General features: G+C 40.6%; 4 protein-coding genes and 1 long non-coding RNA gene across 20 annotated transcripts in view; 3 read left to right on the forward strand and 2 right to left on the reverse strand.

The window, feature by feature from the left end:
- Positions 1 to 10,820: 10,820 nt before the first annotated feature.
- On the forward strand, positions 10,821 to 30,491 carry LOC309382663 (uncharacterized protein). Of its 2 annotated transcripts, none has more exons than XM_081934385.1 (5): positions 10,821 to 10,869; positions 23,301 to 23,552; positions 27,243 to 27,290; positions 28,188 to 28,290; positions 29,816 to 30,491. In XM_081934385.1, the coding sequence occupies exons 1-5, from the start codon at positions 10,842 to 10,844 to the stop codon at positions 29,985 to 29,987; spliced, it is 603 nt and encodes a 200-aa protein (XP_081790511.1). In that variant the 5' UTR covers positions 10,821 to 10,841; the 3' UTR covers positions 29,988 to 30,491. The 2 variants fall into 2 exon arrangements, with proteins under 2 accessions (XP_081790511.1, XP_081790510.1); XM_081934384.1 differs by lacking the exon at positions 10,821 to 10,869 and adding an exon at positions 19,522 to 19,653.
- Positions 30,492 to 31,324: 833 nt separating this feature from the next.
- Positions 31,325 to 93,209, reverse strand: AP2A2 (adaptor related protein complex 2 subunit alpha 2). 3 transcript variants are annotated; one of them, XM_081937195.1, is made up of 22 exons: positions 92,254 to 93,209; positions 81,171 to 81,239; positions 70,036 to 70,178; positions 65,844 to 66,037; positions 64,614 to 64,743; positions 63,250 to 63,351; positions 61,691 to 61,799; positions 59,543 to 59,693; positions 57,247 to 57,415; positions 55,370 to 55,507; positions 54,628 to 54,810; positions 50,776 to 50,873; positions 49,955 to 50,186; positions 47,343 to 47,516; positions 46,038 to 46,198; positions 45,419 to 45,501; positions 44,290 to 44,379; positions 41,139 to 41,262; positions 39,832 to 39,948; positions 36,855 to 36,924; positions 35,678 to 35,812; positions 31,325 to 33,516 (listed from the first exon to the last, which is right to left on the reverse strand). In XM_081937195.1, the coding sequence occupies exons 1-22, from the start codon at positions 92,318 to 92,320 to the stop codon at positions 33,439 to 33,441; spliced, it is 2,817 nt and encodes a 938-aa protein (XP_081793321.1). In that variant the 5' UTR covers positions 92,321 to 93,209; the 3' UTR covers positions 31,325 to 33,438. The 3 variants fall into 3 exon arrangements, with proteins under 3 accessions (XP_081793321.1, XP_081793322.1, XP_081793323.1); XM_081937196.1 differs by having other exon boundaries at positions 59,543 to 59,690; positions 92,254 to 93,208; XM_081937197.1 differs by lacking the exon at positions 92,254 to 93,209 and adding an exon at positions 91,541 to 91,712.
- Positions 93,210 to 96,067: 2,858 nt separating this feature from the next.
- Positions 96,068 to 224,512, forward strand: CHID1 (chitinase domain containing 1). Of its 4 annotated transcripts, none has more exons than XM_081934800.1 (13): positions 96,068 to 96,198; positions 98,803 to 98,941; positions 102,016 to 102,165; positions 102,905 to 103,037; positions 109,135 to 109,179; positions 111,154 to 111,260; positions 111,576 to 111,637; positions 121,456 to 121,548; positions 150,256 to 150,357; positions 152,022 to 152,171; positions 220,817 to 220,897; positions 223,112 to 223,154; positions 223,742 to 224,509. In XM_081934800.1, the coding sequence occupies exons 2-13, from the start codon at positions 98,831 to 98,833 to the stop codon at positions 223,838 to 223,840; spliced, it is 1,176 nt and encodes a 391-aa protein (XP_081790926.1). In that variant the 5' UTR covers positions 96,068 to 96,198; positions 98,803 to 98,830; the 3' UTR covers positions 223,841 to 224,509. The 4 variants fall into 4 exon arrangements, with proteins under 4 accessions (XP_081790926.1, XP_081790929.1, XP_081790927.1 ...); XM_081934801.1 differs by having other exon boundaries at positions 96,144 to 96,268; positions 223,742 to 224,510; XM_081934802.1 differs by having other exon boundaries at positions 96,195 to 96,317; positions 223,742 to 224,510.
- A 47,205-nt stretch (positions 224,513 to 271,717) lies between these two features.
- Positions 271,718 to 276,725, forward strand: LOC309401337. The gene is made up of 2 exons (XR_014176770.1): positions 271,718 to 275,803; positions 276,063 to 276,725. It is a non-coding gene; the product is annotated as an uncharacterized lncRNA (long non-coding RNA).
- The window catches only part of TSPAN4 (tetraspanin 4), a 752,078-nt gene continuing 740,107 nt past the window's right edge, over positions 276,388 to 288,358 (reverse strand). For all 10 annotated transcript variants that reach the window (XM_081970276.1, XM_081970273.1, XM_081970275.1 and 7 more), the window contains 3 exons: positions 284,075 to 284,206; positions 281,352 to 281,435; positions 276,388 to 278,423 (listed from right to left, as the gene is read on the reverse strand). In XM_081970276.1, coding sequence (XP_081826402.1) covers positions 278,355 to 278,423; positions 281,352 to 281,435; positions 284,075 to 284,206 — 285 coding nt within the window. In that variant the 3' untranslated portion in view covers positions 276,388 to 278,354. The remainder of the gene's footprint in view (positions 278,424 to 281,351; positions 281,436 to 284,074; positions 284,207 to 288,358) is intronic.

Genomic DNA, 288,358 nt, shown 5'->3' on the forward strand with positions numbered 1-288,358 from the left:
AAAGGGAGCAACAGGGGATTGTAATTTTAAACAAATAAATGGATAACTAAAAGGGAGGTTGGGCAATTTCTTTTGTCTCCTCTGCTGCTGCCAATGGCTATTATCTGCACAACCTGAAATTACTAGTGTCTCTTTTGCATGTACGAAAAAATACGTATTTTATGGGACAATGCGTTTTCCACAAATGTTTCTTTTTAATTTTAAACTAGAATCATCTTTGTGGCTTATGCGGTAACTACAATGGCAATGTGAAAGATGATTTCGAAACACGGAGTAAATACCTAGCATCCAACGAATTTGTGTTTGTGAATTCCTGGAAAGATAATCCTCTCTGTGAAGATGTGTCCTTTTTAGCTGATCCCTGTACCAAGAACCCCTATCGCAAAGCGTGGGCAGAGAAACAATGCTCTATTATCAACAGTCCAGTATTTGCCCCCTGTCACCATAAGGTAAATGCCTGAATGCCTTTATATTATATTAATGCCTTTAATATATACCATGCCTCCATGCAATATTAATCTAATTAGCATCCAATTGTTCTTACTATTATTACTGACTGGCCTTTGCTGAACGCAAGGATTAGCTTTTCTAAAACAACTGTTTTCAAACTAACTTTTTGTTCCCCACCACAGGTGTACCGGATGTCTTACTATGAATCTTGTGTCCGGGACTCATGTGGCTGTGACAATGGAGGAGATTGTGAATGTATGTGCGATACCATTGCAGTCTACGCAAAAGCTTGCTTAGATGCTGGTGTCTGCATTGACTGGAGAACTCCTGACTTCTGCCGTAAGTTTCTTCTTCTTGAAAAAAGAAAATTAAAATTCTAAGTTTCCTGGATGGCAACTTCAAAGTCTTTGCTCCCTTTTCAGATTGTTGCATGGTATGTCTGAATTGAAAAAGGAAATAGAGAAATGTTTGGTGTAACTAGAATGCAGGTTATCCAGATCACAGGCTAACTGGGCTTCCTAATAAGGTCAGACATGATAGGCAACTTCCAGCACAGACTATTAGCTTTTGAACCAGTCTTTACAAAGCTGTAAAAAGCCATTAATTGTCTTCTGTGTGCAATTTCAGGCAAAGGATACAAACATTCTTTAGCTCCAAGGACACTTTGACAATGCTAAAAGTGTATACTTTTACATAACTCAGATTACAAAGCCATTTACAAACATATCTCAATTTATGGAGCCATTTGCAAACGTTTCCTTGACTTTTGGAATGAGTTGTAAAATCCACTGGCGGTTCATTTCTTTTAAATTTAATTCTGTACAGATCTCTATGTATCAGAAATCAACTTGTCAACTTGATGGTCAACTTGATTTTCTCATCCTAAAGCAGGAGAGAATATTGGCATCATTGTTATAATTCATTATCTGTCTAGGTGAGTTTGTGAATAAGTGATTTCTGCAATCTACTGAACAATAATTTTCTTTCTTTACTTAGCTGTATACTGTGACTACTTCAACACCCATAAGAAGATTGGCATGGATTATAGTTATGTCAATGAAGTAAATTGCAGTTGGCATTATCGCCCTTGTAAATGTCAAAATATGTTACCAGTAACAGAAGTCAATGTTGAAGGTAAAATAAGACTGTTTGCCTTTTTCAGGGAACAAGCTGTATTAGCCAAGTGTGTAGCAACTGTATCCCACAAATGATGGTCCCTGAAAACTCTTGCCTACTACTTTTTATTGATATAATATATCAATAAAATATAATGCCAGACACTTGTCCAAATATTTAGAGCAATTTCCTTAAATTCATCCTATGGCACCGATTTCATGACTATGCTCAGCTTGTCTCAGTTTTGAACACTGAATTGGTCGAACAACTGTAGTTGAAGTTTGTGAGGCTTAAATTAAAAAAAAAGAGATCTGGAGTTATTAATATTAAGAATTAAAATGTGTAATTAATTAACAGATACAAGGACTAGCTAATTAGTTGCAGAGAATGCTAGATTCTTTAAATAATTTGTCCTCAAAATCTACTGAAATAGATTCCAATCTTACACTAATGATCCCTATCTTTTCCAGACTGTGGAAACATAACTATTCAACTTCACTTTTGCTATCCTATCATCAATATTAGAAGATTAATTAATAATTAAAACATTATATAACTGCAATATTTAAAGAGAAACATTAATCTTGCGACAGTCAAATTGTCTAGGATCTGATGCAACAAAGTAAAGGAAGCTAACGAAAACTAAGAATGATACAATTTTTTTTAAACTCGTAAATATTTTTCAGAATGTTGTGTGGAAAGTTATGAGCTCAAGAGCTGAAATTTGGAAATATGTGATAGTTAATTGTCCAGGTCTCATTTACACATGTTCGTAATCTCTTCATTCTTATTTCAAAACCAGTGTTTAGCTAAAAGAATGCATAATGTTCAAGTTGTATTTTACCCTTTCTTTCAGGCTGTTACAACTGTTCACATGAAGCGTACTACGATTCCAAACGGAAAACCTGTGTACCCTGTGGTAAGAAAAGAGCTACAGTTTTAAGTAACAACCTCTATATTCAGAAATGTTCTTCAAGTCTATCCAATTTTACTGATTTCATTATTATGAGCATGTTGTAAGGAATAGGCCATACTTTGTAATCGGCTCTTAAACACTGACTTTTGTTGGTCTATCTGCTTATTACAGGGGTGTCCAAACTTGGGAACTTTAAGACTTGTGGACTTCAACTCCCAGAATTCCCCAGCCAGCATGGGGAATTCTGGGAGTTGAAGTCGACAAGTCTTAAAGTTCCCAAGTTTGGACACCCCTGGCTTATTATGATATGTGATAATTTAGGAAATAAACTGTGTATATTACGGTGGCTGGGAAATCATTTTTAATTTTTTTTAAAAAAATATTTCTTGAATGGGATGTTAATGCTGAGCATTTCTGCAATTATATACATCCTAGAATGTAGTTTCACTCTGGAAATGGACACAGTATGGAAAGTATACCACTGGCAGTTATTTTATTCAACAATACCTTGCCTTCCGAATTGTGTCAACAAATTACAGTTGCTTCACGCTTAATAGCTTGTCAGATGAATGCGCCCTAAATTCACATGGCAAAATCAGTTATACAAGCCCAGATCATCGTAGTACAGATAGTCCTCACTTAATGGCAATTGGGACCTGAAACTCCATTGTTAAGTGGTCCATTTAATGAGTGTGACATCATGTGACCATATTGCTTTGTGACTGGATTTCTGGCACTTTTGGGCTGCTATCGTTAAGTGAGGACTTTACATGACTGTAACCTACCACTTCCTGGCAGTTTCCCCAGTGACTTTGCTTCTTGGAAGCCAGCAGGAAAGGTTAGAAATTGCTATCGTGTGTCCAAGAGATACTGGGATGGTTGGAAGTGTGGATTGGTTACTGGGCCTCCAAAATGCAGTCATGGAACAGCAAAGATTACATGCAAGCAACCTGTAAATTGTAAATACCATACATTTAGTGTCAACATAATTTCAAAAGGTCTGTGAGTGATTGTTAAAGTGAGGACTACCTGTATTCACAAGATATGTGCACTTACTGTACATTATGTAGTCAGGTGATTGCTTGCCAGTAAAAACTATATGTTGATAGGACATCAAAATGAAACAAATTAGTGCCCTGAGATCTCTGGATCTTTTTCATGATATAAAACATTTTATAGTTTATATTTCACTTATGCCTTCTTTTCACAGAACAGCCACCTACCCCCACTCCAACTGTAACAGGTAAATACAAAAAATACAAAATTTAAAATATCTGTATTTTAAGTGTACGTTATTGCATTTTTTTTCCTATTTCATTATTATGAGCATGTTGTAAGGAATAGGCCATACTTTGTAATTGGCTCTTAAACACTGACTTTTGTTGGTCTATCTGCTTATTACAGGGGTGTCCAAACTTGGGAACTTTAAGACTTGTGGACTTCAACTCCCAGAATTCCCCAGCCAGCTGGCTGGGGAATTCTGGGAGTTGAAGTCCACAAGTCTTAAAGTTCCCAAGTTTGGACACCCCTGGCTTATTATGATATGTGATAATTTAGGAAATAAACTGTGTATATTACGGTGGCTGGGAAATCATTTTTAATTTTAAAAAAAAATATTTCTTGAATGGGATGTTAATGCTGAACATTTCTGCAATTATATACATCCTAGAATGTAGTTTCACTCTGGAAATGGACACAGTATGGAAAGTATACCACTGGCAGTTATTTTATTCAACAATACCTTGCCTTCCGAATTGTGTCAACTAATTACAGTTGCTTCATGCTTAATAGCTTGTCAGATGAGTGCGCCCTAAATTCACATGGCAAAATCAGTTATACAAGCCCAGATCGTCATAGTACAGATAGTCCTCACTTAATGGCAATTGGGACCTGAAACTCCATTGTTAAGTGGTCCATTTAATGAGTGTGACATCATGTGACCATATTGCTTTGTGACTGGATTTCTGGCACTTTTGGCTGCTATCGTTAAGTGAGGACTTTACATGACTGTAACCTACCACTTCCTGGCAGTTTCCCCATTGACTTTGCTTCTTGGAAGCCAGCAGGAAAGGTTAGAAATTGCTATCGTGTGTCCAAGAGATACTGGGATGGTTGGAAGTGTGGATTGGTTACTGGGCCTCCAAAATGCAATCATGGAACAACAAAGATTACATGCAAACAACCTGTAAGTTGTAAATACCATACATTTAGTGTCAACATAATTTCAAAAGGTCTGTGAGTGATTGTTAAAGTGAGGACTACCTGTATTCGCAAGATATGTGCACTTACTGTACATTATGTAGTCAGGTGATTGCTTGCCAGTAAAAACTATATGTTGATAGGACATCAAAATGAAACAAATTAGTGCCCCGAGATCTCTGGATCTTTTTTCATGATATAAAACATTTTATAGTTTATATTTCACTTATGCCTTCTTTTCACAGAACAGCCACCTACCCCCACTCCAACTGTAACAGGTAAATACAAAATTTAAAATATCTGTATTTTAAGTGTACGTTATTGCATTTTTTTTCTATTTCTGTATTCCTATATTTTCCTACAATTTTGACAGAAATATGTGGGACCCGTAATCTAGGCAAAATGACCGGAACATGCATCAGGGACATCCCAAAAAGCAACTAGGCTTTGTTTTCTCCTTGAAGATGTTTCACTTCTCATCCAGGAAGCTTCTTCAGTTCTGACTGAATGGTGGGGAAGGGAAAGATTTATATTCCTTGCAGTCATCTGGTCTTTAACAGAGCCATTGAGGCCAGTGGTGGTAGTGTTGTGACTTGCCAATGGCACTGTTGTTCAGTAGTTGTAGGAAATTGAGAACTTTTTCCTTATAACTGCTGGTAGAATCTGTAGCATTTGAAAGACAAAGATCATTTTTTGAACCAGCAAAGTCCATATTCTGTACAGAGAGAACCACTGGTTTGAAAGAGGGTTCAAAAAGACCATCTACATTAGAGTGAACAGCCCTTTCTCAACAGAGGGGGAGAACTACGACACCACCTATATCTTCTTTTTACCACCCAATCCTTTCAGGTTCCATACCCATTTGCATTCTGACTTAGGTGATCCTCAGGATACAGATAAGCCCCCATGTAGCCTTAAAGTGAAACATTTTCAAGGAAAAAACCAAGAAAGTCCAGTTGTGTTTTGAAAAAGCACCTTTGGGACAATCATGGCCTGAATAACTGAGAATCCACACAGACATGCTTCATAGACATTCAGAAGTGGCTCAGGCAGACACTTCCCTGATACACTCCCAATTTAAGGTAAAGGTTCCCCTCGCACATATGTGCTAGTCGTTCCCGACTCTAGGGGGCAGTGCTCATCTCTGTTTCAAAGCCAAAGAACCAGCGCTGTCTGAAGAAGTCTCCATGGTCATGTGGCTGATATGACTAATTGCCAAAGGTGCATGGAATGCTGTTACCTTCCCACCAAAGGTGGTTCTACTTGCATTTTTACATGCTTTCGAACTGCAAGGTTGGCAGAAGCTGGGACAAGTGACGGGAGCTCACTCTGTTACGCAGTGCTAGGAATTCGAACCACCGAACTGCCGACATTTCTGATCAACAAGCTCAGCATCTTAGCCACTGAACTACTTCTGAACCTCCCCTGAACCCCCAATTTACAAACATTGAAAAATCCTGAATTTTTAGTGCTGAATTTTAGCTGAAAACTGTTAAAACAATAATGTAAGATTTGGTTTGGTTTGCAAAACAAGTGGTACAATAGGTATGTTAGGGTTATCCCAAAGGTGATTTATCTAACAGTCTCAACTTTTATTCCCAAAATGTATAATAAATACAAACTGTCCCCAAATAAGGAGAGAGAGTACCAAACCTTGGCTCTCTTTATGACAACATCATTATATTACTATCATTCCTCTTATACTCCCAGGGAAAGGAACCCTGATCCTGAACTATACAAGGTGTCAATAGTTTTCCTTTTCTCCTTTTCATTTCAAATTTTACATAAGCCTAACCCTATTTTTTTTAATATTTTAAATTTTTGCAGCCACCACGATCTCACCCCACACCATAAGTACACTGGAAACTTCATCTCCTTCTACAGTATCAAAAACCACTGGCTTCCCAAAATCAAGCACTTTGAAGATCACTTCCATTACCACGATTCCTCACACCAGCACCATAGTGTCTACGCATTTTACTGGTATGTCATTCCCCAAAGCCATACAACAGTGGCCTCAACTGCACCTTTAAAGAACTAGCACATATCTCCAAACATTCTCTACATTCCCAGTGGTGTTTGTCAATTTTAAGTCAATGCCAATCTGGGTTGGTCATCAAGGCTAGTGGTTTAATCTTCTGAGCTTCTAGACACATTCTGGTGAGAGAGAAGCTCCCTGAGGATGGGTTCCAGCACTACTCTGAAAGTTTGGAAGATTAAACCTCTGGTCCCAATAACAGACACAGATTGGATCCTGGAACATTATCCCAGGACACATATATTTGTTGTGCTGTTACACTAACTCACACGTACATGCAATGGTAGGTTAGTGAGTTGTTTAATATCCCCCAGCAATTCCCTTCAGTAAAAACCCAAAACTGTCCCCATTAAGTCTAGCCCAAAGCAGATCGATGCTAGTCCACAGAGCAATGACCAATGAGTCTATAAGGCACTTGAAAGTTTCCTAACCAAGAAAAATCCACTAGGCAAAAATACATCCACAAAACAAGAAGGTTCATAAGGCAAGACTAAGTCAAGGCACAGAGTCAATGCAAGCCAAGGCTGGAATCACAATGACCAGGAAACATACAGCTAAGAAATGTACACATTGTTCCCAGCATCGTCTCCATCTGTCTGCTGTGCTAAATTGCCAGTTTCTGGTGCAGTCCATCAAGAGGGACAATGCTGCCTCCTTGTGATTAATCAGGCTGATCTTTGCTGTTCCTGCCTTACATGTTCTGGGATCAGGTGCAAAAGTCAGTTCTTCCTCCTTATCACTAACTGGTTGCAGTTATGTGCTTTCCCCACCTGAAGCCATAGGGCTGTCCTACTGCAGCTGTACTTCAGCTAAATCACTCTCAGCTGGCTGCTTGGAGCCATTGACTGATTCCCCTCCTGAAGTACCTAGGTCTGCTTCATCCTCCTCTGTCTGAACTGACATCTGCAGAAGCATCACATTTGCCTTCATTCATGAGTACCAATCTTCTCTATATCAACTTTTGCAACCTTTACATATGCAATTACAATTATCTCCCTTCCAACACACCCATACCACAGGCATACAGAAAAATCACCCCAATTATTTATATATGACCACAGCAATTCATGTGATCACAGTTATAAAAATTAAATGGTAAGTTTCCCATTTTAATGACTTGTTTATTAAAAAATATTAAAACACAAACAAAGAGACTATACTTTGAATTGGCATTAAAAATTTAGAGAAGTATAATGCTGATCTTACTAATGTCACTGCAGTCAAAAAGCAAAACTTATTTATTTTAAAAAAGACTGAGGATTTTTCCATTTTTAATTAAATACAACTTTTAAAGATCATAACTTAGTGCAGTGATTCTCAACCTTAGCAACTTAAAGATATACAGATATCAACCAGCAGGTTAGCTTGGAAATTCTGGAAGATCATACTTGTTAAACTTGAGAAATGTTACAAGTACACGTAGTGGTCATTTAATACTTTAATAGCTAAATATGCTTTCTAACTGCTCAAAGGAACATATGTATATCTTTTCCCAATTCACTTCTTTCAGAAAGCTCAGAAACAACTTTAACAGCTACAGCATCCACTTCGATAGGTAAGTATCATACTACGCAAAGCAATAATTACTATAATTCTTCAGATGACTAGTTTAGAGATTTCTTAGATAAATTATTTTTTTCTTCCGACAACAGCTTCCACAACTAAGACAAGTAGAACACCAAAAACAACACCAACAACTTCATTGTCAGTAACAACAAGAACTACTGAATCAGCAAAAACCACCTCATATGAACCAATAATAACAAAGGACAAAGAACACCCAACTATTCCAACAAGACCATCAATTCACAATCAAACAACTATTACACGTACATTACCAACACAATTTACGAGTGAGTATATAAGGTTCCAAACAACAACAAAAATTTCAGAATTCTATAAGGGCAACAAACAAAATTAATTTTGTTTTGGGCTCCACTAAAGGTTCCATATCAGTGACAAGCATCCCTACAAGGAGCAGCCCAGAAACACCACCAGCTGCTACGTCAAAGACCACAGAATCAACTCAGACTGCAACCACTCCAGTGCCAAAAACCACAACAGAAACCTCTCCTGTTACTCTACCCACCTCAGCCTCCACAAAATCAACACCAAGTAGTACACCCATCTCGACAACCATAACCTCCACCAGCCCGATCACACTGACCACCTCTACAACCCGCACATCTCTCCCAACCACTTCCACAGTGACTCCAACAATATTTCCCACTTCCCCCAGTAGCCACACCACCACGCCTACAACTATCACTCCCACCACCTCAATACCCAGCAGCCCTATTGGGCCCACCCAACCTACAAGCACCCAAACCACCAGTATACAGCCTCCCTCAACGTCAATGACGACAGCAATAAAGAGTACCAGTGGTAAGTTGAGATGTTTAGTTTAGCAACTCTGCAAAATATACTGCTCTGATGTGGCCCTTCGGACCTCAAACATGCTCTGCCTCCTGGCCTCTCTTTTGAGGCATGATATAATTGTTCACAAAAAGCAGTGATACATGGACATTCGTCGGTTGGTCAGCTGCTTCTTAATAACCTTCCTTCATAGTGCACCTGCCAGACATTAGCTATCACTCACCTTTCCACTTTTACCCTCTCATTCATCCCTCCATCCCACACACCCCTCTCCTTCCTTCCATCCTTCAACAGGGACACTAGAAACCATATGGATAACTTTTCACACCACCAACCTAGGTAAAACCTATTATACTTAGCCCAGACAAACATTTAAGGGGTATCCTTACGACTACAGATTCTAGTCAGACAATGCACTGCTACTATCTGTATTTCCTCTCTCATGCAGCTTCAACACATGAATTGTCATCAAGCCATCGGACTCCAACATATTCATCCATCTCGCCCACTTCTACTTCGAGGACCACGGAAGCAACTCAGACTGCAACCACTCCAATGCCAAAAACCACAACAGAAACCTCTCCTGTTACTCTGCCCACCTCAACCTCCACAAAATCAACACCAAGTAGTACACCCTTCTCGACAACCATAACCTCCACCAGCCCGATCACACTGACCACCTCTACAACCCGCACATCTCTCCCAACCACTTCCACAGTGACTCCAACAATATTTCCCACTTCCCCCAGTAGCCACACCACCACGCCTACAACTATCACTCCCACCACCTCAATACCCAGCAGCCCTATTAGGCCCACCCAACCCACAAGCACCCAAACCACCAGTATACAGCCTCCCTCAATTTCAATGACGACAGCAATAAAGAGTACCAGTGGTAAGTTGAGATGTTTTGTTTAGCAACTCTGCAAAATATACTGCTCTTATGTGGCCCTTCGGACCTCAAACATGCTCTGCCTCCTGGCCTCTCTTTTGAGGCATGATATAATTGTTCACAAAAAGCAGTGATAAATGCACATTCGTGGGTTGGCCAGCTGCTTCTTAATAACCTTCCTTCATAGTGCACCTGTCAGACATTAGATATCACTCACCTTTCCACTTTTACCCGCTTAATCATCCCTCCATCCCACCCCCCCTCTCCTTCCTTCAATCCTTCAACAGTGACACTAGAAACCATATGGATAACTTTTCACACCACCAATATAGGTAAATCCTCTTATACTTAGCCCAGACAAACATTTAAGGGGTATCCTTACGACTACAGATTCACATCCCACAATGCACTGCTACTACCTGTATTTCCTCTCTCTTGCAGCTTCAACACATGAAATGTCATCAAGCCATAGGACTCCAACATTTTCATCCATCTCGCCCTCTTCTACCTCGAGGACCACGGAAGCAACTCAGACTGCAACCACTCCAATGCCAAAAACCACAACAGAAACCTCTCCTGTTACTCTGCCCACCTCCAAAAAATCAACACCAAGTAGTACACCCATCTCGACAACCATAACCTCCACCAGCCCGATCACACTGACCACCTCTACAACCCGCACATCTCTCCCAACCACTTCCACAGTGACTCCAACAACATTTCCCACTTCCCCCAGTAGCCACACCACCACGTCTACAACTATCACTCCCACCACCTCAATACCCAGCAGCCCTATTGGGCCCACCCAACCTACAAGGACCCAAACCACTAGTATACAGCCTCCCTCAACGTCAATGACGACAGCAATAAAGAGTACCAGTGGTAAGTTGAGATGTTTGGTTTAGCAACTCTGCAAACTATACTGCTCTGATTTGGCACTTCAGACATCAAACATGCTGTGCCTCCTCGCCTCTCTTTTGAGGCATGATATAATTGTTCACAAAAGCAACAATACACCCACATTCCTGGGTTGGTCAGCTGCTTCTTACTAACCTTCCATTCATAGTGCACCTGCCAGACATTAGCTATCGCTCACCTTTCCACTTTTACCCTCTCATTCATTTCTTCCTCCCTCCCTCCTTCCTTCCGTCCTTCGACAGTAACACTAGAAACCATATGCATTACTTTTCACACCACCAATCTAGGTAAATCCTCTTATACTTAGCCCAGACAAACATTTAAGGGGTATCCTTACGACTGCAGATTCACATCCCACAATGCACTGCTACTACCTGTATTTCCTCTCTCTTGCAGCTTCAACACATGAAATGTCATCAAGCCATAGGACTCCAACATTTTCATCCATCTCACCCTCTTCTACCTCGAGGACCACGGAAGCAACTCAGACTGCAACCACTCCAATGCCAAAAACCACAACAGAAACCTCTCCTGTTACTCTGCCCACCTCCACAAAATCAACACCAAGTAGTACTCCCATCTCGACAACCATAACCTCCACCAGCCCGATCACACTGACCACCTCTACAACCCGCACATCTTTCCCAACCACTTCCACAGAGACTCCAACAACATTTCCCACTTCCCCCAGTAGCCACACCACCATGCCTACAACTATCACTCCCACCACCTCAATACCCAGCAGCCCTATTGGGCCCACCCAACCTACAAGCACCCAAACCACTAGTATACAGCCTCCCTCAACATCAATGACAACAGCAATAAAGAGTACCAGTGGTAAGTTCAGATGTTTGGTTTAGCAACTCTGCAAACTATACTGCTCTGATTTGGCACTTCGGACATCAAACATGCTGTGCCTCCTGGCCTCTCTTCTGAGGCACGGTATAATTGTTCACAAAAGCAACAATACACACACATTCATGGGTTGGTCAGCTGCTTCTTACTAACCCTCCCTTCATAGTGCACCTGCAAGACATTAAATATCGCTCACCTTTCCACTTTTACCCTCTCATTCATTTCTTCCTCCCTCCCTCCCTCCCTCCCTCCTCCTTCCTTCCTTTGACAGTAACACTAGAAACCATATGCATTACTTTTCACACCACCAATCTAGGTAAATCCTCTTATACATAGCCCAGACAAACATTTAAGGGGTATCCTTACAACTACAGATTCCAGTCAGACAATGCACTGCTACTACCTGTATTTCCTCTCTCTTGCAGCTTCAACACATGAAATATCATCAAGCCATAGGACTCCAACATTTTCATCCATCTCGCCCTCTTCTACCTCGAGGACCACGGAAGCAACTCAGACTGCAACCACTCCAATGCCAAAAACCACAACAGAAACCTCTCCTGTTACTCTGTCCACCTCAACCTCCACAAAATCAACACCAAGTAGTACACCCATCTCAACAACCATAACCTCCACCAGCCCGATCACACTGACCACCTCTACAACCCGCACATCTCTCCCAACCACTTCCACAGTGACTCCAACAATATTTCCCACTTCCCCCAGTAGCCACACCACCACGCCTACAACTATCACTCCCACCACCTCAATACCCAGCAGCCCTATTAGGCCCACCCAACCCACAAGCACCCAAACCACCAGTATACAGCCTCCCTCAATTTCAATGACGACAGCAATAAAGAGTACCAGTGGTAAGTTGAGATGTTTGGTTTAGCAACTCTGCAAACTATACTGCTCTGATTTGGCACTTCAGACATCAAACATGCTGTGCCTCCTCGCCTCTCTTTTGAGGCATGATATAATTGTTCACAAAAGCAACAATACACCCACATTCCTGGGTTGGTCAGCTGCTTCTTACTAACCTTCCATTCATAGTGCACCTGCCAGACATTAGCTATCGCTCACCTTTCCACTTTTACCCTCTCATTCATTTCTTCCTCCCTCCCTCCTTCCTTCCGTCCTTCGACAGTAACACTAGAAACCATATGCATTACTTTTCACACCACCAATCTAGGTAAATCCTCTTATACTTAGCCCAGACAAACATTTAAGGGGTATCCTTACGACTGCAGATTCACATCCCACAATGCACTGCTACTACCTGTATTTCCTCTCTCTTGCAGCTTCAACACATGAAATGTCATCAAGCCATAGGACTCCAACATATTCATCCATCTCGCCCACTTTTACTTCGAGGACCACGGAAGCAACTCAGACTGCAACCACTCCAATGCCAAAAACCACAACAGAAACCTCTCCTGTTACTCTGCCCACCTCCACAAAATCAACACCAAGCAGTGCACCCATCTCGACAACCATAACCTCCACCAGCCCGATCACACTGACCACCTCTACAACCCGCACATCTCTCCCAACCACTTCCACGGTGACTCCAACAACATTTCCCACTTCCCCCAGTAGCCACACCACCACGCCTACAACTATCACTCCCACCACCTCAATACCCAGCAGCCCTATTAGGCCCACCCAACCCACAAGCACCCAAACCACCAGTATACAGCCTCCCTCAATTTCAATGACGACAGCAATAAAGAGTACCAGTGGTAAGTTGAGATGTTTGGTTTAGCAACTCTGCAAAATATACTGCTCTTATGTGGCCTTTCGGACCTCAAACATGCTCTGCCTCCTGGCCTCTCTTTTGAGGCATGATATAATTGTTCACAAAAAGCAGTGATACATGCACATTCGTGGGTTGGCCAGCTGCTTCTTAATAACCTTCCTTCATAGTGCACCTGCCAGACATTAGATATCACTCACCTTTCCACTTTTACCCGGTTAATCATCCCTCCATCCCACCCACCCCTCTCCTTCCTTCCATCCTTCAACAGTGACACTAGAAACCATATGGATAACTTTTCACACCACCAATATAGGTAAATCCTCTTATACTTAGCCCAGACAAACATTTAAGGGGTATCCTTACGACTACAGATTCACATCCCACAATGCACTGCTACTACCTGTATTTCCTCTCTCTTGCAGCTTCAACACATGAAATGTCATCAAGCCATAGGACTCCAACATTTTCATCCATCTCGCCCTCTTCTACCTCAAGGACCACGGAAGCAACTCAGACTGCAACCACTCCAATGCCAAAAACCACAACAGAAACCTCTCCTGTTACTCTGCCCACCTCCACAAAATCAACACCAAGTAGTACACCCATCTCGACAACCATAACCTCCACCAGCCCGATCACACTGACCACCTCTTCAATCCGCACATCTCTCCCAACCACTTCCACAGTGACTCCAACAACATTTCCCACTTCCCCCAGTAGCCACACCACCACGCCTACAACTATCACTCCCACCACCTCAATACCCAGCAGCCCTATTGGGCCCACCCAACCTACAAGCACCCAAACCACTAGTATACAGCCTCGCTCAACGTCAATGACGACAGCAATAAAGAGTACGAGTGGTAAGTTGAGATGTTTGGTTTAGCAACTCTGCAAACTATACTGCTCTGATTTGGCACTTCAGACATCAAACATGCTGTGCCTCCTCGCCTCTCTTTTGAGGCATGATATAATTGTTCACAAAAGCAACAATACACCCACATTCCTGGGTTGGTCAGCTGCTTCTTACTAACCTTCCATTCATAGTGCACCTGCCAGACATTAGCTATCGCTCACCTTTCCACTTTTACCCTCTCATTCATTTCTTCCTCCCTCCCTCCTTCCTTCCGTCCTTCGACAGTAACACTAGAAACCATATGCATTACTTTTCACACCACCAATCTAGGTAAATCCTCTTATACTTAGCCCAGACAAACATTTAAGGGGTATCCTTACGACTGCAGATTCACATCCCACAATGCACTGCTACTACCTGTATTTCCTCTCTCTTGCAGCTTCAACACATGAAATGTCATCAAGCCATAGGACTCCAACATATTCATCCATCTCGCCCACTTTTACTTCGAGGACCACGGAAGCAACTCAGACTGCAACCACTCCAATGCCTAAAACCACAACAGAAACCTCTCCTGTTACTCTGCCCACCTCCACAAAATCAACACCAAGCAGTGCACCCATCTCGACAACCATAACCTCCACCAGCCCGATCACACTGACCACCTCTACAACCCGCACATCTCTCCCAACCACTTCCACGGTGACTCCAACAACATTTCCCACTTCCCCCAGTAGCCACACCACCATGCCTACAACTATCACTCCCACCACCTCAATACCCAGCAGCCCTATTGGGCCCACCCAACCTACAAGCACCCAAACCACCAGTATACAGCCTCCCTCAATTTCAATGACGACATCAATAAAGAGTACCAGTGGTAAGTTGAGATGTTTTGTTTAGCAACTCTGCAAAATATACTGCTCTGATTTGGCCCTTTGGACCTCAAACATGCTCTGCCTCCTGGCCTCTCCTTTGAGGCATGATATAATTGTTCACACAAAGCAGTGATACACGCACATTCGTGGGTTGGTCAACTGCTTCTTAATAACCTTCCTTCATAGTGCAATTGCCAGACATTAGCCATCACTCACCTTTCCACTTTTACCCGCTCAATCATCCCTCCATCCCACCCCCCCTCTCCTTCCTTCCATCCTTCAACAGTGACACTAGAAACCATATGCATTACTTTTCACACCACCAATCTAGGTAAATCCTCTTAAACTTAGCCCAGACAAATATTTAAGGGGCATCCTTACGACTACAGATTCACACCCCACAATGCACTGCTACTATTTGTATTTCCTCTCTCTTGCAGCTTCAACACATGAAATGTCATCAAGCCATCGGACTCCCACATTTTCATCCATCTCGCCCTCTACTACCTCGAGGACCACGGAAGCAACTCAGACTGCAACCACTCCAATGCCAAAAACCACAACAGAAACCTCTCCTGTTACTCTGCCCACCTCAACCTCCACAAAATCAACATCAAGTAGTACACCCATCCCAACAACCATAACCTCCACCAGCCCAATCACCCTGACCACCTCTACAACCCGCACATCTCTCCCAACCACTTCCACAGTGACACCAACAATATTTCCCACTTCCCCCAGTAGCCACACCACCACGCCTACAACTATCACTCCCACCACCTCAATACCCAGCAGCCCTAGTGGGCCCACCCAATCTACAAGCATCCAAACCACTAGTATAGAGCCTCCCTCAACGTCAATGACAACATCAATAAAGAGTACCAGTGGTAAGTTGAGATGTTTGGTTTAGCAACTCTGCAAACTATACTGCTCTGATTTGGCACTTCAGACATCAAACATGCTGGGCCTCCTGGCCTCTCTTTTGAGGCATCATATAATTGTTCACAAAAGCAACGATACACCCACATTCCTGGGTTGGTCAGCTGCTTCTTACTAACCCTCCCTTCATAGTGCACCTGCCAGACATTAAATATCGCTCACCTTTCCACTTTTACCCTCTCATTCATTTCTTCCGCACTCCTCCCCTCCTTCCTTCCTTTGACAGTAACACTAGAAACCATATGCATTACTTTTCACACCACCAATCTAGGTAAATCGTCTTATACTTAGCCCAGACAAATATTTGAGGGGCATCCTTACGACTACAGATTCACATCCCACAATGCACTGCTACTACCTGTATTTCCTCTCTCTTGCAGCTTCAACACATGAAATGTCATCAAGCCATAGGACTCCAACATTTTCATCCATCTCGCCCTCTTCTACCTCGAGGACTACGTCATCAACTCAGACTGCAACCACTCCAATGCCAAAAACCACAACAGAAACCTCTCCTGTTACTCTGCCCACCTCCACAAAATCAACACCAAGTAGTACACCCATCTCGACAACCATAACCTCCACCAGCCCGATCACACTGACCACCTCTACAACCCGCACATCTCTCCCAACCACTTCCACAGTGACTCCAACAACATTTCCCACTTCCCCCAGTAGCCACACCACCATGCCTACAACTATCACTCCCACCACCTCAATACCCAGCAGCCCTATTGGGCCCACCCAACCTACAAGCACCCAAACCACTAGTATACAGCCTCCCTCAACGTCAATGACAACAGCAATAAAGAGTACCAGTGGTAAGTTGAGATGTTTGGTTTAGCAACTCTGCAAAATATACTGCTCTGATGTGGCCCTTCGCACCTCAAACATGCTCTGCCTCCTGGCCTCTCTTTTGAGGCATGATATAATTGTTCACAAAAAGCAGCGATACATGCACATTCGTGGGTTGGTCAGCTGCATCTTAATAACCTTCATTCATAGTGCACCTGCCAGACATTAGCTATCACTCACCTTTCCACTTTTACCCGCTTAATCATCCCTCCATCCCACCCCCCCTCTCCTTCCTTCCATCCTTCAACAGTGACACTAGAAACCATATGGATAACTTTTCACACCACCAATCTAGGTAAATCCTCTTAAACTTAGCTCAGACAAATATTTAAGGGGCATCCTTACGAATACAGATTCACACCCCACAATGCACTGCTACTATTTGTATTTCCTCTCTCTTGCAGCTTCAACACATGAAATGTCATCAAGCCATCGGACTCCCACATTTTCATCCATCTCGCCCTCTACTACCTCGAGGACCACAGAAGCAACTCAGACTGCAACCACTCCAATGCCAAAAACCACAACAGAAACCTCTCCTGTTACTCTGCCCACCTCAACCTCCACAAAATCAACATCAAGTAGTACACCCATCCCAACAACCATAACCTCCACCAGCCCGATCACCCTGACCACCTCTACAACTCGCACATCTCTCCCAACCACTTCCACAGTGACACCAACAATATTTCCCACTTCCCCCAGTAGCCACACCACCACGCCTACAACTATCACTCCCACCACCTCAATACCCAGCAGCCCTATTGGGCCCACCCAATCTACAAGCACCCAAACCACTAGTATACAGCCTCCCTCAACGTCAATGACAACATCAATAAAGAGTACCAGTGGTAAGTTGAGATGTTTGGTTTAGCAACTCTGCAAACTATACTGCTCTGATTTGGCACTTCAGACATCAAACATGCTGGGCCTCCTGGCCTCTCTTATGAGGCATGATATAATTGTTCACAAAAGCAACGATACACCCACATTCCTGGGTTGGTCAGCTGCTTCTTACTAACCCTCCCTTCATAGTGCACCTGCAAGACATTAAATATCGCTCACCTTTCCACTTTTACCCTCTCATTCATTTCTTCCGCACTCCCCCCCTCCTTCCTTCCTTTGACAGTAACACTAGAAACCATATGCATTACTTTTCACACCACCAATCTAGGTAAATCGTCTTATACTTAGCCCAGACAAATATTTGAGGGGCATCCTTACGACTACAGATTCACATCCCACAATGCACTGCTACTACCTGTATTTCCTCTCTCTTGCAGCTTCAACACATGAAATGTCATCAAGCCATAGGACTCCAACATTTTCATCCATCTCGCCCTCTTCTACCTCGAGGACTACGTCATCAACTCAGACTGCAACCACTCCAATGCCAAAAACCACAACAGAAACCTCTCCTGTTACTCTGCCCACCTCCACAAAATCAACACCAAGTAGTACACCCATCTCGACAACCATAACCTCCACCAGCCCGATCACACTGACCACCTCTACAACCCGCACATCTCTCCCAACCACTTCCACAGTGACTCCAACAACATTTCCCACTTCCCCCAGTAGCCACACCACCATGCCTACAACTATCACTCCCACCACCTCAATACCCAGCAGCCCTATTGGGCCCACCCAACCTACAAGCACCCAAACCACTAGTATACAGCCTCCCTCAACGTCAATGACAACAGCAATAAAGAGTACCAGTGGTAAGTTGAGATGTTTGGTTTAGCAACTCTGCAAAATATACTGCTCTGATGTGGCCCTTCGCACCTCAAACATGCTCTGCCTCCTGGCCTCTCTTTTGAGGCATGATATAATTGTTCACAAAAAGCAGTGATACATGCACATTCGTGGGTTGGTCAGCTGCATCTTAATAACCTTCATTCATAGTGCACCTGCCAGACATTAGCTATCACTCACCTTTCCACTTTTACCCGCTTAATCATCCCTCCATCCCACCCCCCCTCTCCTTCCTTCCATCCTTCAACAATGACACTAGAAACCATATGGATTACTTTTCACACCACCAACCTAGGTAAAACCTATTATACTTAGCCCAGACAAACATTTAAGGGGTATCCTTACGACTACAGATTCTAGTCAGACAATGCACTGCTACTATCTGTATTTCCTCTCTCATGCAGCTTCAACACATGAAATGTCATCAAGCCATCGGACTCCAACATATTCATCCATCTCGCCCACTTCTACTTCGAGGACCACGGAAGCAACTCAGACTGCAACCACTCCAATGCCAAAAACCACAACAGAAACCTCTCCTGTTACTCTGCCCACCTCCACAAAATCAACACCAAGTAGTACACCCATCTCGACAACCATAACCTCCACCAGCCCGATCACACTGACCACCTCTACAACCCGCACATCTCTCCCAACCACTTCCACAGTGACTCCAACAATATTTCCCACTTCCCCCAGTAGCCACACCACCACGCCTACAACTATCACTCCCACCACCTCAATACCCAGCAGCCCTATTGGGCCCACCCAACCTACAAGCACCCAAACCACCAGTATACAGCCTCCTTCAACGTCAATGACGACAGCAATAAAGAGTACCAGTGGTAAGTTGAGCTGTTTGGTTTAGCAACTCTGTCAACTCTACTGCTCTGATGTGGCCCTTTGGACCTCACACATGCTCTGCCTCTTGGCCTCTTTTTGAGGCATGATATAATTGTTCACAAAAGCAACAATACATCCACATTCCTGGGTTGGTCAGCTGCTTCTTAATAACCTTTCCTTCGTAGTGCACTTGTGAGATATTATATATGACTCACCTGCCATTTTTTACCCTCCCCTTTCTTCCCGCCTGCCACAGTGACAGTAGAAATATTGATGTTTCCAATGTGACCCATGACCTTTCTTTTGAGGCATGCCCAGAATGTGAGGTTACACTCAGATCCAGTTACTCAGCTCCTTCTGTCCCTCTCTCCCTTCCTACTACCTTCCTTCTGCCCTTCTTCCTTTCTCATCCATGACCTATATAAACCCTTTTAAAACTAAGTCTAGACAAATGTCCTTAGAGGTATTCTTATTTCAAGGAGCACCACCCCAACATCATTTTTGTCCATGTCTTCCTTTTCTACTTTGAGGACCGTTGAATCACCCCAGACCATAGCAGTGATAAGTTTGGCTGTTTGATTTAGGAATATCATCTTCTGCTCTGTTGTTGCCCTTCAGATATCTTGGGTGTAAGTCCTTTGGTCTCCTCTTCAGGGCATGTTATATTTTCTCCCAACAAGCAGGAATAGGACTGCATTCCTCTTGTGCTCATCTCACTTCTTTGTTCCCATGCCTTCACCCAGTTTCCCTTATTCTTAATAACTTTTTCCTCCCCTCCCCTGCCCTTCTCTCTGTCTCTCTCTCTCTCTCCCCTTCTCCCCCTCCCTCCTTCTATAAATGCAATTCTGTCCATGTTTTTGCCAAGCAACACTCCTCCATTTACCCTCTGTATCTCCACCTTAACCACCAATACTCTGGCCTGTTTGCCACCAACCATGACAGGTATAGATATACCAGTAGCCAGTTGTGCTGTCATGTTCAGTACCTCTTTGTGGCATCTTTCTCTCACAAATGCCTTTGCATAGCATAGGCATAAGATCCCTTTCCTCCCTTTTCTGGCATTTTCTTTCAACAACCGTCTTATGAAACTCCTGTCCACCATCCTAAATGCAAACTCATCTTCTAGCCCAGGCTCCTCAGCTCTTTTTTAATTTACCATGTCTCCAGTTAATGCTTCTGACTTTTAATTCATTTTCCTCTGCCTTCCTTTCTTCCTTCCTTCCTTTCTTTCCTTCCTTTCCTTCATTCCCTCCCTCCCCTCCTTCCTTCCTTCAGCCAAATGTTCTTCCGTTTCACTATGAAATCAAAAACTGATTCTGCACTGTCAACATTCACTGCTACAAGTAGCAGAATGTGTCCACACCCAGTGCTCCTCTGACCTTGGTTGCTTCCTTCCTTTATTTATTTCCTTTTTCTCTGTTCTGACATCCTTGAATTCATTTCCTTCAACATTGTTCACAACACCCATCAAGATCACCAGTGCTGAGTTTGGCTGCTGGATTCAGCAGCATTTCATCTGTCACGGGAGTATTTTCATCAGTCCTACTTCTCTTCCTTCTTTCAGCTTGCCTCATCCCTGTAATAAAATTGGACAACAAAGACTTTGCTTCCTGAAGAGTTTTGGGTGTGTCTTATAGATTTTTGGCTTCTAATCACAAAAATAATGTGTATAACCTATCATGTACCATTTTACAGAAATATTCTGTTTTTATACAATGGCAATGTACACTCTTTCATTTCTATTGCCTATGCTGTACACATGAATGAAGCATATAAACAGATGGAATTGTTGTTGAAGCACATCCAGTGTACCACATACAACTGGGTTATTTGTAGAGATTTAAAAGTAGTAGCTCTGTTGCTTGGAATGCAGCTTGGATATATCAAGCAATGTTGTTACATATGTAAATGGGACAACTCTACAAAGGAGTTGCAGTACATTAAAAGAAAATGGGCACTCTAAAAGAATTTTGTTAAGGTGTGAGATTTAAGAGCTGACCAGCTGTAAAGTTGATGCAACTGTAAAGCTGATGAAATGTAAGTCTGATGAATGAAGATGAGTCAGCATTGGTATAGCCAGTTGTCTTTAGGAGGTGTTTATATAAGGAGCCTTTATATAAGGGCATTTTTCTCTCTCCTTGTATCCATTGGTAAGTTCTCTGTGTAGAGTTAAGAAGAAGATTGATTACTTGTCAGGTATTTGCTTTCTCTATATTTCTGTACATGTTGTATATAAACCACTGTTAAATGTCTAAGAGTCTGTGTGCTGTGTTTTGCTCATGAGTTGTCTCCTAATAGTAGTCATGCTGCAAATGCTCTGAGAAATTTGGTTCAGGACAGAAAAATGTGGCACATGAACCACTTGATGACTGACAAAAATACTTAAACTTGTTCTAAGTTTCACTTAAAATTCAGACTTATGAAAAATGTTCTGAAGGTGATGAACAAGAAAGGAGACGCTTTTTGTTATTTGACCAATATTTCCAAGAATCACTGATGCAAAAATTTAAAAAGGCATTTTTGTTGGCCCACAGATAAAATACGTCATTAGTGACAAGCAATTTGAAGATCTGTTAGTGGGGCTAGAGAAAATTGCCCGGAAAAAATCCAAGGGTGGGAATTTCCTGAACAACTACAGAGCACCTAAGTACTTTCAGCTGCAGTAGTTGACAAAGTTCTTACAGTATACAGAACATGAAGTGCAAAATGTCACTAAAGATTGGTTTTTGTGCATTCCTACTTGGAATTCTTTCCCAAAAACCTAACTGCAGTCAGTGACAAACATAGTGAAAGATTTCCCCAGGACATTGCCACACTGGAAAAATGATATCAGGACAACTGGAATCCATCAATCCTGGCTCCCTATTGTTGGAGACTGAGATGCATCAGACATTGAATAAGACAAAAATAAGCAGCAGAAATCTTTTGACCCTATTGAACTCATGCAATGTGTCAGAAACATTATGCTTCAGAAATTTCATGTTTTTCATGATTCCCACATTATACAGTCGTTCTGAATTTATATTTCAGTTTGAAGAAGCCTATCATAATCACCAAAAGTTTTTCAGGAAGCAAAACATTTGAAAAAAAAATTATTGTCCAGTGTAATTTGCCATTTTTATGTGTCTCTTTCATCATGTTTTCTTTTTTCAATGTGAGTGACACAACAACTCTGAATTCCCACCTTTACTAATAAGGCTATAAAGGAAATACGATGCTCTGTTACTATTTTGCAGTATCTGGGATTCAAAAGGAAATAGTTTTTGTAGGATTTATTGTATAATTTAGATTCCATTTGTTTTCAATGGAATAATCTACTTTCCCCTTCTTTATTTCATTGTCCTCTGCATATTTTTTTCTGGTTTCCTATTTGATAATGTGTTGCAAATCCCAGAATGCTTTAATGCAAATTTTTGTCAGCTGTATTTTTTAATGTTTTGCCTGCTTTGCAATGCCTCCTTTTTCCTTCCTGGAGTCTTGTTTTATTGGTACCATATTTGCAATAGTTCATTCTCCCATTCTGACAAGTATCTGTAACTTCAATATTCTCTGTCCACAGGATGGAAGACGGCTCTCTCAACACCACAACGGACAACCTTCTCAACTTCTCATCTCTCAAGTTCTGCCTTTTCAATCTCTTTTTCCACAGAATCAACTTCAATTGGTGTGTCCTCTCTTACCACTGCAAGATCACCTAATATCTCCAGTTCGTCTTTTCCTAGCACTACTTGGAAAACAAGTCTAAGCACATCTTTGGTTCCCAGTATGCCAACAAGTGCAACCTCTACTTTCTCCAGCACTCCAGTAACCACACCCACCAGGTCCACTTGGACTACTGAGCCACCTACTGTCACTCTTACTTCTACTACTTTTTCTTCCACAAGCACTCCTTACACTAGCGGTAAGTGTTTCTTGGCTGATGGGAAAGTTGAGGTAACTATTGATTTTGCACATTACAACAATTATTTTGTAATGTGCAAAATCATATGCAAAATAATGTGCAGAATTTTGTCTGATACTTAAGGGATCAAGTTTTCTAATTTTCATAAAACAAACTGACTTATTTTGTATTAGAAAAGTTTTTAATTAGCAGCTTACAAAATATTGTTGTGTTAAATGTAGAATAGTTTAATAGACAAATCATTAGGGTAATAACAACTTGACACTGAACACCACAGTTAGTGCTTCAATTGTCAGCAGCTGTTGAGAGACATTAACTAAGCATTTAACTATAGAAATGAATTTATTTTCCATTCTAGCACAGATGACTGAGTCATGTAATCAACTGACTCTGCATTTAATAAGCTACATGCTCAATCACTTTTTTTACTATCCAAGAAAGCAGAGGACAACACAAGCAGCTTGTCTTCTGTACCTTCTATGTAAAGTCTCTTTTTTCTTTTATTGGCAATTGTGAGTTTACAAATGTCTCTTGGGCTTGAGTCTTCTCTTTTCTCCTTCAGACATGGAACACTTGAGAATCAAATGGACAATTTCTGATCTTAGGAATGCTTCTTCATTTTTATCTTTAAACCCACTCAAAATATACTAGCAAAAATTATGTGCCAGTATATATTAAGGATAGGAAAGGAAAATATAAGAATTAAAGGAATAACGTATACATTTTCATGACTCACATTGCATCGTAATTTGGAAAGCATCTCCAGTGCTATTTGTTCTTCTTTTTTATCGAGTGATTCAGGCATAGAGAAGCAAATGCAGTTTTACAACTTTTTTGTAATTCATTTTCTTAATCAAAAGCTTCCCTAATTTATATATCACAAGTGCTTTCCCATCTCAAAAACTATTTGTCCAGATCAGTTTTGAGTTCCAGAAGAATGTGGGTGGGTTGCTTTCATAAAACATCCTCTGTGATGCAGTGGTGGGTTCCGGATCCTGTCGCAACCGGTATGATCCAATGGGGCCTGGCGTCCACCACGTGAAAGCGCACAGCACACGTATGTGTACTTATTGCCTGCGATGCTCCAGTTGCTCGGCGGAGCATCGCACAGGCGCCGTACGCTCCGTGTGTATGCGCGAAAGCCCTGATCGGCTCAAATAGCGGTAAGGAGAGCAGGCAGGCAGGCAGGTCCTCCGGAACACTGTACAGGAACGATACCTGGTACTCCAAGCAGGCACCGGTACACCCATACCAGGGTGTACCGGTCGTATCCCACCACTGCTGTGATGGCTCCAAAAGGTTACCATTCCCATATAGTTTGTTTGTTTGTATATTGAATTTATTTGCCACCCATCTCATAGTGAATAACTTTGGGCTTTTATACCATCCAAAGTTTTATAATGTCCAGAGAGCCTTTATTATTATTTTTTAAAAAATACAAATAATACAAAATAGTAAATGCAAAAAAAAGAAAGAGAAAAGGAAAAAAAGAAACAAATATTATAGTGCACCCTCACCCCTCGGAGACCTTTTTTTTTTTACCCTTATATTTCTTCATCTATAACAACTAAAAGATATACAATATACGTCCAAAGAGACGTGAACTATCAAATAACTCCTTCCCTTTTGGAGGTGCAGAATGGCAGGGAGGCAGCCTTGAGGCAAATATTCAGAAAATGTTTGATAAACAAAGATGACAGAAACATTCCTTAAATCCTGGGGGGGGGGGGAATTAAAATATACTCCCTGTCTTCCTGAAGTATAAGAAGGATGGAAAGACAAGCATCAACAGATTTGCAAGATTCTGTTAAACATGGTAGTCAATCTCACAGTGCTGGTTTTCCTGTGGAGAGAGTTTTCTGTTCATCTTGAAGGACCAGCCAGACGTCTGTTAGGACCTGGCTATTTAAAGAAGACTTGGGAGTCTCCGTTTCCCCTCCCCCCTCAAACTATTGAATTTTTAAACCATGTTTTGTTGGCTGTATTTTATTCTCTGGTCTTATACAGGCAAATGTATTGATTATGATATAAGGTATTGCATTGTTTTAGGTTATCTTTCTATCCCAACTTATGAAGAGGGGTATCCATTGAGTTTTGATTCTGATTGGAGCAACCTATAAATCCTGCAAATGTAATTAATAAATAACTTGTATGTGAGTAAAGTGAATGCAGATTTCCCCCTTTTGATATATTTTATAGCAAATATTGCAATTTCATTAATGGTGTCTTTTTTTAACAATTAATTCATCTGAATTGCAAAGGCATTGATTTGTGAGACCTTAACATAAGAAAGTGCTAAACAAAAAAATATTAAGTAACACATTAAACAAATAATCACTTTCATAAAACTGTATCCAATTGCATCCATCCCTACATATGTGTAGTCCTCACTTAATGACTTGGTGCCTGTGACTGTTCAAAGTTATGACAGACTCCACCAAAGTTACAGTACTTACTACCAGATTCTGGAATTCTGATGACTGCGCACATCCCTGGAGTCACATGAACACTTTATTTATTTATTTTATTGTCAACATGTACAAGGTAATAGATATTAGTCTAGATGTGGACATTTTCACATGAGATTGGTACAAATAGATGGATATAAATAAGTATAACATGCCCATGAACACAAAAAATGAGTACATATCAATGGGGACAGTAGGACAGGGACGGGAAGCATGTTAGTGCGCTTATGCACGCCCCCTTAGGGACCTCGTAGAAAACGTGTGAGGTCCACAGTGGACAGTTTAAGATTAAAGATAGAGGGGGTTTCATGAACTAACAACGGAATCAGATAGAGTGTTCCAGGCATTGACCATTCTATTGCTGAAGTCGTATTTTCTGCAATCGAGTTTGGAGCAGTTTACTTTGAATTTGTATCTATTGTTTGCCAATGTATTATTGCAGTTGAAGATGAAGTAGTCATTTACAGGTAGGACATTTATCGCAGATAATATTGTGTACTATGCTTAGGTCAGAACATAGGCTTTGGATGTTTGGCAACCAGCTCCCTTTATGGTCAGTTGCAGTGTCCCACAGTCACATTTTATAACTTCTTTTGCCAGTTGTTTTCAGCAGGTTTCTGGCAAGAAGTACCCATTGAAATACATGGATTTGTTTACACATTACAGAGTTCACTTAATCATTGCAAAAAAAAAAAAGTCATACAATCAGATCCAGTCAAATGGGTGTCTCAACTTATGACTATAATGATTTACAACAGAAATTCTGAGCTCCATTACTTCTGTCAGTCAAAGACTTCTTGTAGAATTGACACCACCAATCAGTACATCCTTCCACCTTAATTTGTACTAGTGGCTGCTGGGGAACTTTCCAAACCAATGGAAACTACAATGTAGACTACAAAGGGAATGGGTGGGTACATGTGGGAAGGAATATATCCGATGTATAAGTCGAGAACTCTACATTATATAATTTGAAGACATTTTATACAGAATGATAATCTTCCATGAAATAGAGCCAACATTAAATTGTGGGCCATTAAATAAATCAATACTCCAAAGCAAGTTCTTTCTCTCAAGAAAATAATGTGTTCAGCAGTACCAGCCTTTTGAAAAAAACGAGTTGACGGATGATGTGAGTTCGATGACGAGTTTGTCTAAACATTTGTGATGTTTGGTGACTCTGGATGCAATTTTAAATCTTGGATTTGTTTTTCTTTTTCAGTTACAGTTCCTAATATTACAACCAGTGCTCCAGTCCCAACAAGCCCAGGTTGGTTGAACTCAAATGAATGTCTGGGTTTAAATGATTATTCTCTGAGGCTTTAGTCAACTACATACTTTACTTTAGTCTACTGAAATAGTGCTTCCAAGGAAAACATAGTAAATATAGGCCTACAGACTCAATTTTCAACTCAAAAGTTTTTAAAGATTTCAACTTATTGAACAAGATGTAGAGTGGAACTTTTTCATACTATTTTATAAATCTTAGAATGACCAATTTATATGAATCTGAGATACATTACTGCCCTATAAAATAGTATGGGAGTGCCGTGACCTAGCGGTTAAAGGTTGGGCTTGTCAACTGGAAAGTTGGAAGTTCAAGACTGAAACATTGTGTGACAGGGTGAGTTTATCTTCCTGCCCCAGATCCTGCCCACCTAGAAGTTCAAAAGAATGCAAATGCAAATAGATAAATAGGTACCACTTCAGTAGAAAGGTAACAGCCTTTCATGTGGCCATGCTGGCCACATGACCACAGAAGCGTTTTGGACAATGCTGGCTCTCTTGGCTAAGAAACAGAGATGAGCACTCCCTCCTAGAGTCGAGCATGACTGGCTCGTCAGGGAAACATTTACCTTTATCTAAAATAATACAGTTTTGCAAAGAAAGCTATCACTCATATTTTATGACCAATTCTCTGAAGCAAAATAATTGTTTTTCAATATTGTGTTATGTGATCTTTAGCAATAAGGACTGCATTTATTAATATATTGTTTAAATCAAAGACTAACGGTTGTAAAATCTAGTGCTTAGTATGTTCTGTGTTGCATTGTGCATTAGCGCTCTGTGGCAATAGCTCTTTGTAGTAAGAATACATATAAGCCTAAATCTTCATTAATGCCAAAAGGAGACACTTACATTAATTGCTGTTTTTAATGTTTTACAGGCATATGTAGTACTATTGAATATGAAGAACCAGTGTTTTATAGGGGTTGTGTTTCAAATGTTACTTTAACCCGCTGTGAAGGCATGTGTCCATCATCAACAAGGTAAATAAGATAATATTGAATATTTTCCAGCAACCGAAAGGCCTACTACTTGATTAGAAGTCATATTAATAAAATACTTCTATTTATTTGTTCAGCTATAGCTTATATGTTGATGGCAGATTATTTTTGCTCATCTTTAATGAAAGATCAATACAAGAAAAACTCTAATCCCTATCTATAATTTGATCATACCTTTCCCAAAGTTCCTGTTGTTTAGTAGTTTCGTATACATCTAATCCCCACTTAACAACAATAATCTTGACTGGAATTTCCATTGCTAAGCAATGCTGTTGAAAAGCATGACATTGTGAGATCACACTGCTTGGTGATGAGAGTTCTGGCATTTCGGGTGGCCATCCAGACATGAATCACACAATGTTGTTAAGTGCAAGGTCACAGGATCACCATTTGTAGCCACCTGCTCACTGACTTTGCTTGTTGGAAGCCAGCAGTGAAGGTTGCAAATGGTGATCACATCACTGCAGGATACTGCAATGGCACAACTGCAAGCCAACTGTTATCTCCTGGATCATGATTACGCTCTTAAGTAGAAGAACTAGTCATATGCACTACTCATTGATTGCATCATAAGTCCAGTCACTGAATGACTGTTTATTAAATGGGGGTCACCTATAGGTCAACGGTCCCCAACCTTTGCAGCTTAGTGGCCCAACTGGGAGGGGGAGGGAAATTGGGTGGCATGAGCGGCGGGTCGGTGTGCCCGCACTTGCGCACACAGCTCAACTTGCGCAACCCACTCATGCAGCCCAGTTTCAAATAGACCATGGCCAGGTAGTGGACCATGGCCCAGGGGTTGGGGACCCCTGGTATAGCATAATTTGGTATAGTATTGTTTAGCTACATTTAAAAAGTTGACTGGATCACTGGAAGGAAATAGTATGAATGTAGTGTAAGCATGTGTGATATTCCACACAGTACTCAGAAAAATGTAAAAGTATGTTTCCCTTTCATAACAATTGATTAAAACTTTTAGAAGCATTTTAAGACATTTTTCAAAGGGCTACCATCTCTCACATAGGAACACACATACACACACACACACACACTACATATTTTACATAAAAATATGGAGAGAATTCTCACTGACATGATGTATTTCCTAAGTTTAGGCTATCTTTATGTACAGAAAGTGGTACAATATATCAAACTATTTGCCTGTTGAGCTACTTGGAGCTATGGTGGTGCAGTAGTTAGAATGCAGTGTTGCAGGCTAACTCTGCATTCCACTGCCAGGAGTTTGATCCTAACTGGCTCAAGGTTGACTCAGCCTTCCATCCTTCTTCATATTGTTGGGGGCAATATGTTGATTCTGTAAACCACTGAGAGAGGCCTGTAAAGCACTATGAACAATATATGTCTAAATGCAATTAGTCAATAGTATTAGTGTTAATTATTAACCATTTCTTAAATTTACAATACTCAAGGAAACAATTTCTGTATTTTTAAACTAATTAACTTGGTAAACACATGCATACCTCATCAATAAGACTTTTCTTATTCACAGGCAGAAGAATGCAAGGATAGAAAAACTATGCAAGTGCTGCGCGCCACAAACTTCCTACAAGAAGGAAATAGAGATGCCATGCCCCAATCCAGATAACCCGAGTGAACGACTTTTTATACATATCCTTATATTTGGTGAATGTGTATGCAAAGTAGAAGAATGTGTGCACTAGCCAAATTCACCAGTATCAACCTTGAAGCAATACTTAAAATAAACCATCAGTTGCTATTTACATTATACCTAAAATCTCAAATTGAGTCCCTTTGTTTACATTAATTTGTCCAAACACTGAAAAGGCAGCTACTCTCTTAAGAGCAGTGCTGATAACAAATTATGTTAATTTATTCATTATTTGGTAGATAGGAAAATGAAATGAATTTTTGCCTTATTTATAAGGCTTTCATCAAATTAATGTCTACCTGTGTAGAATAATTGACTGTTTTAATAAAGATATTAGCCGGTTTTTTAATTCCAATGTTGAATAACTAAGTGATATTATACCTTCCTAATCCTATAATCTAATGGAAAATTCATTCTTCAAATGCCCATTTTTGTGTTGTCAAAATTGAACCTTTCATGATGCAGAGCATCATATCGACAGAGAAGACTTGAACCTTTGTAATTGAAGAAACACCTTCCTTCTCTTCTTTCAAGGTTAATCAAGAACTGTATTACATTATAGCAAGATAATTTGTAAAATAAAAAAAAATGCATCTTTGCCACTGGATGAGGCTGGAATTAATGACAGGTAAAACCAGAAAATAAAGAGAGCGTATTTTTCTTACTTGTCCCTACCTGGTAAGCTACTGAAGGGGGCCATTTGGGCAGATTAAATATATGGTAAAACTTGAGATAGAAATTTTGGTCTGTATTCCTCTAAAACACGGGGTCAAACTCACTTGACATTTCGCGATGTTTTTCCCATTTGTGGAGCATGATGCATCCAGTCCGCAGGCCGCCAGTTTGACACCCTTGCTCTAAAAAATGAATTCCAAGTCAGGATCAATTTCCAAGAAGAATTAACAGGTAGTCCTTAATTAGCAATCATTTGCAATTAAGACAGTGATGAAAGCAAAGACAGTATCAATTGTAATAGCAACTTGAGTGCAATCCCAAAATGTCTCAAGCAGCATCATTGGCATTGACAAAATCACCACCAGTCAATTGCAAAAGGCAGCTTTACTTGCAACAGTTTACATCCTGCGATGATACTTTTAACACCATCAAATAATACCTGCATTTGCCAAATCTTTGGGAAGGACTCAATAGTTAGATAAAAATGTCAAATCCAGTCTAAGCATCTGATTGTGTGATCAACCATAACAATAATGATATACACCACACTGATCTATTACAACATCCTAAGTTCTTGGGGAAAACTCAGTGGCTATAAAGACCAACACCAGCTAAACAACAGGCAGCTGTGATTTCGCAATGGTGTGAAAAGAGATTTCTTTAAAAAAAATAGACACATTGAAAGTTCTTAAAATTGAGAACGAGGAAACATAATTTTAGTCTTCTAGCCATTTATTTTTTCTGCTAAAGGTAACATGATTAGAGTTATGTATTTTCAGATTCATACACTTATAATGAAAGTTGACCATATAAGCTGAAAATTCACTTTTCATATACTGAAATGGTTATACATAGATACCGGAGCGTAGACCTAAGTTTACAGCATTTCATCTTCCAGTTGAGGAATCTTTCACAAGTCAATAACAAATACTGCACTTGGATTACTAATACTGTTTTAGCCACAAAAAGTATTATTTCTGGTTGATAAAGAGGATATATAACTTTGGTAATCAAGTCACTTATCCCAATAAAGAGAAATTGTATATACCTGTACTTCAATTCTCTGTTCCCCATTAGGGAAACAAAAACCACATGAATAGCTGATTTGGAATCTTCATCTTTTTATGGATAAATCACATTTGATCACAACTGCACAGGGAAGACCACCAGTGCTTTGCCATGGTATTATTAAATAAATGCAATCACAGTGCCTTCAAAACTGCCCTTTTAAAAGTTAAATGGCAGGTCTTCTCAATATGTTATATGACAAGCTTCTAATTATCCCTTGTTTTAATGGCTTCCAGTTCCATGTGAAAAATGAGGACGCATTAACCTGTTCGTTGTGATCATCACTCTTTGAATTTCTCCAGTAAGAGAAGAATATTGGAAGTTATCCTAGTTTTATTACATGGCCAAATTAATGCCATTTCGTTTATTAAAATGTGCTAATTCAGTGGAGCCCAACAAATCTACCTTAAGAAGTTTGCAAAAAAACCCAGTAATTCAGTACTCAAATTAGAGGAATCTGGATAATAGTTCTGTCTGGTTTAGACATGCAATTTTATCTTTAAAAAAAGAAGCTGATTAAACTCCCAAGGACATTTATTACAATATAGATACCATTGCTTATTTTTTCTTGCTTTATTGAGTGACTGTGCATTTTAGAATCATTTCAGGGAAGTGTGGTTGAAACTTATTTCTACTTGTTAAAAAGGATGTCAGGTTGAATTTCTATAATATATTACAAATGCATATCTCACGCAAAGTAGACCATATCATTGCTAGATGTTTTGAAAATAGTGCACCCAACTTTGTGATGTCAAAAAAGCAATTATCAGACCATTATACTTTCAAAAGCTAACGATTTACTTAGGACCTGAATATACTAGACTTCTGTATCTGTGTGACCCACCCATATGCTAACAAAAATATTACATCGAAATTGCCTATCAGTAATAACAGCCAGGGCTAGAGAATATAGAAACATAGATTCTCTGGGAAATTTTTAGTGTAGCTCCATGTGATTTTTTTAAAAATTTACAATCCAAGTGAACAATGGATTAACTAGAGTTCTCTAGAAATAGTGAATCTAATAATTCTGGTTCTTTATTCCAGCGTTTGATGAGAATTTTACTCTTTGGTAATTCATCATTTTGAGGAAATGAAAGGGTGAATTAAAGCTGTTTAAAACAAATTGCTTGAGGTAGGGGGAAATAATATCCTAATGCCTCTGTGTACTGTACTCAAGGTCAATGCCCTTAGCCTATTTTGAAAAAGCCAACACCTGTGAGATTCATTACAACATTTCCTGACTTCCCATCACATCACATGGATGCATTTTGGACATTCTCAAAAGTAGATCTGCCTAAGATTGACAAAGAGTACAGCAGCAAGATGGCTGCTGCACAGTCTCATCAAACAGAACTTTACTGATTACTGTTGGGGTAATGCAGGGGTAGGAGAAGTGACCACAACGTTACTAGCAATTTACATCGGAATTTCCAGGGGGAAAATTCAAACACCTTTCATTTAGATCATTGTTGATCAAAGTAAGTCATCATAAAACCAACTCCTGACAAAATGCCTGAAATAGTTGCGGTGACAAACACAAATGCCTCCTGGCCTCCTTGTGCCAGAAATATTTTTCACATTTAGGTAACTTTACATTACACACATCTTTTATTCACATAAGAGGGACAGGTCCTTTAAGGCAGGAATGTGAATGTGATGGCAGTTATTTATGCAGACACTGGTGCACAGGACATTCCTGGAGCAGGACAAGAAAAACAGGCAGAAATAAAGAATCAAAGCTGGTCTTGAGTTAAGATTTAGAACTGTTCTGACAGCAATTCGCATAATCTTCGTGAGACTGTTTCTTTACTTGTTCGTAGTGTTAGTCGGTACATCTGAAAAAATAATGAAAAATAAGTTTTATGAAGAACGGCGGGTTGTTGCGGGAGCCTCTAGGTACTCCCACGTAACACCTCTCCTGCGCGGGCTACACTGGCTACCTGTGGCTTTTCGGGTGTGTTTCAAGGTATTGGTTACCATCTTTAAATCGCTCCATGGCACAGGACCAAGGTACTTGCGGGATCGTATCCTGCCCCATACATCCCTTCGACCGATCCGCTCTCACAGGGAGGGGCTCCTCCGGGTGCCGTCCACGAGGCAGTGCCAGCGGGCAACGCCCAGGAGTAGGGCCTTCTCTGTGATGGGCCCAACCCTATGGAATGACCTCCCCCGTGATATCAGAACAACCACTGATCTCCGCTCCTTTCGTAAGCTGCTCAAGACCCACCTGTTTGGTTTAGCGGGCCTGGCCTAATCCCGATCTAGTCCCTCAATTCTGTACTTTTAAATTTTGGGGGTTGTTTTAAGCTAAGTTTTAACCTTTATTCCTGTACAGCCTTATTGTTTAATGGGTTTTTAAGTGTATCTATTCTATATTAGGTTTTAAATGTGGTGTCTGTACACCGCCCAGAGTCCCTTCGGGGAGAGGGGGCCGTCTATAAATTTAATAAAATAAAATAAAATAAAATAAATAAATAAATAAAATTGCCCAAATTCCTACCCTGCTTGTAAGTATTTTCTGTAACAATTTTAGATGTTTTAGAATCATAAGGTGGTTTGATGTTTTAAGATTAAAAAAAAAAAGAATTGCTGTGGAGGAGAACCTAATCTGAACTTCTAAAGAACCTTTTTAGCCTAAGGCAGGGGTGTCCAAACGTTTTGCAAGGAGGGCCAGATTTGGTGAGGTGAAAATGTGTGGGGCCAATCATTCAGCCTGACATTCTTTGAACCATTAACATTAATGTGCGGTGAAGGAAAAAATGCTGGCTGGCGGGGATGAGTGACAGGCTGAGCTGGTGGGGAGAAGAGGCTGAGGGCTGCTCAAAATTTGAAAATGGGCCGCAATTGGCCCCCGGGCTGGACTTTGGACATGCCTGGCTTAAGGGGAAAAGAGGCTATTTTTTTAAATCAAAGAGTTCAATAGTAATCAGTGGGATTACCTGTATTTAGAATTAAAGAAAATGGACTGAGCTACAAAATTAAGCATTATTGTGAAGCTTTATCTTTACTTACATTCTTAGAACCTTTAGGTATTCTTATAAAATAGAAGTTACTGGCAGTTGTATGTCCAGAAAAAATAGAAATGGGTAGTATAGACCACTGATATTGAGAAGTATCTTTGTCCTTCTGGGACATGGGCATCACAACCACTTTTTGAAAGTACAGTACCTATAAATTGTTTTCAAAATTCCAAATATGCTCACTGACTTAAAGATGTTGCATAACTCTGCTTTAGCAGAGAATCCCATAATAAGTCTTCTTCCTCATTCAGCAATCTTTTCCTTATAAGTGTTTTCTGCTCCTCTTCTGCTCCCACTCCCCAAAAATCTGGTTGTTACTCAAAACATCTTACATCCTCCAAACTTAATATATCACAAGTGATATTGCTATATGTTGTACAATCATGTATCACAATATTTACAAGTCCATACATTTTGGCCCAAAAAATAAAGTTTATTCCCTGGTGCACACAAGAGATACGGAATGGAAAGCAACTTCAGTTAATCTGTCACAAAATTAAAAAGGCAATTAATCAATCCGAAAAAAGAAAATACAAGTTTAAGAGGTGTGAGTTTCATCTGGAGAATTTACAGTACAAAAAGGCAAACCAAAACCTGTTTAGAATGGTACGCCATCCCAATTGATCTTCCTGATTAATAAACAGCACTCGGAATATAATTTTGCAGAAACTCAATTGTCTGTACAGGTTGTACAATGAATACAAGGCAAAGCTAGTATTGGGAGAGCTATAAAATGTATGTATGCATTGTCTTAGTCGATACCACTCAGCTAGCACGTATATTGTTAGAGCACAATCTTCAATAAAGCATTATGTCTGCATTTGGTGAATGAAAGGATCTCTAATGCAATAAAAAACACTAGCATTTCTATTTTACTTTAGAAGAAAAGATTTCTGTAAAAATACACATAGGGAAAATTTAGTGTCTTTCATATGATACACACTCTTGGTTTGACAATAAAATAAGCAAAGGTTACCTCTGCCTGAAGGTTGGGTTCAAGACGCATCAAACAACCAATTTGTATTGATTTTGTGTGTATTATGCCAGCACCTACAAAGTTAGCAGGGTTAGGATCCACTTCTTCCAGTAGAGCTGTGCCAAAGCCAATGATCTGTAAAAGAGGATTTAATTTTACTTAATACATCTCCTTAAAAGACGAATTAATTTCATTTAACTGAATTGAAAGCCATTGGACAACATACAGATGGAGAAAGGAAGGAGGAGGACATAGAAAGTGTATATGATAGATTGAGCAGAATGCTAAACATACACTTGATTAAGACTCAGGTAGCTTCCATATTAGAGAGAATGAAAAAGTTTGAATTAAAGAAAGAAATGTGGTGTTATAACAAAATCAAATACCCAAACAACTTTTCCAGATAAAATAGATTAACAAATCAACCATAAAACATTTAGACATAAATAATCCTGACTTGGGCACTAAAAATAATTGATAGTGAAAAGGAACAATTTGATAAAAGCTAGTTTTTATTTCTTGGGGGAAACAGCTTCCATTTTTAAGAATCAGTTAATAAAATATAGAAAAGGGAACGATGCATTTCAAAGATTGTCAGAATGTACCTAGTGTGTAGTGTATTATTTTGAATAGCTGTTGATTAACAAAAGGCTACCAGTGAAGAAATAAGCTTAGAAATTCCTTCTGTCTTTTTTAGATCTGTTAGTTCGTTAGCTTTATGTTTTATTTTTTTTAAGCACCTTTTTATTTTGGTAAGCACAACAAGCAGAACAGCAGAACAAATTTCTACTTCTTAATGAATAAAACAGAATCCTTCAAGAGGCAAAGAAAAAGATACCAAAATTTATACTTATGTTGGTAGAACAAAACTTTGGCTGTTTGTGTATGTTTATGTAAGAAGCAAAGCAAACTTCCTACCATACAATTACCAACTAATAGAGTCCCATGCTGTTTTGTCTCCTAATGTCCAGGCATTTATTTAAAAAAAGTATAGATGTGTAAGCTGTTAAAACCATAGCTTTAACTTTTCTATCATTGTCAGGTGTTTTTTTTTAAAAAAAAACAAATTAAAGACAACAGCTTTATTTTCCATTATTATAAAGTTTTGATGTCACAGAAGCAACTGTGCTGGAAGGTGAAATATAACCATTGAGGCAAGATCAAACATTATACTTACTTTTGCCTTTGTAATTTCAGCATCCATTGGATGGTTTGCTTTAAAGATATTCTGCATTTCTTGTTGAGGGCTATGAAAAACATCAAGAGTTGGTATTAGCAGTTCATATTTATTATATTTCTGCAGTAAAATGTTTATGACAGAATGTAAGCACATTTTACACGGAAGTAGCAGTGTAACATATGCATCTTTATAGCACTCTTCTTCCAAACAATGAATTTTATAGGATTTGTATAGCAATGGTCTAACCAAAGAACCAAAAACAGGTATCCTTAGGTAAGCTGCTCTTTAGCTATATGGATAGAGAAATATATGGATAGAGAGATGGAAGAAGTGTCCAATATTTTCCAGGAATTCAGCCATCAAAATAAATGGACATGCAGAAAGACTAAATTTGTTTAGCTTCTGCTATATTAATGCTCACAATTTATTAAATAATTCTATATTTAATTTTAGCCCCTTAAAAGATAAGACCTAATGTGGTCCATGTTATACTAAACAATAAATGGAATCATTCTGTTTCTGACAATGTATGAAAGTTTCCTAACTATAGATCAGTGTTTCTCAACCTTGGCAACTTGAAGATGTCCGGACTTCAACTCCCAGAATTCCCCAGCCAGCATTTGCTGACCGGGGAATTCTGGGAGTTGAAGTCCGGACATCTTCAAGTTTCCAAGGTTGAGAAACACTGCTATAGATGAATATGTGAGTTCTGATATTGACATTCTGAATTTCTGAAATAGCATGGCCAGTATAACATTTGTTTAAACATCTATTTAAATCTCTTCACCACATTTCTTACATTGATTCCACACATGGGTCACATAAGAGAACATTTATAACAGGTTGGAGTCATAGAAACTAAAGAGATATTCACTGGGTTCACATATACCGGTAATACTAAATCTTAATGCAATTTAGTTGTCTTTAGTAAGTTGTGTAAACTTATTGTGAATCACTGAAACATACACAATCAAGTTAAAGTAAACCACAGCCTTATAGACTGTGTTCGCCCAGGCATAGCCTCTACCCTGAAATGCCTCACTCAAATGTAGCAGGCTTCTTTCTGTTTGATTTATCTCTGCATCATAAATGAGTACCCAGTAGTGGGTTTCTGCCGGTTCACACCGGCTCGGGAGAACCGGATGGTGAAAGTTACCAATCCGGTGAGAGGAGGTTCGACCGGTGGAACTGGAAGTAACTTCCGGAAAGCCTGCACCAGCCCTATCGCTCGCTCGCTCCCCCTCCTGCCCACCCGTCCACACTATCCTAGCCCAATTCGGTGTCAAGTCCAATACCTGGGAGTAAAGGTGGTGAACTGAGAAGCATGGAGAGGTCCAGCGGCACAATCCACCAGACAGCAGCGGCAAACTCAGGAGTTTTCTCCTGGATTCCCCTCTGTCCTCTGATCTCCCAAAATTCTTTCCATAGCTTTCTACTGGATTCCCCTGTGTCTTGCCTCCTCCGATCTCCCAAGGTTCTTTCCCCAGGGTGCGATAGCTTTCTACTGGATTCCCCTCTGTCTTGCCTTCTCCGATCTCCCAAGGTTCTTTCCCCAGCATGTGATAGCTTTCTACTGGATTCCCCTCTGTCCTGCCTTCTCGATCTCCCTAATTTCGGCCCTTAATCCTCCAGTTGTCTATTTTTGGGAGGTTTTCCCTTCTCTCCCCTCCCACCCTTCATAGGAGTCCCAAATGTTTTTGCCACATGGCTTGGTGAGGGATGGTCATGTGACTGAGTGTGCATGAGTGATGTCAACTTGGCCATACCAGCCCGGTCACATGACTGCCAAGCCACGCCCACAAAATAGGCCACACCCACAGAATAGGTTCTAAAAAAATTGAAACCCACCACTGTGAGTGCCACAGTTTGGGACTCATCTTCCAGGAAGAATAATGATATAGAAGGAAGTTAAGAGAGCAGAATGCCATCAGTGACCTACTCCGGGAACTCTGAGTGAGAAAAGGCAACATCTGTGGCTGCAAAATTGTAGTTCTTTTTAAAGATCAAACGTAGGACTGAATTGCTTTGCAGGGAAAAGACTACTCAACTCCTCTGCTCGTAATAAAATTCCGTATACCATCAGGCTTGAAATTTTAGGCTTGGATAACCTTGAACTACGTCGTCTATGTTCCGACCTGAGCTAAGTGCACAAGATAATCTGCCATACCATCCTATCTGTTAATGACTTTTACTTCAACTGCAATAACACAAGGACTATCAATAGATACAAACTAAATATAATCCGTTCTAATCTTGATTGCAGGAAAAACAATTTCAGCAATAGAGTAGCAAATGTGTGGAACACCCTACCCGATCCTGTTGTTAGTTCCTCTAACCTCCATACCTTTTACCTTAAGCTTCCTACCGTAGACCTTACACATTTCTTAAGAGGTCCCTAAGGGGGCGTGCATAAGTGCACCAGCTTGCCTACCGTCCCTGTCCTACTGTCCCATTTATATGTACTCTTTTTATGTGTTTATGGCTATCTTTTGCTTATTTATATTCATATATTTGTGCCATTTTTTCATGTGTTTTCATACATGTTTCCTTGTACTTGTTGACAAATAAATACAATAAATAAATAAATAAAAAGGAGTTTTGAAACCCGGCTCCTACAGAAACAACTCATGAATTTACAAGGCATCCTTGGTGCTCTCTGCGCTTGGTTGTTTTCTTGCAGATGTTTCATTACCCAATTTAGTTATCATCATCATCATCATCATCATCATCAACAACATGATGTTACCTAGTTTGAGTAATGAAACATCTGCAAGAAAACAACCAAGCTCAGAGAACACAAAGATCCCTCATTTCAACCCTGAGTAACAAATATTCTCCTTCATGGATTTATGTCTAAAGAGGTTCCTTTTTCATTTGAACTAGGTGTCAATGTTCACTAAAATCCAAGTGACAACCTGGAAAAAATAATATAGTACATAATAATTAAAGACATGCAAGATTAAAATAATTTTACCTGCTCAGTTGTTTCCATCTCTGGAAGAAGTCATTAGCAGCCATTTCTGTAGGCTGGAAAAATTTGTTCAGTGTGATAGGTAGCTTCACGGAGATGTTTTGTAAAGTTCCTCCATATCTGGAAACGGCAATGACAACCTTTTAAAGAAAACCTTCTTTCCTTTTTGTTTCATAAGCAGCAGTTCTTCAACCATTTGTCCCAATTACACCTTTTTAAATAATATCATCACCTCCCTAAAAATAGCATTACATCCCTAAAAAAAAACAGACTATTGTTTTAAACAAATATCTTGGGAACAGCCATCCCAAACTGGATCCTCAACTGTCCACTTCCAAATAATAGGTACTGCACAAAATTTAATGACAGTAGAGTAAGCAAATTACTTTGCCGATCCCAATCATCTCAGTGAAGGCATATTGGAAAAGGATATTTTGCACTTGCTTACAAAAAGCAAGCAATGTAGGAGATTCATGTGTTTTCAGGAGGGAAATTTCCCATAAAGTGGGAGGCCACCAGTGAGAATGATTGCCATCCTGCCCATACCCATGAACCTTGCAAGGAGTGGGGGCTCTTAGCAGGCCCTGTCTAAATGACCAGGCTAAGCAATCAGATTCTATGCTTCCAAAGTTTTGCCTGATGGGAGAAGGTTTTATAGGATATGCTCCAACAGATGAAGGAACATTCAAAGTGAATATTCCTATGGTAGAAGGGCATATGTGACTCAGTAAATTAAGATGGAACTGAAAAGCAGAGATGTAGATAGTGATGCCTACTTATTTTAAAAATGGCAATGTGATAAATAATACTCATGAGGGAGGTATGGAGAACACTTCACAGGAGTTGGACCTGTCCCCAAGACTATTTTCGGGCAAAATAATGTCAAGACTATTTCCTCATGAAATAGTTCAACTAAAATTCATCAAAATGTTTAATTGGCCCGTATATGAAGCGGAAATAAATGATAACAATATTAATCCCTTCAAATAATTCGTGTGGCAGAATCATCACATGTTTTGTGAACAGCTGCTACCGATAGTTAACTTACTCCTTTTTGTTCCTCTTCCATTTCTTTTTTTCAATTCTTTGCTCAACCCCCCCCCCTCCCAAAACAAACACACAAACATACACCCACCCACCCAGGATTATGCTTTATATCTGAAGGCCACAAAAGTTTATGCCATCATCAATAAGCTAATTTTTAAGGTCACAAAATATCCTTTTTTGTGTTCATGGAAATGGATTACTGCAGATATTCCTCTAGAAGTGCACTTAAATGAAAAATAATGTTCAAAGTTAAACAACTATACCTGAATTGAATGTTTAAAGCTGGCGCTTCCATGAAGTCTGATATACACTCAATATTTACAATCTGTTGCATTTGAGCGCCCCCTTCCACAGTGAGGTCAACAGGTTTAGTCTGCAGATTCAGACGTGATAAGTTAAGGAAACAGATTTGTTTTCTGCTGTTATTCTTTTGCTGAACCTTGTAAAGATTGAAACTGGTCATAAAGGTTTGGAAAGGTTAAGATAGGGGAAATAAATAGATTAAGTGTATGTTTGGGATTAAATAGGTTGCTAGGACGTTGCTAGAAGACTTAAAATTATTGCTATAGACAGGTCAAGTTAGTGGATATTTGTCCATAAAATCACTAGGAATGAATAAAAATTAATTTAAAAGTACAGGTAAAACTCAAAAAAATTAGAATATTGTGCAAAAGTTCATTTATTTCAGTAATGCAACTTAAAAGGTGAAACTAATATATGAGATACTCATTACATGCAGTGCAAGATAGTTCAAACCGTGATTTGTCATAATTGTGATGATTATGGCTTACAGCTCATGAAAACCCCAAATCCACAATCTCGGAAAATTAGAATATTGTGAAAAGGTGCAATATTCTACAATACAATACAATACAATACAATAGTAGAGTTGGAAGGGACCTTGGAGGTCTTCTAGTCCAACCCCCTGCCTAGGCAGGAAACCCTATACCTTTTCAGACAGATGGCTATCCAACATCTTCTTAAAGACTTCCAGTGTTGGGGCATTCACAACTTCTGGAGGCAAGCTGTTGTATTGTATTGTATTGTATAATATTGCACCTTTTCACAATATTCTAATTTTCCGAGATTGTAGATTTGGGGTTTTTTCTAGGCTCAAAGTGTCCCACTCTAATCAGCTAATTAAGCCATAACACTTGCAAAGGGCTCATGAGCCTTTAAATGGTCTCTCTATCTGGTTCAGTAGGAATCACAATCATGGGAAAGACTGCTGACCTGACAGTTGTGCAGAAAACCATCATTGACACCCTCCATAAGGAGGGAAAGCCTCAAAAGGTAATTGCAAAAGAAGTTGGATGTTCCCAAAGTGCTGTATCAAAGCACATTAATAGAAAGTTATGTGGAAGGGAAAAGTGTGGAAGAAAAAGGTGCGCAAGCAGCAGGGATGACCACAGCCTGGAGAGGGTTGTCAGGAAAAGGCCATTCAAAAGTGTTGGGGACTTTCACAAGGAGTGGATTGAGGCTGGAATCAGTGCATCAAGAGCCACTACACAGACAGATCCTGGACATGGGCTTTAAATGTCGTATTCCTCTTGTCAAGCCGCTCCTGAACAACAAACAAAGTCAGAAGCGTCTTACCTGGGCTAAAGAAAAACAGACCTGGTCTGTTGCTCAGTGGTCCAAAGTCCTCTTTTCTGATGAGAGCAACTTTCGCATCTCATTTGGAAACCAAGGACCCAGAGTATGGAGGAAGAATGGAGAGGCACACACTGCAAGATGCTTGAAGTCCAGTGTGAAGTTTCGAGTCTGTGTTGATTTGGAGAGGCATGTCATCTGCTGGTGTTGGTCCACTGTGCTTCATTAAGTCCAGGGTCAAGGCAGCCGTCTACCAGGAGATTTTGGAGCACTTCATGCTTCCTTCCACAGATGAGCTTTATCGGGATGCTGACTTCATTTTCCAGCAGGACTTGGCACCTGCCCACACTGCCAAAAGCACCAAAACTTGGTTCAATGACCGTGGGGTTACTGTGCTTGATTGGGCAGCAAACTCGCCTGACCCGAACCTCATAGAAAATCATGGGCCATGGGGCATTGCCAAGAGAAAGATGAGAGACATAAGACCGAACAATGCAGAAGAGCTGAAGGCCACTATTGAAGCATCCTGGTCTTCCATAACACCTCAGCAGTGCCACAGGCTGATAGCTTCCATGCCACACAGCATTGAGGCAGTAATTGCTGCAAAGGGGGCCCAAACCAAGTACTGAGTACATATGCATGCTTATACTTTTCAGAGGTTCGATATTGTTCTATGTACAATCCTTGTTTTATTGATTGCATGTAATATTTCAATTTTCTGAGATGGTGGATTTGGGGTTTTCATGAGCTGTAAACCATAATCATCACAATTATGACAAATTACAGTTTGAACTATCTTGCTTTGCATGTAATGAGTCTTATCTCATATATTAGTTTTACCTTTTAAGTTGCATAACTGAAATAAATGAACTTTTGCACAATATTCTAATTTTTTGAGTTTCACCTGTATACTTTTGCATAGGATTAATTATGGAAGAGATAAGAGGTCTATCTACTTTCCAAGTACAATTATTTTTTGTCATCTCACTCTTACTCTGTGATTTTTAACTTAGAAACGCAGGTCAGAATGCAACCAACAGCTTTCTGCTTATAGACTATTGACCAATATGTATACAGATGGTTGGGAAAGGGATAGCAATAGCAATAAAATTTATATGCCGCTTCACAGTTCTTTTACAGCCCTCTCTAAGCGGTTTACAGAGTCAGCATATTTCCCCCAACAATCTGAGTCCTCATTTTACTGACTTTGGAAGGATGGAAGGATGAGTCAACCTTGAGCCTGGTAAGATTCAAACTGCTGGCAGCCAGTGATCAGCAGAAGTAAACTGCAGTACTGCACTCTGACCACTGCGCCACCACGGCTCCTGCACTTATATCTGCTTTCTTTGTGTAAAAGACATATTTTGCATATCTCTCTTATTAGTTAGGTTGATATTCTCAATGCTTCCACAATTTACTTTCTTTCAGTTCAGCTCCCTTTCTTTTCTGACTGTGCAGTTCAGAGCCTCATCTTCACCCTCCCTCTTTCCTTAATGGAAGAAAACATCACACATCCGACTTGTTGAGATTTAAGCAGCTGAATCTCTCTTTGCATCATGCTATCTGCTAAATAAAAACTGTACTGATTTTCTTTTACACAAACACAATCCCAAGACTATTTATTACAGTTTCTTATATTGCTAATTTTTAAGTTTTTCTTTTTGTGCATTTTTTGTGCTTTTTTAAAGCCATATGACTGGCAAACAAAGCATCGAGAGTGTTGGACTAAACTAACAAAGAGCGTATGATAGTGTAACACGTAATCATATTTTTGTAGTCTAGAATATAATATAGCTCATTTATATAAGTGACAAAGGATATTTGACTGAAGATCATCTGAACAGATTAATGTTGGAACAAAATTTAAAAATGGTGTGGAAGTTTTATTGCCATAAAATATGAACATACGACCTAGAAGAAAGAAGAAAATATTTTAAATCATACGATCCACATTAGCAGTGAAGTCCACGGAGAACCTTTTAAAATTATTCACAAAAATGTATTTAGCATGTTTTCAAAATGCCGTGTGAAATTGTGAAGGGAGTTTTTGAGCAGAAACTGAATGGTTATTTGTGTTTTCAAAACAAATGCTATGTGCCAGATGGATATTTGGGAAACATGGAAACCATTATAGTTTTAAAATATATGTAACCCTCAGATTACATCCATTCATTAAGTGACTGCTTGAAATTAAAATTGGTGTTGAAGAACAGGGTCTTACCACTAGTCCTCAAAGTTATGGCTGGTGCAGCATCCCCATAGTCAAGTGATTGCAATTTGGGCCATTGGCAACTGACTTGCCATTAAGATGATTGCAACATATTGCAATCACAGGATTGCCATTTACCTTTTTCCCTGATGGCTTCTTACAAGCAAAGTCAATGAGGAAGCTGGAAGAAGGTCACAAGTCACTCCTGAAAGTTGTTCCAGCTGCTTTTTCTTCAGGGGATCTTGGACCCATAGCACCTGCCCGTGCTCTGTAGCACTGATCCACCCACCCTTATTTCTTGCCCACCTGTCTGCTTGGCTAGGATGCCATTTCAACAGCATAAAAGCAAACACTTCTGAATTGCCACTTTTTCTTATGTTGCAGTCCTGTGAGGTCATTGCTTAACAATCTGCAACGACCTTGCTTAACAACAGCAATGGGATTGCTATTGGTAAGTTATGGGGTCATACAACATTGTGCTTTATGACATTGCTAAGCGACAGAAATTACTGTTGTTAACTGAGGACCTCCTGTATGCAGCTCTTAGCTATAGAAGCTTTCTACTCATCAAATGATAGAATACAACTGGCCTCTCTGAAAATCTTCACTTTCTGAGGGAAACCTTGTTTATGGGGAACTCTTTAGGAATCAAAGAAATTATCTTTAAACTGAAAACCACATTTCAAACTTTTTAAAAACAGATCTATCACAATTTCAGCTCATGATAACCTATCAACTTACCCAAGTTCTGACGAAATTCAGATTTCAGACCAATCTGTAGTAACTGATTCTCAAACAGGACCCCATTGTTTTTGCAAACAAACCTAGAAATAAAAAAATAGCTGCATTAGTGAAACTATATTTAAACAATTATATACAATCTTCCTGTCTATCTTGGAGAGGAAATACAGATAGAGTTGTAATAGAAGTGATAGAAGATATAAAAATCTAGATATGTTACAGACTGAATTTTCACCCTAGAGGGGAAAATGTTTTCCAATTATAGAAAAATTATTCTGAGCAGGGTACGTAATCTGATTAAAACATGTAACCTTGCTAATCGCATATATGGAAACATGTACATTCATGGTATATAGGACTGAATGAACATTTGCCTTAATCGGGAGTTCTATACCAACTGCCAAGTTTAGAGCTGGTCCTTTCTCTATAGCAATAATCCAGCCTATCATCTGGAAGATATCGAAATTAGCCAATCCTATTTTGGGGGGAAAAAAACAAATCAATGACTCTTAAAGTGACAAACAGTTTTGTAACCTCATGGAAATAGAAAAGAACTACACTGGGTAAATCCTGGGAGGAATAAGAAGAGAAGAAACGGAAGCACTGATTTATCACATGCCTTGCAAAGTTGTCTTCTGAACCAGGAGCAAGTGATGCAGGATTTGCAGAATTGTCTGAAAACACGTCCACTAACAAACTACCACTTGATGTTGCAGGAACAGAATTTGTGACAGCAGCTGCACCAAGACCTAACAGGTCTGCTGAAGGAGATGGAGTAGACTGCAAAAAACAACAGGTGTTTTAAATGCTGAAAAAAAGTACAGAGCCAAGATGCCTTCTTTTTTCCCCTCATTCTGTTTATGAAAGATCAGGTGTTACACCACAATCTTTTTCAGACTTGGCAACTTTAAGATACATGGCCTTCAACTAAGAAATTTCAACTTCCTGGATGGATAGATCTGGGAATTGAGATCCACACATTTTAAAGTTGCCAAAAGCACTGCTTTTCCATGTTGACTTTAAAATAAATATGGCACTAAAGGTTTTTTTTTTTAAATACTTAACTTAGTACATGTATACACACACAAACACACACACGGGGAGGGGGGGAGAGGGGGGGAGAGGAAGAGATTTAAGTAAACAGAAGAAACTAGTTTGCCTCCAAAGTGTATGGTGTATACAATAAAACTGATGATCTCTTCTATATTTCTCTGAAAATGGAGCAGACGCTACGTAGAAAAGATATAGGCAGGATTCCTAATTTCTATTCCCACATGTTCTATTTTGGCCTCCCATATTTAGACCATACGGATTTCACTGGAAGGGTCCAAGGTGAGCTTCTCTTTGGGGATACCTGAACATGAGTAGCTCTCCAGCCGCAGAATCTGATCAAGCAGGACTTTTTGAGTTTCTGTTGGTGTTCAACTTGAGTAACAGATTCAGAGCTCCTGATGGTGGGAATGTAAAGGTAAAAGCCTACGTGCACAGCCCATTACACGCAAAATGAACGCAAACCCTGTTATGGAATTAAACCTATCAATTCAGGTGTCAGTCTGAGAATAGTAGTGGCTAAAAGTACAGGAAATATGGAAAAACTTTGTAATTCTGCATTCACTTGTAAGACATTCTTAAGTTGCCTTTATGTATTCTTCTATTTGGTAATCTACTGATCAATATTAACTGAGTGTGTGACTTTGCATACACAAACTAAGTCCTGCTCCAGAAATATTTATATTTATTAAGCAAAACATGACTTATCTATGATAGAAACAAATGAAAGATGTTTTCTTGCCAAGAGGAGGAGTTATAAATTATCACTCAGAAAATAGTTATAAAAATGTTAAAATAAGGTTGCAGTAATAAAACACGAGGGATGGTATTCCCTCCCCCTCTGGAACAGCAAAAACATGCACTATAAACCTACCGCTGTGCTTGCATTTACAAGGGTGGCTTCAGTGCTACCATTGATATCCGAGCTTCTTTCCTTTTTGGTGTCTTCCAAATCAGTAACTGTATTGGGACCCTTTTTCTTTTTCAGCTTGGTTAGAATGGAGGATTCCCTCTCTGGAAACGGAGGCATTTCTTCTAGCACTGTTGCCTTAGAAAGAAACCGAGCCACATTTTGGAAACTTTAAGAAACATGCTTTGACCTCTTAACAACCTTAAACAATTTTGCAAAGCTTCTTCTCCGGTAACATTGTACTGAAAACTAGAGCATAAAAACCTTTGCTAGACCAATTCTCGAATACAGCTCGTCTGCCTGGAATCCACACTGTATGTCAGACATTAATATAATCGAGCGAGTCCAGAGATGTTTCACGAGAAGAGTCCTCCACTCAACAGAATACCTTATGCCACCAGGGTTGAAGTTTTGGGCTTGGACAACCTAGAACTGCGCCGATTAATATCTGACCTAAGCATAGTACACAAAATTATCTGTTACAACATCTTACCTGTCAATTGACTACTTCAGCTTCAACCGCAATAATACACAGGCAAACAATAGATACAAATTCAAGGTAAACTGCTCCAAACTCAATTGCAGAAAATACGACTTCAGCAACAGAGTGGTCAATGCCTGGAATGTCTTATATCTTCAAACCCCCATAACTTTAACCTTAAACTGTCTAGTGTGGACCTCACCCCTTTCCTAAGAGGTCTGTAGGGGTCATGCATAAGCGCACCAGCATGCCTTCCGTCCATGTCCTAATGTTTCTTTTCATTCATACCCATTTTTCTGTGTTCATGTCCATGTTTATACTTATACCTGTTATCTCATACATGTGACAAATAAATAAATAAATAAAATATAACAACAGCTTTGTCTAAGTCAGGAGTGGATCTTTCTCTTTTTCAAAGTCCTGAAGGCCACCTGAATGCTGACCATATTAACTGTTTTTTGCCCTCTGGGTTGCCCTTGGGAGAGAGTGGAGAAGTTCACTAATTCTCCCCTCCTTAGTGATTTTCTGAAAGGCTCTTTTCATGCCAAGCACAGAGACCATGTCTGTCAAAAGTGGAAGCCAGAATGTCAGTCTCCACTTCGGAGTCCCTTTGGCAATGGAGCTCTGCAAAGAAAATAGGCATGGACAGATAGTTCAAAAGCAACCAGTAGAGACAAGGTAGAAACTGGCTGGAAATGCTGCTGAAAGGGGGCACCACTATAAGTGGGACCAATTACAAATTGTCAACAAGAAACGGTGTGGAGGTGTATATCGTTGCAGTGGTCTCCCCAAAAATTATGAAGGGAGAAAGAAGGTAGAGGTTGCCCTTACTTTGGCTAAGTAAGCAAATCACTACTCAGTGCTCCCATAACATTGAAAGGAGTTGTGGGTTCAGTCCCTTAGACTTGATTTTAAGCAGTGGGAATATCACCATCCACAGCTCCTGTTTCTTCACTACCTCCACTTTCTCTACCTTACCACTGTCCCTTTTCCTCTGCTGAACAAGTTAGCAGCTATGGAAGTGATGCACCATTCTAAAGGGAAAAGGTGTAAGCAATAGCAATAGCACTTAGACTTATATACTGCTTTACAGTGCTTTACAGCCCTCTCTAAGGGGTTTATAGAGTCAGCATATTGACACCCCCCCCCCCAAACAATCTGGGTCTTCATTTTACCCACCTCGGAAGGATGGAAGGCTGAGTCAACCTTGAGCCTGGTGAGATTTCAACTGCCAAATTGCAGTCAGCCAGCAGTCAGCAGAAGTAGCCTGCAGTACTGGACTCTAACTACTGCGCCACCATGGCTCAGGTGTTAAGCAGCAGGTGACTGAAGGAATCAGCCCTGCCCTTAAGGGCACTAATTTCATAAAAGTACTTGCTTCGTGTCAGCACTGTCTGAACACCTACAAAGCAGTGTCTCATTGGCTTAGGAACAGTAGGCTGCTGCTGTGGCTTTTAACTAGCTGGCCAGTGCAGCACTACAGGCAGTCCTCGACTTACAACAGTTCACTCAGTGACCATTCAAAGTTACAATGGCACTGAAAAATGTGACTTATAACATTTTTCACACTTATGACCATTGCAGCGTCCCCGTGGTCATGGGATCAAAATTCAGATGCTTGGCAACTACTTCTATTTATGACGCTTGTGGTCACGCGATCCCCTTTTGTGACCTGCTGACAAGCAAAGTCCATGGGAGAAGTCAGATTCACTTAACGACCGTGTTACTAATTTAACCACGCAACAACTTTGTCAAGAAAGGTCGTAAAATGGTGCAAAACTCGCTGAACAAATGTCTCCCTTAGCTCAATTGTGGTTGTAAGTCAAGGACTACCTACACAACATTCATTGATTCCAAATCGCTAAGTGCAGGTGGATCTCTCTTGGATTATCAGTGCCTAAGATCTACACACACACATACACACCCAAGTTCAGCCTTGGTGACGTCACTGCAATCTGTTGAAGACAGATATGCAACTGCCTTCAAAGTTACCACTAAGTGTTGAGTTGTTAAGAAATTTTTAAAAAAACTGAACTGTGTCTTTGGAGCTAAAGTTCATAACTATAAATATATGTAACCACACATACATACATACCAATATATCAGTACTAGCAATTGTACTGAGCCTCAGGTACTCAACAGCTCTCTGCTGTAGCTCAACGTCCGCATTCTTTAGTTGGCTGTCACTGCGTAATACGTCTTGAACGGTAGTTTTTATCTCAGGGAATAAATTTACAAACTTGATGTAAGTAGACAGAAGTAGTGCTCTGGTTGGGACACTGCACAGATGGAACTTTGAATGCAACAGGTTGAACTGGATAAGAGGACTTGGTGAGAGAAAGAAAACAGAGTCAGAGCTAACATTCCATTCACAATGATTTGTTTGATGGGGGGAAGGGGACGGAGTTCAGCATGAAAATCCTAATATTGCGTTTTGAAATATAGGACACTTCTGCTGCTGGGCATTTTAAATTTCTAATTTATGCTACTACTATTCAGTTCTAATGGTTTATATTGTTTTAATATTCAAACCAGGGGCAGGCAAACTTATATTTGTGTGCATCTGTGACATTTATCTTGATTCTCATACTTGTTTTTTTAACTGTAACTTTATTTTTTAAATATTCTTTTTTAAAAAAAATAGGATACTAGTATGCTGCAATCAAATCTCTAAAAATGATAGGTAAGCAATTAATTATCCCAAATACATTGCTTACCTCTTGCTTTAAAAGGAGAAATAATCTAAATAAGATCTGGTTACATGCTGGAGATAATTAATAAAAGTCGGTAATGGTATCCTGGTTAGGGGATTGGACAAGAACTGGGATAAGTAGAGCCAAACACACACTTAATCATATGAGGCCTGAGCTGGCTCTCAGTGTGATTGTGCTACTGATGATATTATAGTGTTTTTACCTGGATCTTGGATCCCCAGCAATCAAGTTTCCAAATTCTCCCAAAATGTAACCACCCACTTTGACCAAGTTTTCATGGCATGCTGGTGCTTGGAGAGCCTGTTGAAAAAGGCATTTAGGAAGCATTAAAATATTACAGATTCAGAAAGTGTATATACAAACACCTCGTGTGGAGGCAAATATGAAAAGAATAATAGATCTATACTAGTCTCCCTTTATTTATTTATCAGCACAAATACAACACACACACACACTCACACACACACATATGTATTTGTGTTACAACCCCTCGTATGCCCAAATACACACACACACACACACACACACATCTATTTGTGTTACAACCCCTGGTAAGCTTGAAATAGATCTATACTAGTCTCCCTTTATTTATTTATCAGCACAAATACAACACACACACACACATATATATGTATTTGTGTTACAACCGATGGTATGCCCAAATATGGGAGGAAGCTCACTACTCCCTCCTTCTGTCCTTCGGCTCATCACAGAAAACCATCCAGGCAGAAAACCATATTTTTATTTTTAATGTTGCCTTTTTATATTTGTGTTGTATTTGTGCTGATAAATAAATAAAGTGAGACTAGTATAGATCCATTTCGAGCTATTTATCTCTCATCAGTTAGCCATATCCTTACTGAGATTTGAACCTGGGCTGTATTATATATTAGGCAGGAGTCTTAGCCACTATGCCACAGGCTCTCCTCCTTTATCAGCTGAGCCAGGGAAATAAATATGTATTTGTGTTACAACCCCTGGTATGCCCAAATATGGGAGGAAACTCACTACTCCCTCCTTCTGTCCTTCGGCTCATCACAGAAAACCATCCAGGCAGAAAACCATATTTTTATTTTTAATGTTGCCTTTTTATATTTGTGTTGTATTTGTGCTGATAAATAAATAAAGGGAGACTAGTATAGATCTATTTCAAGCTATTTAGCTCTCATCAGCTAGCCATACCCTTACTGGGATTTGAACCTGGGCTGTATTACATATTAGGCAGGAATCTTAGCCACTAAGCCACAGGCTCTCCTCCTTATCAGCTGAGCTGATATTTTGAAAAATGAGCAACATTAAAAATAAAAATATGGTTTTCTGCCTGGATGGTTTTCTGTAATGAGCCGAAGGACAGAAAGAGATAGTAGTGAGCTTCCTCCCATATTTGGGCATACCAGGGGTTGTAACACACGTATGTACGTACACGTACACGTACACGTACACGTACACACACACACACACACACACACACACACACACACACACACATATATATATATATATATATATATATATATATATATATATTCATTCTTTGGAATAGACCAGTGGTGGACAACCTTTTTTTTCAACTGAGCCAAATCTCGCCAAAACCACGATTGAAATTTATTTTGAGAGCCACATTTTTAAAACCGAAAATACATAGGATGGTACACTGTTTTTAGTTTCAATAAACTCTGGCATTTGAAGTACGCAAGTCTTAAAGCTGTCAAGTTACAAGATCCTTGCATCCCTAACCCTTTAGGAAAAAAACCCCAAGGGGTCTTCAAACCTGACAGCTTTAAGACTTGTGGACTTCAACTCCCAGAATTCCTCCTCCAGTCATGTTGGCTCAGAAACTCTGGCATTGAAGCATGCAAGTCTTAAAGCTGTCAAGTTGCAAGACCCTTGCACCCCTAACCCTTTAGAAAAAAAACCCCAGGGGTCTTCAAACCTGACAGCTTTAAGACTTGTGGACTTCAACTCCCAGAATTCCTCCTCCAGTCATGTTGGCTCAGGAACTCTGGCATTGAAGCATGCAAGTCTTAAAGCTGTCAAGTTGCAAGACCCTTGCACCCCTAACCCTTTAGAAAAAAAAACCAGGGTCTTCAAACCTGACAGCTTGAAGACTTGTGGACTTCAACTCCCAGAATTCTGAGAATTGAAGACCACCAGTCTTAAAACAGCCAACTTTGCAGACCTCTGTGTTAGCCCAAAGCCTGGCGCTGGGCGGGCCTTGCTCCCCCATTGGTGGAGCCCCAGGAAGCGAGGAGGGAGAAAAAGAGACGGAGGCCAAGGAGCTTCCCCCCCCCCCCGCAAAAATCTTATCAGGGAGCCGGCGGGCAGTAGCAAATTAGCTGATCACGCGGCGTGATCGGCTAATTTGCTACTGCCCGCCCGGCTCCCTGGTTAGATTTTTTCTGGGAGGAGGCGGGGGGGAAGCTCCTTAGCCTCCGTTTCTTTTTCTGCCTCCTCGCTTCTCGTCCCCGCCCGACTTCAGGATCCTCCCTAATCATTGTGGGTCGAAAAGAAAAAAGGGAAAGAGGCGCTTGTTTTGAAGTGCCCGAGAGGAGGGATGGGAACGGGCGCCCGGCACACAGAAGAGCCACATTAAAGTTTGTAAAGAGCCGCATGTGGCTCGCGAGCCGCGACTTGCCGACCACTGGAATAGACCCATAAACACCCCCACCCCTAATAATTACAGTTAATCCCTAGGGTAAGTTTACGGTCATAATCAACCAGAGAAGTCTGTTCAAGGAAACTCCACCTTCCCCAATTGATTACACAGTTTTAAAATGTTTATTAGCTATTCTGCAATCAACACTTTTAAAATAATTTATCACCTAATTTACAAGATACTCACAGGAGACCAACTTCACTTGTTAAACACCTTTATAATGCTCATTTATCTTTAGTAGAGAGTTATTTATTTTTAATAAATAAGTTCCATTCTTAAATACATCTTTTCTGCACTTTGACAATTACAGTACAATCAAAAAACCTTTGCAAGCAATTAATTGAACTGCTAGAGGTTATGTCCAGTCCCTTCCCTAACTATGTACTGAGTTGGAAGGAAAAAGGGGGTTGGGGAGAAGCAAGATAGAAATAGAAAATTGAGTTTCCTGCCTGCTTTTGAGTCTGACTATTCCCTCCAATGACCTTGGACCAACACATTGCTAATAAAAAATGGTCCTTTGAATATCATAGCTTTTGATAGAAAAAATTTATTCATTACTTAGGGGGTTAGACACATGAAAGATGACGTTACCTGCAATAAGAACACCTTCACTGTCTTAAGAATAGCATATAACTTTCATGAAAACTCTCTCCAAGCAAGGTTTTACCATACATTTTCAGGTCAAGGCGGAGTTCCAAGTATATGACTCTTCATTACTAGACGATCTTGACAAGTGCCATTTGGCTTTTGATTGGGATAGAGAAGCTGAGATCTGTATGACCAGTTGTCAAACCAGAAGAATTTTGTTTTTAATACTGGAGCCCAGGACAAATGAGTCCTAGAGCTTCTCTCTAAGGTTTCTGGAGCCAAATTAGACCTTTAAAATTATAATAGGCCAATATGGATGCTATGTCCTCAAATGATGGAAGTGTCTGGAATTTCTAATATCACCTTGCCTCTCCTTTTGTAAAGTTACACATTCATAAAAGCACAATAGAGTTTCAAAAAAGTCATCACACTGCAGATTTTTTAAAACTAATAAACCATCAGATACCAAATCCATTTCTCCTTTTTCTAGAAAGCTCTTGTCCCAATTTACCCAAAAATACTATACAGGCTACTTATTAATGTTTCATAAGTACATATTAACATTAGATGATACTAAAAACACTAAAATTATGAAGAAGTATTAGATCCAGATATTTTTTTTAAAAAAAAATCAACTGATAAAACACTGTAAGGAGGAAGAAATAGAAGAAGTAAAAAAGAAAAAGTCCATTTAAAATAACTTCCCCTCATAACAATTTGCCTTCTATTCATGAATTACACAACTAGTTTGTTTTCATTATAGAGTACAATGGGTTACAGGTAGAAAAGACTGCCAAACAATAGTCTTACCTCAAAAACTGTCTTTGCAGCATATCCTTGCACATCATCTCTGTTAATTACTATTTGAATTACTCTGTACCACACTTCTTCACTAACATAGTCCCCAGCAATTCGAATCAAATTCAGTATGGTATCCACATACCACGTGTAGTCCACTGCATATTTCTCAGCCAGAATTGCAACTTTGAGTACCTGGAAAAAGAAAGGAACGAAGGAAGGAAGGAGGGAGGAAAAGGAATATGGGTTACCTTCTTATTTAAGCAATTACAAATTTTTTTTTAGTACATTACATTTAGTACAACACAAATTAACATTTATCTTTGAACTAATAACAAAGGCCTGATATAGCATAGTTCTACAAATATTCTAATCAAATGAAAAAAATTTTCCACAATGAGCAGTTTGAATACACAATTGAATGATGTTTTTTGTTCAGAAGAAAAATGATGCCGAATTCAATAGGAAGGAATTCTTGCTATAACACTAAAGTCCATGTATGACCATTCCATAACTAATGTGCTTACATGTTAGTTATTCCTCTGAATAGTATAAGTGTCAGAGCATCATATTTCAAACTCTAACAATAATTCCTGCCCCAAAACAATTTCTAACTTCATTGTTATATATATATTTTAAATAAGTTTAGTTGCTATTGAAATTATGCTATGAAGATTGTTAAAACAAAGTAAACCCCAGTCATGTTACATGCACAGCATGCAATGAAAGCTGAGAGACATTTTTAAAAACTTACGATTTCTTCTCTAATAGAATAATCAGCCGTTTCCAGATAATTCAGCATTTCGGCTACAATTTGTTGGGCATTGCTTCGGTCACACATAGCATACAGGAGATCCACTGCTCTCTGTCGTACACTTACATCTCTCTCGGTCTAGAAGTAGCATCATAATTATAACATTAAAAATTAGGGGAAAGATATGAAAATAATTTTCAAACACGTCTGTATACCATGAGACTTTGAGAATATTGAGATACTGAGAACTGAACCAGAATCAATAATTTTGTCATGAAATCAAGAAGTCTAAATAGTACTTGGCATAAAATGCCTATTAATGTACAGTGAAAGAGTCGTATAATTGCCAGCAGAATTCAAGTTGCATTCAGGTATTTTAAGATAAAGTAGAAGATGATTCAATGAATTAAAAATATATGTACATTGCACAGAGTCCTCAGAAACTCTTTAAAGTAAGGATGAAATAAAGAATAAAGGGCAGCATCTTTCCTTATCTAAAAATCTTTCTTGAGCTGAATAGAAGCCAAACTCAAGGCCGCATCCGGGGCCAATAGGGCCAAACTCAAGGCCGCATCCGGCCCACCGGGTGCTTAGATCTGGCCCACAGGGCTGACCTGGAAACAGCAAAGGACTGGCCTGTGCCCCCCCTCCCCGCGCTCCATTTCCGCTGGCAGAGGGTTGCAGGAAGCCGTCGCATCTGAAAACGCAAATGAGTTTGGGAGCCCATTTTCACTGGCAGGGCCCTCAGGCCACAGGCGCCCCCGACACAAGTGATGTCAAGCAGGCCATGGACACCCTGGCCACACTCACCCTGGCCCCCTGCGGCCCTCAATGAAAGTGAGTTTGACACCCCTGGATTAAAAAGTATCGAGGATTAAATGGGATGCACCAACCTAATAATAGGGTCAGCTCTATATAATGTACTTGCTTGGACAATAGCAATAGCAAAGAAGAGGAAAGCTGTACGTCTTACTGCCTGTTCAGCATCCTCCAAGCTAACTGAAAATGTCCAGGTGCAGCAAAGGACAATATTCCATCTTCAGTTCTGAAGATAGATTCAAAGTGGGCCATTTGTACAAGGTGTAGGCGGGAGCTTTTCATTTCTTTTTGCCTCAAACAACAGAATAGCAAGGGCCAGATCAGGCCAATAGTATGGAGAGAAGAGGCAAGGAAGGAAGAGGAATCAAGGCACAGCAGAAAAATGGAAGATGAAAGAATGGAGCGTACAAACTACTCCCAATTTCACTCCCTGTGGAATGAATGTCCTCTTCCTAAATTATTGTCTATCTGTGATTAAATTCAGCCCTAGCTTTAATCATGCAGGAGCCACACATTTACAGTAAGCAGGGAACTCCCGTATTATAAACTTTCACTTCTCTTCCTTCCTTCAGGGTTGCTCACTTAACTTTCCCCCCTCTTTTCTGCATCTTCATAGGTAGAGAGGGCTCTTCTTAGAATTACCAACACAGCATTGTTCTACTTGCTAAATTCTGATACAGCAAAACAGAATGGGAGCTAAAGTTCAAGCATGGCCTAATTGGAAAAAAACTTGAACCTTATTGTGGGTTATGAAATGTTTTAAAGAGGTTGCAAAGAAAAAAAAAACATTTTCATAGCCTACAATAGTTGAATTAAAAACTTGGAGAAAACGAGCTAGAAAAACCAATAAAATGCATACCAGGTTTTTGATTTGGTGCTGGGTTTTTGTTCTTTTTAATGTGGTTAGCTTTATTGTTTTTATGCGGTTTTAACTTTTGATTGGGAGTTGCCCAGAGCTGATAAAATAGGCAGCTCCGTAAGTGATTTAAACAAATAAAATAAAAATCAATTAAGCAGAAGAATCAGGGTTGTAGAAAATGTACAGAACCAAATGTTACCTTCAATGCATTGATCACTGTTTCTATGTGTGTTTTCACAGCCTCATGTGAAAATTCAGAGCTGGCAAGCGTGCACATGCTTTCCAATGCTAAGTAACGAAGATTAGTTTCCCGGTGTTGCAAAAACTGGCCTAGCTGATTACAGGCACGAACAAGCAGGTTTGGTTCACTAGGCGGAAGAGAGAATGTAAAAAGTCAATAAACTGTAAGAGTCAGTAGCACAAGTATATTGGAGAGCATTAGAGAGAGCATTGATAGATAGTATAGCCTTTATTGTCATTGTACATCATGTACACAATAAAATTGTTTTGAATTAAAAGGAAAAGGTACCTTCACTAGCATTAAAAATGCAGCTAATATTTTCTGAATGTTAGTAATAATAGGAAGTACAATTCATTTTAAAGCAGGAAGCTTTATCTGTATCATTTTCACAGAGCATTTCATAAGAGCTGGGAATATGCATTTTGGAGTAATACAGTCAATTATGTATAATCCTGATGTTCTAGTGATGGCATATATACATGATATACATATATACATGCATACATACACAGTGTATATACACATATACACACACACATACACACACACACACACACAATCAAGAATAAGAACTACTACAAATTATATTAGAAAAAGAACGTGAAAAGAAATAGAAAAAACTAAAAGCATAGTAAAAAAAGAAAATAGAATAAAGTAGAAAAAAACAAGGAAGATATAAAAGCATAAAGAATATTTTCTGATATTCTTCACAACAGTTAAGTACAATTTTATTTTAACTTCTCTGATATACCCAAGTTATATCATGACTCTCTTCTTTCTATACTCTATCGTGTCTGAAGATCAAAACCATAAAGTTCATTTTTTAAAATTTTTATGTAAAATGTTATAAGGGTTTTCCAGTCACCAATAAATGTAGATGTTAACTTGTTTCTGTTGGCATATTTACTTTCCATGTTGTTTCATCAACATTAAATGTTTTGGATGAGCTTATCAATATAGTAATTGGCATAGGAATCCCACATGCTATCCTAAATCTAGACTGATCATTCTTTGGTTCAGGAAATCACATCTGACATTCCCATGTGATCGTACAATACTACCAACACATGGTTATTATCCATGGGTGAACAGCTTCACACATAATTTAAGAATTAGGACAAAATAATATCATAAAATTGCCAAGCAGTTATGTACGGTTGGCCCTTGTTCTTCATAAAGATTCAGTTCTGTCCTACAACTATGGAAACCAAGATCTTGGATACAAGGATCTTTAAAAATGTACTTTACACATGCACAAAAGCTCATCCGCCATTTTGCACATTTATAGAGTAACAAAAAACAAGTTAAAACCTGTAGCTACATAAAAATCTTTTATCAGCTATGGTCTCTTCCGTAGCAACCACAGAAACACAAAACCTTGGACCATAAAATTATGACCAAGAGCTACTTGTATTGTTTGAATCAATCTTATCCAAGAAAAACAATTTAATGGAGTCTTGTGGTTTTTTTTTTCATAAGATTACATTTTTTTCTTATTATGCTATTCCAGCATCATCAAACTATCCCTTATTTTGGCACTGTTTTTAATCGATGAAAATGCATTAATAATAAATAGTGTAAGCAAAAGCAAGAATGATTGGCCAAGTTCAAAAATATATGTCCTCTCAAAGGAAAGCATATGCACCCGATTCACACAACATGCTAAACAAAATGTGTTTCTGTTTTGGATCATGTGTAAACCAGGAAATAAATCCACATTGAGGTTAAGGCAGGGAACCATATGAAATCATAACTTATGTTAGCTGGCATGTGGTTCCACGATTAAGCAACCAGCAAGTCTTCCATGAAAACAAAGTTTAGTTCAGGAACAGTTGCAAACAGAGCCGCTCCTATATACTCCTTTTTCCCTATGCTTCAGGCATGCAGAGAGCTCGTTTTAAAAGTAAAACAAAGGACTCAACTAATCTCTCCACACCCTGCATGTTTGCTTCCTTTTTCGTTTTTAAAGAAAGACAAAATACAAATCCAGGTACCAGCAACAGAATGGAGAAAGACCAGATCCCCGTGGCGTGTTGCAGGTTACAGTGTCTTCTAACATGAACGATCCCTGTTGGCTTAACTTTTGAATCACTTAAATTGTTGTTCGAACAGCTCCTGATTTTTCCAATGTGGTAAGGTTCAAGTTGGAAATTGACACTGAACAGGTCTTTGAAATGACATGCAATTACACAGTTCAGGGCTGTTTTAAAAGGCCACGGCAGTTTTCACAACAGAGTTTTCCTCCAAAGCTTACCTGTCATGGTGGATAATTAAACTAATTGCCTCAAACAATACAGCATTCTTTGCATTTGAATGCTGCACTTTCTTCGATTTAGGAGGTTCTTGAGCTTTGTTAAGAATAGTTTCCAGACATTCTGTGAGACGTCCTCGAACGGAAGGGTCTTCTGGGAGAAAGAAACTCATTAGGCAAATTCGCTGAACAATGTAAAATTATACAATTTGACCTTTAAATGTTTCATTGAAAAACTCAGTGCTGTTTCCAGATAACATGGAATAACATATCCTGCAAGTATAGAGTACCTAATGATTTCTGATCTAAGCAGCTCTTAGCTTCAATGCAATACACAGCATTAAATAATTCCAATCCTATGTGTGGAAAAATGCAGAAAGTTACATTTTTAAGTGAAAAAAACAACAGCACCTTCCATGCAATGCTCAAGTTTGTGGCACTACTGTAAATTCCTCAGAGCTGGGTAGATTTGTCAAAATGGAAATAGCAGAGAAAGATTCTTTCCAGTCTGCTTACTAGCATCAGGAAAAATAAGGAGTAAATAAGATCAGGAATGCTGAGAAATCCATCCTTGCTTAATAAGCTATAATCCAACAGTCATCATTTATGTCTATATTACAACTAATTAGGGTTAGACTATTTGACAATATTGGAGACAAATAAGACAAACTGAATTTAAGTGCAGAGGAATAGTTCCCAGCCAATCATGTTTTGACACAATGGGAGGACATTTCTTTTCAAATTGTTGAAATAGTTATGACCCCCACAAGAGCAAGATGCACATATGGGACTCAGGAATGTAATACTTGCAGGAGGTGTTATTCCAGATGTTATCTGGAAGTGACCTCCAACACGAACAGCAAATATAGCACTTACGATATGATCTAGTCTCCGCTTAGCATTTCCAAGAATATTCAGTTACTATTCAAGAAAGCTTATACTGGCTTAACAAGAATATATATTTTTGCCTGAAGTTTAATTCAAATCTGTTTTCCTGCCATTTTTGACCTAACATTGTGCTTGTGTGCATTTGTTTTTGCCTCTGAATGGCAAACCTCAGTTATCTGAAAACTCTAATTGCATCTTTCATTCATCTTAAGATCTCCAAGACAAATATACCCAGAAGCTTCTCACTGGGCAGTTCCACAAATTCCTTTCTCGTTTTGCATTTCTCCAATTTGTAAACAATTTTTTAAAAGTGATGAACTATAGAATTATATTCCAGAAGCAACCAGAAGGGTGTAGAATGTGATGTAAGTTTTGTTTCAAGTTCTGGAAAATATGTGTTTGATATCACATCTTACGGTTGCATTTTAATAGTGACATCACATTGGCAGCTCATGCACCACTTGAAATTAACCAGAGTGTCTTTTTCCACATACAGCAAAAGCAATAGCACTTAGACTTATATATCAGTTCACAGTGCTTTTACAGTGCCCTCTCTAAGCCGTCTACAGAGTCAGCATATTGCTCCCAACAATCTGGGTCCCCTTTTTACCCACCTCGGAAGGATGGAAGATTGAGTCAACCTTGAGCCGGTGAGATTTGAACTGTTGAACTGCAGCTGGCAGTAGTCTGCAGTACTGCACTCTAACCACTGCGCCACCGTGGCTGCTACCATGCCTGGTCTCTTCCAATCTGTACTTCTTTGCTGAATATTTTCTGAACTTATGGAGGCTGAATTGCCTCTTGAAGGTTTGACCCAGAAATTGCTTTTAATCTTTGTTCTGTCTTTTATGAGGCCAGGGATCTCTTCGGGCTTTTTGTTTCCTATAAATCTGTAAGAATTTCATCTATGCCTTCATTTAAATCACTTGTTTAAAATAGACAGATGGCAGTAAACCAAGCCAAAGAGTGTTCGTTAAAGGAGTTGGACCCAGGTAATGTTGTTTCAGCCAAGCTGTATTTGTTCCAAATACTGAGAATCAGGTATGCTTGTTCAGCCAGTTGTATTTATTTAAAACAACAACAACCTCCATCACTCTACAGTAATTTGGATTCAGAGGAAAAGGAGATTTTGAGCATATGTGAGCATGCACATAGCTATTCTAATTTCTATACATTGCAATCTCCACGATCACATACATACATTTCAAATGCTTTTGCTAATTAAAGGAAGCGTGAAACTGTAACAGTTTTTCATTACTTTACCTGGTGGAGGATAGCACTGCAACAATCTCAAAAGCTTCACAGACAACCATGGAGCAGGAACAAAGTAGTAAGTATAATCCTGGAGATCAGTAGATGCTGATGTCACAATCTGAAAGTATAAATTTTCTGTTACTTTTCGGTGGCATTTTGTAAGCCTTGGGAATGCACCATACAGATTCTGAATTGTAATGAAGTCTAAGAAAACAGGAATTAAAATTAAAGAAAATAAAACACACAAGCTTGAGCACTGATGAAGTGGAAGGTGTGCCAGAAATTAATAAACATTCAAGCACTTCTCAGAGCAAACAAAAGGCAAAAATAAGCTACAGGTACCGTTTTAACATAAGTTGCTACTAGTTTACACAATTCTTGGGAAAAACAGACTGGAAAATGCAAACGAATGCATAACTGTTTCTTGATATATTCTCATTCTTAATGTGGTTGTTGTTAAATTCTGTCTTTATTTTGTATAACTCAGGTTTATATAGTTCTAGGTAGTGTGAGTTGGCTTGGGTTGTGAGGAAGTGACTGACCCAAAGTCATCCGGCCAAATTTCATGTCTAAAGGGGGACTAGAACTCACCATCTGTTGGTTTTTAGGCTATTTTTGCTCTCCAATAATTTTTCAGCTAATGGAAGAGGGATACACAACTGCTTATGTCACAACGGAGGCTGGACTAACGACTCAAAGCAGGAAGGGAAAGACTCCTCATCACTGAACTAATAGTTCATTGCCCAAATGAACTATTCACACAGTTTAAAAATATAATAGCACAATACAATAGAATCTACAGATGCTATTCAACTTGTATTATTGGTTCTTTGTCCAATGACTAAAATAGATGAACTTCCTAGACTCTTTAATTAAAAAGCTAATGGCTTTATGTTAAATACCTCAGTTGTTAAGACCATACAAATGACGAATAATCTGAATAAAAGATATGTATAATTAATGTTTAAATATACTTTTATGCGTTTGATTCAGTCTTGATTCTTGGCATTTTCTTGAGAAATTTCAGAAGTGGCTTGTCTTTGCTTCTTTCTTAGAGCTAAGCGAAACTTATTAGCTAAAGTCCCACTCTAGGGTAGGACTAGCATTCATAGTCACTCAATTTCTAGCCTGATATCTTAACCACTACACTGTGACTTTCCATAGGTATACTTAGGATTGTTTATACCTATATTTAAGAGGTACATTTTATAGGGAAGAAAATAGGAGGCAGCAGTCCTATGTACATTTGCCATTTTGAGTTGAACAAAATAAATAAAAGCCAACATAAAAATCTAATAATAAGAATGGATGGGCTGAAAATATATTCTCACCACAAATTTGAGACTCACAGATAAGTTACCAAAATCCATTAAAAAGGCTAAGATGGTTACTGTAAGTAAACCAACAATGACGTTTGTAGTTAACTTACATAGTCAGATTGGCCTCAGGATCAACTGTACTTTCATTTTGCAGGTAAGAACTTGAAATTATTAACCTAATCAATTATCCTCTTTTACATTCCAGAGTTATTTTGTTCCACCACTCTGTCTAGCCAACAATCTACTTACCCTACTAAGTCTGGAAACAGCCAGAGATATTGACGTTTTAAATTCATCTGGATTCTTTTGTGCCAGAGTAGTGATCAAACTGGTAGCCGCTGTAACCACACCCTGGAAAAAAAGCAATTTTATAAGTTCCCTTACAACCTACAGGCTTAAATCTGTCATATGCACAGTATGTTATTATCACACGCAAAGAATACCATCAAGTTTCATATTCCATTTTATAAGCTTAGTGAAAGAGAATTTCATTTTGTGATGGTACTTATAGATTTGACAGTTAAGGTATGTTCAAAATACTGTCACAATCTGGGCAAGTGCAAATAGATATGGGTGTTACAGGATTGTAAGCTTGGCTGTCAAAACAAGATCCTCAGCTTCACAGCTGCCCATGAAGACCACAGCTGCCCATATGTGACACATGTCTCACATGGGACTTTAGGTGGTAAATCTATTAATTCAATTAAACAACAGGGCCACCTAAAAGTAACTCTCTTTCTCTATTTCGAGTGATTATTTTTAAACTCTTAATTGTAAGAAATATAAACAAGTAAAAACTTTTCATAGCATAACTCAACATTCATCGATCAGATACTTTCCAGAGGTATTTGAGGCTCATTAAAGATTTAACATGCCTTTTTAAAATTAGCTTATCAAGAAAAAGGGATACTGCAAAGCAAAATCTACGTAGGTGCCAGCAATATTTGATCCTGTTCCTCCCCCATGTTATTCTTCCTGGCCAACTGTGGATTGGCCTCAGAAGCACCTGTTTTAAGTTATTCCAGACCTTCTCATGCCATGTCCAGAAGGTGGTGCTGAGGGACCATTGTTTACCTTCTAGCTTTCCTTTTATACCTTGTGCTGTCAAACATCTAAGTCATCTGGAATTTTGAAGTGGGGTAACCAATAACAAACCACTCTATTGTGTTTTATCATCCAGTTCCAAATAAGTATTGATACTTTGAACCTTACCTAAGTTCAATAATGGACTGGATGAGGAAGAGCAAGCTGAAATGAAATCCAGACAAAACAGAGGTACTATTGTTAATTATAAAACGGGAAGCTGGGACAGAGCTTCTGCCTAATTTGAATTGGCCTGCATTGTCCATGAATAGGCAGTTTGTAATCTGAGAGTATTCCTTAATTCCCAGTTAATGAGTAGATGCATAGGATTAAAAAAAAATGTTTCTGCTGCACAATTTTGGCAGAACTAATAGAGCCACAGTTTCTGTGGGCCAAAAATGCAAAAGTAAAAACTTCTTCAAAGTATGGGCAGGACGTGGGCAATCCATGTTGTTTCCTTGGAACATCTCATACATTGGATATGATTTGGAGAAAACCTTCAACTAGAGAACATATTCAGCTGTGCTTACCAGGTGCTGGTCATTGAGAAGGTGCACAACTCTTGATGTCCAGTCTCCCATTGGCACCAGATCAGGAGACGTTCTGTATAATCGTAGCAAGCACAGGGCTGCACTTTGCTTTACACTATCCATGGTGTCTCTGAAAGAACAAACAAAATCCTGTCAATAATTGAAAGGATCTCCCCAAACTCATTTTGTTCAACCCATTTATATAATAGAAAGAAAACTTCCCTCATATATAAGTAATTGGAAAGTAATCGTCTTGGTGAGCAACTGATTCTATAAACTGGAATCTTTTGTATCACAGTGAGAAAAGGAAATGGGAGATAATTTTAGGTTTCCTATCAATTTGTTACTGAAGTAGCATATAACTTTTCCAGTTACATCAAATTTTATAGGCATTTTTTGTGGGGTAGGTTAATAGGTGCACAGTTAATCTTCTGGCATACCCATTTAAATTTGAATGAAAACAAAGCATCTTCAGCATCAGAAAAATATATTACCTGCAAAATTCCTAAATGTACTATCACAATTGGGAAATGAATGTTGCCAATACACACATCACTTTACAATTCATTCACTACTTCAACTTATCAGATTTCTGGTATAAAATAAAGTTACTTGCCTCAGAGAAATTTTCTTTACCCTAAAAGGCTGCACATTCCTATGTTAATAAAACATTTCAAATTTTAGAATTTCTTTACATGGCTGCCCCTTTCTGTCATATAATAACACAGGTTCACTATAACACCCAAACATATTATAAGAGATTTTTCAAGAGTCCCCCTTGGTGAGATAAGTGGGTGTATAAATTGGATTAATTAATATATCAAATGAAAAATAAACTTCTGAAAAACATTACAGAAATATGAATTGGATGTTCATATAAATTTGGTGCTGCATTTAAGCTAACACTTAAGCAAGTTCACATTGATCTGAGTTGCAAACTTTAATTGCCTAATAAAGCCAATACTAAGGCAACCCTTAAAAACATAATCACTCTCAAACACTAGAAGAGGACCTTATTCATAATAAAGCAAACATGGAGGGTTCACAAATACAACCTTTGGGAGCAAATAGGTGTTCTCTCTTTCCAATGTCAACATCAAAGAGATGGATTTCTAATCATAAGCACCATCAATAGGAAGAGAAAGAGGGTTTACATAAATATGATACTTGTTACATCTAACAGAATATACTCAATTGCCTACTAATACTCAGCTTGTGCGTATTACTTACCCAGCTACCAGTACTTTTGGAATTTCACCAGCAAATGCTTCAGCCATCTCTCTGCTACCCACATTGGCAATGCAGTGTAAAGCCAGTCCCATAAAAGTGGGGTTCCGGCTAGCTAAATCGTTCTTGATTGCATTGTTTATCAGGCGTATCAACTCACTGTTTGAATTCACAAGTACGGAGATGAACAAATAACCCTGGAATTAAGAGAATAATTAGTGGTGAGTCAACTGGGAAATGTTTAACATGTTATGTGTGTGTGTGGGGGGGGGGATTGAAAAATGGTTCCTGCATGTGTATTGTACAAATTGCTGAAGAATCACTTAGCCTTAAAGCAAGATGTGTTACACTGCAGCAATTTTTAAACTGAAGTTAAAAATCAATGCAAATTTCTGATGAACTAGACAGTTGGGGATACTAGATTGAATTAGTACAGTTTTGTTACTTTAAAAGAGTCACACTGGCAAACAGCTATATACAAGAAAGAACATCTGGATTATTGTCAATTTGGTCCCTGACATTCCTCAAAAAGATCACCCAGAACAGCTTTTCAGATGCATTTTGAAAAACGCTTCAGAAAGTCCTAAGGAGAAAATGACCCCATGTGCACAGGCATATAGTTAAGCACATAAACCTTTGTACAGGATTTGAGGGACATGTCCAAGACTCTTGATCATAATGTCCTTTCATGCAAGAATCAGACTGATAAAATGTTGTTATGAGAAAGTTAGATAAATCACTGTGCTAAAATTACAGGTAGTTCTTGACTTACGATTGGTTGCTTAGTAACCATTTAAAGTTACAATGGCCCTTCGTGGAGGGGTATTTATGACCTGGATTCAAAGTTATGTCAGTTCCTGCATGCAGTCATGTGACTGCACTGTAGGCATATGGCAAATGGCCTGCATATACAAGCCATTTTCAGTCCTATAAACATGTGACCATATTTTTACTTCTAGTTTTTGGCAAAACTATACCCATAGCAAACAATTGCTTGGCTTAATGACTGTGGACTTGCTTAATAACATAGTGATTATTTAATCACCATTACAAAAGAGACATAAAATTGGGTCAATCATGTGACCAACCTATTTTACAACTGCTATGAGTTACAACCATGATGGGCAGTTTCCATTATGGTTGTAATTCGATCATAGTACCTGTATCATAAATGCAAACAAAATATAAAACTTTTTAAGGTTTGGCCAATTTACAGGTTTGCTTTGTGAATTTGTTTAATTACAGGAAGAAAGAATGGGAAGTAACTGGTCAAATGCTAAAGAGATGATTAGGGTTGATCGCCTTCATTTAACTTATATCTTATTGACTTTTCACAAGACTTGCCATGAACTATTTTTAACTTTAGAAAAACATACCAGAGAGTGAGTGAGATAAACAATGTTTACCAAATGTTTGGGCTTCAATTGAAAAGAAGATAGAACCTATACCTGTATTTCTCTCAGCAAGATGATTGCATGTTCCAGCAACTACGTAGCAAGCATTTTGTATGTGTAAAACTGCTCTATAATCATTTGCTTCTTGGTATATTATAAATGCAGAAGAGTTTATATATGCCTTTTCTGTTTCAATGCCAAGGGGATATTTTTCTAAGAAATCAAACTAGATCCAAGTCCTCTACATCCATCTACTTTGGAGTCATCAATTATATTACATGTCACTTACTGAGTACTTCACAGCAGCTAAGGAGAAAGTCTAGTCATTATGCTATTATAATTGTCTAATCGATTATAATATCATGAGTGGCTAGAATTAGGATGGTATAACAGAAGGTGATGACCACTAACATCCCATTTCAATCTAGGCTTTTCTGCAACAGCTGTACAGATCAAATGTGAACAACCTATAACCCATAACCAGAGGGGATTCCTGATGCAATTTCAGAATTCCATGGTATCAGTTCATATCTCTGATAAATGCTGTCTCGGACCCCAAATCCGTGGCTTAAAAAGAAGAAAATGGTCTAGAGAAGAGAGAACAATTGGTGTTGGAGAATAAATACCCCTCCAGTTCAGCTAGATACAGGGAGTCCTCAACTTACGACAACTGAACCCAAAATTTGTGTTGTTAAGTGAGACATTTGTTATGTAAATTTTGCCTTCTTTTAAAACCTTGCTTGCTTGCTTGCTTGCTAAGTGAATAACTGCAGTTGTTGTTAGTGACACAGTTGTTAAATGAATCTGGCTTCCCCATTGACTCTGCTTGTCAAAAGAATGCAAAAGGTGATCGTAAGACTCCAGGACACTACAACTGTCATAAATATGAACCAGTTGCCACATGTCCAAATTTTGATCACATAACCTTATGGATGCTACAACAATTGTAAGTGTGAAAAATGATCATAAGTCACTTTTTTCAATGCTGTTGTAACTTTGAATGGTCACTAAATGAACTGTTGTAAATCAAGGATTACCTTTAATTTCAAAATGAAATTTCTAAGTTTCTAAGTACAGGAGAACTACAGTATGTCATTAGGGCACTTTAATTTGCAACCAACAGCTATACATGAAAGGATGTATAGGAAATTCCCATTGGAAGGTGTGGTTTGTCCAAGTAGGATAAAAAGACCTTTTAAGAGTGAAGCAAATGTCAGGTCCCATAGGCCAATGATAATACTGTATGTTTTATTGATTTAATTACTTTTTTCACATAAAAAGTTAGTGTACTTAATTAAGATTGTTCAAATGTTATGTATCAAATGAGTAAGAAAACATTTAGAAGAGAGTGGCAATTAATTCAAACTTTTAATGTAATTTATATTTTAAAAGTATCAATGGGGCCTAACTTTTGGTACAATTCATTAATAGCGAAAGGCCTTCGGTTTTATTCTTTTGTCAATATCTATTGCCAGAAAATCATGATTACTGCATTAAATATTCTAAGTAGTGTTATATTGCCTGCAAAATACATAACAATTGTTTAGAATAAATTTAACCGAATAAACCAATATGTATCTCACAATTTTAGCAATTTTACCATTTTTTTTCTTTGTATACTTTGGGTCTTTGATCACAATAATAAGCTTGAAACCCATCTAGCCTTTAGTTCTGATTTCATTCCCTCTTTGCTTCAACCCCACCAAGCATGTGTCCCTCTGCAGATTATGTCTGAAGGATTATGAACATTATTTTTTTTAAAATGTATGCTTCAGTACAGATTTTAGACTGCAGGATGACTCAATGTGTTCAGCCAGTAATGACTCTACAGAGCTCTAATATGGGGGGGGGGGGGGGAGATGTGTACAAAATATCAGTATGTGCTTATGTTTCTAAGACATGTACATTATAAACAACAATGTTTATAGTTTTTTTTAAAAAAAATCTAATATTTTTGTTCAAAATTCATTCTAAGCAGATTTTTTAGAAGAAAGCTTTCATTAAATTAATTAGTTTATGATCCTAAACTGTTAAGTCAACAGTGAAATTACTGCTGCAGGCAAGCAGTAGTATTCTGCTTTGTATTCTGTATTCTTAACAGTGATTATATTCTTACAGTGTTGACAACTATTTATTTAGTTCCCTTACCAATATACCTATCAGTACAATACTTCTAAACCTTCTTACAACAGCACTGGGTCTAATGCATAGAAAATTGAATCAATACAGATTGCTCATTTTTATTTTCTTACTTGCTGCTACATTAGCTGCTCATTTAACATCAAACTGTCTTCCAGCTTTCTCATTTTCTTTATCTTTGCAAATATTTTTTACCAGTTTCATTATGAAAACTTTCAGATGAACCACACTTGATAGAACAATAATATATTACAACAGCATGCTGCGATGTGAATCCTTTCAGATGTACGGACAAGTCCCAGAATTTGCCAATTAAATTGAAGGTTGGATGCTATACCAGTTTATTTAATAATTAATTACATTTATATAGCCACCCATGTCACAAGGAAAAACTCTGGTGGTGTATAATGATAATCAATTTAAAACAATACATATATAAAAAGAGGCTTTTAAATGTATAAAATCAACATTAAAAATAAAGGCTAGTTAAAAATAAAATATATACAATTTGGATTGGAAATTCTGGGGTTGCAGCTCTAAAAATAAAATAACATTTAAAAAGTCTGAGCATGCCAGATTGGAAAATACTGTCCCCCGATTGAAGCCCAGCAGGTAAACAAGGTAACTATAATTTTGCTATGCAGATGTGAGACATTACTTACAATTTGTTTCTCTGTATATTTGTTTGAACTCAGGAGATTCACAGCCTCCATGTGGCCGAAATCAATATCATGTCCCAGGAGAAAAATGAAAAGCAGCTTGCAGACATATTTTTTCTTGCTGTAACCATCCAAGGCTTTATCACCTAATGAGTAATTAAATAGAAGCCATAAACACTTAAACCAAACACAAATGCCGTATGCCTTTTAAAATATATTGATTAGACATTCCATCATGTCTTCTCATAGCATTGAACCAGCTCCACAATGTAGACCCTATGAAAATTGCAGCTACATCCTGATAAGCCCACTAATTTCCTGTCAGAGAGTGAACAATAATTTCAATAATGACAATAGATCATAATGTATAGATTACTGTGTGACAACTCTGTAGAGGAGAAAACTTTTTAGGACAGTTTATTTATATTTACTTGAGACAAATCAGATAAAAAATAAGCCTCATCAGCAGGGAATCAAAGTTAATTTAAAAAAAAACTGTCTGAAATTTGAATGTGGTTAAAAATTAAGTTGTACTTAACATATACATAAATACAACACTTTCTTTAACTAGCACATACTGTATATCAAACTCAAAAGTCATCTTGTAGATTGCACAAGTAAGAGGCTTTCACGGAACCACTAATAAAACTAATACTGAGTTCTTATATATTACAGGACTTGCCATCCTTGGAGAAAAGCATATTTGCGAAATGCATTTGATATCATTTTTCCTTGTATTACTTATCAATGCATCATTTCAATTTATATACTGGATCAATCAGTTGACAATGTTACAATTCTATAGGTTACCCAGAGCCACATTAATATACTGTTAACATCACAAACTAAGGTTGTAAAAGTGAATAGCACTTATCAAGGAAGCTTGGCAATATACATGGATGTCATTCAGACGAGCGAACTATTGCCGGATTGTAGTAAAGAGAGGGAAGGTAGTTAAGACGATGAAGTGGAACTACCAGCACTAATCATAGCTGCACACAAGAAAGGCTCTAAGCACAGGCATAAACCATAAGGATAACTCGCAATGCCTAACTCGCTGAGACCAGAAATTATTTCACTAAGTGACATGGTGATTAAGAGGAAAATCATCTGACCACCCCAGACTGATGTTGCTTCTGCTGCAGTTGTTAAGCAAATCTCTTGTGGTCATTAAACAAGACATCATGTTATTGAGACTTGCATTTATTGTTGACTGCTTCTTGGAAGCTGGCTGTGAAGTGTGCAAATGGCAATCATGCAATCACAGGATGCTATGACCATTATAAACATCGGTTGGTTGCGAATTCCCCAAATGTTAATTACGTGTCCATGGGAATGCTAAATTTACTATTTTGGTATTGTTGTAACCCAAAACGGTTGCTAAGCAGGATGGTCAGTGAGCGAGGCCTTCCTGTAGTTATTAAAGAGCATCATAAAGATCAGAAGGGGCTGGCCTAAAGGTGCTTTAATCTATTTATCTAGATAAAAATGCATTGATCTGTTAATCTGGACAAAAAAAAAGTATAATTCAGTCTAATGAATGCAGATCACAAGTAGCCATCTTAGTTTTCTTCACGTCTTTCTTAGAGCTTCAAAAATGGCTGTTCTATTTATACAAAAATGGCACTGTTAGTAATTCAGTTATCTAGTGCTGGACGCAGCACTACAAACAGGAACAAGTTTGCCTCTCGGCATTATTTTCCTTGAAGAGACATAATGGATTCTAAATCACATTTGGCTGTTTGCATGAACAAGCATCTGGCGATGTGGAAAGCAACTGGTAAGACAGTATAGACAAGGCCTAAAAATATTCATTCTCCTTGGCAACTGCCAGTCTCTAGGCTACAACATGGCTGATATCAAGCCACAAAATCACAAATGGGCGGGTATCAATAGAAACAAAAAGTGATTTCTAAACTAAGATATTCATTGTGCAGGCTACCATCATAATTATTTTTTAGCTTCCCTTCTGTCAGGGGGCATTGTCAAGATGGCTGGACTATATTTACAGAGAACTCTGGATAAAACAGATTATCGGGACCTTTTCAGTCAAGATTTAAGATTGGATGGGAGAACAAAAGAACATTTTGTTGACATTTAGTATGGGCTAGATGGAGTGCAAATATCCTGGTTAGGCACCTGTCAGCAGCCTTTGATATCAATGAACATCATATTCTCCTGAAGCTGTTGTGAAGCTTGACAGCAGGGAGCAGTATTCTTCAGTAACTTTCCTCCTTTATCGGTGATGATTACAGTGGACATTGGGTGGAGATGGAGAAGCCCAGTTGGGGATAAAACATGCTAGAAATGTATGGTTCTAACACTTGCTTTAGCAGGGAAGATTTGAGTGGTTGCAATGGACCTCAGCTAAAACTAAACTAATAGTACTATGTGATCTTTTTTCTCTTTTATAATCTTGTTTATTTGCAACAACTCTGGTCTAAACACACATAATTTTAGGAGCTAGGGCTAAAATCTCTGTAGAGGGAAGGGAATGGCCTTGAAGGACCGGAAGAAGAACTGCTATTGAAAATGGTCAGATAAGAGAGGCCAAGAAAGTAACTTGGGGGGAAAAAAACTCTCAGCAAATCTCTGTCATAGTTCAGAGGAAGCACACTCGTTTTTGCAAGATTCTGTTACAATAGCTGTTATAATCCAAGTAGTACTGATCTACATGGCTTTGGTGTCTTAACCTTAACCATGTAGGGCTGACATTGCATTAGGACTAATAAGCATATCTACATCTTTCATCTTGTAAGTAAGTTAATTGTTACATCCTGGTCTTTCATTTGAAACATTAGAATTGCGATTACATCCTGAAGTAGCTAAGGATTATGAAGTAGAAAATTAATAATGATAAAGCAGACAAGATACACAAGTGAACTGAGAGGCAGGTATCCCTGGACATTCTGAGTGTGTCAGCATACCACAGGAACCTGCTAATTGACGGGATACAAGCTACAATAAATTGGCTCAGAAGAAATCTTTAAATTATACACCATAGTTTGTACAGAGCAACATGAACATATTTAGGTAAAACTGGCCTTTGACTATAACTGTGGTACATAACCAAAATGTGCCACAACTAACCAGCTTATACTACACTTTTTCCATCTCATTAAAAAGCATTCTGTGCAAATTTTGATTGACTAAAGCCAGGATAATATTTTGCAAAACATTACTAGCTTGAACCATTCTTTAGAATTTAGAACTTTAACACATTCTTTGATTATCAGGATGGTAAACAACTTTCCTTGTCCATCAAACGATTGATAGTAAGAATTATATTCCCACCCTATCAAATTTAAGAGATAAATTGGATCTGAATGGAAAATAACCAGTTGCCAATATCTGTCACACCTAATCGCTTTTCGTTTTCAATACCTCTGATTAAAAACAAACCAGTGAGGATCTTGTTTTCTTTTGGCAAAAGCTTGAACATAGGGATGACATTTGGGAAACATTGTGTAACATTCTGAATAAATGCAACTGAGGGAGGAAATTATATCTGACATGAATAGATGAATGGGAATAAGATGAGGGAGTACATAAAAAGTGATTGGGACACAGGGAAATTTGAAAAAAGAAGCTTGCTGGAATTATGAAGTGAGAAAGGCGCTAAATGAGAGGAAATTGTTGCAGGAGACAGAGAATTAAAAGGGGGAGAATGAGAGATTAAATATCATGTACATAAGAGAAAATGTTAATTGCTGCATGAATAGTTGGTGGGACTGGAAAAAGGTTGAAACAGGATATAATTTTCTTATAGTACGACTGCATTACTTGCAGTCGTACTATATGCAAGGGTATGAAAATAGAATTTGTTCCTAAACACTAGAAGAATAATCTTATTATTCTGCTATGTAAGGGAAAGGCAGTAAGAATGAAGGCAAAGTCAGCTGGGATATTATTACACTTGCTCAAGTGTGCCTGAAAAAGGTGTTAATAGAATTTTGATGAGTGATTGGGAAGTTGCAGTGCAGTGCAGCTGTACAAAAGGCAGGGAAGTCTGCCATTACCTAGAATTGAACTCTCAACCTTTCAAGTGGCAGGTGAGCATCTTCACCACTAGGCCATCATGCCGCTCTGGACTGAGGCAGAGTGCTTTTAAGAATTTACCATTTACCCTGAAAACAAATTTAATAGTTATATAATCTGGTTGAATAGGCTGCTTAACGTCTTTGCCATGCCAATATATATATATATATATATATATATAGTTCAAATATCCAGATGTAAAACTGCAGTTTGTTTATGGAAAACTATGACTATCAACTCTTCCTTCTCTATTCCTAGAGTTCTGAAAATCAGTGCAGAAGAAACAGGAAGTCAGAATACAAATCAGCATTTTCAGCACAATGAGTGCTTCAAAAAGGAGATTTCCTTTCCTTGGACTTTCATTTAGCTGATTTGACAGTATTGTTTTCGCATCCTTAAAAGACATTCTTTCAGTAATGATTTGTTTAAAGCTATACAATAAAATACATTCTCAAATACGGGATTTTCCATTAATGATACGGATGAAGAACCTGCATGTTATAAAATTAAAGATACTATATGCATATCGAGTATGTTAAAGACAAATTCTTTAGTATTAACTAAGTTCACCATTTTACTATTTAAGATGCTGCTTTTAAAAATAATAATCAAGTAGAAAATGTAACTATGCTAACCCACACTAAACATATATATATACACAATACAATACAATACAATACAATACAATACAATAGTAGAGTTGGAAGGGACCTTGGAGGTCTTCTAGTCCAACCCCCTGCCTAGGCAGGAAACCCTATACCGTTTCAGACAAATAGCTATCCAACATCTTCTTAAAGACTTCCAGTGTTGGGGCATTCACAACTTCTGGAGGCAAGCTGTTCCACTGATTAATTGTTCTCACTGTCAGGAAATTTCTCCTCAGTTCTAAGTTGCTTCTCTCCTTGATTAGTTTCCACCCATTGCTTCTTGTTCTACCCTCAGGTGCTTTGGAGAATAGTTTGACTCCCTCTTCTTTGTGGCAACCTCTGAGATATTGGAATAATGCTATCATGTCTCCCCTAGTCCTTCTTTCTCTTAAGCTAAACATACCCAGTTCCTGCAACCGTTCTTCATATGTTTTAGTCTCCAGTCCCCTAATCATCTTTGTTGCTCTTCTCTGCACTCTTTCTAGAGTCTCCACATCTTTTTTACATCGTGGCGACCAGAACTGAATGCAGTATTCCAAGTGTGGCCTTACCAAGGCATTATAAAGTGGTATTAACACTTCACGTGATCTTGATTCTATCCCTCTGTTGATGCAGCCTAGAACTGTGTTGGCTTTTTTGGCAGCTGCTGCACACTGCTGGCTCATATTTAAATGGTTGTCCACTAGGACTCCAAGATCCCTTTCACAGTTACTACTACTGAGTAAGGTATCACCTATACTGTACCTGTGCATTCCGTTTTTGTTGCCTAAATGTAGAACCTTACTCTTTTCACCATTGAATTTCATTTTATTAGATAGTGCCCAATGTTCAAGTTTGTCAAGATCCTTCTGTATCTTAAGCCTATCTTCTGGAGTGTTGGCTATTCCTGCCAGCTTGGTATCATCTGCAAATTTGATGAGTTCCCCATTTATTCCCTCATCCAAATCATTGATGAAGATGTTGAAGAGTACTGGGCCTAAAACAGAGCCTTGGGGTACTCCACTGCATACTTCCCTCCATGTAGATGCAGTTCCATTGAGAACTACACGTTGAGTGCGGTTGGTCAGCCAGTTACCAATCCATCTGGTGGTGATGCTGTCTAACCCACATTCTTCTACTTTATCTAGTAGTAGGTTATGGTCTACCTTATCAAAAGCCTTACTGAAGTCCAAGTAAACTATATCAACGGCATTCCTCTGGTCCACTAATTTTGTCACTAATTTTGTCACATATATATATATGTATCCCATGAAGAGTACTTTGTGGTAAAGTAAGTGTGGTTGAGCTTAATATATACAGCAAACCAACAGTAAGTATCCTGTTAGTGAATCTGATATCAGTGGTCAGAGAAAAGGGAAACTTCATTGTAAAGATCACTACATAATAATAAAAAAAGATATGTTTAAAGGGCCAGCAAAGTACCTTTCATTAGATAGCCAGATATCTATCTGAGCTCAGTTCAAAATGCTATTTTTTATGTTTAAAATCCTGTCAGAAACCCTATTATCTCTAGGAAATCTTCCTATTGAAAACTGTATCTCCAGCTCCGCTGAAATTAAAAGCTCCTGGATTTTTTTTTTTTTGATTAATTCTAATTTGTCCTGGCAGCCCAACTCCAATTTATCTCCAAGAGATGCAGGGTCTTTCATGTTGAAACTCTGGAATGCCTTCTCAGCAAACAGCAACATGAGTCTGTTGCATATCCAAAAGTTACTCTTTTACATCGGGCCACCAGGATTAAACTAAGACTGTCAAATACCATGTTTTCCTGAAAATAAGACAGGGTCTTATTTTCATTTGACCCCCTGAAATAAGCACTTAGCCTTATTTTTGGGGAGGTCTTATTATTTTTGAGGTACAGGAGGTGGCAAGCATAGTCACCTCCTGGCGGCTGCTGTGTTGCAATATTTTTGGGGACGGCTTATTTTAGTGCATGCACTCAAAAGCCTGACTGGGCTTATTATCCAGAGAGGTCTTATTTTCAGGGAAACATGGTATTTTCTACCATATGGATATGAAAACACCTACCTGCCTTGGAAAGAACTGGGAAATGAAGTAACTTCTGGAATTTCAGTAAACCTTTATGTTCAATCAGTAAGTTGGCAAAAAAGATGAAAAGGATGTCTGCCACCACCTAAGCTAATAATTACGTTTCTCTCTTTCCCTTCTAGGATGATTTTAGGGGCCAAATTAGGAATATTTAAGGAACTAATTATATCTCCAGGGTGGTATCTTGACATGTAGCGTTCCATTCTGCTTATATGTAGGACTTGTGGGATGTTATATATTAAGAAGTGAGCATAAAGTAAGCAACACAACGAAAGAAATTCAATGAACCACATTAAAGTCATTCCAATATCTGTTTCTTTTACACTGCTGATGATAATCCCAAAGAATACAAGTTTCCAGGGCCATGACTAGTACAACTGACAATAATTCACTTCAGTGGATTCAGACTGATTCTGAGAGATAGGGGAGATCTATATTCATATAGATAAGAAGCAAACACATACACATATCTTTGTGGGTTTTGTTCCTTAGGAGGAGTGTTTTCTTTTCTTGAGATTATTAAAAAGGACAAAAGAAAGGACACAACCTAAAAGATATGACATAGTTGTATATTTCCCCCTTCTTTCTTGTGTAATATTTAAAGAAAAAAAGGAACTGGTTTCATGGTTTGCATCAAAAATCTCAAAGCGCAGACTTCAATGTTTTTTAAAAATACTGTCTCATTGCTTTAAAATACTGTCTCATTGCTTCACTCAGTTTTTTCTCTAAAGTGTAAAGCTGTGTTATTTATGAAGATTCTCAGTTTTTTGGAAAGTGAGTCAGGGGCAACTGGACTTTTCTTTTTTTATTTGAAAGGTTTAGCTGTAGCTTCTTCAGATTTTCCTTAAAAGTAAACTTTAGCTAACGATTTCTATTATCAACATGGCACTCTTCATTACATCTACTATGGAAAAGAGTCAGTTTGGTGTAGCGATTAAGGTAGCAGATTGGAAACTGGGAGATCTTAACTCTAGTGTTTCTTTAGAGCCGTGATGTCGAACCTATGGCATACATGCCACAGGTGGCATGTGGAGCCCTCTCTGCGGGCACGCAAGCCGTCACCCCAGCTCAGTTCCACTGCACATGCTTGCGCGCCTCCCGCTGGCCAGCTGATTTTCGGGTCTCTACTGTGCTTGCACTGAGGGGGGGGGTGCATGTGGGAGATGCGCACGCATGCATGGGGGGCAGGGGAGGGTCACACCACATGCACAGGGGTGCGGGATGCATGGGGGTTGTTGCGTACGCATTGCATTATGGCTGTGGGCATGCCTGTGTGCCCTGTCGCATGCACACACAGACACTTTCGGTAAGTGATGACAAAAAGGTTAGGGCATCACTGCCTTAGGGCATGAAGCCTGCTGGGTGACCTTAACTTAGTCACTCTCTCTCACCCAGAGGAAGCAGGCGGTAGTAAACCACTTCTAAACTCTTGCCAACAAAAATGCCAAGATTTGTCCAGGCAGTCACTAGGAGTCAACACTGACTTGAAGATGCACACACAAACACAGACATGGAACTCTTTTAACAAAAAACTTCCATCCCACCTTGAGCTATCTGACACGCAAACAAGAAAATTCTTTCATCGTTGATACCATACGAAATCAGAGAAGTTTGTTCAATAGCTATCGCCAGCTGCAAAGCAGCCACATAATTCAGCTCCTTTTACTTGTATAAATCAGCACATTCTAAGTCACAGACTATGTATATGTATTTCTGAACTAAGATAAGAAATAACATGTTCCATTGATAGGGTTAATATGAAATATGACAGTGTCCTCTAAATTATTACAAATCTCATTAACCCTCTGTTTGCTTAAACATGTTTTTTTCTGAATAAATCAGTAGCATTCATATGATAGGGAAACCCATTAACCATCATGCCATCAGCTTTTTCTTTTTAAATCTCAGTTCAATGTAATTTCTTGCTAAAGCAATTGAAGGCTCAACTGCTAATCTGCTGTGATCAAGGAATTTCTTTGTTCTATAAATTATTTTTATGAACGTATAATTAAAGTCTGTGTAGCTTGCTACATAGGAAGGAGGAGCACTAGTCTACAAATTCAGTGAAGAGCCAAGGATATCTGAGACTCACAAATGTATTTGTGTAACTCAGGCTGCCTTGAAACAGCTTGTTCATCACAAACAGCTTGTTCAGCCTTCTTTTCTAAGAAGGGCCATGCCACGTTCAGTTGATCTTACTGTCTGCAACAAGAGACAACCCACTATCTTTCTAGGCAGTGTTTCTGGAGAATGTCTTCTTATCTCAGCCAATATGCTGCACCATCCTCAGTTCCCTATATTTCATAAAAAGCAGAAAACAATACTAGGTTGCATAACTGCTGTGCTGTTAAACTTATTTTAAAAAAAACACACAAAAAAAACCCTGATCACTGTTTACGATCCAATTTAGGCAGTTTTTATGCATAAAACAACATGATCAAAATAAAAATTCACCTCCTAGCCCTGGTAACTAAAAGAAAGATACGATATTTTTCGGAGTATAAGACGCACCAAGGTTTTGAAGACAAATTAAAAAAAAGTTTTTGTACTCTGTAAACCTCCCCAAAATGGTCCATTTTTCACAAAAACGGGCCTGGTTTTTTTCAAAAAAAAAAAAAGGCATGAATGGCCCTTAGGAGGCTTGTAGAATGCTCTAGGGGTGGGGAGCAAAAAACGGGCCAGTTTTTTGTCAAAAAAAGGGCATGGATAGCCTTTAGGAAGCTTATAGAGTGCTTCTGGGGGCTGGGGGGCAAAATTGAGCAAAAAACAGTTCGTTTTTTGCTCATTTCTGCCCTCCCCAGCCCCCAGGAGCTCTCTGAAAGCCTCCTAAAGGCTATGCATGGCCATTTTGGTGAAGGGGGTGGGGTTTCAGGAGGCAAAAAATGCTGTATTCTGTGTATAATACGCACCCAGATTTTCAACCTCTTTTTTGAGGGAAAAAGGTGCATCTTATACTCTGAAAAATACGGTAATAAAAAACTTCATTTTAAAAAACCTTGTTACTATATAAGCCAAACACTTACAGGTAGTCCTCGACTTACGACCACAATTGAGCTCAAAATTTCTAAATTGCTAAGTGAAACATTTGTTAAGTGAGTTTTGCTCCATTTTACAACCTTTCTGCCACAGCTGTTTAAGTTAGTAACAAGGCTGTTAAGTGAATCTGGTTTCCCCACTGATGTTGCTTGTCAGAAGATCGCAAAAAGTGAGCGTATGACTCTGGGACACTGCAACTGTCATAAATATGAGTCAGTTGCCATGCAGCTGAAATTTGATCATGTGACCATGGGGATGATGCTGCAACAGTCGTAAGTGCGAAAAACGGTCGTGAGATGCTTTTTTTCAGGGCCCTTGTAACTTTGAACAGTCACTAAATGAACTGTTGTAAGTTAAGGACTACCGGTATTTTTGTTTTACCTTAGCCATCTAGTTATGACAGATTGATTTTGTAAGAATTAGCAGTTAAAGAGGGAGTTAATAGTTATTTTTCTTCCTTGCTGATAAGATTTTAAAATGTGTCTTCGTTTCAGAAAAGGAAACACAAGAGTTGGTTAAACAGAAACCAAACTAGGCTCTCAGCAGAAATTAAGCAATAATTTTCTACTTTACAAACAAATTATAAAATAAATCTGCTGTATTTAATGAAGGTAACAGAGCATTTTAAGCTACAGAAGCATTCCAATCAAGCGCATTAACAACTAAAAGAGAAATTACAGTGTCCACCAAATAGATATTTGGAAGCTCAGGGCGGTTGCAGGATGTGTGCGAGTAGAGGGAGGCGGGGAGCTGAGCAACTTGTAATCTTCCCTGCTAGATTCTCTATTGATTTTGATTGTGGGAAGTCAGCAGATTAAGTCTTAAAAGGCAAACATGTGACCATGGGATGCTGCAATGACCAGAAATTCAAGGACCAGTTGTAATTACCCCTCAGCATCATTACAATTTCGAAGGATTGGTGAAGGGGGGTTAGTAATTGAGGACTATTGTATACACAGACCATGTCCTAATACTAAGCCAAGTATAACAATGAACATTGGGTAGGATGTTGTGGCATGCTAGATAGTAATTCATTTGTTAAACATCAGATGACATAATAAATCAGAGCCAGCTCTTCTTCATCTTACGTTTTGTTTTGTATCCCAGTTACTTTTGTGGTGATGGTTGCTTAACATGTCCTGGTTTTTATTTTATTTAGCCTTAAAAGATGAGGAGGGAGAGACTATCTTGTCTCATTCTTAGTGAGAATTATGGAAAGCCAAATATTCTGTCAGCCCCATGCAGAATATGAAACCGGGTCCTTAATAAAAATCCAAAATGGCAACAGTTGTTAATGCCATATTATTCATACAAAAGGATTCTTGTTTTCCACAATAAAATCTCCAAAACAATGCATTACTTTCTTACCTTTAAATTTGGATCGAATATTTGCCAGTTCTTTGTTTATTCTTTTAATCTCAGCTTCTTTGCTTTTACCTGAAAACACAGAGGGGAAAAAAAACCTCTCAGTTCAGAGTACAGGTTGGGAACAGAATGAACAGTCTTTAACAGCACAATAATTTGGAGGGTTTAAATCAGCATTTTTCAAACTTGCAACTTCAAAAAAATCAAATAACTGCCAAAAAGCCAACATGAAACAGCCCAGCCAAAGAATCTCTAAGACCACCCCCACCAACGTTGACAGGGCAAGCCACTAGAATATAAACTGACAGCAAACTGTACTCCTTAGTAGCACTGATGATGTTACTTAGTTTTGGAAATGAAACGTCTCCAAGAAAACAATCAAAGACAGCACAAAGGATCCCTCTTAGCAACTTTAAGATGTATAGACTTTAACCACCAGAATTCCCTAGCCATAATCTAGGCGAGGGAATTCAGGAAGTTAAAGTCCATCCATCTTGATATTCCCAAGTTTGAAAAACATTGGTTTAAATCCTAAATTTCTCATCCTTTTGTAATAGACTGGTTGCAAATCTCTTGATATTCTTGCTGTGCTACTTCTCTGACCTTTCTTCAAAAAACGGTCCGGCCTTGAAACTAGAATCTGCCAATAGTAGTTCTTGATTAAAATTTGGAAACCCCGTGAAACAGAAAGTGGTGAAGGAAAAAAAAAAACCAAGAGGCAGGGAATGATGCATAACGTTTCATCAGGATCTTTTATATATAAGACAGGGGCAGCTTGCAACAAAATATAAAACTGATGGGAGTCAATACATTTATGATGGATAATGAGTGTGATTGGTAAACATCCCACCAGCCAGATGACATTTACAGAGATTAATTCCAGCTTCTTGCTGGATGTAACGCAAGTTATGCTGAATGTAAAAAAAACCAAAACACCCTTTGGCCAATAGTACTTTTAAGGTAGAAACACAAAAAATCACATCATCTTCCTTTCCATAGAGAATTGATAAAGCCATTATCAAATACAATTATTTCACTTCACTGAACAACTGTAAGTATCTATGCTTGGATAACATTGTAGATATACAACAGGAGAGGGAGGGAGGGAGAGGGGGCCGTGAATGTGTCTGTGTGTGTGTTTCCTTAGGTGATTTTTTTTTTAATTGAAGGATGTTCTTGGTACTGTAAACATTGACTATGTTATAATCTGGTTCCAAATTCACATTTCAAAGTGCTGTTGCTTACCTAATGGCTTAGCACTGTGCCAAACTCTCTTGAATATTGGAAATTCACTTCCTAAAGACATCCATTCAATACCATTGGTGTGTGTGTGTTCCTTCAAGTTAATCCTGACTCCTGGCAACTGCCTAGACTAGGCCTGAAGTTTTCTTTGCAAGGTTCTTCAGAAATGAATTGCCATTGCCTTCTTCCTAGGGCTGAGAGAAACTGACTGGCCCAGGGTCACCCAGTTGGCTTTTTGACTAAAGTGGGACTAGGCTCCCTTGGATTCTAGCCCAATGTCTTAGCCACTGCACCAAATAGGGTCTCTAAGTCATCGTTATTGCCCTTTTACTTTATGCCTCAAGTTTTTTTAATGCATTGTTCTCTCAACATTTTCCTTTGTTTTTATAAGTTACCTAGACATTCTGCTGGAAGGCAATTACACCAAAAATAATTGATACGTTTTCCTCAATAGATTTAGTCATTTTTCCTAGATTTCTTTACATTACCAGGAAAAGGTAATCAACACACTGAACTTCTATCAAAAACAGTTCTTTTCCACTCCAGGCTGAATGCTGACCTTCAAACCTTGAATAGTTCTGATTAACAGAAGGCTTATGAACTTCCTCTGAAAGGTCATTTAAACAGATAGGAATGTTCAGTGACGATCGTTCTACAATGTTACACGAACTAGTGAAACTAAGTTTATTGTAAAAAAGACAACAATGCCTCTCATTTTCATACAGTGTGTGAACAAAAAAGAAAAGAAAGAATTCCTTGCATTCCTTAGCATATTTCTCTCAGAACAGTTCCTGCCTATAAAGCACCCACTTTGGCCACCTAATGAGAAGTAAGGATTCACTGGAGAAGAGCCTAATGCTGGGAAACATTGAGGGCAAAAGAAGAAGGGGACAGCAGACAATGAGGTGGCTGATAGAGTCACTGAAGCAATCAGTGTGAGCTTAAATGGACTCCAGGGGATGGTAGAGGACAGGAAGGCCTGGAGGAATGTTGTTCATGGGGTCGCGATGGGTCGGACACGACTTCACAACTAACAACAACAACATAAAGCACCCAAATATGAAAGTAAAGCTGGAATCTCTATCCGTACATTTACAAACTGGGAAATCCAGCATATAAAATGAGAACAAGTTCCAATTTCTCTGAACCCTTGACAAGAAACAGTTTGTCTTTCCTACCTGCATACCTAGTAGGGTACACACTGAAATGGCATGAAGAACTGTATGTGCCTGGACACCAATTTTAAAAACTCTAAAGCAAACTTTTACGCCATATTTTTAGCAGCCTGGTTGGAGACTTTAAAAGGTAGCTCAAAATGTGAATGCCATAACCGTGTAGCAAAGCAGGTCATCTTATTATTATTACTTGCCAGAAGTCTAAGACATTGTCATTCAATGTTGCAATAGACATGATCCAGACTTATTAAAAATGCTTAATGTACAATTGCATTACATCATGGTTTTATTATTATGTTTATGAGATATGATCAGTGTGTAAAAAAAACCCACTCTCTTGCCATGAAGTCAATTCCATTTAACTTTTAACTCATTAATATGCTGTTGGGTTCTTAGTCTTCTCCAAGATTGCTTTTCTTCTTACTGATGTTCATTACCAGACAAGGTAACAGGAAACAAAATGTCTGCAAGAAAATAGCAAGCTCAGAGAACACAAAGAACACCTCAATTCTGAGTTACATTCTTGCAAGTTGCCTCTATACATATAGCATCATAATTTAATCATTGCAAATCCCCTAACACAAACATGGCTGGTTGCAGTTGTTAATTACACCAGCTTGCTTTAAAACCATTTTTTAAGTTTACAAATGCATGCCTATTATTCAGTTTTAATTTGTTAGTCCTAGAAGCTACAGGCCTTAGAAGTCAGAAAAACAACCCATTCCCTAGTGCCTTTCTGCTTTATTTTGCATGATTTGCTCTTAGCAACAGAGAACAAATTTTGCAGATGGGCTCCCTATAGATTGAGAATCAGAGAAAGCTCTATGATGCAGTAAAGATGACCAATCCTTTGTTAACAGCAAACTACCAAGTGTAAAGAAATCCATGACTGCTTATTTCAGCTGAAAAATCAGTTTTCAAGCTGACATGAAATAGGCTTCTGCAGGAAAGCTATGAAGTTCATACCAATGGTCTGCCTGACTCATTCTTCGGTACAAGGAGAGAAAGCAATTATTAAATACAGTGCTTTTCTAGGCAAAAAAAAAAACCCAACCTCAACAGTATCCAGTTGAATTTCAGATTAAGCAAGAGCAATGGAGGTTCAGAAGTTCAGTGTATCGGTTTAATCTGGTTCTACAAAGAAGCTTCTTCTACTCTCATTTGTAATGTTCTATCACTGTAAAGAATTGCAATTAAATATTTTAATTGGTGTAGATCAACATAGGCACAAAAAGCAAGAGCTGACAGCAAAGCAGAACAAGCTCTTTAGCGCCACTCAACTCAAAATCTGAATTGCAGCAAAATGATTGAATCTAGGAAAAGTCTAAAATGACTTCATAGCAAGTTAACCCACTAGAAGAGAAAAGCAATGGATTGTTTCCAATAAGCAATGTTTGCCTTTGCTGTCTGTCCTCTCCATCAGGTCAAGGATAAGCCCTAATCAACTAAGATAAAAGAAAAGCTACAATGTATGTTCAGTTAGAATCAGCTTCCTATTGTGCAATATTCATATGCATTTCAAATCAAAAGCAGGGCTTTGTAATTCCCATCCCCACCAAACATTATTAACCATTACTGGATAATAAGATTCAGGTTTTTACAAAAACATTGGTTATGTGTATATCATTTTAATATTTCTGTTTACTATGCTTTTGAACCCTTTCCTTAAACTGTATGCTTTTTAAAAAAAAATTACTATGTTTTATTTCATCTCTATTTCAATCATATCTCCTTTAAGGAACCCATTGTGGTGTACTGTATATGCATGACCTACACATTCTTTTGAGAGAAAATTTCTCCTTTATAAGGAATGACTCTTGCATTGCTTACAGTTCTTTAATTTGAATGTGACATTTCTCCCAAATGTATGTGTGTGAGAGAGCTACCTCACCAACATCATACTATGGGACAACACATGCCATTTCATTGCAAACAGGTATTTTTCCCAGTATATAAAACATATCAACTATGTTTTAACAAACCAAAGAAGTATTGGGTGATTCATTAAAGCAATCAGCACTTTGGGTAGCTCCTTCTGTAACTAACACTCAACCAAAGCTCAAGAGAAAATTCACTAAATCCTCAGTACAAGTTCCAAAAAGTAAAGCTAACTATAAACAATCTTCTTCCAGTGCAAACGATATTTTCTTCAGATGATAGCAGCTTTAACAAGTCAGACTGTCTGTTATTCTTCATTACATGGGCCACAAACTAACAATGTTAAAATATTTTACTTGTTTCAAGGACTAACCTAAACATAAACCTTAGAACTACAGTGAGCAAAGTATGACCCATCAAGAGCCATTGTATACTTTGTTTTATAAGGGTAACTCAAGTGTTACTTTTACTGATGATTTTGTAGTTTTTCTTGAATATCTACTCTAGTGCAGCAGAAATTGCTAAAAATAAAAGTACAACCACACCTTGCATTTCAACAGTGGATAGTAAGGAAGGGGAAAATGAAACAACTGTTAAGAAAAAAAAAGGCAGCACAAAGCAAAATTCACTATTTCCATTTGACTAGCTATCTCAGTGCTTCCAAAGCTAATCAACAGAATCCTTTCAGGACATCTCCTGTTAATTACAATATATGTACCTAGGAAAAAGAATATGGAATGAAGTTCTTCTGAATTCATAATTCTACTGCAACAGTTCCCCTATCTATCAACACATTCTGGAAACTTTAAATAGAAGCCATCAGAAAAACACAACAAACATGGAGATACAAATAATCTGAATGTAGTTAAATTCTTTAGAAGAAAATAGCATTCAGTCGGCAGCATTCATTTAGAATCTTGGCTATCATTTATTGCAGCAACAGTCTTAATGTAAAGGCAAGGAAGCTTCTTGAAGTTTGGAAGGCCGGGTTTATGTAATTTCTATGAATATTTACAGGCCCAAGGCAGAAAAACAATGACATAATAATTATTTCCCTAGGGTTTTGTACCAGTCAAAGCAGGAAATACTAATGTTCAGAAGCCTGTAAGTCAAATTTATTTAACTTTCATCCAAGACTAGCATAAGATAACATACAAAACCAGGAGAGGAATTCTTCCAAACATAATAATCCGTGTGTACTAAGGGGAATTAAAACATTGAATTCTAAAATCTAAATAGGAGAAAAATCTACAAAAACTATCAAGTAAATTATGATTAAGATATGAATGTTCAAATTATATGCGGTAAATTAAGATTAAAATACAGGATAATTGTACACTATAAAAGGAGTACTATAAATTATTCTAGGCTATCTATAAAAGGAATATATAAGTGAAAGTAATAAAATATTATTCTATGAATAGATAGCAGTAAGAGTTCAATTAGGTGACCAGATGAGAGGATGAGTGATTATGTAAAGAAGGCTTTTGTCAAATCTCTTACAGGTGATCAATTTCAAATGAATTCTACAAGCTGCTCTTCAAAGCTTTGCCTTGTTGTATGATCAGAAACTGAAATAACAAAGAAGTAAGCTGCTCAGGATAATCAGAAACCTTGGAAATGTTCAGAAGTGTCATATTTAAATGTTTTATGAAATGAACAATGCAGGTCATATTCAATAGTCTCAGTGTGCCTGGACCCATAGGGAATATAGGTACTCCTTTAAAGGTATACCCCTACATCTTCCATCAGTGATGTCCCGGTGTTTGGAAGCCGTCGGGGTCTGGATGGGGGACAACAGACTCAAACTTAACCCCTCCAAGACTGAGTGGCTGTGGCTACCGGCGCCTCGGTTCAGCCAGTTGATTCCATCACTGGCCATAGGGGGCGAACAATTGCCCCCTGTGGAACGGGCGCGCAATTTGGGCGTCCTCCTAGACGCCCGGCTGTCAATGGATGATCATGTGGCAGCCGTGGCAAGGGGGGCGTTCCACCAGGTTCGCCTGGTGCGCCAATTGGCCCCCTTCTGGACCGTGATGCCCTACGCACAGTCACTCATGCACTGGTGACGTCTCGCCTGGACTACTGTAACGCTCTCTACATGGGGCTTCCCTTGGGACGCGCCCGAAGACTGCAGCTAGTCCAGAACGCAGCCGCGCGGGTAGTTATGGGGAGTACTAGGTACTCCCACGTAACACCTTTCCTGCGTGAGCTGCACTGGCTACCTGTGGTCTTTCGGGTGCGTTTCAAGGTTCTGATCACCATCTTTAAAGCGCTCCATGGCATAGGGCCTAGTTACCTGCGGGATCGCATCCTCCCACATACATCCCTGCGGCCAATCCGCTCTCACAGGAAGGGCCTTCTCCTGGTGCCGTCCACGAGGCAATGCCAACGGGCGACACCAAGGAGTAGGGCCTTCTCTGTGATGGGCCCAACCCTCTGGAATGACCTCCCCCCCGATATTAGAACCACTACTGACCTCCGCTCCTTCCAACAGAAACTGAAGACACACCTGTTCCGACTGGCTGGTTTGGGATAATTTTAACGTCTACCTCCTGGCATACACATTCTTACTGGTTTTTAGAGGGATATTGTTTTAAATTTAACTTGATATTTTAAACTTTTGTATTGATTTATTTATTAGCTGTACAGTTTGGCATATTTTACCCTCCTCTTATACATGTATTTATATAGTTATTTCTACGTTTTAATCTGTTGTATTTTAATACGGACTGTACACCGCCCCGAGTCCCTTTCGGGAGAGGGGGCGGTATATAAACGCTAATAATAAATAAATAAATAAATAAATAAATCAAGTACATCAATGAAAGAAGATTACACTGTGTCTAAATGAAGGCTTCTCTAAGCTTTGGTACATCTATGTATCTTTGACTATCAGTGAAAAAGAGACTGGGAGCCTTGCTTAAGTCAGTATGTTCTCTGAACCCTATATTTGCTACTTTAGAACTTATTTAGCCTGCTTTTAACTCAGAAAAACCAGCTGGGAAGGAGACAACTGAAATAATTTTTGCTAAGGATGATCACCTCCATGAGCACTGGAATTAAATTAATTAAAAAATTGATTCATTAAAAGTATCAAACTAGTTAGGGGAAAAGATAAAAATAATTTGCCAGCACAAAAGCAGAAATAAATTTTCTAGCATTTAGTTGTCTCTAAATATGGGAGGTGGAGGAGTGAAACATAACTGGGGACCTGACATGTTCCTCTTAAAACTTTAGACAAGATAACCTTGGGAAGTCCAGTTGAGTATCATGTTGCCACTAGCATATTCCCTTTGACAGCCTGAAGGTTGCTGATTTACAATCAATCCCTTTTGACTGTAAAAAATAAAAATAAAGGATTGCTCTGAGCATTTTGAACAAAACAAGAGCCATGTGCTTTCCCACATTCAAAGGTATGAGAAACCATTTCCAAATCAATGAAGGAGACCAATTGAAAGGCTGTTTTTGTGCCATGAATGAATGAATGAATGAATGAATGAATGAATGAATCTCTCTGCAGGACTCCTATGATTCTTCTCAGACTTGTGGAGAAGTTGAATAGAAAGACTGCATTATCTGCATATAATATAATGATACAAATTTCTTCATCAGTTAGGGAGAATGAAAAGTCAAGTTTAATTAACTAACCAACCATTTATGTATAAGTTCCACAAAAGTACAACTATTATTAGAGACAAAAATGTAAAATCACAGCTGCCAGTTTTTTTAGCTGATGTCAGCCTTCATATGCATCAAGTTCTTCCTCAGAAACTAGGATGTCATAATGTTGCAGCAAAGTCTATATGGGAATCCAAGTAATATCTCCTTTTGTAATTGACAGTTGGAAATTCTTTCAATGTGCAAATTTTCTAAGTACTGTCTATCGTGCTTGTAAGTCATTTTGATTCTTGGAGACTACCTGGACTAGTTTGTTCCTGAGGTTTTCATGTCTACTGCTTGCTTCCTAGGGCCAAGAGAAAGTGACTTATGTTTAAAGCGGGATTAGAACTCATGATCTCCTAGTTTCTAGCCTCTTGCTTTACCCACTACACCAACTGGCCTAAACTAATAAGCAACCTTATTTGTTTTGGGGTGAACACTGTATGGCTTTGGGGAATATAATGCCCATATAATATAAAATGCTTATAATGTAGCTTTCCACTGTGACTGTAAACAAGCCCCCAGACATCATTGTTGTCTTGTAAATCCTGTAACCTCAATACATCAGGAAGGCTGTGTGTGTGTGTGTGTGTGTTGGGGGGTAAAGGTTGCTATACAGAAGTGAATTCTAACCTTTCTGACAACTGTCACAGTGATTCTGCTATATCTAGTACAAGATTCCAAAGTTCATTCCCTACACATAAGGCCTTCCTAGATCACAAAGAAGCATTCTTTGGAACTAATTAGTTTAAACATAGGTGTATTTACCAGAAAGGCAAGGAAGCAAAAGATTTTCGGGGCTTTGGGGGGTTCTGAGTTAGTTTATATTTGGACCTCAACTGTTGATAAATTGCTATTTGTTGCAGCTCTCCAGGCAGTAGTAATACTACACTGTATTCTTGCAAATAGTATAGATTGTGTACTGCAATTATTTTTTAAAAAAGATTACACAGGTCCAAACATCTCCCTTCCCATAAAAATGCAAGGTGCATCCGCAAACAATGATTCATTTAAAAGAAACATTATTTTCCAAATATTTCAAGAAATTCAATTGTAAATGAGATACAGCTCACTATGGTTATATAACAAATTAGGCAAAACAGTTTTAAAAAGGTTTTAACAGACTTAAAAATGTTTTACATTATTTTGTGCTGGAATACTAGTTATCTCATATGTTCTATATATTAAAAATATAACCATAGTGTTAAATTACAGTAAAGTCACTTGTCAATAGCTCTTTTGCAGAGAGGAGGGAGAGGAAGGGAGGGGGGAGGGGGGAGAGGTATTTCAGTATATTGAATAACCACAGGCCAAATTAACGGCTAGACCAATCTTCATTCAAAGGCAGCCAACTAAATGTAACTTGTCAACAGAATGATATATTTAAGATAGCATTTAACCAGTCAGGCTTCTATAATAAAAAAGATTCCACTTCCGAGGTACTTCCTATTTTTCCTGCAGAACAGAGGCATATGTTAAAGGAGAAGCTGCTGCTCTTGGAAGCATATCAAGCAAATGATTACTCAACCATTTTACTAAAAGTCACTTCTAGGCCGATCTTCCCTTCACACTTAGGACTCTCCAAATACATGGAAATATATTTTTGCATACATTGTCTCAAGATTACATGTTGGAAGGTATCAATCACAGAAGGCTTTTCCATCTAAAGCTGTATTCTCAATTTACTGATTATTAGAAGTACCAAAGAGCATGTGTCCTGGCACAACTATAAATACAGCCATGAGTATTCCTTAAACAATTCTTAAAATGAATATTGGCTGGTTCACTGAGGTCTTTTTGGCCAACTTTTCCAGTTTTGATTTTCAAAGGTCTCCTGAAGGATAGTCCTGCTGCCAAAAGAAGATTAGGAGTATTCTTTCAGCTACTCGGCACAGAATTCCTTAAACCTCGGTCTGTGGGCTGATTTAGCTATAGAAGCCATACCATTGTACCAGCAGACATCTAAATATATACAATTACACAGGTGCAGTTCCTATTATTGTTGCTCTTGAATGACTTTGTTGTTTAGAAAACAAATGTGCTGGAAAATGGATAAAAACAGCTACTTTTGTCTGCTGTGGGGACACTGCACAGACAAACAGCCAGACCACTCTTCTAAACCGGAATCAATCTTAGTAGGCAATTTAGGAGAACATTTTCAACGTATTTTTTTTGTCAAGAGTGATTTATGCTGGTGGTGTTACATATATATTTTTTTCCAAAAAGGATGAGAAATTGGACTAAGGAAGCCAGAACACTCTTGTCCTACTTATTTTTGCTGCAGCTTGCTTCCTTTACAGCCTTGGGTACTCCTCAAACAGTGGAGCAAATGCTTGGCTGTTTTATTTCACTCCATTTCTAAAACCAGGGAAGAGGAATTTATGGAATTTTCTATCTGGGGGCTAACCAACAAACCTTGATTTGAGATGGGGCCTCCTTCACCGCCTTGCCTCTGGCAGTGAGGAGTTTTGAGGCCGGGCTGTCAGCAACGACCCTCTCCTCGTTTTTCTTTCCCGAGGCTACACACGCTGCAATCTTTCCCTATATGTGCCGAGCTTCCATTTCCCCCGCATCCAAAAAGATAAGAGCTAATCTTCCTTTCACTAAGGCCCATTTTCCGGGTTGGTGGAAGCACATTCCGTATCTTTAAAGCCACCCCAATCAGGAAGAGGCTGCATTGGCGCAGGCTAATAAGGACTTCTCCGGCCCCATCTACAGCACAGCTCGCGGGGCTTCGCATCACTACAATCAGCTTTCTCAAAGCAGTTTCAGAGACATCCCCCCCCCCTCTCTCTCGGCCACCGCGAAGGAGACGCCGGCAGCAGAAGGTGGCTCGTTGCCAGCCCAAAACGCCGTCGGTGGTGAGAGCGGAGAGGAGCCTTCCCAGGAGAGCCGCGTTCTCATTACGCTTTGAAGCCACCCCAGCCCGACGTTCCCCGCAATCCGGAGCCGCCTTCGCGGAAAAGGATCGGGCGACGCTCAACCCGCCGCTCAGGAGAAACAAGCAGACGAGCGGGTCCCCCGGGAAGCGAAAGAACCCCACCCGAAAAAAGCCCGCCAGCCCCGACGCCCCCGCCGAGCCCTCCTAGCCGGAGGCAGGTTTCCCTCGCCGCCCCTGCCACGCTTACAGTTCCTGATGTCCGAGATGAAGACGGCCAGGCCGCGCATCCCATCCCCCTTCGACACGGCCGGCATCTTTACGCCGAAGCAGAGCCTCCCACCGCCGAAACTGCTGCCGCGATCCGCGCAAAGGACCTTTAGCCTTCCCGAAGCCGCCTTTGCCGCCCCGCCTGAGCGCAAGCGCGACGCCTTTCCGCCTTCGCCTTCCGATCTCGGAGCCGCTAGGCAGCGCCTCGGGGCGCCACCTCGTGTGCGGAGGAGGCGATGTAGCGGCGGGGATTGGGCCGAGCGAGGCTGCCTCTGAGCGACGCTCCGCGGCCCCACCGGCTCCTCGTCACTAGCTACAGCTGCAGGGCCCTCCTCAGCCCCAAGGAACAGGCTCTACTTGAGCGCCCGGGGCTACCTCCCGAGACAGCGCGCATCCTGCTGCGGGAGCAGGAACAGGTGTTGATCTTTCCTAGGCTGGGCGGAGGAAATCGAGCGCAGAACGCCGCCTCTGCCATGCCCCTAATGAGAAATAAATCCGCTTGAGCGTTAAAATGGGATTTGGTTTGCCATCTTCAATCCTCCTGGTGAGTTTAGCCGATTGGACACAATGAAAGATTTCTGAATAGGCATCCAAAAGTTTGCCCTATTACTGCTTTGTCGATATAGGGTATAAAATCCCTATTTTGCAGTCAGAGCTGTTACACTTGTAAGCCCTGCTAGATTTTTTCAAGCAGCACACAATGATGATCCATTGTTTGAAAAAATAAAAACAAACGTTCCATTATTTTAAAAAAATAGAAGCCTAAATGTGACTTGGTTGTAGCAAATGGGACAGATGAGAAGTCAAATAGGATGTAGGAACCTTGGTTACAACTTTTGAAATTCAACTGTTTTCCAATCAGTGTGTTAAATCATTTTCTTTTATTCAAACATTACATTATGTATGTGGTTCACTGCAATCAAATCAAAATATATACAATAAACTAATAGCAACATAATGTAGCCCCTTGTTTATCTTCCAAGCCCATATATGTATGAAAACTCACTTGTGCTGTAAGCTTAGAATTACATACTGCTCTTCCAAAGGTATTTTTACAGTGTGAATCTGGGCCTGCAAATTTAAGAGTTGAAATGTGGGGTCCTTGGTGTTCTCTGAGCTTGTTTGTTTTCTTGCAGATGTTTCATTACCCAAACTAGGTAATATCATCAGTACCAAATATCTGTAAGAAAACAACCAAGTTCAAAGAGCACCAAGGACCCCTCATTCCCTCTCTATACAGCTGCCTTTTTGGAACAATACAGCAGGGTTTTCCATAAGTATCTATATTCAAAAATTCCATAAATAGCATCCCGCCTTCTCCACAATGTTTGTTACACTTATTGCATGAAGAACTTTCTATGCCCATTCCAATTTTCAAGATGCATCCCTCTTAAGGATCTTATTTTAACAGGCACATTAGTTAATATAGATATTGTATTATAATGTTGTGCTGGCTTACAGCGAATAATGTCAACTTCCCTACTATGCTGTATTAGATGGCCGTTTGTGGGAGAAGTGTGGGTCTAAATCATACATTGGTCTGTTGACTGTAGCTGCAGATAGTCTATACAAGTGAAGCTAGTGAGCAATTTCATAGTGCGAGTAAGTGGAAAAGACCTTGACAAACTCTAGGTTATTATTAAATCTTTATCCTGCCTTTATTACTTTATAAGTAACTCAAGACAGCAAACATACATAATAATCCTTCCAACTCCTATTTTCCCCACAACAGCCCTGAGAGGTGGGTTGGGCTGTGAGAGTGACTAGCCCAAAGTCACCCAGTTGACTTTCATGGCTCAAATGGGATCAGAACTCTAATTCTACTGTATAGTGTAATATTCATGTAGTATCAGAGGGTTTCAATTCAATAGTATAGAATGTGAAGGATGCGTGTTTTTGTTTTATTTTTTAATAGCTTTTTTATGTATGATGTACACTGAAGATGGCATTTTATTTCAATGTACGAGGTGCAATGACAAGTAAAGTAAACTAAATTTTTAAAAAAACTCAGTCTCCGGGTTTATAGTCTGGGGCCTTAACCACTACACTAAACTGGTTCTCTAATTTGCATACATTTTCTACTTCAGCACTAGTATGGATCGTTCTTAATCCCCTTACATAGTCAAGTTTGTATGGAGTCCACCATTCAAAGATTAATATAGTCATTAAGTAGGAAAAACTTGCATACCCCTGGACTAGGGCTTTTAGTTATATGAGTAACCATGAGGTCACAATGTCTACTCTTTTCATCATCCCTTGAATCATTAGACTTTCCATCAGATCACAATAGCCCGTCCTCCTCCTTTCAGGCAGGCAATATCCACAGAAAGTCACTCTGGCCATCTCTCTCCTTTGGACAGGCAGTACCAGAGTAAATAAAAAATACAGCTTGTGAAAAAATCTGAAAAGACAGCAGAATCAACACATGGTCTCTCTCTGCTTCTGACATCCGTCTCAGCACAAACTCAGAAAGGTCAGTCCTTCTTACAGGCAATCAGCAGTGGCTGGGCTTAGAAACTGAAGCCAAGCAGGATCAGGTCACGGAAGCAATAGCAAACCCACTTCTCTTTCTCTTTACAAGAAAAAAATTATTGCCACAAGAAGTAATGGAACTGCAGATTCCCCCATCCCAGAAATAGAATGGAAGTTATTTGTCCTTGAGCTTTTTAAAAACAGAACTACAGTACTAAAACTCAGCAAGTCAACCTAGAAATCTATTAAAGCCACAGATTTACATCCAATGGTTGAACTGGTCATAAGAAACTTCCAAAATAATTCCTAATAGTATTCATATTTTTCTATGAGAAGAAAAAAAAGTGTGGTAACAGCCTGAGTTTTAAAGGAAGCATCAGGGTGCTGTCCCCTCATTTTATTCATAGAAACATGATACTAAGTAGGTCAGTCTGAGAAATAGTAGATTAGTAACTGTTGCAAAAATAACTCATGAGTTCTAGTCTAGAGGGTTACACAGACCCAGCCACACTCAGTGCAACATTGCATTGGTTTTACTTCTCCCAAATGCTAGCTGGTGTCTACTCAGAGGTAAAAGATACTGAATTCCATGAATTTCTAGGCAAGAATGTGTAGGATTTCAGCTTTACTGCAATCAATTCTTTGCAGAAATTTCAAAATTAGGCTCTCAGATTGTTACATTTGCACATCCTTCCAAGGTCAGAGAGAACTTTGTGACTTAGATGCAGCCTTACGATCTTTAGCATAATAATGTAGAGAATTAGATAACAAAGATTTACAGTAAGAGTTGTCTGTATTTGACAAACATTCATTCATTTTTGAAAATTCAAAACGACTTCCTGTAACTCCTTATTGCCAATTAGTTCTCATCCAACTTTTTGCAACTCAGATCAGATAGCCCAAGCTTTGATTAAATTGAGCTAATTTGCCTAACTGATGGAGTAAGTGAATTCAGCTAATGGAATTATTGTCAGTTTTGCAGTACCAGTTTCTTTCATCCCTTTTTATGAACGGTTTGGGCCAGTTAGGGATTGTTATACAGTCTGTTTATGTTTTTGTTATTGTTTATATTTTTATTATTGACACACACTAGTGTAGCTATTTTTAGGTTGCTGTTGTTTTGCCTTGCATCACAGTACCCTGCTATATTTAGCCTGCTTTAAACCTATTTAGAAGGCTGAGGTATTTCTCCGTTGTAAGTCTCTGGCAGTCTCCGAAGCAGGCCTCCAGTAAGAATTAAGAATCCTAGCATATGACCTCGGGGGCATCTCGCTAGAGCTCCTTCGTTATCAGCCACTTTATTATGAAGTCACGCTTATCCCGAAAAGACAACGAGACGGCTCCTTTAAAAGGCGTGCGCTCCTTGCCTCTGAAGTTTTTGCTTCACTTCCGAGTCGAGGCAGATCCGGTTTACAGAAGGAAATCAAGGGCGCGAATGCGAGTGCTTGAAAAGGTGGGAGGGGATTTGAAAAGACAGGCAGGCAAGCTGGCAAGCTTGGGTTGAGCCGAGCTGCACGTAACGGGTCAACCTCTACTCATAGCTCTTTCGAAATTCCTCTTCCTGTTCCCCGGGTGGGTTCCCACGCGCTAGCTGCCTATCCAGGTCTATGCTTCCAGTGTTGCAATAAGCAGGGCCGGGACACGCCACCGTTTCTAGAGGAAGCAGGACTCTGCCCTTAAAGTGGCCAATCTGCCAAGCGCGTCATTTTGCAGAGCAGCAGTAGGATTCAGGGGCGCATTCCTAGAATTGCCTTGCGATCTCTTCTTAATCTGCTTTGCTTGTTTGCGGCTTCGTATATTGCAGCCAGTGACTGTAGTAATGGTGGTTTCCACTAATCTCATAATGACAGTGAATCCCATTGAGTTCCCCGGGGGCGGCGGCGGCGGCGGCGGGGGGGGGGGGTTGTGAATTGAAGGTAATGCTTTTGAGGAAGATAACATTGAAATGTTACTTAAAAAGAGTTGCGCCGCTGTAACAAATCCAGATTCTGTGGAATTTGTATACAGGAATTGAAATGGATTCCTCTCTTACAGATGGAAAAGCAAGTGTAAAATAAATCCTTATAAATATTCTGCAAAATCCTCTTGGATCACTGTACTTTGTATTTCCAGGTCTTCTCCTAGTTTTGACTTTTACATATTGGATCACTGGGTATCCGTTTGAAGAACGTTGTAAAAATATAATTTACCCATCTGGTATTGTTATAATGAGGAATGGAATAATGTAAATCATTTGATTAGAACTGTTGGCCAGTAAATTGGGTGAGAAATGAAAGAGTGGGCTGTGCCCATTGTTGCACACTGTATTCACATTAATATCATTTTCTGTGAGCATGATCAGATTTTGCATTGAAAATAGTTCCGCTGTTTTTAAAGTGTCCATATTTCAAAAGAGGGAAGGTCCCAATTAAGAGGATGCTTGGAAACTCATTGTTTTGATGGCACCTTTTAAATTAAAGTGTTTTCTAAAACCTTATCCAATTAATTAAAGTTTGCAGCCCTTTATTGGGTGCTATCTGACTTCCACAACACAGTCTATAATTTCCAGACAATTGACTTGAGTAAATCTGTCAGAGCGGAAACATTAGTTGTAATGGATTTTAAAAGATAACAGATTAATTTAACTATACAGCCTTTGTGGATTTAGAGCTATAAAAGTTTATGCCACAGTAATTACTCTACTGAGGCTTGCAAAAAAAAAATTTTTTTCCAGAAGGTATGTATTTTGTTTAAAAAATGTTTAAAACTTCCTTCTTGATGTCATTGAAGCAAAGCCTGTTAGTCTATGACTGAAGACACTAGAGACTACCACACTTTTACTAGCTGGGTGGACACAAGAGATTTTTAATTTGTTATTCCATTTGCAGACAGATCTTTATAACTCTTCTGCAAAATTCTCTTGGATCATTTTGAGGATTTTTTTCCAGGATCTGAAAGAACTATAGATCAGTAGGATGATCTACAACTTTTTTTTCAGAATCATGATCCACAGATCTAGGCATGCCTCCTTTTGAAAGGTGTTATAGGAGGAGGGGTTTTAAAGTTGATAAAGGGCTGTTACTTGAACCTTCTACACGGAAGCTAATGGAAAGGGTAGATTGGATCTTGTGTCCTCTGTCTATCCATTGAAGATGAGACAAGAAGAATTGTGTAGCTTCTGGGCCATCTTCCTACTCTATCTATCTATCTATCTATCTATCTATCTATCTATCTATCTATCTATGTGAGGATATATAGCGCATTTTAAAATTCCTAATTCCTTTATATATATAAAAAAGTGAGGATGTATAGCACATTTTAAAATTCCTAATGTCATGCTTTACCCAAAATTGGGCAAACTCATAATCTGAGTGACTTCTGACTTGCTGTAATCAACAATAAGGCTAAGGTACATAATGTCTGCAGTTAAAAGGATCCATGACGGTGGTTATTCTGAGAGTATATTAATGGGAAGTCTGAAAACTTGGACAGAATGAGGGTCCATATAAAGTTTCCAGAAATATTAAAGCAGAGGGAGAGAAAAACTGAAGTAGCAACAAGGGAAGCATAAATAATGTTTATTTGGGGATACCATACGGAAGTCATTTTATATCAAACATACTTTGTTCAAATGATTATGCATCTGTTTATTGAATTTAAATTTTATTTAATGTTACAAATGTACAAATAAGCTGCCAAGTTTATTCAGAAAAGAAGTATTTGAATTTAGGAGAAACAGGCGGGCAAAAAGGCAATCCTGAAAACTCTTGATGATACTGTAGTAAACCAAGTAAATGTTTAACAAAATGCTTAAAAGTGCCAATTAAAAAAAGTTAATTCATGCTTTTTCAGATAAAATATGTACTCTTTCTTTGTAATCTGAACTATTGCCAGAGGAAAGGCTAGAGTACTGGAAGAACACTGCAAATCTTGCTAGAATTGTATTCTTGAAGGGACTGATTCTGGCTCCTTTTTAAAAAAAAAATCTCCTTATCTTTATCAATAGTTTCTAAAAATGATTTAAATTAGATTGGTCTTCCATGTATAAGACTTCTGTTTCTATCTTCTTCATCCATAGACGTTAGACTCGAATAACTAAAGTTGCCATGAAATGTATCTGCATTGGTCTTGTTTTTGCCCTGGCTTCTCAGTTCGTTGATGCTACATTGTCAAAGACAGATTTGAAAAAAGCTTCCTCAAAAACACTGGAGGAAAAGGTAGGAGAACATGGTTGATTTTCTGGCATTAATCTCTGATTAGCAAAGGTTCTTATCAAATACTGTGTGAATGTTGTACTTTGAACTAGGAGCATTTTCTCTGAATATAAACTGAGAATGCTTGTCAGAAATCTATTCATTTCCCAATGATCTTCTTGATTTCCAGTTAGGTAGTTCTGTAGTGCAGCTCTCTCCTAGGTAATATAAAACTTTCATTTAATTTCAAAATAATGTGTTCTATTTGGTAACAGCATGTAGTTTGTATGCATGGTTGTGGAGGAAATACATGTAACAAATGAGTAATACAATGATTTTTAAATATTCCTTTTTTTTCTGGTAATTATTTAAATACCTTGGATGTACTATTATTTTACTAGTATTCTTTTATATACTCATGTATAACTAATTCTTTTTATACATCTAGTCGCCTTATTCATGCAACACATCTAACGAATAAAGTCAATGTACTAACATGCATCCTGACCTGTAGCATAGACATTTCTGAATTTGAATCAAGGTAGACTGCCCCTTTCCTAGTACCCTTGATTTAGGTGACTCAGCTAAACCCATGACTTCCCATCTCTCTGTATAATGCTAAAACTCTTGCTATAACTTTTAATTGGGCAAAATGATGCATCATTGGGCAACAGTTTTTGAACCAAGGTACGTTGAATGGGCTAACATATAGAATGAGTTAAAAACCCGGTTCCCATAACTCCCGACGGAATCAAATTTGGTAAAGTTGTGGCTCCTTCAAGCTGCTGTGGTCAGGCTACTGCTGTGGTCTTGTGATGCTCATTCTGAACATTCAGTGACAGTTTCCCTGCCGCTCTCGCAATCCCTCACTTCTTCCCCCTCCCAGCAGCAATGAATTGACTTATGTGGCTTTTAAAGAAGCAACAAAGGGACTCTGGGCAGTGTACAAATAAAATATTAAAACATAAAAAAAAACTGCACATACAATTTAAAAAGAGGCAAGGGTGATTAAAATTCAATGTTAAAAGTTAATTAAAATGCAGGGGGATATGTGATGGAACAAGATGCCATGATGTATGTGGCAAAGCTTCATTTCTCATTACAATGACATGCAATTCAAACTGGCCAATAATATGAGCAGCATCTCTTTTTGAATCAGCAGCCAAATGATTGGCCAGGTTTAATCACAAGACTTTCAACTTGAAGAGACAATTGTTCCTCAAGTACCTTACTAAAACCCATGGTCTCTTTGGTAGGTGGTAGGATTGATAGACTATTGCAAGCTGAAGATCACTAGCAGCAAACTATGGAAGATGCTGAAAGAGCAAGAATCCCCAGAGCAATAAGAAATTTGATCTGTCTACAAATATCTAAATCAATAGTCCACAACTGAGAAACCAGAGGATACCTTGAATGTCTTAAGATTTCCTCTAAATTAAGAGAAGTCCTAATATGATAAATAAGAGACATCAGAAACAAGCTTTTCTGTAATAATTTTTTTTGAGAAATTCAGAAAAACATTTGAAGAATATAACTTGCTAAAATCAACAAGCGGTGTGATGCAATCAGAATAATGAACATCAGGAATTACTACATGAATTGCAACACAACAGGGACAAACAGCAAAAAATTATACTACACAACGAGCCCCTATTAAATAATGAACAAGGAGCAATATATGACCATGTGTCTAAGTGCTTGCAAAGCAATCTTATTTTCATTGATACACCAGTAGGAATAGGAAAGATATTTGTTAACAACTTGATCCTTGCTAAAATAAAGGGGGATGGAGACATTGTTATTGCTATAGTATCATCCTGAATTGTGGCAACATTAATGCCTGGTGGTAGGTCAACACATTCAAGATACTTCTCAAAGTGAATGAAAATGCTCCCCGTAATATTGAAGAAGCCTGCAATACTGTAAATTTGCTTTGACATACAAGGCTTATTGCCTAGGATTCTAGGATGAAAGTTTCATGATTGGAAAGGAGGGTTTTGAAACCATAGACCTGACACTTGACAATATGTGTGGCAAGAATGAGGCCTTTATGGGAATTTTAACCATTTGCTGTGGTGATTTCTGACAGCTTCCAGCAGTTGTGAAAAGAGGAAATGATGCTGATGTGGAGAATAGTGCATTAAAAAACGTGCTTATGGAGAAACTTTGTCAAGTCTTAATTGAAGAGAAGCATATGATTGAATGAGAAAGAAGATATTCTGAGTTCTTATTGGAAGTTGTAGAAGACAAAATTCAGAAAAATCAAAATGGCGAGATAGAATTATTTGATGATGTGGTTCACCAGCAAGAACTACATATACATTTCATCTACCCAACATTTGACAAGGAAAGGGAGATCTTCACTACTCTTCCTTGTACTTTTCAGATAGTTATGATCTCTCCAGGGCAGCATGTGAGGTAATGTAGGGACCATGAGAAATAGGAGAGTTAACTAAATCATCATCCACCCTAGGCTGGATCTCTCTGCTTCTGTGTAGTTGGGATGTGGTCTAGTCTTGCCAAGGATATGCTGAATTTAAATTTGGCCATATATTCCCTGCAATACTTTTCTTTCATTTCTGGGGAAGGTACCATTCCCTTTTCTTGCTTATGATTATTAACATAGCAGCTAATCCCACCTATTTCCAGTAGCAGCCAACTCATGCTTGTAAGTAGGATGTGAAGACAAGCACTTTCCCTGTGTTTTTCTTTATATTTTTTTCTTTCTTTTTTTCTGTATGTTTTATTTGTAGTGTTCCTTTAACAACCAGTGTAATGACTGGGTCAATTATAATACAATCACATATACATAGTCTTTATCTTCCAACTTCCAACCTTAATATGCTCATTATAATTATAATGTATTCTTTTATGTATCAATGTGGTATAATAGTATTTTCCCAATTTGTACTTATTTCCCCTCCCCCCCAACTTTTGGGGTTCTTCCATATTCACTCCATCTTTATATTTCTAAGTGCACTACTTCACTATTACATTTTGGTCCTGTAAATTTGAAGGACCCTAAAACTACTACCTTTCCTTGAATTGTGTGCCAGCAGTCTCTTTAAATTAATTCTACAATAACTTTATTTTGACAGACTCGTCATGCAAATCAAACAGTACAGGAGCGTGGTCTGGTAGTTACTGATCCAATGGCAAAGGACATTGTCCTTGAACACAAAAGCTATTGTGCTACAAAAGGACGTGAACACTCCTTCAAGGGAGAAACTTTGGGATACATTACACCTGTAAGTATGGAGTGAAGTTGTTATATTGTAACAGCTGGGTGACTCTGGGCCAGTCAGTCTCTTTCGGCCCAGCCCATCTCACGTGGTGGTGGTTGTGGGGGAAAATGGGAGGAAGAAAATGTCTTACATATGTTTGCCATCTTGAGTTACTTGTAAAGAAAAAAAAAGGTGGGATATTAATTAATGAAACAGAGTAAAAATACAGGTTTCCTTTGCGAAGAGGTAGGCATTTTCTTTTTGCAAATCAAGAAATAAAACTTAAACTAGAATTGAGGACCTTAATCTAGTCCTTATGGTATAATTTATATTTAAAGATAGGGGACGTGGTGGCTCAGTGGCTAAGATGCTAAGCTTGTCGATCCGAAAGGTCGTCAGTTCAGCCGTTCGAATCCCTAGTACTGCATAACGGAGTGAGCTTCCGTTACTTATCCCAGCTTCTGCCAACCTAGCAGTTTAAAAGCATGTAGAAATGCAAGTAAAAAAATAGGGACCAACTTGGTGGGAAGGTAACAGCGTTCCATGCTCCTTCAGCATTTAGTCATGCCGGCCACATGACCACGGAGACATTTTCGGACAGCCCTGGCTCTTTGGCTTTAAAACGGAGATGAACACCACCCCTAGAGTGGGAAACAATTAGCACATATGGGCAAAGGGGAACCTTAACCTTTATATTTAAAGATAGTAAATAATGTAACAAATCTTTTTTCCATAGTATGTTCCTTTTCTTTTTCTTTTATAGTGGAATAGCCATGGCTATGATATTGCTAAGATATTTGGAAACAAATTTACAACAATTTCGCCAGTCTGGCTACAGGTGAAGAGAAGAGGAAAGGAGAAGTTCCAGGTGACAGGGCTCCATGACGTTGACCAAGGTCTGTGCTTCCTGTCTTCTACCCGAGACCTTTATCTAATGCTGCTTCTGCCAGACTTTCCAGTGTTAACCTTGCATTGTGAAAACATGCTGAGTTAGGTAGGAAATATGTCTTTCTCATGGCTGGTAGGAAGGAAATGTAGCCAATTTATAAGAAACAGATATGTTCTATGCAATACAGAATACATTTGATCCATGTAATGCCCCACATTTTTACTTCAGCTAAGAATGTTATAAAATCTATACCAAAGTCATCTTAAAAAGAGAGACTGGCACATCTATGTCAACTTTCTAGCCACATTCTCATTCATCAGGTACTTAAAGAGAGAAGATGATGTGTGCTTGGGTTTTCAAACTCTGGAGGTTTTGACCCAGTGTTCAAGACAGAAATAGAAGTGGCATCTATAACGAAATATTACTATGTATTTTTGTTAAAATATTCATGACTGGGAGAGACATGGGAACAAGGTCAGCCAATGAATAGGCATAGCAACTAAGTCAGCCAATGGGAACTTAAACAGATCTGCGTCTGTGCAGAGAATTGAAACAGAAACTTAAGAAAGAAGTCTGGGCGTGGCTTAGCTATATTAAGCAGTCTGCTCTGAGAAGTGAACTTGCAGTCTGTCTGGGCTGTTTGCTGAAGCTAGCTGCTTTGCCTGTAACTCTCCTGCCTTGTGTTTACTTGGAAGAACCACCGTTGGTATTGTACATTTATTCATCTATTGGTATGTATATAAAGAAGTTAATGAATCCTGCTGCATCAGTTATCTGTGTGTGCTTCTGGATTTTAATTTATGCAACAAACTCTGACAATTTTGATTCCCTTTTGAAAGTGCTTTTGCTCAGGGTGGTACCCGATTAAGCCTTAGCCCATTATATTGTACATATGAGATACTTAAGTAGACCCATTAATTCTGCCTTACTCCCATTTTTCCATTTTGTTTTTCATTGAAATTTAACATTCAGTGAATGGTCCTGTTAAGCCAATTTTGGATGCTTTTCCAAATTTTTCCCCTTCTGATATGGTGTATTTTGTTGATCACATTCATTTTCACAGCATTTTATATAATTTTTGTTGCGTGTTCAAATTCTTCCAAAACCCACAGTAACTGTTTTTACACTGACCTTTTAGGGTGCAACCATTGCGAAAATGGTTACAGTGAAACAAGTTACTGTGTCTCACTCTCAGTGTACCAAGTAATGCACCCATAGAAAAAAGAACTCTGAGTCAGGCATGATCCTCAAAGAACAGCTCATTGGCTACTTCATATTGGCACAACTGGTGAAAGCCGACTGAAATTTCCTGCTGCTTTCCCCTGATTAAAAGTAAAAGTTTCCCCTTTCCTCCAAGTCACTGGTCACACTGTCCAATCCAGGTGCTGGCCAATTGCTTGGTGACTTGCTCCTCTTCTGTCCAGCCACCTGTGAGAATGTCCTTGGTTCCCACAGGAAAACTTTCTTGTTTTGACTACAAAACCTCATCTAACTATTTCACACACACCCTCCCACCATTGTGTGGCAACCCTAAAGCTTTCAAGATGGCTTCAGCCAGGTTCACTTCAGGGTTGACACACACTTATTCAACTTACAGTGTGTCGTGAATATATAACGAGGGAGGCTTAATTGGAAGAACAGGAGCATGAAATTGAAGGAAGAAGCCTCATGAAACTACAGTATGCATATGTAGCAACTCTGACTGTTGAAAATGTAAATTGACTAAGTTCTTGAAATAAAAATCAAGAACTTACACAAAAAACCTACGAGACAAAAAAAAACCCCAAAAACTTGCAAAAAAGTTTGGACCTCTCACAAAGGTGACCAAATCAACTCTCTACACAATACCTCCATAAAAGTTAAAGACCTTAACATAGGCTATGAAGTTAAGTCAATGTCACAGGACTCTTCATGTCTATAGATCCAGAACTAGAAAAAGAAGCCATGGCAGCAGTATTACACAACACATTTGACCTAGCAAAATACACTAAGATTGAAATACCCAGAATTAAGGATTATCACCAATCTCTGCCTTCCTACCTGCTTTTCAGTTTGAATACCAGCCTCCCTACCTGCTTTTCAGTTTGAGTACCAATAAATCAGAGAAGCACCATGGGATCACCACTTTTAAGACTCATAGGAGAAACCATAATGCATCATTTATAAATTATAGCACTCCCACATATACAACTAAATATACGGATACAGTATGTAGGCAATGCCTTTGTCATAACAGAAAAGGAATAACTCGAGAAGACAAATGAAATGATGACATGTTCAAAGGAATAAAATTCACACAAGAAGAGTAACTGCCTTCTCTTTCCTGGATATTCTCATCAGCAGGAGAAATTACAGTGAATTAGAAACACAAATCTATCGAAAAACAACCCACATTAACAAAGTGCTCCGTTACCAATATAATCCAACCTGCTACAAGAGGAGCTGCATATGAACATTATTTAAATGATTATGAACGCACTGCAGTAATCCAAACATAAAAAAGGAAACAAAATCTACACAACATCTTTTAACAACAAAAATGGATGCCCGTGCAATTTCTCAAAAAATGTAATGAGCACACATTCAGTGATTAGTCATACCTGCAACAGTGCTGAACAAGTGGTCCTTGAAGCTCTAACTCTCACAGTGTCCTATGATCACATAATTACAATTTACAACCCTTCCTATTGGTTTTCTACAAAGGCAGTGGGCAAGACAGCAGGAAGTTGCAAATTGTAATGGCCATGAAAATTAGACTTTGAAGAAGCAAGAATATGTTTGTACTTCAGTGTTGAAAAAGATTCTTTTCAAACAAAGTTTTATTGGTTTTTTAAAAAATAAAAAGGAAGGGGGTAGTGGAATAGGTTACAAATTTTGGCAGTCACAATATGTAGGTGTCCCCTCCCCCCGTGCTCATAATTTTCATTTATACATAGATTAGTTTAATACTAAATAGTAATATTTTGTCAGCATATAAATTCAAATAATAAATTCAATCAATTTATATCAAGCAGATTTTCTTGCTCATTTTTGTGATCTGAGTTTTCTTGGTATTGCTCCTTCTCCCCCCACCAGCAGAGCTCCGCCCCCTCCCGTGTCCTGTAAGTCTGGTATAGGATTTATCTAGGAGTACTTTATTTTTTTCCATAAAGGCCTGAGCCTCTGCGGTTGTGTTGATTCTAACTCTTGTATCCTCCCAGAATATTAACATGCCTTCAGGCATCAACCATCTGAACCAGACCCCTTTCTGGTATAACTTCTTCGCTAGTTGCGAATAGTTTTTTCTTTTCTCTCTCACTTTCTTAGGGATCTGTTTCAAGATGGTTATTTCTCTATCCTGATATTTCAAAGCTTGCCCCCTTTGTGCACTCAGAATCTCATCTCTTGTAGTCTTTCTAAGAAATTTAATATGTACCTCCCTTGGGACATTATGTGTTCTAGCATATGCTGAGTTTACTCTATAAACCAGGTCCAAGTCCCACCCCATCTGTTGTTTTTCTTTTTGGATATATTCAGCCAAAAGGTTTGTCATGATGTCCCTTAAATCTTCATCATCCACCTCAACCACATTTTGAAACCTAAGGAAAAAGGACATTCTTTCAAACTCCATTTTTATCTGGTGGTTCTCAAGCTCTTGGTTCCCCTTCTGCACCCCTTTCACCTCCCCCCTCATCTCGGCCATCCCCTCCTCCAAAAGATCCAATCTCTGTGAATTTTTAATCGCCCGGTCTTGATTCTCCTTAAGCTGCTCATTCATCTCCTTTAGTTGACTTTTTATGTCCTCCTGTCCCTTTAAGATTTGTTGAAACATCTGCTGAAAGTCCGTCTCAGAAGGCTTAGGCTGCAACAAAGAAGTTAAGGTCTGTTGTCCACTGGGACTGGACGCTGAAGATGTCGGGGCGGAGACAGCAAAGCCCGGCTTCCCCGGGGGTGGTCTTTTAGGTGACATTATGGTGAGCAGGAAAAGTAGAAAGTCAATACAGAGAGGAAACAATTGGGGAGGAAGACCGCCAAGAGAGATTAGGAGGCAAGGAGTCCAAGCAGAAGGGAACTTTTTCTGGTTTCAGCTTCTGGCAATAAAGTAATAAAATCCTTTGTTCCGAGCGGAGTCCAGTAGAACAAGAGATTTATCTGAGTGTCACGGAGACAAAGACAAGATGCCTGAAGCTCCTATGGGTGGAGTCAAATTTCAGTGTCTGTGGGGACGACGGAAGTATGCCATCTTGCCCTGCCAGCTTCGGAGTCAAAGGGCATAACGAAAAGTTTTCAAAGTTTTCAGATCATCCCCTCATTTACAAAGTTACAGTCCAAAATCTGCCTTTGTCATGAGCGTGATTTCATTGCATGGCTCTCTCCCTCCTCCTCTAGGGCAGAGAGCAAAACCGTTTAAATCCGCCTGTCCGAGGGGGGGGAAATCCCCCTCCCTCCAGTCACGCTTCTCCAAGCAAAGTTGAAAGTAACTCTAGAAACAGCTGGCAATTTTTTTTTCCTTTTCGAGCAAGCAAGGGAACGGGGGGAAGTTTCCACCTCACTACACAGCAACTGCGTCCTTCAGATCTTACGTTCTTCCAGCTGCCTCCTCACGAAGATGCCGCAGCGCCTCCCCATCATGCCTCCCGGTGCCTAGGGCGATGCGGGGGGCCCCCCGGCCGCCGCCGACTCAGGGATCCCCCGCTACGCCGCCCCTTCGGCAGGAGCCCCTCCAGGGCGTCCTGTGCCCCCCAGATAATGGGGAGCCCACCAGAAGAGCACGGGGCTAGCAGAGCCTGCCCGTCGCGATCAGCAGCCGGAACCGGAAGTCCAGTGTTGAAAAAGATTCTTAAGAATACCATGGATACTCAGGAAAAGAAACAAATGGATCATAGAATAAATCAATTCAAAGTTCTTGTTTGAGGCAGAAATGACCAGGCTCTAATAATCCTGTCTTGGATACTTTGAAGACTAACTTTCTGCAGAAGTCAATAAAGAAGGAGAAATCTCTCTCTCTCTCTCTCTCTCTCTCTCTCTCTCTCTCTCTCTCTCTCTCTCTCTCTCTCTCTCTCTCTCTCTCTCTCTCTCTCTCTCTCTCTCTCTCTCTCATATCTATCTATCTATCTATCTATCTATCTATCTATCTATCTATCTATCTATCTATCTATCTATCCTCTATATGATGTTGGGAAACAACCAGCTTGGCAGTGTATCAAGTGCAGTTAGCACAACTGCAAAAGGGCTAGGACAGTCACCCCTGCCCAAATTCCTTGGAGCCTTATGTAATTCTTCTGAAGAATAGGCTGCCAGATTCCTGTATGATAGGCAGAAAAAAAATTAAGTAGCTAGCATATTAAGAACTCTGCATATGTGGGTCTCGTTCTCACCCAACATATATTGTATCAATGTATTGTAGAAAGCCACCTTGATATAGTAGAAACTAGGAGACTATGAGTTCCAGTCTTACTAGGCATGATGCCAGCTGGATGACTTTGAGCCAGTCACTCAAACTTAGGAAGAAGACAGTGACAAACTACTTCCAAAAATATTGCCAGAAGAACTTCATGGACCTGTCCAGACAGTTGCCAAGAGACAAGACTGATTTAAAGGCACAAGGACAAAATTATTCTTAGTATATAATTGAAACATGTTGTTTTGCAGATATAACTTACCTTAATTATACCTATATTTACATAACTGTTTACTCTTGAGTAGTTTTGAAGCTGCAATATGCCAGTTGAAAGCAAAAGAATTGGGGTACAGAAAATGAAATTTATCTTCCCATGTGTTACCCTACCCTTAATAATTTGTAAGGTTTTATATTGTGGTGGGGCATAGGGAGAAATAGAGAAAAGTTATAAACACCTTGCATTTACGTAATTTTACTAGGACTTCTAATCTGGTACCTTTCAGATGTGTTAAATTGTGACTGTGGTTATTCTTATTGATCACAGCCAATAAAAGTTTGGGTGGTGCTTATAAAAGTTATATTTGACCATAGATGCAAAGTTAGTATAATTTTTTTCTTTTATAAGCCCAAAGCATATAAAGTCCTTTAAAGCCTTACATAATTACTTTTGAGGTATTCGTTTGTGATAAGCCATATATGAATCTTTGTATGTTATCTTTTACAGGTTGGATGAAAGATGTTAAGAGAAATGCCAAGAACATCAAAATAGGTAAAATTTTAATTAACTTTTCACATTCAAATTCTAGAAGGCTTGTAGTATAATGGATTAACCTCCCTCCCAAACTTAATTGCTGTTATATTTTCAGTGATCCCTTTCTTTGGTTGACCTCTAGGGAAAGTAGTATGTTGAATTAGATTAGTCCGTAGTACGGTCTAGGAAGGCTGCCTTCATATCCTTATTATTGAGAATTGAAGGCTTACTTATACATTAAAATTATATAAATCTTTCTGGAACAAATCTGAGAAAGTGTAATATGTGTAAACTAAACTATGTTAATTAAAGAGCTATTACAACAATTCTGTGTTCCTATAATCACTTGTTTAGCAAAATTTATGATGGCTAACAGTTTAGTCCCCAATACAGAATTCCATACAATCTCATAGATCTCTAATTATTGCAAAATGCAAGTTAAAGTCTGGAGATCCAAAACAAATCCTGCAGTACATTCTGAATCCTTACCAGGCATACTGTTAACTAATTTGGAATATGGAATGCTTGCAGAGATGATGATGTTGGGGATGAGATACTGTAGGAAAAAGAAAAATGGCTGCTTGGATAGACTGACATAGCTTAGCTTTGGTGTTCCGTGTATGCTCGCAAGTAGGTGACTGAAATGAGTTTTATATGAGGCTCACCTTTAAGGTAGCAATAGCACTTAGACTTATATACCACTTCATAGTGCTTTTACAGCTCTCTCTAAGAGGTTTACAGAGTCAGCATATTGCCCCCAACAATCTCATTTTACCCACCTCGGAAGGATGGAAGGCTGAGTCAACCTTGAGCCGGTGAGATTTGAACTGCCGAACTGCAACTAGCAGTCAGCTGAAGTAGCCTGCAGTACTGCACTAACCACTGTGCCACCTCGGCTCAGATGGTGTTGAAGCAACTGGTTCATAATACATCTATAGAGCAAAACCATTTTGATAACCATAGTGAGTGGATGCTGGCGTGGCAGTTAAAATGCAGTACTGCAGGCTACTTCTGCTGAATGCCGGCTGCCTGCAATTTTGCAGTTCGAATCTCACCAGACTCAAGGTTGACTCAGCCTTCCATCATTCTGAGGTTGGTGAAATGAGGACCCAGATTGTTGGGGACAATTTGCTGAGCTTAGAGAGGGCTATAAAGCACTGTAAAGCGATCAGTGGTGGGTTCCGGATCCCGTTGCAAATGCTACAGTTGCAACAGGGCCTGGCGTCCTCCACATGAATGCATGTGGTGCATGCACGCATGCGTCTTACCTTCCAGCGACGCCTCCACAAGCCTCTGCGATGCTCCAGCTGCCATGTGCGGATATGGAAGTACCAAAGGCTTTAAAAACAGGTAAGGAGTGCGGGCACTCCGGAGCACCGTACCAGAATGGTACAAGTGCTCCAGGCCGGCTCTGGTACGCCCGTACCAGAGCGTACCTCCTGTAACCTCCCCACTGAAAGCGATATACAAGTCTAAGTGCTATTGCTATAACAAAATAGATAACCTGTCTATAGGTCCCTCAGTGGCTGCCTCAGCTCAATTAAAGAGACTGACAATAGTTTTTAACCAACTATTTGAAAGTATATCTCCTCCAGTACCAGCCAACCCAACTATAAGTTGATTTCCACCTATGAGTCTTTAGGAAGTGGGGATGATCCTCTTATCTGGTTTCAGAGGCAGTGCAATATCTGCTTGTTCTTTATACTGTCATTAACCAGATGACCTCTCTCCCTAATGCATAGGTTAATTGTTGTATATTTTACTTTTGATAGCACTGGTGGTTTACAATTACTTACTGAATAGTTATCATTCTTTCAGTTTTGTCTTATTCTCCATGGTTTTATATGCTTTCTTGTCATCCTAGATTCCCCAAGAGGAACAGTAATATACAAGTACATTAAATGTAAATGGAGAGGTTTCATCATACTTATAAAAACTAAAAAATTTATGAAGAAAAATGATGGTTATGTTTTGTCCCTTTTTTATGTTTAGCCCCACGGATTTTATTTGAAGACTGGTCCTATCACGATTTTGAAACTGTATTTGGCAGTGAGGATGAGATAGAAGAGCTTTCTAATACTATGATTCAAATAGCCAAGGTAAAATGATATCCATTAGAAGTTAAAAAACAACAACAACCCTAATGTAATTGTTTAAGTGATAGTAATAGTAAAAAATTGCATTCAAATGGCACATTGTTCAGGTTAATTTATTTTGAAAATCATATTCAGTATTGAACAAACGAAGATTTATCTCTAGATGTTGAAATACAGGTAGCAAAAGCATTAAAACCCCATAGCAAATTGAACATTTTTTGCAGGATGCTTAAAACCTTATCAACAGTAAATAATGGGCTTTATAATATTTGTTGGCGTGGATTTTTTTTTCTTACTCAAATGTTTCCATTCTTTTAGAGTGAAAACTTCGATGGTTTTGTGCTTGAAATATGGAATCAGCTAGGAAATCAAAAACAAACGTAAGCCCAGTTATTAAGTTGCATTCCATTTGGGGGGAGGGAGGAATATTTGAACTATTAAAGGCTGTGATGAAAATCATACTTATTTAAAGCAAATCTAATTGAAATCATTGTGATCATACCAGGGTAAAAAAAAAAAGCCTGAAAACACAGTGTAAGGAAATCATTGCTAAGAATTTCCTTTAAAGAACAAGTCTTCTGATGCTATGGTTAAGTGTGGGAATTTCTTTAATGTATGCCACTGTTGGAGGAAATGTCCTTCTGGGTTCGGCTCCAAGTGGGGAAAAAGACACTGGAGACATGGGGGCTGCTTGGAAAGATGGTTTTAATGGTGGACAGGACCACATGGCTTGAGTTCTGAACAGAAAAGGTGATCGCATGCTTCAATGTTGGTGGAGAAGAAGAGAAGGGAAGAGAAGAGAATGAAGAAGGGCTTGCAGGGCTTTTTATAATCTGTTCGGCCCCACCTATCTGTTTCCTGTTTCTGTGTAAGAAATGTATTCTGATTGGTTGTCAGACTCACATGGGTCCATGCAGGGGCAACTCTTTAGGCTGAGTCCAGGTTTGGTTGAATTCTCAGAGTTCTCAGATGCCATGTGGTCAGTTGAGTAAAGGCTTTTATTATCATGCCTTCATTCCCATCCCCCTGGAGCTGAAGGGGAGAACTCTTTATTATGTAAAGGGACTGACTCAGGCTTTAATGGCTCATGGACAAAAGGTGGGGGCAGGAAGCTGCAGGGAGAGTTACCTTGTCTTTTTGAAACATGTTTCTTTTCACATCCAGAGAAATTTTCTGCCTTTTCAATATTTCCTAGGATATTTCATTTTTCTGGGAGAGGGCTGGGTGATAACTTTCCACACTACTCTGGTAGTTTAGGATAATCTGGACAATACTGTAGAAACATTATAAAAAGCTATAAGAATGGAGATAATGTGACTCCTATAATTTGAAGCAGGATGCTTTCCTGTGAATTGGAAAAGAGTTAGGCATGTCTGAGTTGAAGTCTGAGTTGTGGGGTTTTGAGTTCTTTTTTTTTAAAAAAAATATTATTATTTGAACGAATACATCCAGTTCCTGTCATCTACGATGGTGAGATCTTGCACAACTCGTTTTCTTTGTGTTGAATCTGACTCCAAAAGTTCCTGCCTTTTAATGACAGAGTTATCAACAAAGAAACTGTTGTTACTGCTGTCAAATCTCCAAGATTAGAATTGATCCCCTGATTGTTGTTGTTCATGAATTTCATGCCCTAACATGTCTCTTGCTGGACTTCGGAGTGTAATGTTTTCCTGTGATTAGTTAGACAAAAGGATCCTTAAATATTACAGATTTCAAGTAAATATTTTATTAGCTGAATGTAGTTCTTAAATCTGCAGATTTTTTTTTTAAAAGTTGTTACTCTTTCAATAGTTGATTGTGGTGAAGCTGAACAAATACATTAGTTGTATTTAAGGAAGTACCATGTGCAAATTATTTGGAAGAATTTTGAGTATTACCAATTGAAGACAAACATATGTAGATGGCGTGCTTATTTTTTCAACATTTGTTTAACCTAACCAGTTTGAATGTAAAATGCATAGTGCCCAAAATATTTTGTGGGCACCTGGCATACCTCCTCCTGCAGAGATCATTCTAAGTAGGGTGCCATAACTGAGAAAGCCCCTCTTCCTTATAGCCATTTGGTGTAATTGGTGACGAATTTAGAAGAATTGTCAAAAATTCACCCCTGTTTTCAAGACTTGATATATTATTATGTTGCATGCTTTTTATATTGAGGGATGCCTGCCAGAGAGCTTAGAAAACCATAACAGCAATCTCTGTTAGGCAGCATCCTTTCCCAAGAATTTAAATCAATGTGCGAGGCATCTTTCTGAGCAATCAGATCTCAATCTTTTAGGTGCTGCAGTGTTATTGGTGTTGATTGGTGTTCAGGTATCCCTGCATCCATGCGGGTGCGAAAAAGCTCTGTGCTTACTCTCTTAACTTTTCTTGATAAGGATCTGAGTATAGCATCTGTTTTGATATTTTCACAGTGCATAATGGTTATAGGAGAAAAGAAGAGGACTAGATACAGAATTGACCAAAGGAGAGGAGGAACCTTAAAACACCTAGATGCATTGGTTTGCATGTAGCAATAGCTTTTGAAGGTACCCTTCTTGGTCTCTCAAGCTTCACAAAAAACCTGTTCCTGGAACACAATTGTTAAAAGAATTCACTTTTTTAAAAGTCATGGTCAAAGCATTTTTTGGGAAGAGAAAAATCATAACTTCTAGCTTATAGTTATTTAATTGTCCCTGCAGCTACTGTGTGGATGTTAGCTGTTGTGTCGGTGAATTGTCCTTGTATCAGATGAGGTTGACTATGATTAGAGGTGTAGATGTGCTATAATAAATGTAGCACTTTAGATCAACATAAACCTCATTGTTTTAACTGTATTCTTTCTGGAATCTTGATGAATGCTGACTGACAAATTTCTCTGGCAGTGTTTCTTCCAAATCCTAGCTATGAGAATTCATGATATAATTAAGATCATTGGAAAGCTATGTGCTTGTTTTCCACACCAACATAAGCTTCACGACATTTCTTCTGCTCGTCAAAACTTGACAGGTTGTTCAGACTTTATCCACACAGTGGCAGTAAAGTTCTTGCAGTCCTCTAATCTTTAGAATATCATATTTTTAAGCTGAAAACCCCACTCGCTCTATGCTGCTAATTTGTTTCTCAGTACCAATATTTGATTTTAATGTGCTGTTTAAGAAAGCCAGGCTGAAATTACTTGACTTTAATTAGCTTTGATTATTTGTGTAGCTAAAACATGATTATTTTCTAGTATCATTGAGGTTTGTTGACTCCTAGACTTCTGTATTAGGAATGCATTAAAAAAGCCATTTGGTGTAGTCGTGGGTCAGGCACAAGGCTAGAAAATGGAAGACTCTGAGTTCTAGTCCCACCTTAAGCATGAAGCCATCTGAGTGATCTTTGGTCAATCAATCCCTTAGCCCTAGAAAGGAAGCAATGGCAAACCATATCTGAAACCTTGCCAAGAAAATGGCAAGAATTTGTTCAGGCTGTTGCCAAGAGTCAAGATTGCCTTAAAGGACACCAACGGGAATACCTAAAACTGTGCGATAGAGTAGGAATTCACAGGAAGTAAAATTCCTATATTTTAAAGTATACGATTAATGGCAGCGTGAGTTCCCTTGATGATAGCTGTAAAAGATGGCTGTACAATTGCACAGCGTAGCACAATACTTGTTCCAGAAGAGATTGGAGCCATTTTATTTTTGATACTTCATTTTTAATTTGTACAGTCATTTATCATTTTTTATTTGAAGGATTATAGTAGCAAATTCGTTGCAGTTTTCTTCCACCAATTGAGTGTTTTTCAGTGTTTATTGATTAAACAGCTACTGGATTTTTTTTTATTTTTTATTTTTGGGTAGGAGGGAAACAGAACAAACAACTTGAATTTTTCCATTTATTGCAAAGAAAAAAAGACAATTACCTCTCTCTGTTCATAACTCTTATAAATTGTGGGCAGAAAACAGGTCCCGGTTTCATTGAGTGGCATGAAAATGTCAGGGTATTTTTTTTTTTAAAAAAAACCCACAACCTGAAGATGAGCAAGGTGCTGATTGAGTGATGCTTTTTATGTTCTCATTGATCAGCTGGAGAATCACTGATTGGCTCATGAAGTTCTCAAAAGTTTCAAGGTTGGCTTCATTGAGGGACAATTACAGCTTAATTTGAAAGGTTTTTTTTAAAGCTTAGTGGACTGAAAACTGTGATGATATGGAAAAGATCTATGAATACTAAAAAGCCATTATTTCTGAGATAGGCAAAAATTTGATTCCATGCATTAAAAAAAATACTTTATTTAGGCCAGTAGGTGGTGCCATTGCACAGCTGAATAGAAAAGGACTGTTTTCACTTCAGGGACATTTGCATCTCTCCTTCAATGACACATCATTACTTCAATCTGAGCCTTGGAAATTTAACCTATTAATCAAACGCTTATATAAGTTGCTTCCTTCCGTGATATTGCATTAGGCAATGAATAGACAACATGCATTATTAACACATTCTTGAAGTATTAAAGTTTCTTAAAATGTGGGTCTTAACCTTTACTACCCAGGAAGACAATTTTCTTCTAGCCTTTTTGTTTTTAAATTACTCCAGTAAAATACTTTGTGATGTGATAGAAGAGTAACTATTTTGTTTGTAATTAACTTAAGAGATTCAGAATTTGCAACAAATATATTGGGGTAAACTAGTGACGTGCGGTGAGATTTATGGCTGGTGAGGCACTGATGTCATCACAATCAGATTTACAAACATTAAAATCCTACAAATTATCTTATCCAATATTTGATTGGCAGCAGTTAATGGGTTATGCTTAAAGTCTCATATCAGCATTCTGTAGCACACAAAAACACATTTAATTGAAAAAAATTGAAGTTATTAGGGGTCTTACCTTTACTTATAAATGAAGTCCATCCGCCGCTCCTTCTGAACAAAAGCATCTATAACTTGTTGGTAGAATTTTTCATTGTCTTCTTTTAGTTTTAAAAGTCTCTTTGTCTCGATGGCGATCACGGCCAGGGAAGAAAGTCATCCTTGATCGATCTTGTTCCGACTGTATGTTTGTAGTCTCTTCAGTGCTGAGAATGACCGCTCCACCGATACTGTCATAGCTGGAGCAACTTTGTGGCCTGAGGAACAGTCTGAATGAGATCTTTCTGGGCCAAAAAGCTAAGAAGCTGTGCAGGAGATTTACATGTATCCCTGATCGCTTGTGAGCTGTACAGTCCAACGAGATCCGCCTTCATTTTCACAAAGTCAAAAAAATCTGGCATATTTTGAAAGGCTCTGCAGTTTCGTATCATCAAAACGTTGGGACATTTCACTAGCTATTTCACTAGAATTTTGCACAATCCACCAAACCAAGGAAAGTCAACTCACCAAAATGATCAAACCTAGCCTGCGTTTGATGGCTTTTGTTCTCCAAAATGTTACAAAACATTCGTTTTTGTTCAGATATAACCGACTCTCTATGTCCAGTCCCTCTCAGGCCAATTGAGTTGCATTTCTTCTCAAATTGGTCATATAAACTGTTGAACTCTAGTTTCATGCGCTCAAGAGCTGCAAAGGTGTCGCGGATGCGTGCAAGACAATATTCAATGTCCATCACTTTGTTTTGCAGTACTTTAAAAAGTGCTTCAGTTTCATTGAAAATGTCCTCATATGCCACAAGGAGAAAGCATGTTGATGGTTTTGACAGCCACCGATCGTATCCTGCTGCCATCATTAGTGTGTCATTGTCCCAGCTGTTAGGATTTTCTAGAATGACATGAAATAATGCGTGCAGATCATTTTGGTGCATGCTTATTGTCTGCACCACTTAAGAGTTAGAACTCCATCTTGTGGGCGCTGCTCTGGGTAAACGGCGCTTGACGACATCAGCAAGTGAGTGCACTTTGTGGACTTGCTGAAAAATGACGCTAGTCCCTCAGTTGTTTTAAAAAACGTGCGACACTCCGGCATGCACTTTGCTGAATGTAAAAGCACCAAGTTCAGCTTGTGTGCGTAACAGTGCGTGAACATGGCTTCGGGAACTTTTTCTTTTATTTTAGCTTGCACGCCATTAAGTTCTGATGCCATTACAGCGGCCCCATCGTAGGTCTGAGCTACAAGCTTTCCAACACAGTCATACTTCTCCAACACTCTCAGGATATACTCAGCAATTGCGGGAGCGCGTCTGTCCTCACGCACATCATCAAATCCCCAAAACGCCTCCTTCACCTCACATTTGGCATCAGTCATAGTCATATACCGCATTATGACAGAAATCTGAGCTTGGTTTGTGACATCTGTGCTCTCGTCTACTTCTACTACAGCAACAATTGGAGTTGCACTGATCTCTTTTTTAATGTCATTTCTAATGACATCACTGACTGCTTCAATTAAATCATTCTGTATTCTGTTTGACAAGCCGGAAAATACAGTGGATGTCTCCAAATGTTTAGCTTGCCTGTCATCTTTCTCAGCAAAAGCATGTAAGAGTTCAACATAGTTTCCACGATTGGTAGAGTCTGTACTTTCATCATTTCCACGAAATGCCAGCTGTTGTTTGGCGAGGAAGCAGGTGACATTGATGAGATATTTTAAAGTCTCTCGGTTTTCCTTTACATTGTGGATGTTGATGTTGAGTCTGCGTTGTTCGTCTAAAGCTATGTCTATCCTGGACACGCCGAACGTTTTTAGCGCGATCTGACTTGGTATGTGGGTGGTCGACTGCTCATGTTTGATGAGGCTTCTTTGCAAATTCTTCAGGTCACAATATCCCATCTGAGTCCAGACACTGTCACAAGTAGAGAAAAGAAGGCAGGAAAAGCAGAAAAGGCGGTTTCTTACTGAACATCCACACAGCCAGCCTTTTCGTGGGTACCGCTCCATTTGGAAAGAGCGGGTATTCTGTCCATTCCTCTGAAGCAGCCATTTAGCTCCGGCATTGGTCTTCCTTTAATTTTTACCTCCTTCTTTGATTGAAAGTCCAGTTTAGAAAAAAAAAATTAGTTTAGAAATGTAATCCTCCATTTTTGAAAATGGAAAAGGTAGGGAAAAAAATGAATGACTGCACTTGACTTTTTAATTCTTGACTGCATGAGTCGCGCTCTGTGGCTGTCATCACTTACTCTGCTGCCGCTGAGTCACAGGAAGAACGAGCGCCCTCTACTATGAGGCGGGAGAACTGTGTGCCTCACCTAGTCTGACTTTTTAGGCGTTTTATGATCGCTCAGCACAAGAAACACGTTCCACACATAGTTGCTGACAAAAAACACTCCATTTTATATTGCATACATCAGCTAAACTATTAACATACAGAGACTGCAATATGATCTCATTACAGATCACGTAAAACAGTTAAGCAGAGTCATCCACGGTGAGGCAGCAGCTAGCTCAGCCTCACCTCAGCTCTTGCCTGAGACGCTGAGCTCGCTGCAGCCTCACCGCAAGCTCTCGCCTGACTAGTTGAACGGTAAATGTGAAAATTCTGCAATTTTAATGCCAAATAATGTAAAACTGGTGAAGTTAAATGGAAAATAACTTTATGGTACAGATCAGTAGATAAATATAAGCATTTAATTGTATTTTTTCCTTTTACATTTTTTTTCGTGATGAGAGCGGTGAGGCTGTGCCTCACTTGCCTCACCTGACTGCACATCACTGGGGTAAACTTTCTGTCAGGATGAGCAGCATTAAGTGCATTGGCTAAGACCAAGTAATTATAGGATGACAGAAGTGTCTTGAGTGTATTTTAGTGAGTGAATTATTTAATTTATTTATCCACCCATCTCAGGTAAGTGACTCTGAGTGGCTTATAAGATTGAAAACAAACAATTCCACCAAGCAATCTCTAGCACTCATGCGAAGGTGATGAGGAGCCAAAGGTGTGTTATGACAGCAAGCGTGTATTCAGAAAACTGTCATCACCTAAGAAACCTGTAACTTTTTTTAAGAAAAAGCTTAATTGCTTCAAGATAGATTTTCAATGTGGCATATGGCATAGAGGAACTTCTGAAATTATATTTGACAATGGCAAAGTACATAATCAATATTTAACTATGTTTTGACATTTAGACGGCCTGCTCCCACCTCATTCTTTTAAAAATGCAATATGGTGTGTTTAACTCTCCTTCTTTCAGGGAAGAATAGTAAAGTGGTAAAATATGGTCCTAAAACAGTAAAGTGACTACCTTAAGAGCAACAGAAACATAACCTATAGAGAGCTTTCACATGGGCAAGCAATAGCAGTTGCTTGGGGTAGAAAATATACATTTCTGGTTTATGTAGTTTCTTTTCAGTGACAAATGGATCTCAGCATTAACCCGAAGGTGCTTTTCCAAAAGGCAAAAAACAACCTGAATAATTGAGAATTCCAATAGTCATCTCAGCATTATTCTTTAATTCCTGGTCACGAAGTACCCCTAGTACAAAGAGGTGATTTGACAAGTTAATCAACCAGTATCTAATTTTTCCTGGCTATTTTTCTTAAAAACAAAAAACCTGCCACCCCTATCATTTTTTCCATTAATCAAGGAAAATGCCCAGTAGATCCTTCTATTTGTATGTTTTCAAAAAAAGCAATTTGCATTTTCTAAAAAAGATCTTTTATATTGGTGCATAAGTATTAGTGCTGTATAGGATTATACAATACAATAGCAGAATTGGAAGGGACCTTGGAGGTCTTCTAGTCCAACCCCCTGCCTAGGCAGGAAACCCTATACCGTTTCAGACAAATGGCTATCCAACATCTTCTTAAAAGACTTCCAGTGTTGGGGCATTCACAACTTCTGGAGGCAAACTGTTCCACTGATTAATTGTTCTCACTGTCAGGAAATTTCTCCTCAGTTCTAAGTTACTTCTCTCCTTGATTAGTTTCCACCCATTGCTTCTTGTTCTACCCTCAGGTGCCTTGGAAAATAGTTTCACTCCCTCTTCTTTCTGGCAACCCCTGAGATATTGGAACAATGCTATCATGTCTCCCCTAGTCCTTCCTTCTATTAAACTAGACATACCCAGTTCCTGCAACTGTTCTTCATATGTTTTAGCCTCCAGTCCCCTAATCATCTTTGTTGCTCTTCTCTGCACCCTTTCTAGAGTCTCCACATCTTTTCTACATTGTGGCGACCGAAACTGAAAGCAGTATTCCAAGTGTGGCCTTACCAAGGCATTATAAAGTGGTAATAACACTTCACGTGATCTTGATTCTATCCCTCTGTTGATGCAGCCTAGAACTGTGTTGGCTTTTTTGGCAGCTGCTGCACACTGCTGGCTCATATCCACAAGGACTCCAAGATCCCTTTCACAGTTACTACTGTTGAGAAAGGTACCACCTATACTGTACTTGTGCATTCCATTTTTGTTGCCTAAATTGAAATGCACAGGTTATATGTGTATAGGCTAGATCTTTGCTCCTGTATTGTTTAGAAAACAATGCAGAATGTTGAAACAATTATACAAATTATTTTAAAAAATACAAATTATACGAATTTCAAATACCTGACCCTACACTTTTCTTTTTTTACTTGATTGTTAGTCTGATGTTTATCTTGGAGTTAATCTATGCTCATCTGGGTGATCACCCAGATGAGCATAGATTAACTCCCAGTATTAAGATCAGCCAACAGTCAAGTAAACAATATCCCAATCAAGGAACTGCCAAACAAGCCAACAGCAAACAGCCCAACCAAAGAATCTCTAAGACCATCCCAGCCAACACAGACAGGGCAAGCCACTAGAATATAAATTGAGAGCAAATCCCACTCCTTACTAACGCTGATGATGTTACCTAATTTGGGCAATGAACCATCTGCAAGAAATCAACCAAGATCAGTGAGCACCAAGACTCATTTCAGCCCTGAGCTACAAATATTCTCTTTTATTGTGTCTGGAGATTCTCAGTCATCCAGGTCCCGGTTGTCTCAAAGGTGCTTTTTTAAAAAGCAAACTAGACTTCTTTGTTTTTGCTTGAAGACATTTTGCCTCTCATTCAAGAAACTTCTTCAGTTCTTCACTTCCTCAGTAAATCTTCAAGCAAAAAAAAAAGTGCACTTGCCTTTTGAAAAAGCACCTTAGGGATTCTCCTTTATTGGTGGTGTCTTTTGAGTCAGCTTGTAAAGAAATAAGGATGTTGCAAGGCCAAAACATTTAGTTTTGGAAGATAATGTTTTCTGGCTCAAATGCAGGTTTAAAACTGCCGTCAGTGGATGTTCTTTCTTTTTTTCCTTGACTCAATGTTTTATCTGTTTTACAGGGATCTGATTCACTTGCTCACTCACTTCTCTGAAGCTTTCCGTGAGGCACAACTTAAACTAATGCTTGTCATTCCTCCTGGTGTTATGCCAGGGTAAGTATCCTACTTTCAAGGAAATCCCAGATGTATTTGTCTTTAGTTGCATTCAAGGCATTAGAGTTTATTGCTTCTGAAAGCCCAATTTTCTATGTAGCGAAACAAATGTTCTCACTACATTCCAGGATGAAAATGCTTGACTCAGCATCTTGGCAGGGAAAAATACTAGTCTTGAGTCCAAGGTACAAATGAAATATGATTGTGCTAAGATGACATCCCTTCAGGTAACCAATCAGTGAAAAATATTTTAAAGCTACAGGTATATTGAAAAATAATGAAAGACAACACCAGTGGTGATTTTAAATGAAAAGTAGACTATGAGCTTTTAGAAGAGAATGCCGTTTATCAGGGGGATGCTAACCACGATGCATTGAGCATCCATTACAACTGCATTAAATATTATTAAATTTCTATACTGCCCATCACATTTAAGTGAATCTGAGTGGTTTACAACAACATAATATACAAAGAATACAAACACATGACTAAAAGCTCCGTTAAAAACAGAATTAGGGACATGTTAAAATGTGTAGGTTAAAAATGAAAATCAAAGTTTACAAAATTCAGAAAACTAATAAATCAACAAGGTGGGAGGAGTGCTCTCAAGTCACCTCCAGAGTTGCACACTCTTAGGGCCTCATGCTAATTGGCAAAACAAGGTAATTAACACTCTTCTGGAAAACCAGATGAAGGAGGGTTTGCTTTGCCTTTGAGGACAAGGTATTCCAAAGGGCGGGAGCAGCAACAGAAAAGGCCCTCGTCCTCGATCCCGCCAGTCAAAACTCTTTAGCCAGTGGGATTTTCAGCATGATACCCCTTTGATCAGCGGGGACGAGTCTATGTAAGTGGGATGAGGCAACTCGTCAGGTCGTGATCCCATGCCATGAACGGCTTTAAAGATGATAACAAGAGCTTCCTTGTTACCAGAAACAAACTGGCGCAGCTCACATAATAGCAGAAGTGTTACCTGCAGTATCTTAGGGGTGCCTAGAACTGTTCATGCCACTGAATAAACTCCACCAGTTCAGCTACTAGATACTCTTCAAGGGTATCCCATGTAGAATGCGTTGCATTAGTCCATCCAGAAGATAACCAGGGTATGAATGACTGAAAGGGGGGGATAAGTATTATAGCTAATATATAATTATTAATAAAATTAAAATAAATAATTAAAATATATAACTACATATGCAGACTAATCTATTTAATTCAAAGTTTTAATTTGATTTAATTTACCGTATTTTTTCGAACCGGAGTATAAGACGCCCCAAGATTTCAAAGAGGCAAACAAGAAAAAAAGTTTTTGCTCTTCCTGGCTCCCAGGAGCACTCTGCAGGCTACCCCAAACCCTCTGTGTGTCCCTGAAGAGTGCTCCTGGGGGCTGGGGAGAGCAAAAACATGATGCATGGGGGTTTTGAGAAGCAAAAAACGGACCCGTTTTTCGCAAAAAGCGGCCCATTTTCCCAAAAACCAGCACATGCAGAGGGTTTGGCAGACCTGCAGAGTGCTCCTGGAGGCTGGGGAGAGCACAAATGGCACTCTTGAGATGTTTGGGAGGCCACAAATGGCCCCATTTTTCACCTTTTCTTTGTAAAAACGGGGTAGGCAGAGGGTTTGAGAGGACTGCAGAGTGCTCCTGAGGGCCGGGGAGGGTAAAAATACCCCACTTTTGCAAGAAATGGGTGCGTTTTTCACCTCACCCTCCCACATTATGTTTTTGCCCTAGGAGCACTCTGCAGACCTCCCAAACCCTCTGAATGTCCCATTATTAAACAGACCTCTTTTTCGCAAGAACGGGACACGCAGGGCAGAGTTTCCAGAGGCCAAAAATGGCTGTATTCAGTGTATAAGATACACCAACATTTCCACCCTCTTTTGGGGGGGAGGAGTGTATCTTATACTGCAAAAAGTACAGTAAGTTTCTTTTGCCTATGTCAATGTATTATTTTGTAACAATTGAGAAAAGAAGCTGTGCTTGCTAATATTTTAATGATTTTGAAGACAGCCTTTGGTCAGAAATACATCAAATATTTCAATCTGTCAGTTGTACCACGTACCTTTATGTTAAACATATGTGTTCTCCCTCTTTATAGCTTGGATATTTTAAGTGCAGCCTAGGTTTCATAATTCATAATTTCATGACTGGCACTCAGTTGCGCCCCATTACAAAGAGAACTGTGTCATATATGCAAAACATGTTTTAGATTTTTGGTGTTGATACCTGATTTTCAGTTGTCAGTTGCCATTTAAAATAACACAAGCTCTATTTGGAGCTACCACCCAATTTTATGACAACCCATTCAACCCGTTCAGCACCTGCATTTTTCATTGTTTACATCCTACAATTTGCTATTACTTTGAATTAGCTCATAGGTTTCTTCAGACATAATGAGCACATGTGTATAAATAGACCTTGACTTAGGACCACAATTAAGCTCCAAATTGCTAAACAAGACAGTTGTGAGTTTTGCCCCATTTTGTGACTTTTCTTGCCACAGTTGTTAAGTGAATCACTACAGTTGTTACGTTAGTAACAACTTAACCTGACTTCCCCATTGACTTTGCTCGACAGAAGGTCGCAAAAGAAGGTCACATGACCCAGGATGCTGCCACTGTCATAAATACTAATTGGCAAGCATCCAAATTTTGATCATGGGATGCTACAACAGTCATAAGTGTGAAAAATGATCATAAGTCCCTTTTTTCAATGTTGCTGTAATTTCGAGCAGTCGCTGAATGGTTGTAAGCCAAAAACTACTTATATAAGAGGCTGGGATTTGGATCAATAAATGTTACATTTTTGATTTTCGAAGGTTGTTTCTCAGGTGCATGGGTAAACTTTGCACACTTTGCACAGTGCAGCTGTGTTCACTGTTGCTCTTGTGGATGAATAACCATTTGGCAGCACTACCTGAATAACTTCATTGTATAAGCCTTTGGAGGCCTTTTGATCTTTTATAAGATTATGAGCTTATTTATTATTACTTGTGCTTGGAAATGTTTTCTATAAACTTGCATGTCATCTTGATGTGCTCATCTGTATTATGATTTATGCCCTTTTAAATACTTGTTCATTGTTTAAGCTCTTATTTATTTTTGTGCTGCCACATAATCTGTAGGGAAATATGGCATCCTAATATGAGAAAACAAAGCAGAAATATTGATCGGTTTACTTTAGACTTAAAGCAGATTGCCCCTGCTTGTTAATTGTAGCCTACTTCAGAAGGCAAATGAGCCCTCTGAAATAATTGGCCGCTTCTATGACATTAGTCATTATTACAATAAAACTTCTCATAAAGTTAATGCATTCTATTCAAGATCTAGGATAATTGCATCAAATAATAGATGTTTTAAAGTGCTTTCATATATTTTGAATGTTAAATAGAAAATGGGCATTCTTTCAAACAGATTATTTTCTTTTCCTTCTCCTCTTACATTTCCCCAACTATTTACAGCATCTGGGTTGCTTCAATGTACATGGTAGTATCTTCTGTAATTTCATATGCATCTTTTTGATCTCAAATACACATGTGTAAAACTAAATCTTTTGAGTGTATTGGCAGGAAGCTGCTAAATCCTTAGCATTGAAAACCAGTATAGCCATTAATATATTGTAACCTAATCCCACTCCATACAGCCTATCACTGCTATTGGATTACTGCAATGTATTATATGTAGGAATGCCTCTGAAAATTACCTCAGACTTTAGTTAGCTAAAAATAGAACCAATACAGTATGTCTGTCACAGTTCGCCATCATTTTATGCTTCTCATTCTAAATTGGCTGTTCATTTCTAGGCCCAATTCAAAGTGCTTCTTTTAAACTTTATTTTCTTGCAATTTTAAGAAAAGACTCGTATTGCCGGTTTTTATCTCAATTATACTGGTGGTTTTATTATTTTATATTGGTTTGTTTAAGAGTGTATATTTTAGTGCAGTTTTACACTGCCTAAAGTCATAATAAGAAATTGCAAGTCCTAATAATACAGAATTGAAGTCTTTTTTGTGGAAAAGAGAATCTAAATGCACAAACTTCTTTCTCTCCATGCATCATTGCTTAATAAGTACTTCAGGTTCTGGACTAATAGTGAGCTCCGGGGCTAAATCCTTTAGCACTGTTGAGAAAGATTTTAGAAGAATGCTCAGTTTAGAATAATCATCATCTCTCTGTCACTTAGATAAGTTTGCATCATTGCTTTGCGATGATACGCTAATGGGAAAAAATACATCAGTGTGCTAGCTTCAGGCAGCTAGAGCAGAAAAAGGAGTTTGTGGTCTCTGCGCTTAAAAGAAAAAAAAATGTGTGGCCAGGTAACTCAATACTGTGCCAAGTAAAGCAGAATGACAAATACAAGCCCACAAGGAAGTTGGCTGAACATATTTATAACTGTCTATATCTCCTTGGAATGAAGTTTGAATCTGAGCAATTTCATAGTCATAACCATATACTTTTCTGACTTTTCTCACATGGAAGTGGTTTGTCCCTGTCTTTTAGGTTTAGTCTACAGCAGGGGTGTCAAACTTGCGTCGTCACATTGTCATCATGTGATGTATCACAACTTTTTCCCCTTCTCTAAAAGAGGATGGGGGTGGCCAACTCATGATGTGTTTGGCCTGCGGGCCACCCCTGGTCTATAGCCTTAGTATTTTCAGCATTCTCCCATCAAATGAAAACTGAGCCTGCCTAACTTCTGAGCCTAGACAAGATATGCCCCTCTACCTCAAGTATAAGCTCATTGGAAACAAATCATGCGATTTTTGCTCATGTTTGTCTACCATTCTGACACTGGTATGCTATGCTGATGCCAAATTAAGGTATTTGCTGCTCACCCAAGAAAAAACACTCTGCATCAAGTGCCTTGAACCTGGTTTTGGTTTGGCTAAGATGAAAATGCAACTTACAGCTATACAAATGAAATCCATATATTCTCTGGGGTTTTTTTAAGTTCCAGTCTGACAGTACATAATACAGTACATTAGATTCATAGCATTAATAAGCTCCTGTTGAAAACTGCTTTCCATTGGCATATTTAATGCTACATTATCCTTATTCATTATCACTTAAGAGTGAAATTAGGTCAAACCTTTACAAATGATGAAAAATAATGTATGTTGGAATAGATTTAATCAACAATTTAGCAAAAGGCATAAAAACCTTAGTGCAAAGAGCAAAATAATATTAAGTTCTTCGGTGAAAAACTGAAGATAAACCATTGTGTGAAGCACTGCTGTTATGATCTAATCCCAGTGGCTAAAAAGTGCTTCCTTTGTTTTCTATTTTGATTCAAGTCTGAAGAAAGAGCAAATGTAATATGCTAGCAATAACAAGATTCAAGATCAAATTGTTGGCAAACCCTATCTTAAAAGAAAAACAAGTGCTGGAGTTATTGAACTATACATATGCTACCCAAGAAACGGAAAATGTTTATTGGTTCATACATACATGTGGAATCATGCAATTTCCCACAGAGTGCTGAAAATTTAGTAAGCACAAATTATAAGCACCAGCAGAGAATAGACTAGAATCGGTATTAAGTCTGGGTACAAGAGATTCAAATTTATTTTAAAGAAAGGACTTTGTCTTGAGCAACTTGCTGCCCTCTAGCTTCTCAATCTCTATGCAATCAAGAGAAAATGAGCACATTGTATTCTGGTTATCATACCCAAATGCAGCCATATTGGCTGGAGATTATTTTATTTGTTTGTTTGTTTGTCAAACATGAACAGGGCAACAAGTATAAGTATGAACATAAACATGAACAAAGGAAGTAAATACTGATAAATGGGTACAGTAAGACAGGGACTGTAGGCACGCTGGTGCGCTTATGCATGCCCCCTTTACGGACCTCTTAAGAATGGGGTGAGGTCCACAGTAGACAGTTATGGAATTGTATACAGTATGCCAGTTAGGGAAACAGTTATACATGTCAAAAGTCACTGTTGTCTTTATAACATAATTTCATCCTTCTAAAGTTGTGGATGTGTTTACTAGTTGCCAAAGAGGAAGCTTGGGGAACTATTGTCTGAAATATTATTGAATTGACTCCGAGAAGAAAATATTTTCTTTGGAAAAAATATTATTCCTTGTATCGAGGATCTCCATAATTAGGCAGACCAGTTAAAAAGTCTAGTCCAGATCCTATTCCTCGTATTATGACTGCTGTCATAGATTATCAAAGAAGGTGGGATTACATTTTGATTATGCTGTTGCAGCAGTGTAGGGTTTTTTCCTCCTACAGGTAGTTTTTAAGAGTCCCAACTGAGTTTGCTACAAGTGTTCTGAAAATGAAAAATGATGTGATGAAAACTGCATAGGCATTCTACTAGTTATAGCTAAGAAGACCCGTGTATGTCAACATCTCAGTTGACTTTCATCTGTCAAGTGTAGCTTTTAATAGCTTCTCAGTTTAGGTCATAGATCATTCTTCTGAAGTTTAACAATAGATATTAAGTACAAAAAGCTAGACCTGAGTGCAATTGATGGTATAGTTCATCACTTTTGGATAGGAGATAGGGTTACTCTAGAGAGCTGTAAATTGCCTTGTAAGAAACACATATTGCATCAGTGCAATTGTCAGTCATTTGTTTATTTATTTATTTGTAGTATTACTTTGCTTGTGCTATTTCTCTGCTCCAAAATGGCCCCGAGCAGGGTACCACAGCAATAAAGGATGAAAACATCAAAATGATAAGTGAAATATACTATAATAAGACTAATCACAGGGGTGAAATTCAGCAGGTTCTGGAGAATTGGTAGCGGAAACTTTGAGTAGAACTGGCAAATACTACCTCTGGCTAGGCCCAGAGTGGGGTGGGAATGGAGATTTTGCAGTATCCTTCCCCTGCCACGCCCACCAAGGCATGCCCACAGAACCGGTAGTAAAATATTTGAATTTCACCACTCCCTAATCAGTAGAGATCGATCATAAGTAAAAACCTACATCCCCAAATGCTTTCTTCCATTTATTGATTTAGATTGTGGGGGAAGTTTCAAGAAATTTAAGCATGAAAAAAGATTCTGTGATCTAGAACAGAACCTCATTGATAGATATTAGCCATGTTGTTATTTTGGCTACACAGAATAGAATAGACATTTAAATTCAACATCGTGGATGGAAATTTTCCGGGTAGAAATTCATAAGGGATCTCAGTGCTAGTGGTAATTTGGTATCTGGCATATTGAAAACTCCATCATATATATTATAGATATTTTCTTTAAAGATTTATATAACCAGCCATTTTAGGTAATATAATCCTGGGTGGCTATCAGGTAGTAATAAATCAATAAAAACAGTAAAAGAATAAAAACAAATGAAGTAGAACCTTCCAGGGCACCTATCCACATATTTAAACAAACTGGGAATCCAAACCTTACCTCATCATTACCCCATGGCTATGGGAAAGCAAGATCTTTGTAGCTTTTGCGGATTTTAGAAATCCTACCTTCTCCACCTGTGGTGCTCTTTTATGCAAGTCCAATAAAAATGAATAACATTTTGAGCAAAAAAAAAAAAGCATAAAAATAAAGCATTTTTAAAGATAGTGGTTTTTCAAAAAAATAAAACTAGCAGCAATATCTGACCTCAAATATAGGGAGAGAACTAATTCAGATTTTCTTTTCTGCTCGCTATCAAAGTAGAAAATCAAACATAAAAAAGCAATAGGAGCTCAAATTGATTTTTGCACTAGGATAGATTGCAAATAACAGTGTAGGATTTAGTCTGTTTTGTCAACTACAGGCTGCCAGTTTTCTTAAAACAACTTGGGAGATGTGTCTATTGATATTCTCTTCTGGCCGTAATAAAAGTTTGATTTGATTTGATTCTTTTGCAACGTTCTTTGTTATAGAAGGTTTCTTCCTATAAAAGTCCTTAGTGCTTAAATTATTTTCCAACAGTTTGGATCACTGTGGAATGACGTGAAAGCCACAGTGTCAGATAGTTGTAATCAAAATTTAAGCTTCCTACTGCCTCAGATTTAATGTTTCTACCGGAATATGGAATTTAGATCTTTAAACCATGCCTCAGTGATGTTGTTCAGAAAATTGGTGTTGTGCTCAAGTTTTGCTTGGTCCTGTAAGGTATCAAAATGCCATTGTGGGGGGGAAAAACTGGCAAGATAGACTTTTGATATGGTCCAGCGGTCTGTTCTTAACATTTTTGTATTACATATATATTTGTATTTTTTTTAAAAAAAAGAATGATTATTTTCCTTTACTGGGTTTTCTGAAATTTGACATTCCAAATATAGTAGCTGGATTATATTTTTATATAGTGCTCTAAATCCCTTGTCTTTTTCTTAAAAGTATAAAATTTTTAAGGAATAGAATCTCAATATTTAGTTCAAAGAAGCTAATGGAATAAGGATATTTTATTTCTCTTTTAAGTAACATTTTGCAATTTGTGAAACCGGAATCTGAGAGCAGCAGCATTCACCTGAAAACATTTTTTATCATACGTTTATACAGTAAACCCTTTATGATTCAGTCAACAAACTTCAATTAAATGAACTGAGGATGTACCAGATAAAGTTTAACTCTTGGCATCTCCCTGAAATAGCAAAAATGTCACTTAAGTTTACTCTTTCTGGGAGCGTTAAAGAAATCTAGGGGAGATTTGTGAGCTGATGGAAAGTACAGGGACGCTTGTGAGAGGTGGGCAACAATGTGGTGAAAGTACTGGAAGGATAAGAGAGGAGAGGTATCTGCCATATTGAAGGATAGACGGCGGTAGGAGATTGGGGGAAATGCAGATGCGAGCAGGGAGGCACTGGAAAGATCAGACAGTGTGTGGCAGCAGCAGGAAGGCGCTGCAAAGAGTTAGGTTGGGACGAAACCACTGGGAATGTCAGGGAGATGTACAACAGCCCCCAGAAAATGGAGTGGCATGGTCATGGGGAAGCATACTTTTATGAATGCAAATGGGATTCTTTTTGAATGCTCATAAGTGCCTGCAGAATTAAATAGATACCACCACTACAATCCTGGACCGCGAAATGGAGGATGCATAATTAGAAAATGAATGCTCTGTGACACAGGTTAGTTTCATATTGATCTACACAAACCCCCAGCCCAACAAGGAGGTAATTAGACTATCTTGTCTTTACCTTGGATTTAATTAGCTGTTCTTAATTGCTTTACTTTTGCTTATCTATTTTGAGATACCACTGAAGATTAATTTCTTCCATTCCAGTCCAACCCAAGTATTGGGCTGCATTTGTTAATGCAGCAATAGCCTATCCCCTTTTCATATCATCTTACCAAAGATAAGATGGTTATCTTATTCTGAAAACCTTGATTTGTAGAAGAGTGTTGAATTTAGCTAATTTTTCATTATACTCTATTGTTGAAGTTTACTTTATACTTTTAAAACTTAGGTTTCATGGGTAGGAAACCATTATCATCTAGAGGCCAAACTATAATTTCATACATTGCTTGAAGACTACAAAGGGTCTGGGTAGTGACATAATATTTCTCTAGTGGTAAGACAAATTATTTTGTGTGTTTTAGGGAGCTTTGTTAAGTAGCAAAATTGTTGTCTTAAAGTTTAAGACATCTATATTATAGATTTTAAAATACCATGCAATGCTTTTCACCAAATGCAAACAAAGAAAATCAGAATATTTGGATCGAGAGTGGCTATCGGATTACCTGTAATAAACTGGAGAATACATTCTGTATATTTATTAGAAAGCTGCGAAATGGTTTGTGGATAAAAGCTGTTCCAAGTAAAAGTATTTTTAATGTTACAATCTGTTTAATTGTCACAGTTGTCTCATCTCTTGCAACTGGGGTGTTAACGTTTCTAGTAGGAGGGACTCGTCACACATCTCCACTGCTACTAGTTTAGGGTGATAAGGGTTTTCATGAGAAATAGCATGCATAGAAGGCCAACAGAGCTTAGAGGGAGCCACTCTAGATCTGCTGTTGTGACTAAACCAGCTGCTGCAGTAAAATGAATTGTTACAAGGAACACCTAGGCTATGGGTTATACTGGAGTGGTGGATACTGGTGGGAAATATTCGTGAGAACAATCTCCATTGCCCCACCTCCAGTTTGTTTTAGTTTAAGATGGTTGTTTTGGGTTTCATGAGCCTCAGTGGCGCAGTGGTTAGAGTGCAGTAATGCAGGCTACTTCTGGTGACTGCTGGCTGCCTGCAATTTGGCAGTTCAAATCCCACCAGGCTCAAGGTTGACTCAGCCTTCCATCCTTCTGAGGTGGGTAAAATGGGGACCCAGATTATTGGGGGCAATATGCTGACTGCACACCATTTAAGGAGGGCTGTAAAGCGCTATATAAGTGCTATTGCGATTCAGTTTGGTGGGCAGGCAATGGGATTTTAGTTCAATTCCTATTCAATTGAATTTTGAATTTGAAAAAACATTACCCACACTAAAAGAAACCCCTCTTCACAAACAAGGCCAGTTTACTTGAGTTTTGTGTGCATGTATTGATTTCAAGGCTTGCTGCGTACATGTATGCACAGTAAACCCCATTTTCTACTTTAAAAAGAGGCATTTCCAGTTTCTCTTCCTTCTCTTTCACCAGCCAGTTTAAGGCTAGCTACAGTCTAAACTTTAAATCAAATTCCCATTTTCTGAATATTGTAATAACTAAATTGACAAACTGACATGGAACTGAGCTTGAATAGACTTAATAGAAAATAAGAATGAAACTGATTGCATTTTATTTCAATGTTTTTTTTTAAAAAAAAAACATGTTCCCATAAGTACGGAGTCGTTTTGTTACCCAAAATCTTCCTTCAATATTGTGAGAGAAACAAATTTGTCTCCTCTTGAGGGCTGTCAGAGCCTTTAACCCCTTGACGTGTCTTCAACAGGATTCGGTCTGCATTTTCAAGGATACATAATTTTAAGAGCAAATTTATCTTCCAACTGTGGGGTAGACATCCACAGAATATGTGTTGGAAACTAAATTACAGTTGAGCTTTTGTAATTGAATATATTCTTTTCAGTCAAAACAAGCTTTACCGTCTGGTTAAGATAAAGTGAAGTCATAGATACTTCTGACTTTACTGAGTAATGACATCTGTAAAATTCCTTCGCTGAACTACCCAGAATGAAAATACTTAGCTTCTGGAAAGGGGAGGGGGGACTTGTTCAGAGGATTTCATTCCAAAGCATCCCACCTTTATTGCACATTTTGATAGATGGTTGATGGATGCCAGCACATCTCATGATGATTTAATACTTGACACCTTTTTGCTGAATGTGTGAGCTTTCTCTGGGTAAAAAGTTTGCATTCTGGCAGAGTTCTGACTGTAGAGATCAATCATCCAATAAAGAACCTTTTTATTGAACCTGCTCAAAATGCCTTCTGATTCAGTTTCTAGTTGAAAGTAATCAAAAAGTATGTTTCTCTGTAAGCTGCATTTCTGTACAGATTATATTTTCTGAATGGTCTCGTGCACTATATACCCTTAATTTACTGGTTCTTGGTTAAATAGTCTTCGTTACACAATAAATCGTTTTGTGCATACATAGCAATCCCATTTGCTATTTTATACTTGTATAACATACCGTGTTTCCCCGAAAATAAGACAGGGTCTTATTTTCTTTTGACCCCCGAAATAAGCACTTTGCCTTATTTTCGGGGAGGTCTTCTTATTTTTTAAGGTGCGGGAGGTGGAAAGCGTGATCACCTCATGACTGTTGTTGCAATATTTTTGGGGAGGGCTTATTTTACCACATGCGCTCAAAAGCCCGATTTGGCTTATTATCCAGGGAGGTCTTATTTTCGGGGAAACAGGATATATGTAAGATGGTGCTATCTATGTGTAAAATCCCATTTGATTTAAAAAAGCATTTCTTTTCTCATTTTAGTCTATTCAATCAAGAGTTCCCTTGATTTAAATATATATATATATATATATATATATATATATATATATATATATATATATATATATATATATATATATATATATATATATATATATATATATATATATATTTACATAGTAGGTAAGTAAATATATCTTGGAGGAAATGCTGAGTAGTTAACACAGCAGTACTTTATCCAGAGAAAGACCTGGAGGAGTGAAACTCTGATGGTTTACAACTAATCCCAGCAATTTTAGGAAACATGAATAAAGATGCTCAAGCAGTGCTTACTTGTTTATTAAGAATTAAGGACATTACCGGTCCTCAGGTATTATGTCACAGGTATTATCTCAATTGAAGATAGGTTTCTGGTTTTCCTTTTATAGATATTTTTTATCAAAGATAATTTACATACAGCTAAACAGTAATCCACAAATATTTGCTGGATTATTAAAAGTGATGTCATAACCTGCTGTTATTCCTTGCCTACCAGAAAATGCATGTGATAAAAACTTCCTTTGGTTTGTAGATATCATAGGAAAAGCTTGCAAATACAGGTAATCTTCAACTTATAACAGTTCATTTAGTGACCGTTCAAAGTTACAACAGCACTGAAAAATGTGATTTATGACTGTTTTTCACACTTAACAACCATTAAAGCATCCCCATGATCATATTATCAAAATTCAAGTGCTTGATTCATATTTATGACTGTTGCTTTGTCCCCAGGTCCTGTGATCCTCTTTTGTGACCTTTTAGCAAGCAAAGTCAAAGGGGAAGCCATATTCACTTAACAACCGGGTTCCTAACTTATCAACTTCAGTGATTCATTTAACAACGGTGGCAAGAAAAGTAATATACTAGGGCAAAACTCACTTAACAAATGTCTTGCTTAACAACAGAAACATTGGGCTCAATTGTGGTCTTAAGTCGAGGACTACCTGTAAAATAAGGATCCTAAAGAACAAGTTAGACTTAGTGATTGAGGTATCAAGCTAGAGACCAACAAACTAATTCTGCCTTAGGAATAAAAGGTGGCTGGATAACTTTGAGCCAGTCAATCTCTTTTAAGCCCAACTCCACTCACAGGATTGTTGTTGTAGGGAAAATAGAAGGAGGAAGGAATATTAGGCATGTTCGCTGCCTTGAGTTATTTATAAAAATAATAAAGGTGAAAATTTAAAAAAAAATTCCAACCCAAAGCTTGTAGGTAAAAGCTACTGCTAGCAATTTCTTTGGAGACTTTCTTAGAAGTCAGTGTTGTTTTTCATGAAGATTTAATAATTTATGCCTCCTTTCATTCTCTCCTTTTAGTTACATGCAACATACTGTTCTTAGCTGTACTGGGTTTGAACAGGACAGACATAGTAACTTTTCCATTTTGCCTGCCTTAATTAATCTGAGCAGCTGATATCATAAGAGCTTTGCTAAACTTAGAGAAGGCTTATTGAGCCCAACGTTCTGCTGTCAGAAGAGCTTACATACAAACAAAGATGTCATGAAGACCCTTTTTATATGGTTTGTCCAAAGAATCTTGAGCTCAGTTTTGTTGCTGTCATTGTAGATTGCTTGTAAACTGATTCCTTTCAAAGGCTGTTATTGAGTCAGCGTGAAATCACGAAAGTGTACCTGTGTACCTGACTTCACAATTTACTCTTAATATAGAAAGTATTTTAGAGGGATTATTGATTGGCAAAAGCTGTCTGCTTTTTTCTTTTCTTTCTTTCTTTCTTTCTTTCTTTCTTTCTTTCTTTCTTTCTTTCTAAAAATAAGTGTGACATATGTGCTTATCTGTATTGTTATTCTCTTTGGGGAGAAGCAACACTATGCAAAGCATAGAAATAGGGTGACATATAGTAAGCCCTTTCAAGATGAGAAAGACACATGCTAAAAAAAAATAACAATCTAAGATAAGTATTGTTATAACTTAAAAGTACATTTGTTTGTACACCCCGACTTTGAAGAAAACAAATCTGCAGTTTCAACAAATAATCCTTATCAGATTGTTCTGATTTCTTAGCTTAATGAGATGTTGCAGCCTCGTCTGTTGATGGCTTTGGAAGGCAGATGAACAAAAATCCTTGCAGTCTTGAGCTGTGCTTCCTCCTTCCCTCCCCGCTTTCAATTAAATCATTGGCTCAGCTAGCCTAGTACTGTCATAGCTAACTAGTGTCATCATTCAGGTGGCATACTGTACCTAGGCTTCCTAATTATGTGTGTAATTAAAATGGTATACATGCAATCCTTGACTTACAACCATTAGTTTAGTAACTGTTCAAAGTTACAGTGGCACTGTGTCAAACTCAGAATAACAGAGTTGGGAGGTACCTTATAGGTCATCTAGTCCAACCCCATGCCGATCGTTTTTCACACTTATAACTGTTCAAGCATCCTCGTGGTCACATGGTCATAATTTGGATGCTTGGCAAATAGCATGTATTTAAGCCGGTTGCATTGTGCCAAGGTCATTTGATCACCTTTGCAACCTTCTGACAAGCAAAGTCAATGGGAAAGCCAGATTCACTTAACACTTGTGTTGCTAATGTAATAACTGAGGTGATTCATTTAACAGCTATAGCACAAAAGATTGTAAAATGGGGGCAAAATTCACTTAACAACTGTCTTGCTTTGCAAAGGGAAAGGTGGGGCTCAGTTGCAGTGGTAAGTTTAAGGACTAGCTGCATGTCTGCAGCCCAGAGCTTTCTTTGCATTCTACCTTGCATTCTGGTAAATGACAGTTTTGTTACTGGTTGCACTTGGTATGACATTTAATGACTTAAATAAGCAAGCCTTCCCATGATACCCATTTTGTGCAAGTGCCTTCAGTGTGCTGAATATTTCAGCTGTGCTTACTGGCCCACTTCTGGTGTACAGTCACTTCTCCCTAGCTAAGCTACAATTGAGCCACAGCTGCTGAAGCCTTGCAAGTCTTGGGGAGATCTTTATCCAGACAGATCCATATGAATGAGTAGCTTAAAATAAAAACAAAATGAAAAGAAAGAAAAAGCTCCTTTGTCAAGATCTGTAAGGGTAATTAGAGGTTGTTTTTTCTTACAGGATTATTCCCATTTGGAATTGAACAATGAAGGAAGTTAGGCAATCCAGGCAGAATTTCTCAATGGCTTTAAGGATCAGTGGTTTTGTGCTAGGAACTCAGTGTGCCTATATGCTGCGGAGGTGAGGTGGGCATTGGCCATTTTTAGCACAAACTTAGAAGTGAAAACTGAAGGTTGGGAGACTATTTTAAAGTAGAGCGAGACTGATCCTATGTGAATATTTCTGGGTGATGAGAATTGGTAGTAGTATTTAGCTCTCAGACTTTGCTGCAGTAACTACATAAGGTGGATATGTAATAATAATAATAATAATAATAATAATAATATATTTATTTCTTAGCCGCACCCTCTCCCGAAGGACTCGGGGCGGCGTACAATGAAACATATGAAATAAATATGTGGACAAAACAAACATATAACAGAGACATATACCGAGACACACACAAGGAGGAGGTCGGCTGATAAATAAAAACAATTAAAATACAGTATTTAAAAACCCCTAGATAATTAAATATAATTAAAATACCCAGTTAAAAACCCGTCAGGAGCGATATGGTTAGATCAAAGTTGAGCCAGGCCAGCTGCTTGGAATAGGTGGGTCTTAAGCTTAATACGAAAGGAGCGGAGGTCAGAGGTATTCCTAATATCCGGAGGGAGGTCATTCCACAGGGCTGGGCCTGCCACAGAGAAGGCTCTACTCCTAGGCGCCGCCCCGCGACACTGTCTAGTGGACGGCACCTGGAGGAGGCCCTCTCTGTGCGAGCGAATTGGTCGCAGGGATGTATGGGGCAGAATACGATCCCGCAAGTAACTAGGTCCTGAGCCATGGAGCGCTTTAAAGATAGTTATCAAAACCTTGAAACGCACCCGATAGACCACAGGAAGCCAGTGCAGCTCGCGCAGGAACGGTGTCACACGGGAGTACCTAGTACTCCCCATAATTACCCGCGCGGCTGCGTTCTGGACCAACTGTAGCCTCCGGGTGCATTTCAAGGGAAGCCCCATGTAGAGAGCGTTACAGTAGTCCAAGCGAGACGTCACCAGCGCATGAGTGACTGTGCATAAGGCGTCCCGGTCCAGTAGGGGGCGCAATTGGCGCACCAGGCGAACCTGGTGGAACGCCCCCCTTGCCACGGCTGTCACATGGTCATCCATGGACAGCCGGGCATCCAGGAGGACGCCCAAATTGCGCGCCCGCTCCACGGGGGCAAGTTGAATGCCCCCAATGGCCAATGATGGAATTAATTGGCTGAACCGGGGAGCTGGTACCCACAGCCACTCCGTCTTGGAGGGGTTGAGCTTGAGTCGGTTGTCATCCATCCAGATCCGTACGGCTTCCACACACCGGGACATCACTTCGATGGCCTCGTTGGGGTGGTTCGGGGTGGAAAAGTACAGCTGAGTATCATCAGCGTACAGATGGTATCCCACCCCGAAACCACGGATGATCTCACCCAGCGGCTTCATATATGTGTTGAACAGGAGTGGCGAGAGGACCGACCCCTGTGGCACCCCACAAGTAAGGGGGCGTAGGGTCGACCTCTCTTCTCCTGCCAACACACGCTGCGTCCGGTCAGAAAGGTAGGAGCCGAACCACCGCAAAACGGTGCCCCGGACCCCCAACCCCTCCAGCCGGCGCAGCAGGATACCATGGTCGATGGTATCAAAAGCCGCCGAGAGGTCTAATAGGACCAGGATAGAGGAACAACCTCTATCTCTGGCCCTCCAGAGATCATCCACCAACGCGACCAAGGCCGTCTCCATGCTGTGACCGGGGCGGAAGCCGGACTGGCGCGGGTCTAGATAATCATTTTCCTCCAGATGTCGTGGAAACTGGTAGGCCACCACACTCTCTACAACCTTCGCCAGAAAGGGAAGGTTGGAGACAGGACGATAATTGGCCAGCTCCAAAGGGTCCAGGGAAGGCTTCTTGAGCAAGGGTCTCACCACCGCCTCTTTCAAGGCGGCCGGGAGAGACCCCTCGCTCAGCGAAGCATTCACTAGGCCCAGGAGCCAGTCTCGTGTAACCTCCCAGGATGCCAGTACAAGCCAGGAGGGGCACGGGTCCAATAAACATGTGGTGGGTCGCAGTCGTCCACGCAATCTGTCCAAATCCTCGATGGCAACCAAGTCAAACTCCTCCCAGATCGATTTCTCAAGACTCGCCGTGGGCGTCTCCATTGGACCACTGACAGGAACCCAATCTCTCCGGATTTGAGCGATTTTATCCTGCAGATATTTACCAAATTCCTCTGCCCTGCCCTGTAGGGGGGCCTCCCGCGGCCTCTGAAACAAGAGGGAGCGGGACACCTGAAACAGGGCGGCAGGGCGGTTCTCCGCGGATGCAATGAGAGTGGCACAATATTGGCGTTTGGCCGCTCTCAATGTGTGGCTTGATAGCTTATTTCTGCTTGCAGTACACCTGAACATACACAGTTGTGGAATCAGACAGGATTGTAGTTTTTAAGAATGCCATACAGCAGCAGCCCCTAACCTTTTGGGCACCAAGGACCAGTTCCATGGAGAAAGGTTTTTCTGCAAACTGGAGGGTGTGTGATTTCACATGCTGCCTGCATCCCATGGATGGGGCTTTGCTTGTTTGCTTGGCCCAATTTCTGGCATGCCGCAACCCGGTGCCAGTCCATGGCAATGCATGTTTCTTTTTTGGATTTGCTACATCAGAAAATTGTAATGTTTTCATTTCTGATTTTGTGTATTTTAAGAATTTTCACGTATAACCTGCTCACTATCATTTGGCTATACTCAAGTATCTTGTGTTATTCTTTCTATCCTGAATGATGGTCCTGCTGTCATAGAACATGAAGCAAGCTATTTTGAAATTACAGTTATACCAACTTCATACTGCATATCCTACACAAGCGGTTTCCTTGGGCTATAGCAAGAGAAATGTACTCAAATGAAAGCATATGTAGGATTGTAGTCTTAAACACCTTTTGTCAGTTGGAGTCTATTTGAGGTTTTTTGTTTGCTTAGGAAATGTTATCCGGTGGGCCTGTGCAATGCTTAAGCCTTGAAAGGACAAGGTTGCTTCATTGTGTGTGTGTGTGTGTGTGTGTGTGTGGCTGCTGCTGCAACACCAGTTAGCAACTCCTGAAGCCACATCTTTTTCTGGGGCTGTGTTTGGGTTTCAGTGCTTGTCTTCCTTTCTCCATGGCTGGCTTCAGTCAGTGTTGGTTGGTAGAGAGAGAGAATTCCCCAAGCCCCTTGTTCATTCATTGGATGTCTCAGAGTTCTATACTGTCCACTGCCATCACCCCCCTTTTCAACATCTACATGAAACTACTTGGTGAGGTCATCTGCTGCTTTGGAGTGTGCTATATCAGTACCCTGATGATACCCAATTATATCTTTCAGCTCCTAGTGAGGCTGACAAGGTTTTGCCCTAGTGTCTGGAGGCTGTATGGGTTTTGGATGAGGAGGAACTGCCTCTGATTTAATCCTACCAAGACTAAGTGATTGTGGGTTTTTAGACTGCCAGATTGGGGATATTCCAACTTTGACCTTGGTTGGGGTTGCACTTCCCCCTTCAAGCGTGGTGCGCAATTTGGGGAGGGTCTTCTTGGATTCACAGTTCCTGCTCAATAAGCAGGTGGCAGCTGTGGTCAGGAATACTTTTTCCGAGCTTCTGCCCAACCGGTTCAGTCAGTCAGTCTTAGATTGCAAATCTAAATGTAGATTACCCACATATAATAAATAATAACTGTAATAATATAGCTGCTGTTGATATGTAGAAAGCCATGGTTGCTTTAAGCACTGGGTGGTATATAGTGTAGGAGTGCTTATGTGTATGCCCAAAACGCCCCTTTTCCTTCAAACTCAAAGCATAGTCCTATTAAATTGATGCAGAAAATTATAAAGGGAGAATGGCTCAAGAGAGATACACTGCATACTTAAAAGGTAGCAGTTGCTAATTGATTTAGTCAAGTATAGGAAGGGGACTGCATGATTAATACAATCTCTTAAAAGTGCTGATCTAATGAAGAATCAACTTCTCCATTATTCACAGAAAGTCGTCTTTAAAATGTTGGCATGTAAAAACTCATATAGTGCTTCCTATTGATAATATTATTTTAACAGAGCCATTATAGGGGGGGGGGGGTTGTCAAAAGTTGTTTGTTTTAGACTTTCTTATGCATGCCATTCTGGAGTGTAGCTTCCTTTTTGTTGCCAGAATGATTTTGGTAGTAAAGGTGAATAATATAGTTCATGAATTGTACCTCAGTGCTTTCTTCATGCAGCTATGAATCAGCTTTATTGCATTACTATTACTATTAGTCTTCTCATTGTTCCTATCACCCATCTCCTCCCACTTACGACTGCAGGACTGTAACTTTGTTGCTTGTATCCTTATCATTTATATTGAAATTGATTGTTTCCTGATTGCTTATTTGTACCCTATGACTATCATTAAGTGTTGTACCTTATGATTCTTGACAAATGTATCTTGTCTTTTTATGTACACTTGGCGCATATGCACCAAAGACAAATTCCTTGTATGCCCAATCACACTTGGCCAATAAAGAATTCTATTCTATTCTATTCTATTCTATTCTATTCTATTCTATTCTTTAGTTCTTAAGATTTGAGGGGGGGAGATAAAGTGAATTACATTTTGGATTTTTCAATTAGGTAGGGTGTAGAAAGCAGCGGAACAAGAATCTTTTAGTATCTTTTGCAGGTTTCTGTGTGGCAGTGCAGGGAGCCCCAGTTCCAGCCCTAGTACCCAATATGTGAGTTTCTCGGTTGTGATTGTTATGCTTCTTTGAGGAATATTGCTATCAATAGGAATACTGCCATCACTATTGCTGCTTTTTGGTGCTAAGTATGTTTGTTATATGTGTATATGTGTATGTTGGAATGTTGAACACAATATTTCATTTTCCATAACGCATAGTGAAAAAGGCATAGATATACACCCCAGGTTTACCATGTTTAATGACTGCAGCTTTCCCTGTTCATATGTGAAAAGAAGTCCGTCTTCAAAGAAAGTGTGCTACAACACTCAAAGGATGTAGCTTTTGGGTGGTTTTTCCCACATTGATCACAGCAAAGGTGTGGTGCACCAACTCATTTTGATATTCCAGTAATGTTTTCTACTGTAACCATCTCAAGGGCTTTCCGATGTTCATCTGTCCTTGGCAATTTACTCTTCTGCTGCAGGGGGCACCAATGAAAGTGACAAATTTAACCTGGCCATTGCATGAAGAATGTCTGCATATTCTTTCCCAGAAGTGTGCTAATGGTTCATATTTATTTGTATAACAAATGATGTCAGAATCCTCATATTCATCCATGAGCCATATCCAGTTCTACCTGCCACGAATACTGAACAGTTGGCTGCTTTTAATGTTTCCTTTCAGGTCATCGCAGTTTTAGGGAGCTGCTGTGCCTTGCCATCTCTTATGAGCCACCATAAAGCAATTAGTTTTATTAGTGTAGCGAAATGCCAGCTGGCTGCAAATCATCAAGTTGTTTTCCAGGGACAAGAATCTCTGCACCTCTGTCTAGTTCAGGAAACACACTGTCTTATCAAAACATGACTGCAGAGTTTTTAAAATTAAATCATTGTAGCCCATCTTTTAGCTATCATTCAAAAGAAAGAAGTATTTTTTTTTCAAAAAAAATCTGTGATGATGTTCAGATTAAATTTAATATAGAAAGTATGGTTGTGCTTACAATTAAAGAATAATTTGAACTGTGTTCATTCAAACAGCCAGTGTTTCTTGGGAAGAGACTGTGTGTGCAGGTTACCACTGAAGCATTGGCATCAGATATAAAGAAGAGTTAGCAATTTGATTTAAGAGTAAATTTGCAATGGAGATAATAAGTTAATGTACGTATATGAAATGTATCTTTAAGATAGTTGGCCATCTAAACCTTGACCTAAGAATTTGTTTCAGTTTTCATTTTATGTCTAGCAGGAGAAGATAGGTTTTTTTGTCTTTATCTGAACTGCCTGGAGATAAAAAGTATCTATGTGCCTCCAGATGCAACAAAGATTGATTGACTCGTTTTATAGTGCAATATGTGCACAGTTGGGTGATCTGAACTTAGGGACAAATCGCCATGGAGAGAATTTATGTCAGGGGATTCACACTCGATTTCATTGAAGGCCGCATCAGGGTTGTGTTTGACCTTTGGGGGGAGCTGAGTGTGTGTGGTCAGGAGGGGTGTGGCCAGCTTGACGTCACTCATGTCGGGGGCACCTGTGGTGGGCCAAACGCTCTCTGCCAGCGAAAACAGGCTCCCGAGCTCTGTTTTCAGCTGCGACTGCCTGCTGCAAAGCTCCTGAAAATGGAGCTTGGGAGGGCCATACGCAGCCTCTGGCAGAGGCACCGCAGGCCAGTCCTTTGCTGTTTCCAGGGCAGCCCCACGGGCAAAATCTAAGCATCCCGCGGGCCGGATCCGGCCCCCGGGGCTTGAATTTGATACCCCTGATCCATATGGTTGTTAGGAGTCAAAAGCAACTTGTTTGAAAATAATCATAATTTAAATAAAAAACCTTAGTAAATTGTTATTGTTTCATATGGGTTGTTTAGCCAGTTATATGGAAATGTTTATAGAGGTAAGAAACAGTGACTGCTTCATGCCTTTTGTTCTTACCAGCATATGAAGAGATGTAATTAATGTATGCAGGATATTTTCCTTGAGTTTGTAAAGCAAAATATTATAAAATTGTGATGTGACTTTTTAATGGAAATCAAGTCAGAGTTTGTAATTAAAAAAACTAAGATAGTGCCACTATTGAAAGAAATCTTATGTTTTCCCATCTTAGGAGCCTTGAATATAGACATGTAGACTATGCAGCTAGATCAGCGGTCCCCAACTTTTCCGCCTTGGTGACCCAGTGTGGGGGAGGGAGAGGGGACAGTTCCGTGCAAGTGACAGGTGCCTGCCGCTCATGTGAGGGGAGTTTCATGTGCAAGTGCAAGTATGTACCACTTGTGCAAGGGGAGCTTTGTGCACAAGTGCCTGCCTCTCACCCGAGCACAAACGCCCACTTGCCTGAAACTTTTCAGATTCCAGTTCTGAATGGGCTGCGGCCCGGTAGTGGACCACAGCCCCAGGGGTTGAGGACCCTTGCTCTAGACCCGTGATGGCGAACCTATGGCACATGTGCCAGAAATGGCACACAGTTATCTCTATTGGCACACGAGTCGTCGCCCGTTGCTCTTCCGGTTTCTGGCGCGCTGGACTTGGCACATGCATGCGTGCCAGGAACTGGAAGATTAGGTGACCGGGAGCCTATGCATGGCAGAAACCAGAAGCTCAGTTCTTCCGGTTTCCGGCATTCCTGCTCATGCATGCCAGGAAGCTGCTTTTCTGGTTTCCGGTGCTCCTGTTTCAGCATTCGGTGCCGAAAATGTTCGCCAACACTGATCTAGATCTTCATTCCTCAATAACTTAGATAATCATTGGGACTACCTAAGGTTAATACTATTATTTATTTCTAGTACTACTAATTAAAGTAATATGGGAGTTGATGAAGGGATTGATGAACTGAAGAGTTTGGGGACCCCTGGTGTAGACAGACTTAAAACCTTGGCAAGATACAAGAGAACCTTATAATAAATTAGTCCTAAATTATTATGAGATGTAAAAGCATCCAATATAACTGGTACTTAGCATTCTAGTACAATTTGGATAGAATTCATGGTAGACTAGCCAGGATGTTACTGGAGACTAATCAGCTAGGGAACTAGGTTAAAGTAATAAAAGGCACTGACTTAGATAAAAAAGTAATTGAGGAGAGCCATGATTGGAACATATTAAATTATGTACCGCATAAAGGAAATGAATAGGCATTTTTCTCTTTCTCAAAACTTTAGGAGTGGGGTGAGGTTATTTAATTAACTAATTGGAAAATTAATATTTCTCAGCACATAAATAGTGGAATTCATTAACCACAACACCTGCTGATGGCCACTAACTTGGATGGCTCTAGAAGGAAATTGGATAAATCAGGACAGTTTTATCAAACATTCTTATTATTGGGACACAGTATTACTTTTGATACACCTCCAATGTACTGTAGTTACTATGTCCAGCAAATCTTTAGAAATTCTATTAAAGACTGCCTTGTCAATCCCTTTACAGATCACATTCCTTAACTTGACTAGACAACTCTTTATAGTTGTTGACTTCAAGGGATTCTAGACATTTAAGGTCAGAGAAACAGCATATGAAGCAATTTGCTCTTTAAATGATCAACTGGAGCAAGATTGAGCCAAACTGAATCATACACGGAGCGCAATTCTAAAGTTTCCTCATTTTTGTGATTCATGTATTGAGCATTACTGAAAATAGTGTGTCTCTTCAATCTACGGAAAATAGAATGTGGCAGAGTTATGTTTATATTTTACTTAGCACAATTTATAATACAACAGGTAAGTAAGAATTACTTAGTTTCCAAATACTTTGCGTGGCTGAGGAGAGCTGACCACATTACAAGAATGGTATTATTCTTTAATTTGTGTAAAATAATATAATACACAAAGACATGATTAATGGAAAGCATATTCTTTTCATCGACTATTCCAAAGTAATGACAATGTATTTATAGTGGGTACATGTTGTTAAGGTTGGAGAAATTCATCTGATTTCATTCTAGGAATGTAGGTGCGTGTAATATAACTGTCACTCTTTATTTGATACAGTTTTTGCAATTTAAAGTGTGACAAATGCCAAGGAACAATTGTGAGGACTGATGGGTGCAAGTGAAACCCTCGGTGAAAAATTGCTCTTAATTTATGGCTGAAGTTTAGTAGAAAAGAGTTGTCTCTTAATATTAAATGACTGGCTCCTGGAACAAATGTTGGAATATTAAACTCGATCAGAAATAAAATTATTTTTGTTGGCATCTTATTATTCATGGATAGAACATATTGACCTCATTGAAAAATATCATTCAGGCGTATTTATAGTTCAGCATCATTGTGCATACTTTTTTAGCCCAATGTTGACGTAGCAAAATTGTATTTGAGTAATCCATTACACAGATGGAATGATTTTTTGCTTCCATGAGTCAATTGTTCATATTTTTATAACATCCATTTGCTTTATATTTTTGCTTTTATTTTCCTCCCCAGTTTCATGCAACCATTATGAGAACTAGCAAGAAGAAGTATTTTCTGTAGAGACACTCTGAGAAGTAAGATGAATGGAAAAGGGAGATAGGCCAGATTCTGGAGAGTCTAAAAATCTATATTCTATCCAGTTTCTTTCAGGAAATGAGCAGGTGATAAGAAAATGTCTGCTGAGGTGCACTAGCTGCCTGTGACAAAAGTCATATTTTCAACATTGTTTTTCAATGCATTTTGTTGGTTATCAGAAGGACCATTACAGGAAGTAATCCTCAAGCTTGCAAGAACTGTGGCTTGCTTTTGCTTATACAAAATGTCCAATGCCCTCACTTGCTTTGACTCTCCATTAGGCAAAGTATTAGGTGTTGGAAGATGTGTGAGTAAACAGATTTTTTGGGGGGAGAAAACACTGGATATTAAGATATTTGAACAAATAAATGTAGCCTTCAATTAAAAAAAAAACTCCTTAGTATTTTTTGCGTGAAAAAAGTGATACTATTGTTCAGTTTAAATTACGTTCAAAAGCTAAATAACCAACCTTTGCTATGTCCTTAAAGTGGATAAGACAATGAGAACAAATGGAGGAAATGGGCCTTGGAGTCAAATTGAATTAGATAGCAGTTTGGTTTGGGGTAATTAAAGAACACTAGCTTATTTGTGATTAGTTGTGGGTGCCGAAGGGGAAGTGTAATTCGCAAGAGACAGGTCAGGGCTCTGTAATAAATCTTTTAGGTTTTTTCCTCTTGTTGTTTAAAGATTGCTTTCTTAAAGTGATGTGGCTAATCAAATGCACTACAGATTTCATGTCTCTCCCTCTTAAATCAATCTTTGAACTCTGGATCAGGCCGTGACCTTTATGACTGATGGTTGGCCTTCTGGCATCCTTATTCTCAGAATTGTGCTTATATTTTTCAGGCTCACGGTCTCTGTCAAGAATATTTGTCACTTTCTTCAGGTTTCTTTTTCCCTCTGGCTTGAGATATTCAGAATTCTTAATATGTTTTTGTTCTTTTTAGTATTCGGAGGTTCCTATGAGTTTCTTTATGAATTTTCCTTTGCGCTGTCCTTTTTTTGATTGGTCAGCTTCCTTACTATTCATTACATACTTAATAGTGTAATTAATAATTATGTTTAACTCCTGGCAGTTGCCTGTACATGTCCCTGTAGTTTTCTCGGCAACATTTCAGAAGTGGCTTGCCATTGTCTGCTTTCTAGGTCTTAGACAAAATGCCTGGTCCAAGGTCACCCAATTGGTTTTATACATAAGATGGGGTGAGATCTCCCACTCTCCCACTTTCCAACCTCATACTTTAACCACTACACCGGAGTGGATCTTGGAGTTCATCGTAAGGTTGGGGTAATTCCCTTCAGCTTCTATCCTTGCTCCACTTTTGCCTATCATGCCATTGCATTCAGCATTTTTGTAAACATTTTCAGCTATAGTTGTTAGCAAGCCTCTACTGCATTCTGTCCCAAAGGACTTTATCACTGGGTTTTCTAGGTTTTTTTTTCTAGTTTTCTCTTTTTTGCCATACTTAAATAGGTTTGTTGACATTTACCTGTTGGCTCCCTACATATAAGAAGTCAGCAAAGGCACATTTTTGTATGTGTGTTGTTCATCGGGATGAGGATCAGTAGCAGATTCTGAAGTCGTCTTCTCTTCATTATGTTCCCCTCTTGCTACTTCATCTTGCATCTGGGGAGAAATTTAGAGTGGCTAGCCAGATAACTACCTTTTTAGGTTGTGTAATCTCATAAGTCATATTGTTTACTGTTTTGTTGCATCCTGGAGCAAGGCAAAATAGTCATATCATTTGGGTTGACTCTAAGGCAGTGTTTGTCAACCTTGGTAACTTGAAGATGTATGGACTTCAATTCCCAGATTGCCCAACTAGCATATCTGGCTTGAGAATTCAGGGAGTTGAAGTCAAGACATCTTCAAGTTCCCAAGTTTGAGAAACACTGCTCTAAGTAATTTACCCTTAATAACATATAGCTCAGAAGTAGGGAAGATGCCTGTAATAACTTAGTTGATTTATCCTGCAATTTTGATTGATTGGAGCATCCCTTTGTTCAGTGCCTACATGGACTGACCAAACTTAATCTATCACAGTCTCCTGTAGTAATCACCTCTCTGTAGGATCTTCAGGGAGAGATATAAAAAACTGAACGGTCCTTAGTGATTTCTGGGCTTGGTTGTTTTCTTGCAGATGTTTGTCACGTTCCGGCGTTCACGTTGCATACAAACAGATTCAGTTTGTCTGGTGAAAATCTTTTATCTCTATCTAACAAACTACGTGACAACCAGCACTAAATGACAATGATACAAAGGTAATCAAATCCAAGTCAGTTCTAACCAAGTTAACACCATCACCCATATATATATACCATTACCCCACCCAGCGCCACCCACAACTCCACCCAGATGACACCCACCCACCATCACCAATCACCATGACCCACACCTCCAGCCACACCCCCATTCAGTGTCATCATAGCCTCTTTCCTGGTTAGCCACGTCCGAGCAAAAGAGTTACATCAGACTAGGCAGTTGCACCCGAATAGAACAGTTACATCAGAGGAGGCAGTTGCACCCGAGTAGAAGAGCCACATGCAGCTACAGGCTCAGTCGACATCAGAGAGGCAACATCAACGTGGCAGCATTGCATGGTGAGCCTGGTGATGGACAGGGTCCCCCTGGATGGCAGCCTGAGGGCTGAGAGTTTCATTACCCAAACTAGGCAACAGCATTAATGCTAATAAGGGTTTACTAAGGATTTACAAGAACTGATGATGTTATCTAGTTTGGAAAATGAAATGTCTTCAAGAAAACAATGAAGCTCAGAGAGCACCAAGGGATCCCTCATTTCAATCCTGAACTAAAAATATTCTCCTTGACTGGTGCATAACAGGAAAGCAACAAATAGAATCAACAAGGCCTGTACATAGAGGAAGATATTTCATTCAAAACCATTCAAAGTTGGAATGAGACACTCTTCACTCATCTTTAAAGGTGGAATCAGGAAGAACAAAGACTTTTTTAGCTTATTGCTACTTCTTCCCCTCCTAATTTATCATTTGTGTGGATTACATAATGATACTGCTTCTAAAGGCTTCACTGCAGATTGGCTTTTGGCAACTTTCTCTAGCACTATTAAAACAGCTTTATGCTGCATAACTCCCACTTGCCTCATTGAAGTGGCTGTGATGGAAAAGAAAATGCAAATCGGTAGGAACAACAGGAAGAGGGATGTTTCTAAAGCATAAGCAAAGCAAAGCTGCAGGCTGAACTGTACTTAAAATCTAGGATAAAAATGAAAAGCAAGCAAGGCAGTTTTATCTATCTCATAAAAAATGCAGCCTCCCTTATCACCATCTTACCAGAAGTTTGCATAGCTAGATTATTTTGAAGAAAAGTGCACATAACAATATACAATACTGATGTGGAAGTCTGTTTTTTTTTTCTCCTTGCCCTTCCTATGCCCTTCCTAATCAAGGTAACTAGAAGCCAAGTATTTGAGGAATTACATGTAGGTCAACTGTTTCCTAGGGTTGATGTCTCAGGAAAAGGCTTGTTCTTATAAACAAACCCATATGAAGAATTAATGGGAAAAATCATGTAATGGAATGATCTGACCCTGGATTGAAAATAGACTTTTCCAAACCATTGTGGTACAAGGTGGACATTTTTGTAGTACAGATAGTCCTTGACTTATGACCAGTTGCTTAAGGACTGTTCAAAGTTAAGACACACCAAAAAAGGTACTTATAAGTTATATTCAAAGTTCTGGGAGCTGGGCCCCCACTGGTCATATGATCCCATTTTGAGCAGCCCATGTTTATAGCTGTTTACAAGCATCCCACGGTCACACGACTGCAATTTATGTCAGTTTTTGCCAGAGATTGGAGTTCCAAAGCAAAAGCAAAACCCAAAACCATTGTGGCATTCACTTAATAGCACATATTTGCTTCATGACTGTGATGATTCACTTAATGATGCTGCAAAAAAAAAAAAAATCAGGTCTGTCGCATGATGACCATTTGAGAATTGGTATGTCTTACAATCATAATTCCGGACTAATTACAAAGAAAATTTTTAAGGAAAAAAAGTCAAAAACTACAGGGAGGTCCCCACCGTAACACTGTCAGTGAAGAAAGGCAAACATAATATTCAGAACCAAGATTCTGTAGTCTAACCCTTTGCTCATTGCCAAAATTAATCTGAGTCCTGTTCTGAATCTGTGATATAGTCCGTTTCTTGTCTGTGAGCTCCATAATGGGCTTAACAAACATTTCAAATCCTTTCTGAAAATTCACCTTTAGCATCATTTCCTACTCATAATTCAATGCAATTGAAGAAACTGCATCTTACTTCCCTGATTAATTCTATCTCTATTCCCTTCTTCCCTCTCTTGTTTTCACTTAACCTCTGTTTAGACTTAAGCTCTTTAGGACAAAACCTTATACCTGATTTTTGCAGAATGTTAGTCGTGGAATGGAATGGAATCGTTGGATACTTGGAAGGGACCTTGGAGGACCTCAGGCAGGAAACCTTCCATTCCATTCCACTCCACTCCACTCCATTTCAGACAAATGGTTGTCCAGTCCATTCTTAAAAACTTTCAATATTAGCACATTCACAATTTCTGGAGATTGAATGAATGAATAATCCTTCCATTTTTTCTTCTTCTTTTCTTTGACAGAACTAATGAGTTAGGAATGTTTACCAAGAAAGAATTTGATCAGCTGGCTCCAGTGGTGGACAGTTTCAGCCTCATGACGTATGATTACTCATCACAATTGGGGTAAGGCAAAGTGTACAGGTACAACAGCACTAAGAACTGAGCTGGTGTTCAGCTGGAGGTCACATTCATCCTGTTTCTGAATAGTAATAAGATAACTCATTGAGTTTCATGCTAAAAACATTCTCCTAAAATGTTTGTATATCAACAATCTTAGGTCTCTTAGAGGAAGCTCTTTATACTAGTGTATTGCAAATGTATCACCCCTGCTCCTAAATATATTTATATTTAAATTTGCATATTTTTTAATCCTCTCCCTCCAACCAAGGAAAGAAATGCAATCAAAAAGCTTAATCAATATGAACTGAATTAATTACCGACAATTAAAATTATTTGTCATTTGTAAAATTATTTGATTCTATATTTGACTGTAAATATACACTTCTCCCCCGCCCACACACAAATTTTTCTTGCATGTTTACTTGTTGTCACTTTGCTTCAGTAGCTCTTATTTCCAAATACACCTAGGACTTTAGCCCAGTTAACTTGCTAGACACATTTTCTTCTTATTCCCATCTGTATATAATAAGCATCTTCAGCAGAGAAGCTGTTTGCCTAGATTGAGCAGCCTCAAAGATTGGCAGCAGGAAGACAGGATAGAGATAATAAGTACTCAATGCTCAATAATAATATAGATAATATACTGTAAGTATTCAAATATACATCACTCATTAGCTCAGTTGAAGCAGTGAAAACATTCATTATAAAATGCATAATAAATGTATTATAATTCCCTTTGGCTTGTATATATCTAACTTTTTATTATTGATTTCACTTTGGTAAGGAGATTCCTAAAAATACATGTTTGTATGCTGCTTGTGAAAAGCGAAAGAAGAAATCAATTCTTTTACATTTTCTTTCATCTCTGCTTGGAAGCAATTCTGATAGATACATCTTCTTTCTATTTTATCAAGCCCCGTCTTAAAACTTTTAGCTTCTTATTTTAACTGTCAGCTAAATATACACATAGGATAAAAGAAATCATTCTGCAACTGGTGCAGGGAAATACAAATCGAATTCCATGTTGATAAAATATACTTTTAACATAACTGCTGTCTCTAGCCACTGGTGGACACATTAAGGGACACAAAAATGTAATACAGAAACAGATTGTAAAACATGAAGCAGCAGCCATTTCAAAAAGAATTTTATCCAAAACGCCTGAAGGATCTATACTGGAAAAATCCAGTGCACAGATGAATATTTCAAAAACCCTTTATAGATGGAAGATTGTTATAGCCACATTTACATATATGTGAATCTAATATTTTAGAATTGTAGAGGGAGAGATTGTGAATAGCACTTTTTAAGAATTTTTTTCATAAAACTACTGTCTTTTTTCAGAGCAGTTTTCTTTATAATAAAATATATATCTTCTCTTTCTTGAGAAAAAATGCCCCAAATGGCATATAATATTGTAAAATAGAGTAAACTAAAATCAACAACAAAAAGACAGTTTCAGAAATGGTAGAAACTAGCACAAAAATAAACAGGATGGATAGACGGCTGGATGGATGGATACTGTGGTAAAACAATTTTTCTACTTCTAACAGTCCTTTTTACTTTGGAAAATACTGATTTTAGAGTAGAATCTTGTTAAACACGATTCTACTTTTGGGGGGAATTTTACAATTTGAACCTTAATTTCTTTCTTCCTCTTTTTACAGGTCTGGCCCCAATGCCCCACTGCCTTGGGTGCAAGCTTGTATTGAGATGCTGGATCCAGAATCCAAATGGAGGAAAAAAATTCTTCTGGGGCTGAATTTTTATGGCATGGATTATTCACGTAATGTAAGAGACCCCATAGTTGGCAACAGGCAAGTTTTCAAAGTCTTGAGTTTTCTGAAAACATTGTATGTATGTATAAAGTGGAATTTATATATATAGTATATATTTTGTATGCACGTATATATCTCTAGAAATCTGGGTACAGTTAACCATAGAATCCCATGGTGGCTCACATGGTTAGGATGCTGAGTTAACAATCAGCAAGCCCATATTTGAGACTCAAGTATAGCTGTGTGATGGGGTGAGCTCCCATCATTCACTCCATCTCCTGCAAACCTAGCAGTTTGAAAGCATGCAAACGCGAGTAGATAAATAAGTACCGCTTTGGTGGCACATTAACTGGGGCATGAAAGGAGCATCTGCTGGGCAACAGTGATGACACCAGCTGTTTTTTTCAATCTGGAAGCACCTTGGTACCAATGTTCCCTCTAATTTTTTTCAATGTGTGTGGAAAAGTATAGTGTTTGAGCGGCACATTTTCATGCCTGAGCAATAGACTTTTTTTTTAGCCATAATTGCCATCAGAGCAGATGTTGGGGAGGGGGGCAAGGAGGAAAAGGGTCCCCTCCCTCATGCTCAGACCCCTAGGAAGAAATGAAGAGAAGGGAGGGTGAGGGAAAGGAAAGGAAATGGGAAAGAAGAAAAGGAAAGGATGAAGAAGGGAGAGAAAGGAAAGGGAGTGGAAAAGAAAAAAAGAAGGGAAAAGGAAATAAGGAAAGGAAAGGAAAAGAGAAAGGAAAGGAAGAAGGAAAGGAAATGGAAAAGAAGGAAAGGAAAAAGGAAAGGAAATGGAAAAGAAGAAAGGGAAGGATAAAGAAGGGAGGGAAAGGGAAGGGAAAAGAAAAAAAGAAGGGAAAAGGAAATAAGGAAAAGAGAAGGAAAAGGAAACGGAAAAGGAAAGGAAGATAGAAGAAGGACAGAAAGGGAAAGGAAAGAGTGGAATGGATTGGTACTGCTCAAAAATCAAGTCTCAAGATCCCGTGGACCCCCTTGGCTCAGGCAGTCCAACCCCATGCTGCTTCCCTCTCTCCGCAAAGCGAAGGGATCGCAGAAAGGCTGCTGAGCCCAGAACGGTTAAACTTCCTTTTCTTCACCCGCTGGAGGAGAGAGTTCGGTGCAGTGAGAGGAGGAAGGGAGAGGGAATATTTTAAGTCATATTTTAAGACATTAAAAAACACTGCGCGGCAGTTGGAAACTGCTGCCCTGCATTTTCTTGTTATGTGCGCGGCCGCTCGTCTTAGAGGGAACATTGCTTGGTGCTTCTAATACAAACACTAATGTGACCAAAATATCCAAAGCAAAGGAAAAGAGGGATACTTTATTCTTCCTGCATCCTCATGTCTGTCCTGTAATCGTTTTTAACTTCTTGGCTCTAATACCAGAAATGTCCCAAGAATGTAAAAAAATGACTATAACAACAGTTGACCAGCATCAGACTAGATTTAGCAAGCATTGGGGTTCAACCAGTGGTGGGATTCAGCCAGTCGCACCACTTTGGGAGAACCAGTTGTTAACTTTCTGAGCAGTTTGATCAACTGGTTGTTGGAAGAAATCATTTGGGCAGAGAACTGGTTGTTAAATTATTTGAATCCCACTGGGTTTAACACTATATTTCTCTTCTCCAATCTGTTCCCTTAATGGTGTATGTATGACCACATATTCTATTTCTTAGGCATGTAGAAAGAACAATGTTTCTACTGCTGTATTGTTTATTTGGGGCATAGAGTTTGCCAGTTATGTTTAAATGGCTATTCCTCTTTTCCCCCCTAACATCCAACAATTTATTCCAATTACTGTGGGTTTGTCTATCTCTTTTCTATATCAATCCATAGTTTCTTAGCTTCCAGAGAGCCCTTAGTTTTTATCTCAATTGGTAGTAGAGTGGAACTGGTTGGAAAAAGCAAATTTCCTCTTCCACAGAAGGTTGGACCAAAGGAAAAGGAAATCAGATCATCACAGTCTATTGGCCAATCTTTCACTGAAGTGCAAGATTGAAATGAAAATTCTCGAACTGTTTCTGCATATTGTTCTTCTCTCTACTGTACCCATGGAACACACATAAGAACAAGCTCTTGTTCCGTTTTGCACGGAAAGGGCTTTCCATTAAAATGCTGTGAAGCAGATCAAGGTGACATGTTTAATAATATGGAAATTTTACTTCTGCAGTGAAACTTTACAAAGCCAAGTTCTTTTGCATTTCTGAATATCACTAGCAATTTCTAAATACCACTTCTGCTGACTAATCTAAAGCACATTTAATTTGTATGATACAGATGAGCGCAAATGATTTTTGAAGAATTTGATCCTTTGAGTAGTCCCCTGTATTGTCAGTACATACAGATTCTGTGCCACTTTGAATTCTGCTAAATGTAGGAATTAACATATTTTGGAAAACTAAGATTGCACCCAGCCCTCTGTGGCATGCATTGCTATCTTCCCATTTCAATGTTGTTTTTGTTTTTCTTTAATACCAGAATTTGAAAACTGATTTTACACAAGTCTGAAATAATTCCCCTGTACTAAAAGCAAAGAAATCGCCTATGCTAAAGCAAACAATGTCAAACATCTTATAGACTATTTTCAAAACAGCCGCCAATTTATTGGTGGCTTTTGTTCCAATAAGAGCATCTGAAAATGCATTTGCAGCATTATTAAATAAGGGTTGTTTGCCAGAGTAAATTAGTGAAGAAAAAATGAGGAGTATCTATACAGTAACAGAATATGGTTCAAATATCAGATATTATAATAATCTGTTAACCATGCTTTTTTAAAAATGTTGAACTGATTACAGTTGGGTTGTAATTCCATATTCAGAGCATATTCAGAGTTGATCTGTGCAGGGTGGTGATGGGATTGTGCATTTAAGTAGCGGTTGGTGTTTTTTTTTTTCTGGTAGATGGTGTGTCCTAGGGAGCCATTGGGTTTTTTGTACACACCATCTACCAGAAAAAAACACACACCAACCGCTACTTAAATGCACAATCCCATCACCACCCTACACAGATCAACTCTGTAGCCAAGACCCTCATCTCCAGAACCAAACGCCTAGCCGACAAAGACCACCTGAAAACTGAATTACACAAACTCACAAATGTATTAATCTCCAATGGATTCCAAAGAAAAACAATCACCAACCTAATCCAAAAGGAGACTCCCCCAAAAAACCAAGACACAGAACAGGACAATGGCATCGCCCTCCTCCCTTACATCAAAGGCACCACAGATAAAATCAACAAAATTCTCCACAAGCACAATATCAGGACAGCCTTCACCACTGACCCAAAAATAGCCAACATCTTAAGAAACCCCAAAGACAAAATCCAGCTAGAAAACCAAGGAGTCTACGAAATACCATGCAAAATCTGCCCAGCAATATACATAGGACAAACAAACAGGAGGATAAATGCACGCATCACAGAACACAAGAACGTAGTAAGAAAAAAAGAAAAAACTTCCTCCCTTTTCCAGCACCTTAAAGCTACAGGACATGAAATCAACTTTGAAGGAGCCAGGTTAATCTCCAAAACAGAACACCTCCACAAGAGAATAATCATGGAAGCCATCGAAATAGAGAAACACCCCCACAACATGAATAAACGTGATGATACCTCCCGCCTACCAAACATCTGGAAACCAGCCCTAGCCAACAAACGAACACCACCCACCACCCAAGCCGTTACAATACAAAACAACAATGCACACACAGCCTGCACCTATCAGCATCAGTCTACTAATCATGATACAACCACACAACCAATCATTCCACTTACTGAAACAAAGCCAGCACCCCATCCCCTCCCACCAAGACTTACAGAAAGACGGCAGCTCCGTTCCCATTTTAAGCCCAAGCTTGAAGATGGCAGGTGAGATCCTGCCGAAACGTTGCAAAAACAATCTCAACCTTACACGGGAAAAGAAAATCATGCACCCACAGAGTTGCTGTTGTAGAGATTCTGAGGAATTACCATTGATTCAAAGATAATTTTCATACACAAATTAGAAATGGGGGGGGGGGACTACAGTATAGATTATTTCATTCGCAGTAGCTCAGAGTGTCACCATTAAAAAGAAAATTATAAGGAAAAAAATGATTTTGTACTTCCAGCGCAATCATTCACAGCTCTTCAGCTAAGCAGGCTCATTATATGATGAGAAGATTTGCCTCCCTTTTCATCCCACCTTCATGTCCACCCAGTGATGTGTTTCTCTGTTGTTTTGCTATGATGTAGCAAAATAGGTTTGAGGCTTGTCTTAGTGGTATTTACTACTGTTACAGCAAACTTACATGAATGGATGTAAGATTGCTTGATTGGAAAAGCACCCTCAGAGTGAAGCATGAGGCAGATGTTACGAGGAACATTCTCTGGGTGACAGGACGATAACAGGTAAAATTAGTTGAAGCGATGATGTAATAATGGCCATGGGTGGACCTCTATGTTCTTAACCTTAGCATGCTGCCTCAAAATTGAAGTCTACACATCATACAGTTGCCAAGGTTGAGAACACAGCTTTAGGCAGTTGATAGTAACAGAGAAATTGTACTATATACCCCCACCTCATCTGCTACTTAAGCCATCCTGAACAGGAAGGAATGGTAAAATAAAATAAAGCATTTTTATTTTACACAATTACTCTTAGAGGGTATGAGGGTATATTATTGGGGTTTTTTACTTTTCTTAAATGGATATTTCCTAAGTCGGATGCTGGGAAGCTTATCCAGGCATCCATATGACTCATTGTTTTGCAGTAGTTGTTTCTGTAAATTGTCTCATTAATTTATTGTGCTAGTAGTTGGAAAAGAAAAGTATATTCTACCTAGCAAAGAAAGGAGACAGATAGAAAGTAAGAGGAATAACTAGCTAAAAGTCCCAATCTGATATTGGAAGCTCACATCTGTTTTGAGCTAAAGCCCTTCTGGTTTGCAATTTTTGCTTCTTTTTCATGCACAAGATTAGATGTAAACAATGGGCCCTTGAGTCTTCATTTAGAAAACAGAAATAAATTAAAATTAGAAATCCCTGTTGTCAATATTTATTTTAATAGTGATTTGTACTTGACAATGAGAACGATAAGCAAAAATGTAAATTTTCTATCTCTTTTCGCCTGCATATACATCACTGGATTTCTCCAAAAGATAGAGATAGAGAGGGGAGGAAGGAGGAAGGAAGGAAATAAAAGTGATATTATGATAGGATATATAAAGATGTATGATAATAGCTTATTCCCACATGTAAGCTAAATGGTGTGATAGATTCCTGTTGTGGTCCAGCAGGATCCAGTTGAGCTGCTGATAGCCTCCAATAGCAAGGAACCATTTGAGTCTGCCCTGGACGATGTGGAGGACCCTGTGCAGGGTTTAGACTCAGAGCAGGGATCAGAGAGGCTGGTTGGCCACCAAGAGGTGCCTGAGGTATGGAACAGTAGGGAGGATCAAAGGCAGTTTGTCCCTGATGCTAGATTGAGAAGGGCTGAGAAACAGAAGCAGCAACTCCGTAGGCAGACTCACAGAAGATGATTAAGCACAGGTGGTTGTGTATTGGCCCCTCCCAAGAGAGAATATAGGTGAGGCGTTGGGAGGGGACATTTGCAGGAAACAACCGTTCGGATTAGTAGTTAAGAAAATCTACCTGTGTATTCTAGCCGTGTCTGTTCATTTGGTCTATCTGCATTGCTTCATTTGAACGTGAGTTGTCTGGGCCCTCAGCCAAAGGATTCGTTATCTCAGTAATTAAACAGCGGCAAACAGCCAAGCCTGTGTTCTGATTTATTCACAGGCGTGGGGGGCGGGGTGTCAGAACAGATTCTCTATTTTTCTTTGCAACAATGAAGACTGGATATTGTTTTCAATAGAATTCTGTAGGGCAGCCCAGCATGTGCCAACAAGCTATATTCTGGGGTTACTTCTGAGATTAAAGTATCGTTTAACTAAGATCCACAAAGGGATTTCATTAATGGTCTTGTCGTCTTCTCTTCTCTTTTTCTTGGCAGTATTTTCTTATGAGATCACTAACTATAAACTAAGGAATCCAAATTGCATTTCATTTAATATTCAATTAATAAGTTTATCCTAACTGGATATATGTTAGGAGAAATCTTTGGAAAATCCTTATGTTGTTATTTTCTCATGATGATGATTAAATATCTGCCTAGACAGCTACATTGAAACCTTTTTTAAGTTTTAGCCAAATTGATTATTTCTGCATCTTCTAAAATAATCTTATTTTCTGAGGTCTGTCCATTCCATATATGAGATCTTTCCTCCCACCTTTAGAAGAAAATAAAATATTCAAAATGAAATTCAGGGCATTTATCCTTAGTTGCTGCTTCTCTTGCATGTGTGGTTGCTCTGAATTTGATTGCACCATTTTCTTTTTGTGTCTTAATTTCTATCATTTCTAATGATAAACAATGCCTCAATCTAACATGTTTAATTGCCACATCAATAGGTATAACTGTAATTTTAAAAATACATCAGCCTTTATAATTAAGCACATTCACAGTCTTGATATAATTGGAATTTATTCAGAAGGATTCATTACACTAATTGTCTTTGCCCTGAAATGTTTATTCATTTGGGCACAGCTGATCTTCAGTTCTAGTGGCTACAAACGAGCAAAACCCCTTTAGGTTACAGGTATGCTTAAAGGACTATGTCCTCTGACAAAAATGACTCCTTTCTCTGTGTTTTGCTACAAACCTGACCTTGGTGAAATCAAAATAGGTGTTCTCTTTTTATTAATTTAATTTTTTAAATTAATTATTATAGGAGCTATAATTTTGAGGGGGCCAAATAAAACTAAATTCACGTGTACCAATAACTCAGGTTCCTTACTTTTACCTTTGTTACTATATGTTTATCAAAACCTTTGTCTGAAAAATTCGGTATTATCCTGTCTTTCTGAAACTTTTAAAATCTAATAGGACGTGAAGGCAATGATGTGAATGCCACCGAGATGCAAATATGTGTATTTCCAACTTAATACTCTTTTATTACCTGTGCTGCTTCCACATGGTAATAAGTTTATGGATTCAATTTCTTTGGGAGGAGGTCATCCAAGAGCTGTTCAGTGTCTGTGTTACTAAGATTATTTTTTCATATGTGTTAGCTGAGAATGGGATAAATGTCCTCATAATTGACATCCTAATAGATTTCTGTTTTCTTACCTGTTGCAACAGATAAGCTTCTAGAGCCCATTTTCTTGGTGATTTATTTGAACATCTCAGCTTTTGTTTTGAAGGTGCAATTCTTGAAGTTCAGGACTGAATTCCAGAAATCTAAAAAACTCCCTAACTAGCCATAGGGTAGGAATTTCCAAGGGTGCTTAAAGGAACGGTTGACATTAAATCATGTTGATACCATACTGAAGTATATAATCTTTGGTTTTGTAAGTGATTTTGCTTGGAACTGTTTAGTCAGGATTTCTGAAACTTAGTAATGGGAACACTTGGAATTTTGCGAGTGCTCATAAATCTAAAGGCAAGGTAAAGGTTCCCCGAGCACATATGTACTAGTCATTCCTGCTTCTAGGGGGCGGTGCTCATCTCTGTTTCAAAGCCAAAGAGGCAGCGCTGTCTGAAGAAGTCTCCATGTGACCTCTTGATTAAATGCCGAAGGTGTACGGAACACTGTTACCTTTCCACCAAAGTGGTTCCTATTTTTCTACATGCATTTTTTACATGCTTCCGAACTGCTACGATGGCAGAAGCTGGGACAAGTAAAAGGAGCTCACTCCCTTAGGCGGCACTAGGGATTTGAACCACCGAATTGCCAACCTTTCTGATCACAACTTCAGCATTTTAGCCACTGAGCCACTGCGTTCCATATTCATATACTCAATATACATTGTGTATACATTATACATTGTGTATACGTTGCATATTCAAACACAATGGTTAATATGATAGATGACCAATCACAAAACATCTCTTTACCAGCAGGCAAAGAATATAAAATTAAAAAACAATTATAGAGGACACAGATATTCCTAGGTGCTAAAGAGTTCATCACGGGCACATTTTTTTTCTCAGGTGCTACACTGGGGAACCAGGAGGTCTTTTAGCATCTTATTGTAACTCTTTATCTTGGTATCACAGATATCCTGTTTCATATCTTTTTCTATTTTCAAGGGAAAACACTCATAATTACTGGTTGCAGTCAGCAGAGATGCCATGCAGTGAACATGAAGGTTTAATTATTTTCTTTCTTCTTCAGTATTTTCTGCAATCTTTATTTCTAATCAATAGATCCAGTAATTAGCCAGGTAGTATCAGCAAAAGCAAAAAAAAAAAAAACCCACCCTCTTTCACTTGCTACAAGATGATCAAAACAATGAGGTCAGAGTTTTTGTAGTAGAGGAATAACAAAAGCAAATTGGAAATTTGCCATACTTGTGGATCTTATGGTATTGTTCTCTTTTTTTATGCATCTCAGTATGTGTTAACCAGGAGTTGTAATTTAAAATAAACTTGGTTGCTATTCAAATTTAATTTCAAACTCTGATTTCTGTGTAGCAAGGAATTTTTTTAATTGCATTCCTTATTTTACATTAAAATTCAAGCTAGAAATCCACTAACTACTGATTGAAATTGCCTTTTTACCTCCACCTGGCGATGTGGCAAAAGAAGGAGGAATAAATTAATCAATACTTATATTTGCAAAACTCAATCTATGTATAGCTTAATAAATAGCACTACTATGAAATAAAATATTTTAAAGAATACAATAGATAAGTGCCTTATTGTTTCTAGATTACCAGTTTATGGGATAGAATAAACATTTATATTTCTAATATATCTAATATGCTAATATGTTAAGGAAAAAAAGCAGTTTATCTCTTAGCATGTTCTCTTCTTTCCTGGAATAAATTTCCATGTCTGGATGATCTACTTTTTCTTTTTAAAAAAATTAATAACACAAAATTCAAATAAGACTTTGAATCTTCACACTTGTATGATCTCTGCTTTGATGGGAGAAACAGAATCATTTTCCTAATGTACCTCTTTATATTTTAGTTATGCCTCTAGAGTTGCAATTGGCAAAATGGGCAATTTACAAGATTAATAAAAATAATTTTAGTTGTGTACTGTAGATGTTAAAACAGCACTTCAAGACTCAAATTAATGGTTAGTAATACCATTCCAAGTCCTGAAATAAAATGATCTGCTTTCATTTATCTACCAGTTTGTTTGATGATTCAATCACAAAAATAACTATCTGGTTTATATTACTTAAAAATTATAGGAGGATATATTATGCAAAAGGAACTAAACTGAAAAAGCAGCAAAAATACTTTTCCTATTAATGTTCCAGCTGAATTTTTCCTGCTATTATCTCTATACTTCTGGCTTTCTAAATCTTCTACTTCTTCAGTGGTTTTAAAGTTCTCTGTTCCATTCTCTCTTCCAATACTAAAAATGAAGTTCTTCTGACTGTATGGACCATGGAATATCTTGATGCAGCAATTGAATGCAGACTTCAGCTGCTTTCTCCTTGCCCAACAGAGCCATTTGTATTGTATGAAGAGAACAAAGGACTTAGTACAAAACAGCAGTAGATTTTCCAGTAATCTTTATTCTGTCTTCTCGCACTTCTTCCATGAGATACCAAAGTTAATTCCATCTTCATTTTTAACCACTGAACTATGATGGCCAAGTGGTTGGAATGCAGTATTGCAGCCTGATTCTGCCAACTGTCAGGAGTTCGATCCTGACTAGCTCAAGGTTGACTCAGCTTTCCATCCTTCTGAGGTCAGTGAAATGAGGACCCAGAATGTTGGGGGCAATATGTTGAGTCTAAAATGCTTATAGAGGATTGCAAAGCAATGTGAAGCAGTATATATGTCTAAGTGCTATTGCTATTTTGATTTTTACCAGTCGCATTTTAATTCATAAGAGTGTGTGGCCAATGTGAAAAAGATCAAGAAGGATTTATTTCTTTTCTCCCTAACTACTCTATTAATCTCTTGTTTATGATAAACTGCATTATTACAAACTCTTGAAATAAATTCCATTAAGTCCTGTGTTTGTAGTTGGGTTGATAGAAAGTGGAGAAACAATTCAGTATCATTGCCAGGGCCAATTTCCTAAGAAAGTTAAAGCATCCTTATTCATTATTTGTTACAAAATAGTTTTTTCATCTCTTAATTGGCCTATCAATAAAGTCTTAACTCTTTATTACTTAATCAATATGTTTTAGAAAAAGCAGTGGTGTCACAAATTTAGTCATTTCCTGCAGATGTTTAAACTGACATGTAAATTCATATAAAATGGACGAGATTAGGCAGCTGCTTTCTTCTTATGTATATATTAGTTAAAAATAATTGATCTGGATTAAGAGGCATCTCTATTGTTTCCAGAGTTATTCTGATTATATTCTTATTACTTGTAGTGTTTTTCGGTTGTTTTTAATTATAAAAATAGTTCTGTTTGCAGTAGGGGAGTGATGGAGGAATGGTACCATATAAACAAACAAATTTGCTATAGCTCAGCTGAGTTTCAAAAGTAACACAAACATACTAAGCAGATCAGAATGCATGAATCAGACATTTTAAAAGAAAGTGTACCATGCCCCGGGCAGAAAACACACACACACACACACACACACACACACACACACACACACAAACATGGAATTCACTTACCTTCGCTACCAGTTTGCAAAAGTTTCCTATTGATATTGTTTTAAAAGAAATCACAATTCTCAAGCCCAGCTTCTAGCCTAAAGGAAATACCATTCTAGACAGATTTTGAAGGAGAAAGAGAAGGTAGTAGGTAAGGTTTCCGAAAACAACTTTATAATTGCCAAGAAAACTACATGGATGCATCCATTAAACAACCAAGAGATGAGCTCAACTTGAAGGAAAGTTTACATTACTTTCAAGTTTACCGGAAAAATTCCAAGTCATTTAAAATTATTTAAAATTGATTGGCATTCTGACACTTTAATGGAACATTGGGTGCTTCTTCCTACAAATAATGATGTACTTCATTTAGATAAATGTTGAATAAATGCCTGCTGCCAAGTAAGTGAAAGTTTGAGTAGAAGGCCCAATGTTTATTGAAAACCAGTATAACATGCATGAAAGAGGACAGCCACACCATTTAAAAATTATATCCTTCAGTGTTATATATGTTTACGGCAGCGAGATTACTTTATGCACAAAAATGGAGGATACTTAGATCTCCACAATGACTACAAAGTTGATGGAGTTAGCAGAGATGGCTAAATTGACTGCTTTGATAAAAGAAAAACACAATCACTTTTGCTTCTACTTGAAAACCGCTTCTGGACTTTGTGACTGAGGTGGGGAAAAATGAAACTTTGATTTTGGGCTTTACCGATTAGATAGGTTTGTTGTTATAGAAATGGCTAGTTTATATTACTATTATGTAAAAGTAAAAAGTTGAGGTTTGATGTTATTATCTTATTCTACTGCACCAAAGGGAGTCAGAAGTCAATGCCTTTTCTTTCTTTTTCCCTTCTTTTCTTCACTTTTCCCTTCCCTTTTCCCTTTCCTGTTTTTCCTATTATTTGTTTTTGTATATTTATGTAGTGTGTATTATAAGCTAATAAAAAGGACAACTCTAACAGAAAAAGGATCCCTAAAGTTCTATCCTTAATGTGTCCATTTGCTTACTTGTTAAAAAAAAACTGAGAAAACGATAAAGTGTCTGGGTCACATCTTGAAAATAGATGTGTTTAAAAAAGAGATTGTTCTTTTCTCTTGGGTGGATAGAGATTAATTGATGTTCAGGGCAAAAAGAGTGGGTTACCTTTTTCAGTGACCTCCTGCTTAAGTACTATGTGAAGCCCCTATCAGCAGTATACAGCTGATGAACCAGAGCCTCGTGAGTTGCATTTAATATCAAGAAAAAGGCTAGCTTAACAAAATATTGGAAACTAGGCAAAACTATTCCAGCTCTTATTTATGGCTGACTGCATTAAAATGGGAGTTGTTGGACACTCTTGGACTCCCTAACAGATATATTGATGAGTCATTTAGAAACAAGGCTGAAATGTCTATTTGATGCCCATGTTTCATTTTTTTTTAAAAATATTTTATTTTCTAGACTCTAAGACTGTCCTTATATATAAATTTTATCTTCCATAGCAGTAGCCTTTCCCTCATATGCATTTCCACAAATGTAATCTATGATTAGGTCAGAGCTGGATCATATAAGGCCGTGATGGCGAACCTATGGCACGCGTGCCACAAGTGGCACACGGAGCCATTTGTCAGGGCACGCGAGGCGCTGCCCTGTCAGCTGGCCAGCGCGCATGCATGCGCTGGCCAGCTGAGTTCACCTTTTTAAAAGCCATTTTTCGCCCTCCCCAGGCTCCAGAGGCTTTATAGGAGCCTGGGGAGGGCAAAAAGAGCCCCCCCCCGCCCTCCCCAGAGGCCCTCCGGAGGCTTCAGGGACTGTCCGGAGGCAGCTTAAAACCACCCTCCGAGCAAACCGGAAGTGACTTCCGGGTTGCTCCGAGGGTCGTTTTAAGCGTTCCGAAGGCTTCAGGGACCGTCCGGAGGCTTCCCTGATGTCTTTGGAGTGCTTAAAACCACCCTCCGAGCAAACCGGAAGTGACTTCCGGGTTGCTCCGAGGGTGGTTTTAAGCGTTCCGAAGGCTTCAGGGACCGTCCGGAGGCTTCCCTGACGCCTTCGGAGCGCTTAAAACCACCCTCCGAGCAACCCGGAAGTCACTTCCGGTTTGCTCAGAGGGTGGTTTTAAGCATTATGAAGGCTTCAGGGAAGCTTCCGGATGGTCCCTGAAGCCTCCGGAGAGCCTCCGGGGGGGGCGGGGGAAGCTCTTTTCGCCCTCCCCAGGCTCCTATAAAGCCTCTGGACCCTGTGGAGGGCGAAAAAAGCATGTAAAAATGGGGGGGTTGCGTGTTGTGCGCACTGGGGGGGGTCGCACGTTGCATTATGGGTGCGGCACGCCCACACGCGACCCCCCCTGCGCTCCCCCCACTTGTGGCACGCGAGCCAAAAAAGGTTCGCCATCGCTGGTATAGAAAGTAGTTGACTTATGACCTCAAATGAGCCTATTTCCATTGTTAAGTGACTTTTATCCCATTTTACAACCTTTCTTGCTACAGTTGTTAAGTGAATCACTCCAGTTATTAAGTTAGTATGCTTGTTAAGTGAAACTGATTTCCCCATTGACTTTGCTTGTCAGAAGGTCACAAAAGGTGATCACATGATCCCAGGACACTGCAACTGTCATAATATGAGCCAATTGCCAAGCGTCCATTATTTTGATGCTTTTCCCTGTAACCATGGAAGTGTTGAAACGGTCATAAAATGTGAAAGAATGGTCATAAGTTACTTTTTCAATGGTAACTTCAAACAGTCATTAAACAAATGTTTTTAAGCTGAGGGCTACCTCTAATAAGGAAGTGTTTAAGCATCGTATTGTATAAATTATTATGTAATTCGTCCTTACCTAAGATTATGCAACAAATGAATTCAGTGCATCAGAGCAATTGCGGAAGCATTTATAATTTGCTCTCTCCACATAAATGGGCCACAGCTGTCATGGGTGCAAAGAATATTCTTCTGATGCCACATGATTGTTGCTAAGAATCAAGTTATACATCATTCAAATTTCAAATTACTGCTTTAAAAAAAGTAATTTAATTAAAAGTGGGAGCCTGGTAGAGATCATAATACGGAAGCGAGAAATAGCTAAGAAGGAAAACTTAAACCTCTCAACATGTACAGTTTTTGGAACATATTTGGGTGGAAGGAATTTCTTACATTTTAGTTTCAAGTGAACAAATGAAATTCAAGAAATGGCAAGGTTTACAATGCTGTCTTAATTTTCATGTTAACGTTAACAGAATTAACATAATGTTGTTTGAACTTTACAATAACTCCAGATAAAACCACATAGTTTGTGTGTGAGCAGCCTTTTTAAAATTAGGGTGATTTCCCAAGTACCATTTTTTTCCCTTTTAGATCAAACTTCAGATGAGTTGATATGGCTGGGAGAAATTTATGCAGTGTAATGGCAAAGTCAAATATTCTACTTCGCAGAATATAAATTTCTGTTTGAAGTTGCACTGAATCAGAAAGCCTCTCTAGTCCATTCTTAAAGACAGGGAATTGTTTGAAAGAAGAACATGGATCCTTATAGATTCCCATCAACACTAAACCTCTGAACCCTAACTTGATTTGACCCATGGGTAACTTGTTTATTTTTCCTTATTGTGTGAAATGTTTTGCATTTCTCTTTCAAGACAAACATTCCTGCCTGTATTTCCATCCATTCATAAATAAGCAAATGCAAATCTGTTTCTCATGCTTTCCGTTTAGATAAAATGTTTTCTCTTTTTAATAATGCATAAGTGGCTATCATGGCAAACCAAGAGCTGCTCAATAAAACAAGGAATTATTCAAGATAATGGAACAGAATTTCTTAAACGTGCTCAAACCATTCTCCACTTTGCTTGAGGCCTTTAAAACTAGGCTGAAATCAATGCTGCTATTTTAGACATATCTATTCATAATCAAAATTCAGAGTCTGTTCCAGATTTATAAGGGCTCTCAGCAACTTGGAATTGCTTGGCTCAGTTTGCAAGTATATGCACAGATGTGAGTCAGTCAATCATTTTCTTTCTATTAGTGATTAGAATTTCAGAACAGAACTTTCCAGTTAAAATATTGCAAAACAGAAATGCAACTTGAAGTACAGCATTATCCATAAAAGAACCATTTTATTGTTGCTTGACCAAACGCATTACCAGTACATTGTGCACTGAGGCAGTCCTTAAGTTATGGCTGTAATGGAACCTGCCCATCCAAGTCCTTAGTCGTGATGGGTGTAAAGCAGGTCACCTACGTGACCATCCTAATTTTATGACTCCCTTTGCGGCAGTTGTTAAATGAAAGCCATGGTTCATCTAATGAACCAATTGTTTGCTATGGGCCAGTTTTGCTGAAAAACAGAAAATTTTCATCAAAAATGTAAAACATAGTTATGTGACCACAGGATGCTCCAAATGGCCATAAATGTGGGCCCGTTGCTGAGCACCCGGCATATAGTCACATGGCTTGGGGGTGGGGGCAGCTGTCGGAACTTTGGAATGGTATCCTAAGCATCCTTGGGGAAATTCATTGTAAATTTGAACGGTCACCAGGAGATCAGTTATAAGTCGAGAACTATCTGTATTACAAGAGTAACAGGAGAGAATTCACAGGCTTCTTGATAATCTTGGAGTGCTGGTCTCTCACAAAATTCTTCTTTGGTACTATTTTTCCCCATCCTCACCAAAAAATGACTTTGGCTTCCTTCGCTTAAACTAAGATATAATCAGAGCAGATGAAAGTCCAAGAGTGAGAAAGAGTTAGATATTGTCTGACTATCTGAGCCTGTACAGAAGCATTTCTCGTTCTAGGCTCAGTAATATAAAATGTTTTGAGGGACAGGGAATATGCTCTTAAAAGTCTACTTTTCTAGCTTGAGTGACTTGGGCACATATGCTTGAGACCCACTATTCACTTAATTATTTTTGCTTTTAAAAAATTAAGGAAAATAGGTATATGTTTGTCATCTCTATTTTAAAGGAATGTTCTAATACTCTTGGGTACCTTTTTCTCCGTTGATGTAATTGGTTTCTTCCATGATTCTGAGATATATAAATAACTGTGGTATTTCTGTATGCCAGTCTGCATGAACTATTGTTGGAAAGAAATCTGGTTTGTTCTGAGCCAGAACAAGAAAAAGAATGCAGAACACCAGCAGTTTCTTGAAGCAGAGGTGAAGTTTATTTCCGAGAACACAATACAGAGAAAGTACCAGGTAGTGCCACCCCATCCGAAACTAAAGATGTTAAAGTCCTGGATTTTGGGGCTCCATGCCTGTTGTCCCTCATTCAGGCCCCCACAAATTGGCCTTTAGCCAATTTCAACCTCAAGTTTGTTATTTTTTGTTTTAGTGTAATTTCTCACCTTTTGCCAAGGAAATGTGAAGTTGGGACATGAGGAACAAGAGAAGATTGAATGGCAGGGAAGGTTCGATTCCTTTCCCACAGTATATACCAAGAATTATATATTAGTATCTGATTTTTTCTATTTATATATATATATATATATATATATATGTATGTATGTATGTATGTATGTATGTATGTATGTATGTATGTATGTATGTAGGGCTGTTCAATACAGCTTCTGTTTCTAACATGTCTGATTTCTTTGCTGTTTGCACAAGTACAAGCTGTTGAATAGTAGTGTTGCAATTAAGCATTCCACACTTTCTATTATCCCCGTGCCTTGAGAAGACTCATTTTTCCGGTGGTTTCGGTGGGAGGGACTACGCATGGGTTTGATACAGCCTGATTGGTCCAAAGACTGAGGGATTTTTCTTTAAGTGTCCTCCTTTCCCTCCTGGCTCCCAGTTCCCTCGGTCTTTGGTCCAAGCTAGTTTGGCTCCTGTGAGGTTGAATTTGAATTATTAATAAATTGGATATTCAGTTCAAAATTATTATTAAACCTATGCTTTAAAGCTTAAGGTTTAAACAGGCTCTCAGGAAATTCCTGAGGGCGGGGGCTCTTCAGGAGCTCCGTTCCTGCGGTGCTAGAAAAGAGCAGCTTTTCTGGTGCTTCAGGCTCACCCAGCAGCTGTAAAAGCCTCCGATCGGCTTTTCACGAGGTTTAGAGCTTAGCAGAGACTCTTATCAGCCCGATCGGCTTGCCGGGGCTTCAAAGAGCTGCCGCGCGACTTCCCGGCTTCAGCAAGTGCCGCAGGGGCTTCAAAGAGCTGCTGCGTCTTTCCCTGCCTGCAAGTGCTGCTCGCAGTCGGCGAGGCAGCTGAAGAGCGATCCAACCTAGTTGCTTTGGCTCGTGTGCGAGGCTGATCCCTCGGAGCCAATTTTCAATCGTCGGATCGCTTGATTTCTTCACCCACGAGGCGCGGCGGCCATTTTGGTGCGACCTCGTGGGCGGCGGCCTCATTCCTGCGCTCCTGAAAGGCCTACAGCGACGGAGGAGAGGCACGCTGAGCCTCTAGCAGCGACTGCAACGAGGCTTGATTCTTGTGACCGACAAACAGCACTTTGGACACGTGAGTGAGTCATGGCCTCCACCACATCTGATGCCCAGGCCAACGAAGGGGTGGAGGAGACCCAGGGCAGGCTTAGGCCCAGAACAGCCGGGCCCAAGCCTTCTGCTGAACAACGCCCTTCTAGAGCAACTGCCAGGGACGAGTCTCGGAGACAGAGGGCCCTGGAAAAACAGGTGGCCAGGGCCGAAAGGCGAGCGCAGGCTTCTAGGCATGACTCCCCCATCAGATCTAGGTCTCCTATTGGGGCACGGTCTCAGGCCTCAGACTCTCCTACCAGGGGCTACAGTCCTTCATCCCCTTCAGTTTCTCCAGCCAGGCCCAGGAGGGAAGTGACCTCCCCTTCTCCATCCATTTCCCCCAGAAGTCACAGGTCAAGATTGGAGGATCCAAGGGAAGGGGGATCTGGAGACTATTTGCCACCAGCTCAATTGGCTCCACAGGATCCCTCCCGGGGCCCTTCAGAGGAGGATCTTGAGGAATTAGAGAACTTGCCTCCCAATATTAAAAGGCTCATTTCTACTGCAATTTATAAGGGTATTTCCTCAGGCCTGGCTCACAGGGATCCTCCCCAGAGTAGGCCTCATCCTGTGGCTGCTGCCATTAGCAGGCCTCAGACTGCTGATAGAGGTCTGGAGAGGTCTAGGGCGGCTTCCCCCTCTGTGGTCAGCGAGGGCTCCTTTTTGGGGGAACCTGCACACGTTACTCTAGGATTTTCTGAGGATGAAGAGGACATCCCAGAAACACCAGGTTTTCCCGGTCTTTTTCCTCCTCTAGCATTTAAGCCTATGCTGCGAAAAGCTAAAAAGACCACACAGATTGGCACGGGGCCCCCTCCGGCTTACCAGCGTAAGGACCCCAATCTGGCCATGTTTATCAATCCTAACACTGAGAAGGAAGAGGTGCCAGCCCCTCCCCTTTTTCTGGAGGTAGTTCAAGATCAGTGGTCTAAGCCTTCTTCTCTTCCTAATCCCAGCAGTAGCGACAAAAGCTATTACAATATGGAGAAGGCCTTCTCGCAGGCTCTTCAGCTGCCCACAGTAGATGCCCCCGTGGCCTTGTTAGCCAACGCCTCCTCCGTGGTCACGGGTGATGTGGCCGATAAATTGAAACCGGAGGATAAACGAGCGGAACTTGCCCTACGCAAAAACTTTAATGCTTCGGCATGGGCTATTAAGGCAGCCGCAGCGGCTTCTTACTTTAATCGCACATCGGTCATGTGGCTTCGGCAGCTACAAGACCGCATTCCCCTGGAAGATGAGCGACTTCATCAGGACCTTGCCAAGATTATTTCAACCGCTCAGTTCTCGGCGGACGCCACCCTCGACTCCATTAAATTCTCGTCCAGAGCTCTAGCCACCTCTGTGACTTCGCGGAGGCTTTTATGGCTCCGAAATTGGCAAATGGACAATAAGTCCAAATGGAGTCTGGCAGGGGCACCATTCTCAGGTACCAACCTTTTCGGATCCTCTCTGGATCCTCTTCTTGTCGAGAACAAGGACAAGAAAAAGGTCCTTCCTTCCAACACAAAAAAGACAGATAACCGTCCTTCAACCTTTCGTAGGTCATACTCTTATAGGGCTTCAGATCAAGATTTCCGCCAAAGCAGATTCACTCCCTATAGGTACGATAGGCAGTATCAACGACCTTATTATCAGGATAGGAACAGGTATCAGAACCAATCCAAACGGCCCTTTCGCGGAGGGGGCGGCCGTCCCTTCCGCAGGGGCAAATGACTCAAATCCGGGTCTACTCATAGGCGGCCGCCTGGCGTCCTTCGCGGACCAGTGGGATCGAATCACTTCAGATGCCTGGGTCAGAACGACAGTCAGGGAAGGACTCCGGCTGGAGTTCCTGGTCCCTCCCCCGACGCTCTTCAGAACCTTCCCCCCCCCCAGGGACCCGGAGAGACGGCGCCTGACGCTTCTCGCGATTCAACACCTGATCGAAATTCGGGCTGTCGAACCGGTTCCTCAGGGGGAGTGGGGTCAAGGGGTGTATTCCAATCTATTCGTGGTCCCGAAGAGCTCCGGGGGATGGAGAGCGATCTTAGACTTGAAGCGCCTCAACGCCTACCTAGTTTACCGGCGCTTCAAGATGTCTTCGCTAAAGTCAATCCTCCTCGGCATCAGACGAGGAGATTTCATGGCATCCATAGACTTAACCGAAGCGTACTTACATATTCCAATTCGGCCGTCCCATCGAAAATTTCTCCGATTTTCCCACGGGGGGCAGCACTTCCAATACAGGGCTCTCCCCTTCGGTTTAGCATCAGCTTCCCGCACCTTCACGAAGGTCCTGGCGGCAATGGCGGCTCACCTTCGCTCGAGACCGGTGAGACTCCATTGTTACCTCGACGACGTTCTCGTCCTCGCCCAGTCCCAGTCTCAAGCTGCGAGGGACGTACAGACCACCATTCAGTTCCTACAAGACCTAGGCTTTTCCATCAATTTTCCCAAGAGCCACCTGTCTCCTTCAACGACTATTCTTCACTTAGGCACAGTAATAGACTCAAGGGCTGGGCTGGTTCGACTCTCTCCAGACCGGCTATCAAGCCTTCAGAAACTCACCCGCCTCGTCCACTCAAGACGGTCCGTTTCCATCTTGACCCTGGCACAGCTGCTAGGCAAGATGGTATCCTGCATCGGAATCGTCCCGTGGGCACGCCTTCATTCCAGAACACTGCAGTGGACTCTAATCCCATTCCAGAGGCAATTGCTCAGCAACTCTCCGCGGCCCATTCGGATTCCGCCGGATCTTCGGTGGTCTCTGAAGTGGTGGTTGAAACCATCCTTGAATCGCGGGGCTGAGTTCTGGGAACCGGACAGAGTTATCATAACAACAGACGCGAGCCTGTTTGGCTGGGGGGCGGTGATGGAGTCCAGCCTAGCACAGGGACGTTGGTCCAAATCCCACCTGTGCCACAACATCAATTGGCTGGAACTCAAGGCGGCCCGCCTGGCCCTTCTTCATTTCCGGGACCATATTCACAACCATCACGTCCTTCTCTTGACGGACAATGTGGCAGCGAAAGCGCACATAAATCGTCAAGGGGGGACGCACTCCAAAAGTCTATGGCTGGAGGCACGAAAGCTGGGCAGGTGGGCGGAGAAGAATCTGGCCTCGATCATCTCAGAACACATCTCGGGCATTGCCAACCACCAGGCGGACTGGCTGAGTCGGGCGACCGTGGATCACGGCGAGTGGCAGCTCGACCCGACCATATTTCACAAGATATGTCACCGATTCGGGACCCCTCTGGTGGACCTTTTTGCCAGTCCGAGCAACGCTCAGCTCCCACGCTTCTTTTCCTGCTTCCCAGCTCGACATGCGGAGAACACGGACGCTCTGCGGTGCCCATGGCCTCCCGGCCTACTTTATGCCTTTCCTCCCATTCCCTTGATTCAGGGCACCCTGAGGAAAATTGTTTTGGAGAGGGCCCTAGTCATTCTGATAGCCCCGTTTTGGCCAAGACGCCCGTGGTTCGCGGACCTCGTCCAACTGTCCGTAGCTCCCCATTGGAGGATTCCACAGGGGGAGGTAACCTTATTCCAAGGGGTTCTTTGCCATCCGGAGCCCCAGTGGCTCCAGCTGACCGCTTGGCTATTGAGCGGAGCCTCCTAAGGGGCGTTAATCTTTCAGCCAAAGTAATATCTACCATCGAAGCTTCTAGACGCCCCTCCACCACGCGTATTTATAACTCAACGTGGTCAACCTTTGCTACCTGGTGTGGGAGGTTTAGCATTGACCCGACCTCGGCCTCGGTCGCGGAGGTCCTGGAATTCCTACAACACGGGCTAGATCGTGGGCTGTCCCACAATACGTTAAAGAGGCAGACAGCGGCCCTGTCTTCCATTCTTTCGGGGGTGGGGACTGGTTCTCTGACTCGGTCAGCGTTGGTAAAGAGGTTCCTCAAGGGCGCTGCTAATCTATGTCCCCCCCCCGGTACATAGGTTTCCCACCTGGGACTTGGCGCTAGTCCTTATAGCAATGACTGGGGCCCCCTTCGAGCCCCTGAGGACAGTACATCTCAGATTCCTTACCTTAAAGGTAGTTTTTCTAGTGGCCGTTACTTCGGCCAGACGCATTTCCGAACTGGGCACCTTGTCATCCAAGGAGGACTTGTGTCAGTTTCACCAAGATAGGGTCGTCCTCAGACTGGACCCGGTCTTCCTGCCAAAAGTCAATTCCGTGTTCCATCGATCTCAAGAGATCATATTACCTAATTTTTGTCCGGCTCCTGTCCACGAGAGGGAGGTCAGTTGGCATCGTTTGGATGTCAGGAGGGCTCTACGCATTTATCTCAGGCGCACCTCCTCTTTTAGACGGTCGGAAGCCTTATTTCTGTCCTTCCTACCAGGGACCCTGGGGGCTAGGGTATCCTCTGCCACCATTGGCAGGTAGGTCCGGCAGGCAATTTCGGAAGCATACCAGGCCTCACACCTGACACCCCCTCACGGTATAACGGCACACTCTACTAGGAGCGCGGCCACCACTGTCGCCTGGGCGACTAGGGCTCCACTGGAGGATATTTGTAGGGCGGCCACCTGGGCCTCTCCCTCTCCCTTTGTCAGGCACTATTGCCTCGATCATTTCGCCTCGGGGGATGCGGCCTTCGGCCGTAGAGTGCTTCAACAAGTGGCGACCCCCCCCCTTCCACGTTGAGTTCTTCCCACCCTGGGACGTAGCTTGGGTATGTCCCACGCGTAGTCCCTCCCACCGAAACCACCGGAAAAAGAGCGTTGGTCCTTACCTGAACGCTTATTTTCGGTGGTAAAGGTGGGAGGGACTACTTTCCCGCCCAAAGTATAGAGGGGTCGGGGGGGGTCGTTAATTATGATTTATTGCTATTGCTGTTGTGTTCTGTGTATTGTTTTCCACGGTTATTTCCTTACATATGAATATCAACTTTTCCATGCAACCTCGGGAATTGGGAGCCAGGAGGGAAAGGAGGACACTTAAAGAAAAATCCCTCAGTCTTTGGACCAATCAGGCTGTATCAAACCCACGCGTAGTCCCTCCCACCTTTACCACTGAAAATAAGCGTTCAGGTAAGGACCAACGCTCTTTAAACACCTTAAAGTAGTTGCTCATTGTAAAAGCAGGCGTATTCACTTCTGTCGCTTTTGTGCAAGGGTATATTTCTATCATAATGATAATTAATAAATACTAAAGTAAAAATAACCTAGATTTTCTACAGTAACTGATATGATTCTATAACTTAGGGTCTAGAATACTCTTTTCTTTTAACTGTTATATTTGATAGTTAACTAGAGTTAATGGATTTCAGGGCTGAAGCCAAGAAAACTTAGCATTCAGCATTAATCAGTTGCTTGTAATGGATCCAGAGACTGAATCCAGCAGATGTATAATTTTTTTAAAGAAAATATGCAAATAGTATTGCATTTTGATAATTAAAATGTCATCACAGTTTTCATGTTCCTCTCCTTAATTAAGAGCAATAAAGCCTATGTAAATTGGAATGAATCTGTAATTTTCAGCACTAATCACACAAATGCCAGTGTCAGCATTATAATAAGATCCACAAATCCGAAGATGTGTCTATTGGGGAAATAAAAATAAGGGTTGGCAACGCATTACACGACAAAGTCTATTCCAGGAGTTTTAATTGTGTTCCAAAGTCAAACATTTCTGCTGATTACAATTTGATCTATGGAGATCTTATCATTAGATAATAAAGTCATTGTCTAAGGCAGGGATGGTTAACCTTTTTGGTGCCCGAAGCACGTCCATGCGTGCGTGAATGCGCGCACGCGTGCCCCAACCCCCAAAATTCATTGCGAGCGCACTGCCGCCACACATGCGTGCGTGTTCCCTGTGCATGCGCCCTGACCCCTGTTTTGGCTTCCAGGCTGATGCAGGAGGCTTTTCAGGCCCAGAATGGCGCAGGGGGGCCTTGCAATCTCCACAGTTTTTCCCCAGCACGCCAGGTGGCAGGAATGCAGAAGAAAGTTAGGGCGCACAGGGGAGGGGGGGAGAAAGGTAGGTCGTGCTGGGAGGAAATTGCAGAGATGGGTGAAGGCCCCATGCATGCACGGTAGAAACCCAAAAACCAACTAGTCGATAGGAGGCATGCGCGGTGGAGCTGGGTTGGGGTGCCGGCTGGTGTGCCCGCAGAGAGGGCTCTGTGTACCACCTCTGGCATCGTGCCATAGGTTCACCATCATGGTCTAGGGCAGTGATGGCGAACCTTTTTTGGCTTGTGTGCCACAAGTGGGGGGAGCGCGGGGGGGTCGTGTGCGGGCGTGCCGCACCCATAATGCAACGCGCCCCCAGTGCGCATGCGCGCACAACGCGCCCATTTTTGCATGATTTTTTCGCCTTCCCCAGGCTCCAGAGGCTTTATAGGAGCCTGGGGAGGGCGAAAAGAGCCTCCCCCGCCCCCCCGGAGGCTTCAGGGAACGTCCGGAGGCTTCCCTGAAGCCTTCGGAACACTTAAAACCTCCCCGCCACCCCCGGAGGCTTCAGGGAACGTCCGGAGGCTTCCCTGAAGCCTTCGGAACACTTAAAACCTCCCCGCCCCCCCCCGGAGGCTTCAGGGAACGTCCGGAGGCTTCCCTGAAGCCTTCGGAACACTTAAAACCAACCTCCGAGCAACCCGTACTTCCGGGTAGCTCGGATGGTCGTTTTAAGCACTCTGAAGGCTTCAGGGAAGCCTCGGGACGGTCCCTGAACAGGCAGGAGACGTGCGTTTCCATCGCCCGGGCCCGGATCGCCTTGGCCGCGCCGCCCTCGCCTCCTCCTCCTCCTCCTCTAGCCGCGCCATCGCAAGGATTAAGGCGAAAGGGGGTGGGGGCGGGGAAAGCGAAGGGGGCTTTGCATGATTTTTTCGCCTTCCCCAGGCTCCAGAGGCTTTATAGGAGCCTGGGGAGGGCGAAAAGAGCCTCCCCCGCCCCCCCGGAGGCTTCAGGGAACGTCCGGAGGCTTCCCTGAAGCCTTCGGAACACTTAAAACCTCCCCGCCACCCCCGGAGGCTTCAGGGAACGTCCGGAGGCTTCCCTGAAGCCTTCGGAACACTTAAAACCTCCCCGCCCCCCCCCCCCGGAGGCTTCAGGGAACGTCCGGAGGCTTCCCTGAAGCCTTCGGAACACTTAAAACCAACCTCCGAGCAACCCGTACTTCCGGGTTGCTCGGATGGTCGTTTTAAGCGCTCTGAAGGCTTCAGGGAAGCCTCGGGACGGTCCCTGAACAGGCAGGAGACGTGCGTTTCCATCGCCCGGGCCCGGATCGCCTTGGCCGCGCCGCCCTCGCCTCCTCCTCCTCCTCCTCTAGCCGCGCCATCGCAAGGATTAAGGCGAAAGGGGATGGGGGCGAGGAAAGCGAAGGGGGCTTTGCATGATTTTTTCGCCTTCCCCAGGCTCCAGAGGCTTTATAGGAGCCTGGGGAGGGCGAAAAGAGCCTCCCCCGCCCCCCCGGAGGCTTCACGGAACGCTCGAACGCGGCGCCGGGGGCCGGCAGGCAGCGAACGAGTCGGAGCCTGCCGACTGGAGGAAGAGGGTGAGAGGCGGGTCCTGTGAACAGCGGCAGCAGCGGCGACAATAGTCGCAACTCGGCTGCCTGCCGCCTTTCCCCTCCTTTGTCTCCCAGCCGGGGCGACCCGCCGGCAAGTTACGACTATTGTCGCCGCTGCTGCCCCTGTTCACAGGACCCGCCTCTCACCCTCTTCATCCAGTCGGCAGGCTCCGACTCGTTCGCTGCCTGCCGGGCCCCGGCGCCGCGTTCGAGCCGGTGGGGGAAAGGAGGAGGAGAAGGAGGACAACAAAGCCCCCTTTGCTTTCCCCGCCCCCGCCCCCTTTCGCCTTAATCCTTGCGATGGCGCGGCTAGAGGAGGAGGAGGAGGAGGCGAGGGCGGCGCGGCTGAAGCCTGACGGACTTCCCTTCGGCTGAGCCCGTCCTAGCGGCGGCGGCGGCGGCAGCGATGTGAAGGCCGGGCGCAAGGACGCCAAGCCTGAGGCGCCGCGCAGTGGAGGCGATCCGGGCCCGGGCGATGGAGACGCACGTCTCGTGCCTGTTCAGGGACCGTCCCGAGGCTTCCCTGAAGCCTTCAGAGCGCTTAAAACGACCATCCGAGCAACCCGGAAGTCACTTCCGGGTTGCTCGGAGGTTGGTTTTAAGTGTTCCGAAGGCTTCAGGGAAGCCTCGGGACGTTCCCTGAAGCCTCCCGGGGGGGCGGGGAGCCACTTTTCGCCCTACCCAGGCTCCTATAAAGCCTCTGGAGCCTGGGGAAGGCGAAAAATAGCTTTTAAAAAGGTGAACTCAGCTGGCCAGCGCGCGCACGTGCGCTCGCCAGCTGACAGGGCAGCGCCTTGCGTGCCCTGACAAATGGCTCCGCGTGCCACTTGTGGCACGCGTGCCATAGGTTCGCCATCACGGGTCTAGGGGAAAAGATATCTTTAGCCTGTATGTCCCTACCTGTGCAGGTATTAAGAAAGGGCTCCTGCTGAAAGGCATATATTTGACCTCATCAGTAGCAACTTGTCAGGAGTATGAAATTAAAATATTCTTCCTGGCTTTTAATGGAAAATTTGAATAGTGTCTTTTTGCCAATGTGTACCTTCAAATGGTATTTTATTGGAACTGATTTTATTTTAAATTGTTTATAATCTCCTTTTGGTATTGCTTTTTTTGTTAAGTCATTGTGAGAAGACAGCGGTATAAAAAGATGGCCAAGAAACAGTTTAAGTGAAGACAAGTTTTTTATTATTATTTATTAGTATGTGTACACACACACACACACACACACACACACACATACACAGACAAATAAATAATAAAAAACCTGTTCACTTGACCACCTGTGTGTGTATGTGTGTGTGTGTGTTGGTGGTATTCTGCTGGTTCTAACCAGTTCGCCTGAACTGGTAGCAGAAATCGCAGGTGGCCTTGCCCCGGCTCTACCGAATCCCATTTAGGACATTTTTTTTTAGGCAAAGTGCATGCATGGAAGGCGGAGCTCATGCACGGATGTGGTGCTTGCGAGCGAAGTGTGCACGTGCGTAATACATATTTGCAAACTGGTAGCAAAGGTAAGTGAATGCCACCCGTGTGTGTGTGTGTGTGTATGTGTGTGTGTGTTTCTGCCTGGGACATGGTACACTTGCTTTTAAAATGTCTGATTCATGCATTCTGATCTGCTTAGTTTGTTTGTTCTCAGCTGGAACGCTCTGTCATCCATCAGATGTCAAAATGAGTAACCGGAGACTCCCTTCAGTCAGTGACTGTGATTGTTTTGTATTTAATATATTCTCAGCTCATGCAGCAACAGGACTGGGTTCTATGCATATGCCAAACTGACTGAAATTAACAAGTCACATATGAAAGCCCATCAAGGATTTGATAAGCTGTGAAGTTCCGGTTCTGGCGGCGGCGGCGACCGGCAGCTCTTTGCCCGCTCCGGCTCCCCGGTGGGCTTCCCCACTCCTTGGGGGGCACAGGACACCCCGCAGAGGGGTCCTGCCGGAGGGGCGGCATCGCGGAGGACTCCTGCAGCGGCGGCGGCCGGCGGGAGGTCTCTCGCGCGCCCAAGGCACCGGGGAGCAAGCTCGGAGGGCGCTTCGCGTTCCTACGCCTCGCGCCTCGCTATAAGCCGACTGGAGAATGCAACAATTGAAGGAAGCAGCTGAAGTGCGGTGAGGTTGCTTCTCTCTTCATCCCTTATTCTGCATGAAGATTTACTCAGCCTTTTAAAACTTTAAAATAACTTTCGGAGCATTTTGGAGGTGCGGCTGGAGGAAGGGGGTTTCCCCCCCCCCCTTGGACAAGCGGCGAGGAACAATTTTGCTCTCAGCCCCCGGGGAAGGAGGAGGGGGGAGAGCCAACGAATGAAGCCTCACTTAGGCTGAGATGATTTTCTTTTCAATTTAATCCTACATATTACAATGATTTGAGGACTTTTGGAACTTTTTAAAACTTTGTTATGCCTCTGTGCCCAAAACTGGCAGGGCAAGATGGCACACTTCCGTTGTCTTTATGAACTCTGAAACCTGACTCCACCTTTAAAATTCAGGCTTCCGGTCTTTGTCTCCGTGTCTCCCAGAGGAATCTCTTGTGGATTGGTATTTTTTAAACCTCCTAGGGGAAATTTTCTATCTATTGCCAGACTTATTGGAGAGACTCTCTTCTGCCTGGTTCTTCTGCTCCCGGATTCACCTGGCTACCCTTCTTTTCTAACTGTTTACTTCATATTTGGACTGAACTTCTAACGTTATAAAGGACGGCATCCAAAAGACCCCCTCCTGGAAAACCTGGCTTTGCCACTTCTGCTCCAACATCCGCAACATCCAGTCCAGCCACACAGTCAAAGATAACAGAACTGATGCAACATAAGACTACAGAGATGGACTTTCAACAAATGCTTCAACAAATTTTACAGGGCCAGGAGGAAATCAAGAAACAGCTAAGGGAAATGAAAGATTAAATTAAAGAAAATCAAGCCCAAATATATAAGAACTCACAAAGACTGAATCTTGTGGAAGGGGGGGTGGAGGAGGTGGGGGGGGGGGGGTAGAAGCTGTGCAGAAAGGGAACAAAGATCTTGACATCCAACAGATGAAAATAGAATTTGAGAGAATGTCCTATTACCTTAGATTTCAAAATGTTATAGAAGAAGATGGGGAAAACATAAGAGACATCATGATAAACATCCTGGCTGACTACACACATAAAGAAAAACAACAGATGGGGTGGGATATAGACCTGGTTTATAGAGTGAACTCAGCTTATGCTAGAACTCACAATGTACCCAGGGAGGTTCACATTAAATTTCTTAGAAAAAGCACAAGAGATGAAATTCTGGGTGTACAAAGGGGGCAAGCATTGACATACCATGATATGGAGATAACCATTCTGAAGCAGATCCCTAAGAAGATTAGAGAAAAAAGGAAGAATTATTCACAATTAGCGAATAAATTATACCAGAAAGGGGTGTGGTTTAGATGGTTGATGCCTGAAGGTATGCTGATATTCTGGGAGGAGACAAGAATTAGAATCAATTCACCCATAGAGGCGCAGGCCTTTATGGAAAAAAACAGAACACTCCTAGAAAAAACACGAGACACTACAGCGGACACGCAGGACACGGGAGGGGCCAGAGCTCTGCCAGTGGAGGGAGATGGGGCAATAGCAAGAAGACTCAGATCACAAAAATAAACAAGAAAATCATATTATTATAAACTGACCGAAAGTGATAATGGAATTATATCTGGATTTTATATTGTAATGTCTAATCTGATTGAATTTAGTAACAGAACTAATATGCTGATTGTAATCAATTATATACCAATGCATTATATATAAATGTATACTATGAGTATGGAGAGAGGGGCGCCTGTCACACTCTGCAACTGCCATAATTTGTATACCTGTCCATTTACCCTTTTCCCTATAAATGTTGAAAAACCAATAAAAATTTTTGTTAAAAAAAAAAAAAGGATTTGATAAGCTGTGTGCTCAATTATCTGACCAGAGGTGTAAAATGAGGGTGTTCTCAAGCATTTAGCAGTCACCACATGGATGGTTGATTCTGTTGTATTCAAGTTGGTGAGTCACAAATTGTGCACATATATGTTAAATTCTCAGGAATGATCACATTTTGTTCCTATTTCATCTGAGGAGAGTAAAAATGTAATTAGATCCTTCTGCTCTGTAATGGTGGAGAAAAAAAAATAAAAACCACACAGGTCAGGCACAGGACAACATGTACTTCCTGTAATAGTGATCATATAACTGAGGGATGCTGCAAAAGTCATAGACGGTCATAAATTGGCTGTAAAACTATTTTTTCAACACTACTGAATGAGTGTTGTGGTCCACCGGTGGCCAGTGGAGCTGGCAGCAGACTCGAACAGTGAGCAGGTTGGGGAGGAACATGGGCCAGTCCTGGAGTCTGGGGAAGGCTCGGACGAGGGCTCTGCATCGAAGGCAGAGAGGGGGCCAGGGCCATCTGGGAGTTATGTGCTGCCTCTGGAGCCTCCAGAGTCAGACATCAGTGAGGCAGAGGAACAGGAGGACCCTGTTCCCAGTGCGTGCATGTGCAGAGCTGCCAGAAGGCAAGGACAGATAAGACAAAAGGGACAACTCGGGAGTAAGGCTTGGAGGTGATTGGCCCCTCCCATAGGACATAAAGGGCGGAGCAAAGGCACGTTTTGATTCTGTGCTCCGTGTGGCCTTGCAAAGCTAATTGCCAATTAGGTCTTTGGCAGTGTTTCAAGGGAGATAAAGGTGGGTGCTTATCAGCCTCATCCCGAAAGACTTTGGCAGACTTCTGTCAGACTATTTGTTACTCATTACGGGCTGTGAAGGAACATAATTCACAACTGTTGAAATAAAAAGAGGGTTTTTGGGACTAAGTGTGTGCTTTTTACTGTATCGGGAAGCCTAGGTCAGAACAATGAGTGGTTGGTAAGTATTTGTATTGTGGAATTGTTTTGTTTTTAAACATTACATTCTATGCCCATGACATATGTAAAGATTAATGTCATGGTTAATGGACATTTCAGTGAGTTGGTTGGATTGTACTCCAATATAACAATACAATACAATACAATAAAATAGTAGAGTTGGAAGGGACCTTGGAGGTCTTCTAGTCCATCCCCCTGCCTAGGCAGGAAACCCTATACCGTTTCAGACAGATGGCTATCCAACATCTTCTTAAAGACTTCCAGTGTTGGGGCATTCACAACTTCTGGAGGCAAGCTGTTCCACTGATTAATTGTTCTAACTGTCAGGAAATTTCTCCTCAGTTCTAAGTTGCTTCTCTCCTTGATTAGTTTCCACCCATTGCTGCTTCTTCTACCCTCAGGTGCCTTGGAGAATAGTTTGACTCCCTCTTCTTTGTGGCAACCCCTGAGATATTGGAACACTGCTATCATGTCTCCCCTAGTCCTTCTTTCTCTTAAGCTAAACATACCCAGTTCCTGCAACTGTTCTTCATATGTTTTAGTCTCCAGTCCCCTAATCATCTTTGTTGCTCTTCTCTGCACTCTTTCTAGAGTCTCCACATCTTTTTTACATCGTGGCGACCAGAACTGAATGCAGTATTCCAAGTGTAGCCTTACCAAGGCATTATAAAGTGGTATTAACACTTCACATGATCTTGATTCTATCCCTCTGTTGATGCAGCCTAGAACTGTGTTGGCTTTTTGGGCAGCTCCTGCACACTGCTTGCTCATATTTAAATGGTTGTCCACTAGGACTCCAAGATCCCTTTCACAGTTACTACTACTGAGCAAGGTACCACCTATACTGTACTTGTGCATTTCGTTTTTGTTGCCTAAATGTAGAACCTTACTCTTTTCACCATTGAATTTCATTTTATTAGATAGTGCCCAATGTTCAAGTTTGTCAAGATCCTTCTGTATCTTAAGCCTATCTTCTGGAGTGTTGGCTATTCCTGCCAGCTTGGTGTCATCTGCAAATTTGATAAGTTCCCCATTTATTCCCTCATCCAAATCATGATTTGGATGTTTGGATGTTCGTCCTATTGATTTTATTGGCATGAACTGATTTTGCTATTTTAGCTTTTCCTTCTATTGTCACGCATGGCCATATATAGGTCTCGATGGTACATTAGTATCTTTTCTCTGTGATTTATATTTAGAATTACTCAGGCAAGTAATTTAAAGCTGTCTTCCATTGTAATTTAATCATTCAGTCATGCTTGTGCATGTTGCAAACAGAAATTCTAGGAGAAATTAATTGGGCAGGCCATACGAGGTCATTTTTCTCTTCTCTTTTTTTGCAGCCCTTTTCTTTTTCCACCGCCCACTTGCATGCCTCTGCAATTATTAAAAGAAATGGAGTTACAAACACTTTGGCATATAAATGTTTGTGTCAAGTACTAGGAGAATAAGGAGATCCAGGCAGTTCAAATGGATATAAAGATTTATTGCAAGCTTAAGCTCTCTGTAAGAATATGAACTATTAACGGCCCAAGCAGATTGGCGGTAGATAAGAGTCACAGGAATTCAAGGTGGGCTGGACTTAGATCTCTTGTGAGCACAAAGGGACTGATGATGCGTTTGAACCCTCCCTTGGGCTCAGCCTGGTCATCTTCTAGTTTGCCGCCTTGAGTTATTTATAAAAATAATAAAGGTGGGATAAAAACATTATTTTAAAAAGTTGATACTGAAGGAGGCAGCTTTTGTGTTCAGTATATGTAATTTTATCTCTTTTATTATAATATTATATTCTCTATTTTTTTTAAAAAAAATAGGTTAATCTGCCAGTTCCCATCATACCTCTTTAATGTGTTTGAAATGCTTTGTAGATATTTAGGGGGAAAAAAGTTACATATTGGTACCACGAATTAGTGCTTGGTTATGCAATTATGCCATTGTGCTATTGAGAAATTTCTCAAAGAAACATGGAAACCTCTCGGCCTTTGAAAAGGAGGCCTTCTAATTTTTTCCCCCCTCAAATAATTATTTGTGAGCATGTGCTGCTTGATTTCCTCTTTGCCCCGATTCATTATGAAAATTATGTTTATCTGTCTGCGAAGCTTGATCACCAGGAATTATTCAGATGAAAATATACAAGCCTAAATTGTCATGAATACAAATCAGGGATAAATTTGCCCATAAGTACTTTAATGGTAATTGTGATTGCAGGTTTATTCTCTGTTCCTGCTTTTTTTTCCTTATTCCCTTATTGTCCTCCCCTTCCCCTATTGGCTTAGTCTCCCTTTTCTAACCCATTTCCATTCTTTATCTTTTTCTGTGTCTGCTTACATTGCCGGATGTAGGCAGAGCCTGTACTTTAACAATGGAAAGAACACCCTTGCGATATTGCAGATCAGTCCTGAGTCCCTTAAGTCTTGCCTTAAAGCCAGAAGGACAAAAAGTAGAGACGGAAGGCTATCATATCATAACATGAATCATATCTGTACACACATATGCATATGCACACATGTATGTGGATTAGCGGGTAGAGGTATGTACTTGAGTAGATTTGGGTTCTATTTAAGTGAAATTGCTGAAGAATTAGCAAGTGGAAAATTCTGCCTGACTTTGTTTGGCCTTGAAAGCTAAGACTGGTTGGCTAAGTAAACATTTGAATGAGCTAACCTTAGGAAATATCAGAGCTATATGATAATCTAGGAAAATATCCTGGAAGTACACAAACATGGGAGTTAATGTAAATGAACTGTGGATTTAATAGAAGTCAAGCCTGGCTTTTCATGTTATTGGAGAATTATGAGTTAGAGAGATAAAGACAACAGATGGATAGATAAATAGACATTGGCCTTTTGGTTCATTAGAAAGCTGCAATAGCATAGTTCCATAGTAATGATGTTTTTGCTTTGCATCATTGTTTTCCTTGATGGTTTCCTTCCCAGTTCTTCATAAAATAAAAATTAAAAAGTTCCCGAAACTCCATACATATACAAAACTCGGTAAACCTCAGAACATCCCAAACTTAGTAAAGAGTGATTAATGACTGGTGAAAAAAAAGGCAATATAAAAATTCTTTGCTATCCCCCCTGGCAGGCAACCTGACATCCATTTGTGTTTGTTTAAAACAATGTCAGAGTAATCTCAGCTACACTGTTTTGCGAACACAAAATGTAAAAGAGTGAAGCATCAACATGGCCCTTGTAAATCTCACTTTGAAGGGGTTTATTTTTTGTGATTTGTTCTGCTGCCTCCTTATTGGTTCCCTGGCTAACTGGTTCCCAATCCCAAAACCATCTCTTAAAAGTAGAGAGTCCCACAGCGGGTGCCTGTTCTTCCAGTCATAACGGAGCAAAACAGGCAGGAGCAGGATGGAGAGGACACATGGAAGACAATATTTATTATCTGATCATCTCCATAGCTTCATGGATTTGATATACATCTGCAAACTCACCTCAACATAGTATAGTTCCCACCTGAGTCTTTCACTCATTCTTATTCTCTATTAGTTCCCTGACTTTCTTGCTAAATTTGGCTCCTAACAGAAACAATCAGTGTGTATATAGTTGGCCGCTTTTCTCTGCCACTGCTGCTGCTTCATTGAACCCAGTACTGTGCTAGGCACAATTTTATGAGAACATTTCTATAACATGATTGGGGAAGCCTCACCTCTTATAAGTCTGCCTAGACATATTCCTTCTCTTCCCAAGGGTGATCTGAAAAATGGATGCAAACTGGGTGTCTGGGCTGTTTTGTAATCCTATGATAATGTATAAATCTCAAATGTTCCCTTCATGGATTACTGCCTTGCCGTGGCAAAGGGGCTTGCATAGCTCAAAGAAGCTATGAGCTATGCCTTGCAGGGCCACCCAAGATGGACAGGTCATAACAGAGCGCTCTGACAAAACACGATCCACTGGAGAAGGAAATGGCAACCCACTCCAGTATTTTTGACATGAAAACCCCTTGGATAGGCGATGGGTCAGACACAACTTCGCAACTAACCACAAGTCTCAAAAAAAAATCCTTATTTATAGCTTACATGGCACACAAAGTTAGTAATGAGTGCCAAAAAAAGCATGAGTGCAAATTGGAACAATCTTATTCTCTCACTGAAAACAGTAGGGGGTTTGGTGAGAAGTATAAATGAGGCCAAACAGCAGAAAATATTTGCAGACAGCAAAGCTACTGCTCCACATGGTATCTTCAGAGTGGCTGACCTATACTTCTCTATGTCCTTTAAAAGTTCAAACCTTTTATCGCTCTGACTCAGAAGAGGATTCTTGCTCTGAAACACAACATTTTCCAACCTAAATTGTCTAAATTCTGATAGGTTTCTTCCATTCAGAACACCCTGGGGAGACTATGTTGTTTCTTAACTGTAGAAAGAACAGCCATTGGGTGGTATGGGGCTATACCAAGCATGGGTCACAAATAGGCCTGAGAGAACATCTACAGACATCTCACCTCCTGGACCTAAATTGTTTCAACTCCTTCCCTTAGGATGCCGCAATAGAGCCTTGCATGCCAAAACAACTAGACACCTAAAGACAAGTCTTTCCCTCGTGCCATCGCTCTGCTGAACACCTAATTACTACTGTACTGTCTTATGTCTAAGGATATTTAACCATGCAGTGTGGCTGTATTACTATTATCCTTCTCATCTTTTCTACTACCTTCTCCTATTGATATCTTACGAATGAAAGTGAGTATACATGTCCCAGGATAGTGTTGCAGGATCCAATCTGGGTCAGTCACCGGGGCCAAAGGTTTTGTCTTCCGAGCTTCCAGATGCTGGAGGCCATCTTCAAGGAACTTCTCTCTAGCTAGATTGGATCCCAGATTGGCTCCTGGTATCTTATGATTGTATTACTTTGTTGTTTGTATGTATACTGATTTCTTATGCATCGGAGAAAAATTATTTGTGCGGCCAATCGCACGGCCAATAAAGTATTCTATTCTATTCTATTCTTTGATAGGGATATGGCCAGCTATCATGAATGCAGGTTTAGTCAGCATTCATAATTTCAGACAGAGAAAGAAATATACCATATGTGAGAATTTCTCCAAAAATCATTTATATTAACGATGCAAATTGCCAGGTTTGCTTTTAGGAATTGAATCCACTCTGCAAGAATTTCAAGATTGAAAACCAGCAATTCAAATAATCCTCGACTTACAACCCCAGTTGAGCACAAACTTTCTGTTGTTAAGTGAGATATTTGTTAAGTGAGTTTTGCCCCATTTTATGACCTTTCTGCCCCCAGTTGTTAAATGAATCACTGCAGTTGATAAATTAGTAATTTGGTTGTTAAATGAATCTGGTTGCAAAAAGTGATCACATGAGCCTGGGACACTGCTGTGGTCCTAAGTATGAAGCAGTTGCCAAGCATCTGAATTTGGTCATAAGTTCACTTTTTTCAGTGGCGTTGTAATTTTGAACGGTCACCAAATGAATTGTTGTAAGTCGAAGACTACCTGTACTTATAGTAGTCAATTGAGCAGTGTTTACTGATAAATGATGCATAATAAATGTTAACTAATTATAGAAGGCATCATGGATTCATGTAAAAATGAGATTAGCAGTAAGCATAAGTAAGTAAGCATAGATTTCACTGAAATTGTTGACTATCAAAGGAGGATAGTAAACATTTCTTAGTAGAGAAAACATTTTCGGCTGAATTAGTACATTCTTTTAGGAACCCTAGAGAAAATGTTTGAGAAAACTTAAGACTTGAGGAAACAGGTTCAATGAAAGACATGTCATCTTTCCTGCTGTGCCAGCAGCTGTGATTCAGCAAAGAATAAAATGTGCATTTTTAATTGCAACCACCCTAAACTCCTCTGTGCTAGTTGAGAAGGATAACAGGAAATAATAGAAGCTTTTATAGAAAATGGTGTGCAGCAAGATTAAAATTAGAATCAGAGATGGAAAGGGCCATGTAGACCACCAAATTCAACCAGCAACACAAAATTGAAATCAAAATTTGAGCAGTTTTGATAGACAGCTGGCTAGTCTCTGCTAGTCTAGTTATGTTCAGCAATGAAAAGCCACATCCTTCCTGGCTAAATGATTCCATTATTGATATTCTCCTTTTCCAAGTATTATCTGTTGATTTTTATTCCAGCCTCATTTTATCCAGGTTGGGAAGAAAAATACTCTGAACTGTCAGGGACTGACACAGTGATAGAGTTGTCCTTCTGCCTCCTGATTAGTGTAACCAGGAAGAATAACTTAGGGGCATCATTTGCCATGAGCTATCACTTTCAATGAGCGAGTAGAAACCATAGTATTGGCTAGGCTTCCAAGCAACAGAGCATTACATTGACTAAGGCTGGTTGAAGTGGCAAAGACTCCCTTGGTCTTATTGCTTTAAAATGCAAATGCCAGAGATCAGTCATTTCAAATCACGAAGACTGATTTAAGTTGCAGAATATAGGAGTTGAGACAGGACTCAATTATTCTGAAGCAAGACAGGATCATGGTGTAATCATGCCAGAAAAGAACAGCCAAAAATCTGTTGACTTGAAAAAGTGGGAGGAAAGATCTGTAGCTGGAACTGACATGCATAAATGTGCAAAGGTGTACACACACACACACATGAGAGGGGGGGAGGGAGAGGGAGGGAGGGAGAGAGAGAGAGAGATCTGCCTGGATGTAGAAATAAACTCCTCCACACATTTATGTGTTTGCATGTGTCTGCACACACATGTGATTCCTGTGTTCAGCACCAGCTAGCCCTTCGCTTGATGGTGAGATGGGTGCCATATAAATTTAATAAATAAAAATGCATATGCTTTCTTTGTTTTCTGCAGTAAAACATCTTCTCTTGTTACTAAATACAGTTAAATACAGGTGATTTAAAAGACAGGTAGCTTGTCATTTTTATATCAGAGATATTGGTTTATAAATGGCAAAAACTTTTGTTTTTGGTGCCAAATAGGAATTGCAAAGTCACTGTAGGCCTGAAGATGAAATTCCCTCATTTTTTAAAATGTCAAAAAGAAGCCAAATGGTTAGTGTATAGAGCTGGAATAAATGTCTCTGTGACAGAAATTGTGCTATTGATTTACAGTCTCACGTAGAGACTGTAAGAGAGAGAACTCATAAAGAACATTATTATATTATATTTACAAAACTAGACAATAAATCAAAAGACACTGTTGCTACAGTAGTGGATGTTTTTACATTTCATATGATTAAGCATCACGCAATAATAATTTCAAATAATGGATTCTCCATCTATCTTGTTAAAGAAGACATCTTTGATTTTTAGATCTTTTTAAACATGCTCAATGCTAAGACCAAAAATGAAGCGATTCTTATTTCTACACTTGTACTGTAGATTAGTAATGGTGCCCTAAAATACAAATTTTTGACAAAGAATTGCATAAATTATTGGTTACCGAGAGAAGTAATCAGGTCCAGTGAAGTGATTTCTCGTGGCCAGTCTCTATTTTGACTGAGAAAACAGTGATGTGCAATCAAAATTAATTGTGGTCCAGAATATATGTAGTGAGCTGTTGATATGATTACTTGGTACATACATTCTTCGAAAGAAGGACATGTTTTATAACTGTGTTATGTTTGTGGGTGCAATACAATGTATGCAGTGTAGTGTTGGATAAGCTCAGCACAACGAAGAAAAAATGGAAAGTTTGCAAATTTAAGAAATTTGTTCAAAATGGAACATTAATAAATGTGAGTTATCTTCATATTGCACAGCATCATGCAACTGAAACAATGAATGTCGATATTAAGAGGATTCTTTTTAAGGTTTATTCATCCTTTCGGTTTGCATTGTCCACAATGAGTGGCTGAATGGGAATTATGAATTTGTGGCTATCAGATACAGAAATGTACCCAGCAGGACTTGATGGCTGTCCTTATTTCCAAGCATTGCAAAACTGTTTCTGCCCATGAACTCATTCTTTCATCACGGAGCAAACTGTCCTCTGTGATTAAGGCTCCCCCCCCCCCCAAGTATGAGTTCCCTAAGAAGTACCTCTAGTCCCGTGATGGCAAACCTATTGGCACGCATGCCCAAAGTGACACATGGAGCCATGTCGCTTGGCACGTGTGATGTCACCCGTTCCTCTTCTAGGTTTCTGGTGCGCAGGCAATCACAATGATCAGCTAGCCTTTGTGCGTGCCGCAGTGCCGGAAACTGGAAGAGCTGGTCTTCTATTTTCTGGTGTGAACATGCCCGCCAGCCAGCTGATCATTGCACACGCATGCGCACAAGTAACCGGAAGACTAGCTTGCTGGCGTGCATGCACATGCTGGAAGCAATAAATGCATTTTCCAGCAAGCCCCCTGGGCAGCTCCTCTTTCAGGTTGTGGCCTCAACGAGTGCATGCACACACACACACGCTCCCTTTTTGGCACTTGGTGTCAGTGCTCTAGTCTCTGCTATTCATTCATGAGTATATTTCAATCCAATATTCTGAAACTGAAAGGCAAAAACAACCGTGTTACAGAAGTTCTGAAGAGCCTGAACTTAATTCACATTTTTATTGAGGGCATGACTCATAGCATCACGTCCCTAGAAGTAAAGAACCAAGTGGCTAAAAAAATGTGCAGAGGGACTTGGTGGTAAGTGAGAGAAATTCAGCACTAAAATAAATTGCATTAACAGTACATAATTAGAATACTGGGGAAAGTTCCTAAGAAAGTTCAAAGATTTTTTTTTTACTTCCTGTGAATTGATTTGAGACAGATGCTGAAAGTAAAGTGATGTGGAATCTTGTGTCAAATACTTGATGGCTGAAGAGGTATCATTGAACAATGATGTTCATATCATGTTTTGATATAGGCAGTAGTATAAAGAGATTCATAGTAGGTTAGAGTGGTGATGATCAATAATTGATTAGCCTACTAATGGAGGAATCTGTATTTTAAGAGTCCCAGAAACATTAAATGTAATTTGAAACCATTAAAGTGTGCAGGGTTCATTGCTATTCTAGTTCATGGTGTGCATATAGAGGGAGTTTTGCCAGGGAACAGTGGGCACTTATAATTTAATTGTTGACTTAAAAATATTATTCTTAGATTATAATTTGAGTCATGCAATGGAAGAACAATCGGGCTTTGCTGAGAAAAATGTAATTAATAGTAAAGTAGGATGTAGGATGTAGTCAGAAAAGTGAAGATATTGACCGCAATGATGCAGTCGAAACTGTACTGTATTTTTATGTGTGTTACAACATTAAAAAATGGGTGTAGCTTCAATGGCACAACCCTGGTTGCCATCTTGACATTTTGACCACATTGCAGATAATCGTGCATTCTCGGGATCAAAGCCCTGTTTTATGTATGCTTATCCCCCAAAGAACCCACGATACCTTCCTTATTATCCTTCCCTTAGAGCAGGGGTGTCCAAACTTGGGAACTTTAAGACTTGTGGACTTCAACTCCCAGAATTCCCCAGCCACCCCTGCCTTAGAGTGTATTCTGGAAAGGTGATTTTTCTCTAAATAAGAAATACCAAAATTTCAATTGCTTGAAGTCAAAAGTTGCAGAGGGAAACTAATCTGATCACAGAGCCGTCACTCCTATTTCAGATTCGGACCGTTTTATGGCTTCTAGAAATTGAATTTGAAAAGACTTTTGGAAATTCCCATACAGTATGTTTATCACAGTTTATATTGCTTCAAAATCTGCACCCTCAAAAAAGTGTTTACATTTTAAATTATGTACAGTTTCTAACTGAAGAAGTAAAATAATGTTTTCACTTTCATCACCTAGCTGATGAGAAACAGTGTTACTTCAAAACACGGATACTTTGAAACAAAAAAAAGATCAGAGTTGACACTGAAACTATAATAGCGTAGTGACTATCACTCAGAAGGGGCAGTTTGGTATAGTAGCTAAAATGTCGGGCTAGAATTTGATTAAGTTCTAGTTCTCAGTTGCAATTATAATGCAATAAAAGCCACAAATTCTCCAAAGTTGGTGGAGACAGTGGTCATGCATGGGTTAACTCGGTCAGTAACCAATAGAACTGAGTCTACCAAAGTGATGTCATCACCTCCGAGGAGTGTCCTCCCGCTCTTTTAGACTCAGTTCGATTTGAACTGGCTGTGTTAATTGCTCTCTCCTCAACTTTCTACTTAAAAACTTCAATTGGCTTCTTTAATCAAAATTAATTGGCTTGAATTCATCTCCAAATTGCAAGGAAGAAAGAAAGGATTTCTTGGATTGCTCCTTTTTGAGCCAGGACTCTCAATTAGCTCTTGGGCTTACTGAGGGGAATTGTCAGGGTTTCTTCGAGGCGTTTGCCTCCCGACCTTGCCAGCAGCCTCAGAAGTTTCTTTGGGCGCAGCATTGGCCGTTGGAGGCCCCTCTCAGCCCTGCTGCCTCTTCTGAACTTCCCTGGCTCTCCCTCACTTTCCGCCAATGCCTCCAACCACGCCAGGAGCCGCCAGAAACCACTGCCGCCGTGAACCACTGCCGCTGCACACCGCCGCCGTTCCTCAGTGCTCCCGCCGCTGCCAGACCATCGCCGCTGCCTCCTCAGCCAACGCAACCTCCCGCAGGGCTGTCGACGCCTCAGCTACCTCATGGTGCTCAGCCCATAGGCTCTGTAGCTTCAGAGGCCATTTTGTTTTGGCACGAAGAGCTCCAGTGGCCATTTTGACTACTCATCGAGCCGTGAGTACAAGCCATGGCCTCTCCTGCCCCTGAGCCTCAAGTGCCTCCACCCACCGACGAGTCCCCTTCATCTGGGGCACACAGGCGCAGATCTGCCCCGGAGGCCTCCCCCACTGAGCCTGCTTCCAAGACCCTGAGGCCCAGTCACAGGGGTACAGCCGATCCACCCCCCCAGGAAAGGGACACTGCCACTCAGGCTCCTCCCAGCAAGGTCAGAGCCAAGAACAAACACACGGAATCCCGTCTATTTCAGGCCCAGAGGCCTGTTCAGCCTAGTCCTCCTCCTGACCTATCTACTGATTCGGAGGATGATCTCTCCCCTGCTACATCCATGATCCGACCTGAGGATGCCAGGAGCACAGGTGATCTGGCCAACAGTGAGGATGAATCCGAGGGTGGCATGAGCATCACTCCTGATGAGGACCCCCTCTACCAGGAGGACATTTCTTCCCCATCCCGCTGCTGTAGTTCTTACTCAGCTGGCATGGCTGATTTCATATCTGAAGCTATCAAACGAGACATAGCAGCAGGACTTAAACACAGGTTTTCTAACCATTCTCCTCCACGCAGGTCTGTTTCTTCTTCCAGTTCCAGACGCAAGAATGGTGAGCTCTCAGCTTCTTCATCGCATAAGTTACCTGGCACGTCCAGTCAGCCGTCGGTTTTCGGAGAGGAGGAACATTGTGCAAGAGATTCAGATCTCTCGGAAGATGAAGGTCTCCCCCCCCCCCGACCCACCTACCATTGTTGGTTTATTTAAACCTGCTGTCTTTCGATCTCTTCTTTCTAAGGCCAAGAAGATCACGGCCATTCCTTCCCCCAAGGCACTGCAGGGAACGGAAGTGGACAAGGCTGACACTACTGATCCCCTCTTCATCCAGCCTAAGGTGGAAAAGGAGGTGATTCCATCCCCCAGACTCTTCATAGACGGGGTCCAGAACCAATGGGCATCACCAGTTACAGGTCCCCTCCCCAATTCCTTGGATAAGCGCCTGTATAACGTGGGACCGGAACTCACCAAGGCTCTAGAGGTACATTCTATTGACTTGCCTATAATTGGCCTTTCTTCTCCTAAAACAGCCTCAGCAGCTCCTGAGGAGGCTCTTCATCCTGAAGACAAGAGGATAGAACAAACTCTGGTCAAGGACCACCAGGCCTCGGTTTGGGCTGTCAGGGCGGGTACCTCTGCTTCTTTCTTCAGTCGCTCTGCTCTCTTATGGCTAAGGCAGCTTCAAGTGAGGCTTCCGGCCCGGCATTCTAGGGCTCGCGGGGACATTAACAAATTAAAGGAGGCCCTAGAATACACTGCAGATGCCTCCTTGGACGCGGCCCGTTTTGCGTCCAAGGCTATTGCATCCTCCATCTCCACCTGCCGCCTGCTTTAGCTAAAGCAATGGCAAGCGGAAGCCCGAACCAAGTGGAGGCTAGCCTCCTCTCCCTATTCTTCCTCTCTTCTCTTTGGTCCCCCATTAGAGCCTCTATTGGTAAAGTCCAAGGATAAACGAAAGGTCTTGCAACTGGCCACTAAGAAACAAGAGGGCCGCAATCAATCCTTTTATTGTAGGCAGCCCTTTCGTGGTCAGGATGGGGGTGCTTCCACCTCCCATCCGCAACGTCAGGCTCCCTGGCAGGACCCATCGTCAGGCTCAGGCAGGACCCATCCCTTTCCAACAGATCAGGCAGAAACAACCAGAGATTCCAGTCCAGAAAGTCATTCAGGGACAATACCAACCGCCCCTACAAGAGGCAGAAGTGACTGCCTGGAGGGTCTCCCCATAGGGGGACGTCTGTCAACCTTCGCGGATCGTTGGGACGACATCACCAATGATGCGTGGGTCAGATCCACAATCAGATTCGGCCTTCTCTTGGAGTTGCGCTCCAGCCCTCCGAACCATTTCATTCCGTGCCCAATCTCCAGGGATCCTCACAAGAGCCTCCTTGTAGAGCAGGCCATCCATCATCTGCTCCACATTCGGGCATTCAACCTGTGCCTCCGGGCCAGGTGGGACAGGGTTTTTACTCTCATCTCTTTATCGTGTCGAAGTCTTCGAGGGGCTGGAGAGCAATCCTCAATCTCAAATTTCTGAATCAATTCATCAGGTACAGGAGATTCAAAATGCACTCTCTCCTGTCAATCCTGGAGAGCATGCGCAAACACGATCTCCTGACATCAGTGGATCTCACGGAGGCTTACCTCCACGTGCCCATTCACAAGCGACACAGAAGGTTCCTCTGCTTTGTCTATGCGGGCCGTCACTTTCAGTACCGGGCCCTCCCCTTTGGGCTGTTCTTAGCCCCAAGGGTTTTCACCAAACTCCTGTCAGTCGTAGCAGCCCACGTACGAGCCAGACCCATTCGGATCTTTTGCTACCTGGACGACATTCTCCTGTTGTCCAGATCTCGCAACCAGGCCCTTCGGGATCTCCATGACACCTTACATGTGCTTCAGGAGGTGGGATTCTCCATCAATCAGGAAAAGAGCCACTTTGTTCCCACCTTTCGTCTAGTGCACTTGGGAGCCCTTATCGACTCTTCTCAGGGGAAGGTCTTCCTGTCTCGGGAATGCCAGATCAGCCTCAGGGACTTAGCCTATGAGGTACGGAGAAGACAGCAGGTCCCTCTTCTCCAGCTGTCTCAACTGCTGGGGAAGATTGTCTCCTGCTTCTCCATCGTCCCTTGGGCACGGCTTCGCAGCCGCTGCCTCCAGTGGTTTTACTGCCATTCTAGAAAACCAACAGCAGCTGTTCCCTAGTAAAGGTCAGGTTGACTCCAGAAGTCCTCCACTCTCTGGACTGGTGGGTCTCCCCGGCCATCTCTCAGAGGTCCCTCTTCAGGGAACCTCCTCGTCTTCTAGTTATGACAGACACGAGCTTGACGGGTTGGGGCGCTCACCTGGAAGACCAAGTAGCTCAGGGTCTCTGGTCCGATTCCGACCTTCCCCACAGTATGAATTGGCTGGAGTTGAGGGCCATCCATCCATATGGCCCTCCTTCACTTCTAATCCTCCCTCCGCAGCACCCACGTGCTGATTCAGATAGACAACACGACGGCCAAAGTGCATGTCAACCGCCAAGGGGGGACAAGAGCGGTATCTCTCATGGAGTCTGCCTTTCGCCTAGGGATCTGGGTGGAAGCCAACCTTCTCTCTCTCCACCCCGAACACATCTCGGGCTCCGACAACACCAGGGCAGACTGGTTAAGCCGCACAACAATCGACCCTGCGGAGTGGAGCCTGAATCGTCGCATCTTCAACCAGCTGTCCTCCAGGTATGGGACTCCGGTGCTAGATCTCTTCACAATGGCATCCAAGAAGCAGCTTCCCAGGTACCTGTCTCGTTACGTGACCCCAGGCGCAGAAGGGACGGACGTCTTAAGGTGCAAGTGGCTTCACGGTCTCCTATACGCCTTCACTCCCTTCCCCCTGATACAGAGGGTGATTCAGAAAATGATAGAGGAAGAGGCCGAACTCATCCTAATCGTCCCCCCCCCCCCAATTGGCTGTGCTGACCATGATTCCGAGACTGTAATTCAAACAATTCAGACTTCTTGACGCCCAGCCACTAATAGAATCTACGAATCAATGTGGCAGACTTTCATTATATGGTGCCTTTCTAAAGAGCTTACTCCCCTGGAGGCTTCGGTCCCCCAGGTTTTGGAATTCCTGCAGCAGGGGCTTGATAAAGGACTCTCATCGAACACCTTATGGAGACAAGTGTTGGCTCTTTCTTCGGTTCTCTCTCTGCACCGGGAGGAGCCCCTCTCCTTGCACCCCCATGTACTCCGCTTCAATAAGGGGGCATCTAATATCTGCTCTCCTGTCATACGCCGCTTCCCCTCATGGGATCTAACCAAGGCCCTTGACTTTCTCACTGGACCACCCTTCGAACCTCTCAGGTTGGCCTGATTGCATCACCTCACCTTGAAAACAACCTTTCTGGTGGCCATCACGTCTGCACGGCGGGTCTCAGAATTGGCGTCCCTTTCCATCCGTTCTGACTTGTGTGTATTTCATTCAGACCGTGTGGTCCTTCGCCTTGATCCCACCTTTGTTCCAAAGATAAATTCAGCCTTTCATCGAACTCTAGACCTCACCCTTCCAAATTTCTGCCCTAATCCTTTTCACAGTCTTGAACGCAACTGGCACATGTTAGACGTAAGACGTGCTCTTCAGATCTATATTGCCAAGACAGCTGTCTTCAGGCGCACCGAAGCGCTCTTCGTGTCTTTTCAACCCACAAATAAAGGGCTAAAGACTTCTCCATCTATGGTTGGGCGCTGGATCCAGGCAGCCATCTCTAGAGCTTACCTGGCACATCACCTCACGCCTCCATCCAACATCACGGCACATTCTACACGTAGCGCAGCCACATCAGCAGCGTGAATAAGGCAGGCCTCGGGGGAAGAGATCTTCAAGGCGGCCACCTGGGCTACTCCTACTTACTTTATCTGCCTTTATAAGGTGGATAGATATGTGTCAGCAGATGCAGCATTCGGACGGCGGGTCCTTCAACAGGTTCTTCCCTCTTCTAGCTCCTAGCCCAGTCTCATTCCCACCCGGGGACAAACCCAGCTTTGGTACGTCCCATGCATGACCGCTGTCTCCACCAACTTTGGAGAATGGGGTGTTGGTTCTCACCTGATACGCCCCTTCTTGAGTCAGGTGGAGACAGTGGTCATCCCTGCCCTTTAGGTCCTGGCCTAGTTTGCAGAGGGAGACCTGGGAGCAATCGCAGTGGGAGATCTGGGAGCAATACTGGAACATCAGAGGATGGAGAGCAATCGAATAATGCACAGCAGTCTACTTATCTCCTTCGCCATCAAAGCGGGAGGACACTCCTCAGAGGCGATGACATCACTTTGGTAGACTCAGTTCTATTGGTTACTGACTGAGTTAACCCAGGCATAACCGCTGTCTCCACCTGCCTCGAGAAGGGGTGTATCAGGTAAGAACCAATGCCCCATTCTAATAATGTAAAAAGTGAAGAAAAGTTTCTTTCAGTTCTTTGGCGACTTTCAAGTATTTTAAGAAATATCAATACTACATAGCAATAATAAACTTGGGAATCAATCCTGAGTAGAAAATAGAGTATAATTATGCTTCCACTGGAACATGGAATACAGAAAGTTCAGGATATTGATTATACATTTTGGTACTGTATATTAATTTTAAGCATTAAGTGATTTGACAGAAGAGAGACTTAAGAGTACAAGCATGCATATGTATGTATGTATGTATGTATGTATGTATGTATTTATTTATTTATTTGTGTTACAACCCCTGGTATGCCCAAATATGGGAGGGAGCTCACTACTCCCCCTTTCTGTCCTTCGGCTCATTGCAGAAAACCATATTTTTATTTTTAATGTTGCCTTTTTTTATATATTGGGGGTGGAGGCCTTAGTTCTGTCTCCAAACATGTTCTTTTTAAAATTAATCTCTATAACCTCAACATGATCACCTGTTATTCAGCCCACACAGATTGCAAAGCATGATGCACTTGATATCTGAGGAAGCAGATTTCATCAAATTGCTTTATATAATTTCCCAAACGTTTCTCTCACTTCTTAACACGCATATCTGCTATTGGTTTTACATGTACATTTTGATTGCAAATGTTTTTTCAAAAAATGCTGGTAATTTCAGGTCAAATATTTATTTTAGTTTCTGCTCCTTTTTCTTTGCTCCAACACTGGACGTTTTTAAGAACATTTGGATGGATGGCAACCGACTAAAACTCAACCCTTCCAAGACGGAGTGGCTGTGGCTTCCGGCCTCCCGGTTCAACCAGTTGCTTCCATCTCTGGCCATTGGGGGCGAGCAACTGGCCCCCATGGAACGGGTGCGCAATTTGGGCGTCCTCCTGGATGCCCGGCTGTCCATGGATGACCATGTAACAGCCGTGGCAAGGGGGGCGTTCCATCAGGTTCGCCTGATGCGCCAATTGCGCCCCTTATTGGACCGGGATGCCCTACGCACAGTCACCCATGCGCTAGTGACGTCTCGCCTGGACTACTGCAATGCTCTCTACATGGGGCTTCCCCTGAGATGCACTCGGAGACTGCAGTTGGTCCAGAACGCGGCCGCGCGGGTGATTATGGGGAGGACTAGATACTCCCCTGTAACACCTCTCCTGCGCGAGCTACACTGGCTTCCTGTAGTCTACCGAGTGCGTTTCAAGGTTTTGATTATGATCTTTAAAGCGCTTCATGGCACAGGACCTAGTTACATGCAGGATCGCATCCTGCCCCATACATCCCTACGACCAATCCGCTCACACAGAGAGAGACTTCTTCGGGTGCCGTCCGCTAAACAGTGTCGGGGGGCGACACCCAGGAGCAGAGCCTTCTCTGTGATGGGCCCAGCCCTGTGGAATGACCTCCCCCGTGACATCAGGATTATTTCCGATCTCCGCTCCTTCCGTGTACAGCTGAAGACCCACCTCTTTCAATTATCTGGCCTGGCTCAACCGTAAATTTTTTCTTATTCCTCCTGACAGTTCTTTTAAATTTTTTAAATTTTTAAATTGTGTTTTTACTAATGGGGTATTTTAATGGTGATTTTTAACTGTCTAAATGTGATGTAATTTGTTACCTCCTCCGTGCATGTATGTCTTTGTATATGTGTATGTTTATGTGTTTGTACATATGTTTTATGTTTTATATGTTTCATTGTACGCCGCCCCGAGTCCTGTCTGGAAAGGGAGCGGCTAATAAATTCAAATTTATTATTATTATTATTATTATTATGTTGAATAACCATTTGTCTGAAGTGGTGTAGGTTTTCCTGCCTAAGCAGGGGGTTGAACTAGAAGACCTCCAAGGTCCCTTCCAACTCTGTTATTCTATTCTATTCCATTTTGTTCTATTTTATTCTATTCTCCAATTTTCCCCCCCAGGTATGGTTGCCAGAACAATGCATAGGTTAACATAATTTGTTAAGATTTTAAAATGTATGGTGAGTAGAGAAAAACAGCAGCTCTTTCTCTGACTATTGGGTGGTGCCAGATTTGTCTCTTTAGTTGCCATTTATTTTTCCAGAGTTGGACTGAAGTTCTCTAGAGGTCTTTGGTTTCATCTCTGATGCATAATATGAAAATGTGATGCCTTTCAGTTCTGTAGCTTCAAGGCAAATCTGTGGAAACTGATAGCTCTTTCTGGCACTAAGAGGCAGTGTAAGATCCCTGCCAACTACTGTTCTGCTATCTTAAAGGACCAAGCTAATCTCCCCTTTGCTAAGATGTTCACATTTTATTTAATATCCTGACCATAATTCTAGACAAAGCATCAAACAACAAAACTTAAAATAGCTAAAATATTAAAAGGTAAAATGCATAGAGTGTTTCCTTCTAACACTGAAAACAATCTATTGGATCATTTTTATACCCCAGATTTCCTTACAGCAATCAGGACAAAAGAATACTTTTCTAACTGTTATGCGAATTCTAATTATTTGAGTTTATGGTATTTAGTTCAACTGGTGGTCTGTGAACCACTGGTGGTCCATGAGAAAATGTTGGTGGCCTGCAGAAACATTATTTGCATTTTTTATATTGCACTAAATCAAGGGTCCTCAGACTACAGCTCCTGGACCAGATATGTGTAATGAACATTTGTATTGCTGCAGAGAGTCTCTCCCTTTTTTGTAGGAGTCAGGGAGGAGAAATTCTGACTTGGGTCTGCTTCAGCCTCCTGGCGCGGGGCATTGGGCGAAGGTTGGAGGGAAGTGCCACTGGTGGTGAAGAGCTTATTTATTTATTTAAACTTATTAGTCGCCCCCTCTCCCCACAGGGACTCGGGGCGACGTACACAAGCAACAGTCAGCACAGTGTCATACAGAGGAGGTAAAAAATAAATCAATAATTACAATACTAAAGGTTAAAACCCCAATAACATTAATAGTTTAAAAACTAAAATTGACAATTAAAAATGACCTAGGGGTGAAAAAGTTGTCGAATTATGCCAGGAGGGCATTCTTCCAGTGGGACTGCATCATGGCCATCATGACCATCTCAGCCTGATTAGCTTCCAGGTGCCAGTACCTGGCCTTGCACTCTCGCAGGTCTTCCCTCTGCTTGGAAAGCCTATGCTCATAGTCCTCAGATTCTGCTGAGTCTCCTTCTCAGTCAGATCCAATTTGAACTGAGCCAGCTATTTTGCCAACTCTTTCTCAGGGTGACTGCTTAGCTCCAACAATTGCTTCTTGATGGGGCTCTAAGGAGCCCAGGCGAGGAGACAAGGAGTGGCTGGGAGGCGAGAGGCGAGTAGAGGCTGGCGAGACGCCCCTCGACATGAGTGACATCGAGTTGGCCTTGCCCACTCAGTCACCTGACCACCTAGCCACGCCCACTCAGCCTGTCATTAGGCAGATCATATTAGTGCTCCGCAGAATTTAAAATTATGTATGTAGTGGTCCCTGAAGTCCGAAAGGTTGGTGACCTGACTTAGTTAATGAAAGTTCACAGGGGAACTTCTTTACTGCTCACAAGGGAAATGAATTCTATTCCATAGAATAGCTAGAACCATCTATAGGGAGAGTCAATATTAATTCACAGTACTGTATATGATATAGTGGACATCTCAGCAGAACATGGAATGTCGATTCAATGACATCATACAGGGAGAAATTTGGTCCTACAAAAAAAAGGTACTATACTTCACTTCCAGAACCCTTGATGGCAAATCAGGAAGCATTGAAAACATGAATGATCTTCTGTTAAAAACAAAGGATGCTATATAAAGAGTAGAGATAAAAACATTCCTGTTCCAAGGCAAATGTTTCAGTGATTGATAAGTCTAGATCCAACATACAGTGAAGTATTTAGACCCCCTTCAGTTTGGTCAATTTGGTTATGCTGCAGCTTGATTCTACAGTTGTTGAAATTCATTTTGTTCTCTTTAATCTACATTCAGTACCTCATAATGACAAAGTGAAAGCAGAATTTTAGAAATGTCGTAAAGTTATTAATTTATTAGCTTTGTTCCCTATGCCATCCATCTGGTAAACTCACAAGATTTGTCTTTCTTGCCATCTACATTTACACACTCGACTGTGCTGTTTCTCTGTTTCATATAATATGTATGCCTAATCTTTTTATTTATATTTTTGTCATGTTTATATAGTGTACATGGAGTGTATAGGAGGTGGAGAACTGAATGCAATGAAATTTCATTTTAATGTATGCTGATTAGTGTGCATTTAAAATAACAATAACATTATTCTGAGTCTAAAACAAAAGAATTGAAATATCACATTGACATCAGTATTCAGACCCATTATAACAAATGTGAAATTTAGCTCTGGTGCCCCCCATTTCTCTTGATCATTGCTGACATATTTCTATACCTTGAATGGAGTGGTAAATTACCTGTGATAAATTTAATTGATTGGACATGATTTGGAAAGGCACACACCTCTCTGTAGAAGGTGTCACAACTGACAATGCATACTGTAGCATTTCTAAAATTCTGTTTTCACTTTGTCATTAGGGGGTACTAAATGTCGATTAATGAGAAAAAAAATGAATTTCAACAGTTGTAGAATCAGACTACAGCATAACAAAATTGACAAAAAGTGAAGAGGATCTGAATACTTTCTGAATGTATTGTACATTGTTCTTTTATAGCAATAGCACTTAGACTTATATACCGCTTCACAGTGCTTTACAGCCCTCTCTAAGTGGTTTACAGAGTCAGCCTATTGCCCCCAATTTGGGTCCTCATTTTATCAACCTCGGAAGGATGGAAGGCTGTGTCAACCTTGAGCCGGTGGGAATCGAACTTCCAAACTGCTGGCAGCCGGCTGTTAGCAGAAGTATCTGTAGCACTGCATTCTAACCACTGCGCCACCATGGCTTTTATAAAATTCTCTGAGTCAAATTACCCTGCTCAGGACTTACGTACAACTTGGGGATCTTCCTGAACTTTCAGCTCATCTCGAGAAGCAGGAGGCAGCTGTACCCCATAAAGCCCTTGGGTAGATTCTGCTCATCCATGAATTGAGAGGCCCTCCTCACTGTGATTCATAACTTTCTCTCTTTGTGATTGAAGTGTTCCAATAAAATCTACGTAGGGATGACCTTCAAAACCAAATGGTGCAGAATGCAGTAATATAAGCAGTCATGGGCAAGCCTCACTAACTCATGTAACACCCCTGCTGGTTGGCTCTTAGTTGGTTGGTTGCCAGTTGGTTTCCAGGTACAATTCAAGATGATGGTTATCACCTGTAAAGCCTACATGGCATAGGTTCTAGCTATTTGAGGGACCACTTATCTTCTATAGCATCTACTCGTCCATCCACTTCAACAGGTTTGGCCTGCTCTAAGTCCTCTCAAGGGAACCAGGGCACACAACCTGCCCTTTGGAACAGCACCTTCTGGAGATCTGCATGGTTCCTACCTTGTCTGCCTTAAAAAAATCTGGTTGTTTCCCCAGGCTTGAGGCTAGATGATTTAGGTGAGTCCTTTTATGGCAACCTAATGGTGGTGTGCTGTGGTTTTTGCGGCCTTCCTCCATTCAGCAGCTGTATTTTATGCCATGCTAAGGGCTTATTTTTAAATTGCATTTTTAGTTAGTGAAACTGTCCAACTCTTTTGGAAGTTAGGCAGCCTAAACATTTGACTAGTACAGTCATATAAAAATAAGTTGATTTGTAATTAGTGTGGTGTTCAATAATATAATTTTGTACCTTTTAAGAAAGTCCAATTGTTATATTCATATTATGAAATCAAAACGGTATGAGAGAATTAATTCAAGATCAGAAGGCACAACACTTACAAAACTCCTGTTGTTTGAATGAAATAATGAAAATCCTGGGAGAGATCCATTGCATGTGTTTATTGGCAGCTCTTAGTAACCTTGAGCAAGTAATTAAACCCCTTGGCCTATTTTCTCATCAAAAAAAATGAGTGTTTAGAGAACATTAATTAAACAGTGCTTATGAAATGGTTTTTAGGATGTTAAATGATTAAAAGCCTGCATAGATTCATAATAAGTTACATGCTCGTTTTGTATTAAGCTTAATTTTCCTGAATCTTACATAAATGAAAAAAAAAAACATAAATTCTTGGTGACATGCAATTTGCTACATTTTTATCACCAATAATACCTTTGTGCTGTGTTGCATTCATTAAGCAGTAATCAATTCCTAGTGGCTAAGTTTTGGATTTAACCCATGTGATATAAATCAACAGCAAGGTTCATTAGCCTCTGCAATTTCTCCGGGATGCATAAGTCATAAGAGTTATTAGTGCTTATCACACATGGTGATTGCATAATTTTGTTAAAATGTATTTGGTGGTAGAGCAACTTGAGCAACCAATTAGTTAAGTTCAAGAGAAACCCCAGTTAAATTATTTTGAGTAAGCCTCTGCGGATGAAAGATGTCCTGTTCTATTTCTTATGGAAATGTATATATTGCTACTGCACTCTATTTTCTCTATGAGTAGCTGATAAATATATCTCTTCTGCTCCTCGCTGCATCCCTAAATGAATTGTGCAACCATAAACTTGAGATCAGAAGAGTTTCTTCCTTTAAATTGGGAGATATTTTCCTACATGACCATTCTCTGCCTGTCTTGCTTTCTTGTGATTTCAGTTTTCTTTAAAAAGGCACTAAAGCGTGAAAATTGGTGCTCTCAAAGAAATAGAAATACTGCAAGTAGCTATGATTAAGAATGTCTTTATAAATTTGAACACAGCCTCCTAATACACGGTTCATAAATCTTTCTCTGTCTCTCTCTTTCATTTTGTGTGTGTGTGTTTTTTCTTCCTTTGCTCAACTCTTTCCATATCCCAGCCATGCTGGATTTTGTTTGGGGATCTTGATTTGTGTTGCCAGACTGATCTGTTAGGTGCAGATGGATCAGAACATGAAGCACCTTGGATTATTAACCAATATAAAACCAGTTATCTAATTTAAACAGTATAGGACAGTGATGGCGAACCTATGGAATGCCTGCCACAGGTGGCACGCGGAGCCATTTGTCAGGACACGCGAGGCGCTGCCCTATCAGCTGGCCAGCACGCATGCCATTTTTCGCCCTCCCCAGGCTCCAGAGGCTTTATAGGAGCCTGGGAAGGGCAAAAAGAGCCTCCCCCACCCCCTGGAGGCCCTCTGGAGGCTTCATGAGCTTCCCTGAAGCCTCCGGAGTGCAAAAAACCAGCTCTACAGGCAAATCGGAAGTTCAGGAACGGACTTCCGGTTTGCTCAGAAGTTTGTTTTGACTGCTCCGGAGGCTTCAGGGAAGCGTCCTGAAGGTCCCTGAAGCCTTCGGAGCGCTCAAAACGACCCTCCAAGCAACCGGAAGTGACTTCTGGTTTGCTCGGAGTTTCATTTTGACTGCTCTGGAGGCTTCAGAGAGCTGAAGGTCCCTGAAGCCTCTGGTGGGTTTCCGGGGGGGGGAGGCTGTTTTCGCCCTCCCCAGGCTCCTATAAAGCCTCTGGAGCCTGGGGAGGGCGAAAAAAGCATGCAAAAAATGGGGGGTTGTGCCTGTAGTGTGCGCATGCACACTGGGGGGTCGCGCATTACATTATGGGTGCGGCACGCCCGCACACGACCCCCCCGCGCTCCCCCCACTTATGGCACGCAAGCCAAAAAAAGGTTCGCCATCGCTGGTATAGGACAAATCTGATCCCATTTTTAGTGACTAGGCAGTTTACAAATAAAAGACACACAGCAATGTAAAAGCAAATTTTAAAAAATAATTAAAAACAAATTTAAAAGTAGAATTAAAAACATGGTTAAAATTGTTCCAAAGGTGCTTTTTTTCAAAAGGCAACTGAACTTTCTGGTTTTATCTTTGAAGATGTTTGCTTCTCATCCAAGAAGCTTCTTCAGCTCTGACTGGAAGGTGGGGAATAGAAGGATTTCCAGAAAATGTAAAATGTGAGTGGTTCCTGTGGTTTGCAAGTTCAAAAGCACGTAAAAATACAAGTACAAAAATAGGGACCACTTTGGTGGGAAGGTAACAACAAGTGTTCTGTGCGCCTTCGTGTTTGGTCATGCTGGCCACATGACAAGGGAGACTTGTTCAGACAGTACTGTCTCTTTGGCTTTGAAACGGAGATGAGCACTGCTCCCTAGAGTCGGGAATGACTAGCACATACCGTATTTTTCGGAGTATAAGATGCACCTTTTTGCCTCAAAAAAGAGGCTGAAAATCTGGGTGCATCTTATACATCGAATACAGCATTTTTTGCCTCCCGAAGCCTCGCCTCCTTCACCAAAATGGGCGTGCATACCCTTATGGAGGCTTTCAGAGAGCTCCTGGGGACTCTTGCCCCCCCAGCCCCCAACAGCACTCTATAAGCCTCCATAAGGCTATGCATGCAATTTGACAAAAAACATGCCCGTTTTTGTGAAAAATGGGCCATTTTTTGCTCATTCCCCCCCCCGAGCACTCTGCAAGCCCCCCCCCCCAGGCTATTCATGCCTTTTTAAAAAAACGGGCTCGTTTTCGCGAAAAGGGCTTGGTGCGTCTTATACTCCGCTGCGCCTTATACTCCAAAAATACGGTATGTGCGAGGGGAACCTTTACCTTTAGATCTTTTCTATAAGGCCAGGAGAGTGGAGACCTGCTCACCTCTGGAGCAAGATATTCCACAGGGTGGGATGAATCAGTGGAACAAGACATACTGAAGTAATATACAAAGGGTTGGTCCAGGAGAACATATTGCCATATTATTTGTTCATATCCTCCTAATGAAGTTATAGGGATGCACACAACTTGATCCCAATTTCATTGTAAGAGAATCGGTCATTTTAGCTACAACAACTTGATCCATGTATTTGAGTGAGTATAATCATGGCAAGGTATATATCTTGTTGCAGCAGAATAGCAAGTTATTGAATGCAGTTGTTTAGTTTACAAGCATGGATTAATTGATTGATAAATCAGGTGATTGATTATATGCTATCAAGTTGGGAAAAACCCTTAGCAACTTAGATGAATTTGCTGTAATCTCGTGCCAATTCGGCCCTTCGGGCTTTCTCAGTTTTCCAGCATGCATCAAGAATAATGTCTCCCGTTCCTCAGTTTTTCCTAAAGTCAGCTTCGATACCTCGTGTATTTCTTCCAGGGCAAGGCTCTAAGCTTCATTGGATGATTCCAAACATTTTAATATGAAATTAAGGATATTGTTTAGAAGGCCAGATCCTGAAGATGAAACTCAAATACTTTGGCCACCTAATGAGAAGGAAGGACTCACTGGAGAAGAGCCTAATGCTGGGAAAGATTGAGGGCAAAAGAAGATGAGGACGACAGAGAATGAGGTGGCTGGATGGAGTCATTGAAGCAGCAGACGTGAGCTTAAATGGACTCCAGGGGATGGTAGAGGACCATGGACATGGGCAGCGTGTGATGTATGCGGCCCGTGGGCTGAGAGTTTGACAGCCCTGTTCTAAAGTATTTTGCATGTTGATATATCTACTTTACAGAGAGATGCTTTTTGGCTCTTCTAGGTTTTGGCAAACAATGTTCATAGCAACAATGGGCTGCACTTGCAACTACGTAGTAGCTTAACCATAGCCTCATAAAATATTGTAAAATTGGATCAGTCACATGACTGTCCCGTTTTATTATTGTTGCAGCTTATGACCATAATAGGCAGGATCCAGTATAGTTGTAACTCCAGGACTACCTATACAGCCAGATATGGTTTTTAAAGGGAAAAAAATCATGATTGATTAATTAGAGTGTGTGAAGTCTGTTCCATACTTGCTTTCTCAGTTAAGAAGTTCTGATGATGGTAACATACAAAATTCACTTGTCAAAATGTGTTTAATTACCATGATTAAAGACACAGCTGTCAGGATATTTAATACTCGGAGCTAATTCTTATTATGATGTTGCAGTGATATGTGCAATTCCACTAAATGTACTAACTGGAGCCAACTTCCATTGTGATATGAGCCAACTTCCATTGTTGTTATTGTACTTAATTGTAGTTAATTTGATAATAAGAGAATTGCAATGTATTTTGTTTGCTGGCAGGCTAAAAATAAAACCCATGTCACAGTTATCAAATATGCTCATTATTAAAAGATAGACAGTTGTTAGTCTAAAAAAAAAAACTAAATACAGATTTGATCCTGACAAAAGCCAAATACACTAGCAGTCTTTTTTTAAAAAAAAAAATCAAAATGCCAAGGACTGTAAAATGGATTCAGGAACTAGGTTTAATTCAAAATAAAACTATAACGGCTTTAGCACCCAACATGATGAGCAAATGTCAAAGGCTGAAGATCCTAAAGCACTCACCAAACTTGACACTTTCCCTCCTTTAAAAAAGCAAACAAACTTTTGGATCTGGCATTCTAGGTATGAGCATTTAAGTAGCTACAACACATTCATTTTCTTACAGTAGAATGTTTTTGGATCCCAGAAGTATTCAGGACTCAGAAAAATCATTTTGCCTTTGATACCCACTTCACTTGAGACTTCTCTATTGTGTATTGAGCACAACTGCAACTAGCTGGCTTTGCCATTGCACAATATGTTTTAAGTGACATAGATTAATTTGAATTGATCAACGCACAGAGAACATTGGATTGCAAAGTTAGCTGAAAATGGAATAGCCTGCATGTTAGTCTAAGGACTACATACGTCTCCTGTGGGGGATGCGGAAATGGCAAAGTAGAAACAGTTACGTTTGGTTGCATCAAGGTACAGCCAATATGGCTTTCTGCTGTATTTTGTGTGGGGGTGTGTATGTGCTTCCTTTGTAATTAGGATGCCAATAATTTGCAACTGGCTGCACTATTAGCATTTTATCTTTTGATATAGATAGCTAAGTGCATTTCAGAAATGTATAGTACAGGTTGACAAAGTTTGTGCTTTGAAAGAATAACACACATTCGCAGATGCTCAGTAGCTACCAACCAAGAATGTAGCTCTTAACTGCAGCTTACATATCTAGGACGTGATTAGTTTATGGAAATGCCAACAGGCTCTTGCTGACACAACTATAGCCTTGCTTATTGATTCATTTTTCATGATTATCTGGTAAACTACTTCACCCCATTCTCGAAAGAATGGATCCTGGCTTTCTTTCATTCTCGAGTTATTATATTGGATATTTTAAAAAAATTCAATCTGTTATAAATCTGTTTGTATTACTGGGTGTAAAAGGCAATTACATTTTTGGTTGACAAAGTCAACCTCAACTAGCTGCACTGTGGTAGAAAAGCACTGGTTGTTTCTAAATTAATTTTAAGACCAGAAAGCATGCCCTACGAGCTGAATCCTTCCACTCTTTCCATCAAAACAGCAAGAAGCTTCTCTTTAGCTACAGAAAAGCAAGCCAAGCATTCAACCCACTCACAAGAACTATTTGGAGAATGGTGGGACCCTGTACTTGAAAGGTTCAGATTTCAGAAGCTTCCCAAAGCATCATGAGAACGGGGTGCACAATTTGGAGAATGGCGCAAGTGGGCTCAGGAAGGCCTGGTGTGGCCAACAGCTAAATCACATAAGAATCAGGTTGGGCACATCTTGTCCACAATGGGAGGAAAACAGTAAAGGTGGGCACAGCAGGGCTCTGACAGGCAGGGTGGTGGGGGAAACTGAGCTTTGCACGGGGCGGGGGGGGACTGGCCCAAGTGCAGCTTAAGTGAGCTTTTCTCAGTGGCAACAGAAGTTACGTGGCTGAAGTAGAGGCCCGAGGGCAGGAAAAACTGGCTGAAACTGCTGAAGGCCCCTGGCTTCTGCTTCAGCCGCAACTCCAGCACTGTCAACTACTGTTGTGGAGAGCAGCCAAAAGGGCATAGATATTGGGGGCGGGAGGTGGGGGAGGAGGATAGGCATGTGAGGGAAGTTGCAGAATCCCATGGTTATAAGTTTGGCTTAGCTGCCAAGAATCCATGTTTTGATGATCAATGACCAAGTGGGGAGTGCAATAGCCATAACTTCTGGCAAAGGTTGCACATCCCTTTAGCGCTATCATAAATTCAGGTGGCTGTGGAATGAATGGCCATAACTGGAGGACTACCTGGATAACAGTTTATAACATTATTCAGTTTATAAATTGAATTTTATCCTGTTGAAACTGCTTGTCCTTTATTCAGCAAATGATGCAAGCCATGGTAGGTTACACATAAGATGAACTATAAAAGTATGTTTCCTATTGAACTTTTTAAATCTAGGAAGTAATTTAGCACTTTGTAAATTTCTCAAAGTTGCTTGCAACAATTATGCACTAGAGGGAGCTATACTTCCATTGCTGAAGGAATTAAAATTGAAATTCAGAATCTACCACACAAGCTTTTTAAGACCTGAATAATCAGCTAATTGGAGCTAGGGCCTTTTTTAAAAAAAACATTTTTTAAAAAAATGCACAAATACTTAAGAACATTGCTTTTTTTTTAAATAAAAACCAGTCAGGTCCTATTATTATATTTATTTAGAACTGTCCCTGGATTCTTTAAATTAGACATTTCTGATTTAAAGCTCAATGCTTCTCTCCCAATCCCTACATGAAATATTTTTAATGGCTGGAATCTTCAGTGTTATCCAATCCTTTGAGTTTTCAGTATGCTTGGGGGAGAGCTTGAGGGTGAAATTGTCAAAACTTCATCACATATAGTGATATCAAAAGATTTCAATTGTTCTAATTGTTTTAAATTTTCAATTACTTGACCCTGATGCCATTATGATTGCACACTGAGGCAATTTCCAACTCTTAAAGGGGCATCTTGCTGCTACCCAGATGTTTTAGACCAGGGTTGTCAAACTTGATTCCATTAAGGGCCACATCAGGGTTGTGTTTGACCTTGGGGGTCCAGGGTGGGTGTGGCCAGGATGGTCATGGCCAGTTTCATGTCACTTGTGTTGGGGGCACTTGTGGTAGCCCGAGCGCTCTGCCAGAAAAAATGGGCTCCCGGGCTCCATTTTTGGTTGTGGCGGCTTCCAGCAACCCTCTGCCAGTGAAAACAGAGCTTGGAAGGGCCACGGGTGGCCCTCCCGAGCTCTGGTTTCACTGACAGAGGCACTACGGGCCAGCCCTTTGCTGTTTCCGGAGCATCCCCACAGACCAGATCTAAGCACCCCATGGGCTGAATCCTTGAGTTTGACACCCCTGTTTTACACTCTGGTACCAACAATCCCTTGCCATTAGCCAAGGTGACTGCAATGAGTGATAGCTGGTCCAGAGCGTTTGGAAAGCATCAGCTTTGCTTGTCCCCACTTTAAGCTATGGGTGGAGAGTAGGTCCACCTTTGCTGCATTGCTTCCCTGAGCTGTGTGAAGCCATACTGGATATAGCTTTAGCAAATTGGCAGCCGTTGAATGTAGTACCCGTCAAAACGAACTGCACTATGCACAGACAGCAATGCAGATGGAGCTCACCATTGTTTGTCTTTCTTCAGCTAAAAAAATGTTTGCATAAAAATATTTATGAAAAATAGCTTACTCCTGAAAATTGGGGAGGGGGGCAGTAAAATGCGCATGAAGGGTAATTTAAAACCAGTCCTAAGGGAAATTTAGCTTTCTGAAATATGAATTGGAGAAATTTACATGAAAAAGGAAGACCGCAAGGATACGTGGGTGAAAAAGATGTGCTATGAGTGCATAAAAATCCCATGCACATTAGTAATGTCAGGTGAATCTATATATAATATATAAGCAGTTATAATTAACATGCATCTGTGTACATGTATATGTAAAACCTTTCTTTGGAAAACCCAAACATGGTCCAAAATATTATATTACTTGTATGGACAGTTAAACTAATTCTATTTGTACTTGACTATAGATACTCAGGGCTAAGACACTGGGCTTGTCAATCAGAAAGGTTGGCAGTTCGGTGGTTCGAATCCCTAGTGCCGCGGAACAGAGTGAGCTCCCGTAACTTGTCCCAGCTTCTGCCAACCTAGCAGTTAGAAAGCATGTAAAAATGCAAGTAGAAAAATAGGAACCACCTTTGGTGGGAAGTTAACAGCATTCCGTGAGCCTTTGGCATTTAGTGATGCCAGCCACATGACCACAGAGACATCTTTGGACAGCGCTGGCTCTTCGGCTTTGAAACGGAGATGAGCACTGCCCTCTAGAGTCAGGAACGACTAGCACACATGTGCGAGGGGAACTTTTCCCTTTATCTTATAGATGCTCAGTTAAAATTTCCGAGTTTTGGAAAGTCTTCACTTCCGAAGAGCACTTCCAAGAGAAACTCTGCATGTGTATATAAAAACATGTGGGTATAAGGTCAGTTTTTCTTGATGCTTTTTCTATGCCAAACCCCCTTCTTCCTTTAAATAAGTAAAATTAAAAGCCGAGACAGAACAGACAGCAGCACATTGCTGACCTTAACTGATCTCAAACGCTAAGCAAACTCAGATCTGATCAGTATTTGCCTGAAAGATCACCACGAGGCCCCTGGAACTGTAACTCTGAATTTTGGATAATGAAAAAAAAGAATAGCCCCCAGATCATTTCCACACAAAGAATTTCTGCCAGTTCCATATAGTTCTGCCTGAGCAGATAAAGTTGGCTCGTTTTGAGGGCTGAGTTAGCTCTTCTCTGTGCTGATTTATTGCAAACTGGAGAAAATCTGAGCTCTTTTGCAATGCTAGAACTTTTGGGCCATCCATTTCCCTATTGGTGGAAGCCTTCATCTCTCCTGGGTTCCAGCTCCTGATCTCAGGTGAGTCCCTCTGGTGCAGAGCAGTCACTTGAAACCTCCCAAGCAATGTAGCTGTTTTGTAAGTCAACTGACCACCACCCCGGCAAAGGGGAAAACGAAGTAGAATTTCTGTCATCTCTTTGCTTTGCCTGCTATGTGAGGAGAAAAATCGCAAGAATCTGCAAATATTTTATAAAAATAGTTTTGAGAGTAGAAGTTGAAAGAAAATTGTTTCAACTTCTACCCTCAAAACGATGCTATAGGGCATAGCACACCAAAACAACTAGACACAAGGACATTTCCCCCATGCCATTTTGCTGAACAACTATTTCCCACAACACTGTCAAATTATTTAGTAAGACTGTATTACTATTATTCTTCTCATCTTTCCTATTACTCATCTCCTTTTCTACTTATGATTATAACTTTGTTGCTTGTTATGATTTATATTGTTTTATTTAGTTTCCTAGTATGATTTATGTTGATTGCTTATTTAGTACCCTAGGACTATCACTAAGTGTTGTATCCTATGATTTATGATGAATATATTTTTATGATGACTATGATTTATCATTTATAGCTTTTATGTACACTGAGAGTTTATACACCAAAGACAAATTCATTGTGTGTCCAATCACATTTGGGCAATAAAGAATAAGGAAAGAAATAGCCAAACTAACCTGGAGAAGGCCAGTTATGTTTTAAAGTGGAATTCCTGGAGCTTCTGAATATAATCGATTAGAAAGGCTGGGAAAACCAATTGATTGCCAGGCTATTGGTAGGATATAGCTACTGTATGTGTTTTTATATGGTGGCTTTCTTTCTTTCTTTCTTTCTTTCTTTCTTTCTTTCTTTCTTTCTTTCTTTCTTTCTTTCTTTCTTTCTTTTTTCCCAATTGCCATCTCTCATCTAGTTGTCCAGACTAACATCACAGATGTAAAGGAAAACTACTTATTTATTTATTTATTTATTTATTTATTTATTTCCTTCCTTCCTTCCTTCCTTCCTTCCTTCCTTCCTTCCTTCCTTCCTTCCTTCCTTCCTTCAGAGATTTTTCTCTGAAATCTGCAGCAGCTGTGAGAGTAGGGCACTGAATAACATGTTTGCACAGCTTGGATGAGAAATGATCACAAGCAGTCCTTTTTTAGTGACTGCCTCATTTAATAATGTTACAACAGTGATGGAAAAGTAATTTTACAATCAATTTTCCCATTTATGACTTTCAAAGGTCTGCAAAACAAAAGAAAGCTGAAGCAAGATCTTAAGCACTATTGCAGTTTCACTTAGCAACCGCTTCATTTTAGCAACTGAGGTGAGAGTCCCAGTTGTGGTTGCTAAACAAGGACTATTGTAGTTTATAGATATGGCAAGAGAACTTAGACTTATTGTATATACTGCTTCATAGTGTTTTACGGCACTCTCTGGGCTGTTTACAATGTCAGCACACTGCCCCCAACAATCTGGGTCCTCATTTTACCGACCTCAGAAGGATTGAAGGTTGAATGAACCTTGAGCCCTGTCAGCATCAAACTCCAAGCAGTGGGCATAATTTGCCTGCAATACAGTGTTGCATTCTAACCGCTGTGTCACCACAGGGCTTCTTCCTTGCATTTTCAGACTGGTAGCACTGAGGAGGAACATAGGTTGGTTTCAAACTGTTTTGCAAGGATCAGAAAAGGAAAATGGTGGATGTGTGGAAATATCCTAAGAAATCCAGGTGTGAACATTGATAAGACACAAGCGCTGCATATGTACTTTATAAAGATCAATAATTATATGGTCATTGATTAGGTTTAAAAAATTGTTAAGTATTCAGATAAAAATTGTACTTTTGTAAAATTGGTGTTGAATTCCTGTTCTTTGGTAGAAATTCTGAATCATTGAGTTAGTTTGCTGAAAGGACAAGTGATGATATTTTCATGCTGTTTACTCAATAATTTAAATGTCATCTACTGTATCATTTATTATGGTGTCCCTGTACAGTGAGGAATGAATGAAAATCTCTAACAAAAAAAAACTTTCAAAAGTGTCCACCCAGACTGCATGCTTTTAGGAATACTTTGCAGTAAAGGATACATATCAAATGAAAGAAACAAATATTAACCCTCTGCGGGGTAGTACAGGTAGTCCTCAACTTACAACAGTTCATTTAGTGACAACGATGGTGAAAAAAATGACTTATGACCATTTTTCACACTTCCAACCATTTTTCACACTTCCAACCATTTTTCACACTTCCAACCATTACAAATCAAAATTCAAACATTTGGCAACTGACTCACATTTATGACGGTTGCAGTGTTGCAGGGGTCATGTGATCAGCTTTTGCCACCTTTTGACAAGCAAAGTCAATGAGGAAGCCAGATCCACTGAACAACTATGTTAGTAATTGCAGTGATTCACTTATTGCAAGAAAGTTCTTAAAATGGGGCAAAACTCATTTAACAACTGTCTTGCTTAGCAATTAGAAATTTTGGAGCTCAATTGTGGCTGTAAGTCGAGGACTACCTATAATGTGTGGACTTCAACTTGCTGAATCCCCCAGCCAGCCAGTATTTTGGGAGTTGAATTCTACACATCTTCAACATGCCAAGATTGAGAAACAACTATGTATTGCATGCAAGTCAAATGCTTTAGTATTGAAGTAGGTAATTAAGAAGTAAATATAGTAGGGTGTGTTGCTTTCCAGTTGTGAATCTACAGACTAGGCAGGGGCATGCATGGGAGATCTCAAAAAAGCACAATCATGGGCATGACCACATTACCCCATTGCTATGTGTGATGCCCCCTTTTCCACTGTCTTTCTTTTTATTACTTACGGACAGCCCTGACAAGAGCTGTAAATTAACCCTGAGAATTCTAAGGAAACTTGTTAAAGAACAATCCCAGGATTATTTGAGGAAACAAAAACATTGCTGACATCTGACATCACTTTATCAACAATGTGGCATCAGTTTCTTTTTTATATGCTTATTTTTTTTACCCATTACTGGGCCATAAAATAGTTGGGAAGAAGATATAAAAGTTTCTAGAAGAAGAAGAAAATGGGGGAGAGCTGAAAATATAGGCCTGTATGTTTCACCTTTGGTTGCCATAAAATTATATTGAAATATTTTCCATTGCTGAGAATTGAAGCCATGCATAGTTATTAAATTACTGTGTCCTTTGTCAATTACTGACTTCCTGGAATGTTATAGAACTTGAGCATTTTTCACACCCGGCAGAAAAAAAAAACATCTTGTATAAATTGTGCCATCCAACAATAATAAATCCTTTTATCTTATGGTCCCTGCCTTTCATTCTAAATGCATTAGAGTGTGTGCCGTTTTATGGATCTGGCTGGATTAGTAATTTTCTTTGGGTCAAATATTTAAAGAGGAATGTTGTTCCTTTTTTTGCTAACCCTGTGCCTTCGTCTCTAATCAATATAAATGAATCAGAGTAAGTATGTGAAATCAAAACTGAAGCAAGATAAGACTTGTAAAGAGGAGGAGGAGGAGGCGTTTCTAAAATCCATTATAAAGATTAGTGCCTCTGCAATATAAGAATCACATAAAATAATAACAAAGTGTGTATGCGTAGAAGTGCATATATTTCTTTATTTAAAGCAGCCTTTTCCCCTCTCATAAATTATACAGCTATCTCCTCTCAAACATCCCTTCTCTATCTAAACATAGAGAATACCTGCCACTTTAATCTTCCAATAGAAAAAGAAAATTCCCAGAAGCCCCAGCCATCTCTGATTCAGTAACACATATCAACTTGTGCTGAAGAGGTTTCTTCAATGATTTGATATTCAGCAACACCAGATCCAGACTGAAGGGCTAAAAGATGCTTATAAAATACACTCTGGGAATCACGTATGTCTATAAAAAGGAACAGCCTCTTACCTACTTAGATTGTTTTCTTTTTACCCACATCTGCCACCATATTTCCTGTCTCTGTGGAGAACTGGTGGCAATTCCAAAGCTACCTTCCTCCCTCAGCAGGTGCATCTTACCTGTTCCGTTACATACTCGGTGAAATATTGCACGTGCAATAATGTTACATTGCTTTCCTATAACAACAACAACAATAATAATAACAACAACTCACTTCTGTAATGACAATAAAACAAATGTCTGTTCCCAAGCTAATCTGGGTCTACTCTTTTATTCCGGGACTTTGAGTTGACAGGCTAAACGGTAATAGGCCTACTTAGGCAAGACAAGATAAAGTGTTAATTTTATCACTAAGTCATAAGTTCAGATTCTGGAAAATCTAGGATGACTGGCCCAGCTTCAACATCATAGTAAGCTGTCAATGAGCCTTGCTACTATCTCTTTTTTCATTGCCGGCAGTGCCTTAATGTATGAATGAAGATGGGAAACAGGGTTTTTTTAAAACTTCGGTTTATCCTCCCTCCCTAAAGACGTTGATCTGTGCCCTGGAGTCTGATAAGTAGATGGCATACCAATTGCAATTAAAAAAAAGCTAACAAAAAAGGCATTTGTTCATGTTGCTTTGACTAGATGTAGAAGATGAAGATGATACAAGATGCCCATCTTCAGAGCTTAAGGAAGCTGGAAGAATCTGCCCTTGGTCTGAGGTGGCAGAAACTGAATAAGGCATAAATCTCTTAATCTGTTCTTTCCTTGAAACAGCAGAACAACAGTTTCAAGAGTAATGTCGGAAACAGAAACGTGGCTTCCAAGTGAAAGATGGCTTCCCTTCTCTAATCTCAACCCTATGTATGATGGTAGATTTCTTTAATTATGGAGTGAAGGAAGTCAGTTCAAGATTTACAGTATTCTAATTGTGATGAGCATGGTATAAATTTGTTACATGTTCTGTTAAATTGACTATGCTGTACAAAACACTACTTCATTTGTATTCTATGGAAAACTGTGTTATTGCCCTTATAGAGTTCCAGTAATGAACTCTTCTTTTTTTTTGTTTCATTTTGTTCGTTTTCTTACTTGTATTCCACTGACTCACCAAACAATTCTAGGCATCGTAAAACAAAGTGAACACCTTAAAGGAGAGCACAAATGCATAACATAAAGTAATATTCCTCATCACTCACTCATTTATTCTTTAATTGCCAGCAATCTTATGTCCTTTTGGAAAGCTCTTCACTCTTACACAAACCACAAATGTGTCAGCTGCCTTCCCCATCATTTGTGCTGCATCCCGCCACAATCCTGAGATGGGGGGGGGGAGGGATCTGTTGTAAAGGGGCCATGGGGGGGGGGGAGAATAGCCTGATCAGGAAGCAGAGGTGTGAACCAGCTTCATCGGGCCCACCTTCAAGGATTTTTGGCTGTCCAGGACCTGGGAATGGAATCTTAACTGCTTTTCAAAGTGCCCTGTTCTCAAAACATCTTACTATCCTATTGGGCACTGACAAACTGGTCAAAGCAGGGAGAGCTAAAGGTTTGGAACAATGTAGCAATTTGTGTGGGTTTTCTTCAGATCTGGCCTTGCTTTTGCTGCATCCAGTTGTCTCTAGTAAAAGAGCCTTGTAACCTGCTGATGGAATCAAGCGTCTTTCTTTCCTTGAGAGCCAGCTGGGGCAGACCTCTTTATACCTGACAGCCAGTACCTTGAATTGCACAAAAAGCCTACCATTTAGCCAATGCAATTCGTGCAAACGAATGTTACTTTGCTCTACCAATTTTAATTCTGAATCATCTTGAGGATCAGCCACCTATATGATTAGCTGCAGTAATCCCAGTGCAAGTGATAAACCCAAGAGTTTTTGATGCAAACATGTTGTGGTCCAAGAAAAATCAGAATTGATATGCAAGGCGCTTTGCAGAATAGCTGTACTGTCAATGGCTTTCACTTGTTTCAGTAGGTGCCACAAATCCAGGAGGACCGTCCCCTTCCCAGATTGTGTACTTGCTGTTTTAATGCCACCCTATTTAAAGCCAAATATGGAATTGTTTTTGAATCATGATCAATGCTACTGAATGCCACAGAACTGTCAAGAAAACTACTTTCCCCCTCCCCTCCCCCATCAAGGCCAAGGTGCAGGTTATCCACAAGAGTAACCACAGCAGTTTCTATCGGATGCCTAGGCATGGAACCACACTGGAAGGAGCCCATATAATCTGTTTCCAGAGGGAGTCTCTGCATTAGTCTGACCATCACCACCACCGTTCAAGAATATACAGAGCTGTGGTGGCACAACGATCAGAATGCAATACTGCAGGCTAATTCTGCCCACAGGCAGGAGTTCGATCTTGATCAGCACAAGGTTGACTCAGCCTTCCATTCTTCTGAGGTCAGTAAAATGAGGACCCAGATTGTTGGGGAAAATACGCTGACTCTGTAAACCGCTTAGAAAGAAAGCACTATGGAGTGTATATAAGCCTAAGTACTATTGCTATCTGAGCTGAACAATGGCCTCTTGTTGAAATTGCGTCATAACCTCTCCACCTGAAGAGACAGTCATTAAGACAGCATACATCTATCTCCTTTCTGGCAATCAAAGTAACTAGTTGGGCTAGGGATCAACCTACAGGAGCTGGAAATGATCTTCTAAAGAACCCTGTTCACTTTCTCAAAGTTCACAAATTTGAATGAATTCCAAACAATAATAATCCTTTTCTTTGATGATACAAGGACATTTGTACAAGTTGGGGAGAAAGAGCAATGTTGTATGGGAAGCATACATCAATCAATATTACTGAACTGGTACTTGTTTCTCTGCCTTCACTTTTGCTTTCAACAGTAATGTTGGTCATGCAGAGGACCTTAATTATATGATCTTTACATTGCTGTATCAATAGATAGCATAGTGGGTTTGTGTAAAATATAGCTCCAAACATCAATTATAAAAACTTTGGTTCTACTTAGAATTACATTTTTGGAAAATAAGCTGCTGCCATGTATAAAAAAACCCTGCATTTTTCCATTTCTGCAAACATATTCATAGTATCAGTTGAAATTTCGGATGAGCTAAGCTGATGATTATTTGATGGAAATCAGTTTACTTTCTTTAGAATGGAAAGAAGTTTAGTAAAATATATAGTTAAGGTTGATTGCTTTGAATGTAATTACAAGTAGAAAATTTCTACTGTGCAGTATCTTACGTTGATTGTAGGGATGATTTAGAGGAAATGAAAAATAAGTAGTTCATGTAGAAACGAGGAGAGATCCGCAGATTTGCTCAGCCTGGATAACCAGAACTTTCGGTCTCCAATAGCAAAACTGTATTTCTCTAAAATTTGTTCTGTATGGGTGATGATGCCTTGAAATAGTACATGAAAACAAAATCTGAGCTTGAAAGTTCAAAGATGAGAAAAAATAACATCAACAAAAGACTAGGTGGAAGATTGTTCCCCATTTGCCCAGTACCAGTGCCAATCCTCTGGAGAGAAGGGTTGAGTTTGCAATGCAAAAACAATTTGGAACAAGAAGTCGTGTTAGCCATGTTCTTCTGGAATTCTTCTAGCATCTTGAATGTGGACAGCTCAATGACGAATCTCAGCCTGAGCTCAAAAGAGGAAAGCCCACATCTTAATGTCTATGGAGATTCTTAGTCGTCCGGATCATAGTTTTCTCAAAAGTGCTTTTTTCTTCAAATGGCAACTTGTCTCTTTTATGAGAAGCAATAGCAATAGCACCTAGATTTATACACTGCTTCACAGAGTTTTACAGCCCTCTCTAAGTGGTTTACAGAGTCAGCATATTGCCCCCAACAATCTGGCTCCTTCTTTTACCGACCTCGGAAGAATGGAAGGCTGAGTCAACCTTGAGCCCAATGAGAGTCGAACTGAAAAACTGCCAGCAATTCAGCAGAAGCAGCCTGTAGTACTTCATTCTAAACACTGCGCCACCACGGCTCATAAAGCAAAACATTTTCTTCTTCCTCCTCAAGGAAAAAGCAATCAAGTTGTCTTTTGAAGAAGAAGAACAATCACCTTTGACACAAAGTCACAACTTGTGTCAGAGATTTGGACAACCAGATCAATCTTTCCCTCCCAATTTTGGGATTCAAAGGATTGAAATGGGATCACCTCTAGAGTTGTATTTCACTGCCAAGAAATACTCTGACAATTAAACAGCCCCAGATATTATTACTGCACTATATTTTCTTGGTACTTCCTGGTTTTCCTAGAACCCGTAAGATATATATTGTTAGAGTAAGGTTTTTCATTCATTCATTAAAGTCCACAATTTCTCAAAACACTGCTTCTTGAACCAAGCGTATTGTGTATCTTCAGCTTCCCAGAGAGAAGATAGAGAAAAGAAAGCTGTAACAGTTCAAACAAAGGCAAATATGAAAGTTGTTAATGATGAATTTTATCATAAGCAAATGCTGTTGACCTTCAGAGAATATTTGCTGGCATTTTAATACTTTAGAGGGCAGAGTATAAAGGCCATCCACTCTAAAAAACATGATGGAATTAAAAAGAAAGAAGAGGTCATCCATTATATTTTATTACAGCTGGATAGAGTGTGAGCATAAGATAGCAATTTGTAAAGATCTTAGATAAACATATTACCCAGTGTTGAATTAAACCACAGGATTATGGAAATAGCTTAAACACTGCAAGGCTTTTTCACTAAGCAGTAAAAGAGGTAAGATGGATCTATGAAAAGAAGAACTAAAAAGCTTTTTTAAAATAAAAAAAACCCACTAAATACTTGCAGAAATTTAATGAAAGGAGGAGTAAATGGCAAAATGTTTCCCATGCTACAGGGAGGTGTTTTTTTTTTTTACAAGTAATATTTTTTTTAAACATAATGAGCGAATTATTCCTGAGTTGATTGGAATGTGCAGCCATGTGGGATCAGAGCTAATGCAATGGAACAGCATGCATTATATATTGTGTGCTGGAAGATTTTTTTTCTGGTATTAAATAACTATATGTAAATTCTGGCAGGAAAAATCTTTGCATTCCAAAATGTTTATTTGTTTTTCTTTTTTTACGAAATTTTTTTTAGATATATTGAAATATTAAAAGACCACAAGCCTAAATTAGTCTGGACTGAAAAAAATGCTGAACACTACTTGGAATATAAAAAGTGAGTTGTTATTATTATTTATTGTTCATTAAATTCAATAAATGCCAAAGTGCTTGTTGAACAATCTAAATTCATGGAGGAATGACCTTTTGACTGAAGGTAGAGAAATAAAACATCTTTATTTTTAAAAGTTTCAAACAATACAAAAAGATTGGTTTTTAATAAATTAGATAAATAGCAGAATCTTTACCAATAAGATGCTAAGTACCTGTTGATCATGTAACAAAACAGTAAGATGGTTTTATTGTTGGTGAAGGTACTAACACTTGTTCATATTAATCCAAATCCCCTATTACATGTGGCTGCATTTGTGTGTGAGAGAGCTGGATACCTGCGGGATCGCATCCTGCCGCACACATCCCTGCGACCAATCCGCTCTCACAGGGAGGGACTTCTCCTGGTGCCGTCCACCAGGCAATGCCAACAGGCGACACCTAGGAGTTGGGCCATCTCTGTGATGGGCCCAACCCTCTGGAATGACCTCCCTCCCCGACATTAGAACCACCACCGACTTCCGCTCCTTCCAACAAAAACTAAAGACTCACCTGTTTCGATTAGCTGGCCTGGCACACTCATAACTTTTATCTCCTGGCAGATATATTTTAACTGGTATTTTAGGGGAACCATTTTAAATTCAACTTTCGGGGTATTTTTTAGGGGTTTTTAAAGATTATATTTTAAATACTTTACTTTAATGTACAGTTCTTTTAACCTCCTCCATCTAAGTATCTAAGTCTTTAACTATTTATGTATTTTATGTATTTTTATGTATTGACTGTACACCGCCCCGAGTCCCTTCTGGGAGAGGGGGGCGGTCTATAAGTGTGAATAAAGTAAAGTAAAGTAAAGTGGATGTTAACACATAAATAACTCTTTTTGTTGACAGCTGGATTTAAAATTTCCTTTAAGCTCAAAAGATATATTACTTTATTCTCAATGTTTTATTTTATGAGAAAACAGAACTAAACTCATACCTATTTTTCAAGAGAAAAAACTCAGTCCAGAATGGTTTCCTGATCCAGATCTGAAACGGGTGGTAGGTGTCAGGATGGTTCCAAGTAATAGATCCATCACAAGAAAAAACTCCGAGGCAGGTTTATTCCTCAAAGAACAGCTTTATGGGAAATATCATATTGGCACATATCTGGTGAAAACCAACTCTGAGGGGCCCCTTGGTTTTCACCCAATTAAAAGTAAAAGTTTTCCCCTCAACCCCAAACAATGAGTCACATGGCCCAATCAAGGCAACATCCACTGATCTGGTGACATCACTCTGCCTTCCTCCGACCAGGTGTGAGAACATCCTTGATTCCCAAGAGAAAATATTTTACTTTGGCTACACAACCCCAGCTATCTCTAATCCCCCCTCCTATCCCTCACTCCAGTGTGGCAGCACTGAAGTCTCAAGATGGCTTCTGCCAGAACAACTTCAGGGTTGACAGTAGCACATCATAAAGGGATAAGCAGGCACCAGGTTTTTATTTTATGATTTTATGCTTTTGTGGTTTCTCATGTTATAGTTACTGGATTTTATTGTTGTTGTGAGCCAACCAGAGTTGTGTTTAAGAAGGGTGGTCAAATAAATATATCTTGTGGCGTTTCCCTGCTGAAATACATTATTTTCTATATTGCAATTTGGCCCCAAGGTGGGATTTTGGGAGCAAATTGTAGGCTGGCCCTATGTTAAAGGCCTAAGAGCCAAGAAGTCAGAAAACCTTGCATCCCTTACCCATCCTTCTTGGATGGTTGTAAGTAGTGATTTCCTCTCATTTTCCATTGTATATTAAAAGAAATAGAATGATTTAGCCATCAGAAAGGCTGAAGCACTTTGTTTGAGGAACATCTCAGCTGGAAAATTTATCTGTCGTCACTTTTCAAGAAACCCAGGCTAAGTAAAAAAAAACCTAAGAGAACCACTACCGTATATGCATGGGTTAAAATAATATCTTATGCATTTAATATAGCTTTCCAAATTGTAGAATGTTTTTAATTATTTTGCTAATTATAATATGTTCTCAAGCCACAAACATTTCCTATATTTTCTCTCAGTTGCTTGCTTAATCTCCTACCTCAATCCTATCCTCTGGTTTTATGGAAGGAAATACATTGCAGGGGGAAAGTAGCAGATGTATTTGTCACTAGAGTATCAATCGATATAATGATATATTAACTACACTATTTCTTTTTCTCTTTTTTTCCTTATGCCTCTTGAAGAAGTAAAGGAAACAAGCATATAGTCTTCTACCCAACTTTGAAGGTATGCTAATCTAACTTTAATGGAGTGGGTGCACCATAACTAGGAACTGGAGAGAATTTAGTTTGCATTTTGATAACATTTTAGCCAATGCACTTCTAAATTCTCATTATTTTGTGATGCAGCTCTCTGAGCATAAAATGCATATGACAGGGAGACATATACACAGAAATATGTATGGTTGGAAACTTTAAAAAAATATAATCAGTGCAGGGGAATTGGAACAGAAGAAACTTAAAGGGGGGGGGGGGTTAAACAGAAAGATGCCAAAACTGACAGATGCATGCATCTCTATTCAAAACATGAAGCTGTTCTACTCATGTTCCAAGGCCAGTACATTTATTAGCAAAATAGAGTAGCTACATTCCCTCTGTCGAGGAATAAATTGTCAGATTATTAACTGGCAATTTATAGAAGTTGTAGCTCATTTAATGGTTTGAGCTGATAATAAATGAAAGCTGTTTATGATGTGCGATATTTTTTGTTTGTTTCTGTGAACCTCTCCACCCCCCCCCCAAACCATCAATCAATCCCTAAAGAGTATATTCAGCAAAATTAATAATCCATAATGTTTCTCTTGTGTTTTGCAGTCCATTCAACTGCGGTTAGAACTTGCAAAGCAACTGGGCACAGGAATCGCTATCTGGGAATTGGGCCAAGGCTTGGATTATTTTTATGACTTGCTTTAAAAGAAATGTTCTTTTCTTCACTGACCCTTCCATCTTCAGTCAAATGAAGGGGGTCGATGTGGGCAGGACATTTATTGGGGGGGGGGCGCTATGTAATTTATATGAAACCTGCTTCATACTTTCCAATAAAGATATCTTTTGAGGTATTTGCCTTTCCTGAAGTGCGTGTAGATGAGTAATTTTAAAGCAGAGAGAGAGAGACACCAATACTGGTGTGCGGTAAACTCAGCTACAATGAAAGTAGGTAAGACATGTCTATTTTTCCCCATTTGTTTATGCTTAAATCCATGGAGAAAATCTATCTGTGTGGTCAATGGGAGTCAAAAATGCCTTGATGGCTTTTTCCAGAAGTTATGCTAATATTCTGGGAGGACATGAGAGTCAGAATTAACACAACTACTGAGGCTGAGGCCTTCATGGAAAAAAATAAAGTCCCCCTAGATAAACCTGATGACACTACACCGGACATACAGGACACGGGAGGTGCCAGAGCTCTGCCGGGGGGAGGAGGAGAGGCAACATTGAGAAAACTCAGATCACAAAAATGAACTTGAAAATCTGTTTGATATAAAATGATTGAAATTATTTTAAGATAAAAGTTTATATGCTGACAAAATACTAACAAGTAATAACAATCTAATGTATTAATAAATGAAAGTTATGGGAATGGGGGGGGGGGAGGGCCATCTCCTGCATAATGTAACTGTCAAAATTTGTACTTCATCCACTACCCCTTTCCTTGTATATTTTTTTTAAAAAACCAATAAAATTTTGTTTAAAAAAAAAGAAAAAGAAAAAAAATGCCTTGATGGTACATAACCATAATCATTATCATGCTTAAAGGTAATTCAAAGGGCAGTGCTTGTGCTCCAATCTGGTAGAATCTTAAGAGGTCAGTAGAATTGACCTCCAAGTACACATCAGGTTATAACAATTGATTATTGGCTGCCCTGAAGTAAACTGATTCTTGGGCAGTTTAAATATACTTGAGCCTAAAATAAATTAAACAATTTTGGATTTATTTAGGCTGCTCATTAATGACAATCAGTATCAAATAAGGGTGAATTTAAGCCAAGTCTTGGGAATGCAAATTCTATCTGTACTGCCAAGTACATGTTGGTTTTATACTATTTTAATGGTCTGGATTCCCCCCACCATAATCCTAGAATGATAGTTTAGTGAAATGCTGATGGTTCTTCTTTTAAAGATTCCTATTGCATGTTGATTCACACAACTGTAATATCCTGGAAAATGTGAACAGTTGCTGATCTATGAAACCTGCAGGGTCTCCATATTTTCAGAGTTTTATTAAACCAAATTGCTCTGGAGGCTGCCAGGTTATGTAAGTTATTGTAAATTGCTTAAGTGCAGCTCCCGGAACTTCTTGCTCTGTGATTGTATAAATGTCTCTGGTGGCACACAACTTTCCTCTTTTAGTGAAGAGGAAGCCGGGAGAAGTTCCAGAGGTAGCATTTCCTTGGATCTGGATGGATCATCAGAGACTGAAGTCTTGTAACACTTGAATTTATTTGCAGACTTGGATTTCTACCAGCTTATTCATTGTCCTACATATAATCCTTTTGAGAAATCTCATGTACGTCTCTTGCTTGGTTCCTGCATAGCCATTTTCCTTTTGTGGGATTTTCTGTGCAGCATCTTGCTCAACTTCTGATAGGCCAAGCATCTTATTTCTCTGCTGCTGCTAAATGCATATTATTACCATTCATGTCTGTGTAGCTAATTCCAGAGCATGAGAGCAAGAAGGCTTCTGAACTAGGCTTGATTCCATTGGACGGTTGAACAAACAAAGAGCTTATCCCAAAGATGCTTTTTCAAGAGGCAACTGGATTTTTTTTGTTTTTCTTTGAAGACGTTTCGCTTCTCATCCAAGAAGCTTCTTCAGATGAGAAGCAAAACGTCTTCAAAGAAAAACAAAAAAGTCCAGTTGTCTCTTGAAAAAGTATATTTGGGACAACCATGACTGGGATTATTGAGAATCTCCATAGACAAAGGAGAACCTCCATAAGCAAAGGGCTTACATTTTGGTAGTGAAGCCCCCATTCTTATATCAGCTCTATTTGGGAAATCTCCAGATTGCTGAAGCTCATCTTACAGTTCTTACTAAATTATTGAGACCTCTGTCTCTTCTTGAGTTTACTGTTGTCATTTGGCCTTCATTCTTTCTGCAAGTTGCTGGAGCATCAAATTCATTTAGGTTAAGGTGGTTTCTATATTTTGGCTCTGTGCTTTCAGCTTGCAGTTTATCTCTAAGCAAGCACAATTACAGTGTTCATGCTGGAAATGTGCCCTATTTTCTTGAGCAATAAGAAGTTCCAGGCACAGCACTTACTTAAGTTTGGCTTCTTTGAAGGAAGAGATTGCTGTAGACTTAAGACATTCATGTAATTACCTGGGTTAGGATAGGAGGGAACACAAATACCGTGTCAATGTGAAAGTATTTTCTTCTAGTTGCTAGCCAGACTTGAATAACAACAGATAAGTTTCACAAATTAAGATTGATAAAATAAAACAGGAAAATAAGATAAATAAAAAATGCATACGTAGTCCTTGACTTACGACCACAATTGAGCCAAACTTTTGCTGCTAAGCGAGGCAGTTGTTAACTAAGCTCTGTCCCATTATGCAATATTTTTGCCACATTTGTTAAGCAAATTGCTGCAGTTGTTACGTGAATTATGTGGTTGTTAAGCGAAACTGGCTTCCCCCATTAACTTGTCGGAAGCTTGGTTGGGAAGGTTACGCACAAAAATGGAAGGACATTTCAATTCCCACCATGGACAAACCACAACATCTACAGAAGCTGATGGAGTTGGCCAAAATGGATAAATTGCCCGTTTTGATTAAATAAAAGAATATAAGTACCTTTGTTGCCATGTGGAGACCGCTTCTGAATTTTGTGCTTTAGGTGGAAAAAAAATGAATCTTTGATTTTGGTTTTACTGATTAGACCAAGGGTGTCAAACTCAAGGCCCAGGGGCCGGATCCAGCCCATGGGGTGCTTAGATCTGGCCCCACAGGGCTCCCCTGGAAACAGCAAAGGACCGGCCCGCAGTACTTCTGCCAGCGAAAATAGGCTGTGGGCGGCCTTCCCGAGCTCCGTATTCACTGGCAGAGGGCTGCTGGAAGCTGTCACAGCTGAAAATGGAGCGCAGGAGCCCATTTTCACTGATAGAGCGCTCGGTCACCACAGGCACCCCTGACATGAGTGATGTTGAGCTGGCCAGGCTCCCCTGAGATCAAACATAACCCTGATGCAGACCTCAATGAAATTGAGTTTGACATCCCTGGATTGGACTGATATGTGTTTATAGAAATGGCTAGTTTATATTACTATGGAAAAGCAAAAAGTTGCGGTTTAATGTTAATGCTTTATTTTACTGCAACAGAGGGAGTCTGAACTCAATGGTTTCCCCCCCCCCCAGCCCTTCCTCACTTCTCTTCCCCCCTCCCGCCCTTCCCTTGACTGTCTTCCTGTTTTCTTTTGTATTTTGTATCTTATTGTATAACCTAATGAAAATTTCTGACAAAAAAGGGAATATACTCTGGAGATGCTAATGGTGGCAAGTGTGAGGAAGAGTCACAAATCACTGTTTTTTCCACACCATTGTAACTTTGAATGGTCAATAAGTGGCCTAAATGAATGGTTGTATGTAGACAACTATCTGTAGTCAAATCAAACGGTTCTTGGCAAGGTCCTGACGGATGTTGCCTGTTAGTATCCAAAATCTGGCAACATTATACAAGAATACGTAAGTCTGATCAGCTAAAAGGAGTCAGTGTAACCTAACTATTGAGCTAATAATCTTATTGTAGGAGATAATATTGAGTGTAATAATTACCAGTTTGTAGTAAGATTGATAGTAAAGAAGTGAATGAACTGTTGTTTTGATAGCTCCCAATTTTCACTGTCAAAGACCTTATATAATTTTCTGGAATATTTCTTCTAAAGCTGCACATTGCAAGTTATTATAGCATGTTAGCATCAGAGCTCTTCAGATTTTCAGCACACAACTTTGATTGAGATGTCTGGCAGGCTTATATCTGGTGACTAGAATAATGTGGGAATTAGGCTATCCTCAGTTTATTCTTCCATGTCAAACACTCATTGTCTGATGTTCTTCCTAGCTGAGTTGTACTCCTTTATGACCAGTGCATGAAAGGGGAAGCTGCAATGAAGTGGCTGCTCCAGCTCCATTTTGTGATGAAGGGGTTGTCTCATATGTGGGATTAAGTCTAAAATTATGAATTTTAGCCAAATGTAGAAGCTATTGATATATGCACTCACTTCAAATTTAAGGAATCCTGCTTCTATGTAAAGAAGAGTGTTCCACCCACACCAGTGCTTTTGAAGAATATTTCTTAGGAAGTTGGACTCAGTGTGCGTTATTTGATTAAGATATATTGTTAATTCTGGCTACCATTTATGGATTTTCTGCTGACACCAGGACTGTAAAGATGAAGTTTTATGGATTTGTTTACAGATAAGAGACATAGGATGAAGAGATAAATATAACTTTAGAGAGAGTGAAGAATTATTAATTTTGTTATATTTGGTGGGAATGAAGGTTGGAAGTCACTATATATCAGTGGTGGGTTCCTGCCGGATCGCACCGGATCGCGCGCGCTCCCTTTCAGCGCTCCACCTGGCTCGCGCGCTCCCTTTCAGCGCTACACCTGGCTCGCACGCTCCCTTTCAGCGCTACACCTGGCTCGCGCGCTCCCTTCCGGCGCTAAAACCGGAAGTACAGTTTTGCCCGGCCCTGGCGAAGCAACGACGCCTGCCTGCGCTCCACCAGCTCGGCTGGGAACGGAGATGTTTCCTCAGCGGAGCGGAGCGCCTGAAAAGACTTTTCAGGCACTCCGCTCTGCTGAGGAAACATCTCCGTTCCCAGCCGAGCTGGTGGAGCGCAGGCAGGCGTTGTTGCTTCGCCAGGGGCGGGGCAAAACTGTACTTCCGGTTTTAGCGCCGGAAGTGAGCGCGCGAGCCAGGTGGAGCGCTGAAAGGGAGCGCGCGAGCCAGGTGGAGCGCTGAAAGGGAGCGCGCGCGATCCGGTGCGATCCAGCAGGAACCCACCACTGCTATATATCTATATCTATATCATCTATATCTATATATATATATATATTCTCTTTATTATATTCTTATTTTTCTCTCTATTTTAATTTCTTTTCCCTTGTACTTTTTATTCATTTCTGTTTTCTGTTTCCTTTAAGTTTAGTTTATATTAGATTATACTATTAAGAACAAAATTGAGTTAAAGAGAGGTGATGGATAGTGTATGTACCAAATTACACCCCAATAAAGGTCCACTGGCCACTGCAAGAACACTAAAAAGTCTGGATAAAGGTAAAAGTTCCCCTCGCACATACACTATATTGCCAAAAGTATTCGCTCACCCATCCAAATAATTAGAATCAAGGGTTCCAATCACTTCAATGGCCACAGGTGTATAAAATCAAATACCTAGGCATGCAGACTGTTTTTACAAACATTTGTGAAAGAATGGGTCGCTCTCAGGAGCTCAGTGAATTCCAGCGTGGAACTGTGATTGGATGCCACCTGTGCAACCAATCCAGTCGTGAAATTTCCTCGCTCCTAAATATTCCACAGTCAACTGTCAGCTGTATTATAAGAATGTGGAAGTGTTTGGGAATGACAGCAACTCAGCCACGAAGTGGTAGGCCACGTAAACTCGTCCAACATCAGTGTGTGACCTCACAAATGCGCTTCTCGAAGAATGGTCAAAAATTCCCATAAACACACTCCTGAACCTTGTGGACAGCCTTCCCAGAAGAGTTGAAGCTGTTATAGCTGCAAAGGGTTGGCTGACGTCATATTGAACCCTATGGATTAGGAATGGGATGTCACTTATAGTAAGTTCATATGCAAGTAAAGGCAGGTGAGCGAATACTTTTGGCAATATAGTGTATGTGCTAGTCGTTCCTGACTCTAGGGGGCAATGCTCATCTCCATTTCAAAGCTGAAGAGCCAGCGCTGTCCGAAGACGTCTCTGTGGTCATGTGGCCAGCATGACTAAAAGCCGAAGGCGCACGGAATACTGTTACCTTCCCACCAAAGGTGGTCCCTATTTTTCTACTGTCATTTTTACATGCTTTCGAACTGCTAGGTTGGCAGAATCTGGGACAAGTAATGGGAGCTCACTCCATTACACGCCGCTAGGGATTCGAACCACCAAATTGCCGGCCTTTCTGATCGACAAGCTCAGCATCTTAGCCACTGAGCCACTGTAAAAAGTCTGAATGGTCAGTGCCCATTTGGATGCATTCTATGTCACACAGTTTTTATGGGTGTATCCATTATCTTTACAAAATGGCCTGAAGACATTCTAAGAAGAGGTGGAAGGATGTGAAATTATTAGATGTTCAACATAAAAGATACAGTTCTATTCAATTGATGAATCTGATGGACTCGGAAGGTACAGGAGGGTGGGTGGCCTGGCAGAGGCCAAGGCACTGTGCAGATTGGAAGTTGTCTTGTGTGGCTGCAGTCTGATAGGAGGGAAGGAGGGAAGCTGATGTGGCTATTGGTAGCTGTGCAGAAAAGAATTTAAGTCTGGATGGGGCACAGGAAAGGAAGGATTTTTATTTCTGCTATGTTTACATTGAAATAAAATTCTTTTTTTTCATTTCCTCAACATTTGTGCTTATTTTTAATTTATGTATAATGTTTAATCAATGGAGGTCAAGTTTGTGCTTATTTTTAATCATCAGTTGATTATTATTATTTTTGTTAATATGGTGTTTGCGTTAAAGTATACAAGGAAGGGGCATGAAGGTTTTTAAAAATGAAAAAAGAGGCCTGATTCAAAGGTTTATGAAGCCCTATTTTATCTGCATTTAAATCGAGCTTCGGGTCTATTCTAAACTAAGAAAACAGTCTTGGAGTAGCAGGGAAGTATCTGAAGAAGGAGCAGGTTAAATGATGTTGGATAAAAGCATAAACAACTTTTAGAATGCTTAAGTGCTTATAGGCTCTGCTCCAGATTTATTTTCTTCGGGTCATGGCCACTCTAGTAAGAAAATCCACAATAACACATTGATACAATCATCAAATAACAATATGAACCCTTTATAAACAAGCTTTCACTAGTATTAAGTATTTACTCTTTAATAGCTGCATGCAAGATGACTGCCTTTTACAACTTTCCAGAAAACCTCACAATCGGGGCTCCACTGATGTCTGAGGGGAGACTGGTCTGGAAAGATGAAACCCTGGAAAACTTTCCCTCCTGATTTCTGTCCGTTCATGAAAATGCAAGATCATTAAGAGCTTTAAAAATGATAACTACGAAGGAGGAATATGTTCAGGCAGAGGGAGTACCTTGGCACCAAGCCATACACCTGTGATGGTGAACCTATGGCCCATGTTCCAGAGGTTGCACGTAGAACCCTCTCTGGGGGCACACACAATTGCCAGCTGCTCTTTCTGGCACACACATGCACTCTGGCCAGCTGGTCTTCAGGGGTGCCAGAGCACCAGAAAATGGCCAAAACCCAAGCTGTTTTTCGGACCATTTTTTGGGTGTTTTTTGAGCCATTTGGGGGGGGGGGCATTTTTCAGGCCAAAAAACAGGCTTGTGTGCACTAACCAGCTGGTCTTTGGATTTCTAGTGCTCCGGCACATGCCTACGCACATGTATGCACACATGTTCCGGTTTGGGCACTCGGTACCGAAAAGGTTCGGCATCACTGCCTTGCACCATTGGATGTACTTTGTGACTGAACATAAGTACATATGCACATATATCCGTCTGTGTGTGTTATGTTTACAGCCAACAACAGGAGCATTGCATTTTATACCAATTGTAGCTTCTGAGTCATCTTCAATTTGAGTCATCTTCAATTTGAGTCAGCTCCATTTGGAGTGCATTGGAGCACTTTGGTTTGCTGTTACAGGATCCTCATCTTCAGAAAAGCCTAGACTGGCCAAAGCTGGGCAAAGGACTACCTAGGCACAGTTTCCACTTCTCCGTTCAACAGTAGCTACAGGTATAGGAGGACATTTAGCTCGTGGAACTGTCCCCAAAGAGTAATGTCTTCCTCTTGAGTCACCGGAACTAACTGGCAACCTCAATTGATAAATGGCAACTCTTGCTTGGGTTCAACTTCAGCCCGGTTTGGCCCATTTAGATCCTATCAGCGTCCACAAGGTTTCTACAGCCTCACCAATGCAGATCAAGGTAGCAGAGTAAAATTAGGTATCAAACTCCGAAATGAAAGATGACCTCTCCCAGTGGCTTCGTGTGCAAATTGAAAATATAAAACCAGGAGAGAGTTGACCCCTTGCATCATCTCACAAGGGAGCATCCCTTGAAATTAAGGAAGGAGCAGAGCCACTGCAAAACAATGCTTCCAATTCCAGCCCCTGCAGGTAGCTAAGAAAAATACCACGACCAGGCCTGAATCCTGACCAATCCATGAGAGATCCAGAAGAATTAGAAGGGAAATGCTATCCCTATTTAGGGCATAGTGGAGTCATATATTAGAGTCACCAATGGAACAGCTTGCCTTCGGAAGTTGTGAGAGCTTCATCACTTGAGACTTTCAAGAAGAGATTGGACTGCCATTTGTCAGAAGTGGTGTAGGGCCATGATGGCAAACCTATGGCACACATGTGGAGTCCTCTCTGAGGGCACACGAGCCATCACCAAGGTCAGCTCCAACGTGCATGCCTCCTGTCGGCCAGTTGATTTTCAGGTCTCTACCAGGAGACGTGCAAGGATGGGGTAAGCATGGGGGTGGAGCCCTCTCCACTCCACTCCATTTTTTGTGTCAGGAGGCTTCAGGGAGGCCCTTCGGAGCCCACAGGAGGCCATTTTCACCCTCCCAGAGACTTGAGGAAAACCTCCAGAGCCTCGGGAGAGCAACAACGCCCCCCCTTGTGGTGCAGGAGGCGGAATAGGCTGTGGGGGGTTTCTGCATGCACAGGGGACTCAGATGTGCATGCACTGGGGGCGGGGCACATTGCATTGTGGATGTGCATATGTATGATAGCATATGCATGAGTGATAGCATGCACACACTTGATTTAGCCATCACTGATGTAGTGTCTCCTGCTTGAGTAGGGGGGGAGGGGTTGGACTAGATGACATAACAGCGATGGCGAACCTTTTGGGGCTCCCGTGCCAAACGGGGGGAGCGCAAGGGGGTCGTATACAGCCGTGCCATATCCATAATGCTATACGCGTGATCCCACATGCACATGTGTGCGCGTGTACACCCTGTGTATGCACGCATGACACACACACCCTTTTTGGGCCCACGATAGACCCGTTTTTTGCCCTCCCCAGGCTCCAGAGGCTTTCAAGGAGCTTGGAGAGGGTGAAAGCAGCCTCCCCCACCCTCCCGAGGCTCTTTGCTGTCTCTCGGACTGCACTGGGGGCGACTGAACAGTCTGCTCTTGGAAATGGAGGCTGTGGCTGATGGCCTTGGCTCTGGGCTCTTGCTCCGCCTGCCCGGGAGATGGAGCCCAGGGAGGAATATAACGGCCGTTTTGGAGGGAATGGACCCAGCACCTTCCACTTACATCCACGGGAGCCGCGCCTGCCACTCCCCGCCGCCTTCAGAGTCAACAGAGGAAAATGCTCCTCTTGGTGGGGATGGGCAAGCTGGCCCGCACTGGGCCTCAAGCCTCGTGATCACCTTGACCAGCACACAGACTTTGTTTCTATTGCGGCATGCCAAGGCCCGCGCTTTGGCCAGCCAACACCCTGGGAGACCCATTTCCTGGCTCCATGTTCCCGACCTGGGTTATGGGGCAACCCCTGGGCATTATCTTCCGCCTCCTACAATGCTGTTGCCACCGCTGCCTCTGCCGGGCGTGTTGCCTGCATCCATGCCACTGCCTCAGGTCACAGTAGTCATTCTACCTGTTCCATCAGATGCACCAGAAGCATTTGTAATTGGTTTCTGCCCCGCCCACCTCCCCAATGGCAGCTTCTCCTCCTTCTGGCTGCTCCAGCATCTCAGCCAGAAACAGCACTGTGATAGCTGCCGAGGGCGAGGGGCGGCGGTGGCAAGGATGGGCAAGGGCTTCCCTCCCTCTCCACCCGAGCGGCAATTTGCACGGCTCTAGCCCACAGCTCTGATGAGGATCCACAGTCCGGAGCGCTCCAGCCGGGATGTATTCTGCCAGGCCCTCGGCGGCGTCTTTATGCAGGTCGCTCGCATCTCTGCCAGCAGCTCCTCCAGCATCCCATAACAGTCACCATTACCAGGGGTGAAGGGGTGGTGGTGGCGAGAACAGGCAACCGCCACCCCTTCGTACCTTCCCCAACAACGTCTGTTGCGCTTCCGCTTCCAGCCACGATGCTGCCGGAGGAGCTGCCGGTGGGGAGGCGAGCTACCAACATAAAGACGCCACTGAGGGCCTTGCAGAATATATCCCGGCTGGAAGTGGCAGCGCTCCAGACTGTGGATCCTCATCAGAGCCACGGGCTGGAGCTGTGCAAGAAGCCTGCTTGGGAGGGGGGAGGAAGGGAAGCCTGGGCCCGACCGTCTTCGCCACTGCCACTCCTGATACCGGGACGTCTCCAAGGGCCTGGCAGAATATATCCCAGCTGAAAGCAGCAGCGCAACAGCCACCGCTACCAGGGGCGAAGGGGTGGCAATGGCAAGGACAGGCAGTCCCAGGCTTCCCTCCCTCCCCCTCCGCCCGAGCAGGCTTCTTGCACAGCTCCAGCTGGCGGCTCTGATGAGGATCTGCACAAGCAGAAGCGCAACAGCCGCTGTTCGGGAAGGGATGAAAGGGTGGCGGTCGCCCGTTTTCACCACAGCCACCTCTTCTACTCTGGTAATGGCAATTGTTGCGCTGCTGCTTCCAGCCGGGATGCTGGCTGAGGAGCTGCTGACGGGGATGCAAGCTACCCTCATAAAGACGCCACCAAGGGCCTGGCTTGCTGACGTGGGAGCAGCTGTGGTGGCTGTTTGGTTGCTCCTGCCTTGCCCCCTGTGGCTGCAGCTGCTGCTCTTCTGGGGCGCCTGAGCCAGCCAGGCACTCCAGACCATGGATCCTCATCAGAGCCGCAGGCTGGAGCTGTGCAAGTAGTCCGTTCAGGTGGGGAGGGAGGAAAGCCTGTCCTTGCCGCTGCCGCCCCTGCCAGCTATCACAGGGCCACTTCTGGCTGGTGTGGGAGTGCCTGCCAGCCACTCCTGCCCTTCCCCTTGTGGCTGCCGCTCCTTTTCTGGGGCACCTGAGCCAGCCAGGCACTTCAGACCACAGATAAGCCACGGGCTGGAGGGCTGGGGCCATGGAAGAAGCCTGCTCAGGCAGGGAGGGAGGGCAGCCCCGACCACAGCTCTACTCTGCTAAGAAGCAATGGCCGGGAACCCCTCTCCACGTCTTTTGGCACGCATGGCTGTTGCTCTTCCTGTTGCTGGCTTTTGCATGTGCATGCGTACCAGGAACCAGATCCCCAATGGCCGACGCACATGTGTACCCTTGAAACAAAAATATTTTCCTGGTATGCGCATGCGCACTGGGCGGCTTCACTTCTGCTTTCTGGCATGCCAATATGTGTGAAGACCAGCTGGCTGCTACACCCGAACCTAGAAGAGCAACTGGTGATGGCTCCGTGTGCCAGGAGAAATGGCTCTGTGTGCCACTTCCGGCACGCGTGCCATAGGTTTGCCATCATGAAACTATAAGGTTCCTTCCAACTGTGTTAATCTGTTCATGCTGTTTCCATCCCACGTCCAAGTCTGCATCCTGATTGAAAATGATCCAGGTAATCCATTATTTCTAGAGTTCCTGTGTCTGAATCACTCCTTGCCTCACCCACATGTCTGCCTCTGAGGTTATAGGCATGAAAAAGGGTTGGGTGGAGGATGAAGCAGATAAAAAGCATCTCGGAAGCTTTTCATTAACACCTCCCTGTAGTTGTGACTTGTCCAATTAGCAGTTTCTGCATATGGGCCTGCATCGTTGTTCATTTATGCAATCTGCTACCTTGTTTTTGATAGACTATAGACCAGCGATGGCGAACCTTTTTTGGCTCGCGTGCCACAAGTGGGGGGAGCGCGGGGGGGTCGTGTGCGGGCGTGCCGCACCCATAATGCAACGCGCCCCCAGTGCGCATGCGCGCACAATGCACCCATTTTTGCATGATTTTTTCACCTTCCCCAGGCTCCAGAGGCTTTATAGGAGCCTGGGGAGGGCGAAAAGAGCCTCCCCCGCCCCCCCCCCCAGAGGCTTCAGGGAACGTCCGGAGGCTTCCCTGAAGCCTTAGGAACACTTAAAACCTCCCCGCCACCCCCGGAGGTTTCAGGGAACGTCCGGAGGCTTCCCTGAAGCCTTCGGAACACTTAAAACCTCCCCGCCACCCCCGGAGGTTTCAGGGAACGTCCGGAGGCTTCCCTGAAGCCTTCGGGACACTTAAAACCTCCCCGCCACCCCCGGAGGTTTCAGGGAACGTCCGGAGGCTTCCCTGAAGCCTTCGGGACACTTAAAACCTCCCCGCCACCCCCGGAGGTTTCAGGGAACGTCCGGAGGCTTCCCTGAAGCCTTCGGAACACTTAAAACCTCCCCGCCACCCCCGGAGGCTTCAGGGACCGTCTGGAGGCTTCCCTGAAGCCTTCGGAACACTTAAAACCTCCCCGCCACCCCCGGAGGTTTCAGGGAACGTCCGGAGGCTTCCCTGAAGCCTTCGGAACACTTAAAACCAACCTCCGAGCAACCCGGACTTCCGGGTTGCTCGGATGGTCGTTTTAAGCGCTCTGAAGGCTTCAGGGAAGCCTCGGGACGGTCCCTGAACAGGCACGAGACGTGCGTCTCCATCGCCCGGGCCCGGATCGCCTCCACCGTGCGGCGCCTCAGGCTCGGCGTCCTTGCGCCCGGCCTTCACATCGCTGCCGCCACCACCGCCACTGCCGCTAGGACGGGGTCGGCCGAAGGGAAGTCCGTCAGGCTTCAGCTGCGCCGCCCTCGCCTCCTCCACCACCTCCTCTAGCCGCGCCATCGCAAGGATTAAGGCGAAAGGGGGCGGGGGCGGGGAAAGCGAAGGGGGCTTTGCATGATTTTTTCGCCTTCCCCAGGCTCCAGAGGCTTTATAGGAGCCTGGGGAGGGCGAAAAGAGCCTCCCCGCCCCCCCGGAGGCTTCACGGATCGCTCGAACGCGGCGCCGGGGCCCGGCAGGCAGCGAATGAGTCGGAGCCTGCCGACTGGAGGAAGACGGTGAGAGGGGGGTCCTGTGAACGGCGGCAGCAGCGGCGACAATAGTCGCAACTCGGCTGCCTGCCGCCTTTCCCCTCCTTTGTCTCCCAGCCGGGGCGGCCAGCCGGCAAGTTACGACTATTGTCACCGCTGCTGCCCCCGTTCACAGGACCCGCCTCTCACCCTCTTCCTCCAGTCGGCAGGCTCCGACTCGTTCGCTGCCTGCCGGGCCCCGGCGCCGCGTTCGAGCCGGTGGGGGAAAGGAGGAGGAGAAGGAGGACAACAAAGCCCCCTTCGCTTTCCCCACCCCGCCCCCTTTTGCCTTAATCCTTGCGATGGCGCGGCTAGAGGAGGAGGAGGAGGAGGCGAGGGCGGCGTCCTAGCGGCGGTGGCGGCGGTGGCGGCAGCGATGTGAAGGCCGGGCGCAAGGACGCCGAGCCTGAGGCGCCGCGCAGTGGAGGCGATCCGGGCCCGGGCGATGGAAACGCACGTCTCGTGCCTGTTCAGGGACCGTCCCGAGGCTTCCCTGAAGCCTTCAGAGCGCTTAAAACAACACTCCGAGCAACCCGGAAGTCACTTCCGGGTTGTTCGGAGGTTGGTTTTAAGTGTTCCGAAGGCTTCAGGGAAGCCTCGGGACGTTCCCTGAAGCCTCCGGGGGGGCAGGGGAGGCTCTTTTCGCCCTCCCCAGGCTCCTATAAAGCCTCTGGAGCCTGGGGAAGGCGAAAAATAGCTTTTAAAAAGGTGAACTCAGCTGGCCAGCGCGCGCACGCGCGCTGGCCAGCTTACAGGGCAGCGCCTCGTGTGCCCTGACAAATGGCTCCGCGTGCCACTTGTGGCACGCGTGCCATAGGTTCGCCATCACGGCTATAGACAATGTACACCAGTAATGGTAAAATCAATAATGCAATTAGAATAAATAAGGAAAGTCAGACAACTAATATCAACACTGCTGGTTTCAGAATCAATTCATACAGACCTTCCAGAAGAGGCAGGTTTTTATCAGCTTTCACAAGATATTGGCCATAGCCTTTGGGATCATCCTTTCTTCTAGTTGTTGTTTTTTAATAGAGATCTAGTCTGGGACCTCTCAAAGATACTGAGTGTTAGATATGTGGCCTATAATGAAAGATGAAAGTTGCACAAAGGAATAGGAAAGGCCCCACAGATGCTCATCCTACCACTTGCAGCTATTGCTAAGATAAAGGATGTCCTTAGTCTCCTCCCTCTAAATTAATCTCAGCAGGCAGCTCTCCACATCTGATCGTCAGCCATATAGATTCTCTGCAAACCATTGCTGATTAAAGGCCCATTGATTTTCACTCTCTGCTCCAATCTGGAGCTTCTCCACTTTTTGTACCTAGTAGCTTTCCTAATCAGAACCTTTTGGTTTTTTTTGCTGAACCAATATAGGTGTAATTTGTGGTGTGCATCTTTCTCTATAGTTAAATTAATTTTTTCCCCTGGTTTAATAAGATAAAAGCTGCTTCTGAAAGCATTCTTTCCAGGGAGCATATCATTTATGGCTTTTGAGGTCATTTGGTGTTTGGGGAATTATGTAGATTCTATTTGTTTCCTTGTTTTTTTATATGAGGGATGGCTCTTACTTTGTTGCTAATGGGGTGTGTGTCTTTATGGGTGAGAGATCTGCTTGCTCAAAGAGAATCACTGCATTTGTTGGGAGTGGGGGCACTTAAGCAATGCCAGGTGATAGGGAATCAGAAATGGATTTTGAAAAAACGTACAGCTAATACAGTAAGATCAATAAATAATTAATTGCATCAAAAGTACAAAACCGCATACTAAGGAAGTTACATTAAAAAGTATAAAGAGAAGATACGCGGCAAGGTATATGCAGTAATCATGTTCGAACTGGAAATATTTACCTGTTCATTGATAAATTCACTCATGCATTTAAAGAATGTATATGGTTAACTTGAAGATTGAGACTCTAATATAAACTGTTTCAATTACAATGTTACCAGACATAAATAGGTGACCGAAAGCTTCATTCGTGTTCTTTTCCAAATGGAAGCTCTAATAATCCTGACCTGAAAGTCAAGGAAAAAAATCCTCACATTTTTACTGTCTTTCTGAAGCCAACCATCACTAACACTGATGATGTTAGCTAGTTGGATGATAAAATCTCTGCTAGCAAAAAATAAGCTCGGAGAGCACTAAGGACTCCACAATTCAGTCTTTTTTTGGGGGGGGGGGAGTTTTTTGTTTTTTTTTCCACTTCTCTTACATCATTAATCTTACAGTGTGACATCTGGGTACAGCTTTCTCCACAATTCAGTCTTGAACTTCAGATATTCTCTTCTGTTGCAATCAAACCATTCCAGAGGTCAAGTGACCCAATAGAAAATGCACATCTTTGTAGTCCTGTCAAATGGCATTGTTTCAGAGAAGGACTTGTGGGATAGCCAAATATCATTAGGGGAAGGCAGTTCTACAGACCATCTGATCCTGCACCATGTAGGATTGTATAGACAAGCAACAAACCAAGACCTTAAACTGAATTTTGAGGAAAAATGGTTCCACTGGTAAGATACAAAGTTAACGATGCTTACTGACAATCAGAGAATCAAGTCACCAAGTCTTGTTTGTATACATTACATACATGTTTTATTTCAAGAATTCAAATGCAGAACAACTGTTCTTCTAAGAAAAATTGGTCCTAAAATTCCTATCCTATAAGGAATAGGACAGTAAAGTTATCAATATAATGTCAATTGTAAAAAAGTAACTAAGAAGGAAACACTACAAATTTTAGGTTACTTAGCTTGATGACTGTCCTGGGTAAATTAGTGGAAAGACTTACTGAAGACAAAATTATCAAATGTGTAGAACAGCGATCCTCAACTTTTGTGGCTTAGTGTCTCGGCTGGGGGGGAGGGGAGAGAGAGAAATGGAGCAGTGTGTGCACGGCTCTACTTGGGCAAGAGAGAAGAGAAGCCTTTGGGCTGCCGCTTGCACGAGTAAAGCTCCGCATACATACCGGCTTGCCCCTCGCGCTGCCCAGTTCCAAATGGGCCATAGTCTGGTAGTGAACCATGGCCCAGAGTTTGGGAACCTCTGGTATAGAAGACGCCATTTTAAGTGTGATGCTTTCAATAAGTTTTATTATTTTCTCCAGTGAACAAAGAAAGCAGCCACCTAAGAGCACTTTCATATAACACTGTTTCCGTTCCCCAATTCCTCTAAAACAGCTGTGTCAAACTCAAATTCATTGAGGACCTCATCAGGGTTGTGTTTTACCTCAGGCAAATGGGGGGCCGTAGCCAACTCAATGTCACTTGTCGAGGCTCCGTTTTCGACCATGACGGCCTCCTGCAGCCTTCTGCCAATAAAAATGGAGCTTGGGGAGGCCACACGCAACTATAGTTGTAGGCTGTAGCTTAAAACCCCTGTGAAGGATAGAAGACTCACTTGAACCCAGAGTCTTTGAATCTGGATAACACATGAGTTCATTGAACAGAGCTCATATAAGCAGGAGAAATCAAGGTTGGTCCATAGCCTACAAACACTAAGGTGGAGTACAGGGAAAATCTAGGAAGCTACACGTTCAGGAGGTGAGGTAAGGCAAGAATTCCTGTGAATAGGAAGATGACCTAAGGCTAAAAAATTCAGATGTTAAAAAGCATAAATGGATTTTTTGCACTTTGAAATGCACCAAGGGGAAAAAAATGATTGAGTTGACCCCAGGAAGACAATGTTATGGGAATGCAGTAGTGCAGTAAGTGCTTTTCAGGCCAGCTGTGGCAAGGTTGTTTCATTCTCTATCTGAAAACTGGGTATCTTTTACAATAATCTTAATTTTGCATTTTTATAGATTCCACTTCGCGGAATTCATTTTATGACAATGACTGTGCATGGTTTACCATAACTTGCACCTATTCTGAGAAAGAACCCTGATATTTGCTGCAGACAGCTCAATTTAATCTCAGCAAATCCTTCTTTTCCTGATAACCTTATTAAAAGGATAGCTAATGAGAAACAGAGCCATAAATGGTAAAACCAAGAACCATCCCAACCCAAAAGCCATTGTGCCTGGATGAACAAGCAAAGAAATTATAAGGTCAATCTAGTAAATGAAGAAAAATTGAAGGAGGAAGTATAACCTGTGTTGTCCTGAATTCCTGGATGAAAAGCAATCCAATGAACAATAAATGAAAAGGGTGCCTTCTTTATGGTGTTTAAAGATGCACTCTGCACCAAAAAGTTTTTGTATGTTCCTTCTGTGAATGATGGTCTTGAGACCTTCAGTCAGACAGGGTACAAGGCCATATAAGGATGGCCTTGCTTACTTTTCATACCAACGGGCACTACAACTTCCTAAACTCACACCAGTGGTGAAATTCATATTTTTTTACTACCAGTTCTGTGGGTGTGGCTTGGTAGGCATGGCAGAGGAAGGATACTGCAAAATCTCCATTCCCTCCCCACTCGGGCCAGCCAGAGGTGGCATTTGCCAATTCTCCGAACTACTCAAAATTTCTGCTACCGGTTCTTCAGAACCTGATGGATTTCACCTCTGGTTCACACTTTTCTTTGTGTGTGTCTGTGTGTGTTCAAGTCAATGTTGACCCCTAGTCTAGTTCCTACGTTTTTCTTGGCCAGATTTATAAAAATGATTTGCCTTTGCCTGCTTCCTGGAGCTGAGAAAAGTGACCGGCTCAAAGTTACCCCGCTGGCTTTGTGCCTAAGGCAAGACTAGAACTCACAATGTCTCAGTTTCTACCTTAGTGCCTTAAATAGTGGTTATCGAGTTCACACTGATAAATAATAGGGAAAGCGAAAGTGGCAGTCTCTTCCATTATCTTGCCTGCATTTAAAGGTGAACTATTATTGGCATAGCAGAATATAGCATCCTTGCTGTTTGTAAAATGTTCCTAACCATAGTAAGTCTGAGATTATAAACAATTTTGTCGAATTAAAGATAAATTCGGTAAGCATTTGTCGGTGGTTTTGTTCGGGGCTATTAACTAGGCTGTTTCAAATTGTGTTAGTGGTTAAGCGTTTAAGGAAGACAAACATGCTGTACAGTCCAAATAAACCTTTGGTAGGTTGAGATGGTTAATTGAACAGGGGGAAATAAAGGTGGCAAAGTTAATAAAGCTTATGAAACTGCTGTAGAACAAATCAGACTCTTAATTGTTCCAGTCATTGATTATTGTCTTCTTGATGGGCAGGAACACCTCAAGCTCTTTTTCACTTTTCTAGTCCTGTGAAGAGCCTCTCTCTCTGGACATAGGAAGATAAGCACTACGCTCTTCCCCTGCCCCCAGTTCTAAATTGAGCTCATACGTGTTCACATAAAGTTGTATCCCGAGTTCTTTCTAATGTTATACAAATCCAGCCTGCAGCAAACAGAAAGTTATCAAGAAGTGCCTATCTCTGTTTTCTTTTATATTAACTCTCATTGTCGAAAGCCAGCGTTTATAACCATATAAAAGGAAAGATGGAAGTGGCAACAGAGATGTCCTTAATTCTAATCTTAACAGTACTATAAATTCAGTAGGTCGCCTCAGGTAAATCCCTTTCTGTCCACCACACTGTCAGCTTCCTGTCTGTTTTATAGAGATAATGCCGAATCTATCAAAGGGGGCTCTTGGGAGGTTCATTCAGATAATGCCTGGGAGTCGCTTCAAATGTTTTCCATTGCTACATACATTCTAAACAGTAATTATTTGCAGATAGCTTAGTTGTAAATTAAGTACTTAACATGTCTATTAATGGGGGGCAGGACACCAGATAATTTATAGTTCGGAAAGCTTCTAGGCCTAAAGGAACCAATCAGAAAATGTATAAGCTTCATTCCCATGTTACTTGTTAGGAGAGAAAGGGACGTGTTCAGCCTACTTGGATGGCACATCCCAAGGCCTAAATACCCCAGTGCCCCTTATTGACATCTGTAAAGGAAAGGCTAAGCTGTTCTCACACGTGTGATTATGTAGGGTCTAGTTGCATAGTTGTCTCAGTCATATTGAGTCACTGTATGTGACTCAATCTATATGTGACATTAGGCTGGGTTTCCAGATAAAGAGTGAATCAACCTGGAAGATGACAATCAAGATAAGAGTTAGCAGTTTTGTCCTAATGTTTTTCCTTAAACAGCTCAACTTGCAATATGGCGTCTAGGCCAGTGTTTTTCAACCTTTTTTGGGCAAAGGCACACTTGTTTCATGAAAAAAATCACGAGGCACACCACCATTAGAAAATGTTAAAAAATTTAACTCTGTGCCTATATTGACTATATATAAAGTAATTCTCTTGAATAGGAATCAAATAAACACAAAGAAAGTATTTTATAATTACTTTATTACGAAATAGTAAGTAAACAGAAATATGAAAAATTATAAAATACTTTATTCAGTGCGCAACCCGGGCCTGTTTGGCTGAACACAAAGCTGATATTCTGGCTGGAATCGAAGAAAGACACACACGTAGCTCTTCGTCAACAGCTCTCAGTCTCTCTCTGTATTTAGTTTTTATAGTCCACCAAGGGCATCAATCATATTAGCCCAGGCAGGGATCTGCAAAATTGGCTCTTAAGACTGGTGGACTTCAACTCCCAGAATTCTGAGAGTTGAAGTCCACCAAGGGGGTCAATCATATTAGCCCAGGCAGGGATCTGCAAAATTGGCTCTTAAGACTGGTGGACTTCAACTCCCAGAATTCTGAGAGTTGAAGTCCACCAAGGGCATCAATCATATTAGCCCAGGCAGGGATTTGCAAAATTGGCTCTTAAGACTGGTGGACTTCAACTCCCAGAATTCTGAGAGTTGAAGTCCACCAGTCTTAAAACAGCCACCTTTGCAGACCTCTGTGTTAGCCCAAAGCCTGGCGCTGGGCGGGCCTTGCTCCCCCATTGGTGGAGCCCCAAGAAGCAAGGAGGGAGAAAAAGAGACGGAGGCAAGGAGCTTCTCCCCCCCCCGCAAAAATCTTTGCTACTGCCCGCCCGGCTCCCCGGTTAGATTTTTGCTGGGAGGAGGCAGGGGGGAAGCTCCTTAGCCTCCGTTTATTTTTCTGCCTCCTCGCTTCTCGTCCCCGCCAGGCGGATCTGATCGGAACACCCGTGTGCAAGAGGCGAGCCCTTTCTTTTATTATTACTTTTATATTTACTCCGTCTCCTCCTGCTCCGGTCCTCCTGGTTTTTTTTTTTTTTTTAATCTTTCGAATTTTTCAATTTTTCCCACGGCACACCAGGCAACATCTCGCAGCACACTAGTGTGCCGCGGAACAGTGGTTGAAAAACACTGGTCTAGGCAATGAAACCAGAAGGAAGTTGGTTACCTAAAATCACTGAGAGTTGAGCAGCATATAAATTTGATAAATAATAATAAATAACAATTATTATTTCTAAAAGACAAAATTGAAACTGCTATCTCTCATTCAGCACAGGAAAAGGAAGGTGTATGTTATGGATGGAATACAGGTAGTCCTCAGTTTTACAATCACAACCGAGTCCAAAATTTGTATTGCTAGGCAATACAGTTCTTAAGTGTGTTCTGCTCCTCTTTGCAATCATTTTGCCACAGTTGTTAGGTGAATCACTGCAGTTCTAAAATTAGTAACACGGTCGTAAAGTGAATCTGGCTTCTCCATTGAATCTGCTTGTCAGAAAGCCACAAAAGGGATTACATGAGGACACTGCAACCATCATAAATATCTATCAGCTGCCAAACATCCAAATTTTGATCACATGACCATGGCCATAAAGTGTGAAAAAGGTCATAAGTTACTTTTTGCGGTGCCATTGTAACTTTGAATGATCACCACCAAATCTTACACAACACATACACATTTTAAATTTAAATAGGATTCCTGCAAGGAGCAACAGCTTATTTTTAGCCTCGGACTTAAATAACAGATAAAAGCTTTTACAATATTTATTGTGAGGCTTGTTTTCCTTTAAAAAAACGCACAGCCACCTAAAACCTATCTACACAGAATTAATATTTCTTTATCTGGAGTCTTATTTATACCTACAGGCCTAATAGAGGTTTTGGAGGGCTTTGAGAATCCTATTGAGAAGGTTCCATACAATGGCCTCTATTCTCACCCCCTCAAATACAAGTGGAAACTGTTGGCTTTCAGCTTTTCATTTGCTGCTTCAGCGAAGACTACCCAATTGTTCTGACTTCACTTTTCCATGATGGGATTGTATAGAATAGGGCAGGGGTGTCAAACTCGCGGCCTGCAGGCCAGAGGCATTACATGCTGGCCCCGCTCACACCTGGTTTAGCGAAGGGGGGGAAAGTCCTGATATGTCATGTGACGCTGCCATGATAACGCATTCGAGAGTTCACATTGCAGCATCAATATCGAAGGCCCACGTCCCAAGGCACTAGCATCAACACCTGTTTTTCTCAGCGGCCCACATGCTATTGATCTGCCAACAACAACATCTACCTTTCTGGTAACTGCTTAATATTTTACAGCTGTATGTTATGTTCTTCATATCAGCTGCCCATGGATAACTTATGATAGCAACAGCTGCCATATTCAGGATCTTTTGACAGCCTTGAGCTCCTTCCTTGGCCTCTGTGACAAAGTTTACAGCACAAAGCTATGCATTTTACAGTAGCTGCTATAATGGGATACAGAAAATAAAATTAAATATGAATGCAGAGGAAGGTTAAGCTATGATGGATTGATATTCCTGAATCCTGTCATCTTTGCCAGCTGTTTTGTAACTACATGAAGTGACAAGATCATTATGGAGGAAATTTGCCTTTTAAAATCCTAGTGCTGTCTTAATTAGCATGGGGCCAGTTTTGACACTTGCTTTGATGTCCAATTTTCTGTTTGGACTGGGTGGTGAATTTTGAAACCTTTAAGAAATGCCTTGGTGCCTTTGGTGGCTGCAGCTGTCAAAAGCCTGAATTCAGTGCAGTGTTTATAACACATCAATAGTAGACCACAGCCAATGTGGTTGCATATAATTAGCATAAGTTAAACACAGTCATGTAGTACTTTTTTTTTCAGCTGCAAACTCCTATGCACAGAATTTCTCAATCATTCAAACAGTAGGATGGAACTAAGTCTAGTGATTAAAAAATAATTTGCTTTGAAATATGGATATATATCCATATTACTTTATATATCACCGCATATGATGGACATATAATAGAAGTTGAAATGTTTTAGGTTGCAGGGATGGGAAGAGTACCTTCCTTCCCACAGCAAAAGCGGGGCTGTTTGACAGTAAGATCCTCAAGCTCTTGAAATGCGTCTTTTTCTTCAGAACTACATTCAGCAAACTGTCTGGCACAGATTCATATTGTTGGTCTTCTAGCTAAAAGTTGGCTGTACCAGAGGTGGATAACTGTCTGAAAACCTCACGAGCTATGGTGATATGATGCCCTTCAGATGTTTTGGACTTCAACTCCTAACAGCATGATAAAGGACAAGAGATTATGGAACTAGCAGACCAAAACATCTGGAAGGCATGAGGTTGCCTACAGTTACTAACAATTGCTCATTAAATTTTTCAGAAAAGAGTGCTTCTCAGTTACTGCTGGAATTATATAAAAATTCCATATCTTGCATAATATATATCATCTTATATCAGGCAAATCAGATGAAATGTGCTGCCTCCTGTCAACCATCCCATTGCTACATGCAGTAAAAAGAACTCTTGGGACATTATTTTACCAAGAGTATAGATCCATACGGGCACAGTAGAAGTAAGGCCAGTTTTGAGGTTTTCACGTGAAAAAACTGCATAGTTAAAATCCTCCCTCCGCCCGGGGCACCCACTCCTGCAATCGAATGCAATCTGTTTGTCTTCTCAGCTTAGAAGACTCTCATCGTTTGACCTTGAGGTATCAAGATTCTCCCAGGCCACAGCTCAGTTCCCTCCCAACCACCCATACATCCCAGTCACATCCCTCCTCCTTCTCTGGTTTCCGTTGCCTGGCTGCAAGCAAAAAAGCACAGTGAGTCGGCTATGACACCTCCTCTTTATGTATAGATCTGCATATTTTTTTGCCAAATGCATTTTTCCCTAGAACAGCGATCTCCAAACTTTCAACCTTGGTGGCCCAACCCAGTGCAGGGGGGGGGGTAGCGTGTGAATGACAGGGTCATATGTGTACAGCTCCATTTGCGTGAGCAGTTTACATGCGCATCCTCCACTCACACGAATGGAGTTTCGTGCGCAGCAGAGGGTGCTTGCACTCACATGTGAAGCTTCACTTGTGCTGATGGCAGACATGCTTGCGCGCAAAGCTCCACTCGCATGAATGGAGACCACTTGCGCAGAGGATGCTTGCACACAAGCACCCTTCGCTTGCATGAGTGGAGCTTCCTGCGCGAGTACTTGCCCATAGATGGTTGCTTAGAACAACAGTAATAGCTTAAAACACTATATAAGGGTCCAAATGTTATTATTTGCATAGTTCCTTCTTTAATCAGATTAAAAATAAACCTACCCAAACAGCCGTATTCACATCATTTTTAGAACCTTGCAATATGTTTTGTGTGGGGTTAGAAAAAGATTTGGAAACTTCAAATGGTGTAAAATATAACAGCTAATCTACTAATCATCACAGCAGATGGCAGCAACCTGACCAACTTTGGCTGATCCCAGAAAAGCTAAGCAGGGGTCAGAACTGATCACAGCATAGATGAGAGAACACCAGGACATCCCTGAGCTTAGATAAGACTGGGAAGTAAAAACAAAATCCAGAAGAAGAGACAGACACTTCTATATTCTAATAAAATAATGTACACACAATAACAGAGGTTGTATTCTACCGGTTTGGGCAAACCAATAGTGGCAGCAGCGTGAGGTTCTGCCCACCCACCTAGACGTCATCACAGACCTTCTGCGTACGCACGCTCCCGCTATCAAACTGGTGGCGAAGAAAAGAGGATACCATTACTGCACAGTAGACATATCAATGTAGTTGCTAAATGCCTAAGTATCATCAAAGGAGAATTTACCTTATCTATTGGCTTTATAAGATAAAGAAAATGCACAATTTTCTTTCTCCCACATTGGAAGATCTATACCTACTACCAGTTGTTTTCTGAATTTGATTTAAAGGTTGCAATATGGCTATCTGAAGGAACTACGATCATAACTTTATCCAGGTTTGAAGATACTTGGAAAAGACGTCTTAGAAATTTGTCTGTAGAGGATTCAATTGCCTGGAGAGACATTGGAAGCAACATTTCCCATGCTGCTTCCAAATTATAGAACTTCTCCCTTTGGAGCTGTGATTATTTCTACACTCTACATTTAGAAACCTTCACTGCAAGAAGAAAGAATAGCAGCCTTTCAGGCTGCCTTCGTGTTGTGCATGGGTTCTTTTGTATGATGGAGGATACTCTCATTGCACACCACCTGATTGTTTCCAGAAAGGAAACATGGAATATTTTAATAAATAACATAAATACCGAGCTTCCATCATGGCCAAATCAAAGCGAGTTGCTTCTTGTTGCTTTGTGGGTCCCAGATCCTTAACTGATTTCTTTGAATCGGTGTGTTGCCATTTTTTCCTAGCACGAGAGATTTGTGCTGAAGACATTTCATCTCCTGAAAAAGAGTTTCTGAATCCAAATTCTAAATCCAAACAACTTAATATTGTGAGCTTCTGGCTTCCATTTTTGTTTTTTCATTCGCTGCAGTTTTATTATACTTTTTTAGGTTTACATTTTATGAGTCACTATGTGAATAAATGCACCCAGGAGTATGTATAATATAAACAAAAGAAAACCCATACATATGAAAATATAATCAAAGGACAATACTTTAAAATAGCTGTTAAAGGTAACAAGGGCAAATCAGTCAGCTCAGAAAAAAAGAATAAGTCTTACCACTGAGATGAACTACTTAAACCTAGCATAGCAGCAAAGCAGAAAACCTCTGAAAGACCCCAAAGAATAAGAAAGGTGTGTACAAGGGCATGCATGCATGTATTTGATAGAATAAATGTCCTTCTGGGTTCAGTGGGGGGAAAGGACACTGGATTCATGGAAGTTGCTTGGAAAGAAGGTTTGTTGATAATGAATGGGACCACATGGTTTGAGGTCGTGGGGGAAAACGGCAGAGATGCTGAGAGTGCCGTAGTTTTATGCCCTCTCTGGGCTTTTGAATTTAAGCTTGTATCCTGATTGGTTGTCAGACTCCCATGGCGCGATGCAGGGGAAACTCTGTAGGCCAGTGATGGTTAACCTTTTTGTCGTCCCATGCCAATGTGTGCATGAAATCCACTGTGCCCCGCCCCCTGTGCATGCACGTGCGACACCCTCCCCCACACTCTGTTTTGGGCCAAGCAGGCTTCCCTGAAGCCTCCTGGTATGAAAAACAGGTCGCAGGGGGCATATTGCACCCCCCTGCACTCCCCCCCGCCCCCCCACATGTGTGCATGACCCCCTGCCCCCCCACGCATGCACAGCAAAGACCCGAGAATCAGCTGGTTGGTGGAGCTCAGCTTGGGCGACAGCTCGTGTGCCAGCAGGTCTGGCTCTGCGTGCCACCTGTGGCACTCCACCTGTGGCACGCATGCCATAGGTTCGCCATCGCTGCTGTAGGCTGTCCTGAGTACCAGACTTGGTTGAGCCTTGTTGTGTGATGTAATCTTCCCAGATGCCATGTGGTGAGATGGGTAGAGGGCTAATCCTACCTTTCTTGGATCTTCGGTGCGGGCATTTGCCTATTAATAGATCTAGCTATCTGTTAAGTGTGGACATCTGCTGGGGGCCATTGAGGAGGGTAGGGGCTATTAAGAGTAAGCTTCCTGCTTAAAAAAAACACATTTCTCCATTTCTCATCCAGGGAATTATAATATTCTGCCTTTTTAATATTTCCTAGAATATTTCATTTTTCTAGAAGAGGGGTGGGTGCTAACTTCCTACATATCTATAAATCAATTATTTTCTATCTAGCTTGGAGATCAATTTTGTACTGGTCTTACTAGACATTTCAACTATTTAGGAAGATAGTAGGTAGTAAGGAGTTTGAGACAAGGGCAGATCTATCCCAAAGGTGCTTTTTCAAAGGGAAACTGGACTTTTTTTTTTACTTTTTTTCCTTGAAGATATTTATAATCCTTGCAGTCAGCTGGACATATTAATCTGGAATAAATCCTTCCATTTCCCACCACTCAGTCAGAACTGAAAAAGCTTCTTGGATGACCAGCGAAACATCTTCAAGGGGAAAAAAAAGAAAAGAACATTCAGTTGCCTTTTGAAACAGCACCTTTGGGACAACCATGACCTGGATGCCTGAGAATCTCCATAGACATTTGGCAAAGCCTATCCTTGTTCAAGAGTCTAGTGGCTTGGGTCTCTACTAATGGGCTCTCATTTGTTTCCTAGCGGAATCTTTCGGGTCAGAATTGCTTCTAGATGCCGCGTTTAGATGCTGATTTGGTAGATTAGTCTCTAAATTGCTGAAGACATTTGGTTTCATAAAATTAATAACTCAAGCCTTAGAGACTACAAAATTGTCTCCACCCAGAACATCTGCAATCTAACTGGAAGAATTTTCTATTCCTCCTACTCTAAAAGTTCATCTATTGCTGTTTTCCTCTTTTGCTTTTATGATGCACCAGCAATCAACTTTATTTACAACATGGTATCCCAGTAGAAATGGGTCATTTCAAAGATATAAACAGAGCAGTCATTTCAGACTGTTATTTGAAGTTAGTTTCTAACACATTAGGATGGGGTTTTGCTGGCTCTTTTGAGATATCAGATAGCCCTTGTCACCAACTGATTGAATGGAAGGTTTTTCAGAGCAGTTGAAATATACTCTGGGAATAGGGAGAATGGCAAATATTGAAGTTTTATTAAAACTAAGACAATTACAAGTTGTAATGTGAGCATCCAACTGATCCCCAAACTAATACGCATTTTCTTTGCTTTACTCCTTTAGTGCTTTATATAGTGTTCTTTATCCCACAAAGGACTAATGTGATAGAGACACATGTAAAATAAGCAAGAGGTCCTTTCTGCAAAAAAGATGTAATTAGCAAAATAAATTAATTGTTCTATTGTAGTGATAGCTAATCTTTTCTGGACTGAGTGCCCAAAGTGTGCGCGCACCCAAACCCCCAAAATACAATGCACGTGCGCGCTCTGTGCATGCGCCTCCCCTGCACGCCCCCCTGAGCATGTGCACATGGCCTCCTGCACACACCCTTCCCCCCACGCATTCTTGGCAGATACCCAAAGACCAGCTGGCCGGTGGGAGGTGCGCGTCCATGCATGGCGGAGCTGAACTGGGGCAACGGCTCATGTGCCAACAGAGAGGGCGCTGCATGCTACCTCTGGCACATATGCCATAGGTTTGCCATCACGGTTCTATAGGGTAATAATGTCATAAGACTGGGGCAGATTTTAAAATGGCTTTAATATTGACCTATAATAACATGTTTGTATGCTTTAGTATAATTTAACAAAAATGCATTCTTGTGTGTGTGAACTGGATAATGTGATAGAGTGAACAATGTCTTTTTTAATCCCATTTTTAACATTGTTCCTTTGCTTAGATTCTCCAAACTGATTTTTTTTAAAAATGTATGGGCATGATCATTTTTTAACTTACAGAGTTTTGACAATTTAGTTTAACTTCTGTTAACAATAAATGCATCAAGCTCTATATTATTATTATAGTTTCATCTCACTTCTTGTTCATATAACTCAAAACGGCAATATAGCTAACCTTCTTGCCTCCCACTTTCTCCCCAATGACAACCCTTTGAGGTGAGTTGGGCTGAGAGAGAGTGACCGGCCCAAACTCACCCAGCTGGCTTTCATGCTTAAGGCAGATCTAGAACTCACAGTCTCCTGGTTTGTAGGTCAGTATCTTCTCCACCACACCAAACTGGCTTGGTGTGGGAGAGGCTTATTAAAAGAAGAGTTGATTGATTAATTTGGACGTACATTATGCGGTATAGCTTCAAATTTTCTCTAGAATCGTTTTAATAACATAGGAATTGAAAAGCCATCCATTTAAAAAAAATTCACTCCAAATCAGAGCGTCGCAACTTATGTATAAGGAAGTGAAATAAACAAACAGAGCTTCACAGCTTGCTTTCCAAATCCTTTCTGAACATCCTGATTACTCTTCTACAGATGAGTAGGCAACAGTCTTTCCCAGAAAGGAACTTTACAGTTGAGAAATCTGCTGTTCCTTTGCCTGCCTGCCAGGCATCGTAAACGGAATGATACAGAGACTGGACTAAGAAGGTGTCACTTCAGGTGTTACAGATTGAAACCCCAAGGGAAATGGGCTAGCAATATAGAATCTATGGACAGCTTGCCCACTATTGAGTCATAACCCCAATGTTCTCATATTTGTCTTAGCTGAATTCCACTCTCCACTCCACTATTATCATATCCAGGAAAAGGAAGGACCGCAGATTCCATCTTTATATTAGGGGTCATTTCATGGCTTGTACAATCTTCAAGGAATACAATGTTTTCAATCATCACTTTGTTCAAGTCACAATTTGGGGGGGACAGATAGATACGAATCTAGATGCGTTCCGTAGTGATGTATTATGAAATCCAGTAACTGGCTAGTTATTTATTACTGGTAGTCCTGGTTTAGTGACTACCTTATTTAGCAACTGTTCTAAATTATTAAGGTGGTGAAACGGTAGCTTTCTGACCAATCCTTGCACTTACAACCCACTGCAATTGTAGAATCTAAACAAGGACTACCTGTAATTAGATTCATAACCCTCCTTTCTCATAGGAACTCATAGTAGGATACATACTCACTCTCTATTTTTCCCCACAGCGTCCCATGAGGTAAGCAGGGCACAGAGAAGCCAGCTAGTAACCTTCTGTGACTGAAGGCAAACTATGAGCCGTGGTGGTCCAGTGGTTAGAGTGCAGTACTGCAGGCTACTTCTGCTGACTGCTGGCTGCCTGCAATTTGGCAGTTCAAATTTCACCAGGCTCAAGGTTGACTCAGCCTTCCATCCTTCCGAGGTGGGTAAAATGAGGACCCAAATTGTTTTTATATATATATATAAAACAAAGTTTTATTGGTTTTTAAATGTATAGGGAAAGGTAAGGGGATGTACAAAAATTTTGGCAGCTTCCACACTGGTGGTGGAGATCCCTCCAAGATACTCACAGATTTAACAATCTTAAAAACCAAATATAAAAGAAAGCAGCAGAGCAGATCTTACTCTATATTATCAATCATGTGTTTCTACATTTTTATTTGTCACTTTCTAAAATATCACCAATTGCTATTGTTCCAAATACCTCTATTTTTGTGATTTGAGCCTTTTCGATATTGCTCCTTTTTCCCGGCCCCAGAAGAGGCCTCCACACACCCCTCCCTCCCAATTTGCATCTTGCGGTCCTTTTCGCTACTCCCACTAAGTTCCTCCTCTGGGAGGGAAATATTCTTTTTAATGAAGGCTTCCGCCTCCTGAACTGTATTAATTCTAATCCTATTTCCCTCCTAGAAGACCAACATCCCCTCTGGTAACAGCCATCGAAACCAGACCCCTTTATTATATAATTTTTTTGATAAGGAGGAATATTTCCTCCTTCTTTCTCTTATTTGTTTGGGGATCTGTTTAAGAATGGTGATCTCTTCCTCTTTATATATCAATGGTCGCTCCCTTTGGGCCGCAAGCACCTCATCCCTTGTGGATCTCCTACAAATTTAACATGTATCTCCCTTGGAACATTATGACTTCTAGCATATGCTGAATTTATCCTATATACTAGATCCATATCCCACCATAATTGTTTTTTGTCTCTCTTAATGTAGTCTGCTAAGATTGTACTCATAATATCTTTAAGATCTTCATTTTCTATCTCTGGTAGGTTTTGGAATCTAAGAAAAAAGGACATTCTTTCAAATTCTATTTTTGTCTGAAAATTTTCCATGTCTATGTTTCCCTTGCGTATTATTTTAATTTCTTCCCCCAATTCTGTCGCTCCTTCCTCTAAAGCCAAGATTCTCTGTTTATTTCCAGCTATGTGTTCTTTAACCTCTCTGAGTTCTTCTTTAATCTCTGCCATTTCTTTTCTTAGTTCATTTTGCCCCCTCATAAGTTCTTTAAACATTTCAGTAACAGATAGTTCTTTTGGTTCCTCTCCAGCCCCTCCTTTCTGCAACATTGAAGTAATCCTAGTCTGTTGTGTTGTGGGGCTGGGGGCGGCAGATGAGGGACCTGAGTAGGACTTGCTCATCGGTGGTTTCCGTGAAGCCATTTACTTAGGTTCAGAGATGCAAGTCTTTTCCAGAGAATGTGGTGTCCGGGGATTTCGCAGCTGCACTGGTCTCCAAAGGGCAAACAAGAGCAAAGGCACCCAATTTACAGTTCCAAGAGAGAAATACTCCAAGAGGAAAGTTCAAATAACCATAGTTCAGAAGAGCCACATCAGGAAGAAGTCCCAGTTTCCCTTCGAGAGAGTAAAACAGACAATCCACTTTCTTTATTTTCCCTTTGGGAGTAGTTTCAAAGGACAAGCTTCATTCATATGTAGACAAAGGAAGGAGGGTGGGCGCCATCTTGGCCCTCCCTTCTGCAGGGAAAGAAGTCACAAAAAGTTTTTTTTTCCTTTTTAGAAAACTGGCTCCGAAATCACTTCCAGCAGTTGTGAGAAGTCATTCTCTATTTACTGTCTCAAGTGACAAGTCAAGCCTTTATTTTCTCTCTTCAGGAGAGTTCATTTAAATGCCGCTTAGCCCGAGGGGGGGGTAATAGAAAAACCACCCCCCTCTAATTTCCATTCCAAAAACCGGAACACACAGACTTACAAACGTCTGCTGATTTTCTTCTAAGTAGACAGAGAGCACCGGACAGGATCCACACCTCCAGTCCCCAGCCGCACTTCTCCCGCTGTTTTGAAACCCTCCGGAGCCATTCGGCGAAAGGGCGAAGTCACTCACCCCCCCTCTGCTCCCCGGCACCTAGGCGAAGCTGGGAAAGTGCCCCCGCCGGCCGCCGCCGATTGCGGGGTGCCCCAGCAAGCCGCCCTTCGACAGGAGACCCGTCCAGAGTCTCCTGTGTTCCTTTCGGAACCCACCGGGAAGGCGAACGGCGGACAACGCATCCGTCGCCATCTGGACCCAGAAGCGGAAGTCGAGGACCCAAATTGTTGTGGGTGGGGTCAATATGCTGACTCTGTGAACGGCTTAAAGAGGGCTGTAAGGCTGTAATGCACTGTGACTGTATATAAGTCTAAGTGCTATTGCTCTTAACCTGGCCTCCTCTGTGTCAGTCTAGCACTTTTAACCAGGACATCATGCTGACTCTTTTAAGGGTGTATTCTTTTTTCTTATCTCTTATTATTCTAAAGTTAATTTAAGAATCATTTTCATTCTCAAAGGTCCTTATTTGTGGGATTAATGTTCCTATAACTTGTTCCTATAACATTCCCAGCATTATGCTTACTTCCAGTAAAATGAATTTGTAATATGTGACCATGTAACTTTCTTTTTATTCCTAGAGTGATTCATTGATTTAGTTGTGCAAATATTGCAAGTTTTGGCTCTTGGAAAGTTGAAGAACTTGCTCTTGATTATCAGTGAGAATTGGTCGTACGGGGTAAATTCCATTTTGTTTCTTCTCTTATCGGCTGTCAAAGGTGCTGAAGCATCAAGTATTTGTCTTCCTGATAAATGCTGCCCACTTGGATTTGAGCAGAGCTCTTCCAATTTATACCTGCCAAGGTGAAGTTAGATATCAACATACAAAGCGATAAGAAAATGGAATTTCATTATGATTAGTAAAGTCTTCCAAACCTTGCACAAAGGCAAAGAAATGTTAAAGCAAATTTGTCTAACTGTTGTTGAACGTAGATTATTAAAAAGTTCAGTAGTTGAGATACCAATAAAGAAATGCTATCTTGTTTCATTTAAAGTGTCACAGGTTGTTCAGCTGTGTTAGTTTTTCAACATAATTATTTTTGAGAGCTTACACAAAAGTGGGTTTTGTCATTTCATGTCTCAGAAAGATTACTGTGTGTAAAAAAAAAAATCAGATATGATTTTAAAACATTTTTTTTCTTGGCATGAAACTAGCTTAGTATATATACCTACATTTTTAAATTAAAAGCCAAAGCTTAGATTATACTTTTATCATGCAGTTGTATATAGAATCATTATCCCCTTCTAAAACTGCAGGAAATGTAGCAGTTCTTGAGATGAATATTCTTTAAAGAAAAAGCACACTATGTCTAGATTGGTGATTACTTGTGCTAGATTGACATATTCAGTTTTCTTCCAATAGCTGAAACTGATATATTAATAGCTGATAAATCAATATAATGCAAGATCAAAGCGAGCTTTGTAAGAGTAGCCCAATTCAGACTGGGTTTTATTGTAAGTTAATATTTATATAGAGTCAGTTTGGTGTAACGGTTAAGGCATCAGGTTAGAAACCTGGATCCCCTGAGTTCTAGTCCTGCCTCAGACACCAGGCCATCTGGGTGACCTTGGGTTGGTATCCTGGGCCAAGGAGGCGGCAAGGGCAAACTACCTCTAAAAAACCTTGCCAAGAAAACATGTCCAGGCAATATGGGGAAATAGAATGGGGAAAGTTTTAGATTCAGTGACTACATTTCCATATCATATTTGTAAGCATATCACTGGAGTTACAACGGGAAAAGACTTCCATCAGGGGTATCAAACTTGTGTTGTCACAGTGGTGTCACACAACATATCGTGACTTTTCCCCCCTTCGCTAAACCGGGTGTGGGTGTGGTCAGCACATGACGGATTCAGCCTGTGGGCCGCGAGTGTGACACCCCTGACTTACATAGTCTACATACACAAATGTAAGTCATACTAGTCAAATGAAGCTATGGAAGGCCAGTCACATATTCAGCTGATAATCTTTATTAGGGTAACAAACTTCCTCTTAGAGAGGGACGTTGAGAAAGATCTCACACCTGACCGCTGTGACTGTGTTTGCAAAGCACATTGCTGATAAAGCATCCAGATTTGCCAATCAAGAGTCTTGATTCATCCTGGCTGAAGTCTATTGTGGTGACCAGGGTGTGTTTTAGATGTCCTTTAGGCTTGAAGTTGCTGACCTAATGGAAAGGATGCTGTCTGCCATCACCATTGGCAGGCTTGATTAATGCAAATAGGATTAATACAGATCCTATTTGGACTTAGGAGGTAGAATATACTACGGTAGATCCAGGACCTTGTCAGAGCCGGGTTTTGGGAGATGGTAATATTGGCAGGCATGTGGTTCTCTGAATTTAAAAAGTGCTTGATAATTATTATCTAGGCTCCAATCCTTATTTGGGAAGAAGGTTATTGAAAGTAGGGATTCAGCTGCATAGCAGACCAGGAGAAACAGATTATAGTTTTATTCAAGCTTCAGGTCCAAGCAAGCAAATGGAGATGGCATTCCCTGCTCTTTGGATGAGCTTTCTTGTACCCACTGTGGATAGTATATACTCTTGATCCTATTGCAGCTCATGGAAACTTTTGACAGCACTGACTATGGTATCCTGGAACCCCAGTTGGTGATGGGGGGTTGGAGGACTCTTCTTCCCCCAATGCTTCTTTTTCCAGATCTGCAAGTGGTTCAAGTCAGTCATAGTGGAGATGACCCAGTGTCTAAATTTGGAGACTTGATGTGCTCACCATCTGTCATCCATTAGCAAAGAGGCGGTTAAAGCACTGTGCACCAGCTTAGGTGTTTCATCCTCTTAAGCCCTTAGATTTTGCCAATGTTCTCATAATGAGCTGTGGCTAAGGCTGCACTCCAGTGTACTGTTAAATATTCGGCCTGTGGGGAGATTTCCTTTTTAAGAGATTAAATTAAATCTAAACTCTTTAACAAGTACTCTATTGGCAAAATTGAGCCAGGACAGCTTCACAACCTATGTTGCCTTCTATTAATCATCATTAAAAGTAAAAGTAACCATAACTTCAATGAAACCAGATACATTTTAAAACGAAGGAAAAGCATAAGGATACTTTCCTGTAGCAGTGCTAAGAGTAGAAGGAGAAATCGATGAGCCCAGGAGTTCCTGCAGTTCATTCTCATAAAGCTTCTCTGGGATTTACTTTTCCTCTGTGCATTAAATAAATTCCTAAAATTCTGAGCAGAGCAGATCTATTCCTCCCCACTCCCACTTTTCAATACAGATCCCAGATGGTATATTTTATCATATATTTATTTCTTAGTGTATTTTTACTGTGTCGTCGGTTCTGTGAAGGTGGATCCTGTTGACTATCAATAAAGTTTAATGTTATTCATTCCTAATAAATTATTATCCAGGGGATGCTGGTCTGCTAATGGGTAATGGTGGCATGACTGTAAATGTTAATGAAGATGAGATACGCATGCCATTTCTTCAGGGACCAAACTATCACCTGTTCTGTGTCAGGTGAAACTTTATTTCAAATGATGCATGAGTGCCAAGGAAATAGTCCAAGACATATTCATGAAGTAATTAACAATTATTTGCAGCTGCTGTCTCCTCTGAAGCCACAAGGTCACTCAAATAACAAGAAGAGGACCGAAGACTGATGCTAGCAGTATCATCGGTGTGTCCTCTCCATTTGTTCAACTTTTAAATAATATTTTCATTGTCTTTGCAACCATTTTTGCAGTTCACATGCATTAAGGTGATTTAGTTTGCCACATGGTATAATCATTTTTCATCCATGCATGTAATCGTAATCACTCAGTTGGACACCATTGATTAAGCGGACATTGATGTAAAATAGACCCTGAATTTTAAAAGGAAAGGAAGAAGCAGCCCTTTTTAACAGACTCATAAGAGATCCTGATAAAAGATAAAACGATATGGCTGGACGACGCCTGCTGTTAGATGGCTGTACTGCTGGCACAACAGCTGTATCCAATGAGTAAAGCAATAGCTGCATTTCAAGGTGGAAGGGAAGGTTCAGTGGTGTGCATCATGGCCCTGCAAGTTCAACATAATTTTAAATAATTTGGACAAATGCTTAGAAAATATCATTTGCAAATATTGTCTATACTTCTCAGCTGCTGCACCTGCATCAACACAAAGGCAGGGGATAGGGCAAATATCTTGGAGGATAGGATCAAATTTCAGGAGGATCTAAACAAACTGGGACAATAGCTAGAAACCAACAAGTTCAATTTGTAACAAGGGCAAATAAAAAATCCTTTGTTTGGTAGGAAAACTCAGAAGTATGAGTATTAAAGGAGAAAGACCATAATGGGCAATAAGACGTGAAAAGAATCTGGATATTCGGATGGAGTAAAGGCCGAATAGGAGCCAACAGGGTGATGTAGATGCAAAAAAAAAAAAACCCCAAAAGAAAAGCAATATAATCTTAAAGTTAATAAAACAGAAATATAATATCAAGAAAACGCAAGTAATACTCATGAGGGTTGATAACACATCTAGAATATAATATCTAGTTCTGGGCGTTGACAAGCTGCACAATGTCCAGAGGACATCAACCAAGAGGATGATGGGCCCTGGAAGGAAGAATAAGGAGGGCTGGTGGAGACACTGAATATTTAGCCTGGAGAAGAGAAGATTATCAGGAGATATCAGAAGGTTATCATTAGAAAACAAGGTAAACATTTTCAGTGTGGTTCTAGAAGATAAAAAACCCAATGGCTTAAAATACAAGGAAGTAGATTTTGACTGGATATCAGGATGATTACAACAATGGTCTAACTGCTCAATAGTAGAAATGGTTCCCTTAGGACAGGGGTGTCCAAAATGCTGGCTGGGGAATTCTGGGAGTTGAAGTCCACAAGTCTTAAAGTTCCCAAGTTTGGACACCCCTGCCTTAGGAGGTAGAAGACTCATCTGAACTAAATATAATTAGGAGACATGGAAATGACCATATTTTGGGGGATGCTACAGTAGCTAATTGCTACAGTGGCTAAGGGTTGGTTTTGAAGGTCTCTTCCAATCCTTTCACTTTTTCATTCTGGACCTTCCTTCTTTCCCTTTGCTGAGTAGGTAATCTCATCTGCTTGTGACAGAATGACACTGTGACAATAGAAATGCTGATCAAACTGTCACAGTCATTTACCTTAAGCCATATGCAGCAAGAATTTCACAATGCTGGGGGCACCATCAAAAAGGTCCTTCTGTCTTTAGCTGAAGAATGCAACCCTCAGATCACTACATATAAACAGAAGGTATTCCTTCAGGTAAGTATAACCCAAGTCATTCAGGATTTAGACGTGATAATAATCATTTTGAAACGGACTCAGAAATCAATTGGGAGCCAAGATAATTGAGCCAGAACAGGAGTCACATGCTCTTACTCAGAAGAAGCATATCTAATGTATTTTAGACCTGGGCCTCCTTCAAATGAAGCTCCACAAAGAGTTCATTGCAATAATTTATTGGGTAACCAAAGAATGAATAATGGAAGCCAGAGATCTCTCCAGGGAGGAAAAATGTCATTCATAAAATTTTGTGAATGTAACAAAAAGGTGAAAACACCTCCTAACCATTGCCCTGATTAGTGCACACAAGGATAGTATGGAGTCCCAAGTGCATTGCTAAACTACAGGACTGACTTTTTATGGCAGTCGTTAACTGAGCATGGCAGTCATTAAGCAAACTCTGTGTTTCTTAAATGAACCCATTGTCTGCAATGAGTCCCCTCCTCCAGAAACTAGAAGTAAATGGACCATTACAGAAAAAAATGTAACTTGCTATGTACCATAACTGTGGGAATCTATAGATGAGGGTCAGTTGCCAAATGCCCAAACTGTGATCATATTTTGAATCCAGCTCATAAGTTCCTGTTTTAGGGTCCATTGAAACTTTTAATGATTGCTAAGCGACTGGTAGTAAGGAAAGGGCTACCTATAAGATTATCCCTCTGCACAACTAATGCCACTTCATGCTATGTCCATGGTTGAAACAGATTGAAATTGGACCAGAAAATCCATTTCTTGCAACAGCTTTAGAGGATTCCACGATCACCATGGTCTGATTCTCCTTGGCCAGGAGTGGTAAATTTGATACTGATATACAGTATACCTATTAAATGGAAAGAATCTAAAGACTTCTGACAATAAATGTTGTATTGCTAGGAATAAGTAGGAAAACATAGTTGGCATTTTGATTCCTTCTCACATTCTGCTATATATTAACAGGTTGGAGGAAAAGTACTGTCTATCTGATATTGGAAGGCAAGAGACGAGGAAAAGCGGACTCTTTATAAACTAATCCTGTAAGTAAAACTTTTTGCAAGTCATGGAACTAGCACTTCCTGCAGGTTGTAGGGATCCTAATTAAAATGAGGAAGGTACTCCTTGGTAACTTGCTTTTGCTTTCTCTGGAAGAAAATCTTTTGGGTAATTGGAATACATTTGCTGTTCTTACAGTGTTTAGAATTCTTCAATCACACAACAGTACTTAAAATTAAGGCACTAGTATTTAGCAAAGCTGTCTTTGGCACACAGAGAGTGCGCCAAAGTGAGATTGGGCTAGTAGCTCTGTGGGATAATGGAAATGTAAAGTAGGACTTAAAAGCCCCGAGTGATGATTTATAAATATGTTTGGACACTGCTACTTGAAATTCCTCTAAAGAATATTCTCTCTTCTTCATAATATAAATCATTGTTGCAGTTCCTCACTTTTACTACCTGTTTGTGGAGAGGGATTTGGAAGCACTGTGAATATTACAGCATCGACTCAGCCTGGACATGTGTTTTACACCAATTCTTCATCTCCCAACAACTGACCTTATTTTAAGTGGTTTCAGTATAACTGAAGGAAAAGTGGTGAGGACACCTGGAACAATTTCTAGGATTTTAGAGGAAGTAGACCCTGTCTACTATAAGAAGGCAGAAAATCGGATAAGAAACCTAAGATAAGTCTGAATATACTTCAGGCACAGGGATGTTTTAATTCTTCTACAAATAATGTGTCATGTTGTCATTAAACTTAATTACCACTTTCTAAAATAGACTTTGGGGTATTGCCTGGTTCAAGAATGAATCTTGTAGCAATAGCACTTAGACTTATATATCACTTTATAGTGCTTTACAGTCCTCTCTAAACAGCATATTGCCCCCAGCATATTGCCCCCAGCAATTTGGGTCATCATTTTACCGACTTTGGAAGGATGGAAAACTGAGTCAACTTTGTGTCAGCCAAAATCGAACTCCTGATGGCGAGCAGTGAGTTAATCTGCAACACTGCATTCTAACCACCGTGCCATCCTGCACGCAGTGTAAATAAATATTGCATTCCAGAATAAACAAAACCCAGTGATATTCTAGCAACAATTAAGTGTACATTCCTGACACAAGGTTAGTGTGCACCTCTTTATCGGAAGTCCAGCTTAGTTTCAATGTTGGGTTGAATACAGCCAAGGATTTTGAGGAGATGGTTCTATCAGTGGGGAAGCCATCCAGATCAAAACACAAACACTTTGAGCAGTAACAGTAGAAGTGGTGCTTATTATTTCTGTTATACACAGCAGCATAAGACACTGACACACATAGTTAATAAATAGACCAGATTGGCTATAAAATTCTCAGTACATCCTTAGGTTTTATTTTCTAAGTGTTTTGTTTGACAGGTTTCTCCCTCCTGATGCTATAAGGTCTGACCAGTTTGGAATAGCAGAAAGTTGGCCCGGCATAAGTTTAATTTATTTGAGGCTATAAATCAACCTCCCAGTATTACCTCTAATACTTCTTGCTTACTTTCCATATTGACCAAGCTTTGGACTATTTCACTTTTTTCTCCCCACTTTCTTCCTTATTCTATTGAAGAATCTGTGTGCATATGTGTTGTGGCATCTGTGAAGCCACCTGTAAATTCCTGTCCAACCATATTACGTACCATTAGCGGAAAATCTGGCAACATCATTTCAAAGCTGGTTTACAACCTTTTCCTTCAGTAATCTCTGTGAATCTATCACGATTATGATGAGTTTTGAGACCATTTTTTAAACCATCAGACTCCATTTTGGAGACAGCCTTATCTGCAAAATCACTAGTAAGTGATGAAAGGAATATTATTTATTGAGACTGCATTAAGTCTTACTAAGATCTATCCCTATCCCTTCTGGAAAATTGACCAGTTAGGAAGATTGACCCTTTTATCCTTTTAGCTGCTCAGAATAGATAAGGTGTAAGGTGCCAAACAAAGTGCTTTGCAGAATAAACTTGAAAAATAATGTCAGTGAATTTTTTGAGGATTTGTTATTGTTGTTTAGATTCAGAGACTCCCCAAAGACTCTGGGCAGTTTACAATAGCTTGGCAAATAGCCTTAATTAAAAATCCAGATAGTTCTTGACTTACAACTACAATTTGGACCAGAACGTCCATCACTAAACAAGATGGTCATTGTACAACTTTTTGTACTGCAGTCATAAAACAAATCACTGCAATTGCTAAGTGAATCATAAGGTAATTCGGCTAATCTGGCATTCCCATTGATATGCTTGTCAGAGACTGGCTAGAAAGGGTCTCAAATGTAGATCACATGACTCCAGTGTATTGCTACTTTTGTAAATATTTGCTGGTGGCTAACCATTCAAATTTTTATCATGTGATCATGGAGATGCTGTGACAGTCGTACGTCTCTTGTGTTCAGGGCCATTGTAACTTCAAATGGTGGTAAACGAGGTTTATCTGTAAAGAGAATGGTTAGCTATGAGCCATAATTATGATTTATTATGCAGGGACATAAAATGTTTACTTGTTACAAAGAAAATAAATCATCTCCCAATGTTTCCAGGGTGCCTTCACTGTTCCAAAAATATGGATCATTTGTCTGAGTATGGGGCTTTTTACTGAACAAATAGGGAGAGGCTGAATGAATTGGATGCTTCTGCCCCCATGGAATGCTAAAGCAAGCGGCTTAAGGACTAAAGCTATGCATCAGGAGTATTTCTTGTGGGTCCTATCAGAGGATTAAAGGAACTATCTACTAGTTCTAAATAAGAAGGGCATTCAGCTGTCTATATTATGTGAAGGGCCCCTAAAACTCACGAATTTGTTTATTTGTTAGATATGTATTCTGCCTTTCCTTCGGGAATTCAAGACGGTGTATATGGTGCTCCCACAATCAGATCTGGTGAAGTTGGTTGGGTTGAGAGGAGTGGCTGGCTTTAAATCAGTCAGCAAACTTCAATGGCTGAGAGCAGACTTGGAGTTGAGTCTCCTTCTACCACTCTATTTTTTTAACCACCGCACTTCCCTGAATTGTGTTACACTTCACCAAACAGTTTTTGAAATTCTTTATGTTCCATACAGAAGGGTAAACACAAAACCTTAGGTTTTTTTTTTTTACGAACTTCTAAGGCAATCTTTATCCAAGCTCTTTCAAACAACAAAGGAATAACAGCTAAAATAAAATACTGATCAATATGACAGCAAATAGTTTGCTCTCCCTTCGACATAGTAAATGGTTATTATATTATGAAACTGGAAAAATCCAGACAGTAATCTATAATCAGCCAAACCTTTAAAATGTGAAAATAGTTTTAAAAGATCAATTATATTGGGGGGGGGGGGGAGCTGATTGCCACCATGTTTAAGCATCACACAGCTTTCAGGGTTTTTTTTTTTATGGGGACCATCCAGGAGTGCAACTACTGTTTCTCATCAGCAATTTTGTTCCCTTTTTCTTTGCTCGGCCAGCCTTCTGAAGTGCCAAAAATGAGGGTAAATTGACAAACAAGTTAACTTTAAAAGGTTGTGAGCAAGAATATTTGTGAAATTTGCCACAGCTGAACTCATTTCAGAAGCAGCAGGGCCTGAGCTTCCAAGGTAGAAAACACTCCATATTGTTAGCTCCCCGATGTGAGGATAAATTATGATAGGCAAGTACTTTCAACTCTTTGCATAATGAAGCTCAATCTCCTTCCGTGGTTCTCTTTTTTTCTAAAGCCTTTGTATTAAGTTCACTAAAGATATGGTCAGTAAGCTGCAGAACTATTCAATTTGTTCTGAGGAAATAGCATTCATAAACTTGCATTTTAAAAATTGAATTGTGAATGTTTCAAATAATTTGAAATGTCTGGGAGAGTTCTGACTTCCAATGAGACTGGTGTCTTCTAAATGTTCTGGACAACAGCCTAACCATTAACAAGAAGTTATAGGCATTGTTGAAAAGAAGTTCAGGCACTAGATCAATGATGGTGAACCTCTTAGGCACAGAGTTCCCAAACCGGAAGACGCACGCATGCACATGTGCCAGATCACCAGAAACCAGGGGTGGGTTCCTGCCAGTTCTAACCGGTTCGGTAGAAGCGGTTCCACAAATCTACCATGCCATTTAGAACCTGTTCCACTGGTGGAACAGTAACAGAACACCTGCCCTGGCCCCCTCGCTCGCTCACCCCTGGGCCCCACCCATCCGGTCGGCACTCGTCAGCTCGCTCCCCCTGCCCGTCCACACCACGCCTCTAAGAGCCCTATAGAGAGCCCTTGGCTCTCTATTGCTGCCTGCCATGGAGGTAAGTATGCTCTTTGCTGGTGCAGCGGCTTTTGGGGCTTCCCTGGACTTGCCCAGCAAAGCACAGGGTGATATGCGGTAGCTTGCACGGTGCAGCCAGTGCAAAGGACTTCCCAGACTTGCTTTGCTGAGCACGGGGTGACGGGCCCACACCTCCACCACCAGCAATCTGGAAAAGGTCTTCACTCCCTCTTGCAGCATGCCCCAGTGCGAAAAACGCCGAGATAGGAGTGTTTGGGGCTGCTGCGACGTCCAGGGAGGCTAAACCAAGCTGCGCGCCTCTCCCAGCCTCTTTTGTGGCTTCCCGGAGTGCCGAGAACCTTCACTCTCTTCTCTGTGCTCTCTTCAGCTCCTCGCGACTGCAATAGACATTTAGAAGTGGCGGGGGCTGTTGGGCTGGAAACCCAAGCCCCATTAGTCCCAAAAGTGCAGACCAGCAATCCAGAAAAGGTCTTCACTCCCTCTTGCAGCACGGCCTGATGCGAAAAATGCTGAGATCGGCACGCTTGGGGCTGCTGCAACATCCAGGGAGGCTAAACCAAGCCGCGCACCTCTCCTGAGCGCCGAGAACCTTTGCACTCTTCTCTGTGCTCTCCTCAGCTCCTTGCGACTGCAATAGATGTCCAGAAGCGGCGGGGGCTATCGGTCTGGAAACCCAAGCCCCATTAGCTCCAAAAGTCGCTGCACCAGCAAAGAAGGGCTCCATGTGGCTGCCAGGTTAAAAACATGGCTGCCGGAATGCCGACCAAGCCTCCGGAGCCTCAGAGTCAGAGCCCTGGAGTGCACCCAACCGCCAGGCAGTTGGAAAGGCCTCAGCCACCACCAGAGATTTACTCAAGGGTGGAGGAAGGGCCTCAGAATCACCAGCTGAGGCCTTTCTTGCCACCCCCACCTCCAGTCCCCATCCTCGTCTGGCTGGCTAAGCCTGCCAGCCAGGCCACCTTACCTGTTGCCTGGTTGCCTGTCTGCTCCTTGCATCCATCACATCAGAAAGCTGCTGACTCTGCCTGCTGCTAAGTGACCCTTTTTTTTCCCTTTATACTTTTAATGTTTTTTTAAAAAATAATTTATTGTGTATAGAATATTTTTAATGGTTTTATTTTAATTTATTGTGTATAGAATATTTTTCAATGGTTTTATTTTAATTTATTGTGTATAGAATATTTTTCAGTGGTTTTAAAGGTTTTTTTAAATTATTTTTAGAATATCTTTTTTAAAAAATTATTTTTAGAGAATTTTTATTTATTTATTATTTATAGAATATATTTATTACCAGAAATGTTATTCCTTTTTGCAAATGTTTTATTTGTGATGCAATATGATGCTTTTAAGTGTGCAGGTTGGTGCATGGTTTATGTGTCTCAAAGTGGCTGCTTTTCTATGGGCAGGTCAGGTTGGTGCAAGGCAGCTTTGCCAAATTTTGTGTGTTTCTGTATGATATCTGGTTGTTTAGGTAATTGTGAGGTGGTTGCTGGTTCTGTGAGCTTCCTGGCACTGTCCTTTATAATTTCCCATAATGCCTTGATGGTTTTTATTCTAGTGGCTTTGTCTTTCCTGTCCTTAGGGTTAGGGAAAAAAACTGGTTTCATCTGCAGCCTTTAGGGGGAAATTGTTATTTTTGGTGTTTTCCTGGCACTGTCATAGCTTTGTGTGCGTGGGTATGTAATATCCCGCAGTTATCTACACATTAATAATGATCAAGTACTAATAATATTTCCTTATACATTTTAGTGACCTTTCCTTGCATAATTGGTGTTTTCTTTCATACTTTTAGATTTTTAATTGATGTTTCTGTTAGTTAGCAATTGATAAAACAAATCCCACATGAAAAAGTATTCGAAGCCTTCTTGATTTTAATTGTCAATTTATTCATTCTTGCACATTCTAATATTTATTCATTTTCATAGCTTTGTTTTTCCACTGTTGTGCAAACACAATTCCAGCAGCTGTTAACATGTGTAAAATTAAATATGTATTGTATTCCCTTTGAAATACACAACATATTACTGGTTTTAAATCCATATCTTTGCTTTACCATTGCTTCTAACCATGACACCACTAACTCTTGAATAGCTACTTGGTCTGTCCTAAGTACTGAACCTAATTCATATATTCCTGTTTTTTGAACTGAGGAATAAATTTCAGAAAAAGAAATCTGTATTGCTCTGTGAATCTACCTATGACATTCATTCTTCATCTAACTTCTTAGATGAAAAACTATATCTTTCTTGTTTGTTGTGGGACATCCTTCCTGAAAAAACTGTACATTGTTGGGTGAAAACAGAGGTCCCTTCTGTTACCTGTAGTGTAGTCCTCAGCTTACAACCACAATCGAGTCCAATATTTTTTTATTTCTTCTGCAGTTAGTATTATTTAACAGGATGAAGAGGCAGCAGAGTATGAGCGCTAGGAGAGCCATCTTTCCTATCTAAGTAGCTGTTTTATTGCTTTGTGTGCTGGTTTTATCCTTAATGTGGTAGTGCATGCAATTAAAGTCTTCCTTTCTGTGTCTCTTTGTGCAGGCCATTCATTGGAGCAAGGTGGTCAGTGGGTGACTTCAACACACAAAAGGACAGTCATCTTCCTTTTCTATTATTTTGTGTGCTTGTTTCATCCTAATGCAGTGCATGCAATTAAAGTCTTCCTTTTTGTGTCCCTTTGTGCAGGCCATTCATTGGAGCAAGTGTGATCAGGGATATAGAAGACCGGCAAGGACAGTCATCTTCCTTCTGTAAGTAGCTGTCATTATTGTTTTGTGTGTTTGTTTCATCCTAATGCAGTGCATGCAATTGAAGAGTTCATTTCTGTGTCTCTTCTTTGTGCAGGCCATTCTTTGGAGTCAGTGATATTGAAGAATGGCAAGGACAGTCATCTTCCTTCTGTAAGTAGCTCTTTTATTGTTTTGTACACTTATTTTAATCTTATTTAAGTAGTAAATGCACAAAACAATAAATTTCATTTTTATATCTTCTTTTTATAGATCATCCATTGGGGCAAAGAATTCAGTGACATCGTCTTGGCCACTCCCACCTGGTCACATGGCTGGCAAGCCACTCCCACCCAATCACATGACTGCCAAGCCACTCCCACCCAGTCACATGGCTGGCAAGCCGCTCCCACTCAGTCACATGGCAGGCAAGCCACTCCCACAAAGCCAGGCCGCACCTACAGAAGAGGTTCCAAAATTTTTTGAAACCCATCACTGCCGGAAATCCAACGACCACCTGGCCAACGCACATGCATGTCTTGGATACCCGATGACCAGCTGGCTGAACAGGTTCGCCATCACGTCACTAGATTGTCTGTTTTTAACCTAATGCAAAACTTTAACCATCATTCACAGAGGGAAACAGATTCAGAAGCAATATAATTTTTTTTCTTTTTGCGACCCTGTAATCCCTTTTTATCAGTTTACAATTGGGGCAATTGAATGGAGCTGAGCATTTACTTGCTGGATGCCCTTCCTGACTCCTACGTGTAGTTTTCAGCAGATATTTTCTCTTTGTGCTCTGATAGAGAAACATCTGTTGCTGCCTAGGATTGAACTCTCAACTTTCCAAGTGGGAGGTGAGCATCTTCATCTCTAGGCCACCATGGCACTCACAGAATCAATAGTATATTTAACATTATTGTTTTGTATTGTACAAACCTTTAAAAAAATTATCTACGATTTGCCCTGATTTCAAGATGGCTGCTGCTCGGTAAGGTTTTCTTTTTTTTCTCTTACCAACAATCTGCTAATTTCACTGCGAAAACTGGCTCTTTGAAGGTGCTGTTCCCTGCCCTTGAATTGGATCACTTAGGTGTGACTCGAGATGACTTTTGGATGATCGTGGATCCAGTGGGGATGGGAGAGGGGTCTTGAAGATTCCAATTCCCTCTGGAAGCAGTTGAAAAGTCAATGGGCATACCCATCTTCCTGTCAGCAAGTTTCATTTTTAAGCATGCCAGAATTTTAACTTTCACTTTTTGATGTTATTGTTTTATGTTGCTTTTCTTTTCTATCTGAAATTAGCAACAGACAAAACTACTTGATTATAGTATATTAACAATGATTCTTTAGAACTGTTGTCTTTATATCATTCTACATTGCTGATGAGCAAGGATTTTGTAAAGCAGTATTTATATGTTTTGAACCTAAACTCTTCCACTTAAACCCAGTTTACATTTGTTCTCCATTTAATTTTCTTTTTTTCCCTCCCTTATGTCTACCCATTAGGAGGTTTTTTTTTCCTTTTCAGAAAAAAAATAGTACTCTAGATGTGACTTGGAACAAAGGTAACTCATTAATTGAAAGTCACAGATTGCTTTTACTAGCTGACCTAATATGACAGGTGCAAAGGCAATTTTTGTGCTATTGAATTGTTAATATGCATTTTATAATATGAGAAATATGCATCATTGTTGAAATTATATATATAATAATTAAAACTGAAGAGCTATATGCCATTAAGGGTCTCAAGATCTTGCTGATTTCCAACATCTCCCTCATTATGTCAACATGCCCTTGAAAGTGTTCATAGCGTTGCTTATTATGAAAGTGTTTATGAATTGCTTATTACGCCTTAATAGCTGAGATTTTAAATCCTTTTAAATATACTTTTGCTATAATAAATTTGCCATAGAAATCACATAAGGGGGGATTATATTTAAAGAGAAAAGTCCTTATTGATTTCTACATTTTATTGATTTAGGAATTTTCCTAACATCAAAACCTGGAAAGATGGTATGGTGTCTGCAACCATAAATACTCAAAGAGCCACTTGGGCCCGTTTCCCACAGAAAACAAAACACAGGGAGCCATAAAAACTTGGTGGGCATGGCCAACTCCACACCACTCCCTCCCACCCAGTCACATGACCACTCCCCCAGCCACGCCTACCCAGGTTTTATGGCTCCCCGTGTTTTCTTTTCTATGAGAAATAGATATCTCCCTCTCTCTGTTTCTCTGCCTCTCTCATCTTTCTCTCCCTCTCTCATCTCTCTTTCTCTTTTTCTCTATCTCCCTCTTCCTTCCTCTCATCTTTGTCCCTCTCTCTCATCTCTGTCTTTCTTTTTCTATTTCCCTCTCTATCTCCCTTTCTATCTCCCTCCTTCTCATCCCCCTCTCTCTCTTTCTCTCATCTCTATAGCAGATACTAAAATAATTCATTTGTAAGCCTTCTGAAGATAAGGCCATGATTGCTAAGCATAATTCTGGATACCCATTTCCACAAAGATATTGACTGATCAGAATTGATTCAGGGGAAAAAGTTAGAAACTTGAAGTTATGCCCTAACTGAACTTCTGGAGGAGGAATAGCAAACTGAAAACAACTCTGCAAATGCAGAGCTGACAATTGTAGCAAAGGCCAAGAAACCATAAGTAGGACAGTTCCTTGGAACCACTCCAAATAAGGGTGGGATATTTCCCATGTGTGTTCTGGTTGGCTGCTTCCAGCAAGGGGACTGTGGGTTTGAACATTGGGAGATGACAAGATTAGCCATCTTGCTAACAACCACAAAGGAGTGTTTTAGAGAATACTAAATTCTCAAATCTCACTTCCTAATCATTTTCAGGAATTGCTCATTAACTACGTCTAAGTACTAGAGAACTTTGGACTAACAAAACTGAAAATGCCAGGTAAGTCTGCCCTCAATTGTGAATGAAATAAAAAGTTAATCATGACTTAAACTTGACAAACTTCTCAAACTTAAGTAATGTAAGCTTAATCAACCTTAAAGAAATGTAATAGATGTTACTATTATAATCAAATTTCTTAATAAAAAATATAAAATTCTTAACATAAACACACACACACACAAACTAAGGATCTCACTCAGTGGATTATTGGATCAGTATTTAGTAAACAGAAAAAGATATATTCAATCATAAACCATGTATGTTTTATTTACTATACTTTAATGCAGGGGTAAGGGAGCATGGCTGGCCTGGGAATTCTGGGAGTTGAGGTCCACCAGTCATAAAAGTGCCATAGTTCTCTACCCCTGCTGTAATGTAATGAAGTTCCTAAGAATTCCATCATTGAGACTTGATATGGTATCCTTTTTCTATATAGCTGCATTTTATTTGTATGGCTACATTGATATATTTTTTTGTTTGTTTATGTAGTTTCCATGCATGATATGTTTTTAAATACCGTAAGTATTATTTTTATTAAGATCCTGAACTATTCAATGATGCGTCTTTTAAAACCACACAGACACAAATGTTTGATTGCGAAGGATTTTAAAATATAGCAAATATGCAACCATATAAATGTCAGCACCAGAGTGGGCCAGAGAAGTTCAAACCAATTTTATTCAAAGGGTGTAAACAAATTCTTACAAGTTCATGTAAGTGCAGTAACCCAAGTTGTGTAATTTTTAAGCCATAAAATTGAATTGCAGCAGATTGTATTCAATGAAAAATTGACCTCATACAAAACAATACTAAATTATTGTAGCACCCGCCACCATCGCACAAATAGGAACAAAATGAATATAGAGAAAATGTGCTGTGTATTTCCCCCACATAAATATAACTTGAAAGTGTTTTAGTAAGAGCATTAGTATTATTGTATACAGAAATATTAAAGAATACAAAACACAATCTGCTGTAAACTTTAAAGAATATTTAATAAGCTTTTAAAAAATAATGTATAGCTTTATTTTCCTATGAGGTGCATGAAAATATACCATTCCTTTTTGCTGCAAGAATACCCAAGGAACCAAGAAAAACTACAATGGATAGTAACAGGTAACATTAAAAAAAGTAGTTATATGGAAACTGGAATATGAAAAGAAGTAGAGCCACATAATAAAAACATTTTGTAAAATGGAGAGCAACATTTACAAAACTGTAGACGGGAGATGCAGAGGACCTCCAATCTCTCACACCATCGTTAGAACTTTGGGAATTCTTCATGTTATGTTTTATACATTTTCTATGTGCTTATCTAGAAATACCAAATGATTTGCAAATATATACATAGCCATGAGTAGATGGTTACTGCAAATCTCTGACCTAAACTGGATGTGACTTGGATCTGAATAGGTAACTTGCCTGGGGCTTCTACTTGGATTTTCAGACTTGAGAGGTTGAACATTTGAAGGCGCAACCAGTTTTGTGTGGTGGTAGAGATCAGGCAATGGGAAAAGCCATTCATGCTCTTGTCTCAGAATGTGCTTCTATCTTAAACAGATTGTCTTTTGTAGGGTGACTATAGTGGATAATGCTGTGAAGAAAAACATTTGGTTGGCAATTTTTAAAGAAACAAAACAGCTGTAGAGGAAAGAGCAGCATCTTTCTCTCACCCTGTGGTTGTCCTGTTGTTGCTTTTTTTTTTGAATGCATTTAAAAATGTACAAGATAAAGCCAGGGATGGATTGATGCTTTGTCACACCTAGAGTTGAGCTTTAGTCAAGGGTATCCACTGTAGCGAACTCAAGTTTGCCTGACATAATCTGAAAAACAGCTTTCAAGATTTGAAGGCTGTAGTCTTGTGCATCAATTTGCGGGGAGTAAATTCCACTGAGATCTATGGGATCTCATGCAGGATATACAGTGAATAAGTTTGCATGTCATTCGTGGTCTTTTTAAAAAAACAACTAGATTGCTATACACTCTTGTTCCAGTGCTGTTTAGGTAGAATCTTAGGGCATGATTAGGAAACTCCAATCCAACCTTTTCTAAATGGGTCCCTTCCAGCTCTTTGGAGTTCAAAGTCCCACCATAGTCCAACCTGCATGAAGGTTGTAGTTCAAGATAAACTGGAGAGCATTAAATTGCCCCATCTCTAGTGATCCCAATCCTGGTGTCCTCCTGATGCCATTGTCGGTGGCTGTGTTGACTGGAAACTTCTGGGAGTTACTTTGTGCTATCAGCAACACCACTGCACAATTTTAAAGAAGTCTTTATGCTCTGATTTCTAAGGTACGTGTTCTTCCATAGCATATGTGGCAAATGTACCTTTTAGTATGGCAAACTGAAAGAGAAATCTTAACATAATGTGCTAGAAAAACCACATTGTAGATTAGAAACCTATTATTTAATCTGTGCTGAACCTTTCTTCTCCCAGCCTCCCCCCCCCCCCATAGGTAACACACCTAGGTAGCTATTAATAGCTATTTTACAGTATATTAAAGCACACATCATTTTAGGAATATTCACAATAGACAAAAGACACATTCCTAGCAAGTAAGACAGAAATGTAAACTCACATCCTTAATTTGCATTGACCTTAAGTCTTTGGGCCATGAAACAAATTAAGCACACTGGACCCAAACCTGAACCTCTAGGGGGCAGGCTCCACAGCTGATCCTAAATAGCTTTGGTCATATTATATGTTTAAAGCCTTGTGCTTATAATATAGAAAAGGAATTGCACTGGCTTCTTGAATACTGTCTGGAATACACATGTCACTAAAGAATTAGTGAAGAATCACAAGCATTTCCTTCTTTCAATCGGACTTGTAAAAATTGCTTACTGTTGCTTATTTGGGCTCAATTATTTTCTGCCCTAAAAAACCACCAAAAACCACAGTGACTGATTAATGAACCATAATGAATATACAATAGTCTGTTATGTTAGCTACAGGTATCTAGTCTGATGGCTGGTGATGGTTTCCTAAATTTGTTTGGTTTTTGTGTTACAGGCAGCCAGGATTTGCTTTAGCACCAAGGTTTTTCCAACATGCATAAGGAGGAAGCTTCTGATAAGCAAGTAATTCCCCATGGTATACAGTCTTAGTTCCTCTCATTTCAAAGTAAAGGCTCTCTATGTTGCATTCGGTCCTGTACACTTTCTTTTAAAAGCTTTAAAGAAAAACGTCTAACTATTTCATTACACACTATGTTCCTTGGATTTTCAGCACCTGCCTTTTGTTATGACAATGTCCTGTGAACCAAGAACACCATCCTTTCTGGATAGTGTGATGGTGATTTAGGCTTCCTATGAAGATACTTAAAGTTACTAACATGAAGGTGCTTTTTAGGTTAGTGTTACTCAATAGGTGTTGAATTGTTTATATTGCCAGCATGTAGAAGGGAGATTGGAATCTGATACTAGATATTTAGGTGATGTACAGTATCCTGAAAAGAGGTTCCAATTATTTAACAACAGCAAGAAAATAGTCTTTCCATTAAAATTAATCTCCTGAAATAAAGTCTTAGAAATCAAAGAATGGCCTTTCACATGTCATTAGTTATTAAAGCAACTTATAAATAAATAATAAGGTTAAATATGAAAGCATTACTAGCTGGTTCAGTTTGGGCACTGAAAATAAAATCCCCAGCTTAGAATTATCTTGGCCTTCTAAACACAAAGATTCAACAAGTGTGAAACCTATCTTGTGATGTTGAAGAAAACAGCAAGCCCTCTATCTTTGCAATGAATGGTCATCTTACACACAATACCAAGGCTATTTATCTAGATTTCCAAGCTATGAAACATTTGTTACTGTTTGTTCTGTAAAATTCAGGAAGCCTTTGAGGTTATTGTTTAACTATTGAGAAACTATTAGTTTCTTTCTTTTTCAATCAGTATTAAGAAATGATTAATGCCTACCTATTCCCTGCTGAGATTCCTGTTCACTCCTATGACTTAATTTCTGTGAGTAACTCTGCTGAGTCGCCTACTTTTATTTGTATAAAGGGGATCTTCAGGAGTACTTTAATATTTTTAGAACTCATCTTTTACCTTTAGAACCTATGTTTTATTTGTATAGCCTTATTTTATGATAACGGAGATCATAGAGATGGCAATCTAAAAGCTGTCAGTAGGTGTGCTAGTAAAACTGTCAAAAGCAATGAGCAATGACAACTAACAGCAATGGAATTTCAAAGTCACTCTTCGTTCCTGTATAGGGGAAAGAAGCAAAACCACAAAATAATTGGAAAATAACATGTACATTATTGCTTAAAGTCAAACTTGTCCATTGTATGTACATTTGACAGGGCAAGAGGAATCAAAAGAGTCAACTGGAGGGTGGAATAGGAATTTCTACACATTGCTATAACTGGCTACTGCTGGGCTCTTCAACTCTTCACTCGTGGGTAGACTTCAGCTCCCAGAATTCCTCAGCCAACTAAGCTGGCTGGCAAGTTTGGATGTTGAAGTCCACACATCTTGAAGTTCCAAGGTTGAGAAACACTGCTCTAGAGCAGGGGTCCCCAATCCCCAACCCACAAACCAGTACTGATCCATGGCCTGTAGGCACCAAACAGCAGAAATGGAGGTGAGCAGTGAGCGAGTGAAACTGCACATTCTTGGGATCTAGGTTGTGTGCTCCTCCCCCTCCCATCCCCCAGTCCATGGAAAAATTGTCTTCCATGAAACCAGCCCCTGGTGCCAAACAGGTTGGGGAGCACTTCTGTAGAGCGTGGGCTCTGTTGTGTACTGGCGAGCCTGGCCAGCAGAGGGCGTTCATTCGGAGAAGCCCTCTGATTGGTCCAGGCACGCCTGCCGGCCGGCGGGAAAAATACCCTGTTCCTATTGGTTCGCCGTCTGACAGCTGCATGTATAAATAGCTGTCAGACGGCTTTCGTTCTCTGGTTCCTGTCAGTTCTGTTGAGCTTAATAAACGCGTTAAAGTAACGACCGGCTCCGTCTCCTCAGTTCCAAGACCTAACAGGCTCCAGTTGGTCTAGGATTCAAATCCTAACCTATACTACTACTTTCTTGAATTACAGCCCTGAGGTAGTGTTTCTTTACAGAAAATGATGAGAATGTTCTAGCATTTCCTAGCATAGTCAAGATATTATCACATTTCCTATTTTTCTTTGTATATTAAATGTTTGTATTGAAGCTATTTGTACAGTTTATAAATGAATAATACTGTACCCTAAATCGGGTGCTTTGTCTTCAATCAAGCATATGTATCAGATGTAAGGTTGCCCCCACATATACACACACATTGCATGGAATCATGAAACTTTAACTTTGCAGAGGGAGATCTTAGATAAGGGTGCTAGGTTTTACTGATATGGTTGGCCCTGATTTTATGTGGTTGACTCTTTTTGCAGTTGTAAACTTTCATTCTTATGTACTTCAAAGAGCTATGAATATTAAGGGGAAAATAACTTCCTGTCTTCCTTTTGGGGGGGTACTTTTGAGTCAGTTTTACTCCTGGTGGCTGCCTGGACAGGTCCCTGCAGGTTTCTTCACAAATATTCAGAAGTAGTTTGCCACGTCCTACTTCCTCGGTCTGAGACAGAGTGACGGCCCAAAGTCAGCTGGCTTTGCTTCTAAGGCACAGGATTAGAACTCACTGTCTTCTGGTTTCTAGCCTGGTGCTTTAACCACTGCACCAACTTGGCCCATTAGCTTCCATTACTGGAAAAATAAATAACGATCTTCTGTACCTAAAAGATGGAAAGCAAGGAAAGGGCTGAATTAATGTCCCTTTGCTTTTTTTTTTTTTTTAAAAAAAGCAGAACTGAAGAGAAGGGAACTGTCTTTAGATGGCCTCTGAGTGGATTAACAATGTATACACATTGACATTAAATTCTACTTGCATGTTGATCATGAATACTATATTCATGATCAAGAACAATTCCAGTTATGATAGCCACAGTTAGTGGTATATCATTTTTTAAAAAAAATACTGGCTTACAACTATGCATTCTAAGTCTGGTCAATCTTCTGTCAGCATGCAGGTATTAACACACATATTAGTGCTCACCTACAATGATAATCCACTCATTTTATTGATATATGATTTATTAAAGCAAGACAGATACAGCTGACCCATCAAGCACTTTGATCTAAGTCTTCATTGTTGAGACAGAGAGCAGATAATCTATGTTAGCCTTTCACTAGCCTACAGTTGTAAGCAGTGATGGGAATGTGCTTGAAAATCTTTCCCTGCATGTTCTTCTATGTATATTAATGCAGAGAAAAGGGAAAAAAGGAGACGAATGTTTGTTTAAAACCTTTTTGGTTGGTGGGGAATTTCTTCAAACCTCCCAATTCCTTCTTGGAATAATTTGTTTCTTTAAAAAGCAGCTACCAAGCATGTTTACAGCATGGTTCCCCACCTCCCCCAAGTAAATCTATCCTATTTAAAGGTGAAAATATGACAAAGCAAATTAAGGAAAAGGCAAAGAGACAAAGGGACCAACAACAGAAAAAACACCAAAACTGGAATAACACTTAAAAGAAAATCCAGAGGACAGTGACAGATTACATATCCGCTGAAGAATAAATCTGTTTGATGCAATTGCTTGTTTCTCAGTGGCCTAAGTTTCTTCCCTAGGAAATCTTTCCATTTGACTCCATGGTCCCGTGGAATACAAAGGAAGAGAAGGCTGATGTGCTCTGTAGGCAGCTGCTAGAATTGTCGGTGTGTATCTATAGGGATGTATTCAGACATTAGTACTTGAACGTCATTACACTGATTTAAAGAATTCCAGTTCTGTTTACAGCCAGATTTGACTGGACATCTGAAACCCTTTCTTCACACTTTCCCCAAAGACCTCTCTCATTCCGCGACACAATTCTGAGAGTCCAAAGCAGGCCCCTGGGCTGAGGTGTTAAGCTGGCTAAAACCAAATGCTAACAAATGGCTGCTCCACATCCTCTCTACCGTCACGAAAAGGCGCTCCCTGTACTTTGAGGACTGATGAAATAGGGCTAGAGGGGAACATTTCTATTGGTCAACAGCCTGCAGAGACTAAACTCCACCTCGAACTAAATCACAGTCTGTGCAACAGAGAGCCGCTCCTTTCTTGCCATTGAGAGAGAAGAATTTATTTTGTCAGAGCAAGTCTGAGTTCCACGATGATGATACCGTTTGAGTGGTGTGACAAAACTAGGGTGATCCACAATTTTTCCATAGAGGAGTATACAGTTTATTTTACATAGAAAAAATATGACAACAGGATGGAGGGTCCTCTCTTTCATCTTGTGGAGAGGTGGCTGACGGACCCTGAAGATGATTTTTATGCACAGTAGGTATCTGCCTTGACAACCTGACAATACATGGTCATTGCAAATGTCAGTCCAAGAATCTGCGGATACAAAAATCATGGTCAGGACATTAAACAGGATACAACGTTATCTCTATTCTTTAACGATATGCACAGCTGCACCCTATGAATCCGGAAGGAGTAAGGAATTTCCCATGCCACCCAGGGTATACCAATTCTACATAAAGCTGTTCTGCATAATCAACAGGACATGCTCAGTTTGGGGCTAACCTAATGGAGAGTCAAAGGAGAGTTATGAAATTTCTTCACAATCAAAAAGAAAAGGGAGGAAAGACACCTGGATTATAACTCAAATCATAGTTAAAAAGCCCTTTAGATTAGGTAATTTGGGAGAGGGGCAAAAGCCCCTCTATTTTCTAACAAAATAATAGAGATAGAAGGAACTTTTGAGGTCTTCTTGTCCAACCCCCTGCTCGGGCAAGAAACCCTATACCAGTGATGACGAACCTATGGCACGCGTGCCACAAGTGGTACGCGGAGCCATTTGTCAGGGCACGCGAGGTGCTGCCCTGTCAGCTGGCCAGCGCGCATGTGCGCACTGGCCAGCTGAGTTCCCCTTTTAAAAGCTATTTTTCACCTTCCCCAGGCTCCAGAGGCTTTATAGGAGCCTGGGGAGGCTTCAGGGACCGTCCGGAGGCTTCCCTGACGCCTTCGGAGCGCTTAAAATAACCCTCCGAGCAACCCAGAAGTCACTTCCGGTTTGCTCGGAGGGTGGTTTTAAGCATTCCGAAGGCTTCAGGGAAGCCTCCGGACGGTCCCTGAAGCCTCCTCAGGCTCCTATAAAGCCTCTGGAGCCTGGGGAGGGCGAAGAAAGCATGTAAAAATGGGGGGGTCGCGCGTTGTGTGCGCATGCGCACTGGGGGGTCGTGCATTGCATTATGGGTGCAGCATGCCAGCACACAACCCCCCTGCGCTCCCCCCACTTGTGGCACGCGAGCCAAAAAAGGTTCACCATCGCTGCCCTATACAATTTAAAACCTATGGTTCTCCAATCTCTTCTTAAAAACCTCCCGTGTTGGAGGATCCACAATTTAAGAAACAAGATGTTCCACTGATTAGTTGTTCTAACTGTCATCCCAAAGGCACTTTCTCTAAAGGCAACTGGACTTTTTTTGTTTTTCCTTTCGCTTCCTTTCGCTTCTCATCCAACAAGCTTCTTTAGTTCTGACTGAATGAAGCTTCTTGGATGAGAGGTGAAACATCTTCAGGAAAAACAAAGAAAGTCTAGTTGCCTTTTGAAGAAAGCAACTTTGGGACAGCCATGACCTGGATGATTGAGAATCTCCATAGGCATTTGTTCTGTCAGGAAATTATTCCTTAATTCTAGGATGGTTCTCTCCTTGATTAGTTGCCATCTATTTTTATCTAGCTTGGCTATCTATGCCATTATTTTATGTGGGCATTCTGCTTCCTCGTGGACTTTTTGCTCAGAGAAAAGAGTCTTTTTGGGGCAACAGTTTGGCTAAGTGTTGATTCCATCGGTAGGCATTGCCAAAGGACATCGGAACCCTCCATATTCTGTCTGTCAAACTTTTTCCTCAGTCTTTTGTCCATGTACAGAAGAAGTAAGGACTTGTGCTGCATGGCCTGTCCTCCTCTTTACTCTGCCCTGAGCAAAATTATGCTTGGGTATGTCCATTATGGTTTATAGCAGAGGTGTCAAACTTGACTTCATTGAGGGCCACATGAGGATTGTGTTTGACCTCAGGGGGCCAGGATACAGCATGGCCAAGTCAGGTGTGGCCAGCTCCATATCACTTGTATTGGGGCGCCTATGATGGCCAATCGCTCTGCCAGCGAAAACAGGTTCCCGAGCTCTGTTTGGCTGCAATGGCCTCCTGCAACCCTCCTGCAACCCAGATCTAAGCACTCCACAGGTGAGATACATCCCCCCCCAGGCCTTGAGTTTGACACCCCTGGTTTATAGGCTTGTTTTTGTGTGACTCCTATAAATAATCTGCACAAGACTGTATGCTACCAGAAGGCTGATGTACAGTAACTTGTTATGGAACTCTAATAGAGAATGGCTAGCTCTGTATCTAATTTTCATTTTCTACTATTTTATGGGAAAACCATGACAAATAATCAGGTATAAAAATAAGAGAGGATTACAAAGTAGAGATGTATTTTATCTACTCTAATTCTGGAGAGTTGGGCATAGTTAAATCCACTGATTTCAACAGGATTAGCCTCCTTAATTCTGTATTAAATTGTGACATTAATTTGGAGAGGGGGGAAAATCCTACAACCCTACAGGATTAATTCTAAATGGTGATGACAAGTTTAAATCACTAGGGCTGTAAGTTAACAACATGTTTGCCTGTTTTGGCTCAAATCGGGTACAATATAAGCGGTTTTAATCACAGTTCTTGTTTGTTAATTTTAAGCAGCTTTATACTGTTCTTAGGATCTCAGAACAACTTTCTGAGGATTGGAGGAAAAGATTTAAAGTGTAAGAGGCAGTGAAGTGATCAAGTAAAAATATGCTAATTACTGAACAGGCCTGCTTTCAAATAAAAATTCATTATGAGGGATCTCTTGCAGTTTAGGCTAAGGCACAATAAATCAATTACTATTCCCCATTAACTTAGGCTTAACCAATTTTATGTAGAAACCATTGCTATTTTATATCATCAGATACTCTAATTAAACTAAGGAAGGATCATTAAACACCCATGACTTGTAGATGTTTGCACGTTTGCACACAAGCAGGAGGAAGCAAACAGTGTTCAACATAAAAAAGGCAAGTTTTTCTTTAGATCAATCTTCTTGCAGTTCTGATAGGTAGGCTACAATCCCGGACCAATTTATCAATGAATAAATTCAATGGAATTTCTTTTTGAGGAAGATTTATAGGATTTTGCTACTAATACCAGATGCTAATGCTAAGCTGAAATGCATTTAAATCCTTCACGGTGGTAAAATAAACAGAAAGCACACAGGAAATACCTGAACCAATGCTGTGCAAATTCCAAAAATTCCAACTGCTAACAGGTTCTCCTGAAGCCACAATTTCACTGTTTCGTAGCAAGGCTAGAGAAAAAACAACAACACATTATGCTATAAGGAAGTCAACAACCTAAGGAGAACCTACAACTCATATCAAACTTGGTAATCGGCAGTGTCAATTTAAGCTTTCCAGTGGAGATGAAAAGCATCTCTGGGGACTTTCTTGCAATGAAATATGTCTTTAAAGGCCTAGAAAAACTGTACAGCTGAAGATCAAGTGGATACTCTGTGCAAGATTCATGAACACACACACACACACACACACACACACACACACACGCGCGAACAATGTCTGCTTCTCATGTATGCCCTACAAATCAGACTGCTGCGTTTCTAAACCGAATAGTAAATCTTAGTGCTTTAAACAGAAATGCTGGGCAAGAATGTGAGAAGGCAATTATAGACCAATTATTGCTTAAACAAATCATTACCCAAATACTTCACTTGGGTTTCTAGCAACCACAAAGTAACCAGATGACATTACATTTGTTCTAACATGTTAGTCCCAGTGTCAGTGTGTCAAATTTTACCACTGATAATTTCCTAGGAGGATTTGCAGGCTCGACTCATAAAGACAAGAGGTTTTAAAATAACAATCGAATCAATAGTAGGATTTACTTTTAGTTTTGATACATTCCTGTGATAGATCACCTTGGACTTATTTTTCAGCATAACTTTTTGAGTATGCTCATGAAGGGTTTGGTTGAATTTGAGTCTGCGAGCCCAATATGCTATCCACACTCGGGTAACATCTTGTACACCTAGGTGGATTCCAGAATACTTTCTGAATGCAGGAATGTTTCTTGGGAAGTTGATTGGCATCCTTCAAATCTCAAAAGACTATGGTATCGTGCTCTGGAAAGAGATCCTAACACAGCATCTGGTGTGGCTAAAAAGTTCAATTTGGGAGTTGCAATCCCTTCCACATTGAGGGCAGATGCATTCTGTCCCATGCCCAGCCCCCAGATTTCGCTGGTTCTGGGATTGCCTCTTTGCCTCAGCCTGCCAAACAAGTGTCTCTTCGAATTGGAGGAGGCCACGCTGCGTCTTTGGCTTCCAAGCTGAATGATCAGAGGTCAAGGTTTCCCAGCTGTTAATGTCCATTCCCAAGGCCTTTAGATCCCTATTGCAGACATCCTTATATCGCAGCTGTGATCTCTCTCTGGGGCGCTCCCTCTCTCCTTGGGAAAGAGACTGCTTTTTCCCCCCTGTAGAAAACCTCTAAATACCGATTATTTCATCAGAGCTGCTTTCCTAGAGATTATCAGTGTCTGCTGTGACAACAGGCCAGTTGATCTCAGCCACCACTGCAGACCGAATGTTGTGTATGCAATCTTCTGAACTGGCAACACAAAACCAGGCAGTTCTGTCTTATCCTGTAAAGTCTTGTTTTCTTGTTTCCTGGTCTCATCTTGGGCACATTCTGCGAGATGCTAAAGTTTGATCCTAAGATTCAAAGAATGGGCTTCTGTCTTGATGGGCTGCAGTTCTCTGGAACTTTTATACACAGACACAGACCCACTACAGGGGTGTTAAACTGGCAGTCCGCGGGGCGGATGCGTCATGCGCAGGCCGTGCCCACCCCAGCTCCGCAAATGGGGGAAATGTCAGAAAACGTCACATGAAGGCAACATGACACGGTGAGTTTGAGAGAAACAACTGCAAGGATTTCACTATTGGGTTACTCTTATGCAGTATATTAGCCTCTACCATTTAAGTTAGCTGCTAGTTGTCATAGCAATCCATTATTTTCAGTTATCATAGAACATTTAGACAGACGTACTCATTTTGCCTTTATCATTCCTATCGAAGATACTTCAAAATAACCTTGCTGTTGATACATCAACCTGGCACTGAGCTGAGGAAAAGGGACAGTTTTTCGCCCTCCCAGAGCCTCCATGCGGGCTCTGCACTTACCTGGCATCCAAAATGGGCCACGTGGAGACACCTGGGAGGGGCGAGGCAGGGTCAGCCAGTCATTACAACTACCAATTTAATGAACCAGATTAAAATTAACATCTGGTTAGCCCGAACCAGTCCAAACTGGTCGAATCCCACACCTCTCAAATTTCCTTTCCCTCTTTCTTTTCCAATATATCTGCCTCTCTCTCCCTTTGATGCCTGCACCATATTCCATATCATCTTTTGCTCCTTGCTGTGTTTTTATTCCCTACTTGATTCCTTTTGCTCCCCGTGATATTCTTGCTTCCTCTGTCTTAAACTTGCATGCAAATTTGTATAGGGCTATGTTTTTAAGTGTATTTCCCTGTTTCCATTTGAGTTAATAAAAATTGCCCTCCCCATTTTACCTTTACCTGCCTGCTTTGGAAGTGTATCCCTCTAATGTGCCTTTCACAAGCATTCAGATTACTAGAAGTTGCCTTGACTCACGTTCTTGGGTTTTGTGTTTTTACTTCTCCCACTGACACTTAAAGGTGAACTTCTTATTAAGGCTCTTTCTCCTCTTGGTTGGTTGTCTGAGAAGTATGCCAAATTAGGATGAATGAGTCAGAATAGACTTTCTGATAGAAGTTTAGTCACCCTTAAAGATGGGCACAACAGCATGTAGCAAACAGGCAAAGTAATGGCATTTTTTCTTTCACTAGTAGATTCTAAAAATTCTAGTCTTGTTACCTGATTCATGATTTACATTTAATACTCACAGCTTTCCACCAGGTCCCTGGGGAATGAAGTCCACAGTTTTCACTAAATTCCAAGCAGCATGAATCCGGCACCCGTGTGGTATTGTACACTTCAAACCAGTCAGTGTAGTTGGAGACACCACAGCATCTGAACTGGAGGGGAATAAGAGAATTACAAGTCACCTTAGTCAAGAGGCCAATTTAAAGATCAGGTTCAATGGGCCCAGCATGCCAGAATGCCTCTGGACTGCACATCTGGGAAGAGGAAGTACTATACCTCTTATTCAAGTTCATTCATTTCTGAATAAAACATCATGTAAATTTCTCCAGATTTAGCTGGTTAACCTGAGAAAATTATGAGTCTATTACAAATCTATTACAAACAGTCCTCCTTTAATGACCCTAATTGGGACTTGAATTTCTATCACTAAGTGAAGTGGTCATTAGGTGAAACATCACATGACTACACTGCTTAGTGATGGCAGTTCCGGTAGTCTCAGTTGTGGTAATTAGGCCAGAACCACAGTGTTGTTAGTCGAGGATCTCACACTTTTCCTGCCCTGTTGCATTCACCTCCACTTCAACTCCTCCCAGTCTCCTATCTCCCTCCTCTGTCTCAGCTCTTTTGGTCACCTCTCACTCTGGTCTGCAACCCACCTCCCTGCACTCCATTGCCCCTGCCATCCAATGGGCATCCCCAGGTGACTTTTGCCATCCTCTTCCTCCTGCTGCTGAAGGGGTGCCCACCTTTCATGAGCTGGCCCACCTTTCGTGGTGCAGTCTCGGGAGGGTCTTGCAAGGCTTTGGAAGGACCTCATGAATGGTCAGGCTGGGCAAACCTTGTCAGCACTGGGAAGCAGATGGTAAAAGTCAGCTGGGGGCAGTGAAGGGTGATGAGATGGCAGAGTGCAGGGCTGTGGGGCTGCAGGGCAAAGGTCAGGGCAGCAAGGGTAGAGTGCAGGAAAGCCAAAAGGAGAGAGACGGGGAGGATACAAGCAGATAGGAATTTAAGCGTAACCTGCAGTCATAATTGAGAGCAGGCTGCCAAGCTCTTAAATTTTGATCACATAATTGTGGAGATTTGGTAACAGCCACAAATACAAGGAGTAGTTGTAAACATTCAGCATCGTCATAACTTCAAACAGCTGCTGAACAAAATGTCATGAACTGAGGACCACCTATATTAGTGACTCAGTTTCCTTGTTATATCAGAGCAGAGAGCCCAGGAGCATCAGAGACTTCTATGTCTCTTTACATCCATTGTAATATCAGAAGAGAACATCTAAGAGATAACTATTGCATAAGAGGAAGATTAGTTTGCTTCTAGATAATCCTATACCCTTAAGGCATTCCATTTGGGTACAATATGTAGGGGAGAGAAAACGAGTTTAAAAGAATCGTTTTGCCTAATCATCACATTCCTATTTATTCTGAAATGCTCCTAACCAATGGTTCTCAACCAGTGGGCTGTGGAACCCGGGGGGGGGACACGATGATGTCATGGGGGAGCATGAAGACTTGAAAAAAGTTATGATTTAAATATTGAATTAAGTGGGGGGTCCGTGGTCACGAACTATGGCCACAAAAGGGGGTTCATGGTGAAGAACAGATTGAGAACTATAGTGCCTAATATTCAACATGGCTTGGAAAGTTGCTGAATAAAGCTATCTTGTCCTATCTGACAAGAATGCTAGATGTCTTGTCCTATCTTTGGACAACAGAACAGCAAAAGAACTAATCTTCAATTGGGTGGAAACTGAAGAAAACATTTTTGTCAATATACAATACGTGCATTTTACAATACAAATGAAGAGAACTAGAATTACATCAATGGCAGGAAAAGCCAAGAAAAGCATTTCCACTGTTCCTTCTTCATGGGACTTAAAAAGAGAAAAGAAAAACTCAACTCAGAAAATTGTTTGTCATAAGACATGATATTACCAGCAATACAGAGTGCGGTTGCATTATTTTTCAAGTATGTTATTACCATTCCAAAAAGTGTTCGGGTTACAGCAATGACAATTGTAATGGATGACATGTAAAAATGTCTTCATTTGGCTTCAAATTCATACATGCTCTGTTTTGAAATTTTCTTTGACATTTACTAATGAAGTCATGATCTGGGAACTGAGACTGAAGGCAGCCACGTTTTTCAAATATCAAAGTGTTAAATGTAGATTTATATCTCTTCTATTGTAGCAATTCAGCATCTGGAATGTGAACCTTAGTTTTCAAGAGATAGCAATCTGTAGATTGTTCTAGGACAGTGGGTCTCAACCTTTCTAATGCCGCAACCCTTTAATGCAGTTCCTCATGTTGTGGTGACCCCCAACCATAAGATTATTTTATGTTTTCCATATTTTTTCAAAAATATGTGTTTTCCAATGGTCCTAGGCGACCCCTGTGAAAGGGTCATTCGACCCCCAAAGGGGTCCCGACTCACAAGTTGAGAACCACTGTTCTAGGAGCTCAGGATGCCTTTGTGAGATCTACTCTGCAAAGCTGATAAAAAGGGCAGTCACACTGTACAACTGGGCAGGTGAGTTCATAGTTATGCCAACCAGATAGCATTGAATTAATGAGCAGCAGCTCCACTGAATGTGGGTTTATTTATTTATTTAATATGTTTATATCGCTGCCAATCTTGTACACATGACTTTGGGCAGCTAACAATTATTGTATTATTGGGTCATGGGATAACTCTCTAGTTCAGTTCTGCCACTCTCAAATTATTAAAATTATTATTTTAATTGTCTACTTGCACATGAATCTATGTGGATCTGGCAAATTAGCATTCTGAATTGTTCCAAATTGTCCCATTTGCCTTTGCCTTTAAGGAAGGCTGAGAAAAATGAAGAGACTCTGAAGTTCCTGTGTTATTTTTGTTTCACGCTTTTAGTGTTCTTTGCCTGTTGTCCAAATGCAAGTAGATTTCTTAATGTACAACACTATGCCCTCTAACCTTTCTGAAGTGACTACAATCAAAGGCTCCACATTCTTTTACTGTCAAATATTGCCTGAAGCAAGTTTCCCATGGCAGAAATGACTGAGGAGGATGACTGAGGAAAATCGCAGATCTTTGATCCTGCCTCCAAGTACACTTCGAAATAGATGGGAAATGTGATTCTTTTCTCTGTAGAGATGCCAAGGCAGTTGGGTTATTTAGTAACTGCTGAACTCTCACAATGAATGAATTCTGAACATGAATATTTGTGGTTCATAACCCGTCTGAAAATAGGAAAGTATCATGAGGTATCTGCATTTTTTTCTCCAGTTCAAAAATTTAACTGAGCAGGGAATGGGAGAAAATTGACAGTACAGTGGGACTCTGTAAATTAACTTTTGTAGTTTATTCAAATAAAAATATTGGGAACAGAAAAAGTGTGTACTAATTTACATTCCAAAAGAAACAAATTATAAGCAATCATATTAGTCATTAAAAAGGAAAGAAAGAATACCAAATATTGGGATCAATTACATTTAGTTCCTAATTCTAATCAGACAAATGTTTTAAGAAAAACAACATACAAAGAAACTTTGAGTTAGGACACTTAGATTTTTATCTGCTCATTGGAATGAAGTCCTCTATCTCATGGTTGGGGAAAACTTTCCGCATTTACAGAAGGAGATCCAGCAGAACCAATATTTCAAAACTGAAATCTAATTGTGTTGTTGAATAATCTAATTCTGTCAACAAATTAAAGTATTCATATTATGATGATATACTTGAAATTCTATTTCTATTTTTCCCTGAGTCCTGGTGAGCAGGTCACTAATCTTCTGTGCCCTCATATATATTTTTTTCTATCTTGGTATTCATAAAATTAATGCCACTTTCTATTTGTGCAAAGTAACATGTCACAGCAATTTGGAATTGAGAATGTACATCCATACAAATATGAGAGTCATTTGAATAGACAATGTAGCTTCTTCAACTGGAAAGAGAACAAATTATTGGGATTGTGATTAACCATTCCCATTATGCAGATTACACAAAAGCAGTATTAAACACAGTGATGAACTGTATGAAAACGTGAGCAATTTTAAATACCAATGGAGAATACAGGCTAATTCAGGTGACCTCAAATATAGCTGCAATAACAGGGCTATTTAATTTTTTTTTATCAACAGAAAGAAATTGAGATGTCTCATGTACATATAGATGACTAAATTTAAAATTAAAATGGACAGTTCACTGTTTTTAAGAGAACAATCAAAGAGATGCTGCTGTATAATCAACAAAAGTTATATTTTGTTTATTGAAAACTGTGCAGGAGAATGTTTCAAGAGTTTTAAAACCCTTAA

The sequence above is a fragment of the Natrix helvetica genome (assembly GCF_964273705.1).
Source record: "Natrix helvetica genome assembly, chromosome: 1".
In the NCBI taxonomy this organism is placed as follows: domain Eukaryota; kingdom Metazoa; phylum Chordata; class Lepidosauria; order Squamata; family Natricidae; genus Natrix; species Natrix helvetica.

Bases quoted from the DNA above. Each gene is read 5' to 3' on its own strand.
- LOC309382663 (XM_081934385.1), top strand. From the start codon at position 10,842: ATGACGACAGCAATAAAGAGTACCAGTG. The intron at 10,870-23,300 runs GTAAGTTGAGAT...CTTTTTCCACAG, and splicing joins AGCAATAAAGAGTACCAGTG to AATCAACTTCAATTGGTGTG. The intron at 28,291-29,815 runs GTAAATAAGATA...TCTTATTCACAG, and splicing joins ATGTGTCCATCATCAACAAG to GCAGAAGAATGCAAGGATAG.
- AP2A2 (XM_081937195.1), bottom strand. From the start codon at position 92,320: ATGCCGGCCGTGTCGAAGGGGGATGGGATGCGCGGCCTGGCCGTCTTC. The intron at 59,694-61,690 runs GTAAAGTAATGA...TCTTTCTCCCAG, and splicing joins GCAGTGCTATCCTCCACCAG to AAGACCCTTCCGTTCGAGGA. The intron at 39,949-41,138 runs GTATAGTTGTTT...TGCCGTTTCCAG, and splicing joins GCTTTAAACATTCAATTCAG to ATATGGAGGAACTTTACAAA.
- CHID1 (XM_081934800.1), top strand. From the start codon at position 98,831: ATGAAATGTATCTGCATTGGTCTTGTTTTTGCCCTGGCTTCTCAGTTC. The intron at 98,942-102,015 runs GTAGGAGAACAT...TTATTTTGACAG, and splicing joins CAAAAACACTGGAGGAAAAG to ACTCGTCATGCAAATCAAAC. The intron at 223,155-223,741 runs GTATGCTAATCT...TGTGTTTTGCAG, and splicing joins TCTTCTACCCAACTTTGAAG to TCCATTCAACTGCGGTTAGA.